This window comes from Vanellus vanellus (genome assembly GCF_965231255.1).
Source record: "Vanellus vanellus genome assembly, chromosome: 4".
Taxonomy (NCBI): Eukaryota; Metazoa; Chordata; class Aves; order Charadriiformes; family Charadriidae; genus Vanellus; species Vanellus vanellus.
In genome coordinates, this window is record NC_138909.1 from 1,221,949 (window position 1) to 1,508,920 (window position 286,972).

General features: G+C 42.9%; 6 protein-coding genes across 6 annotated transcripts; 3 read left to right on the forward strand and 3 right to left on the reverse strand.

The window, feature by feature from the left end:
• Window positions 1–1,002: 1,002 nt before the first annotated feature.
• On the reverse strand, window positions 1,003–2,930 carry LOC309671483 (interleukin-8-like; the record flags this gene model as incomplete). The annotated part of the gene is made up of 4 exons (XM_082482728.1): window positions 1,003–1,033; window positions 1,645–1,728; window positions 2,544–2,679; window positions 2,867–2,930. The coding sequence occupies 4 exons, from the start codon at window positions 2,928–2,930 to the stop codon at window positions 1,003–1,005; spliced, it is 315 nt and encodes a 104-aa protein (XP_082338854.1).
• A 22,915-nt stretch (window positions 2,931–25,845) lies between these two features.
• RASSF6 (Ras association domain family member 6) lies at window positions 25,846–48,787 on the forward strand. The gene is made up of 11 exons (XM_082482804.1): window positions 25,846–26,005; window positions 35,445–35,534; window positions 40,191–40,269; window positions 41,187–41,338; window positions 43,270–43,361; window positions 43,829–44,013; window positions 44,408–44,509; window positions 45,751–45,802; window positions 46,660–46,778; window positions 46,871–46,968; window positions 47,725–48,787. The coding sequence occupies exons 2-11, from the start codon at window positions 35,464–35,466 to the stop codon at window positions 47,798–47,800; spliced, it is 1,026 nt and encodes a 341-aa protein (XP_082338930.1). The 5' UTR covers window positions 25,846–26,005; window positions 35,445–35,463; the 3' UTR covers window positions 47,801–48,787.
• Window positions 48,788–52,309: 3,522 nt separating this feature from the next.
• On the reverse strand, window positions 52,310–64,438 carry LOC309671093 (alpha-fetoprotein-like; the record flags this gene model as incomplete). Its single annotated transcript, XM_082482265.1, has 14 exons — window positions 64,323–64,438; window positions 62,881–62,941; window positions 62,519–62,654; window positions 61,357–61,559; window positions 60,667–60,814; window positions 59,945–60,042; window positions 59,239–59,368; window positions 58,425–58,639; window positions 57,351–57,483; window positions 56,615–56,712; window positions 55,297–55,435; window positions 54,309–54,532; window positions 53,327–53,459; window positions 52,310–52,354 (listed from the first exon to the last, which is right to left on the reverse strand). Exons 1-14 carry the CDS (start codon window positions 64,405–64,407, stop codon window positions 52,310–52,312), a joined length of 1,848 nt encoding a protein of 615 aa, XP_082338391.1. The 5' UTR covers window positions 64,408–64,438.
• Window positions 64,439–80,631: 16,193 nt separating this feature from the next.
• Window positions 80,632–93,225, reverse strand: ALB (albumin; the record flags this gene model as incomplete). The annotated part of the gene is made up of 15 exons (XM_082482932.1): window positions 80,632–80,818; window positions 81,061–81,116; window positions 82,127–82,259; window positions 82,790–83,013; window positions 83,553–83,691; window positions 83,851–83,948; window positions 84,717–84,849; window positions 85,381–85,595; window positions 86,473–86,602; window positions 87,669–87,766; window positions 88,789–88,921; window positions 89,602–89,816; window positions 90,667–90,799; window positions 91,576–91,636; window positions 93,141–93,225. The coding sequence occupies 14 exons, from the start codon at window positions 93,223–93,225 to the stop codon at window positions 81,066–81,068; spliced, it is 1,848 nt and encodes a 615-aa protein (XP_082339058.1). The 3' UTR covers window positions 80,632–80,818; window positions 81,061–81,065.
• Window positions 93,226–118,527: 25,302 nt separating this feature from the next.
• Window positions 118,528–210,939, forward strand: ANKRD17 (ankyrin repeat domain 17). The gene is made up of 34 exons (XM_082483031.1): window positions 118,528–118,914; window positions 162,404–162,557; window positions 163,169–163,325; window positions 165,629–165,776; window positions 166,062–166,209; window positions 167,278–167,511; window positions 169,150–169,244; window positions 174,537–174,774; window positions 175,336–175,527; window positions 175,900–176,009; window positions 176,828–176,915; window positions 178,000–178,127; window positions 178,596–178,739; window positions 179,325–179,427; window positions 180,980–181,735; window positions 187,935–188,083; window positions 189,810–189,921; window positions 190,104–190,249; window positions 192,278–192,420; window positions 193,157–193,370; window positions 194,398–194,573; window positions 195,393–195,555; window positions 196,324–196,419; window positions 197,653–197,769; window positions 198,600–198,771; window positions 199,531–199,978; window positions 200,380–200,535; window positions 200,734–200,883; window positions 201,406–203,054; window positions 204,896–205,093; window positions 206,027–206,275; window positions 207,986–208,161; window positions 208,512–208,676; window positions 210,350–210,939. The coding sequence occupies exons 1-34, from the start codon at window positions 118,543–118,545 to the stop codon at window positions 210,407–210,409; spliced, it is 7,806 nt and encodes a 2,601-aa protein (XP_082339157.1). The 5' UTR covers window positions 118,528–118,542; the 3' UTR covers window positions 210,410–210,939.
• Window positions 210,940–212,916: 1,977 nt separating this feature from the next.
• Window positions 212,917–218,389, forward strand: COX18 (cytochrome c oxidase assembly factor COX18; the record flags this gene model as incomplete). The annotated part of the gene is made up of 6 exons (XM_082482431.1): window positions 212,917–213,189; window positions 214,479–214,579; window positions 215,304–215,467; window positions 216,169–216,281; window positions 217,200–217,307; window positions 218,073–218,389. The coding sequence occupies 6 exons, from the start codon at window positions 212,917–212,919 to the stop codon at window positions 218,244–218,246; spliced, it is 933 nt and encodes a 310-aa protein (XP_082338557.1). The 3' UTR covers window positions 218,247–218,389.
• Between the last annotated feature and the right edge of the window lie 68,583 nt (window positions 218,390–286,972).

Here is a 286,972-nt window from a genome sequence, read left to right on the forward strand (position 1 = left end):
CTGTGAATTTTATGACCCAGACCTCCGAAAACATTGAGTCTGGTAAGAAAAGAAGAAGAAAGGAGGTAATTTTTATAATTCTTCCTATTGGAACCATCTGCAGCCACAAGAGGCACGAGTTGGCCCTTGTAATTAGCTGCCCTGCGCAGCTCAGCCACCGCCTGCCTTTCTGAGAAGCCAGTACGTGATACAAAATGAAAGAAAAGGCATCCTCTTTTTCTGTTGTGTATTTCAATGAGGAAATTAATAATACACAATATTGAAGTGAAAATATTTCAACAAGCATTTATTAGGTACATAAATATTTTCCATAAATAAATAAATAAACGTTGCAGACCAACTGCATTCTTACACAAAATTATTATGCAAAAGTAAATAAATAAAAATAAATATACAAATAAATAAAAAGCTTTTTTCTAACCGAAAGATGGCATTAAAATACATGTTTATAGCTTCACAACACTAATTCACAAGAAATAGTATCTCAAAAATGGTGGCAGAAAAACTGCTGTCTCAGAATTTTGGCTTCCTAATTTTGCAAGCTCTCCGCTTCCAGTCGGTAGCCCGCTGTGAGTGCAGCGACCTAGGTACAGCTGATGCTGCCTGTCCATGCTTTCCCAGGGAGAAGGAGTCACTGGTCTTTTCCTAAACTTATAGCAAAAAGGGAAGGTGTCATTTAGTGAAAGCTCTGTGAGAGTGCGCTGCGCTGATCCGGCTGTGTTTAGCAAAAACGACTCCAGAATTGTCTCCACCTCCTTTCAGAAGCCGTTTTTTCTGCCTGCTTTTTCTGGTGTCAGTGGTTTCTCTCCTACATAATGAGACCTTTTTAAAAGACCTAAAGTACTGTTGTCAACTACCTACAAAAGCAGGGAAGCCACGCTCTCTGGCTGCTGTCAGAAGTGTGAATGTAGGAGGCGGGAGGAGGTGAGCTGCCAGAAGCTGGATGAGCGTCTCTCCCGTTTTTGCCTTCCTGGAAGAGTGAGGACAGTTTCCTTCTTTGTCTTAGGACGCTGTCTCAGGTTTGGCGTTTGCCCTAGAAAGTAAGAAAATGGTAAAGGAGACAATTAGAACTTGTCCGTGGAACAGGTATCACTCCCAGGAATCAGATGAAACCCACCCCTAAGGGTTTGTGCTCCTGTGTCCAAGCCCCTTAAAAGCTGTTACTGAACCTAAGGGACACTGGTGCGTTGTGACCTTTTCGCAAGGACTCGGTGACTGTGGGCTTCCATAGTTTGATGCTTCACTTGATGCCTCTTGGGCCTGATTTTTCTCCCCCTCATCTAAATGCCTTTGATTTTGGAAAACCAATTGTTGCTTTCTACCGTTGCAAGCAAGAGAAAAGCAGTCGGTTAATGCCTGGGTTTCCCGAGCACTTGAGCTGCAGGTTATCGATATGCTTGTGCCTTGCGGAAGATGGAACACGCTCGAACACTCACGTGGGGTGTGTGGCACAGTAAGGGACTGAACCTCATGCTATAATTAAAGCTCAAAGCAATCACGGTGTTTCTCCCAGGTAGTGAACACAAACGGTAGTCACTGCCTGAGGAGACAGTGGGTTTGGACGCTTTGTGCGGTGCGTGTTTGCTAGCTCATTTAAGAGACAGTTAATTGATAAGCCGTGCTCATGGAGAACAAATGACTCACTTGTCCAGAATTGCCTTGATGATCAGCTTCACCCAGGGAGCGGTGGGCTCCAGGCACACCTCTCTGCCGTCCCTCAGGGTAGCTCTGCACCCAGAAACAAAGAAGGGGAAAGGTCTACTTAGTGAATTCCAAGGCAATTTCCCTTTTCTCTCATAACATCATTCTAGGCGCACACTTACATAGTCTCCTTTACTTTAAGCCATATCAGTTGAGGCTCTAGCCTAACATAAAGGTGGGTTTTTTTAATTATTTCATATCTTCTCCTATCTGTTTGAACACATTAAATCGTTTGCAGGACTCTCTCTTTTCAAAATTGTTTCTTCCCCCCCCCCCCCCCCCTCCCCCCCCCCCCAGCTTGCTTTGTATTTGCAATAGCACTTAACTGAAGGGCTAAATCTTCCCTTCTTGATTCAGAAACTGTATTGCCCAATCCATAGGAATTTTGTTACAGTAAGAGTTCTGGAATTGTGACCAGATGATATGATTTTTATGCTAATGGTAGTTTTTTCATGAACTTAAGTAGAATTGTGATCATATTTTTGACCTAGGCATTAAAATTCACATTTTGGTCACTTGCTCAGCATGGCTCCGCGAGTTTAATTCTCTTCTCATATGCTGGGGGAATTCAGAGTTTTAGAAAGTGATTTGCTGTCTGATGGCTGGGGCTTTAGCTTGAAATATTGCATGGGGTGTTTAAAAAGTAGAGATTGGCAAAAACAACACGCAGCTTATAACACGTAGCCTACTGTTTGGAAGAGCAATGAGCGCTGCTGTTCTGCACGTTGGGTAGCCGCCCCTGCTGGCTTCTTACATCTTGCAGAGAACACTTACATCATCCTTAATGTAAAATCTGTTTCCTTCTTGTTAAGTAACCGGGAGGATTTTGCAAAAGCACTTACATGACTTCAACGTTCTTGCAGTGAGGTCCACTGGGGGTGAGGTTCACGTTCTGAATGAACTTGGGATGGATGAACTTGGAATGGGTGCTTACGCACTGGCACCGGAGTTCAATGGCTGAGCGTGGCAGGGCCTCACCTGTAAAACAAGACAGAAAAAAAAAAAGGTGGGCTGTTTCACTGTTTCCACAGGAAGCACAACATGTTCTTTCTGCTTACGGGACGAGAAGAGTTATTATGCTGCACTTGTAAGACAGCATAGTAGCTTCCCTATCAGCATTTACGCTGGCAGTTAGTTAGGAGAACTTTAGGAAGGATTTCTTTACCTTTTGTTCCAACCGCTGAGATGAGGAGAAGAGTCAGGAGAGCAGCCCCAGCCATGCCAGTCATGATGCAAGAGTGTTTGTTCCTTGTGTCGCCTGGACTCGGTTCCGTGGTGAGGTGAGCTCCCGCAGCCCCAAGGGTGGCCAGTGCCTGTGCTGCGGGACCTGCCGTGTTTTATACTGCCCTGCCCTCCCTCCGCACCCCGGCATCACGGGTGGGTCACACCGGTGGAAACTCCGAACTGGTGAGATGCTACTGTGAAATGAGTCATAGGTGAGCGGGTAAGCCCCTTTCCCTAGATGACCACGAAATTGCTTTTCATTAACAGGAAATGCTTTATTAATTAAAGAAATATTAAAACATAGGATATGTGCAAAATTGCCCTGTACTTAGCGTTGTGGGATCTATAGGGGTTTTGTAGTACTCCCTTTCTTGTGATTATTTTCTTCTGTACCTTCCTGCTTTTGCTGTTATTATTATATTACTCTCTGTAAATTTCCACTTCTGCTGGAAGGCATTTGATCAGTGACTTTTCATCTTTTCATTTCAAGACATGATAGAAGCAGAAGCTAATACTTTGTAAAAATGATAGGTTCTAGAACTGAATTTTAATTAGCCCCCCTTGCCATTATATGCAATTACATTTTAAAAAATCTCTTTATATGCTGAGATAACTTCTGCAGAAATACTTACAGTACCTTTTGCTATGTTAGAACCTAGCAGCACAGGAATAAGCAACAGAATCTAGACTGACTTTGTCATACTGTTGAGAACATATGGAATATATTATTATGAAATGATGAATTGCTTTGCCTAATCAGGTGGATTTTTTTTTTTTTTTGGAGGATGGCTGCTTCTTCTGAAGCCAAAACTTCTTAACTGTTTGCTGCTTCGAATTCGGGCAGAGGCAAATTCTAATAGCTGCTGCAGGATTCTGCTTCTGAAATAAATTGAGGCACTTGAGCAAATTTAAATTTGACCCTGTAAAGAGAAGATTTCTTCAGATTATGGTAGAATTGAAGGAAAAGTGAAGATGGGATCATGAAGGAGCGCTATTCAGATAAAGTCAGAGATGAACAACCATTTTTATTAACAATAGAAAATGATACTAAAACACAGGTGGGCTTTTTGGGGGGTTAAACGTTGAGGAATCCTGTTGCTGTTCTTCTGCCAGGTAGTGGAGGCAGTCAAAGGATCAAAGCATAGGACCAGATAGGAATGAATAGAGGTTTATTGTTCTCTGACTCATCATGAAGGACACAGAGAGTTATGTATGCCAGACTGAAATTCACTTAATATCACCGTATATGTCAGTTTCTGTAGTTTTACATCATTAAGTTTATAAATAGTCTTAGAGGATGTGTTCTGAATTGTAGCATAATAGGATGTGTAGATATGGAATTAAGTGCCTAATTTTCCCATAAATTTTCAGCTTGCCGTGAACATAGGTGGATTAGCTAACGTGAGCACATAAGCACTTAATTACAGCCCTTGTGTGGCCAACCAGAGGTTTGCCCAGTGAGTATCCTCTCTTCAGCCGTGGCCGTCAGCAGATGTCTAGGAATGTGTAAGAACAGATCAAGTGTGTTTGAGACTTATCCCGTAGTCTCCCACTCCGAGCCTGGTTTCATTTGATGCCTCCTGATTCTTTTATGGGAAAACAAGAGTTAGATACTGATCCTTATCCCTCATCTCCATCTCCTTCATAATTCCCTAGACCTTTGTCACATCTCCAGGGGGTCTCTTTTTACAAAGTGTTGTCGTGTTGCCTGATAGCAGCACAGACTGGGCTGTTCGTTCCTATCTCTGGACTTTTTATTTCCCCCAACCCACTATTCCCATGCACAGAAAACTGCTTACAGGAATGCAAATTGGAGTGTCAGTGGAAATGTCTTCTGGCCTGCATACAAGGAGAAAATGGAAGGTTAAATTGCACTGCCGGAGGAGTGTAGACCTCTTTTCTAAATAAACCCAAGAAACTGTTATTTGTCTTTAATTTAATTAATGATTTTCATTAACACAAAGATAAAATTATTGTTTCTGTACTGTGTATGTAATGAAGGTGTTATTCTTTGTCTTCTTTGCGTAAAACGCACTGCCTGTTGTGTTTTAAGGAAGCGGTTTTTCTGCTTTCTTGATCCAGACAGATAAGATGTTTGTGGCCCTTGTACGTTACTACTCCAGTATGAAAAAAGTCCTGAAGTGTCTTACAGCTATCATATATGACGTCATAATTACAGTATAACAAATCTTGATACAGAGCAACAGGAACAACTGAGTAGTGTTCTGGAGCCCGTGTTTTGACCTGCAATTTAGGAGGTAGCGTGCGGAAGACTTGGCCTGCAAAAAACCCACAGTCAACAAAGATAAAATTCCTTTTGTGGTTACAGAGAGAAGTCAGAAAAGATGAACCATAAATGAAAAGATCACATGTTTTATTGTAAGCTCTTGTGATTTGGACAAAATTGAGGAGCCGCTGTTTCAATTTATTTACGAGGACCTAGTTTTAGAGACGTGAGGCAGGTGAATTAAAAGCTGCTGAATTTCTAATGGATACAGTCTCTGACTGAAGAGAGTAGTTCCCAAGCCTTAAATGTGAGTGTTGGAAACAATATCTGGTACCCACCAGCTGAATAAACACTGCTTTTGTCATAAGGGTCATAAATACCATTACTGAGAAGCTTCAATTTTCTTGGCATAAGAGTGCCCTAACACCTACCAAGTGATAAGATTTCTGAGCAACGATGGGCTTATCAGCAATATATGACACACGGGAATGCAGACCATCCCGTGTCCAGCTTTTGACATTGATGTGTGGTACACAAGTCCCTGTCCAAATCACGTGGCAAACTGGTATGTGCTAGATTAGTTCAAATCGATGTGTAGGTGCTACCGCAGGCATAAAATTCGCTAATTCCACTAAGCGAGGCTTCTGCATCAGTTATGCTATGGCATAGCAAAGGGCAAGAGAGGGCTTGAGGTACCCGCATGAAAAAATTGGAGTTTCTCAAATAATTTTCCATATGCTTCTCCCCAACTTTCCCTGACTTGTGAGTGACCCTGAACTTTACATTTCCTTATCGTCCCGTGAGCAGTTGGGGATTTTTTTCCCCTGGGGAACCCCTGGCCCTGATCTGTCCTCATCTCCCTCAACAATTGGTCAGCGGTATCTTTAGAAATGCTGCCTCATGCCTGGAATTTTAGATCCAAACATGTAAAAGATCATTTAGAAATAGCTGAGTGGCTGACTCAGTGACTGTGACAACTGTTGGGATTTTTTTTTTTAAGAATATTAGGTTCAGCAGGAAAGGGTAGTCCTGCTTGAGCTGTAGATTGCCTTCAGGCAAATTCTTCCTCTTACTCTCTTATACTTCTGTGACTCTGTATGCAAAATCTATGCGTATTTTTGATCTGCCATTGGAAGATAACTCATCTTCTTTGCGTCTTTGTCTGGCAGTCTGGGACTTTAGTGTCATCTGTATTTTGGCGGTGAGACAGTGTCTGCTGTGAACCTTACCTGAGGCAACTCGACTGACCTGAGAGGGCCAAACAGACAACTTGCTTACACTTACAAATGCCATAAGTAGATGTCTTTTCTCCCTACCTATTTCTTCATTAGATAGCAACAAAACCCCCAAGATTTTAAGTTTCCCAACTGTCACACTAAATGATTTTCGTATGAAAGGTATGGACTAAATGGCTGTAAATAGAAATGCAGCCATGAGATACGTGTTTAGTTACCGATCTTCCTGACCAGCTTCAGCAGTGTCTGGGTCAGCCCTCTACAAACATGTTTGCTCTCTTTTGTTTAGCTAATATGCGATTCTGAAAGCCTAACTCGTTTCGAGGAGCCCTCCTTCTCAGGAAGGGCTCACTGAAATCCATGTGGTTGTCCCTGCCCCTCTAACTGAAGCTGTTCATGCTTGATATTTACCACCATTAACAAGACTGGAAATAGCATTCGTGTGTCCCTAGAAGTGCTGGACACGAAGCGTCCATTCTTTGCTGGGCAGGTGTTACAAAGGTCACCGTGCGAATGCTTTAACAAAGGAGTATCAATTAGTCATAAGGTTGCAAAAGTCTTCTGAGAACCAGGATGAGAGCCTGAGCTCTGCTGTACCGCAGTGCTACTTCCTCACAGCGCAGGAGGTGATGATCCCTATTCCTGTATTTTCCGTGCGGCCCGTGATTCTTGCTGCAGAGAAGTACAGTTGCAACACCTATGCTGGTGAATATGTTTTTCCACCTCCACTGCTGATGAAAGTTCTGGTTTAGAGGCAGGAGAAGCACCTTCGAGCTTTGTCTCGAGGGGACGTTGCACTTGGATCTCCGTGCAGCACAAGCAAGCGCGCCAGCACTGCACAATTCCGTAACAGGTCTAAACCCATCGCTATCACTTCTTTCTCTCTCTTCTGATTTTTCTGTTAGCTGGCTTAATTTCCCTCGGTTCATCTTGCTAGCTCTTCTGGATCCTAGTCCTATGCAGTTAGTACTCCACCTCTGCGGCTGGACTTGTAAAATTGCTTAACGGTGATCTTGAGCATTGCTTCAGCAAAGGCCCTGAGCCCCCAGCAGAACATTTGTGGTTGACTCAGAACTTTATTCACAGTTTTCAGCACTTTGAAGGAATCCAAAATTGCAGTCCTTCCTTTCCATGCCCTTTGGCCGACTAACAGTACAATCAAAAGCCATTTACTGATGGGGTTTGATGGAAAATGTCTGCCTTTGTGTATTCCTGGGGTTTCCCCTTGTATGTAGTAACTGCATAGGAAGTTAAGTCACCTCCGTAAAGGGAAGTAGTATTGGGGGGGAAAAAAAAAAAAGGAGAAAAGAAAGAAAACGGACAGGATGTGGCCTGAAGCATGATCAGGATGTTCATGCTATGGACATGCAGCAACTTTTTAAAGAAAAAGTGACCGCTTTGGTTTAATTGCAGGAGTTGCATTTTTAAGGAAAAAAAAACAACTTTGCAGTAGGATTACTCAGGGACTTTCCAGTCTTTCAGCTGGTATCACCATGTGTTGTCTTTCATATTAAATAAATACCTTTTTTCATTAATCATCGTAAGTAACTGAAAACCAATTACAACACATGAACCAAAGAGTTACTCTAACAAATATTTTATTCAACGTGGCAAGGCCAAGGCTTCCAGCACTGAGCAGGAACAGTAGCTGAGAATAAGGAGAGGATTGGAGCAGATCCGTAGCGCTGGCTCACATTCCCTCCCTTCTCTCTCGCCTCCCCTTTGCAAGTTTCTGTCCCCTCAGCTGTGCCAATACTAGAAGTTTTCTAGGTAGCCTTTGTCTACTCGAGGGAGGAGGATAAAATAAAGACAGATTTTCCAAAGCTATTTTATTTGCAAAAGCCTATTGCAAAGCAAAGCAGAATTAACAACCCAGTGCTATATGGGTATTGCAATTCTAATCATCCACCTACTGGTGTAAATCAGGAGTAAATGAAAATCAGTGGAGTCACGCTTCGGCGCTGGATCTACATCTGAGGAGGACAAGGTCCTGAACTCAGAGGCAGTGAGATGATGCAAAGCACAACAGCTACTAGGAGACAGAGGAGGATGCATTGGCCTCAAATTACTGTGTGTAAATCTTCAAGGCATTTTTTATTTCCGAAATTTCGGCTGCATGGAGGAAGAATGAGTTTGAACCGGAGAGAGAGAGAGGGGTTATGTGTATGCTTCTTGCCTGCACGTAAGAGAATGAAGGGTGAAGACAGAAGAACTTGGATTGGAAGGGAACTGCAGTCTGCGTTTATCCACGAGGGCCCGTCCCCACTGGGAGGGACGCTGCCTCCTCATCGTTGAGCAGACGCTATGTACGTTACAGCACATGAAACCAAGACAGAGCGTTTAGCTCCTTAACCAAAGACCTCTGACACTGGAGCTGAGGGAGAATGCTTCTGAGTAATTGCCAAACCAGAGGCCGAAATAGAACAACCACGTCCTAAGGAACCTGCTTCTTGTGCAGTCCTGCTGGTCAGACACAGCAGAAACATTAGCTGACTCCAAGCAGGTAACTGTTTCCTGGGAATTCATTCCTGCTGGTTTATTTACAGGTTAAATATTTGCCCTGCTGACTGCATGGCATCGATTTTTGCAGATTAACAATTTGTGTTTGTTCTGCTCTGTGGTATGTTGATTTTGAATATTTGCTGTGGAAGAGATTGGTTTCCCCTGTTAGTAGGTACAAATAAGGATTTGCTTTGCAGTTGCTCCTGGGTATTCCGCTTCCTCCTGCAGTTTTTACGGATGCTGGGCAGAAGTCAGGAAAGTCAGCTGAGATGGGAACAGACCCCAGGTCCTGTCTCTTCCCACCCAGTCCTGCTCCTTAAGAAAAAGAGAACAAAGGCAGCATCTCCAGCATACGCTTTTTCTGGTTGGTAACGCTCTGCTGGAACATAATGGTTTTCAGGGGAACCAAACTGATTTTTCTTGTCACTGGCTTTCCCTTTTCTTGCCTTCATGTTGTAATTCTGTTCCTATATCAAACTGAAAACCCCAGGGAATAATTTACATTATTCTGACTTCCTGGCAACTCCTGCTGCGGAGAACTTCCTTTCACTCCAATGGATTTTGTAACACTGGTAAAAAGTCAGCAGCAGGTCAAACAGATGCTTTAGGTATGACCTGTTTTGCCTTCTCCCACTCCTCACAGATATGGAACAGCAAACCAGAATACTTGTGTAACACAGAGAGTTTGTGAATTCGCACCTTATTTTTTTCCACGCACGCACAAGTAGCTCTCTAGATTTTTAGAGGCCCAGTGATAAGAAGATAGAATTCGTATTTTTTAAGCCTCCACGGATTCTAGGAGCAGTATTATAGCACTTTCGGAAAGCAACTCTATTTGTGTGTAAAGTTCATCAGATTTTGTAAACTTGACATTAAAAATACCGTTGTTTAGCAGCGTAAATCTACGTCTAGCCATCTTGGTAGTTATACTCTGAATCATACCTTCTCACATCATAGGTTTCTGGTGCATTTGCAATTTACCCTGGCGCTTTGGGGAAAGCGATGCTCTTTAATTCTTCAAAAGAAAGTGACTTGACAGTTGAAAGTGGTCATTTGTAATCTGACCTAAACGCTTCCTACCCAGACTGATCTTCTAAAGCTGAGGTAGATCCTATCTCTGTATGACTGATTGGAGTACAGTATGACTTCAGGTCTGATGTTTATCAAACCACCATCAACCAAGATCTGAGCTAGCCCGAACTGTCACGATCAGAATTGCAAGTGGTTTTATACCTTGAGCAATTCCTAAGGTGTGTCCTGAACTTCTGAAAGCCCTTAACTCCCTCTGCTCTTGCCACCCTACCCTCTCTTCAGTATTATGCTTCGGTGGTTGTCCTTTCTGGGCTTGGATTCTCTTTGAATAAAAGGCATCTTCTCCTATTTATTGTAGGAAAAGTATTTGTCATTGGGATTCAATGAAAGATGTGAAAATTACTCTTCTATATACCGCTGTTTCTCTTACGTTCAGCCCAGAGCTAATTTACTGTGATAAAAAGTAATGTAATTAGAACACAGGAATTTCCCCACTTCTATTTAGCATAAACAGCTGTGTTGACACAGACCATTAGTGGTCGTTGCCAAACCCAGACACCTGAGTCTTTAATGTAGGTCAGGAGTATAAACCTACAGCAAGGAGTTTGGTTTTCCCCAGCACTTTTTTCCTGAAGTTCTGCCAAGACCTGTTGAGGTGTCCATTCCCAGTACGGTTGACCAGGAAACCATCCATTATGAGCGTAAGGCATGCACTGGGGGTAGGCACTGGGCCAAATGTTTAACCGCTGTGGTGGTGCAACCCCCCCACTTACTCCTTTAAGCCACTCGGTACTTGCCATGATTTCCTCCCCACCCAGGCCACATAGTAATACAGTGGACCAGAACATACCATAATGGTCTAACATGAAAGAAAGAAAAGGTGGAGAGCAATGGACCAGAACGCAACAGTGTGCCTGGTCCCCATGGCTTCTACTGTCTGAAGATAATCACTATAATCGATCATTCCTGACAACATATGGATCGTGGCCACAGAGGTGGGGGGATACCAGGACTGCAGGATCTAGCAAGTTTTGGGCTTGCGTAACCGGTGGAAAGTACTGGAATATTCCATTGTCTGAACCAGGCCGGAGTGGAAACGTACCTGACGAAAGTCAGTTACCTCGGATCCTATAAGTAGCGAATCTAGTAAAGACCCTCTGAGCTCTTGTGGATGGCAGCGGGCTGTGGGCAGTATCTGCCCTGAGTTGGGACGTGGCTCAGGCTCACACCTCGAGGACTCGAAGGCCAGGGTGAGAGAATCCCTCTTGAGCCTCAACTGCTGCCCACTGAGGAACGCCGATGCATCGTCAGTATTTACCCTAAACACGGGAAAGGGAAGTTTTGGCTATAGGCTAGCCTCTCTTCCAACCACCTCTCCAGCTATATGTTTGTGATATACACATTAGCTTTATGGATGTGGATGTTCTTCCATTTCTGCATGCACACGTAGGAGTTAAAAGCGGTACCCATTGGCTCGTGAGAGTTGCCTGCTATGAAGAAATTCTTGATTCCAGCAATGAGAGACCCCTCTGTGTGTGTGTGCGTGCGCACGCACATGCTTGTATGCTTTGCGTATGTGTATACGTATTAATTTGAAATGCATGTTTTTGCTCATATGTATAAGTATTGATTTGGAATACCTTTTAGTAAGTTAGTGTGAATCTTGCCATCTTCAAATATGTAATTAAGTCACTGTTCAATTATTTCGTTAAATTGCTTTGTAAACCTCTAAAGCAGTTAATGATTAAGTGCTGCTGAAATTCAGCCTCTTGATCTACCTTAAGTCACTAATAAATTTTGAATTGCTGTTAAATCATAACCATGTCAAATATTTCCATCTGAGACAACCACCCACACAAAACAGTAACTCTTCCACTTTCTTCTTAAGTGGAATAACCACTGGAGAGCTTGGGAACTGTTAAGAGTCACTATAAGCTTTGATTCCAGCGTATCTTTTATCATTTTCATTTCTGAAGTGGCATGCTTGATGGCACACTGGCTGACAGTCTTTCATAAGGTTCATCCTGTCAATCAGATGTGTTCTCCTGGAAAGATTTCCATTGCTTCTGCAAAATCTCCATGATTTCTGCCATTTTGGAGGACAGAATCTCCTTGGGTAGTGAGATGTCCTCCAGAAGACTTTCTCATAGACCGTCAGAGAGTAAATGAGAAATGCAAGGGACCTAGGACCCCTTCTTCTTGGTTAGACTTTGTTTACATCTACTTTTTGGCTTTGATGAGGTTTAAAAAGTTCTGTCCTGAAAAGATTGTCCTTGTGTATTCTAGTTTTATTGTTCTACTTGAGGCATTTGGCCAAGTTCTGTTCCACCAAACCCACTAAGGATTTGCCAGTCTTAAAGGACTTGAGATACTTTGAGACAGTTTCTCCTTCATGCTTGGTGTGTCCTTCCTAGGAATCTTTGAGATGGTCTGAAAGCAACGTTAGAGTTTTGGCAGGAGCTCCTTGTTTTTCCACGCAGGCCTCCTGCTGCCTTTGCTTGATTTCCTGCTTGCTGGGATGGACCACTCTTGCGCTTGGCGAGGAGGTGATACTTGAAAATCAACCAGCGCTGCTGGACCACTCTGCTCTCCAGGAGGATCTCCCAATGGATTCTTCTGAGCAGATCCCTGAAGAGCTCCAAGTCTGCTCTCCTGAAGTCTCAGGATCACAACTGTGATCTTGTTTTACGCCTCGAGCCCTCCTTTCGGGATCCCGAACTCTACCATTGAGCATGCTGCAGCACCAGTATGATTTATGATAATAATCTAATCATTTTGGGATGGTAACAGGAGAGTGACATTTCTCAGACCAGCAAGGAGCACCGTTACAAGAATTATAGTCAAGTTTTTGCCAGAACCTGACTCTGTGACTCCGTGTCACCTGTAATCACAGTCATGGGTCCTGGCAAAGCATTGAGGTGGTGACAGTTGCTCTGGCAATGTATGGCATTCAGAGTTTGAACCTTATGCCAACCTTGAATCTTCTAAGATCTCATAGCACATTACCAGGGCTGCTCTAGCACTCCTCCTGCTGTACCTGAGCTTTAGTGTTACTTTTGTGTTGACTGCAAATTTGGTACTGATGGCAGCTGGAGCGCGATGAGTGTTTCAGGAGTGACACAAGTCTTCATGACCATAGAAGGCCTAGCAAGCTAATACACGCATAAACAACTTTCAGGCAATTAAGTACCTTAAAACGTAATTACCACGTGCCATATTCAAAGCATTTGACTGTCCAGACTGAGTAAGAGTGTATTTACGTACTATTGTGGTAACTTGGGGCCATATTTGGTGAAAGCTTTAAGTTACATATATGGAAGCGCAAAGGTCCTGTAGAGCACACTGCACCCCTCAGCTCTGTTTCTGGACTTTATCTTTGTGGAAGGAAGGTCACTTTGGGAAGTATTGCAGATAATAATAAAATTGTGCGGTTCTGCATGCCAGGAGCAGCGACAGGGGCACAAGTGCTTTATCTCCTTCTGTACAAGGGGTGGTTAGTTGTAAAGCACTATGCAATTATTAGTTGGTAAGGATTTGGCTTGCGCCTTAGTGAGGGAGATGTAACAGTATTTTCGATTGGGGAATGGTTACTAAACCGGAGTTTGAAAACAATTTCCTTCCAGTAATGTTGCAAAATGAGCAGGATGTGCACTTGTTGACTTGAACGTCACTCTGTTGACCTTTCACATGAGCGTACATGAAGTACGCTATACAAGTGTGAGAGAGGGAATAGCTACAGGTTACCGTTGAACCCAGAGTCTTTGTTATTATAATCTTTTAAGTAATAAGGCTTGAGTTTCAATGTATAGGATTGGACAGGAAGAGAAAAAAATGAGTTCTGGAGTATATTTGTGCAGCCCCATTGAAATTTTTAGTCTTTGATGCGCAGTTGCAAGATAGCGCTCAGTTTATCATCGACTTTCAAAGCACTGTCTACTGAGATAGACATTCAGAATGAAAAAGCTGATGCATTCTTTGTTGCTCTGGCATAAACACTCCTGCCATGATAGGCCAGAAGATCCTGTCCAAAGCTTTCTATCACGGTAGTAATTTTCATCATGTGCTTTTTTCATTGGTGTTTTGTGACGCTTGTTTAAGAATTTACTAATTAAAAATGATGCGTCATATCTTTAACTCACAATAGTGTGTTTTGAAAGGAATGCTTGTAATTCCATATAAGCCAGTGCATGTCCTACTCCTTTCACAACCCAGTCTGAAAGGAAATGGCAGACGTTATGGTAATCATTTACCAAAAGAAGTTCCAGATGAAAAGCATGTGTCTGTTGCAGAAGGCATAAGAGCAAAGAAGTTCCGTTTCCTACACATTCTTTGAGTACTTCTGTGATTTGCTGACAATAAGAAGCGTAAACCAGGTGGTACAAGTTCCAACAATGAATGAATTGTTTCCTTTCTGAAGATACTAAAAATTACATTTTATTGTTTAGGCAGAACATTAAGGCAAGTTGTGTTGCACTGTCGTGAGTTCCTCAGAGTCCTCCTTTATCGGCCGCTCTTTATTTCCTTTCCGCGTGAAAGATATTTTCCAATAACCAACAGTTATTCTGACATTTTGCTATGTTTTGGACAGCTTAATCCAGAAAGGAATAGTGTTTGTCATTAACACGCAGTCAAATCAGAGTTTCAGTGGAAGACTTTTGGAACTTAATTTGAGATCTGGGAATGGGAATAGGAATGGGCTGAGATTTCTGAGGTGCTTGTTATTACAGACATGGTTTTTTCACTCCAGTGCCGGGCATTTTATTTGTAGAGTGATTCTTCTTTATTTATTTGCGGGGGCTCCCATTTTATACTCTGGCTTTATGATGGTGGTAGTGAAATAACTGAGGAGACAGTGCAAAAGCGGCACTGCAGAGGTGGGAACAAGAGGCTGGGGCTGAGGAGGGCGCAGGACCTTCTGACACTGGCTTCCCCAAGGCTCTGTGTTTCAAACTACGTCTTTAGCTGTAACAACAGAGCCTGGAAGATTATTTGCTGTAATCCATTGTATGAAGCATCAGACATGCTACATTAGCTGACAGATAACATCTGAAGGATTGCTCTAAAGCCTTAAAGAACTACGGCGCCATCACATTAAGTTATACGGCACGATGGAATTACAAGACAGAACGACATGTTTATCACAGAACGGAAGCTGTCTTTATTAAGCCTCACTAACCTATAGGTTGCTTCATTTTGTGGCAAGTTCAGTCACGTTCCTCCTAGCAGCAGTGGGCGTGAATTAAGGAAGTGTTGGATATCGCTAATAATCTGCTGAATCCCTGAACCTCAACAGCAAGCGGTGAGGGTCTCGGGTACCCCGTGCTGCTCAGGAAGCAGTCAGGCCATACTGTCAGTACTTCTAGTTTCCATCTACCATCACGACCATAGCATTACAGCCAGAGCATTGTGCTGCATGAGACTGCTATGGTGTAAAGGGACAACAAGCAGGCTGGAGGCCGAAGAGCGGTTGCTGCTGGAGGTGAGTTGCTCACAGATGTGCCTCCCGTCTTTCCAACTGTGAAAGTGTCTCCCTGCGCTGTTTATCTGCAAAAGGCAGTGTCGGTACGTTGCTGGTTTTCAGGGCATCATCCTCAAGCCCAGCTACCAGCCATTGCTCTTTTCAAAATGAATCATTAATTGTGGGGACATCCAAAGACCATTTTCATGTCATTCTTTTCCTTGGAGGCAGGAACTTGGTAATGAGTTCCAGCAAGACGATCAAATCATACCCGCACCATGTTGCAATCTCATTGTCTTGCACAGTGTCATCCTGGGAGCCCTGGGTAAGAAGCCGCTTCTCCACTAATGGCACGCAAGCAACGACACCGTCATTTTCAAAGAGCAGCGGTGGTCCCTCTTTAAGGACAGCGGGGCAGATTCCTGCCTTGGAGCGGCAATCAGCATTTTATCGTTTCTGCTAATTGAGAATGCTGCTGCTCCAGGCAGGCGGCACGTCACCACCGTCCAGCCTACGTTCCTGGTGTATGCAGCTCATCTGTGGGTTCAGAAAAATCATCTATCCCTGTAAGAGGATGAATAAGAGGATGTATTAGTTCCTCTCAGCATAAACCCAGCAGACAGCACGCACTTATAAAAGTCAGGAATGGCAGGGAGTGCATATACAGGGTTTCTAGCAGCACTTGCAGTCTTACCAGACAGCGTCTTAGAGCCATCGGTGCAGGGCTTACAGCGGGTTGTAAGAGTCTAGCACCAGCAAGCATCCCATTTTCCAATTTTTGAAGAATGTCTCAAATAATCGGCTATTTTTCTGAAGCCGAGCTTTTGCACACTGCCTCAGCAAAAATGAATAATAGCAGCGGTGACTCAGCCCCGAGGTCCTCTGCACACTGCCCTGGGCTGAGCCACAGCTCTCCGAAATCCCACAGAGCCTTTCCACACCCTTCGCCGTTCTTGCTCAACCAGCAGCTACTTGCTTTTGTCCCAAGCAGGGAAGAAGAGGCCTGAATCACAAAGCTGAGAGCAGAATCTGGATCCAAAGCTCCCATTCCCCTGTTGGTATTTGAGTACCGAAATTTCGTGTAAGGCTCATCCCAAGGATATGAAATCTCTTTGTGAGAAGAAAACATAGATGTGCATATTTTCTAGCTGGTGTTATCTGGTGTGGGGTGCGGTGTTAACATTCTGCAAGCGAGTTAACAGCACGGCCTTTGATATTTAAAGTTGTACCCTTGAATCTGCATGTGGATACTTAAATACACGGCCTGATTTTCACATCTGTAGCTGCTGTTGAAGGTGCTGGGTATCTGTGAGAGCAACAATCGAGTCTGTCGTTATCTTACTTTAGAAGTGCCCACGTGAACGCATGGACCCATTAGGAATTTTCAGCTTAAGGAAAGTCCCTTGTGAAAGAAAAATACAAGGACAAAATCAGCAAGTCAGTTAGATTTATTGCATGTACGTGATGTGGAAGATTGATAAACTCAAAGAAAAGACAATCACAGGGCTAAAGCGTCAGCCTGGAACCCTGGAGATTGCAGTCCAGCTCTTGGCTTTGGTGCGGAGTTTTGTGACTCTGGGGTAGTCGATGAGGCCAGGATCTGCGAAGTTCTCATCAAAGATGAGGCCGTCATCCTCAAAGGTCATTACAGAGCAATTAATTACCTCTGAGAATTGTAGTTTTATTTCTTTGGGCCTGACTTCTCCTCTATAAAATTACATAGCTGCATAGATTGAAGCTGCCTGTCTCCCAGGAGATGTGTTGGAATTACTGTGACTCTTTTCTAGAGGTTCAGAAGAAACACTCTAAAGCATACAGCATGGAGGAAAGTTCGTTAAAAGGCCTTGAGAAATGAGTGGTTAATATTTTTATTTTATTAAAGAATATTTACACTTTAAAAAACAGGAGCAGAGGATTGCCATGGGTTACCAAGTGTACTTTGAAGTCTGGATCTAGAAGTCCTTTGAAAGAAACATCACCTTCCTTTTGTGTATTTTGCGTGAAAAGATGCATATTATGTGTGTGATCTTACCTTTAACACTTTAGGCCCTTTAACCTTTTAAAATGGAAACAGAATCTGTAATCCCCAAAAGAAGTTTGCTTTCTTCCTTTCTGAAATAAATCTACCTTACAATCCTCTGGAAAGCATTCAGGCGATGTGATTTTCACCCTCATCACATTTCATAAACAAATGGGTTTGCTCCACACCTTAAAGCCAGGAGATTCAGCTACAGGTGACGCACTGGTTTTGAGTGCAACCTTCTTTGTTTTCATAGTAATGCCAGTTGGAGACACGAGCTGCAAACTGAACGTCCTGCCAGCAGCCGATGCAGGTCACACTTCCACTCGAGGATTTGCGTGATTTATGTCGCTTTTCCATTACTTGACCAAATGCATTGTTGGGGATTGTGAGGGTCTTACTCACCACACTGAAGTCACCCAGGTGATTTCCCTGTCACGCTTTCCACTTGTGTAATCTGGTAAATTTTTTTGCCCCATCTCACGTGCCTTAACAAGATCACTTAAGTGATCACTACCAAGATTTTCTTCTGCTATGTGATACAGTGCAAACTTCAAGCATCTAGCCATCAAGGACATAAGTCCCACCACTTCTGCCCTTTCTACAACATTAAATTCCTTTCACAAGTGCATAGCTAACCAGTCTTTTGAATTCAGAGCTTTAATGGTGTGAAACAGGTAAACACAATAAGCATACCATCATTTAATGACTGTTAGAGTCCATGGCAATATTTTACTTCAAAAAGCCTGAGATGAAGCGTTACGTGAGTAGACACCAGTAAGAAGGGGATGTTATAGGAGAGTACCAACTGAGAATATTGTGACTTACACCAGAAATAAATTCACAAAATGCATTTGAAAGCATGTTTATTTAAACGCAGACTGCAAAGCAAAATGCTTCCCCTGCTATTACTTGAATCCCAACATTTAAATAGTTCTAAATTCATTTCCAATTATATCAATGTAACCTTTTATATCTTGAGTGAGATAGCAACCAGAAAATACTATCAGGAGTCAGTGCTCAAATTTATAGTATGCGAGGAAGTTAAGCACCAGTGGGTATCAGGACCCAGCAAGGACGAGCTGGTCCCTAAGGGACGGGGAGCCAAGCGCCGTAACCCCGCAGGCAGGGCAGGGGCGTCCCACAGTACCCACGCAGGGTGAGCCAGGCGGGCCAGCAGAGCACAGCCAAGAGTCCACATCACCGGGCAAGTCCATGGCCGTGGGGCAAGTCCAAGGTCAAGCCAGAAAGTCAAGTGACAGGTCGGGGGTCCGGATCAACGCAGTCCATGGGCAGGCAAAGCCAAGGCTGAGGCTGAAGGGGAGACAAGCACTCCTCCAACATAGTTTAAAAAGGGTAAAATATGTGAAAGCCAGAGCTTAAATGGGCCTCTGGGCCCATGGGCGAGGGTGTGGGTGGGGAGGCTGCAGGTGAGGCTCGTCAGGGCGAGGAAGGCCAGTAGGTGCTCTCGGGGCCCCGACAGCAGGCAACCACTGTTGCAGTGAGATCCCCAGTGCTGCAAATACTGTGTTTTCATTGCTTGTCATCGCTAGAGGAGTTCACTGAGCCTATTAAGGAATTCAGCTGGAAATACTGAAGGAGCAAAACTTAGTAAGGCTCAACAGCCTTTCTTCCTTCAGCTACAGACTGCAAAAATTGAAGTTTCAGCTTGTGAGACCTTCTGTCACCTTTCTGAATATCTGATTTCTTCCCCAATCTTACCCAAATCTTCTGAAGAGAAATAAAACTCAATCTAAATCATTTCTGAACAGCACCGGGAAAATGTAGAGGTTTTCCTTCCAGTTATGGCACAGCAGTAAAACCCCTTCTGAATCTCTTTGCCTTCCATCCTCCCATGACAACTGAGCTTTAGAGATATATCGCTGGTTTTGAATTGTCTCCCATACATGCCTCAGTGTAACCACTGCTATCCTGTGTGAGGTTACCTGCTCACTGCCAGACACAGAAGGCATTTTAAAGCACATGTGCTTACTCTGGGCTTGGTCTTGCGTCCCTCGTCACCAGTGGCAACAGGTCCCAGTGTTGTGTTTCATGGCCCAGTTGTTGGCTGCAGATGCCTTTGGTTTTGCCGAAAGCTTGAAAGCAACATGATTTTCAGAGTGCATCTTCATTTCTTTTGTAAGGCAGGTATTTCTGAATCTCAAAGGAGGTACCAAAAACCATGTCATCATTTGGAAAAAGCCTTGTCCATGGACTTCACCACTCCTTAGATTTTTAATATTAATACTTTTCTCACTAGTGACGTGGTTTTAGACTAAATTTATTCATATTCCCAAGTGAGAGGTGTTACATAGGAGCAGCTTGTTACTATTAACAGCCATTGCATTTTTTTTTCCTAGGGAAATTGCTTTTACTGTTGTAACAGAAAAAAGAACAAAGAAGTATTCCTCCCTTGACATCACGCACAACAAAATTAAGTATTTCCCCCCACAGTTCAGTGTGGTATTTGTTCTTGAACAAGATACAATGATACACTGGCAGGGCATGTTGATAGTACTAGAAGCGGTGTCAGTGAAATGCATCAGAAACGTAGAATAAAACCTAAAATAAAATGCTTGCCTCTCCTACAGATTTCGACCTGCATGTTTAAAGCTTTCCAATGTATTCTAGGGTTCTGTCTTAATACAGTGTCCAAACGTGGACTTAAATTGAGCTCGTGAGGATTGATTTGAACAGAAATAGAATACACTGTTGCCCATGTTACTTTCAGAACCGGTGACAAAGAGGTACTTGTGTTTTATTTTATGATAAACAGCATAATTTATGATACTACATTGAAAGTCACCTTCAGCAACAAGTTCCTGCACGCATACACAAACCACCCAGGAAATAGTAAGCTGTTGACTGGCTAACTCAGCCTTCTCTTTTGAACACAAGTGCTGCATTGTATTGTTAAGTCTATTTTGGATTTTATGCTTGTAGTGTTTTGCTGTATCGGTTTCGGGCACATCAGCCCGTTCCTGGAAATTGCCAGATTATCCATATAGGTCGCTACTCATAAGAAGCTTACGTTTATTAATGAGATGTGTCATTCAGCAGCCTCAGAAACCGCCTAATAGACAGCCAGGGTCTCATCCCAGGAGAAGTCCTCTCAACAGCAACCTCTTGTAGCGCTAGTCCCAGTATCACTCCCTGTCTTTCACAGAAAGCTTTTATTTGTTGCCCATTTAGTGAGAACAGCAGCCAGGATGAAAAACAGTGTCTCTACCTCCTGCAGGTGATCCGGCGCTGGCACGCCTCCTCAGAACTGCAGCACACCAGTATCGCAGTGCTTGTTGGTGCTGACAGATCCAGCACGTAAGAGCTCAGCCTATATTTATGTGACTGCAGTTTTTGATGGGAGAGAATGTTTTGTCTCTTTGCAGTCTAGAAACTCATAAATCTGAAAGCAAAAAGAAAGGATATTTTCCTATTCACAACAATGGCAGAAGCAGCCTCTTCCACTTACAACAGAACGGGCTAGAGCAGCCATATCCATTTCTTGTTTTGTCCAAGACAGCATTTTTGTTCCAGATTTTTTCCTTTAATAATATTTGGCTTTGCTAGGAACATTGGGATTTCTCTTTGCAAGTGCTTCACTAACAATTTCAAGCGAGCAGGAGGCTGCTGCGTCATTTCATTTTCTTTTTCTAGAACCAGTTACCTTTTCTGTCACTGAACCATTGTAGAGCTTATAACCAAAACCAGACATCTCATGCCCTTTTTCTGGTCTTATTTCTCGTCCAGGAAGATCTGCTGATATCCTGGAGGATGGACTCATCACCTGTTTCCCATCTGCTCCTGTGGCCTCAAGCCCAGTGTGGGCACCCCTTTGGTAGGGACACGCCAAGTGTGGTTATTCAGCCTGGCTACTGGTGTACCGTGGAGAGCGTCTGAAAGACTGATGTATCTGAGTCCATCCCCTCCCTCCCTGCATTTTTATTCTCCTTCCCTCCCTCTTTTCTGCCCCAGGTCACCACAGTAAAATGCAGCACAATAAAATGTAATTGCAGTGCTTCTTAAGGCAGTCTAATTAGGAAGTCAAGTTTTTCCCCGCGTATCTGTTAGCCAGGAGGTGTTTGAAAGACTGGTAAGGCAGCAGTACCGATGCATGAAACATCCTTCTCCCAGGAACCCACTCTGAGTTTCATCCCCCACCGTCTCTTCTGTTAAATAAAACCAGTGTAAGCCATTCCCAGACCTAATGTTGCAGTGACTGCAGGCAGTTGTGCATCAAGAGAAATGCGGGTAGCCCTCTTGGCCACCACTCTGTCCTCTCTGTGGGTCCAGGAAGGTCCACAGTTCCACCTGGAGGCCAGGTCTGATACAGCAGCCTCTTGTCACACAACGTTCAGAGCTTGCTCTTAATGGTACTAAGAGACAGTTCCACACCGAATCCAAAATCTCTATGTCGAGTCCTGTGCCTTTCATGCACATCGACTTCGTTCCACCTGACCAGTACTTATGTACAAGAACGTTTGCTCTCGCCCCGGAAGCTGCCGCGTTGTTGTGACTGCAGTTGTTCCCCACAGTTACCCCTGCCCATAATCACATGTTAGTATTATTAGATATGGTCAGAAGGTCACTGATGGGAGACTTGATTGATATTTTGTATCAATCATGTATTTTGATCTTCATTGTACATTGTTTTGTATTTTGATCTTCATTGTACATGAAGAGTTTTAGAGGACAAAGCGAACTGTTTCCTCGTTATATGTAATTCAGCTCTTCGAGATGGAAGTTTTCACCTTCCTGATTCGCTTCCCATCAAAGAGCACAGGTCCCAAAGCAGCTCTGTGGGACTCAGAACACCCCTCTCCCATAAGAAAAGTGCCTATCATTTAGTCCTGCTTTCTGTTTCTATCCTTTTATTCTACACAAGCCATTTCTCCTCTCCTCTCTTGAAGCAGCTTTGGTGCTGGACGCTGTTGATTTCCCATGGGGAGCCAGAGTATCCCTTCCACCTGGGGCCCCGCTCCCCGCAGGCGTCCCGAACCACGGGTTTAGCCAACAAAAACTGTGTTTAGTCTTCCCCAGTATTTTAGGTGAAGCCCTTTGTTCACCGAGTCTATTTTCTGTTTCCTTTTCTACTGATTTGGCTGGCAAAGGCATCAACTTACTGGTCTGTAGTTGTCCAGACGTTCAGAAGATTGAGCGTTCATAACCAGGCAGTTTTCAAGTCTGGTACCAAAGCAGGTAGAAATGAGGCATTTGGCATCTGCTGTGTTTTATCACCACACATAGCATACTAGAGTTGGTACTGCTTTAATTTTTTCTCCCTTTGGCCCTTCCTTAAACCTTGGAAACTCCCTTCCGTTCCAACAGCCTCAACAGTGTTTGGTTACACGGGCCCTTAAAACATCTTTCCAACATAAATTTAACAGCTATTTTTTCTGTACTCCAGAGTCAATAGATCACTCTCACAAGTTGTGACTGCGATACACAGACACTGAGGGGTCTGACACCTCCTCCACTGGTGGGAGAGTGAATTTATTTCAGTTTCGGCACCTTAAATGCAGCCTTTTGTCGACAAGAACTGTCAGCCCGAGAGATGTGGCCTCGGAGCTACCCCCTCCTGTGGTAGTTCCACCCCCTGCACCCTAATTATCCTGGAGTTGCAGCGCAGGCACTACTCACAGTTCATAGGTGTTTTCCTTTGTTGTAGTGTTGGTGGCTTCAATTAGATATTATTATTGGTGTTTACATCGTAAAGGTGATTTGTTTTCAATTCTTTCAAGGCCAGGAAAAAGGCTAAACAGTGTGTAACCCAAACCCCTTATTGTCTAAAGAGTCAGGAAAAGGTAAAGTTCAAAGGAACAAGCCCAGAGTAAGATAAGCAGTTGGCATATTAAATAACTTTTATTAGTATATCATCTTTACATACACCTTTTGAATGCAACAGCATTTGCTCAGTTTATGTACCAGGGAAGGCTTGCAACAACACGTTTTTCTGGAAATGGACTTGGTAGAAAATAGAGCTAAAGGAAATCAGAAAATATCAAGATAGACAAGGTACACGAGAGCTGGCAGAAATTCTTTTTACATTCATAAGAACTTCCGACAAAATCCAAGAGCCATTTTGGTTTTATTTCAGCTGGTAAGTTAAATACAAAATAATACATTTTGCAATACAAATTTAATGTTAAGAAATTTTAGATCCTAAAAGCAGTGTTTGAACAGGTACTTCATTACTTAAAAAAAAATACCCATTTCTGAAAATATTTTAACAGCATATGATTAATATTTTTACTCCACAGACTCCCTGGCAGCTTACAAAAACTCAGTGCTGTAGCGACACGTGCAGTTGGGCCACAGACCTAACTTCATGAATACCAACAGCATGATGATATCAGTATCTTACCTCAATTCTTCTTAGCTACATTTGCTATTGAGTTTGGTTTTTGTAGTGAAATAAGAAAAGCCAAACCCCCAGTTTAAACGAAGATCGTGGGGCAGAGCGAGAAGAGCCAGGACTCGCGCTGCCTCTGGTCCACATTTCGCTGCAGAAGCCAGCAGGGGCCAGTGCAAGGCCACCACATAGGGCTGCAGACTACCTGCGGCTCAAGCCCAGCAAGTGCTGGCAGGCACTATACCCCACTACTTCCCTGGCAGTAGTGTAGCTGCTCAGCACACCCCTTGGTCAGCTCACCTGCTAAAAACCTCCCCTGGTACCCTCGCAAAGCAAGCTGAGCAGAGCCAGAGGCTGTAGCCACATTGAACCAACACTCCAGGTACCAGATAAGGTCACAGTAATTAAACAGAACCCCTGTGTAAGTAAGAAATCAAACCCCAAGTCACACCCAGATCATCCAGTGACCACCCATTGACTCTAAAGTGAGAAAAACACTACCTAGTCTGCAGATAAGCATGAACGGGGTCCACAGCAAGGTGTAGATGTATCTACCACTGACACCAACACCAGCAGTCCTCCAACACAACTCGAAAGAGAATGCTTTCTCCAGGATGAGCTTAAATAGGGTCCTGGGCCCATGGGCGGGAGTCAGGGGGTTGGGAGGTTCCAGGTGAGGCAAATCAGGATCATTACAGGGAATTAGTGTTCTCAGAGATCAGACACTGAAAGTGATCTTATTTTTCATTTTGCAGCACGGAGTTATGCCTGTGTTATGCGCTGGAAAAAAGCATATTCTGCATCTGGCACGGCCTTCTCCTTCGGTGTGGTGTAGCGGAAGCAGAAGGATCCAACCCCAGAAGAATGTCAGCTTTGATGAAATCTCAGGTAACAAAGGCAGCTGTTCCTGAACAGCAGAAACAAAGAACTGTCCCTTTTTGAAAAATATTGTTACTTAAGTGCAAATTTGTGGTGTTGTATGTTAAGAGAGCAGTGCCTGGCTTGAACATTCATGTCAATATTGTAAAAATGGTTGTTGATCTGTGAGTCTTCAGTTTCAGGGTACTTCACTAGATATTCCTTAATTTTTCACAAAGGTGTCTGAAATTTTGAATTTTATTGCTGTAAATGAAGGCTTGAAAATTCAGTGCCCACTCTTGCAGTGCTACTGAGCTGCCTGCTGCAGAAGCGCAGAGGGGCCCAAGAGGATCTCTGCAGATATCGGGAGCGCTGGGAGAGGAGAATTCCAGCTCCCTGTCCACATGCCTCCAGTAATAGCTGGACATTTACTGCTCAGACACGGCTCCCATTTCTGCAATAACTTTTGCATAAAATTTCAGGCCTGAAATTGCTTCCATTCCTGCACCTGTTAGAACCTGCGCTCCCCGCAGACCTGGGCGAGCATACCGTCCAACTTAGAGTCCTAAAGACACTCCTGTTTCTCTACAGCTTTTTAGCTGATTGAACATCATCTCCCTGGAGACCCTCCGTCACCCAGCAGCCCATGCTTTCCTGCGGCGAGGATTGCCTCCTGCAAGCCTGGTACATTGCCCCTCTGCGGTGTGCGCTGCGGAAGCTGTGACAACGCCATCTCGGGCTGAATTTGCATTTCCAGTGGGCAGCTTGTTCAGATTCTTCACTTGTAAGGACACGTGTACTGGCTAGAAGCAAGGTATCGCCTGCAGGGCTGAGAATGACACTTTCAGATGGATCAAATTCCAAACTGGAAGACACACCCTCCGAACAACTGCACAGGGAAGAATCTTTCCAGAATTTCAGCATCTTATAAACAGCTATTGACTTGTTTATGTTGCCTTACACAGGAACATGCGGAGCTCATAGTCCAAATCAGAGAGTGATTTTATATACTGCCGTATTCCATATGCCTCCGTTCTCAGCTGGCTTTGTTTTTCCAAAGCACTTGTAGACCCGAGAGACATTCAGATGTCCTCAACGATGAGATCAAATTTTAGCCTTGTTAATTCCTATGAAACCTAGCATAGGTTGTAAATGAGTTAGCCGAGCACTGCGAGAAGATTTAGCCCTTCAAAGTTAGAGACACTGTTGTTTCATCCAGCGCCGCTGAGATGCCACCGCCTCTGCCATTGGGCTGACACATAACTGCCACCAATAGCACGCGGCGCTCACTGTGCTCTAGGGCCCTACGCAGGAGAGTTTGGGCCCTGGATATCTGAATGAGGAGAAAAATGTGACCCGTACTATCAGACACTCAGCAGAAAAATATGAATATGACACAGTAAGTATATAAATGTATTTACTCTGCATAAAATATGCTAGGCAGCTCAATGCCTAAAGGGGTTATTTGAAATTGTAATAGAAAAGCGGCATTATGGAAGGACAGGAGTCCTCAGCAAGAGGACTGAGCAGGGTTGAGGAGTGTCTCAGTGTCAGAGGGTGAACTTTCCTAGAGAGAACTGAGGAGTGACGGAGGGCTCTTCAAACGGCCAAACCCGAGGCAGAACCTCTGTGAGTCAGTCCAATCTGTTTTGGTTTGCGCTTTCTCCTTTGCAGTGCTCTCTCTGCTCGTGTGAGATTTTCAAGAGCAAATTCATAAATAAGTGCTATGGATGCTTATAGATGGCCTGCGCCACTCTCTGGTTAGATATCTAAAGCAGAACGAAAATTAAAAAGTCAGTTCTCTCTCTGCATGGTTTTTATGATGCACTTCAGGGATGTTACTTGCTTACACAGTCAGTATTCAGTATGGAAATGTTTTCAAGTCTCAGATGTCGCTGTGTTGATGCAGCATTTTGATAGATCACTCAATTTATTTGTGCTTAGCAGCATACAATGACGAACTGTATGCCGTGCAGAGGCACCGGGACACAATGTGAGGAATGTCTGCTCTGTGCTGCAACTGTGAGCAGAGGAGCGTGGGCTGCTCAGGCGGCGGCAGGCTGCCATTCCCCCCGTGCCCACCAGCCTCCGATTCCTCGCTTCGCCACACTTTGCAAATCAAATCTTCCCATTTGTACGCAATCTAAAGGCAAGTGTAGCAGGAACGGAAGGAAATAAGGGGTTGTTTTGCAAGGGCAGTTCCAGGTGGGTACACTGTCGCAGGAACAGTGGTAAGAGCTTCTAGTCAGAATTAAGATCTGAAGCTTCCTCAGAACTCGAGTTTAGATCTAGTATGACCTTTGGATTGTGGAGAATACTGAACGGATATTTTTAAAGGGAACAAAAAATAAGGGACAGTCCACATTGTGACTTAATGGCTTTAAGAAAACCATTAGCATATTGGAAATGGGAGTCAGGTGCTACAGTCACATGACCCTCAATGGACCACTAGAGAGGAGTGACTAGAACATAAAAGGCTCCTGTATCACAAACAGAAGGAAAGATAGAGGATTTGATTTTAGTTTAGTTTGAGGGGGGAGCAGTGGGGAAAAAGCATGAGAATGAGAGGGTCTTGATTGCGGTCCTGAAAAGAAAGGCAAACCAGGGGGTGTGTGCCTTGAAAACAGAGAAGCCCGGATGCGGAATGATATGTAGAGAGAAATTTAGGGAAGTTGTGCTTTATGGAGCAACCTTGAATTTGAAGAGTATCTGCATCTGGAAGTCTTAAGCGTAGAGGAGTTAGGGCTTACATGTGCTGTGTAAGTGCTCCCACAGCACCTGCTGTGTAAGTGGGTGTGGTGAGGTTGTGATTTTACTCCCGCCTGAGCTCTAATGGGAGGGAGAAGCTGCAGGATTGTAGCTCTTTTGGACAGGGCAGTTCCCTCTGGTTCTGTCCTTTGTAATATTTTGTAGCTCCCGGCAGTGAAAATCTTTGTCTGGATTTATAAAGCTCCGTAATATCATATGGATGACTTAATGGGTGTTTATAATCAGTGCAAGACTCACGGTGTTTCAGATGCTTAGGTAAGATCTGTTCCTCTCACAGTGGCTCACAAGGAGAGACAGTGATATCTGCAAGCTGCTTTTCATGCAGGCAAAGGTCAGTAGCTGGGAAGTTCCGGCTCTTTAAATGATGTCAAAACCCATTGCCTTTTGCACATGTACTGCTGCAAGCATCAGCTCTGCTTCTTTTCTATTCCTTAAAAACTTGTGGCCCCCAGAATTCGCAAATAATGTGTGTGAGGCATTATGGCCGGTGATAGGTAACCAGGCATCATAGTGGATGTCTGCACTGCAAACTTAAGTTATTTGAGCTAATCATCTGTTTCTTAGTTTCTGTTTTCTGTGCTTATCAGATCCATCTGCAAAACATGTCCTGGCACACAAGTGTTGCTGTTGGCTCTTTGGTGTGATAACAGAAAATTATCTTACTGAAGAATGGGAGGTCCTTTGCAGGGTAAATCCAGTTGTTTTGAATTCCTTGATTTGTTGCTGTTATCGACACAATCCTCTTGGTAAGATTTGTAATAGAAAGGAAATAACTGATCACTTGTTTTATGTTAATTTCAGATTTTGTGAGTTGAAGCTCTAACTTTGCGTTGTAGTAGCTGGCTCAGAAAGTCCAAGAATTTTCCATGTTTGGAGTTAATGGTCTGGAATTGTCCAGAAACAGTTATTTGCAAACAATATTAGGGATTTTCCTTTTCGCTATAAAGGGGAGAAATCTGTTATGAGCTGGTATATATCCTGTTGTGCTTATCAAAACACTTCCACTGAAATCCAGCATGCCTGTATGATCTTGCCATGGGCAGCCTGCGTATTATGACTGTCTACTACAAAAATACAACAGGAATCTCTTATTTTTTTCTGCTTCAGATGTTCTTCTAGCTTTGGCAGTCTGATTGTTAATGATTTGAGGCCAAGTTATTAAACAGCTGAACTCCAACTTCCAATTATTTATTAACTTAAAAATATTTGAATATTAATCATACAAGGAGCCAGAAATGTAAACAGCCTTTAAAGACTCAAGGATCGTCCCATTCCCTGCCTATTCTAAACAAGTCATCGTTACCCTTTCACTTAAGGGTGAAATAGTATAACCAAGCTGTGACTTGTTCTTCGATTTCCAGGCCGTATAAACTATGTTTACTATGAAAGATGGAAAAATTATGTTCCCTGTGCATTGATTATTTACTGTGAAAGGAATAGAACCATTCTCTTCCTTGGAATTTACAGTAGACTAACTTCTGCCATGTGGCCCTAAAGACCTCTTTTTCCCTATTCCTAGTCTGCCCTGAGCAGTCTCCACACAGAAGTAGGCTACTGGTAGGCGTAGTTCAAGTGCGAGAGGGAAAACTAGAAAGAAACCTGAGCCGTGTTCCCCAAGCCAATGTAAGAATTATCTCACCTGGTGTAACTGGGAATGACAACTACAGTCCTTTGTAACAGTCAGCTTTTTTACTGCTTTATTGTATTACTTTCTTACTGAGACATCTCTGCATGAGTTTTCTGCATTGGGTTTTCAAAACTTGATTGTAAACATATAAAAAGCTATCCCCAAAAGCTTAAATTAATGTTGAAAAACCAAAGCAAGCCTCAAAAGTGGTTAGTCAGGATGAAGCTTGCCTTACACTGAAGGGTTAACATCACATTGCTCTGCTGTAAGCTAATAATGTGGTTTTCAGTTCTAAAAATACTCTGATACCTTCTGGTGCCCACCAGCTTTGCAGCGTAAGCGTCCGGCAGGGGGGAATACTTGTCAGAGACAGATTTGACATTATCTGGGTTTAGAGGCTTGAAGGTGCCAGGCTGTGCCTAGTCTGCTCTGCCCCTCTGATCCAGGAGCGTCCGGCGGAGTGCTCAAGTGTCTGAAGCTGCGACAGGAAAAAATCAAAGCTCTGGTTTTAAAGGAGTTGGGAAGTTGTATGGCTTTGTGTTAAACAATTGCGGAAGAAATGGAGCAGCTCCAGAGGTTGAGCTTGGCGTGAAGCTCCAAGTCCACCACAGCACGGAGTTTCTATGCTGTTGTAAATTGAGCAAAAATCTCCTAGGCTGACTCCTTCCTGTGTTTTGAAAGACTTCTCGGTGTTAGATATACCAACAAAATCTTTATTTAAATAATTTTTCAGCTGCAGAGCTGGAAACTGCAGCATAAACTGTAATCCCAAGCATCAAGTACGTTGTGTTGTGTGCCCAGCAATGAGTCTAGCTCGTGAGATGATCAGGAATCAAATATTTACGGGTCTGTTCTGCCTCTCCCTAACATAAAATTATATAAAGCAGAAGTAACTTGATATAAATCACAGTACAGTAAGATGGGTATGAAGGCAAATTCAGGCTCAGTATTTTTCACGCTCATCTTTCTGTGGCCAAGGAGCTTTGAAGTTTAGGCTTGATCCCTTGAATTAATTGCTCACTAGAAATGGATGGGCGAACAGTAGGAACTTGGAAGGTACGTGTTGGTTCAAATATTTTTTTGCAACTGAAACATCTGCTTATACAATTAGCTACTGAGCAATTAAGCTAAGCAGCGATGCATTCTCTCTTAGACAACTCTTGCCCAATGAATAATACTCATAAGGCTATTATACAATTAAGCAAGAAATTGAATATACAGCTGTATGTGATTAAGTGAACAAGTTGGGTTGCTAGAATTTTTGTCATAATGTTATTAATCCATATGTTTATATTTAGGCATGTTCTGATTGTATGTCTTGGTTATTCCCCTAAAGACTGCTATATATCTGGAGAAGGACAAATGCCCTTATTCTATGGACCAGAAAACGGACAAGACAAGTGTTTAAAGCATAACAGTGCTTTGAGCACAGGATGTTTCAGGGTGCGTCTGGTCAGCATATAATTACTAAGAGTCAGCATGTTGCCTCTCATTAAGAAGTTAGTGATTAAAGTGTTAACTGGAGCCTCCCCGTAGGTGTAACCGTGACTAAGGGAGCGCTCCTGTCAGCCGCTTGGAGGAAGGAAAGTGGGTAGGTAAATATTCCCGACATGCACCGAGGTGCGGGGAGTGTCCTGGGTTTCCAGCACTCCCAGTTTGTTAAGCAAAATAGTAATTAACAGCTCTGTGGGTGCCATGAAGTAGCAGAAGTAGCTGTCAGCCAGTGCAATGCTGTCATGCCTTGTCCAGGGCTCAGCGAAAGGTACGTGAAACTCCTCCTCGGCTGCTTCTTCTCCGATCGCATGTACAGGTAAGTGAAATGTGAAGCTGGAGCTGTTCCTCTGCTTGCGCTGTAACCTGCAGTGTCAGTAGAAAGCGAGGTCCTTCGCAGTCACCCACAACTCGAGTCAAATTCCTTTCGGGTAATTAGGGTGCCGGAGGGAAGGAGAAATGTTCGGTCAGAAATTCTCGTAAAAAAAGTTCCTAAATCTTGAGGTGGTTTTGCGTGAGTCAGTTGTGATTAAAATGGGCAGATAATAGGTAGCGCTGCTGCCCGCTGCGTACGTGGGCATAAGCCTCCGCTGCCCTTCGTTCAGTCGCCGGTGTGATTTAAAAGGTTACGTGGGTGACCTTGTCTGTTCTTTTTGGCGGGTAAAAGCTATCTTTCCCGAGCGACCTGAAATAGAAAGTAACTTCTTTTTGTAATAATCGATTACTTATTTGCTGTTTGAAATAGGTGTGGTGCGAACCCTGCTCGGTCACGGTGGTTTGTGTGAAGGGAGGGAGCTTGTTTATGTCCGTCTTGGTGACTCAGAAAGTTAAGGGGCCGTATTCGCAGGTAAACAGCAACTTTCTTACGGTTTCAGTAATCAAAGCCCATTCTGAACCTGCCTGAGCAGAGGGGCTGTGCTGTGTTTTGTATTCAAGTAGCGCTGTTACTCCTCTGTACTGTAGTAATTTTTAAAATGAAGTGTGAAGTGTACAAGACAAAGCCAAAAGCCCCCTTGTTTTCAGTGGGGAAAATGCAAGTGTTTGCAATGAGCGCTTTCTTTTGATTAGGCAGTTGCTTTGGTGGTGAGGACATCTAACTTAAAAAAAAAAAAAAAACACAAACTAAATACCCGGAGAGAAACCCAACAGGAAGGCTCATATAACTACAGCGCCTGACTGGGTAAAGACTGGTAGAATTGTTGTGCTGATAGTGTGTTTCTAATGTATGTGAATAAATCCTAAACTCCTTTCTACAGAAACAGATAGCGGTCCAAACACCACACGCTTTTGAGTTTAGAACATGACTTGGGTATGTGTGCTGTTGTTTCTAGAGTGCAAAGCTTTGTGCTGTACAAAATATTAGATGTGTGAGTTGCCGATAGCTAAGCTAATACACAGCTGAGCTATTTTTCTGTACGAGAAACTGGGAAGGTTCACCCCAGCCTGACTTCCTGTGCCTTTGGATGAGCTTTGGGAAGCACTGGGTCAAAATACCTGGAAAGTTTTGGGAAGCTTTGGGTTTGTAGTTTTTTCTTAACGCAGGTAGGAGCTCCTGTGTGGCACACTGCTGGCTCTGCAGTCCGAAGCTTAATGTTATATGGATGTGCCAAAAAGCGCACCCAGACTGTTATATCCAAATTAAAATGCTGCTTTGCTGCTCCTGCTTGGCTGACCTCTGGATGCTGAGTGTCCCTCTCCTTCCAGCCCTCCTCTACAGTTGCCTTCTTTCATCCTTGTGTAGACATCTGTGTGGCCGTTTGCTCTTAGCTTTGCTTTGTCATTCCTCCACCATCCTGTCCCTGTGCTGTCCCCTTAAGCTAATAACTTAGAAATCACTCTAAATAATAAAATTAAACAAGTCTTCTCACCTGCCTTTCCAGTAATGCTTTGACTTTTTCTTGTGAAAAAAACAAAAAAAACAAACATTTCAGGTAAGATATAAATCTTAACAGAAAAGTAAAGGTGAGATTTGTCTTGTGGCCTGATGCAGCTATTCGTCTCTTGCGGCTTCGGGACTGTGCAGTGGTCTTTTTCTCCCGGTCTCTTTCCCAGACTTCTCCCAACAATTACACTCTTCCTCTAGAGTTGCTTATGTTGCATCTGCCCCACTTCTGATTTACTCCTGTCTTTCCCTTCTCTTTCTTTTCTTTCCTTCCAAAAGTATTTTAGTCTTCGGTCAGTCTTCCCCCGAGAGTTCAACTTCTTGGTTAAGCCTCCCGCCGGGAGCTTAGTCCAGCCAAGGTCCCACTTTTGTGGTCTTGCCTATCTGAGAGACTTCTGTGGTTCTAGTCCACTTGGACGTGATGCTGAAGACACCTGCCTGTCGCTAAGCAAGTCAGGAGACCGTTTGGAATGTGCTGGTGGAAGCACTGGAATATTAGCATGGTTTTTGCTAGTTCAAATCCAAGGGAACAATGGGAAAAGCACGCTTTGCTTGTCTTTGCTTCCTCAAAAGAGCTACGAGGAAGTGACGTGGAAAACAGTAAAATACCAGGAGGTGATAGAAAATGTGACAGCTTTGTGGATTTATGCAGCGCCAGTGTAAACATACTGTCTTTTGTGGTGTCAAATAGTTGTGCCGGGGAAGTCTCTGCATGTTCCTGACCCGCAAGTTTTGGATTTGAGTAAAAATAAGGGCTGCAAGATGCGTGTAGCCGAAATGTGCCTATGGGAAGGGTACATGGAGAGGTGTTTTATCTCTAGGGTGAGGTGGCAGCTTGGAAATGCTTTGTACAAGCCCGATAAGCACAGCTGGCCACGTAAATGAGGAAAATGTAACGAGCAATTTTTTGGGCTTCTGTGCCGGCTATGAGAGAGAGGGCAGGTCCTTGTCCAGGCTCCTCGGGAAGTGAGGAAGGAGGGAGGCGTCGGTGAAGAACTGTTCCCATCACCAACTGCTCTGCCCGTTTGTTTCGTTGTCAGCGTTTTAATGGCATCCAGCTGATTTAAGATATGCTCAAGATTCTGAAGGCAAATAATTTAGAGTCATTCACTGTGTGACAGAACAGGTAGTCCAGGGATAATCTTTTTTTTCCTGTGCGTGTAAAGATCACTTCTCTGAATCTGTAGAGATCAGCTTTTTCTTCCATATGAATTATTTTAAGGTCAAATTCTACTGAAAAGAATGCAACCATGAGCAGTGAAGCGGTGCTAGAGCTTGCTGGAGTGGCTGCTGTAGGTTTCATAGTGGTGACATAGTGCTCTCTGCTCTCCTTAACGGGTTCTTTCCCGACGGGTGGGAGGAAGCTTAAGTGTACATACAGTTATTCAGGTGCCGATGTACATTAACTCCTCTGCATCTTTTAAAATTGTTTTGTCATTACATTGGCATAGGCCGTTGAATCGGTTCGAGGTATTAGTAAATCACATAAAAGCAGATTTCAGGGTGTGGCCGATGGTTACTGAATGCGTCTGAGGCAAAGAAACACCAGCAGTATCTTCACGTGCAGCGGTCTCCTCCTTACATGCAAACTCATGTCTGTACGGAAGTCCCTGGGCTTATTTGGCTTTCAGGTGTGTTTTTGCCTTGATGGATGTCACCCAGAGGACAATGGGTATGTGGGATCCTTCCTGCTCTTCGCAATGAGCTGCTGCTGAAGCACTGTTGGAAACCGCAGCTGCTCACGGAAAGCTCGCTTTGGGAGCGCGGTCTGGTTTTAGAGGTTGTGAGCTAACTGCCCTTATGTTCTGTAGGTTGAAGATAATGTGTTTTTTCTGTGAATCATCTCATTTGTCTGCATATATTTCCTTAGAAGTCATTCATCTATGATTATTGAAACTTTAACTTCAGCTGAAAAAGCATGTCTACTATAGGATCATTCGCGCAGAAGCGAGGCACTTACTCTTCAGCTAGCCGTGATCTTGTCAAGCTTGATTTCCTTTTCTAAATTGACTTTCTGAAGGCTACTTGTCATGAGTACTGCAAACAATAAACTGCTTTTCAGACATGTGTGAGCGGGTTCTGTCCCACGCAGTGTGATATCAGACTGGAGTCAATCTCCTGGCGTAACGGAGGATGGACATCAGGCGCTGTTAGGCGAATTCCTTGGGCGTTACGCCCAAGTCAGAGAGACATAAAAGTGGAATAGTCAACTGCCAATGCAGTCCTTGGAGCTTTTACTGCTTTCCACGGGATCCATTTTTTTCCACCCATTTCTGTGATGTCACTTGGGCCGAGACTGAGGTGGTTTTTTTTTCAGTGCGTTATCGGTTGTCAGTCTTGAATCTCTGGGTCTCTTCACTCGCTTTCCCCAGTCTGCCTTTTCTTCTAGTACCTGAGGGGAATGGAAGCCGCCAAGACTCCATAATTAAGCTTGTTGAAGAATGCATTGTTGGAGTCTCATGGGTCTGGCTTGTTGCCTACCTAACATGCTGGAATCACTACGTGGTGATCTGGAAATTATATTGCTGCATCACTTTAATTATAGTCTTGTTCTCTCTTTAATATCTCAGCTGCTTTCTTTGTGGGCTGCAGGACTCTGCCCATCATCAACACTTTTCCTTCTCTTGTCTAGCTTTAGGAACTTGGTTAAGGGTGCTTTGCTGAGTCACTTTTTTTTTTGGTGACCCTGGGCAAGGCTCTATCCATAATTAACAAATGAATCCTAACCCGTAAATGGGTTGTAGTCTCAGCCTACTAACAAGTGAAGCATAATCACGGATTTGTGCGGTAGTCCTAAAACTACTTGGAAAGTCCTGGCATACGTAGTACTTGGGATTTAAGGTACTGTGATATACTTTGTGGGAATGGCTTATGGCTTTTTTTACTAGGAGTGGGAAATATTTGGGTATTAGGGCTCAGCACAGCCATCAAAATATGGAACAGTTGGCCCTTAGCTTGAGTGTCAGAGCCTGTGTCACTTGGCTAAGTGATGCTTTGTTGTTGTGTTTACCGTTTCGTCTTTCTTAGTGGTGTTAGCGGATATAATTATTTTTTTAACCTTTTGTTTAGATTCATCTCTTCTGAATAAATGAAGAAAGTGACTATGAAAGCACAGCATCTGCCTTCTGTTTCCATCAATGAGGAGAAGTTCATAACAAGGTAAACTATTTAAAAAAATATTTAATAACTTCGCTGCTTTCTCTGAAGTTACTCCATGTGTATTGGTCAACAGGGGATCTCGTAGCAGCAGCAATTCCTACAACTTGCTGTCTGTGAAGTGTATACAGAACAGAGTTGCGCTTTATATGGATTTCCAAGAACAGAGCATTAAACCTTTTGGTCTGTGGATTTTGTTCCTTAGGTAAAATAGCACTCTTAGGGCATACTGAAATAAAATTCCAAGTTAGGGAAGGAGACGTGTTGGAATTGAACATGAGTTCCAGCATCTAACTTGAGCTCTACTTGTTTGAGGCCGGGGGTCTGGTCCGTAGTCCCAGACGGCAGGGCTTCTGTGCAGAAAGCCCGATGGGGCCGCCAGCCCTCTTCTGTGGCAAATGAAAGTGGTTCTTTAACCTACTTGTAAAAAGCTTGGAATTGCACTCGAACTGTATTTTGTGGGATGCTCCTCCACAGTTAAATCTGGCTGGTAGGAATTTTTCCTAATGCTGCCATAAACCCTGAGCCTCCTGGCGTAAAGCTCCACCCCCTTTTTAGGGGATTAATTTTTCCCACGTTGAGCAGAGTGCGGGAGCTGGAAGAGGGGGCTCTCTTCTCACTTCATTTCCATCCCTCTTGATGTTCCTGCGGGAAGCAGCTAACTGTGAATGCACCCAGGGATGGGGCCCGTGATAGATTTTTCTCATGCTGCTATAGGTATTTCCTTCCGAGTCCTGATACTTTATGTGTGGCGTCAACAGAGCAGTTTTGTCCCTTTTTAAGGAAGGGTGTCAGAGCTTTGCCCAAAGCACACAGGCAATAAAAGCATCCCTCCCCTTCCTCTGAAGAGTTGTTCCTTTTATACTGCTACTAATTTCAAACGTAGTGCTTTTGTGTCAGAGGTACTTAATCTGTGTGAACTTTCATATACTTGGCACACCAAAGCATTTGGAAATGTTCCAGATGAACCAATGTCTCTGGGGTTTTATTCCCTTATATATTTGCCCGTTCAAGGGGTGAACTGTGGATGCTGGTTGAGACCCTTCTGCGTTAGAGTTATGGTTTAGAGTACTTCAAGTTTTTTTGCCTTGCCAAAAAACTCAAATAAGCGTTTCAGGAATCACTAATGTATTCCGCATGTGCTCAAGCTTGCTTCCAATGCCATTTCCAGACTATCGTCTGTCATCTACACCTTGAATCTGCTGTTGCGTTACTGCTCTTTCAGTTGGATCACACCGTTCTTGCTGAGGTGGCAAGCCTGCCGTTGGGAATTGCACAAGGGCTGCATCAGAAGGCTGACCAAAGCGTGTGGGATGATTTGGCTGGTGCAACTATTGCGTCTTTAACTATAACTGCCATAAATATGCGTGGATAAACAGGTAGGGCTCAGGAGAGAAGAGGGCACAGGTGAATTGTCCTGAGTTAGTGTTTCGAGTGAACACAATGTGGACTCTGTTGTGGTTTACCACTGAGGCACGTGACCTTACAGCTCCCTTCTATCCTGCCTTCATTACTGAAGAAAGTGGTGCATCTGCAGTAAATTTTGCCTTTTGGGGGGTTTGTCTCTAAGTTGTTCTACCAGTTACTTAGCTTTGGCTTCCCTGAACGGCTGCTTTTGGCTGTTGTCACAAAGCCGGGCTGTGAGGAATACTCTTGCAACGCAACAGAGCCGCTGATTTTCTGGCAGAGTAACTCTGAAGAGGTGACCATCTCCCTCTTGGTTAGGGCAGTTGTTGGGCCTTGGTGGGGAAGATGGGTTTCGCTAAGACTCCTTCAGGAACTAATAGTTTGGTGCATGTGTTACTCCTTTCTGGGGCTAAAAGAAGAACGATTTTCTTTTCTACTGTCTCTGCACTGCACAAGGACAAACAAGTCAGTGAGGGCTGCTCTTAAATCTCTCCCTCAGGGCTTTCCTAATGGCTTCTGTGGTTCGTCACCGTTGGTTGCACTAATGCAAGACTGAAACCCGAAAGGTTTATTTGTGCAAACTTCTGTGGAAGTTAATGGCAAGTTTTTTCTAGACAAAGCAAGAAACGGAGTGAAAACCTTCAGAGCTTGCTCTGAGAAATGCCATCTGCCTCAGAGACAACCCTTACCACATCACTTAGTGCTTTTTGCCTGGGATTTTATTTGCCTTTGCAGCCAATGTGGACTAGGAATAATAGATGGGCCTTGGGGTGGGACCCAAGTCCTTATGTATTCCTCATCTGTCTTCAGGGAACTGATCTCCCCAACTTTCTACCTAGAAGAAGATTGCAGAATAAGAGCTGTCGATAAAACGCTTGTCAAAGGTATTAGGCTGCAAAGTATGATAAGGCTTCTGTTTTAATCGCCCTGTTAGCAGGACCAGCAGGTCCATCACAACATCTGTCAAACAAAACTATGTATCTCCTACTTGCATGTTGATCTTACGTCGCATCTGGGTTTTGCCTGTGTACAAGGCCAAGACATGCTTAGTCTTGCTGACTTTTAGCCAGCGTGATCAAGATTTTGCATGTGTTTGATTGATATCGAAGTCTATTAAAGCTTTCCCCTTTGGTGGGGCCACCTGAGTCCAGTCCCTTATAGCTCATGAGGCACAAAGGACCTGTAATGAGCTGTTCCAGCCCATGGCTAGGAAAGGCTTTCACCGCCTGTATTACTAGGATTTAAGAGAGAGGTGAGTTGAAGTAAATGTTGAAAATGCTGTTTCGGAGCCCAGCTCTTGGTTGATAAAGCCACTTACAAATATTATTCGGGGAGTTGGAGTAAGTTAACAAAGTAAATAATTTACATGCAGAGTGTTAGAAGGGAATGCAGTTAACCTTGTTGAGCTTTGTGGTGCAGCCCTTGTCCTCATGTTACCTGCTGAGTAAAAGCCCTGTTTATCTTTTTCCTTCTCACCACGGGAAAGGGCCCACCGAGCAACAGGGCACCGCCAAGTTCCGTTGATTAAGTGGAGCGGGAGAGGGATGGGATATGCCGGGGCAAGCTTTCCACTCCCACGCTCTGCCTGCCCCTCGGCCCCAACCACAGCAAATACCGCTTTGCTGCCCTCTCCGGCGTGTCAGCAGTCAGGACTGAGGGACGGCTGTCTTCCCGCGGGCTGGTCCCACTGTTGGGCTCTGGGGCAGCAGTGTCCATCAGCCCCCCTCGAGCACTCTGCTTGGTGTAGAGACCCACATCATGATGTAGTTCCACTTGGCGTTATTCAGAGGTAGTGTGCTGTGTGGCTGCTTCGGGTATGTATAAATGGCAAGAGGTGACTGAGAAACACAGTCCTGCGTACGGCTCGTGTTGAGCTCTCAGAGAGTGTAGACGGGGGAGGCTGAAGGTGGAAGAAAGTGTGTGTCATAAGCCACAGAAGAGGATGAGTCCTGCGGAGTAAGACTAGGATAGTCCAAGGAGGAGATACTTTTGTTGTCTAATTGGTACGCTTGAAATCATACATAGCAATTTCCAAGCAAAACGATTTGTATTTGTCTGCATAATCTATCCTTTTCCTATTCTCTTGCACAGATTTCTAGGAGTTTTTTAATATCTTAGGTGAGATCCTCTGAGCTAAACTGACTTTCATTTTCTTAAGTTTCACAGTGAACTGTGCAGCCCTTTAACCAGTCAGTTTGAGTAAACAGGGTCGCAATCTGAGCAGAGAGAGATGCTATGAAATAATAGTCATTTCACCCCTAAAAATACTTTTCTGAACTCATTTGCAGTGACGTTCCTGTTCCTAGGGGAGAGATCACTCTTAGGTTTCTCATCTCTGATAAGGGTGCCACTGTCACCACTGATAATGTCTTTGTGTTCCAGACGTGGGTGTGTTGTGACCGTTTCAGGGAAACAACTGTTAAAATTTCTGCTGAAACTGTTGATGTCAGTGTTTGCGATGCCCCGAGGCCGTACTGTAAAGTTCCTCTCTCGATGTCTCTCTCTCAGAAGGTGCTGTGTAATATTTCGTTTATAGTCTTGGTCCGTTTATTCCTGCACCTCCGACCTTATTTCTCTGATGTTCTTGGTGAACTCTGAGTGTTGAAATAGTAAAATGTAATTTCTACGGAGTGTTATTCCTATGTGTGACTTTTTTTTCAGTGGCAGTGCTACAAGTCAATTCTTGGGTTTGGGCTAAGGGTTTTTTTTGTTGGTATTGTTTTTTACTTGATATAGGAGTTGTAACAGTACTTCTGATCGTACATGGAACTTGAATAGTTTTGATAGATCTCTGTGGAACTTACTGTGAGAAGAGTTTGCAAATGCTGTATGTTATACTAGACAAAAACATGGAAATAATAGACACTATTTGAAAAAAAAAAATAGTGTCTTCAGTCATTACTGCAAGTCCGTTCATTAAACCGTCTTGGTAGTTAGTCAGCGTTGGGGCATGGGAGCGTTGTTCCTGTTTGCTTGCCCCTCATGACTATAACAGAAGTCCAAAGTACAAGTTATTCTGGTGCAGTGTTAGTAACCTCACATCAGACCATGACTAATTAATTTCCTCTGTGTATCAGGTCTTATAAAGAATCAACTTACAAGCTGACACAATTTTACTCCCGGAAAATGATGTATTAATGATTAACAAACCTGTCCACAGACACCGGGTGTTACCCTGCCACTTAGCACCTGGATTTTACAGTGATGGAGATGTTTAAAAATTATTCTTTTCATTGTGATCTTTTATTCTAGAGAGCAGCTCAGTTCTCTTCTGAAGACTTACAACTCTTATTATTCTGATCAAGAAAACCTGCAACTGTCACATAATCAGGTAAGGATCTTGTAAAAATAATGTAAAAAGCAGAATGTAGTAGTAGGAAAAGCACGACTGGGTGCTGGTCTTCCATGTGGCTGGACTGAACAGTGGAGGGGACCTGCTCGGTGTTGATATATTAGATGGAATATACCACCATAATAAAAACGCCGCAGCAAGTGCTAGAGCCTAGAGTCAAATGTTGGGAGAAGAGACTATTGCTGTCTCCTCGAGCGTGACCCTTCAGGACAGAGAAAACGTTTGTAAGCGTAGCCCCAGGAGCGCATCCTCTGTGGACACCAGAAGGGCCTGTGGGGCTGAAGGACAGACGAAAGCATGAATTGCGTCTCTCCTACCACAGAGTCCCGGTTTTAGAGGCCTGAACTTCCTTCTCCTTCAGAAGCTGTGTTTATGTGGTTTTGCTGGTATCAAGATCCAAAAGGACATCAGAGCAGTTGTGGGCAGTCCCCACTGCTCTGTCCCAGCCCATTCTGCAGTGAGAGGGTTCTATGTCAGCAAGATCGGACTGGTGCAGTGCCCTGCGTCAGCAAGGACAGTTACCTGCAGTTAGCAGTCGTTCTTCCCCTTCAGCACCTTCCTAGCACCCTGGTTGCAGAAGAGCCAGTCATCCAAGTAAACAACTAGCATTTGACTTGTGATTGTATGGAATTACGGACACGTTGGTTAGAAAACCTCCTGGTCAAAGTCAGACTAATGCTGATCTAAGATCAGGTCAGCTGCACCTTTAGCTACCTGTTTTGGAAATAGCAGAAGTACGGAGATTATGCAGCCTCTCTTGGTGACCTCTTCCAGGGCTGTGTTGGCTTTGGTGATTTCAACACATTCCTGTTACTTTGAGGGGAAGTTTATTATTATTATTTAATGGTTATTACTCCATTGTTATGAAGCACTACTTATTCCCTTTTTTTCTCCAGAGAGAAGGAAGCAAACCATTTATTGAAGGCATCTTGTCAATATTTTGGGGAGTCCGACATCCCATCAGATTAAAAATTCAGGATGAGAAGCAGATACCCTCTTTTGTAACCCTGAAGTCAACGGAGAATGTGGCTTTGTTCCCTAGTAAAAGGTACCGTATTTACTTCCATCAGAAAGAGGGAGGCTAGTATTTGAAGGCAGCTCATGTGGGTGGGTTCAGTGGCCATGGCTGGCTGTATGTCCCACATTCCCCAAAAGCTGTGGTGGTCACTGCACAGCGGTACTCCACCTGGTGTGGTCTTTCAACAGCTGCTGCTGGGCGGAAAGATGCATCTTTGTCTGGTTTTCAGCTTAAGAACAGCTGAGAAGGTAGAGGAGGCTGCTCTTGTCTATACTGACTACTCCCATGCAAGTATGGGGACATTTATATATATATAAAAATTTACAACTATCCGTATCTCTGTACGTACACATGATAACGTTGGTAGCCCCCAAAAGACTTCATATCAGTGGACATGGTTCAGCGTGAAGCAAAAAGCTGGTAGGTTAGAGCTAAGTGATTGTCTGTGGCACGTTACCTTCCCAGGTACTTCAGGTGTGACACCATTGCTTCTCGGGGCAAAGCTCAAGCCAGGGAAGGAGTTGTGGCTTTGTCCCTGCAAGATCTGATGTGAGAACCCCTTAGAACCACACACAGATCAGCTGCGCCTTCAGGCTGCTGCCTAGGACGTCTCATACCGGAGTGCGTTGTGCTGGTCTGACTCTTGCTACGTTTGCCATATCTTTAGAAACTGATGTAGGTTCTTAGAGGATTTCTTCTTTCTGTTTTGAACACTATTTCTCAAGCCTGGCGTGGTGAATTTGGAATTGTACCTGATGAGCTGAAGCTGACTAATGTGTAATATAGAGGCTGAGCCAGTATTTACTCTGAATGACTCCCTGATAAATTTGGTATTTCGGAGCTTGTGTTCTTAATTATCCGTGGTCTTAGATTGTGTGTGGCACGTGTTTGGATTGTCGACTTAATTCTACTGTCGTTGAGGCTGTGCAGTTCCAGTAAAGTCAGGGACAGTCTTCCTCCCTTTCTCTGGCGGTTGAAATGAAGGGATGTAACCTGACAGGAGTAACCAGAGAAGAACTTGAGTCTGAGGCAAATCTGCTTCTCTTTCTTTACCTTCCCTGGGTCTACTGGCACAGGGTGCGTCTGGCTGGTAGGTTAGGGTCTGGTCTGGCAGTTAAAGTTATGCTTTGCCTTTTATTGCTTAAAAAACCCCTTATGACTAGTGGAGATCTGAATCTTGAAGTAAAAATTAATTCACGATCACAGAATGTGGAGCTGCCCTGACATGCTTTAAGGTATGCAGAGCAGCTTGACTGTTTGATCTTAAGTGAACTTTTTAAATGCATGGAACACAACTGAGGTGGTTGTTTGGCATGTTCATTGAAGTTAGTTAAATATTGTTTTAAATATATATAGGAAATGAGTTTTTAATCTTTTCCTACAAATTGGTTTATTCTCAGTCAGAACAGCAACTGGCCGAAGACTTTGTGCTAGAGAGTTTATGCAATGAATTATGGAAATATTGCCATAAAGAAAGTTGGGTTTTAAACCAGGTTGGATGGAATTCCCTGTTCTCGTACAGAACTGGTTTGGGTGGCGCGAGAGGCTGCTATGGTAATTTAATCCTTCGTGTCCCCATCTGTTTACTATTGAAACCACAGTATGGGCGTGTGTTCTGTCTGCCTGCCTGGTACCCTACAGGGGAGTAACCTACGGCATCGCTATACAATAGATAAAGAATTACTGCAAACTAATTAAGGGACATCAGGGTCGATGTTCAACAGGCTCTAAATAGGATTGTGTTACACTGGGGATCCTTAGTCATACCACATTTTAACTATTTTTATTGTGACATAAACTAAAATTTCTGGTTTCATATGCAACACTGAAGTCTGCAGTCGTGGTCTATAAAGCTGTGAAGAGGGACAGGAATGTGTTACGTGAAGGCTGGCTACAGGATTAATTGAGATCACAGGGTTAATGAGGGGTAATCAACTATAAATCTATGTTTGATATTTCAGGGGAATGACACGCTGGGGAGAATTTGATGACCTGCATCATATTAGTGGGGAGACACTGAAATCTACTGAAGAAGGGGCAGACCTGGAGAAACGTTAGTGTCGGTGCTCTTACATTCGCTAAAAATTCTTTGTTCTGTGACTGTGCAGAAGTAATTTGACACATGAGGCCTTCCCTATCAATAAAGGGGAATCTTTTCTGTGTCCATTTAACATCTATTACATGATAGTGAAACCCTGACATGTGACCGCTTAGTGAGAACAAGGCTGTGGAGGTAACTTTTCAAACAGCCAGTGCTAACGGGCTTTGCTTTCCCCAAGGAATCCTTCCCAAGAAGTGAACAAAATAGCAAACTGGCCGCTGCAGGCACCATATTGCGCTTTGCTGTACGCCCGTGCCCTGCTCCTCTCCCACGCCTCCCACCCACCCAAAAAATATGTAAAAAAAAAATTAAAAATATATATATATAAATCCCTCTACCAAGAAGCATTTTCCTGTGGGGTGCTGGCCCGGAGGGTAGAGCAGCTGTGCAGTGTGCTGACGCAGATTCATTTTGTCCAGGTTACTCATGTTACGAAAGCTGCACTCTGAAGTCCGAGAGCGAGCATGAACACGACTGTGCTACCCTGCCCAGGGCTGTCAGCAATGCCGCGGTGGTGCGGAAGAGGACCAGGCTCCCCGCCATAGCAAGGACAGAAGTTGAAACTCACAGGTTTTCAATTAACGGACATTTCTACAACTATGAGGTACGAATGTTGTCTTTGATCATCTGAGGGTGGGTACTGGGACAGATAAAACATGTCCAGCAAACTTCTGGACTACCCTGCAGCCCCGTAGCGAAGGGGGATGCTCCCCACCGGCCCCATGCCTGGCCAGACTGCTGTCACCATGCCTTGGGCTCAACCCCAGGGCTCTGCTTTCGGGGTCTGCTCCAGAAGGTGGCATGCCTGCTGCACGCTGGGGGTCCACAGTGGTCCTACCTGCCGGGGGTGCTCTCCTGAGGACACCACCTGCCCTTTGCTTGGTGGCACCAGTGGCAGCATACCTGGCAGCTGTGCTGGTGTATACCCTTCTGCGTCTCAGCCATTCAGTAGAGCAGCCCTCATCCTCCTGCCCTTTTGCTGCTATGTTTGTTCCTAGACATCAGTGTTCACTCCAGCTTTTGGATCAGAAACCAAAATAAGGATAAACAGCCAGATGAGAACAAGACAAGTAATAGAACAACTGCTTCGAAAGTTTAAGGTAACTCTGCGCCTTTGCAGAAGCAAGCGCAGCCGTGTTGGAGAAATTTTAACTCTGTGTCACAGCTGGGAGGGGATAGTGTGTGGAATAGAGCATAGAAAAAACCACATGAGCCAATTCAAAGGAACGGGTTGTTGGTGTTGTACGAATGTCTTATGGCCGCTTGAGTCTGGAAGAGGTATGTTGGGTGTATAGTGGGCAGCGAAGGAACAAGTGCGGAACTGCTTCTGTACACACTCACACAGGGGAGGGGGAATCGCTGCTGCACTGTCGGCGTTTCCCAGCACAGATAAAGGATGTTTAATGCACGTGGCCGTGCTTCCCTCTAGTGATGGGCACCAGTAGTTCTATTTTGCATACAACAAAAGGCATTTTTCTCTTATCCCGAGGGTCTGGGATACACCTTCTGTTAGGTCCAGGCACACAGAAAGCTCCAGAAAGTCAGAGTTAAAACTGGTGCTCAAGATGAGTGCCATACTGTCCGAAACGACCTTCTTTTTTTCTTGTATTTTCTTTGGTACCATCTGCCATTAACGTATGATTATATGTGGTCGGAAACGTATTCAGCATTACTGCTGTATGTTTCTCCAATATCTTTATTCTACATAGCTTCTTCGTTTACAATTTTTGATAATTCTCTATTTAACTTGTCTGGAGACTTTGCTATTGCAGAATTACTTCAGACACTTGTAAGATTTTGTGGTGTAATACTAAAAGGAGAAGTTGACTTCTATGGCAATAACATAAGGAATGGAATTAGGGAGCAGGCTGTAAACTCACAGAGAATGAGCTGAGAAAGGACTGTTTGAAAAGACTGCTATTTTCTGAACGTGGCTGTGCAGGTGAGCAGATAGGAGGAGATGCCAGGGTTTCACCCTAATGGTTGTACTCTTGGGGACTCTGCGGGTCACCTGAAGAGACAGTTGTATGGAGTAGTTTAGGATCCTCCAAGGAAACAAGACTGGAAAGATCTGGTGGTATTTAAGAGGGTGTGTGACTGATTTGGGCGATGTGTGATGTACTCCGTCATGAGGTAGCAGTACAGGGGCACTGAACATGGCAGCACAGCTTTCAATCTTACCCAAATCCAGTGTTTTTTCACTTTCCCGCAGACAGGATCCCAGTCTCAGACTTGGGTTTAAATGTCGGAGTTGAGCAGCACGGAGAGTATCTGCTGGCAGTGCAGTGCCAGGGGAGAGGGTCAGTCGGTCTGAACAGACTTTTCTGTTTGTGTTTAACAGATAGAGAACAGCCCGCATGAATTTGCACTTTACATTATCCACGCCTCCGGAGGTAAGTGTGGGCTGGGTCACTTGGGGTGCGAGGACTCATCCCAGGCGGCTGTCCTTGTTCGGACAGTGTGGGCTCAGTGCAGCACTTTGGCTTTCCTGGAGACCCCTTAGAGATGTGTCGCCCTCTGAAGGAGAGGAAGAGCTGAGCAGGTGTGCTCTGGGTGCTTTGAGCGTGCTGCTGCTATGGCTGGTTCAGCTGAGCAGGCCTTCACTTCTCCGGTTTTTAAAGCCGTGTTTCAGATGCTCTTCTGTTCTCACTTGTGTTCTGCACAGCCACGCCGCAGCCGTGGGGTGCCAGGATCCCCCTGCCACTGCTACGGGATATTTTAATGGACAGTTTGGGGTGGTAGGCCTGGATCGCAGATGCCTGGTTGAAGTACTCATTTTTCAATGAGAAATGTTTACTTCCCCAACATGCTCTACTCTATTCCTTCAGGAAAAAGGAAATTTTATCTTCATTAAAAGGAATACATGAAAGAATGGGAGAGAGAATTGGTGGGCAAATACCTTAAATGACAAAATGTGAAGCTGAAAGGAAATTTGAGAATTCTGAAGTTGGTTTTGTTTTGGGGAGCTGTGGCCAAGCTGATGAGGCTGAGATACGTCTCCTAAATGCTCACTTGGCCACTGGCATTGCAACTTCTGTGCGTTGGCATCTACCAATGTCTTTCAAATGCCAAGTGTAAGTTAGGTGCCACATCCTCCTGCACGTGTGCCCTAGAGACTTGTCAGGTATCTAATAATTGCCCAGCAGTCAAATACAGCATCTTTGTCACAAGAAAAAGACTACTGATTGCATGAGGTCTCTGGAGCCCTGTTGTATGTTGTGTGCACCACCACATGTCTTTTAAATCCCAGAAAAGAAGCAGCTGAGGAGTGGAGACGTTCCCTTACTGCACAGACTCTTGCAGGGGCCCTCGGAGAAAATTGCCAAGTTTTTTCTCATGGACAGGGATGTGGAAGAGATTAGCAGCGATGTACGTACATCATCAATTACCAATTCGAGAAGTTCACTGTATTTTTCCCAGTTAGCATACTCGCTAATGGGCACTTCTTGTCTCCTGGATAGGTTGCTCAGTACATTCAGTTTCATCTTCCCTTTTTGGAGTCGATCCTGCACAGAATAAATGAAGAAGAAAAACAGGAGATTGAACAGACAACTGAAAGGTAAATAGAAGTAAAATGAGTGGGGTCACTTTGAGTCCAGGAGAACTCTTACAGTTAGGGGTTGGCTCAAGAGGTGAGTGCATTTATGCAGCAGAGTTGTTAGAACACTCTGCTGTGACTACTGACGCGAAACTTATGGGATTATAAATCCCTTCTATATGCTGCATAACCAGATGAGCTGTTGCTGCTGAAGATGCCAGAATAAATACTGACTGCACACACATGGGGGGATCTTTCCAGAAAATTCTGACTTTCGGGGTTACTTCTCTTTACTTCGTTTGTCTTCTGAGCCTTAGACTGGTTCCTCAGTCTCTACTTGCTGCTGTTTCCTTGGGAAGTGGAAATGCAGCACCTACTGTGGTACTGTTTAGGTAGCGTAACATTTAAGATAGATTAGTGCCAGATTCTTAATGTCCCTTTAAAACTTCACTTCTGATAAATGGCATGAGTCCTGACGGTAGCTCAAAATGCACAACAGGTAAAAGCTAGAAATGCACCAGTGTTTATCAGAAACATATATATATGAGTCCTGAGGCCAAAAGTAATGAGAATCTATACCATCTCTGGATGTGTCATCAAATGACGGTCTGATAATCACTTTGAATCGAAGTGGCCAGGAAATTTAAAGAAAAAAATAAGCAGCAGTTGCCATCAGAAAAGCTCTCGTTAGACGTTTTTCGGCCATACAACTACCGTGTTAGAATCTGGGTTGAACTTTTGCAACTTAAATGCATTCCCTCTCTCTCTTTGTCTCAGGTACCTGAGAGAGAAGAGAATGATACGCCAGCACCTTGACAGTCGAACTGTGAGAAAAACAGAGACTACAGTTTGATGGAATGGCCACTGCGGATCCTCCACGCACCGCCTTTGCCAGAGGGACGTCAGTATGTCTGCTTGAATGCGCCATGCCTGGAGAGCGCTTACAGTCCAGGGGTGTTCAAAGTGCTGAAGTTGGTCTTGATAATTACACGACCAAAACTGAACCCGCTCCTTACAGCTCTGGAAGTCAAGTTGGGAACCGCCTGAGAAGATGCACTAGATCCCCCCCACCCCTCCCCAAAGACAGATGCTGTATCCAGCTTGAAGCTTAAGATAGGGGGGAAAAAAACCTGCATGAAAAGCTCAAGGCTTTAAAAACTATTAATTTACAAACTACTACCAAAAGTGTAGCGTATAAGAAAAATATTGCAATAACCAATGTGTTAATCATACAGAAAATATGAAAATTAAGTATATGGTCTTCCTTCTATTGGAGAAATGTTGAATTATATTAGGAGGAAGCTTTTCAGTAGAGATAAGTGGCAAAAAATATTTATGTATCTAAGATTGTGGTTAGACTTTTCACTTATCCTAAAAAACACCTGTGCAAGAGAGACCTGAAATCCCACTGCCTTCAGGTTGGTAGATGCCTGATTTGCTTAAGCTTTGAGCTGCAGTTACAAAAATAGAAATGGGAACTCTCCCACTTAATACCTACTCAGCTCTTGAACACAAGAGGGAATTTCTCTCTGAAAGGTCTCTTGAACTGCCAATTAAGAGCTCTCCCGAAATACTGCTGGATCTGCTTGCCTGGGTCCTGGCAGGCACTCGGCATTTGTGATTGGTGAAGGAAATGATCCCGTGTTAGTTCTGGTATGTTATTTTGAAGTCGGAAATGGGAAGCGGTCACTGAGAGAGGCTGAACGCCACAGCCGTGACGGGGTCGCAGTGGCCCTCCCCATAGATGCGGTTTTGGGGCAGACTGGCCCCAGCGCGGTGTGCAGTAGCCACCTCTCGGGTCCTGTCTGGCTGAGTTGTGCTGAATATCAAAGCTCAAATTGTAGAGATGTAAATAAAATCCAGTTTGTGCACAATTAATTGCCTTCCCGTATTAGTTTGTCTTCTTGACGTGGTATTTGTGTTGTGCCTCAGGTACCTTTGGCTTTGCAGATAGCAAGATAAACGCTGTGAGAGGCAAGGAAATCCATGTGTAGAAATCCCTAGAATTGCCTATTAATCAGGTGAAACAAAACCAAAATGAATAACTTTACATTCTCTGAGATGCTGTTACTTGGATGGTAATTTAAAAATGAAAAGTGAATGTGCTACTTGAAGCTACCGTGGTTGGAGCAAGGGGTTTCTTTTAATGTCCAGTCTATTATAATCCTGCCCAGGAAAATAATTATGGCAAGGGAGCACGGAGGGGAAAAATAAAAATAACACAGCAGTGGAGATGGGTGGGGTCAAATAGCAGTGGCCTTTAGAGGGCTTCTCTGGAACCAGGGCAGGAGACAGGCGAGGAGCCGACCCCCCTCTCTGCGTTTCTGGCTCTGTGCTGCTTAAGTTACCTGTAAGGAACAAATCGGAACCCTTTTGGAGAGCACTATTCAGACAGCTCAAATCCATGCGCGGGGCAATAAGCTAGTCTGCGCTCGTTAGACGGTGGCTGGGGCTACAGTGGTCTCTGCCCGCGCTGCAGCACCCGTTTCTCCCTGGAAGCAGGAAAGTGTTTCAGTGTTGTTACGCAGAATAGGCTGTTTCTGTTACATGTTCCGTTTCATAAATGCTTCAGTAGTTGTATGAAGGTGCAGTGTGTAAATATTGGAACATGAAATATTGATAATTCCTTGGTCTGAGATAAAAAGAGAACTCAATGCACAGACCGTGTGGTAAAGAGTGTGTTTTCAAGCAGTTTCTTCAATCCTCTGTACATATACAATTCCTAAACTGAGTCTTTTTTGCCACCACCTGATGTTTAATACTTGAATCCTTTTTATTTCACTTGTCCTGCTGAATTGGGACTGAAAGGCGCTGGAGAAGAGCTATGGAACATAGCACAGGTTAGCAGGAGTCTGCTGGGGTTTAAGGGCTACTGCAATAAAGCTGTGACTTCCCTGTGGTGTTAGTTTATTGTGAATACTGACTCATTTAAATTAATTGTTTGACAAACACAGACAAGAACAGGGGAAGAATTTATTTCGAATCATTATTGGCTATTGCAGGTAACACAGCAAAGAAAAACAGAGGAGACGGAGGAAATGAGGGTTGCTTACAAGTTCGGACAGAGCCTGAGCCGTTAACCACAAACACAGCAATTGGAGTGTTGATCTTACCTGAATGTGTGCTACTGAGTGACCCCATGAGAAACATCCAAAGTAATCACTGCATTTCAGAAAAAAAAAAAAAAAAGAAATGCTGAAAACTGAAACTGCCCCCCAAATTCCAGAAGACTGATCTTCATCAGATCAGGACATTTTAGGAAAACGCAGCGGTGAGAGAAGCCCAAGTGGGCCATGTCGTCATTGCTGTGGAACTGAGAACATCATGGGTACTACTTTGGTGAAGCCCGTTCAGCTTCTGTGTCCCCCTCGCTGCTCCCCACCTTTCCCAGCCAGTCTGTCCCGGAGCGTTGTTCCCCTTAGCGGGCACCGATGCGATGCTTTTTGTCTCAGGATCAGTCTGTTCTGGTACATGAACATTCCCAGGTTCCTGCAGCCTTTCTTATGGAAGCAGGCAACCCCGATCTCTCTTAGCTTTCCTTACTGTGTTTTCTGCATCGTTGACTGTTACCATTGTTCTCTTTTCAGTGAAACGCTTTCTAGAAGTGCGGTACCTGAGATTTGTTCTAACGCTCCAGCAAAGTCCTTACCAGAGGTGAAGAAAAGGAAACCGTGAGCTGTGTGTTACGTAGCTTGTTCTTCTGTTTAATCTGTGGTTGTGCTTACGGCCCGGCACGCGGGCACAAAGCGAGCCTTTAATCGGCAGCAAACCCTGGGTGACTCTGAGTCCGCTTCTGCTTCGGTGTAACTGCAGCGTTCCCCGCACAGCGCCCTCCTCAGTGGTTTTCCTGTACCGAAATGGCGCAGCTGATGGATTATACCTATGTTGTACGTTCAATTTCTCTTCGTGGAACCGAGCTGGTTTTCTCTAGGCGCTTTCTCTGATTTGCCAAGATGATTTTGACTTTTGAAATCTTGCCAAGGGACTTGCAACAGCGAGTCTCCATCTTGCTGTCAGCCACTAATCCAACGAATTGGTTTTCTTCTCGTTACTTATATCCTTACTGAAAGTATTGCCGAGCCATGTGTACAGGGTAGATTCCGATGGGACTCCGGTTGGTTGACCTCTTCCATCTGACTGTGAAACCTTCTCTCTGAGGGGAATACTTCAAGCTGGGTTTGCGTTTTCTGAGATGTTTGTTTGGGCAATGTTTCTTAATGCCTGTTGGGTAACTGCTGCTAGGTACAGGCACCGAAAGCATCGGGCACCTGGGTGTCTCTTCCCTTGAGCCAGAGGCTTCCAGAAAAAATATTTCTTTATTTTAGCACTAGTTTTGACGTACGATTTTTTAACACTGCTTTTAATTTCTTTTAATGTAAAAAGAAAGTAAAAACCCGACAGCTTTTTTTGTGTCAAACAACCTGAGTGTGAATTTGCCAGTCTCCCAGTGCTGCCTCGAAACACCGGTCTGCTGGCCGGGTGCGTCACCAGTTCCTGCTCGGGCTTTTCCATGACATTTTGCTCATTTTCCTTCTTTCTCAGCCTCTTTGGAATGCCCAAGATAATCTTCTTCTGTGCTTAAAGGCAACTTCACAACTACTCCCCTAGAGCAGCCGGTAATAGTGAGTGCATGTGTTGTCTCTCAGGGACATTGTCATAAAAATGCAAAAATAATTATTTGGTGATTGAAAAATAATTTTGCAGTGGTTAAAGGCAGATTTTCTTAATTTGATCTCATTTGCGTTTATGGTTCCTAAGCTTAAGATTTAAAACACCTTTCTCTTTTTGATGTCTGTGACTATTTGGTGTAAGGAAAGCAACATTCCGTGACATAAGATGGGGGCCGCATCTGAACCCCGAGTTCTCACCCATTTAACTTAGTCTTTCAGTGGTTTTCTTTGAGGTGCTGCACCACCCCCCAACTTAAACTGGCTTTTAAGTTAAATTGGTTTAAATTTTATGTATATTTGATCATTTGGAATCAAAGTGATAGGAGCCAGCAAAGAAGTGTGCCTACAGGTTTCTCCCCTGTCTGAATAAAATGGATAAAGACATTTAATTTTCAGGTAAGCGGTTTTGCAGCTCGGCAGATTCTAGGTGGGAATTCGATGTTTTATTCTGAGACAGTTCTGGGACCGTGTTCGCAGCAGCAGATCGGGCAGTGGCAGAACTGCAGCTGGTGCAAACTGTCATGACTTCGTTAGATTCGTGAGTGAAGAGCCACGACACAGTTTTCCCCACTATGACAAATCATACGTTCCTGTTTCAATTTCGTGAACATTCAGAAAAGATCCGCTCACTGTTAAGTTCGTGTGAGTTCCTATGGTTCAGCAAGAATCTTCCAATATGCTGTGTCAGCTCTTTATGCTGACAGCATTTTTTCACTTCTCTTTATAAGTTCTGGACCCTGGGAGAAAAAAAAAAAAAAAAATCTGTGAGCATCAGGAAGATGATGTAGTTGTGAACAAGTTAAATGAGTGTGGCAGCAGTAGGTAATGGTTTATAATCTTTGCCAGTTGTGTACAAACAGTGTATATGCAGAGTGTATGTACGTATATCACTGTATTTAATAAATGTTTCGCTTTTGCTGTTCAGCTCAGATTGTCTTAGAGGATTTGGTGCTTGTCGGAAGAATCCTGCAATGCAGTTCTGTTAGGAGCAGTTAGTAGAACACTTTTTTGCGGATATGCTGTTTGGGTGTATTCAGAGGTGGAAATTGCTTATTAATAAAGGAGAGAATTTTCTGTATTTTATCATTGAAAGCAAGGCAAGGACTTGGGAAAAGAGCGAGCAGGGCTCAAGGGTCCTGGCTGCTTTGCTGAAGTTCAGTTAAGGAATATCTGGAAGAGAGAGAGATGAGAAGTAGGCAAAAGCAGATTTCCCGGAGGGTAAAGAGAAGCCAGCGGAGCTCTGCAGTATGAAGTTCAGTGAGCTAAAATAACAGAGGAAAGACAAGAGGAAAATGGATGTCGGGAGAATAAACAGGGAAAATGCTTTTGCATATATCCTTTTTCTCCCTATTGCAGAGGAACTTTTCGAGAGAAATTCGGTTAAGAACTGTTAGCCAGGGAAAGACCTTTGCCCGTGTCCATCTCCAGTGCAAGTCCCAGTGACTGCCCAGAAGCAATAGCTGTAGCTGACTGTGTCTATAAATTGCTGCACAGAAACTCAAGACTAATTAATACACTCTCAAGTGATCATTCAGCTGGTACACGCATCTGCTTGTGCAAGCAGAACACTTTGTCTCTGGAAACGCAGCGGCAGGAATTCTGGCTAGCCAGGCTTTGCTTTTGCTGCTCAGTGGAGGAATTTATACTCTTGTGTCTACTCTGCGTTCGCGTTTTGGTTCCGAAAGTGTGGGTGAAAACAGAAACGATACCTCTTGCAGGAAACACGCCTCCCGGTTTTCCTCTTTGCAGCACTGTTCCCTCATGGCGGTGAAGGCGGCTGTGACAGAGCTCAGCTGTTCCTGCGTGATCTGGGGCTTGTATTTGATGAGGTTGATGAGCATCCTGCAGGAAAAGCCAAGCGAGCCCTGTGAAGCCGGCAGGTAAGCACAGGCCTTACGCAGCGCTCCTCAAACGCTAGTCCTGCACTGTCCCTCTCCCTTCCTTGCTACAGCTTTGTCATTTTTATTCACCACCCAGACACGTATTTGCAGCAGGGCGCAAAGATGCGCCCCGTTCCCCTGTGAGATAAGATACCAGTGCTCAGTTTTGGAGGTGCTCCACCATGACTATCCATGAGAAACGGTGCACATGGCGCCTGTGCTGGGCACTGCTCCAGAGGGCTCAGGACAGTGCAGGTTCACCACAGCACAAGTTGATGGCCAAAGAGGTTTTCTTTTCTTGCAGTGACTGGGAGGGGTGTCCATCACACACGTTTACTCTGACCAAGGCAACCAAACACCAGAGCTTTTCAGAGACTGAAGGAGTGCTCAGGATGAGGAAAAACACATGGGTTTTCCCGTTCTGGGAAATGAGCCAAAATTAAGCCATAAAGGTCATGCCATACTTCAGGCAGCAGTTTCCTCCTTCTTGTGTCTCTTTATGCCGGCCTTGTGCAGTGCCCAATTTTGCACACCTGTGGCTTCCTTTCTGGCGGGGTGTACCAGTGCGGCTCCCCACCTCTGAAAATGATGTCCTAACCCAATGCAAGTTAATACAGGTTGAACCAGAAAGCAGAAGAAAGTGGGCGCGAGAGGAAAGACAAGGAGCTTGGAAGAGGGGGTGGGGGACGTATGGCTGTTCTTCCGATGGCCAAGTGGGGCACAAGAAGGCCAGCCACGGTGGACAAGGGAAAAGGGAGCATCGCCAGGATAACAATAAGAAACACCGGGGTACCAAACAGGCATGTCTTACTCCTGCTTCTTGTGCTGTAACTTTTCCTCTTCAGTGGTGCACAAGTCTTCGTGGAAAGTGAACAGCCCGGGAGTCAATGCCAAGGGCACGTAGTTCTCATCCACTTCTAGTTTGCCCATGCACGGCCTCCTGAGAGCATAGGAGCTGCTGCAGCAGCGGCAAACTCCCGGGTTTATTGGATCGGTCAGGTGTCTTCTGCATATTTCTCCAAGCACGAGATCCAGCTTTACCAAGAGAAGTGAAGAAAAAAAAAAAAAAAAAAAAAACAAACAACAACTTTACATTATTTTTTCATTTTCAGAAATGCCTGAAATCATGCTGCTCTTAGTAAAGTTATTTTTTTTATAACTGAGAATTTCAATTAAACCTTGTTGGTAAGATAGTTAATAGTTTGTATTTCTACTGAATGCTGACTTTTGTCAGTGCAAAGATGGCTCAGATTTTTCAGAATAAATGCGTATGTGCGGTTTTAGGGACTGTCTTTGCGTTTGATTTGTTTTCATCAGGAGGGTTTCTGTGGGTATCTTCTTGTAAATGTGATGTTCTACAAACGGGTGGCTGGGGGACAGGCTGAAGCTTTTCCAGTAGGTTGACTTAGGGGCCTGGAGAATTCTCAGGGAAGAGCTGTACAAAACTGATCCTTTTCACAGAGCGCTAGAGCTTCAGGCATCTAGAAAGGATGAGCTGGGACGAGAGATCATTAGCTTCAGAGGGAGCAGGGTCGGGTTGCTCACGCTGCGCACCTGGTAACTGCCCCGTGCTGGCCCTGCAATTTCCTGGTCCTCCTGTCGTTTAATTCCAGCATTAACTGCAACGATGCTGAGTTACGCTTACTTCAGGCCTGGAAATACATCTTCAGGCCAGGTCAAAAGCTCAGTGAACATTTTTCTCATTTACCTTTACTCCAAGCTCTACAACTCTGCTGGCAGCAGAATTGGTGGCAGTTTCAAGAAAACGTAGGACCAAGATACAGTAGAAAAATACTCACGTTTTCCTCGGCACAAGGCAGTAGCTTGTCCTGGCTTAACTGGCAGCATTTGGCACCAATTGTGGTCATTTGCTTGGTGAATTTTATCAGCTCGGCGGATGTCAGCTGAGGCATCTTCTTGGTGAAGCTCATGATAAGCCTGAAATGATAATTTATTTGATATTGGTGTTTCTGTTCCACCGGGCAGCAGTGAGCGAGCCGGTGCCTTGGCATGTGAAGAGCCGCAGCCAAACCCCCCCGAGCGCTCAGGAGTGCAAGGCAGGACTAAGCCTGGCGTTCATCAGCTCAAGTCAGCAAGTGTAAGCCTGCTCTGGTTGTTTGAGCTCTCCCCTTTTTCTGACCAGTCTCTTACCAGGTTAAAAAAATAAAATTAAGGATACAACTGCCAGTTATGTGTTGGTGGGCCCTCTTACCAGGTGGTACATATGTGTTTTAGGTGTTACTCATTTCCCTGGGAGTGCAGGGAGCTTCTCTAAGAGCAAAATTGAACTGGAGTGACTTCTTGGCAGACTAGATGAGGGCAGAAGATAAGCTCAAAAAAGTTCACTTGTTTTTTCTTTTTAAAACACTGCTTATTAACCCTCATAGCCAGGAAAACCTTAACAACTGATACGACAGGCAGAAGCAGCCCACCAGGTTGGGTGGGAACCTCTGTTTCCAAAGGTCTTTTAAAGATCAAATCTGCACGGGAGTGCAGAAAGCCCGATATATCTCCCCAGAGAAGGCTAGCTGAAGCCTAACTCTAAGCATGCAAGCAGTTTGGAGGTTTCATTGAGATTGCTTACATACTTTGTTAGGCACGTGCTTATTAACATTGCAAATCGGGGCCAAAGTTCCCCCAGGAGGCTTGTGCCTGCATGTTGCATTTCAGCAGAGTATACGGTTCAGCTGGTGCCGTTTTGCTCCGTCTACTGTAGTTAGGTTTTTGTTAGAATTGTTAATGTGTACATCTGCTGCAGGAGCTGGACAAAGTCTTTTGCAAAAGACACAGCCACTGTCTTTTGGTCAAATTTATGACTCTTAAGTCACAGCTCGCAGCTCAAGATGCAGCCGTAAAGCGAGAACATCATAGGAAACATGGACGGGAGATGGATCAAGTTGTCGCTTCACGTTTCATGAGTTAAGGACAGAACTCATGAGACGCCACAACACTGTCTTGGAAAAGAGGAAAAAAAAACACCTAGAAGCCATTAACATATTGGTTTAAATGTTCAAGTGGTGTCTTTTAGCCAAGCTTTGATGACGTGCGTGGCTTGACTCCAGCCCGAGTTGTGCGCAGCTGGCACAGGAGTAATGTAAGCATATGAAAAAGGAATACTCGTTTTGGAAGTAGTAATCTCCTTTCTCCTTGTAAATGTCACAGCTCGTCTTCATGACCGTTTCCGTTTCATATATATGTTTCTTCAGTTCTTCCTCCTGAAAAAAATAAATTAGTTTGAGGTGTCATTGTCTCAGGGGGAATGCAGAACGCCCTGCTGCCTCGTGGTAATGCCTGGATATCCATAGCTTCCTCTCACCTGATATATACCACCCATTTTTAATGCCATTAGAAAGTCTTCATCTGCCTGAAACCTCTATAAACTGCCTGAATGGGATAAACGTCCACCTTCAATCCCCTTGAAAGATTTAATTTCGTATAACTGAGGGAAGGCTGGGTCTGAGACACAGGGTGGCTCCTACCTTCAGGTATTTACAACGCTGCTGTCTCTGTCTGAGACAATAACCATAAAGCGCCTTTTACATTTTCAAGAAGACAACTGGCACCGCTAGGGAGCCTGAAAGTGAGCAGAGCTCGCACAAATATTAGGTCAATCCCTTTCCCCAGCATCTCTGTCTATCCATGTTTGATTGCGTCTCAGTTGAAGATTGCGAAGGCTCTGCTGATGGTTTTCCATACGGGAATCAGTCGGGCCTTGCAATATTTGCAGGGTTTGCTACAGGAGCTGTGGGCACTCGCTCTAAATCTGGGGCAGGGATATTCACTAGCCAGAGCCAGTTGTGTGGTCACACGCGTGAATCCACCGGTACATTGCGTGAAGCCGGACGGCACCCACCCCTCTGCTGCAGCAGTCGTCTGGAGCACCGGTTTTGCAGCACTCTTTTAGCAGGTCCTCGTATCCTTTACCAATTCTTAAAAGCATCTGAGCAGAAAATTCAGGGTGTCTCCTGGAATATTCATACAGGAACCTGCAACACGTGGAATATCAGGAATTAGAGATAAACTGAAACAACTGCCCTCCAGAGGTCGGGGATGGTAAGGACAGCAGGGGTGCGTTCCGGATGGTTTTGTCAGAGGTCCGGTGGAACGGGGAGGATTTCCCAGCGTCTCAGCCTGGGACGGAACCTGAACAAATCGTGGCTGGCTGAGCACAGCAGTGCCTGAGCAAATCCTGCGCGTGTAACAGTCCCAGCTCAGTGTTAGCTTGGGTCAAGCCTGGCTTAGAGCTTTGTGGGGCTTGGGGTTTTGCTCTTTTTGTAACCCTATCTAAGTCATGATGAAGTAATTTCTAGTAACAGACCCATTTCTCGGTAGACATGGAAAAGATGAGCTGTGCTGAGGCAGTCACCCCACACACCAGTTGTGCCCAACTGATTAGCTGTACTTTTCATAAATGGAAGTGACAGGTATTATTTGAAGGGAATTCTCTGTCTTTGGGACTCAATGCTGTTTCTGTTGCAGCCTGTGGCATTCTCACCCAAGTTTACCACAGGTAGGATCAGGGCTTCCTTGCACAAAGGAACATGGTTGGAACAGAAACGGACCGATCCTGTTTGAATCAGGACCGGAGTCTGACTTAAACAAGCGTGTTTTTAATTCCCGCTGAAGAGCGGCTCAAAGCTACATTTTGACCCTGAGATCAGAACTGACAGTAGCTAAATTTCAGACGTGTCTCTTCAATTTTGTGTCTGAAATAACAGTTGTGCCCTGTTCTGCATTTGTTCCCGTTCCACACCTTGTAGGGCTGAGTGGAGTTTTACTGAGATCGACTCGCACGCTACCCCGTGCCTGCATGCTCAGAGAGCAGACAAAGCAGGGCTGATGAGCTCGGCTTTAACGGCCGAACTCTCATCTTGTGACCCAAGTTCTGAAACACCACTATTGACGAGTACAGGAAGACCCGTGTTACCTGGCTAAGTGGGTATCTTTTTCCTGGGCAAAACGTTCGCATATTCCTTTGTCTTCTATAAACTCCCTGACGTGGGGGGACAAGCCAGCAGGTTTGTCATCGTTTTCTGCGTTAACTATGCATTCGCTTCTCTGTAACAGAGGCTTTTCACAGCACTTCTTAATTTTACTTGATAGGATGTCTTGGTGGGTGCAGACATAGTGTAGAATCTCTTCCTGTAAAGCAAAAAAGGGAATGAAGGGCACCAGATTTTGGTCGTTTTTGGGTCAGTGTTTATCTCCGTTTTACAGGCAGGGAAGGTGACTCCCAAGGAGCAGAGGCGGCTGGCCAAAGCTGTGCAGCAGACATCTGGCAGAGCAAGGAAGAAGGCTGAAGCCCTGGCGATCTATTTGCTGCAGTGCCTTGCTTGCTGTTTGATAGGTGCTGCTAGGGAAGCACCTAAACCGAGAAGTTTGCTGTCTCACCAGACACCACAGACAAGCAGTGAGAGTGAGGGATTGGGTAGGAGAAGGCGGCAGAGAATGGAGGATGGGCAGACACTCTGTTCTGCCAAACGTTGTACAGAAAACAGGTGTCACAGCTAGGAGCTGCAACCAAATCTGCTGGAGCAGTGTTAGCCACTAAGTGATCTTTCTACCCTTCTTGATGATTTCACACCAGGAAAAGTCAAATGGGAAAATCAACCGGGTTTTTAAACTCAAGAGTTAAACTCCAGTTTTGGAGAGCAATCGGTACAGCATAGGAGGGGAAAAAAAATCTGAAAACAACAAAAAGCATTCAATTTCTGCAGACATGTAAATATTAAATGTTTTACCCTATCATGCATACAGTCCAGCATATCCCCACGACAGCAGTCCTCGTGCATGTTAGCAATATCCATCACAAGTTTGTTAACAGTAGCAAAATCAGCTTTGGGGAATTTTTGGCTTATCTGAGCAAGTTTCCTACAACAAAGAAAAACTGTTATTGTTTATATTCACAGCGTGAGACCGTGATAGCTATCATTGCTTTTCTGTGGAGGGGTTATCCGAACTGCTCAGGAAGGGTCTCTCCCTGCTCCCACTGAAGTTAACAAATAAACGTCCCTTGAAGCCACTAGCTGAGATTGTCAGAGTTAGCTAAGGATCCCAGGTGAATTTCAGTGTGAGGTGGTGGAAAGAGTGGTAGGTGAGCATGAAATTACAGCAGCAACCTTGTGTCAAAAATGGCTGAGAGAGATGACTTGTGTTTTTCTCCCAACCTCTCTAACTTTCATCCCAGAGAGATGCGTTCCTTTCACACTTTGGGATTAGATTTTGAAAGCTCACGGCAGTTTGTAAGGAAACGTTGACTGCTGTCATGCACAAATTTATATTCCTAATCTGTCTTCCTTGTTAGATGCTACTAGTGACCTGCACACAAAAAGGCCACGGCTGGTATTTGGGGTCCCTGTACTGGGTGCAGGTGTGGAGCCACCCACAGCTAAGACGCAACATGCCTGCTTCATTTCAAATTAATGATAAACCGTGGGGAAGACTCACAGAGCCTTTAAGGTCCTTTCTCCAAACTTCTTCAGGATTCCACATGTGTGTTCCTGCCTCAGGCCATCTTCTTTTATTGGCTTCACCACCTTCGGGGCCTGGCAGAAAGAAGGTGCAAACCATAAAAGTGGAAGAAAAGACAAGACAACGCTTTATGCTAAAACTATTGTGCTGATGGCTTTTTGAACAGGAATTTTTAACAGTGAAGGGAAAAATGCTGTCCAAGCTGTGGTATGAACTACCCGTTGTGCTTGCTCTTTAGTCACCAGCAGTTACTAAGCAAGTGTTCTGTGAAAAGGAACTAAAAGCCTTTTAGACAATGGTTTCAGTGTTTTTAGCATAGGGGAAGAAATCGTCACCTGGGAACTACCTGACTGGCTCTGCGTTACCATTAGCTAATGTACCATTAACTATGCCATCACATCCGGTGGCAGAGTTGGGGGGTGGGCAACGACGCTATCGCAGGGTACGGGGACTGCCTTGGGCTCCCCCCAAAGCTGCATCTGCCCAACACCCCCCAGTAGGGCATTTTCATTGAGGAGTTCAAGCTATAATACCAGAGAGCATTTAAGTCTGATTTCAGCTTGTTCTTAACTAGGCGAATTGTAGTATCAGGTTCAGATGCTGAAAAAGAAATGGCTGATATCTCTGCTTTGGTATCTGTTCAGCTATAGGAAGTCCCTGGTTGCACATGAATAAACTAAACCCCTGCGATGGAATACCTCTCTCCGAAAGCATTCCTCCAGGTTGTGAGTGGGGTCTTCAGCACTTCCGCAGCAGTTCTTCATCATCTCATCATACCGGAGAGCGACAGAAAGGATTGTTGGGGCGTAGAGGAAAGGATGCTTTCTGGAAACCTCATAGATAAAACTAAAACCCGGAGAAAAATGTCCTTAGTTTTGGAGAAAGCCCCTACATGGAGGTGGCAGCAGTGTTATTGCAGCATCTGCCGTATATTAAAATGATAGCTACTAAAGTGATTGTTTTCCTGTCATAACGACAAGCTGCATAGCGTGGTGTTTATCTGGGAAAATTCTGATGGGGCTGACCTTTTCCTGGAAAATGAAGTCTCAAATCCTGCCAGTTCTGGCTTAGAGGCAGCAAAACTTGTGCTTGGCTTTTAAGGACCGAAGGGAGGAGCTCGGTTTCAGCTGAGCCCTTTACATAGACTACAATAAACTAGGGCAGCTTGTTTGTCACTTGGAACTATATCCAAAGCAGGAGGTGGCGGAACAAGCTTCACATAATGACAATTACAGCTAGATGAACTACGCAAATAAATCATATTAGGAAGAAAAACGAGTACGAGATTACCGAGAAGCTTTGACTGAACTTTTTGGTTGATAGTGCATTTGCTGTCTCCAGGCCCGTAACTGTTACAGTTAAGCAACAAATCTGATTTATTTACTTACTATCCTGTTAATGGCAGTTGCTGCTGTGAATGATTTTTGCAGGCAGCTTCAGCATTTGGCCTTTCAAAAGGAGATATGATCCCTCTCGATGAATTTTTAAGGGAGAGGAAGCAGTCGTTTCTTTCAGGATCTTCTTTAGTACAGCAATCGGTAAACCTGGGCAGGTTTTCCTCCTGGCATATCGTATCGAGGAAAATCCTGTCCTGTGAAAAATGAGAAAAAAAGTTAATTGGTTTGAGGATTGCATTTTATTCCCCTGCTCTCTCTGAGGCGTCTACTTTAAGCCAACAAGCCCCGACTTGCATAACCTCATAGTTTCTCTCTTTATTACCTCCTGCTTTGACTGCAGTGAGAATCAGACTGACCTCAAACCTGTAAGTGATGATTTCTCAGAGTCTCATACCTACTGTTATGCCAAGACAGACTTTGAAGTGGAATGCTTTTCAAATACTCGACACTTACAACATTATTCAGACCTTTTCTTGATAACAACCACGATGATTGTTCGATTTGTATACTGCAGTTCGCAGCGCAGCAGGTTCTATCCTTTTCTAAGTACAGTCGGGTTCGCACAGTGAAAAGTGTGTTGTTTCTTGTTCGTCATTAGCAGTGCTCAGGGCCAGCTGTCAGTCGCGCCTCGGCTGGGAACTGTTTCATTCAGGGTTTGTTTCAGTGTGTCTAACAAATCAGAAATGAGCCGTAACACAGACTGCCGTTCACGTTCCATGATTCAGTCTGCCAGCTCCGAAAGTGTGTGGGAGCAGACACCATCACAAACCAGGAATGTGAGTTAATGGAGCGGAGCAAGTGCCTATAAACATCGCATTTGCTAGAAATGCCTAATTTGGCTTCTCCTGAATTTTGTTATTTCAGCCATAAAAGCACAACTTTCTGAACATCTTTTAGAAAGATACAGGTCAAGGATTTGAAAAGATGCTGTGCTATTTGGGGTGGGGGAAAGAGAGGGGCTTTGTTTGCTTCCACGTATCTTGAGATGCTTTGTAGATTGGAGCTCAGAGAACGAAAGAGTCAGTAAGGCCAAACGCATACACAAGGAAGTCAAGTCTCTCACTAGCGTATTCGGAAAAACGCATACCAGGGCTCTGAAATTACACGTCACTTCTGAAAACGTTTGCCACTTTCGCAGCATAAACGTGCTTACCAAAGGCTTCACACAGTCGGGGCTGGCTCTGGCGGCAGCAGCACACCTTTTGGCGAGGTCTGTGACATCTTCAGCCATTTTAACCGCTTTGTCAAACGTCCCTTCTTGCACATACTGAGCAAACATGATCACGGCACTACGAGAAGAACACACAGCATTAAACCTGTTGCTGGCTACCTAGAAACTAATTATTTAACTTTGACATGTGAGACAGCAAGAGGATCCGTGTGACGCCGGGCTGAGTTTCGCAGGCTGGCAGAACGGGTGAGGGTGCGGCTCACCGTGCATGCTCATTTCCAAATGACACAAGGATGTTCAGTGGCAGCAAATTTGCAAGTAGACGCTCTACCTGGACAACTTACATGGCTTTAAAATTATTCTCCTGCAGCTGAGAAAAACGTCGGCCAATGCTGTTTCTTTCCTCTGAAAGACAAAATAATTCAAATAAAAAACGTTTACGGAATGCTTCATCAAATACCTTTTATTTTTGGTACTGGATCCCTGGAGAAAGGCTGGGGTAATGGCACTGGGAGTTGGAAGGCATGAGATTGAACTCCCTATTTGACTTAAGCATGAGGATGAGAAAATACTTGTTTCTGACCTACAGTGTAATAGGGCCAATATAATTCCCCTGCCTGGCTCGAGTGTTGGGGGGAGGAATACGCTAAAACCTGCAGGGCGTTCAGCTACTTCGGTGATGCACTTCACATAATTAAATAAGCACCTTACAAAGCACCTTTTAACCTTGCCTTAGCTATTTAAAGATGCGCTTCACCACTCTTTAGCTACAGATGAAGGATTTTCTCTGCAGAAAAGATGGGATAAGTTGAGGATTACATCGGTAGGCAAAGCTTCTAAAGAATTCACCGAGCTGAATCCTTCTGTTCGTGTTGTCCAATCTGTGAAGATCCTGTGCAAATATTTTTCCTTTGCCACTGGGCAAACCTAAATGCAATCATTTCTTGAGTTTCTTCTTTGTCAGAGAATATTCTGAGAGATTAATTTTAAAATAAGAGGCCTGTTCCCAAACCAAGATGCTACGGTCTCACCCTCATGTCGGTAGGGCTGAGATCAGTGTAAAAGGATCAAAGAAATAAGCCAACCTCTCCCTCTGAGTAACGCAAGGGTGTCAGTTGAGATGATAACATGAGATAAATAATACAAATGTAGGTTCTGTGTTACACTCTTGCGCCATTTAGCACATTTGGACATTATAAAGTTGAAAAAAATTGACTAATGACAACAGTATGTAATGTGAAAGAAGCATCTGGACGGCACGCTATGGGAGGGTTTCAGTTGTCCCATTTTAGGCACTTAACCTTAGTGAGAAGTGCGGTCATCGCAGGCTCCTTCAGAAGTTGGTGAAGAGAGAGTGAGAACCCTCCAAAGGCTAATACAGAGCAATAGCGCAACTTAGCTACTCCGAACTGCCACCTGGAGGTAGCATCCCTCTTGGGACTCCTCTCTCTCGCTGCCTCGTGAACTATGGAGAGGGGCTGGAACAACTACAGGCTTTACTTCAGTTTTTGGACCTCCTAAAATCAGTGGGGTAACCACATCCCTGGGGATTAAATTACCCTTCAATAGACTGGCCCTCCTGCACTCTACATAGATTCTCAAGCCATAAAAAAGCAACACATCTAAGTTTGATCACAAAAAATTTATACAGATACAGTTGTGTACCTTTCACCCATAAGAAGATACCCAGGGAAGCAAAGCGAGCTACCAAATAACCATGCACGCTAAGTGGCAGCCATCCCTATTATACAAAAAAATAGAGTAAAAGTATAAGATATATTCTTACCTATGTCCCGATAGCTTCTAGGCAGGGCTTTGACTACAGCAAGGCTCATCAATAAAATAACATAAATTATTGTTCTCCAATTCATACTGTCAGATTTCGGCAAGGGCCTGCGGTGAGCTTGGTTCATCTGTGAAAGGCAGAAAGAATTAGGGGAAAGAGTTACTTTTATACTCTCCCAAACGATTTCTGGTTAATCAAAACCCTTTTATTGTCATATATAACGTTAGCCCTTTTGGAATATTCCCACAATAATTAGACATATCACTGTTTGCTCAGTATGATGAACTGACCAGCTTGTTGCAAAGGAAGGACCTTGGAGATTCTTTTTTTTTCCCCCCTGAAATTTAGACAAATAGACATTTTTAAATTATCACACTTCAAACAAGAAGTTTAAACACTCCTCGAGCTTTTTATTGTACTTGATCTCATCTACTTACACACTCGTTCAAAGGTGAGTGCTGGGCAGAAGATGCCTTTGTAACACATTGTTGACTAAAAATGCCACATTCAGCTGTTAACCTGGTATTTTTGCACCCCTCCTTGCTCCCAGCTCCCAAGGTGTCCCAGCGAAAAGGCTGAATTAAGTACCCCCTACAATATTTTTGCAGCATTAACAATTACCGTCAAAATGTCCTTGAATCTTAAAACAAAATCAACCCCAAAAATGTACAATGACAGGGCAAATTCCAGGTAATAATTTAGCTGACATTAAAAAAAGGTACGCTGTAAGCATGAGCATGATAAAAATGTCAAATTTTTGGAGATAGACTGGCTTTAGAGAGCCACAGATATTTGTAACAGAGAGGCAGGTGGGCAAGGACACACGTATTTGGTTTGAAGGAAGAGGCAAAGTCAGACTTTTTATTTCTTTAGAGGAAAAAATGGCAATGCTCCTTGTCCCGTGCTGCAGGACAGCAATGAGGATTTTTCGTTATCACATGCGACGGTATCAAAAGGGAAAAGGATTCGGAGTGGGAAGATGGGACCATGGTCATCAGAGCAGGAGACCTGAAATCTAAGGTGGAACTGTATCTGTTGAGGAAGACACAAATAAGGTCAGTCACACTGTTGACTAGAACACCCGATAGGCAATAGCAAAATCTACTTGGAAGAAAGAGGTCTGGAGGTAATGGACTGCATTTCTACATATATGATCCTCATTAAGTCCATAGAAGCAGATCAGAGAAAGTTTTTCTGTTTCCAAAGGGCCAATTCCCTCCTGCTCTTGGGAGCCAGCGCTATCTCCCACCTGGGAGTTGCAGATTCCTCCCTCCGGCCCCCGGGACTCAGCAGCATCCTGTCGTGAGGCTGCCAGAGCAGAGTCCCCGCAGGGACCATCTGGGGACTCTCCAGTGTTCCTGATTCCCTTTGCCTCGAAGGAGCAGAGAGAGATGCAGATTGATCCTCTCCTTTTCAGAGTAACACCCGAACACAACCTTGTTACTACAAGCTATAAAAATAAAGGGGGTGGGGTGTATTACTTGAGGTGGAGCTGCAGAAACCGCTGAGACACTGATGTCAGAGACTTTGTACAGCAAATTATTCTTTGGCTAGAAAGAGTGTGCGTCAGAGATTATAGAGGTGTAATGTGTTGTCCGAAGTATTTCTGGAAGCTGCGCTTGGCTGCTGCATTTAAAATCCTTTAAATTCAGTTTCTCTACTGCCCTTCTGCACGTTCAGCAAGACGGTTAACTACTTTTCACTTTTCTTTGAAAATACTTGCCGCTGTTCAGATGGCAACCTGCTTATTTACAATAAACGCTCTCTAATTTGCAGGAGAAAAAAGTATGTATAGCATTGTACTGGAAAGAAATAGTGTGGCAAACACTAGAAAAGAGAAATAAAGAGCTTATGTCCTTATTACAAATTCCCGTTGTCATTCAAAGAACCCAAGCCACGTTGACCTGTTCAGTTTTAGACCTACTGAGGACCCAGCTGTTTCCCGAACTTCTTAGAAAAGTGTCTTGTAAAGTCAAGATAGAGCTAAAAGCAGCTGATGCTCCTCAGGGTGTGGAGCTGTGAATTCCCACCAGCTGGGGATGGTTGGTGGGTGGATGCTCTGTACCCTCTTGAAATGCCCGGGGGGTTAGGCTGTTGGAGCCTTTTGCTGCGTCTCATATGCAGCAGGAAGGTGAGTTAGTTTTTATTAGATTTTTTTTTATGATATTTACCAATTTTTAGGGGGAGGTGTCTGTGTTTTAGGCTGGTATGTGTTCCTGAAGGACTTCAGTCATTCATCATCATTCTCAAACTAGGCCAACAAAGTGCGTGTATGTGTGCTCAGAGCTCAGCTAGTTTGTTTCTGCTCTTACTATTGAGTGCAGAATTTATGCATTCTGCTTTTGCTTAGGTTGGCTTCTTCATGATTGTATCAAAACTTTAATCCCTTCTCTTGAAAAAGAAGTTGGAAACTTTATAATGAGGTAAGTTGCAAGTTACTAATGTTTCTGTACCTTTTGTTGCCCCGTCTCTGCAGAAAGCTGCACAGTATGATGAGTGTGTCTTTAACGTGGTGGTTACTGAATCCTTGTTATTCAAACCATTAATCTGCACAACCAAGAAAAATGAGATTTAGATCATTTGTTGGGGAGAGGGGCTGTTGTAGCCAGGCCCATTAATATTCTAGGATTACATATTGCTCCTGAGGTCTTCCTATTTAGACTTACCGCTCTGTTGAGCAGCAGTATGACTGTTTTGCTACTCATGAAAGCTTTATCCACATCTAATTTAGCTTTGCATTTGTAGGACTGAGCCTGCCACTGCCTGTGTTCATAAGGAAGTCTCACAAGTCCTGTCTTACTTTGGCTTTTCGAGAAAAGGGAAGAAAATTACAAAAGATGCTCATTAGATAATGAGGGGTTGCTGATGCAGTTCTTCACTGCCTTCCTGTAAACAGTTGTATCAAAAGATGAAAGTAAATAAATACTTAAATGCACACACACAGAGTGTTAATATGTATACATAAATATATATAAAAATTCTAGCTCTTTTAACTCTTTACTCTGACAAGATTGTAAAGCCGAGGTGGTCACAGATTGCCCTTGAAAAATCTCATCCACAGGAAGTTTCACTCTGTGTTGTTAAAAATTAAGAATCCAGCTGGTGTGGAGGTTGGTTGATACGTAGGGAAACAGCCTGTGTTGTCTATAAGGCATCTAGCACTGACTATAAATATTGTGATTTGTTTGTCTGTAATGATTCCAGCTTCAATATACCCTGGCTGATCAAGAAATTCACCCGACGTGTAAGATGCGGCTTATGCTTGTTGATCTGCTAAGCACGTGTGCCCACGGCGGTGGCAGTCACTGCTAGGCTGGTGGGGGGCAGCTCTTCTGCCCAGAAGCAGAACCTTCTGCCTTTTTAGAAATGAGGAATAACTCCCTGCTATGAAGAACAAACACTTGTAATGACTGGGTTTAAAAATAAAAGGATACAAGTAGTGTTTTAAATGCTAAAAATGCAACAAAGAAAGTCCAGTTCATTTTTGCAGGTTTGCTTTGTGTAGTTTCATTGCAAACCCTGACTCCTTTCCTCTTTGTCTTCCAGTAATTGCTTTGTGGCTGAATATACAGAATTTTCCATTAAAAGCCAAAACTGTTTCAGCTTTTCCATAGTTAACTGCAGATTCTCTAAGAAAACTCAATTTCATGGAACGTATTTGAGTCTTTCCTGGAAATATTTAGCTCAAAAATTAACAGCAGTCCTCTTGTATGTGTGTGTGAACGACATTCCAGGAGCTCTGAACTGGGATTATGCTCAGCTCCTCTTGCTAAAATAGGCTGAATTGACCGTGTGTACTATGGCTTTATGGACCAGACCCAGCCTCGTTTGCCTGAGAGCCTTTGGCTGGAGTGTTACAATTTGAGGCTTACTGAAGCTGAGCAGGGTTTTGTATTTGGCTTTTAGGGTTTGCTTTGAATCTTTTTGAGAAGAGCATAAGGTTTTCTCTTGTGATCCCTTGTGACACTATGACAATTGGCCCTCATTGATGAATCTGCGCCTCAAAACGTAAGGCGTAGCATGGGACATATTCTATAGAACTTTATTACCTTTATATTCAGTAAATCTTTTCCAGTGTATGTAGCCTGGAGGCAATGCAGGGAGGAAATCCGAGTTGTTCACTTCATTGATACAAATGATTTAACACATTATTTGGCAATGCTGGGAAGTCTGATGGTAAGAATTCAGCCCCTGCAAATGACTAGTTATATCAAAATAATTTGTGACCTTCTGTTTGACCTGGACGTTATTTCCTGTTTTGTTTTGTTTTTCTTCTTTTTTGCCAAAAGTGCATGTCTTAACCTGTTTCTGACTATATATGTAGTCCGGAGCTTGTTATTTTTAAAGGCTTTATAAATTCATGGACTATCAGTACAATTATGGCTTGTTTCATCAAAACCAGGCAATTTTTGACATGGTAATAAAGTAGTCTCTTGCTCCCCAGTTATGTCTGTTTGTTGTTCTACCTTGGAAAGATATATGTAGTGTACACAAACAATAATTTGTCTAACTAAAAGGATTATGTTCAAAATCTTTGAACTTGAGGGAATGAAAAGATTCATGTCTGATATCTGGCTTTCTTTTTTTTAGTGGTCCTTAGGTGCTTTGTGTAGCCCCTTGGTTTGATACGAATTGACAGTTTTTCCTTGGTTCCTTATTTTTGGGAGTGTTCACCCTGTGGGTGTATGAGCATGTCAGCACAGGAGACAGGATAACCTCCTGCAGTACCACTGGGAGCATGCCCAGGCCATGCACGCCTACGTGCTGCCATAAGTTGGCAACAAATTCCTCTGTCCTTTGGTTCCTCTGAGTCACTTGGCTGGGAATGAAACAACTTTCCTCACCGCTTTTCTGGCAGCACTTCTCTCTATCCCGTTTGTCTCTGGGCTTGGGAGGACACGTTTGCATTGTGTGTTGTGTCAGAGTGGCGCGTGGGTGGAAAGTGCACGGGGTGCTTTGCGTGGTCCTGATGTGGGACAGGTGTCCCAGCAGGACTTTTCTGTGCGGTGTTGGTGGTGTAGGTCTCAGCATGCCAACAAGGGAGAAAGCTTTGGTTGGTTTTTCTTTTTGCAGTCTGGATCTGTTAAACAAATCTCCCTTTTGAGAGGCAGAAACTGGCATACAATAGACTGACAATTGTAGATCGTTCCCAAGAGGGGGCTCCAAGGAAGTCTAGTGTGAGCAAATGGGGCTGTCTTCCTTTGTCCTGGAGCCCAGCTGTATGACCTAGACCATGCAGGGGTTGCCAGTTGTGCTGTCCATTCTTCAGTGTTAATGCATCTAGGGTCAAGTGCTAGAAATGTTGCCTTGTCTGCAACTTCTTTGATTCTGGTAAAGTTAGTGGAGTACTATGAAGAGAAACAAGAAGGAACACCACCTTTTAACACACAAAAAGACAAAATCTTCATGTACAGGATATATTAATTTGCTTCAGACTCAATAGCCCTCTTCGCGCGGTAAATTCGCATCAAATTAGCAGCCTTTCTTGCTTTGTGACTTCTTTTTTCCTTCATGTGCTTTCTCTTCCCCTTCACTTTTGCTGCAACACTGATGGGATGCTGGAAGCAGGACAGTTGCTCTCCAGGGTGCCTGCCGGCTGTGTAATACTGTGTGGGTACCGGGGTGACAGAGCCATCTAGTTGTCTTGAAGAGGTTCAGTCAGTGACTGATATGCCATGAAAGGTCACCTAATTACCCTAAAAGGTGTGCTTCTTCATTATGCCCAGTGAAGGACTCTTGCGTGACCTGTTCTTGCAGGAATTCCTCCTGAGCTTCTAAGAAAAGATCCAGGTTTCATCCATATTCGAGGCTGTTGTCCCAACTTCAGTTGCATGAAGTGGTGCCTTTCTCCCACGCATGTTGTTAAGCAACAAGAGGGTGAAAGGAAGAAGCAACCATCCCACTGCTGCTGCCTGCTGAAGGGGAGCTCCGTGGCACTGTTCCCACCTCCTCCATGCAGCAGGCAGGCAGCCTTTTACTTCAGTCTTTCTAAGTACAAGATGTCAAGCTTCCACCTGAAGTGCCCTACTCCTCCACATCCACTTAATTCCAGAACCATGTCAAAAGCAAAATACAGTTCTCTAGAGTAGAAAAGAAACATTCTCGTCACTCCAGGAGCTACTGCTCACCTCAGAGGCCATCTCTTTTATAGCAAACATTTTTGATAGTAAAAAAAAAAAAAAAAGGAGGGAAGATAGATACCTGTTTTGGACTTGGACGAATGACACATCTGTGGTGGAGCTGAAGTCCCAGTCTAATTCAAGGGGTGGTGTTGGTGCCAGTATGGCTTCATCAAGAGAACTGAGTGTCTGCTTTTGTTCTGTAGGATGCTTTCGTTCACAGCGTAATGAAATGGCTTCGTTGGATATAACCTGGCTCTGCCTATGGTTAGGATCACTTCCAGGAGAGGCTCTTTCCCTTTCTGTGTTCAGCGCAATGAAAGTCCTTTTGGAGATTCTGGACTGAAGTAGTTTCCACCTCCTAAGAGGGAGGAAAAAAGTAATCATTGATCCTGGGTATTGGGATCTTGCAGCTCAGTATTTAGTGTGAAAGTTTTAAAGGAGTGATGTTTTGTAGAGGCTGCTGCTTACGTATTTGTTACCAACACACTATGCCCTTTATTGGGAAGCAAAGCCTATATGTGAGCGAACTGTGAGAGCGTAAGACGAACCTACAACATATGGAATGGAAGAAGTAAGAAATTCCTCAAGTTAAAATTCTTTGCCCCCGAGCCACCCTCCCCTTAACTTCCTAAGCAAAACACTCCTACTTTTATCTATGTTCCAAATCCCACCGTGGGTTGATTGCAAGTGCACTGGACACAACAAAGTACAAAGGGTGACATTTACAACTTGTCCTTGTCTTTATCTGGCACCTGTAGGCGTGATGGTCTAGCCAAGTGAAACACCATAGCTGAATGTCAAAACAAGTTATCTTAACACGCCACCATCGCTGTTATCTTAAAACAACATAAACTTGGGTTGCAGTGACCTGCTTACACAGCACTTCTGAGTAAGGCAGGGAAATTCACTATATCTGCCCACAGGTAATAAAACAAAATGCACGCACTTTTGAGAAGGCCCTAATGAATTCCTTGCAGCTGCTTTGTGAAAGGCACTGCTCCCAGGACGCTGTGCATTGTACAGCTCAGGTGGGATCTACCGGAGTTTTAGTTTCTGGAGTAAAAATTCCCCCTTTACTCCTGAAGCGAAGTGTCTGGCATTGCCTTGTCTAGGCTTTTTCTTATGACAGACAGGAGTCGTTTAAATGGCCACTCTAGCTGGCTGACTTACCTGATCTAAATGCATTCGCTAATGTTTGCTATGTCAGCTTTTGTTGTCAAGTGGTTTGTAAAGATATGAAATACCTCTTCCCCAAGTACGGCACGGCATCTGTTTGCTTGCAGCATTTGTCTATCTTAGCAGTGAAATCTGCAATCATTTTCTTTACTTGTCCATCTGTCATCTGGGGGTCGCGTTTAATGAGACGAAGAAACAATCTGGAAAGGAAGTCAAATGCACGGTTAGTGCTAATTACTGAAGCTTGACATGTGGATTTGTAATATCATCCAAAGTCTGTAACTGTACAGTATGTCCAGAGGGCAGATGCGGTGGCTGCCACCTGTGGCTCTATTTCTATCTCATTTTATGTCTACTTCTCCCACAACTGTATTATCACTTTCTCTTCCTTCACATTAGAAGGAACGGTGGAATAGTATTCTTGAGCACATGTTGACGTTTTCAGTTATGCCCATCTATAAGACATGCACCTGCTAGGGTACAGGCTTCAGTGTAGTCAACCGAGATACCTACATTGATAGGAAACTCTGTGTGCTATTGGCTAAACAGGTGTTCTCAGTTGCATGTCCCTTCTTAAAGTCAGTAGTGTTTGGAAACACTGGGAACTAAGGCCTACTGCTCTCTAGAAATGTGATCCAGGATGACAAAAAAAGAAAAAAAGACCGTTGAGTTGTACTTACGTGCTATTTTTGTTTGGAAAAAGAGGAGACGGGTAGATGTATTAATTTCCCCCAGAAAACAAAATTGTTTCCAGTTTGCGGGCAGGTTCTCTGAGTCATCCTGCTAATTTTTCTGACAATGTACTCCATCACTGACAAGAACTGCAACTGAAGTACACTTTTGTCACGTGTGACATATCTACATATCTGTTGTCTGTGAAAGACTTGCAATTTAATTTTTTTGTTTTCTGTTGAAGCGATGAAAGCGTTAGGTATGACTCCTACATAAGTAAGTTTGCCAAAATGTAGAAAAAGCATTTCAGTATTATAAGGAATTACCTGATGCTATCTCCATGAAAGAAGGATCTGGATTCAAAAGCTGATTAAATCTAGCTGCTGTAGTTGATACTTCCATAACATTCATTTCAATTTAGGAGTATGTGCTATTCCCTTCATTTACAGCAGCAGAGACAGCTTCAGCATCAGTTCTGTTCTACACGAAATTCAGAAGGACTTTACTCGGCAAGCAGCATCAGAACCGTGGACATGCTTGTGGAAAGTCTTCTGCTTAAGAATGGTATGTGACTTGCAGATTATTCCCTGTCTCTGTTCTCCACCGTCTTTTCAAATTCTGGGAGCGGCTGTCCATGCTGCTTTCTTAAATGGTGCTGGGACACTTAGTTTGTTGTGAAACCTGTCTCTCCAAACTTCTTCAGTCTCGCAGTAGTACTCATGAATCCTGCTTAAGTCCTTCATTCCTTTCCATATGTGAGGAAGCCACAATAATGAGCATGTTATCTATTAAAATAAGCATGTTTCACAAATGAAGAGAGACAACCCCCTGAAAATCTATTTCTTATGCAAGTCTGACATTATTGGTATCTAGAGGGGTTTGATTATTTTCTTTTTTATCATTGCAGCAGGGGAAAAAAATGCATAAGGTTAAAAAAAAAAAAAAGGGAAAAAAACAGAAGTGCTTAAGAAAACCAAAATACAATTTTTTAGGGGATGGAGAAAACTATAATAGCTTTAGACAAGCAAATGCTGGGACTAGGCTCTTTGCAGCACTTTTCTACTGCACATTCATCGTTGATAACCAGAACAAGAGTAGGAGCATCAAGAAACGCAGACCTTCCTGCAACCATAGGAATGTAACTGTAATGAAGCCATTGTAATGCTACTCAAAGCTTCTAAGAAGCAATATTTTAACAAGAAAATAAACCAGATCTTTTTTTGCCTCTGCTAACGGCCCAAATTACTCATGAAAGTCACCATATGCCTCCTTGTGTTTTCAGACCCAAATGGTTATCAATGTTCTGTATTTTAAAACATATATACATGTACATGAAAATATGATGATAGCCAAAGATTTCAAGAGTTACACAGTAGAGAAATCTTCACTCCCATACTTACAATTTTTCTCCTCTTCGTGCTTACTTGAATTCCAGGCTTTTTGAGAGTTGGTATTTTTCCTGGGAAAATAGAGAAGAAAGGAAGGTAGAGAAATTGAGAATGAAACCTAGGGAAACACAGGTGTTTTTACTAGAATATTGAAACCTGAAAATACGTAAGAAGTTTCTGAAGAAAAGTATTTTTCTTCTGATATTTTTTTTAATGAAAAATTATCTGATGAGACAGTAGTAGTGGGTGAAAGACTCCAGTATTTGAAATGCGTATGCAGCTTCTTCTAAGCATGTACCACTATTTCTTCAAACTGTTGTATTCTACCTGACTTGCTGAGTTATGCTTTTTGTAACAGTGCTTCTGGAGATACTGATAAAATGCAACCATGGCCCTGAAAGAGAAGTACTTTGTGAAACAGAGGTACGTTTCAGACTTCCAGGGACTCTGACTTCTGCATTTTAAGACTTCGGCAACTACCTGTAGGGACTGGGCTGGGAGCACAGCTGGCTGCAAGAAGCTAAGTCAAGTCATTGGGACTAAAATTTCCAATGCGCTTCCACGCTTTTGCAGCTTATTGTGTGCATGCTCCTAAGGAAATGCCCAGCAGTGTGAATTGCTCGTTCAAATGGTAGCAGGTGGGCCCAAAAATCTGAGTCCTTCCAGGTTCATTCCCCTCTCTATCAAGTTTGTTTTGTTTGTTTTCCTATCCAGTACTTTATGTTGATGATAAATACTCCTCCTTGTGTACTTCTTACTAGTTGAATCCAAGAATTTTCTAGGTGCTCTGCACTCTTAATTGTTAATGATACTGATGATAAAACATTTTGCTGCCTCGCCACAGTTGGTGATATGGTTTTGAGGGTTCTTTTTGCCTTCCCTTCATTACTAAGATCTACTGGTTAGGATTAGTATTCCCAGAACAGGCAAGGTGTCCTGTCCTGCCCCAGCTGTGCTCCCTGTCACGGAGGGCTACCTGCCGCGGCCCTACCGTGCATGTCGCTGAGGGCTGTGCCGCAAGGATTTGTGAGCTGGCACCGCTTCCCGATTCAAGCAAGCTTTAGGTATTTCTGAGGTGGGTATTTTCTGTGCTGTGGAAAAGCAGAAGCATCTGTCAAAGGGAAAAAAAATTACTGGCATGAGAAACGTTAACTTGATGGTTCACTCAGACTGCTTTAAAACTTCTTCCCTGTAAATTTCTGAACCACTGGACAAAGTCACATTTAGGTTCTGGGGAACAAAGGAAGGAACGGTGAGGCTTTGTGCTGCAGTCGCTGTGGGGAGATGTGCTCCTCTGGGCAATAAACGAAGGCACTCAGATACGGTTTACAAAAATGCCAGTGTTTAACCAAGGCTTGACGGGAGTGGTACCGTTACCTTCAGCTGGTATAGACCAAACTGGTCCTAAGCATGTCACAAATGTCACCCTTTGAGTGCCTGGTCCTAAGGCACGCATGTTTGCTACCTCAATGTCCTTAAAGGCTTTTCCAGGCCCCCAGAGCTCTGTGGTGACAGACTGTCTGTGCGTTTGTCTGGAAAAGCTCAAGCCCACCCTCAAAATGTTTATAATAGAGTTACAAGAAATAAGTGGTGCAGGTCAGCAAGGACTATATACAATTACTGGGTTTGGTTGGTTTTGTTACTGTTGTTTTTCCACCCCCCCCCATGCTATTTCAGCTAACAAGTGTCAAATAAACTCAGGTATCCAGAGTTTATTTGGAAAACATTGGTAGGCTTTTCATTTCGGAGATCTAGAAAATAAAGAACTATAAGATTGGGTTTTGGTTACATTCGATACAAATCACCACCATAAGGTTTCTGTAAAAGATAGGCTCAGTTGGAACTTTTCAATTTGTCCCACTTGAAATGAACATGTTCGAAAAAGGCAGGCCTTTACGGAGAGCGATGTGTATCTATGTGTAAATTTGAAGCCCTTTATCTAGCATTCACTGAAATTTTTACAATATGTAGAAAGCAATTACTAGAACTTATAAGTTAATGAGGATTTCCATACGCTGAAAAATGACATGTAAAATGACGTTATTTGGGGGTTTTGTTGATTTCTCTAAACTTTTTTTACTTAAACGCATTTTTATCTTGAAGTAGTCAATGTCTCATTGAAAATAAAGATTCTCCTTTTTGCTGTCTCTTTTTTTTTCTTTTTTTTTTTTTTAAATGGGAAATCAGAATCTTTAAATAAGTACATATTCTTCCTGTTTGGGTGGGGGAAACCCAACAAATACTAAAACCCAAACAAAAACCTGCAAAACTATAATGTTTAATTACAGAATCACAGAATGGTCAGGGTTGGAAGGGACCTCTGGAGATCATCTAGTCCAACCCCTCCGCCAGAGCAGGGTCACTTACAGCAACAGCAAGTTGCACAGGAGAGTTCATCATAGCTAGCATATTGTATGTATTACACTTGGCTGAAAATAAGGGTGTTTCACTTCACGTTCAATATGAAATACTGCAAAATTAACTCCAACCAGTTATTGACACAGTTGCAAAGCCTGTAAGGACATCGTAAGAAGGAAAGCAATTCAACTAGAATGTTCTTACCTGCATCTCAAGCAAATCTTTTTTGATTTTTGCGTGTAGTGAAACTGGAGAAAATAAAGGAAATAAACAGTATCTGTTTCCTTATTGTAGATTATTTGCAGGTGTAGACCATGCAGGGGAGCTAGGAAACAAAGAAGATTGAAGGCAATGAAATCATTTGTATGCTGTTATCAATCAGTGTCTGTAAACAATTAACCATGCAAATGTAAATTTCCATTAAGACTTGAAGAGGGCTCCCAGCCCGAACCCACCCTCGCTAAAAGGGAGAGTGATGGAATATCAGGTTTGTGATTTAGAGAGGGCAGTTTTGAAAAGACCTTGTAAATTCAGCTTTTTGCTTTGCCCAGCTACATAAGAAATTGTGCACATTAAGAACTGAGTTACAAGACTTACTGTAAAAATATAACTTAGTTTAATCTTAGAACTGTGCTCTCTTCTGCTTCTCCTCTTTTGGGGGGGTCAGTGGTAAAGACTGTATTTGTTGAACACTGTTCTGTATTAGTAATTAATGTCTGTAGCAATCCACTTAGGACTGTAAATCATTAGACAGTTAATTTGGAATTTTAATTGCTTTACATGAACGGAGGTCCAGTTTCCTTAGCACCTTCCCGGTGCCTTACACGCTTCCGCTGAAAGAATTGAAGTGGAGGGTCGGTTTTGTTCATGGGGAAGCCCAGAACGGATCGAATGCGCTTGTGGAGCTGGTTCAATACTTATATCCGGTTAAATTTGGCAGATTCAAGTAAGTCACTGCTGCAGCCAAAGCAAATGCCATGTGCTTTAATCCTGGTACCCCTGGCACGGAGTAGTTTGATGTTAGTTGAAATACAATTTCTGTTAGTATGCAGAAAAGTCACATTCAGTCTTTGGGCAAAGACAGTAGTAAGTCATGAATCAGAATACACCAAAAAAGTCATTTAGACAGCATCGACTACTAAAGGATGCTTACTCATAGTCATCACAAAAGGCATATCCCCTGCTGAGGAGCAAGGCAAGCGATACACTTAGTATAAGGGAACAGAGAGCAGCAGTCAAATTTGTTGTGAAGATTTACATTAAGAAAATGTATGCCTTGATGTACCAGTGGACCTCCTTCTACGTTTGTAAAACTTGGCGCATCTTCAATCTGATGCAGTCAAAAAGGTTTCGCCACACTTATTGGAGAGCAGAAAAGTGCTAAGCGTGCGAGTAACCAAGAGGAATTTTTCAGAATCCCAGGTGTATGCCCTGGCCCAAAGCCCCAGCCGTGCTCTACTGTATTTTTACGAAGGCTGTGTGCTGTGAGATTGGTTTCGTAGCCTGGTACGGAGAGCTGGAAGAACAGTCTTGCTGCCCTATTGTTTTTCTGTTTTGTCATGAACTGGATATAAATGTTTCCAAATGCTCAGGTGAAAGCTGAAGCATGCATTAAAGGAATTCCCACAGATGAAGGCCACAGATAGCAGCTGTCTTAGAAGAGGCACTCCAGACCCTCTCTCCCAAATACCAGCAACGGGGGCCTAAAGGTCATGGCGTGTCATCAACCTCAGAGGGACCGTGAGACATCAAGGAGTAACACAGAAATGCCATTACCAAGAGATCCAGGTTATCCCAGTGACCTAGAGATGACAGCACCTTTTTGGGATGCCCCTAAAAACACCACTACCAACATCTACTGGTTTAAAAGATATTGGAAATTGTGCTTACAGCGAGGACAACTGGCACTGTATGATTCAGGGTGTGGTAGAGGTACAGAGAGGAGAAGGTGATTGAAAGTTCAGGGGTGAAGAAAGTAAGGAGCTTCGGGCAGATGGGAGGGGAGTCTGATGGGTGCAGATGATGTGTGTCAGCTGAAGGAATTAAAGACCGAAGGCAGAAGGCAATGGATGTAGCCCCTCACTCTTTCACACCAGGAGGGGCAGAATAAAGACTTTGCCTTCTAATTGTCTGAGAGAAAAGTAGCATTTCTAACTTCCACATCTGGCTGTTACTGTGAAAACTTTGGAGTGTGCAGGAAGAGCTTCTTTGTCCAGCAACGGTAAGTTGTGCATTTGTTAAGAATTAATGATTTTGTGTTTATTTATTTCTCTGTTGTAGCATAAGAAATCTAAATGTAGCAGATAATTTATAGGAGTTGAGTCTGAGGAGATTTCTATCCATTAGTGTTAATGGTTGGTGCTGTTAAAATTGTGTTTTTTGTAAAGGATGGGTGTGTAGTTCCCATCAGGCTTCCTCCAAAGACTGGAAAATGTGATTTATAGGAATATTTCTGTGAGTATTAGAAGTTCAGCGGTCATGGCTTTACTAATGGTTATAGAGGATATATGAGAAAGAGATACGGGCATACAAAAAAATGAAAATAGAGAAAGTAAAAACTAATGCTAATAGTGATCTTAACAGTTGGCCTTTCTGAAATTTGAAGCCATCATTCAGGTTTGGTAGCAGAAATCTAAATATGTTCCAGGTAATTAGCGGGAGGTTTCCCTGCCTCTTTAGGTGACACTTAAGTGGTAAAACAATACTTCCGTACAAGTGCAGTCTTAGCTACAGCTGTGCTTATTCCCTTTCCTTTTGAACTCAAGACTTTACAAGGAAAAAAGGAAAGTCACCTCGTTACAAAGAAACCCGGATGGACAAAAACATATCAGTTGTGGAAAACCACAGCCCAAAAGAGAGCCCCAGGAATACAAGGGAAATTGCTCAACGTTGGAGCAAAAGCTCTTAAGTAATTTTCAAGACCACATCAACTGTGAGGCTTCAGATACTGCTTGAAGTTCTGCAGCTTGGCTGCAGTGCTCTATCGTTATGCAAACTGACAGACGCTGTGACGTGCAAGAGGGAAACAGGTGGGCTCCTACGAATTGTAGAAATGTTGGTGGAGTGAAGTAAATTCTTTTCACGTGTTTTTGGCATATTGATGTTCGACTTTACTCTCTTGACACGTTACTCTTCAGCGTTGATAAAACGCTAAATGCAGGCTGGAAATAATTCATATTTTAATTCTGTGTCTCTGGAGCCAGCAAAATTACAAACACATTAATTATAAACACTTTTTATATTACTAAATCCTAATGGAATCCTTAACCTGCTTTGTATATGGAATTACTCAACGTGCAGTTGAAAAGCCACACCAGATGTGACAGGAAGCTAACCAGCACGCGTAAGAATCATTACGGTATACAGTCTGGGGATTAGCTGGAAATCTCATGAGAAACCCACATTTTTTGATAGATTTGTGGGGCTAGTGCCGATTTCTATGCCTCAGAAACTTCACCAAACCTCTTCCTTGCACAAGGTTAACTTGTCCTAATTAGCAACAGCTACACTGTCCTAGAGCACGTTAGTTTTAGCTGCAGTGAATGACGGTCAGCTTTTTGGATGGTGAATCAGACAATGGGAATGGCCTTTATAACGTCTGTTTGTATTCCCTTAAAGTAAGGGAAAAGGTGCTTAACTGCAACGGACAAATGATTCTTGCTCAAATTCACAAAACTTGAAATCTTGAAGGAGGTGTTTGTGAACGCTTTGGGGGTCACATAAACTCTTCTAAACTACTGCATAAATATGACTTACAGTGATTGAATGCTGAAACCTTTCTATTGTAACGAGACTGATGATTCTTCATTTTAAATTTTCAACCCAATGTCTCTGAATGTTTCGCTCTGAGTGTACTTCTATAGATCTGGAGAAGATTCCCAGTTCATGAACTACATGCACAAAGAGTTTCAAGGCCAGGAAAACTGCCCTGATGAAATGCCTTATAATGATGCAAGCTTATGCAAGGGTCCTTGTTCAAGTGTAGAAGATTTAGGGGTTTTGCGTTCATGGACTGAAAGTAAATAGGGACTAGAAAATCATGCTGCTTTAGTGGCATAGAACCAAAAAACTTCTCTCTTAGGAGCTTCCTGCAATGAAGGGCATGATTTAGATGGTGGGCTTTTCAAGAGACATCTCTAAAGTCAAAAGCTGTTTTAAAAACAACCTAAGACATGAAAAGAAGTGTCTAAAAGTGGATCTGTTTTCAACTCTTTGCAAATGAAGAGATACTTGATTTGTGGCTGAAGCAAAAAAAAAAAAAAAACCACGCCTTTTTTCTCCTCTTTATAAGAGCTCGTTGTTAGTCATCTTACTTAGACTGAACAGTTCCTTCCAACATTCTCTTAATATGTAATTATGATTGCTGAAGTAAAGCATAAAACGAACCTGTAATTGAATCGGAGTATTAAAGTCTAGCTAAATGTCTTACCACCTTTCATATTCTTTCATACATACTTTCCAAGAGCAAGAAAGAGAGAAAATCCTAATGGAATCCCTGTCCATATATACTACTTATAGCAAGCATTTTGCGTAGGGAGCACTGCAGAGCTTTGCCTTATGGTAGTCACCAGCAGACAAGGACAGATGCAGATTTATAAAGCTTTTATTTATTATTCATTTTTTTTTCAAAGTAATAGAATTGAAAAGTTTCTGGAAAAGCATGTGGTTTGACAAAACACTGAAGATTTATGAAATACTCATTCAATACCAAAGGAAAAAAGGTAATGGGCGGGAGAAGTTACACAGAAGTATTTTTCTTCATATTTTTCCCACTGGCATCCTAGATTGGAGAAATAAAAAGGATTATTTTGTAAAATGATAGCGTACTAGTAGTACTTCAACTTTCTGTATGCTGTGTAATGGGAGATGATAAACCACCCGTTAGAAAAAGCAAATGCTTGGTGGTCCAAGGGAAGCTAGATGCGTTTTTGAGTGGAAGGAGATAAATGGGTGGAAGGGTGGGCAGAGGCGGGTAGGTAGATAGATGACCCAATATATATATGCACTATTGCTCTTACCTACCCCATCTAAGCGCCGATTCCTAGTGTGGCTCTGCTCTGGACTATTAGGTTTGCACCCTAGAAAAAAGAATACAAACAGTTCTGAGAGAGAAACCAAGGGAGCAAAGTATGTAGTGCTTGAGCAGAACCTTTTATAAACTTAAACTTGTGTCTGTATTATGGTTCGAAGGTACTTTCTAACCTTAGAATCTGTAGGCTCGTGTATATTGGGTATTTTTCAATTTTGCGAAGGTAGAAAATAAACTTTTTGTGGGAGTTAGAGACAAAATAATTCCTTCCTAAGCCTTCCTAATATATTTACCTATGCAATACTTTGGTTACAAATAAAAAAGGATTCAATCAATAAGCAGCATAAGGTATTAGTAATACAGTTCTATGCTTCGAATGATAACGAGGTTGCTGTTGGAAACTGTCGTTCATACTTCCTGTAAATGCTTTGCGCTTGCTCAGCAATACGGCTACAGAGAAACTTCTCCTGTGGTTATTTCAGAGACAAGTAAATGTTGAGTGAATGAATGTATTTGTGGTTGATGACATTGGAAAAAGTGGAATGACTGTTGATAGGACGTAATCAGCTGGACTTCCCCTGCCAATAATTTGCTAGGCGTCTCTCATAATTGATCCACATGCACTTTTTACTGGTAAACCTTCAGAGTTCTACAAGAATCTGTAGCACATGAGGAATTTTACGTATGCTAGAGATACACCTTAAATTCTACACATATGTATTTTTCAACTACAGCTTGTAGATATGCAACTCTTCTGGACAAGGCCTTGAAGAACCTTATCTAATCTAGAATTCAGCCATGCTTTGAGCAGATGACTGGACTACGTTACCTCCAGACAACCTTTCCATGTGAAATTGTTCAATGACTATAATCTGTAACTATAATCTGTACAGTCAAGATATAAGTTATATGCTCTGCAGGCAATCTACTGAAAGTGCACACAGACCAGTAACCATAGCGGTTTGCAGTACCGCTTTCATAGTGCATGTTTTCCTAGTGAGTTTCCACTTTCCTGTATACGTTTTGTTTTGTTTTGTTTTTAAAGGAGATAGGAAATACCTCTTCGCCAAAGCATGTCTCGATATCTGATTGCTTGCAGCACTTGTCTACCATGGCAGTGAAACCATCAGCAATTGTCTTTATTTGTTCTTCTGTCATCTGGGGCTTGCGTTTAATGAGGTTGACAAGCAATCTGAAAACAAAGCCACAACACACAGTTAATGCTACCTGTTGTAGTTTGATTTCCCAATCTAAAATACATCATTCTGTGCAGGTACAGCTCATTTATGAGGTTGTTTGGGTTTGGGTTTTTTTTCACGTCTGGAAGAGTCTGTGCCTATTTGTGACTCCAAACTTCCAGTCTACAACTGTCTGTGAGCTTTTTGTTATCCTGGTTACCAGTGGGTAAAAACTTAATGAAATGATCTGTATGTTGTCTTAATTAAGTACATCATGAGACTTGCACTGGCAGTGGACCTACATGAAACTGGTCAGCTAAGACACTGATTTTATTTGAACAAAATACTCTGTTTGGCCTCTTCCAAACTAAACGATGTTATGCACTGGCAAGCTCAGTACAAACATGTAGTTCAATCTGGTTTTCTCTCTGTCGCTAGTGAAGTCCCAGTCAAATGATAAAACACAGGGTTTATAGCTTCCTTTTGACCCCCCTGAAGTGTCACGCTTCAGAAGTTTTTCTGCAAGGTATTTCTTTTAGCTTACTTCATCTGCCCTAATTCCCGTTCAGCAGGAGGAGCAGTGCACAATTTTTCATCAAAGCTGAACATCTCAGGGTCAAATGCTGGAGGCACATATTTGGTATCTACTCCCATGGCAGTGAAACATGGTCTCCTGTAAGCGTAGGAGTCGCTGCAGCAGTGTGAAACATTGTCATTTATAGGTGTAGTCTCCTGTCTCCTGCACATATCCTGAATCACAATGCTCAGCTGAAAAGAGAAGGAAAGAAGGACAAACATCAATTACACCTTCTACAATAACAGAATAAATGTGATGTTTGTGTTGCAATAGCATAGCCGGAAGTGGAAGCTATCAGAGATAAACACCTGCTCAGAAATGGCGTGGTCTTAAAATTGAAAATAAATACGTATTTCTGGAGTTGGGCATTTCTTCATCTGCAAACACTCTGTCCTTTGGGCTACAACCAGTAAGAACGTCTTGTTGGTTGTTTTTTTTTTTTAAGAGACTGTTCAGCTTTCCCAAATGCAAGCTGCCGCAGACCCAATCAACTTACTTTTGCTTTCTGAGGGAAAGCAAAGTTTAGCTAAAATTTTCACAAGCTACCACGGGACAACTATTTAGGTTCTCCGTCCATTAAAAATGAACAGACTTTGAATTCTGTTAGGTAGATGCTTAGCTTGGGGTTTATGAAAAATCATTGTGAGTTTACTATTTCACCAGAATTCAACAATTTTGAGAACAGAAGAAATTTCCAAGAGGAGTAGAGAGAATAAAGACATATACTCACATATCCCTCAGAACAAGGTAGGCGCCTGTCTTCAGGAAGCTGGCAGCACTTAGTACCAACGGCTGTCATTTTCTTTCCAATTTCAAGCAAGGTATCAGTTGAGACCTGAGGCATTTTCTTAGTGTAGCGGATCAGAAGTCTGAAAAAGTCATATCAAAATGACTGTTAGCTCACATTTGAAGAATGCTCTACCGAGCTAGACCACTGAAGTGAAAATAGAAGTGAAGGCCAAACAAATTTGCCCAAAGCAGCCAGCATTGTTGTTTACACTCAGGAATATTTATCAGAAAGTACTTACGCTTTAAGGAAGTCCGCCTCGCCATGGGTAGTGAGAAAGTCACAGTTTGTCTTTACAACATCCTGAGTTTCTTTGATATGTTTGTTCAATTCCTCTTGCTGCAAACAAGTATGAAGTGATTAGTAACGTTAGAGCGGGACATCCTGATAACAGTCATACAAATATACCTTTTGACCTCTTCTAAATCTAAATAGCTGTAAGATAACCATTTTGCAAGGCTCGTCACTTCCGTTTAGCCTGGATGGCGTAGGAAGGACTCGATTCTCATATGAATCTTGAGTTCTAGCAGAAATTCCAATAAAAAGGGAGCAAGATTTTTAAAACTTAATTTAAATTAGTTACCCATTGGACTTACTGTCTAGACAATGGGGTTTTTTTGTTTGTTTGTTTAAATCGGGTCAACGTTTTTCAAGTAAAGGATTATCAACCATGAGGGGAACGTCCTCTGTCTATCCCTTGGCCAAAGCTGTCAGTGGCTTGACTTGTGCTGTGACGTGTGTGCGATTCTGTTGAAGATTAGGAGAGCAGAGTTTAGGCATCTCTATCCCAACCTAATCCGTGAGCAGTCATACTCAGTAGAGGCAGTGGAGCCCATAGAAAAATTCAGCTAACCATCTTCTTCGGGACAAGCAGAATCACTTCTGAGAGACAGAGGCGGGAGACAGGGATTAAAGTGAGACTAGTCTGAAATTTCCTAAGGTGACCAATGAAGTTACTCTGTGATCTGAGAAAACTCTATATCATTGTCATGGGCGCTGGGCTGCTTCATCTCCCATCAGAACACTAACTTCCCCTGGGATTAGTCTCTCAAAACGCTTTCTGTCTGCTCTTCTGTAGGAGCTTCTCAACCCAAGCTTTGCACCTACAGCATTTCCATAGCACTCAGCAGGGTTGTCTGTTTTGCAGCACTTTTCCAGGAGTGTTTCATATCCCTTAGTAATTCTCAGAATCAGCTGCGTGGAGAACTCGGGGTGTCTTCGTGAGTATTCATAAACGAACCTGAAAGACACACAAGCTCGCAGAATTAGAGCTCCCAAATAACATGCTGCTTTCTTCATGCACAACACAGTAATTAACGACAGTTCCTCAGATGAAATCAAGTAAGGTGAACAATGAGCTTGGAATGCTATTTACTTGTTTTAGAAGAATTTTTTTGTCATTCTGTTGTCTGCCAACAGGGCAAACGCGTTAGGAATAAAATAGTTCCCCAGGACAGAATATTTTATAAGTGGATGATGTATGCAGGTATGCACAAAGCCCTCAAATAAAAGAAAGGCACTGAAAAGTTCAGCTTGCGTAAGTAGGACAATGCTGAAGAGAAACATGAATGAGAAACCAGGGATTCGAGTAGGGTTGAAGCTCTCTTAGTTACATTGGACTTCCATGCGGTCATCTCTTTTCTCCATATGCGCTTGAAACACACAAGAGGACAGTTGTGCCAGTGGTGCAAAAGGCCATAGTCCAGAAAAGACAGAGGATCATTTGCAGAAACGTTCAAATATAAGCACGCATACCGTTGGCACTACTTACTCTGACAAGAATTCATCGTGGCCTGCCTCAAAGCTTTTACACACTTCCTTATCTTGGATGTATTTGTCAACTAGTGAAGGAAGATTTTCAGGCTTGTCATCGAAATCTGCTTCGATAATGCACTGACTTCGTTCCACAACTGGCTTCTCACAGCAGTGTTTGATTTTACTTGAGAAAACATCTTGTTTAGAGCAGATATAGGTCATAAGCTCTGCCTGTAAAATAAAAACATATTATCAGACGAGCTACGAAATAATAATTTAAAGATAGATTCATTCATATCTATCTTCTTCAGACTCCTCCCTTTTTGTTCAGGCCACCTATTTACTTAGCACTTTCCTCAAGAAATGCTGTCTCCTTACGAAGAGAAATAATCAGAGGGACGGGCACATTCTGTGCATGTTGAGCATGACATTCACAGGCATGTGGGAGAATGCGGTCCCCTCCCCGATCTTAGAAACCTTGAGAAGACAAACTCTGGAAAGCCAAGGAATGTCATTGAGTGGTCTGTCACTAAGATGCCTGATTTATCTTGTCAGTCCTGTCAGGTGCCGAGCTTTGATAGCAGACAAAACATGAAAAAACAATCAGAGCTTCATAAAGCCAGCACTGGACACCAGCTGGTTTAAAAAGTGAGTCTACGTTCCAGCCAGCCAGGCAATACTTAAATCATGTCACTATCGTACAGTTTTGCCAATCCTCCCACACAAGCTGTTCTTTAGACTTCATTGGCACTACAGGAAAGCTTGATTAATGGCACACAACAGGACAGCAAAAAAAAATGTGGCCTTTTTTTGCATTCTTTATGATTGATTTGAAGTGAGAAAATACCATCAAACAGTCTTCCTGATAAATGTTTTGATTTCAACCAAACACAAGCGCTATGCTGTAAGTAACAGGTCTTTGCCCTCGTGATCTTAAAGGGCTAGATCCGGAACTGGTGTAAAACCTAGTTCCCGTAACAGTCAGCTGAGCTGGCCATCAGTCCTTACAGTCTTTCAGCAGTGTTGAGTACAAGTTCCCTGGACTGTGAATGCATAGCTGCACATTTTTCAAGCGTGTAAATATTTTTTGAAAAAATACTTAGCTTACCCTGTCATCCATGCACTCCACCATGTCGCCTTCACAGCACTCTTTGTAGATACCCTTAATATCACCTAGAATTTTAAGTATTTCTGAGTATGGAGCCTTGGGATACTTCTGGCTCAGGAGAACGAGATAACTAAGTGGAAAAGAAGAAAAATGCACTTGTTTTAAAGCTCTGGACTGAACATAAACCTTGCAAGTCACTAACACTTATGATAGTGTAGATCAGCATTGTTTCAAGTAAATATTCATTCATTCTTCTCATCTAATTTCTGGTGGCTAGAAAAAAAAAGGGCATCGACACCCGCACCAGAAACCTAGTGCTCTGTTAAAATGGACAGAAGGCAACAAGTCTGTGATTCTTCTGTTCTATCTGAGCTGTCTATGTAAGAACCACACCCTAGAACTCCCCATCACTCTTGAGTGACTGTAAAGCATCTCTAGATCACTTAGCACAGGCATATATAGTCCTAACTAAACCTTTAAATCAAAGCTGACTATATCTAGTAAGGTAATGCTCGTCAATGTTAGAGCATTAGAGTAGCCACAGAATGAAAGCAGTTCTCTGCGCTTGGACAGGTGATCCACTTCTTAATTGCAAAAGTCTTAATCTTAAAAAAGCACCTTGGTCAAGACCTGTGATTCTGCCAAATTTGATTGCTTTAAGGTTCAGACTAGCAACTTTGCTGATTACCAATGTGCCTGTCACTCAAAGCTGTAGGCATCAGAATGGGACACAGCTTTGAAAGAATGTAGATTAAACACACCGGAATCTCTGGTGCTGAGTGACACTCCATCAGTCAACCCCACATTTCCTGGATTGGTTCTAGAGACAGTTTCATTTCTCTCTGACTCTCACAGCTGATCTTTTTAATGGTACTCACTATTAGCCCGGAATACATAGGTTCCCCTTTGCGTCTAGACTTTACACAGAAACCTGACCAGAATAAAATTCTACCTTTAAATATATAGGCTAAGAAATCGCTGTCAGCCTAGCACTGAAAGACACTGAAAGACAGAACCAGTGATCTCTATTCTGTTGGACAATGGTCCTCAGCCAAAAGTATGCAAGGAAGGACCATGACTGCAGTTTTCAAACTCAGCATATAGAAGTGAATTATATATGCTGATATTCTCCTCTTGAGTAGTTTCAGGTTTAGGTTAACAAGGCTACTTTTTATAAAAAACTGATTGTAACTTACTCTGCTTTGAAAGTTCTCTCACCAAACTTGTTGAGGATTCCACAAGAATACTGTTGTTTCACGCTCACTTTCTTGGCTCTTTCTTTAATGGCAGTTGCCTATAGGAACAGGATGCATATCATCACATTAAACTGATTACATCTAAAGGACTGAGAAATAAAGCACATCTGAAAATCCCACTTCAGGAGAATTTGTTAGGCAGTCCAAACCAGGGCACAATCCAGCATTTAAGTTCTAGTCTATACACTACACTTTATGGCATGGTGCAATTCTTCTACAGACATGCCGCTGTTCACCAAATACTTCCACTTCATTGAACCCTTGTGGCTTTAAACACGCATAAGTTGTCTTTCAAAGCTCCGCAGTGATTAAACAGAAGACACTGGGACTGAGTTTGAGAGAAAGGGGAAGATTGGTTCATGCCATTCTCATGGTTAACATGAAATCTTGGCTTCAGTTCTCTAAAAAGCAAAGCTACATGGAAGTCATCTGCTATTGCCTCCTAGGGCTAACACATGATTAATCCTGACCCCTCTCTACAAGTTCTTCGTACAAAGATTTGCATGAACAGGAACATTCTACTGGTTTTTCACTCTTTCTCCTCCATTTGCTTAGGCAATAAATAGTGGGAGAATAGGAGAGATCTGTCATACACGTACAAGTTGGATGTGGCGATGGCATGTTAGGCTGCCAAGTGAGATCAGTGTTTCCCTAGTGCCTCTTTGGTAGCACACCTTATCGCTATAGTTTACCACAGACGAAAAATCCCAAGTGCTACCGCTTATTTGGACTCAGCGCGTCTGGCAATACTCACAGCTGCCTGCTAATGTATTAGCAAAGGGACAAAAAAACAAGTGTAATTATCGACACTTTGATTCTTTTGGGTTTTCACTTAAAAAATCAAAATATGAATTTTTTGACCATCTTAGTTTTTACGAAGCCATATACAAATGTTCAGTGAAAACCACTATGGGAAAGCACAATTCTGGAATTGTAATTTAATATTGGCACTTTAAAGTTACTTCTTGCTTTAAAGAGAACCTGCTGCTAAGATCAGAAGAGACCTTTATGTAGCAGACCAGTTGCTTAGTTTTCAGCAACAGTGAAAAATTTGGTATACCTTTTCATCCAAGCAAGCACCGACATCACTCTCTGCGCAACAGCTTTGAAGCGCATGTTCATAATCAGCAGCCAGACTGAGGATTGTTGGGGCATACAGGAAGGGGTTTCGTCTTGCCACAGAATAGATGAAACTAGAAGGAAAAGCAAAACATGAGTTTCATATTCCCACAACAAGAGCAAATGGCCTTAAATCTCTTAGAGCTTCTATAACTTCTATTTCTAGTTTAGAAATGTAATCTACTTTCCTAAGGTAACGCCTACTAGTGTTAAACGCTCTGCTAAATCTCACTGTTTCCTAAGCAGGACTCAATAACAATGATGGAAGGAGGAACTCCTCATATTGTCAGCCACTTAGGTTGACGTTCATATGCTTTTTTAAAATGCATTGTCAAATACGTGAAAATTCTGGGTATGAGTGTGAAAAAAGTAATCTATGGCCATTTCACCGATATCTTATTGCTAACGTTCATTCTTTTTACTGTTTTCTTTCTTCATCCTTTCCAATTACAATTGGGCAAGTAAATTATAAAATCAATACTGGGAACACTGTGGTTTTTCAGGGTTTTTTGGGCAAAAGTCCCCCAAGATTTATAAAAGGTGATCCCTTAAAGCCCCTTTTTGAATGGAAAAACCTGCTCAAGCACGGAATAAAAAATGTGATCAGAGCAACTGTTTTATATATGCAGATATGAGGCTGAACACTTGCAACTTTTTTTAGATGTCCTGCATGCCCACCAACTCCTTATAGCTTGACGATTCCTCCTCTGCACGACTAAATACTGAAACAGTACAAAATGGCCATTTTTCTTACTGTCCCAAGAATGGCACCCGGTTGTCCTGGTACTCCTTGCATATCACATCAGCAGCTGGTCTTTGGTACGGCTGAACAAAGTCTGGTTGGGGAACTTTAAATGACAGGAAACACTCATTTCTTTCAGGATCAGCTTTACTACAGCAGTCAGCCATTGCTCCGTATGAGTCGCGGAGCTTTTCTACTTGGCAGATTTCATCCAGGAAAATGGAGGGCTAGAAGGGAAATGCTGGAGGTCAGAATTATTGCTTATACAAAGTGTAATGTATGTTCTATTTATCTGTAGAAGAAAGCCCAGATTGAAAAGTAAACACATTTTTACTGGATAAGATTTAGACCATAAAGCAGAATAATAAATTGTTTTCAACACAATTTCATGAAGTTTTATTTTATACGGTCCAAACCCAAAACTGTTACAATGCTTTATTGAAAAAAAAAATTAATTATAATTTAAAATACTCTGTGCAAGATGGTGATCTGTTACTTATAATCTGACTAAGCTGAATTTTCAGATTAATTAAAGCAGGATTTGATATTCTATTTGATGATCAGCTTGGGAAACCTTTACGGAGAACTAATGTAGTCATGAATCTGCTAGACATTCGGGGATCCTATGTACTCGCAAACTGCTTTTGTTACCCGACCATAGAGGATTTTTTTTAAAACTTCTTAAATTACCTTGAATTAGCACACGTAACTTTTCAAGTCACCCCAGTGTGAAAACCCATGTGCTTTGGTCTTTAATACCTGGAATTAAACCCATATTTTACAGCTGGGGTATCTGTACTAAACGCTGATGCTCATTTCCAGGCAATGCTAAACTTAATGTGCCAAAGTGCAGTGTTTGGGCTCCACTCTATGGCTCCACAGATCATTTAGGCACTTCTGAAACCCAGAGTTTCAGAACCTGACAGAAACAAGTTCTTCGTTTCAGCACTAAAATCTGAGCATTGGTCAATGACAACAGCAACACCTGAAAGGATCAGGTATAAATGCTCAACGAGAACGATTCCGGTAGCTGCACAGAATGAGGAAAAACTCAATACCAAAGGATTCACTGCCTACCAGTGATTTTGTGCACTCGGGAGCATCCTCATTGGCCACGCACTTCTGTGCCAGATCAACAACATCCTTCACCAGCTTAGACAGTCCGTCATAAGAACATCTCTGGAGATACTGGGCAAATGTGATCATGGTACTGAAATATAAAGCACGTATTGGAATACAGAGATAAGAAACATAACACTGAATATTTTTGAAGGTGCTTCTAGATTCAGAACTGTTTGTAGTACCGTATCCCACATCCTTCCTCTTCTCACCACCTTTCTGAAAAAAGGTTTTTAACCTTACTTCCCAAGAACAAAAGTCTTGAGTAATAGATTAGAAACAAACCAGAAAAGACTGTGATTTGAGTTTTCTGCCGCTTTTATCAGCATATTTGTAAATGCCATAAACTAAGCTGGCTTTTGCCATCCTTACAAATGCTGATCTTCAGGCTGCCTTCTTTCAGAAGTAGTTATGTTCCTGTCTGGGCTCTCTGCCATTCCCAAAACCAGTTTCAAAAGAAAATCATTGAACTGTCTCAGAAAACCTGTTGCAGGTTTGTTTTTTGAGGCTGGTGGGTTTGTTTTGTTCTATTTTTTTTTTTTTGTAATGTCTCAATCCAGCACAACTCCTCTCCATCCTAAGGTTATCAAAACTGTATTACTCATGCCTATTTTCTTTTCTCATAAGGAACACAGGTTTTCTCTTAAGGTTTGCATGGATTTCTTCTCCCATACAGCAAGAAAGTCATAGTGACTTTTGCAGGTCTTAAAATATTTGTAGGCTTTGTATACTAGAAGTAAGAAGGCAAACTCGATGCCATGCTTCAGTGAGACATATACACTCTTCACTAGTTTTTTTTTTCCTTTTTTGTCCAATATCAACAGAGATGGAAAACAATCAGAAAATGTAAGGTGAACATTCACTTACACTGCTTTGAATGTCTCTTCCTTCAAATCATTGTAGCGATGGGCAATCTCACTCTTGTACTCTAGGAAGAAAAACAAAGAGAACAATGATGCTCGCTGTCCCGTTGGCTGTGCCAGACCCCTTAAAGAATGCATTCTGGGCACCTCGCACCAGAATTGTTTGGCATTCACCTAGCTCTTAGACTTAAGGGAGTAATATCATTGTTTTGAAACGGACCAAGCTAATGCTGAGCATTTGTAAAGTCCCACCTTGGGGTACATCACCCTGGGTAATCTGTACTGCTTTTTGGGAACTTCAGTCTAAAGCTTTCTCCAAGCCACCTTGAACTCTTTGTTGTCTCAGATGACTGTTCTTGTCATTTGCCTGCAGATACCTAACTCTTGGCCATGCTCAGCTTTCTAAAGGAACCCAAGCAAGGGATTTTTAGGATTCTAATGCAATATTTACCTCTGTAAGCACATTCTTAAACCAAATATTAAAAATGACTGTTGTAGCTTACTATTAAGGGTTAGCAAACATGCCGTTTGCATAACCAACAACACTGTCCTGTCTACAGGACAAACAAAGCAATGCAGCTGCAGGTTGATTAGAACAAGCATTAGGAGACTTTCCTCTCTTTGAACACAAAATTATTAGCTTGGCAGATTGATCTTCTTGTTCCACCCACTGCATATCATCTGTGCTCTTCATGAGAAAGAAAGCAGATAAATGCCTTCACTTGCTTGTAAATACAGGTTGTAGTTATAGCTTGCTCTTGGCGAGAACGTTCCCAACAGCACGGCATACGGCCACGCTAATGAATGAGCTAGAATAAGGCAGTCATTTTGTTCTAGAAATACAATTCAGGAGCATTTAGAAAACATGGAGAGTAATTCCTTTACCTAATGGAATATACCTGCTTTGATAATAAGGGTTTCAGTGCAGAAAATTGTAATTTAAAGGGGTTTTTGCTGCTGTTCACTGGCATTTCCAGTCAGCTCCTGAAAACTCAGTTTTGTTAAGTTTGGGTATTTTCATTTCTCAAACAAAAATAATATATATATCAGTGGAAAAAATTCTAGGACTGCCTCCAGAAATATTTCTTTGACTAAGGTCTAAAATTATATAATACAAGGAGAACTGACACAACGAGGAGTTTTCTCCTAGCCTTCTTATAGCCCAGCCCGAGATGTAGATTTTTGGATTTCTGACCTACTTGTGTGACAACCGTTGCCTTTAATTGGTGAGCAGTTTGCTTAAGAACTACCATTCAAAAGATGGCACTGCCAAAAGCACAGTGCCTCTGCTTTCTCCATGCTGGGAAGTAAAATATTCTGAATAATCACCATCTGTTCACGCACTACACAGATGTAGCAAAGGGACATCACCAAACTTAATTGCTCAGTTAAGTTGTCTGGAGCGTTCTACCCATCTCCTCACCATTTCTTCATTTAGTTTCTTTCCAAATAAACCAAATTTTTCTGTTTTCTTTGATCAGGCTTGCAAGAATCGTTTGTGAAATTGCATTAAAGTCATTAAATTGATATAATAAAGACTGCCAAGACAACTAATTAGTCCTTTCTTACCTGTGTCTCGAGCAACTCTTTGCAGATTCCTGGATGTAGCTGAACTAAAGAGGAAAATAAACGAAATTAACGTTACCCACTTCATGGTTGCAGATTATGATGTGGGCTAAATTATTCAGAAATGCTAGGAAGATTGCAGGGAAAGCATTGGCTTATATACCCTTTCCTACCTGTGTCTGTAATATATTAACCATAGAGCTGGCACTTGTAGATTTCCATTTGGTCTGAAGAAGATTACAAAACTTGGACTGTCCTTGCTAAAAATGAATTTGGTATTATTTGTTTATTATGTGTTACTCCGGGCCTTTTTGTCCTGAAAAGGTTGAACCTTCCAGCACCCAAATAGATAAAGTTTTGCGTAAATTTCCTTATCAAATGACAAACAAGGAGTTCAAGGCATCAGACAAAAAAGTCATCAAGTCTAATCCTATAGCCGTGCTTCGGGTTTGTTTTTTTTTTGCTAATATTTGTCCAGAAGCAAAGCAGGTTGATATTGTACAGTAAGAATTCACGCAGATAGGACTCAGTCCACATACGTGCTTGTAATTACAGATTTTTAATTTTAAATCACTTTATAAAGATGAGATGGCTCATCTAGACTTTGGTATAAAAAATACAGATTGCAGATATTCGTAAAATACAGCCATGAGCACAAAGATACAGGTAAACAGCATCTCCAATTTCAATTGGCTTCCAAATTCTTAAAGAAACAGATGGTAAAAGTGTGGCACAGGTACCAAGGAATCTGAATCTCACAATACACATAGCTCCAGAGTGGAACAATTTCATGCAGACAATGGATCTGTGTCAGTAAGTTGGAACTGACACTTTTACACTGCTTAAGACTGCACTGCACTCCAAATTTGGGGACGTAGGCTTAGGGTAACATCCAAGAGGAAGGCTGCTCAAACAGCCAAGGCCTGATTTGAGCACCTGATTTGTTAGGTCCCATTCTCGTTGTTTGTGGCTACTGCTATTCACCAGGATCCAGAAAACTGCCAAATACACGTGTGTAAACATTTGCAAGAGATGTCATTTCATAATTTCTGCAATCCCTCATTTGTGCTCACATCCTCCCAAGACTAATCCCTTAATTAAGCACTGCTCTCCTCTTTGAAAACTTTCTATTGGTTAGTCAGTAACTTAAGAGATCAAACACAGGAAGAATGGTGAAATTTGCACAGAGCCCCAGGATATGAAATAAAATTTAAAGTATTTTTCCAGAACACTCAGTGAGAGGTTTCAAAAAAAACCCCGAACAATTATAAGGTTGGATCCTTACTGAGTGCAAAGTGATGTAGTTCCACAGTGAGAAATACTATAATTGACTTTTAATTAATTTCTGCCTCAGGTGGCTGGATGTCAACCCATACAACTCTTAGTGCATTGCTGGAGGTCGTGCTCTGCCCTGCAACTCATTGCTTCCACCAGTTTAGCTTAGAGCGAGGTTTTCTAACACTTCCTTAGTCCTTAACGTTCCCTTTTCTACTCTGCTTTTTTTTCCTCAAGTGGGCAGTTTTACCACAACTCTGTGTTATTTCTACTGGGAATAGTATGAGTAATTCAGTTTTCAGTTTTCTGGAAAATTGAGAAAATTTAAAAAAAAAAAAAAAAGGCTACACTTTGTTTCTGAACTTGAATTTTTAAATGTATTAAATAAATTCAAGATGTGTCTAAGCAAAAAAAAACTTGCAGCCAATTTTCATCTAGAAAAATGTCTAGGCAATGAATGCATCTTGTCTTTCAGAAAGACCAATCTGTCCTCCATGAATAACCACATGAAACTTAGATGAGTTTACAGAATAGGTTGATACAACGAAGGTATGCAGGTCGCCCAGAGAAGCTGTGGCTGCCCCATCCCTGGAGGTGTTCAAGGGCCGGTTGGACGGGGCTTTGAGCAGCCTGGTCTAGTGGAAGGTGTCCCTGCCCATAGCAGGCAGTTGGAACTAGATGATCTTTAAGGTCCCATCCCACCCAAACCATTCTGTGATTCTATGAAATTTGTACTAGCTGCTGCTTTGGAAAAAAAAAAAAAAATTGGCATTTTCCCAATTCTGCTGCTGATATCTTTATAGGTGAAAACCAGCGCTCTTGTTAGCGATTTAAAGGAACAAGGCTCTATTTTGGGAATTAAAGGTTATCTGGATAACTCTTATTAAGGATGGTGGGGGAAAGCCAGATTTGCAGAAAAACACCCTGGTTTTGTCATAATTTTAGAAATAGGGATTATTTTCAGGCGGTTGTAGCAAAATCCGAACTTTCTGGAGAACAATGGGAATTATGATGAACAATCTGGACCTTTCAGACCTGTGATGCTTTAGCCTAACAAAATCCCTGGTTAAACACTGCAGTCCGTAATTGGCTTTACTGACCATATATATCCCTCTGTCAAAGAAGAACCCATCACTAACACGTGTCTCTTCTGATTAACCTGTAACCTTCAGGACGGCTGAAGGCTACCTAGCATTTTTTCACCCAGTCCCTTAAATCACTGACATTTGGATACATTAGCATTCTGAGTTTGCAAACTTCTGCACAGATTTTGCATTGATGTAAATGGCGATATGGGGAATGGTGGATACAGGGGCTTAACAGTACTTTTTCCAACATCTCAGATAAAAGGAATGCAAGGAGCTGGCTCAGCAATCTGACAAGTGCCTTCTGACCCGATGAAAGGCAATGTAAAAATGGAATATCACTTTCCTGCCATTGAAATGCTCTCAGGCTGTATCGAAGCGGTCTTCAGAAAATGAGAGCTCAGGACTGAGAGGGGAAAGTATTTTCTGCTACACTGAAATTTAGCACAAGAAAAAGTCTCGATATGTAGTGTTGCATCTTGAAAGCCATCTGGAATTTTCCCCTGCAGCATTGTGCAGTGTTAGCAAGAATACTACAGGTCCCCTAGAGTTAATATGTAAGTTTGTAATACAGGGTCCATGTTTATTTCTAGATATCTTCTGTTGTCTGTCCTGTACTTCATGCCAACATTTCATATAACTGCTGAAAGAGAGAGCTGAACTCCAATGCTGATGTTTGTTTAACAATATTAAATATTATACTGAGCTTCCTGTTACTCAATTCTTCCATATTGCCTTGAGTACACTTTCAACAAAGTCGTCCTGCTATTACAGAAAGGAACATACCAATTGCATTTTAAGATGAATGCATTTTCACACACATTTATGTCTAATGTTACAGATTGTAATTAGTGTTAATTCAGATGTGAGGGACCAAAGGACAGTAATTCCCAGAGCAATCGACCTGGAAAAAAAGGACGCTTCATTTTAAAATATTCCATTATACCACGCTGTGCAAAGTGGAAGAGGAGATACAAAGTGAATGACTTCATTCTTGGACTCCCACTGGAGAAATACTTTCAGGGATACCTATTTGACCAACTTCTGTTTGCATATGGCCAGGCTTCCTTTTGTGTGGTGCGCTCTCTTAAGCGGGATGCAACATAATTAGCAAGGAAGAAGAGATGCCATGGTAGAGCCACAGCTCTTAGTGAATTTCTGAGCCATGAATTTTACAATAACACCTCCTTTATCAGAAAAAACCCCATCCATTCACCTCTAGGTTCAAGTGGTTTGCACTTGAAGGAGACTGCAGGACAGTGCAAAGCATTCAGAAAGTGAAGGGAAAGCTATTCATATTTCACTGGGATTAATGTTCCTACTACAAGTTATGCATATGTGTGCCAAAATCTACTAAAATTGCATGAGGCTTTTGAGTAACAAATTTGATATATCATCATCAGAACAGTTGCCATAGCACTTTTGGAAAGTAACTCGTTTTCCAAGTAATCTGTCAAAAAACAAAGACTATTAGTAACCCTCTAATTTTGTGGCCCTTGATTTTATTTACTGCTGTTTCTTCTTTGTTTTCAAGACCAAAAGTTTTATTTGTGTGAACGGACTGAGAGATATACACCAAACCTCGAGACGTTCACGTACCAGGATCACAACTGCTGCCAGTAACCACACTTCTGTTTCGGAGGTGGTTTTGTTCTTTGTTTTGCTTTGGCTTTTTAAGTATCTAATGATAACACGGAGGAGGGCAGCCAACTAGCAATTTTTTTTTCATCCTCAAAATGAAAAATAGCCTTCTGCCAAAGCTGACGGAACCAGCAAAAAGAATGCTACTTCTCATCCGTCTGCAGGTGGAGACGAGATAATGCTGAAAAAGGTGTCGCCACCTCCTATTTCCAGTCCTGTGCCTACGGACGTGTGGCTTAGCTGTTATTGCTTCCCATTGTACAGTAGCTCATTTCTTAAATAACTGAAATTATCGAAGTATTTCTAAATAAATGTCTGTAGTTTTGGACGCATGGTCAGGTCCCAGTCTTTTCCTGCTCTGGTGCATTTTGTTTGCTATTCTTATCACTGATGTTTGGCTCCCATGTAAAACAAGTCAAACATCGCTAACAGATACGTGCCTTTTATTTGAACAGAGATGGACTCATAGATATTAAATGGGCAAGAAGGCCCATCCGATGAGCAAACATAAACATGGAAAGGATTTGATCACTGTAGCTGAATAGGCAGAGACCTGGTAAGGTATAGCTAACAGCATTCCATGACAGGGCATATTTTCTGCGCACATCCTCAGTTCTGACGCTAAGCCATTCATCTTGGGTGATCAGCCACTCGCCTGCAGTTTTACAGAGTTTTCTCTCATTAAAATAAGCATTTTAAAATCAACTAGAATGACTATTCTTAGTCTCACTGCACCTAAATAACTCAAACACTGAATTCCAATAAGCTCAATTTGTAATTTACTCTTATTCCTGTAGTCCTCTGCTGGAACTGATTCAGGACTGCAAATCTGCATCCTCAACACCAAAATAGTTTTGCAACTTGAACTTCATGCCAAAATCCAGAACATAGACAAGAGCAGCCAGAACCTGCGGTATTCGGTGCTTATTTCAAAGTGAGGGGGAAAGATCTCAGACAGGGTAACATGCAGACCTCACTGTCCCCTCTATACTCTATCATCAAGGCCATCTGGAGAGCAGACATTTTTTAAAATATGCTGAAAAGCATACTGCAAAAATGGTTTTCATATGCATATGAAAATGTTTTTTATATGTACTGTTACGTATTGTGGATGTATGTTTTCCAGATTGCAAAGTTAAGCTTGAATTTAATAAGCTGATTGCATAATTTGACATTATACCTTCCAATACCACCTCTAGACACGCACACACACATAGACAAATGACTCTGCTTTTTGAAGTTATTCCTTTCTTTTTGTTTAGGTAGTCCCCTAATTACTTGTTAACATGGCATTTACTGTGGCAGGGGTTGGGAAAAGGTTCTTTCACACCATGCTAGCCCTAAAGGCCTTGAGAAGGCCTCGCAAGTAGATGGAGAAGCCCGTGCAAGTCATTCTTCTTTCTAAGTCTTGTTGACCAGGTCTCAGTAGGCTGCCTGTTTCACTATACTCCACATTGTCAATGGTACTGTTTCTCATTTACGGGACTATAAAGATTTATAGCTTCATTAAAATGAATTCTGTGCTGCCTTCCCTGAAGAAGCAGGTACCTGCTCGTCAGACACTTAATTTCAAGTGCACAGTTTGAAAAAGATTCATGCATGGTCTTCTGCTTGAATTTTTCCGCTAAGCCGTTTGCCTCTTGGTTACATCAGGCTTCAGACAACACACGCTTTCCCTGTTCTTCCTATTTGGTCCTTTACGTCACTGGCAACGGTAGAACTATTAAGACTGACAGCATCAGGGTTCTGAGTCAGCTTTTTCCTATTCACTGTGGCATTTGTGTATATGGCTTTGTTGCTGTGCTCTTTACTATCCTTTTGAGAAGTTTATCTTTATGCCCCCTTTTCATGTGCAGATCTTCCAAGTATCCTTAGGATGCTAGTAGCAATTGTGATCTTCTGATCAGAGCTTATTCTTATTCTTCCAAGTTCCTGCCTTCAATCTCCTATAGAGTTGCTTTAAATCATGCTTTGCCTTAGGAAGAAAAATGCATTTTTCATAGCTTTCTCTTTATGATTTCTGTGTAGGAAATCATCTGTATGACCTCATAGTATCTCAGTTTTAGCTCTGCTATTTCAAGAACATCATGTAACAGTGTTCTGGGTGTGTGCAGGGTACCTAATAAATACACCTTGTGATTACTTACCATAGTTTCTGAAGACTGTCCTTCCCCACTATGCTGGTGGACCATATTGCACATGCATGTGATTGCAAGATACTTCAGTTGTGTGGACATTTTTCTGTGGGTATTAGTAAAATTAAGTGTAAAAGCTCCTTGTTGCTATATTTCTAGAAACAGTGTCCCAGTCCCCATCTCGGTGGCAACATGCTTTGCAGCTCTCTGCTCATGCACACTGCAGAATGCCACTGAATTTCAGAACGAGCAAGTTAGTCCCTACTCTTTGCTTTATCGTTTAGATGAACTGCACCTCTTGCATTTCCATCCTCTACTTATCCTGGGGGTTTATACACACTAAGGTAACATGGGGAAAAAACATGTTAAATATTATTTAATGAAGTCTTTGATTTGATGTAATAATGTTTTTTTAGATGTGGGATATGTTCTCTGTTGGTTTTAGCTGTTGAAAGACAGCTGTGGCTAAGTTAGCAAGTATATCACGTATGGTGCAGCAATGAGCCAGAAATCACCTTGTTCCTCCATCTTCCCTACTTACTTTGCTGAAAGAGAGGAGACCGAGTTCGTACCTTGCTACGCTTCCTGTTATGCTCTCTTTACATCCAAAATATTCCCCATTTCAACATTAATCTCTAAAGCGTTTGAGTCCTGTTAGTGTGTCTTGTTGTGTTGTCCTGCTTTTCAAATCCTGTACGTTTGATCCCTAAGGCATTCCACCATCCCTACCAATTTGTCTCTGGAAATCCACAGTGTGGTGATGTAGCGGTTATCCTTATCAAGCAACAGCTGCCAATATCATCCTTTGGCAGCAAGTACAAGAATGGTTTTGTTTTGCCGTGTGAGGTAATACCTTACCGACTGTAGGCATTTCATATTGACTCCTCTATAATGCATTACATTGCTTGTATCTATCCAAATATAAAGCCTTCACTGTTTTGTGAGGGCTATCAGCTGGCAAGTTCTGGGATTTCTCAGAATTAGTCTTTTTTCCATATCCCCCTGACTTTTTTTTTCTGTCAATAAAAGCAGGTAATCCACAAAGCAGACGAGGTACTGGCTTGATCATTTTATCCATTTCTAGTTACAAGGTCCCTCAAAAAACATCGGAGTGAGGTTTTGGTCTGACTGAAGTGCACACCTAATTACAAAATAGATGTGGGAAAGAATTATCCTAGGTGCAGTGTTAGTTCATGAAGTCCTCACCAGAAAGAACATTTTGCTTCAGTATTTTTTATGAATTTCTTTGATATGCCACCTGGGATTTAAATTGTTGCGGTGGTGTGACTGATGTTTGTTTCATGATACAACTGTCGGTGGCGATCTTTTTTCTTCCTCTTACATAATTCTCCGGAGGCCTTTGGAATCCAGTACGTTCACTTGTGCCCTAGAAACTTTTTGGCACTCAGTTTCCAATTTCCATGCCGCTGCCTGAGCTTTGCAGCCTGTGTTCTTCTGAGTTTTATGATCCACCTATTTTTGCTGGTTTGTACCCCGCTGATGTCATATCTCCACAGAAGCTCATATTCTCAGTGGCTGCTTGCATTTTTCTTTAAGGTGCCATTTAAAAAGAGTTGGCATAGCGGATATATGTGGAACCATATACATTTCATTAGTCTGTTTTTTCCCTAGCATACGAAGAACTGATTTTGTATAAACTCTTTTTCTTTCTGTTTTTCATTTCCCACCAATTTTGACATATTTTTCATGTGTTTTCATGCTTGATAAACTATTGTTGAATCTGTTCTACTTATTCTTATGTTTAGCTGCGAGATACTTTGTGCATTTCTAATGATCCGAACAGATCTGCTGTTAAGTTCTCTGAAAGTTCTCACTTATAGTCTCTGCGGTTCATACTTTTCACCAGTCTGTCTCTGTCATGGCTCTTTTCTTTCCGATAGCTAATAAATGGCATTCAACCTCAAAGAAATTGTTGGTGGCACTGTGCCTGGAAAAGTGCAACGGCAGTCAACTGTAGCTTGATGGTCTTTGGCAGTATAGAAGAACCATTCAGTGAACACAGTTCAGTCAAGAGCCAAGGTTGAAAGCTTTTGTCTGGGAAGAGATTGTTAATATTTTTTTCTTAGGTTTGAGGTACTTCAGGTTTAGCAACAAAAGAGAGATTGAAAACTTCTGAGGAATGGCAGGAAATGTTTGGAGGTTGTTTGGTTGGGGTTTTTTTGCTTTGAATTCTTTCAAGACATTTATCTGTGAGCTCAAATTGATGAAAAACATGGCTGCAAGCTTTTTGTAAGTGTGAGCAGGTGTATTTGCTAAAATCAGAAGAAAAGCATTTTGAAAATGAACTAATGATTCTGGGGGCCATTGTTTTTGCTCCCAACCTGAAACAACTTGAGTTGAAAAAATGGCTTTGTGTTTAGTGGGGCTGTAGGACTTCTAGAAAATTTCAGAACTTTTACACAGACTCCCCCCTTCTGCAGTTGACATACCCAAACGTTACTGCATCACTGACAGCCTTTGCCTGTCGGCAGTGCTGGCACTCTTACTTTGTCCTATTTTTCATTTAGTTTCATCAGAAACTTACAGTTTTCCCATTCTGGCCTAAAAACTGCAGAGCTGATAAATATTTTTTCTTTCATGTCCATCTCCATAGAAACAGATTCTGTGTTACTGCTACAATTGTTTCCTGATTTTGCGCTGTTTTTTCTGTTACGGCCTCTGGATTTGTTTATGTTGGTTTGTTTCTTGAGAAGATACTAGATTATGTATTTGAGACACCTTGTAAATGTTCAAGCATTAAGAAGAAAAAGAGAGCGATCCTATTCTCATTCTTTCCTCCATTTCTGAGTAATTCCTGAAGGTAATGTTCTCACAATTTTGAAAAATGGAGAGTAATTTTAAATGATGCCCTGGAGCAGAAGCAGTGTTTCCCACCTCAAATCTCCCCTACTGCCTTTGGAATTTCTTTAGCTGAGAGTCAAGGCCTGAACTGGCACCTTAACGGGAGAACAGAAGTTTGTAGAGCCGTTTGTATGTCCTTGTTGCTGGGGGAATGTTTATAGTGCAAGAGAGACAGACGAACGTGTAGGGAAGAATCCTTTCAGTCCTGTACATACTGAACAAAGCTCTATCACAGTTGTATCCAAAAACATTGCTCCTTTCAGCACTCCTATCCAGAACGCAGGTTTTCAATTTCCACAAAGACGGTATCTGGACAGAGGTAGGACTCACCTCCTGACATCCCATCAGGGAACGGTGAAACTCTGAGAGCAGAGGGGTAGGGACAAACAGGAAGAAACGGAGCCCAGAGCTCTGCAGCCTGCCAAGCAGGCCTGCGACCGCTAGGACTGAGCCTCTTCCATTCTTTCGAAGCAGGCAGGTTAAGAAATTTTGGAAGTTGGCATTGTCATTTATTCACTGACATAAAAAGACGAGTCACTTCTGCGTATTACTGTCCTATAATGAATTCTGAGGCTCTATCAATCAAACCTGAAGCTTTCTGTCCCCGCAGGTGAAATCCAAAAACACAGTGAAAGATTTCAACATTTTCGTCTTAGCCTCAGAAGCAAAGTTCAATTAGTCAAACCTAAGCATGTGTACTCTTCTGTCTGAAAAAATCAATTGTTTTTAACAGCTAAAAGCTTTTCAAGCAGCATTCAAAGAGGCCACATTTATTAGGTGATCTGTGGCTTGCAGTTCCAGGTCCAGTACTATCTTAAACGTGAATCAAACTCCCAATGATGTTACCAGCACGTCATGATCTCTTAGAAGAGTATTTGATTTCCAGCAGCAGCAACAAAAAGTTGTCTTTCTTCTGGTTGCCCTTTTCCTTCATATGTTCTCCTTTACCTGTATTTGTTACAATATAGCATGTTATACTGGAAACCTCGGATTCCCAACGTTAAGGAAGTGACTAAAAAATAGTATGAAACCAAGGAAATGTTGCTTCATTTGTTTGGTTTTTCTTTAGAGTAGTGCTTGCAAACTCTGATTTTCAAAGTAGACAAGTGATTTGGGGTACCTAATGTGAGAGCTTTCAGGAAGACCAGATTTTAAGAGAGGTTCCTCAGTACATTCCAAGAATCAGAAAAATTTCATCTGAGACCAAAAAGTGTGATTAAGCTTAGCAAAGGTCCATAAGGTTCACATGGGTCTCTTCAATAAGTAATAAAAAGGAATTACAAAGAGGCACCAGAGGTAAAGTCTGAATAGCTGTGTTGATTTTTTTCTGACTTGAATGCTAACTCGAGAATTCTTCTCAAGTCATGAAAAGAAATATTAACAAATTCTTTGCACATGAAGCTTTTAGTGTTGTCTTTTGGATCAATTAGGCAGCGGCTATACTCGCTAGGCCATTCCTCTATACTGCCCTCCAACCCCATGCTGACAGTCCTTGACATTTGCTTTCTGTACAAATGCCTTTTATTCTAATACCAACAGTGGTTCAATATTGCCAATCGAGCATATTCATAATCTATCTATAGGTCTCCAAAATAACTCATGAAATTAAATTATAAGAATGAATTTAGAACTGCTCTTCTCTGGCTCTTGCGCTTTTAAGTGAACTCAGGTTTCTGACTTTTCTCCATGACTATGACTGCTGGAAACACTAAGTGGGATTCATCTTACTAAGCTTTGGGTGTCTACAATACAGGCACCTGAGCTATTCTCACTGCACAGAGACTCGAGGCTGCCTGTAAAGTCAGTGGAGATCTAGTCAATACAGCCGTGGAGTGAAGGACGCATGTCATCTAACCAAAAGGAGGTGCTTGATTTATAAAGAGAGGAATCCTGCCCGGTGTCCCTTACGGTAACAGGAGGGATCCCCCCGTCCCTGTTCATAAATAGCCAGCCGTGTTACCCAATTTATGTATTATATCTGCCGCCTGTGTCTTAATAAGTATTTTCCATGCCAGGGTTGCCTAAGGCTGCCAGATTCCTGGCTCCCTGGGAAGGGAAGTTGGAAGCTGTGCAAATTATGTATTGAACCAAATTTCTCACAGTTCCTTCTGGCAGAGCGGAGAGCCTAGTGCTGAGCCAAGACCCAGGACTAAGCTCCTCCTGAAAATGTTGAGAGCCTGACATGAACCGAGTGTCAAGGTCTCCAAGGTCCTGCTGCACGGTCAGGCACTGCTGTCAGCACTCTAAGAGTTTTGGGATGGATGCTTTGACATCCCAAAACACTGACGGTCTTGGCCCTTTTGACTGGGTTCCCCAACGCTAGAAATCCTACAAGCACAGGGCCTGCCTCCCTCCAGGTTTGTTAAAGCCAATACAGTTCTGTAGGAAACATAAACTTTCATGAAATCCAAAGTTATCAGAACTCTGATGTTTCAGATGCAACATTTTGGATTCAAGTAGTTGACATTTTATGTGAAAACCGTGCAATAAATAGGTAGACCAGGTCTACTTTATCTCATAATGGTTGCTTGATCAGAAACATCACCAGCACATCTTTGCTCCTGCTGAAGACAACAGTAAAACTCCCAGGAGGACTCTGAACTATGGTAGCACCAAATCCATGGGAAATTACCCTTCTGAACGCATTCATTGTCCCCGGGGATGATGTTTTGTCATCTACACCAAAGCAGTTCAAGAAAGAATGAAGGTTTAAAATGTTCAAACCCTTCAAATGACAAACATCTTTGAATCTGCTAACCCTGACCTATGTCCAATAAAAATTCAAAACAAATTACCAAACTACAACACTGCTACCCTAGAACCAGTACTCAACTATGACCTACACGGACAAATGCCCATTTCTCAGACTAGGAATGCCAGAGTCCAGCTACTATGCCTGACCTTCATGTCTCTTCTCAGAGACCAAGACTGGCTATTTCTGACAGACGACAGACTTAGCCTTTTAGAGTGGTTATTATTTTCCTCTTCAGACTTCTAGGAATGTGCAGATTAGTTTGTATTAATCCCAGTGACAGTCTCAGACATGTAAGCCCACTCCCACTGCACGTCTTCCAAGCTGTAAATGCAAATCTAAGTGTCGAATTTATCCTACCAATCATATGGAACAATCTTAATTCTAAAAACTTGAAAGGATTGAAGTAGTCACCCAAAAGATGATTAATATAATTCCTGGAGATCTTACACTGAAAAATATACAAAGTTCAATATGTCTTAAAAAGATGAAGCGTCATGCTCCTTATGTACTTCATTTTTGTCAGAAAATCTCTATAAAAAGGAACACAACATACACAAAACTGGATGGGCATGAGGAAGTGTGGTTTCAGCTAAAATCCTGCATATGGAAAGCACAGGATCCATCGTTATTGGCAGTGTAATTTCAGAATGTTTGGAACTGCCAGTTCCACTTATACTAAACAGAACAACATTTCTGATCCTGCAGGCCCCATTACGCTGACTATCCCATGAAAGCAAATGAACAGAGACTAATGCAACATGAAATATACCTGCAAAACTGAACTGTTTTGGTAGGCGCCCGATTTCACACAGCAGCCAGATGAAAATAGGAAGATATCCTGTAAAGAGACCTTCCATTAAAAATATGACCATCTGAACCAAGTATAAAATCAAGAGAACAAAAAGATGCCAGTTTGCCACCAGGTCTGCCTCTAAAATTAAGGCATCATCTCTATGGAAATTCAAAAATTATTTTTCCATTTTTAAGACCTACAGACCCAGACCCCACAAAAGATTTGCAGTTGTCATGGTTTCAGAATAACAAATGCGGAAGCCCTTGGCTAGTTACCTTCACTGTTTTACTGATAACATGTATTTTTATCAGTCCTCATGGCATTTATTCATGAAACTTTGCACTGAATTTTCTGTTCTTTGGAAAAAACACACAGTTATTGTACCGTGTGGCAACAAACAAAAACTCCACTGACGTGGACTTAGGTCATTTTACCTTGCCGCCCACAAAAAGAAAACTTCGTGATCAATCTGGTCATAAAATTCAATACAGAACGATGTAACATTGGAACTAAAAATTACTGTGTGGAACTAAAAATTATTGTGGGAAATTTAGACTAGGCCTCCCAAGGAACTTCTGTTTAGTTTATTTTTATCTTTCTTTCAAAGAAAAAGAAGTCTATTTTATTTGATTCCTGGTTATCGAGTAGGTAATCTATCTACTTCCACTTCTGAAAGGAAAATCAGGTACTCCCTTCCTCCTTTTAGTATGTAACTGCACTTTAAGTTGAGTAAGGACATATTTAAGTGAGACAAATCAGAGACTCCTGTCTATTGGGCACTCATATTGCCTAAGTAGCTATTTGAAACTCAGTAAGGTTATCAGGTCCTCAGTGTAGGATTTTGAAATGTATTCAATATTGGCCTAATTCTGGTCATGTTGAAGTCAGTGTTAAAACTCACCTGACTTCACTGGAAACCGAGTTAGATAAAACCGTGTGCTTTTGAAAAGTGCACTGCTTATTTACCACAGTGACCAGACGACTGGATATCTAGGAAAAGATGAGAAACTGCTGAATAATCAAGCAATAAGCAAACGGGTTTTTTTAATAAAGTAACATCTAAAATCACAGATTCATTCATGTCAGGTCAAAATTAAAATCTTTTTCCTGCCATGAGGTCTGTCCAAGCAAGCCTTTATACCAGTGGATCTTCAAGGATAAGAATTAGAGGTACGCTTAATTGCGTGCACAACATATAGTCCCACTAAAGTCAACAATGTATGCAAGGGTAAGCTCTAGCATGAATGGTGCAGAAACAGTTTATTTTACACAAATGGACACAATTACAAGCGGGATGCTGTTCTTCATGCAAAAAGGCTTCTTATTAGGCCTTGGTTTTGGAAAGCAGGCATTTAATTTACAAAACTGCCCAGAGATACCATATCTTGGATCTTTCAGTGTGGACTTCAGACACTTTCTACAATAATTTAAGGTAGGCACACAAATATTTCTAGTCTGGTTAGCAGAACAGTAGGACGTGTCCATGTCACACAGCAAAGAATTAACAAGGGATTAATTACCTCCTGCATGTGAGGCCAAGCAACCCACACAAAACTGCAGGTGAAGAGTAGAGCAGATGGAACAGTGGTAATAGATGAAAATGCTGTTGCGATGAGCTGCGGGAAAAGTACAGGCTGGGAGGAGCTCTGGCATAAATGCACTGGGCACAAGTATGGACAGTAAAAAGCAGCTCTAGCTCAGGTTATATTGAAATTATTCTAAAACGGATGTTCCAGCCCAATCCTCTCCTAAAAGAGAGCTCTGGCAGAGAAAGCTACTATGTGGCCCGAAGCAAACGGGTATCAGCATTTGATAAGATTGATTACCATGCAGGAAGCCTTTCCCCAGTCCTCAGGCGGGAGAAGCGTGCCACCTACCGTTAACAGAACTCTTTTGCAGAGAGAAGCTGTGGACCTCAACCTTAAAAAAACCCTGTAATGTTCCTGTGGGCAATGAAAAGGCTATTCTTTCAGTTAATCAAAGACATCATTGCTGCAAACTATTTCTATTTAGTGACTAACTAATCCAGGATAAAAAGCCTGTGAGGCGTTTCTCCTCATGAGAGTAAGAATGCCTCGGGAACATCTAAAAACATTTAGATATCAATTATTTGTGCTAGTTTGACGGTACTACAGCAGCTGGGCCATACTATTACTCCAGGATATGAGTTTGCTTTCTGTTAATTGTGCTTTCTTCCCTCTTTTATTCAGGCTGCTGTAAGTAAAAACCATTGAATCTGTAATTGCGTATTCCAGGCAGCTAGAAACGATCCGACCGATGCTGCTGAAACAACCCCGAAAGCTATTATAGAAAACGGTCAAAGGAAGAAGCACAGGAACAAAACCAGAGAGAAAATGCATTTGCAATGGATAGGTCCCATTCTTGGCTTGGCCATTAATGTTCTGTGTGGCCATTTCTACTTCACTAGATCTCTTTGCATCTGCTTCCTCTCTTAACCTGTATAAGATTTATCGGTCTATAGCACAAATCTTTGTGGCCAGGACTGCCTATCAGAAAGGATCTGTATGGTGCCAACAGAGAAATCCGGTGGTGCCCGACAGTGTTCTCAGGAGGCTGATCCTTTCTCATATTTTCTTCATTTAACAACTTTGCAGAGATGTTTGCTACCTAAAATAGCTATGTTCAACCAGCATCAGATGATGCTATTAGGGGCACGACACATCAATGAGATATATAAAGATGGTGTATCTGTGCAATTTCCCTTTTCTTATGGAGCTGGCAGGGCCTTTGGCATTCTGCTTGCTGGCCGTGCAGGGAGCCAACACCTAGCAGCAGCCTGACGGAATAAGTCTCCTTGAAGGAATGCTGTCCATTCTTCAGTATAAAATACCACTTCAGTATGTCATGATTTTATCCATTTTTTTTCCTTAGGGAAAGGATTTAAAGAAACGTAAATATTGTTACTCTATCTGAGGTACGCTGTACCTAGGAACCACTGATTTTGCCTGTATTGTTTTATACAGGTCTGCAGAGCAGGCGATTCACAAACCACATGGCTCTTACCTGTCTGTCTCTGTGAATATGCACAACACACACAAATATACAAGTAGTCAACGTCCCTGTCATCACAGCATCAGTTAAAAATGTGGTCACTAAGGGATTAACGGATATCTTAAATGACAGAAGTGGAGCAATGTGTAGTGAAACTATCATTCATATCCATCAACTCCTGCATTTGCTCTGGCAGCAAAAACACTTAGCTTCCTCTTGTTTGGCATTGGGGAATACACACAGCACAAGATATTTGTCAAACACCGAGCAAACAGGGAAGCATCTGATCTTTTCCTTAGCTCTAAATCGTCGCAGTTTCTTTTACAGCTCAGGTGTCTGAAATTGAACTTTATTAAAAAATTGTAGGGAATGATCATGTGTTGGTTAGAAAATGAAAATGAATTCAATTTGAACTACAAAAATAGCATATACAGTTAAAAGAGAGGCAAGAACTGAAGGATTCAGCTATGAGGTTGTTGTCTGTTGATTTCTTAAATTGTCTTTCTTCCAGCCAGAAGGTGAGATTTTCTTTTTGATTTTTAAAAAAAAAATTTAAAGAGCTGCAATTTTGGCTCAGACTGCTTTCTCAAGCTCAGAGTTCTCTGAATGCATAGATGTCACAATTTCATTGGCAAAGTTGTCACCTAAAGATTACAATTATTAGAAGCCAAGTGTCATATTGAATGCCCCTAAACTCAAATGCTTTATAGGAGACATCATATAAAAAAAGTTACCCCTACCACATAAACTGTTTTTTTTTAATAATGTACTCATTCCAAATTTCAGCTTGCAAACACCACGTTTGAGTCAGGTACCATCAAATGGCTATTTCACAGTACGGACAAAAACTGTCCGTACGGACAAAAACCTCTGTCCTTGCTGGAGGCTGAATGGCAGCGTGCAAAGTTTGGAATAGAGTCTTCCCTAGCTTGTGAACAGTCAAATCAAATCGCAACACATCAAATGTAAAACCATTGCGTTGAATAGCATGACTATCTCATGCTAAAAAGGTATTATTTTTGCAATAGCTGCCTGCTAAAAGTGGATGTCTATTTGTTGGCATCCAAATATAAAATAAAAGCCAAAACTAACAGTACATGGATCTGTCAGCAATACATTGAAGTTGCAAGTTCTCTAACACATACAGAAGCTGACAAGAAATGAGCAGAACATAGGAAATAATTTCACGACAGGTTAAAATTCAGAGTAGAATAGTCATTAAGCAAGCAATTTCTTATGAATTGTCTCTAACGTAATCTGTTTAATAAAACTGTGGGTAAGTAATGTACCTTATTTAGAATATTCTAGCACACAGAACAAAAAAAACCACACATCCAACATTCCAGTGACAGTCTTAGAAAATTGCCGTGATGACGTATGTAACAGAGAGATCAGCTGTCACTGGAGTTTTGATTAATAAGGAAGAGAAAACTTGACTTGTGCGATTTATTTGGTGCGCTTATTGCAAAGCATTTGTGTAAGACTTTTGGAAGTACTTTTATTGAAAAATGTTTTCATTGTCCTTACACGGGTCTTTTTAAATCCAAGAAGGATTTTCAAAATATAGAATGTGAAAAGTTCTTTAAGATACTAGGTAACGCTGACAAAGCATAGCATTCCAAAAATTCTGAATAGCTTTTCTGGCTAGTAATAGTGACTAGCTAACAAAGAGGTGTGCAAGATTCGGAATTAGGGTGCATAAAGGTTACATGTAAAGTGCTTTGCTGAATGCAAGTAGGCTGAAGCAGATGTTTTAAAACTCACTGAAGTTAAGTGGCATTTAAAAGCTTTGCTGAACATGGAGAAACTGTAGTGATGTCTGAAGGTAAGCTTGTGAATTTCTGTTCAGACTCACTTCTGGAATACAATGTTAAGTACTGAAAAGTAATACCTTCTGTATAATTGAAAATCACACACGTGAGAAAACAAATCAGCTGGTTTAGGCTGAGCCTTTGCATCAAAATTCATGAATGAGAATAAACGATCCAGATTTACTTTTCAAATCGCTCACAAGTTCACAGACCAGACATCTATAGGTTAATGAGTATTTTTGACTTACCGCAGCCCTCCTTTCAAGTAATGTGTAGTGGCACTTCCTCATTTGGAAATAGAACTGAATTCATGTTTATGAATGAGAAAATAAGACAGTGACAGGTGACAAAATGAAAATTTACGCTGCCAGGATTTTTCCTCCCATGTACATGAAAAGCTTATTGAAAGGGACACTAATTCAGGACCACAAAGCAATTCAGGGCAGCACCTAACTTTGTAATTAGCTTGCATTAAAGTCAGTGGCCTTGTAAATGTCACACAAGAAAAAAAAATCCCTGTTTAGCCTGCTGGAAATAAATGATAAAAAAGAATCGGTTTATATTTACTGTTGAATGGAAAAAAATATTTTAGGACATATGTGTTTAAGAATCAAATGCTTTAGTAAAATTTCATTTCCAGAATGTTGGGAAGAGTAAGAATTTGTCATTCGTGGCCCTCAATTCTGACTTGTTTTAGATGAAGATGGATTGCCAGATTCTAGCTCCATCTACTGTGTCAAACTGAAACAACAGAAAGACTGATCTTTCCTCTTTTGTATAAAAACCGTATCCCAACCTTCCCCTAAAATAGGACATCAGGAATCAGCAATACATAGCTGTTGAAAAGAAATGCCTTCAATCGAAGACAAAATGGGCAAATAAGATGAGCCAATAAGTAGAACAGCATGCAGTAAAAAAGGTAGGGAAGGTTCTGTTTTGAAAAACAAATGCTCCATGGGATCCTGGGAAGATTAGATAATTTTAGACGATTGAGGGCTTTTAGACAATTTTTCTAGTTATCATTTGAACTCTGCAAAAAATGTTTTTCTTCCACTTTACATACTTTTTTGATAAATCAAAGAAATTTCTTGCATTGCCTTCACCGAAACCAAGATCTTAAAAAGTTTTACACAGAGATTCTCACTCCCTTGCTTGTCCAGAGATAAACTAACCTGGTAGTACAAATATTTTCTAGGCACACTTTATATGGAGATAGAAAAGCAACAGCTTGCACCTTGTTGTTCTGCGTACCAGTGGAAGCCTGCTTGCATTAAGATATCCTGAGCGGCACAAAAAAAAAGCTATTTCAAGGACTAATTTCAGAACTAATCAATTGTTTACTTAAAAAGTGGTTACTATAGAAATTATCATTATGGACTCGCAGAACTGAAGCAAAACATAAAATGTAAGAAATGTTTGACCTCCTAGCTGATTCTTGTGTAGTCTACAGTGGATGCTACCTTAAACATCAGTAATAAAAAACCCCAAAACATTACTTTGACAAGTAAACTTTGATATTCAAATACAGGTGGTTATGGCTTGAGAGGCTGCATTCACAGTTTTGGACTATAGATCCGTTATACATAAAATACACAAAACCTTCTCTTTATCTTATGATTTCTTTTAGTTTTACTTCATTTTTATCTTCTACAGCACTTGCAGAGGATCAGAAAGAAATCCGGGATCTCATCCAGATGCTATTTGCCTCAATTTGCCATGGCATTTTTCAATTTTATACTCACAAAGGGTAAACGTTTTGAAAACGTGTGAAGCAAATTAGGAACCTGAAACCTACTTTCAAAAATCATTTATCCATGTAAAAATGTTAAGTCTCACAGAGTACTAGTAAGTTTTAGGATTCAAAGTGCTTAAACCATTTCTTAAATAAGATATAGAGTCCCAAAGTACTAAATATATTACAGAATAAACATCTTTCTAGCTTAACACTTCAGGTCAATTGTTAGGTAATCATCTCTTTAGAATTTCAGGTCCAAAATAGTGCTATATGCTGGGTAGTACTGGGACTATAGAGAAGGGAATAAAATAGTGACTAGCTTGTAAAGCTCATCATGAAAAATACAAAGTACAAAATTACATCAAAACCTTAATTTTAATTCAAAAGGTATTGCTTCCTCTTGCCTCATCAGGCTGAGTATGCCTGCCTAATGCCTGTCCGGGGCCATCAGTGTTTCAGCGCAGCCTTCTGTCAGAGTCAGTCATCTTGTATCATCTACACCGTACAAAGATTTCTCAGGTGCTGTTTTAAACTGTAGTCTTTTGCTCGCGGTACTCCTACAGGAAGACTGTTTCCAAGTTTCCTGTCTCTAAGTAGAACTCTGAATTTCCAGCCCCAAAATAGTGGTGGTGTATTATAGATCACTACTTCCTCTTGTGCTGTTACTGTAGTTTTAATGCTTGCCAGAATCTTTTGAAAAAACGAGGCCAGCACAGCCACAGGTAGCCAGCTCACTGTTTTGTTAACATGCGTGACTCTGGCCAAACGCTCGAGCTAGAACAGCAAGCTGAAAAAACTGCACCCCAAGCTTGGGAGTGCTTTCCCTCAAAAACACACCAGAAGCAGCAGTGAAGAAGTGCTACTAAGCTATCTAAACTAACTCCAAGTGTACTGGTAGACAGCATCTCATTCAGACCCTAACCAGCACTATTTCGTGCCAATGAAAGTCTCCAGCACTCCTACTGGCCTCCCAGCAAATGCCACGGTATCAAAACACCACTCTGGACGTGGATGTCTTGCGAGTGGATGAATGCAACTGGCAACACTCCTTGAGATCTAGTTTATCGCTTCTAGTGATGATATCATGAAGGAACAAGGAGAAAGTTAGTCTTTGTTAGCAAAGACTTAACTGGATGGAATGCCATCGTTTCCTGTAGAACAACTGTGCTTGTTTTCTTTTAACAAAGCACTTGCACATTTCTTCAGCAAATCAATCTTTAAAAGGTTTTGCTTTCTGGACTTGTTTTTACTTTCCCAATCCTCCCCGTATGGAAGCGCTGAAAGCTGGCATGATGTTGTATTAAGGTTTAAGGGCAACTATCGGAACATGTAATACCAGTATCTGAGATTGAAAACAAATAATTTTCAAAACATTCAAGCAGGATGTATATGTATTTCAAACTGACATCGATGTGGATAAGTGTAGCAACTAGCAAAACCACCTGGCTTACCATGCCAAACGTAGGCAGAAGTCACTCCGTAATGAGCCTTGGTACTGGGTGCATTTGAGTGTTAGCATTAATGCAAATGCTTTACCTTCTGCTTGTACAGAGGTGCCGTCCCGTGATGAACAGGGCTGCTGTAACTGCAAGCAGTTCTTCCAGGCTAGCACCGCTCTTGTTGAATTCTGAATCTGTCCGGATTTTCTTAACTTTCTTCACTCGGAAGGGTACACCAATCGAGATGCTCACAGGAAACTTGCTGTAATGGAGACATACAGACATTAAAAAAGGTAATTTAAAGTAAATGCCGTGACCGCATAAAAACAATTTTTAATCATTCTTCTCCACGTATAATTTACAGTTATTAAAACTGAGTGTTTTAGACAAATCTTAAATGTCTCAGAAAACAGAACTTCTCTGAATGTAGAGACGTTTTATGTTCTTTTCCCTCCTTCTCCCTTTGACTTGCTCAGCAGTAGCTGCACAATCGCTGAACAACTTCAATTATTTCTGTTTAAAATAGTTAATGATGGTCTAATTCTAGTTTATCTTGCCTCCCATTTCAGATGGGCCTTCTCTTTTATTTGAAACAACGCTATGCTTCAAGGAGGTTCAGCGAGCCAGTCCTTTTGCTACAGGTGTTGAAGGAATATAATCATTTGGGGTTCAGAATGCCCAGAATGATACGGACAAAAAAACTGCAGCACGTACAGAAGGTGCAACAACTGCAAAACTGTTTGCATCGATAACCAGTGAGAACCGCATGATTTGGTTTTTGGATTAATTTCATAGCTCATTTGGATAATCATCTCATTTGGAGATGTATAACTTCTGTGCTTCTCCTATGTTCCTCCTACTCTGACAAATATTAAAACTAGACGTATTCACTCTTGACATGAAGACACAAAAACACCAGGACAGGTGTGAAGTTACGTGAGTGTGTTTGTCGGAGGGGTTACTAAAACTCAAACCAGCAATAACTTTTTTCATTTCCTGTATAGGTTATACTTGCAAACAAAACTCAATATCCCTGTTTCCTGACTCTGGTGATGATACTGCTTTCAGCAGTTATAAATGAAACTGAAAGCAGAGCCATACAGATACTTACTCCACAGCATAGGTTTAAATATGTGAATTGTCTCGTAGACATTTTTAAGGACTCTGGCACACACGAGACAGTTCCTGAAAGCATTCACTGGATACAAACCCCAGGTTTTCCCACTATTCATATTGAGTGTTTGGTGGCATGATCAATAACCGGAAGGGAATTAAATAAATACTGAAGCAGAAGTCACAGATCGAAGAGATAACGAAGGATTATTGTTTTTCTCAAGATTTCCTGCAGCTTTATGCCAGCAACAAAACCAAACGTCCAAAGTTAATCAACCTCACAGACTCTCAAATATATTTGTTAGGTATTGCTTCCCTGACTGGGGCCTCCACTGACTTTCTACGACTATGTAATCCATTACTTAAGAGCCCTATGAACAGGAAACACAGCTTTGGGTCATGCACCCGTACAGAAACTGGGATACCAAAAAAAATTATCTTACTTATTTAGTTTTTCATTATAATCCTGTCTTGATGATTATCAAGGTATCTGCAAGAATGTTTTATTTTGGGTTTCTACAATATAAAGCGCTGTTATGCAACATGGAGAAGTTTCACACCTCCCCAAGGTGTTCTCTCATTCAAACCATCACAAGATAGATAGCTAACTTTCGTTAGCAGCTTTTGCTAAAAAGACTCTTTTGTCTCTTTTTATGTGGTCTCTAAAGACCACAAGTGCTTTTATTCCTGTTGCGCTAACAAAAGGCTCAAACTAGTGGGGGTGGTAGGGAGAGCAGGTATAAACTGTATGTTATGAAAATGGAGGAAAATGACTTGCTCCACACTGCAAGATTAGAGGGAGCAACTCTGATCAGAACAGAGGTCACCATCATAAAAGAAACTGAACAAATAGTCTCAGATAGGCCGTGCTGCCTGTGCCAACAAAAGCAGTGTTTTGTAACTACTCCCTCTGATTCAGGGCTTGAGAACACAATGCAGAGTGATAAAAGAATGTGGTTGCTTTCATGACCAAGAAACTCCACTAGATAGCTCAAAATATCCTTTCCAAGCCTAACAACTTAAACGGATAGTTGAAGTAATGTGCACATGTTGTAGCCCAGTATTAAAATGCACATTTGTAACACAATCAAAGTGAGTGTTACTGCAGCCCCACTCGGTCTCGATCAGCTCAGCAGCGGACCAACCCTTCAGTGCCATTTCCCAACCTTATGCTGCACAGTAAAGGGACAGAGAGACCAACTCTTTGCTAACAGCTTAGAGGGTAAAATCCAGTTCTGCAACCGCCCTTCCTGAATCCAAGCGGGTGAATTTGGTGCATCGGGACAACCTGTTCCTCTGGCGGGCTGCTTGTGCAGCCAAAGAAATCTAAGATATGTTTTCTTTAGACGTCAGTCACCTCTCGGATCAAACAATGAAGACGAGGTCACTTTTCCAGGCTTATCACTTGAAAAAAGTGACATCCTTTTCACACGCGCACCATGAATCTCAGGTAAGGCTGAGGTTACCTAAATTCACTTACAATTCTGTTTTCTGACTGTTGTGATTACGACCAACAACAAATGTTTAATTTGTGCTTGCATCCTGCTATAAATCAGTAAAAATCAATGTATTTGACACAGGAGGACAAAAGCATTGTTCTCATGGATCTGCTGTCATGGATCTGCACTGTTTTGTGTTTTGAGATTTTTTGTGCAGTCATAACAGGAATTAGTAGGTAGGTGGCTGGAATATTCAGTTTATTCCTCCTGGGTCACATCAAACTGTCATCTACAGAGGTGTTTATAAATGTATTGTTCGGTTTAGACCTTGTACCTGAAGATTAGAGGTTAAGAACTACAGTTATAGCTGGATGACTTAGAAATAATGTAACTTAATAGCGGTGCTGTTACCACTAATGCAGTCCTTTTATTAAGAACATGTACAGGCATCTAAGTGAAGTAGGTTTTGGTGTGATCTAAGGAACATGAAGATTTGGGGGGAAACTGCAGACTTGCTTTTGTGATGAGCGTCAGTCCTTTGCAAATCTTTTTTAAAAGCAACCTTTCATTTCAGAGGTGCTGCAGACATAACTGGTGCTTTCCAACATTATCCAAATAAGACAAAAGACAACACTTAAGAGTAAAGTAATCAAATAAGGACAAGATCTTTGTTTTCTTTCAAATGTAAGTGGAACGGACACTATTGGCTTGAAACACCAATTCCAAAACACCCGTAGCATATCAGCGCATTAGAGCCATTACCAATCTCTACAACCATGTGTTTCTGTAGTTCATTTCCATTCAGTCTTAAAAAAAAATGCTTTAATGAGCATGCATCCACTGCATATTTAACTGCCACAAGCCTTTTGTTACTGCAGGACCTGACCTGCATCGATGCTCCATCAGCATTTTTCCAGAGAAAAAATCCCGGTTCAGACTCATAGAACGGTTTGGGTTAGAAGGGACCTTAAAGATTATCCAGTTCCACCTCCCACCAGCCCAGGCTGCTCCGAGCCCCGTCCAACCTGGCCTTGAACACCTGCAGGGATGGGGCAACCACAGCTTCTCTGGGCAACCTGGGCCAGTGCCTCACCACCCTCACAGTCAAGAGCTTCCTCCTCCTATCTCATCTCAATCACCCCTCTTTCAGTGTAAAACCGTTCCTCCTCATCCTATGGCTCCCCTCCCTGATCAAGAGACCCTCCCCAGCTTTTCTGGGGCCCCTTTAGGTACTGGAAGGGGCTCTAAGGTCTCTCCATAGCCTCCTCTAATACAGTTGAATATTTGTGTCCCAAGTGCATGTTAGGGATGAAAGTCTGGGGCTGGAGACCTGAGGGAGGCAACAGGTATCGTGACAGGATAAGGGATATAATTGGAGCATATGTTCAAAGTGACACAGGCATCTTGACATTTCATACTCTTTTACTGACATTCCACCAACTTTCTTTTAAAACAGGCCTTTGGAGGTTGCCTTTGAATGCTCAGCGCCCACGGTATGTCAGAACCCCACTTGTAATTGGAAATATGTATATTGTGGTGCCACCCACGGCGGTGTGGCGCCGAGGCCTCAGCCGTGCGTTGGCGAACCCCGCGCCCTGCGCCCGCTCCCAGTCACACCGGGCCGGCACGGCAGAGCGGATCCACAGAGAGCAGTGCTTGACAGGGCCCAGTCTTACCGCTCTCCCGCCATTTACTTGGACGAAGTAACTCAACCTCAGGCCAACAGCCACACGGGCGGCCTGGCCGCCGCTCCGCCTCAAGCCGCCCTGCTCTCTTCGCCGGGGCCGCAGCCCTTCGGGGCGGGCCGGGGCCGGCGCTGTCCGCCATTCCCGCCGAGGGCCGGGGCCGCCTCAGCGATGGCGGGGCGGGGCGCGAGCGCTGAGGAGAGAGCAGGGGAGGGGCCCGCGCGGCGCCGCCGCGGCGGTGGGTGATGACGTCGGCGGCGCTTCCGGCGCCGGGGCGGTGACTGAGGCACGCACGGAAGGGGTCGCCGCCAGGAGGGTGCCGCGACGGAGCGGGCGCGGGAGGGGGCGGCGGAGCGGGGCCGGGCCGCGGTTGGGGCCGCGCCGAGCGGGCGGCGGCGGGGGAAAGGGGTGAGGGGGGTGTGTGTGGGGGAAGCTGCGGGGCGGCGGCTGCGGCGGGAGAAGCGGCCGGCGCTGCTGGAGGCGGCGGCAAGTATCGCGAGAGGTGGCGCGGCGCCGGCGCTAGAGGTGACCGAGACAGCGGCGGCGGCCCCGGGTGCCTCCTCCTTCTCCTCCTCCTTCTTTTTCCTCACCGGGCGCCGGCGCTGAGGCGGGCGGATCGGCGGCCATGGAGAAGGCGGCCGGCGCGGCGGCGGCGGCGGTGGATGGAGGCGGTGACGGCGGCGACGCCGGTAGCGCCACGGCCGGGCCCGGTCCCCCGGAGGGGCTGAACGGCGGCGCCGGCACTTCACCGCCGTCGTGCCCGCCCGGGGCGGTGGCGGCGGCAGCGGCGGCGCCGCGGGGGCTGGTGCGGGTGTGCGACCTGCTGCTGAAGAAGAAGGCGGCGGCGCCGGCCAAGGCGAAGCGGAGCGGGCGGGCGGGCCGGCCGGCCAGCAGCAGCGAGAGCGGCGGCGGCGGCAGCGAGAGCAGCAACAACGGCAGCGAGGAGGAGGAGGAGGAGGAAGACGAAGAGGAAGAGGAAGAAGAGGAGGTCTCTGAGGTACCGCGGGGACGGGGAAGGAGGGGTGGGGGGGTAGGGGGCGATGGCCGTGTGTCGGGGCGGCCCCGGGGGTTGCCCTACTGATCCGGTTTCATAATTCCTCGCCGCTCCCGCCTCCTCCGCCCCCGCCTCCCGCGGGGCCTCTGCCGCAGAGGCAGGAAGGGGGCAGCACCGCGCCGCCCGGGCCGGCCTCATGGCGGGGCGGCACCGGGGGGGGGGGTCCCCGCCGCGGGGAAGGTTGGGTGGGGGGTGCCGGTGTGTCCCCCCGGGGGGGGTGGGGGGGAGGCCTTTGGGGAGGGTGTGGAGGGGGGGGCCGGGGCTCCCCGGGAGCCTCCACCGGCGGCCGCCGTCGTCCCTGGTGTGGGGCACGTGGTTTTTTTTCGGGGGGGGGGGGAGGGGGGGAGAGCTCCAGAAATGTCGCAGGTGTCCGTCGAGGCAGTGTGTGGGGTCTTAAGATGTGCCATGTGGGAATTGGGATGGGCGCCAGGAGAGCGTAAGGGTGGGAACGCGACCGGTGCGGCCGGGCTGAGGTTTTGGAGATAGGCCTGAGCTCTGGGCGTGCTGCGAGAGAGCCTTTCGCGCACCGGAATAGATGGTTTTGAAGAAAAGCAGGTGAAGGTACAGGTAAAGTCGAGGTACAGGTAAAGCGAAGGCTGCCCGAGAGCCCCCAGCGTCCCGCTGTCGTCCGACGCGCTCTCTGAACCCGACAGCAGCCACCCTTCCAATGTAACGCTGAAACCAGCACAAGGAAGCGTTGGTAACTTGCTCTCATTGAGGTTTTTCAGGTAGGTATGGGCTGGAAGAGTCCAAGCGAGACTTGAAGCCCCTTCCTTATTTGCATATCTAGTCACGCAAGGGTTGCTTTGCTGAGTGCTTTTAATTCTGTAGCCTTCGAAGCTGAATGCTCATTTCTCCTTTTTTTGCGTAGTGTTCTTAAAAAAAAAAAAAAAAAAAAAAATGCCCACTTCAAGTTTGTAAGCTTTTCTTTGAACTTTATTTCTTGGTGGTTTGGCTTTTAAGTGGTATATCTACTTTTTGTGTTAGAAATTAAAATGAGCAGGAAGAAAGGGAAGGAAGAGTCTGAGACGGTTAAGGAAGGGCTGGGCTAAGATGGTGATACGTTTTTCCACGGTTAAGAAGCGCTCTGCATTTTATTTCTGCAGAAGTTGATACCAGAGGCATTTTATCTAACTTCTGCGAGATAAATTGCACACAAAGCGTGTGTCTCGGTTAACAAGTAATTATGGCTGGCGTTGTGTTTCTGTAGTGTTTATTTTTAGGAAAGTGAGTATCATCAGGTAGGTAGAACTTTTTGAGGTGTAAAACTGGTAAGATAGGCAGCCGTGGTTACGTGCTGAACCATGGTACCTAGCGGTCCTACAGGTATTTGGAGAACACTCTTACTCTCTCGAACAGAGTCCGTGGAGTTGTGCTATGGTTGTGTGTAGCAAAGGGGTGAAGGCCCTCCAGTGACTCAGAAGATGCTTCAGTTGATAGTTGAGCGTTGAGATGAGTTGTATGTGACAGCAGCCTTCAACAGGATTCGTGTAAAGCGAGACTTAATGGCAAAATCGTAGGCAGATTTATTTTGTGGTCCACAGCCATTCTTCCAAATGGCTGCTTATACTCATAGCTTTCAAACAGTATAGTGTGTAAGGCATGATGAGAAAGGCAGAGAGAACTGAGAAATACATGTAGGCGTAGGTGAGGTGAGCCTTTGCCTGCACACCGTGCCTTCCATAGCCATAGGTACCTATTTAATGTGCTTTGAGACCTGCAGAGAGGGGGGAAAAAAAAAAATCATGAAACTATCATAAGGCAGCAGAATAATACTTGATTTTTTTCTTGATAGAATGACATGTGTTGTAGATACCAATAGCTGGAAAGGCAGTTTTGGCATCTGGAAGCTTCCCTGATGTTTTCATGTTATGCGTAGTAAGTGAAGGCTTTCCTAGTCTGGGTGGTCTGGGGTTAAATATTAAGCAGGGGTAAGTAAGTCATAAACAAGTTAATAATACTGAGTTTTTAGAGTTCAGGGGAGCATGCATTTTGTTGTTTATCAGCTTCATTAATAATAATTCCTTTCCTTGATAATTCAGGTTGGTTGCAAAAAAACCGTTCTGGTCTTTCTCCCACCAACTTGAGGATGAAATGATGCAGCTTAGTGGAATATGCACAGCTGAAATCACAATTTTTAGGAATGTGAACATGAGGATGGCCTGATTAATGGAGCAGAGGATCCAACTTCAAAGTAGTTCCCAGCAGCTCCTGGGGAGGAAATGTGTTTTGAGTGTTCTCAGCAAAAGCGAGCTTTCTTTGTCTGAAAGCAACCTGATGTTTAATTTTGTCTTTTAAAATCTTTTTTCTTTTAAGAAAAAAAAAAGTTTGTGTTGCTATTGTGGGATTTTTATTTGTTTGGTGTTTAAAATTTTCTTTAGTTGAGACTTTCTTGAGATGTGCATAGCTTGTGTGGCTTTCAGCAGTTGGATCCTGGTCTTCTGACCACTGGCAGTCTGGAAGGCACATAAAATTAAAACCACAAAGAAATCTAAGTTTATGGTTTTGCTGTAAATGGAAGCTATTGTGGAAACACTGCATAAGATGGTGTTCCCTCCCAACCATTGAGTTCTATATATCTGTAAACTTTAGACAGTTTGTCTTGGGCTATTTTTTCCCTTCCCATGCTTTATACGTTAAGAGTTTTCTAATCTCCGAAGTGAAGTACTTCTAGATTTGACTGCTACTGAGACAGCTTCTAAAAATCAGGAGTACAGTAGGAAGAAGTCAAAGGAATTAGAATCGGAAACCTGGCAGATACTAAAAAAAAAAAAAAATCAGTGGAAAGACATTGTTTGGCTCAGTTGTTGCTGAATTGATGGAATGGAATAAAAAGTTGTAATCAGTTATTTTCATCTCAGTCTGCTTCTAACCTCGGTTAGATTTCAGTGTGGAAGGATAGCCACTGGATAGAGCTTTGGGTGAAGTTAAATTGAAATCTCAGACCAACAACTTCATGAGCTCCTACTACAATGTTCGTGGCAACCTCCAAGGTTGCGTGTTGAAATTGCAGCAAATTGCTGCTTGGCCAAACCCCCAAGATTCTAGGTAGCGTGGTCCAGTATTGTCTGTAAATGGCAAATTGCCTTTTCCCTAACCACCAGTTAATAAAAAAAATGGCAACTCTTTTCGGTACACAGGAAGAGGAACCTTCAGGTAAGAGAAAAATGACAGTGGAAGTTATGTACTGGGGAGGTCAGCTTGCACGCTTCCTGGGAGAATTCTGGCCTTAGTTTAGGAATGATCACGTACAACAAGCGAAATTGGGTGAGGAGTGTCGCTGAAGACGACTATATTCTGGGGCAAGTCTATTCATTGTATCCCTAATGGGAAGCTGCTTTTCTTTAGTGGGGTGTTGTATGGGGTACCCTCCATCCCCCCTTTAATGTGGCTTATTGTTGATAAATAAGTATGTGAAGCAAATACAAAGAAAACTGCCGGTCAGATTTGTGCCTTGAGTCAAATCAAACGCCTGTCTTCCGAGCTTGACAGAATGATTTTCAGGACATGAGTCAAAAACTAAGAAGGTGGAGGAGGGAACAGGTTAGACAAATGAAAGCTGACACATGTGAAGCTTGGGAACGTTATTGTTTGAGAACTTTATTATTTGCTCTCAGGTGGTTTTTGTTGTGAAAATATGTTCTAGCAGTTCCTCTGAATAGGCTCAGAAAAAGGACATAAATATGTAGACTTCTTGAAAGGGTTCTTGTGTGTACCGGTTTTGCTAAACATTTGTCTCGAATAAACACTAGAATAGTGCAAAAAATGAGCAAGTCTCAGTAGCAAGTTGCTACTTAAAAATCTGCATTAGGGCTTCTCATTGCACAGAGAAAGGTTTAATTGTATATTAAAAACCTTGGTTACAAGCTTATTTCAAGTCTTTGAACTTACAGGATGTTTGCTGCTGGCCGTGAAGTTCATAATTGCTTTTCCTACTAACATATTCATTTTAAGAGTTTGTAAGTTCAGTGTTCTCCTTGAGCAAAGAGTCTTGTGATGATTAGATATAGCTCAGTCTCGGAATTTTGTGTGCTCGTTTCTGTTCTTTCATTTTTTTTCTGACTGGTGTAGTTTGTCACTGGGTTCTCATATGATGTGTAAATTAGCTTTCTTAAACATAATCCTCCATGATGTTAGCCAAGTGCTGCCCTATGCAAAGGGTGGTTTTGAGATGTTTTGGCTGTTTCTAGAGTATTGATCAAATCAGAGAATGGTTTGGGTTGGAAGGGACCTTGAAGATCATCCAGTTCCACCCCCCCGCCCCAGGCAGGGACACCTCCCACCAGCCCAGGTTGCTCCAAGCCCCAGCCTGGCCTTGAACACCTGCAGGGATGGGGCAGCCACAGCTTCTCTGGACAGCGTCCCACCACCATCAGAGTAAAACATTTCTTCCTTAGATCTAGTCTAAATCTCCCCTCTTACAGTGTAAAACCGTTCCCCCTTGTCCTATGGCTCCCCTCCCTCATGAATAGTCCCTCCCCAGCTCTCCTGGAGCCCCTTTAGGCACTGGAAAGGGCTCTGAGGTCTCCCCGGAGCCTTCTCTTCTCCAGGCTGAACCCCCCCACCTCTCCCAGCCTGTCCTCCCAGCAGAGGGGCTCCAGCCCTCCCAGCATCTCCGGGGCCTCCTCTGGCCCCGCTCCAACAGCTCCATGTCCTTCTGCTGTGGGGACCCCCAGAGCTGGAGGCAGCACTGCAGGGGGGGCCTCCCCAGCATGCAGCAGAGGGGCACAGTCCCCCCCCTCGCCCTGCTGGCCACGCCGCTGGGGATGCAGCCCGTTCTTGGTTTTCACTGGAGCCTCATAGCTGTTGTAAATAAAAATTGTTTTGCTTTTTTCAGCTGGAATTGAATTAGTAATTGAACTGAACTAGTAAGATGAAGTAAATAAAACAGCAAAACACCACCAATCCTCTAAAATTTGTTCATGCCGAAGAAGCTACCCTTAAGTTCTTTAGTTCAGATAGAAGTGGTTAATCTGAGCACTCGGGCTTACTGGTGTGATTTCAAGAGCATTGCACACAGTTGTAATACTTAAATTGTAAAAGGCTTTAACAGTTTAAGCAAGCTGTTGATTTGAAAAACAGAATTTATTTTATAATTTATTTTTTTTTTTAATCCCAACTCTTTTACTTAGAATCGTGGATTAAGGCCTTTGGATGCTGCAGGGCTGCTAAAGAGGCAGTGAGTGTAGCTTGGCCGCTGTGTGATAGGTTCTCTGTACTACCGTTACTTTCATCTCCTTGCGTCTTCAAATATGTGACTGCACGTACAACTAATTGGGCTCTGTCCTTGCGAGTGTGTGACATCCTGATGTACAGCTCGGTCTCCTCTTCTGCCTCAGTGTTTATGCTGAAATTCTTTTCTTTCTGTCTACTTTGGCAGTGTTTTGCCTGTACCATTTAGTTTCTTCCCTTCTAAAGAAGAAATAATAGTGAAATCCCTTAGGAAAAAAACAAACCTGTGTAAGAGCTAAGATGATTTTGGCATTCTCCTCATCAGGATAGTTAGTGCAATGTATGGCTTGGTATGGCGGTGGGTGGGAATTTTATTTTATCTTGCGTGGTGGGCATGGTGAGTCTGATGTAAGGTAACTGTCAGGAGTTAACATCAATTAATTGTCTCTCGAGATAAGTAGAATTGGAGATGGCCTGGAAGCGTGAAAGGCTGTTTCTCAAAACTCCCAGAAGTAATGGGGCCGGCAGGGCTGTTGGTGGGTGAATCCCCCAGCCAACTTAACGATGGTGAAATCTGCTGTGTCTGACCCCAAAAACGTTGAACCTCCCTTCCTTACTGTTCTTTAGACGAGCAAAATCAGTCTGGAAAACTGGAGTAGTGATTTGGCTGGCTTCGCCATGCCCTGCGAACCACCCTTCGGTCCTCGCTGGCGTCGCCCTACGGATTGTGAGTGGCATGTGCCCCCTTAGGTAAGGGGGTGACATTACTGGGGTTCCGGTACTAGTTAGGAGATGGAGCGTACAGTTAACTGGCGGAAGTGGTAAGCACAGATTAACTAGTGTCTTCATGTGCAGAGCAAAGAGTTTAGGTATGCAGAGCTGGTAAATGGTGTCTGGTTAGACCTAGTGCATATTTTTTTTTTTAAAAAATCGTAAATATCTTTTTTCTTTGTCTGCTCTACATAATTGAAGTTATTAGTGAATCTCTGGGTTTAAAAAGAAGCCCCCTGTATAAAATGACCACTGCAGAAGGTGGGGTTAGGTATTGGCGGCGCCACCTGAATTTGTTTACTTCCTCTGATATTTCTTCAGGAAATGTGCTTATAAACATAATTCTTGTGTGCAAGCTGGAGCCAAACACCTCATATTTTAAGTCGGTAATTTAGTTCTTTAAAGAGAACCATTTCTCTGGAAGGGTTTTAGCTGAGAGAATTTCCTCATCTGTCAACTTTGAAGGCAAATGGGATTATGTATGTTTGGTTTTTTTCTCTATCTGTGTTTTAAAAACAAAACTATTTGTGCTTATTTAGGATATAGCTGCTTTGGAAATTGGTTTTAGTAGTTGGGAAAATCAGTGCTGCAGATCCAAGATAAGTAAGAAGGCTGTGTTTCCGAGGTTAAAGAAAAAAGCCCTTTTAACTTTGTGTAACAAAAAAAATTTACACAAATGCAATATTAGTGTTTTGGGCCATTTGAGCAGTATCCATGGCTGCCTTGGGAGACACGCTGCTTTTTTCCTGAAAGGCTGTGCTTCTGGGTTCTTGATGGCATGGCGTTTGAGGTGACTAAGTTGAAATAGCATCTCGAAGATGTGCTGCATCTGTAGAGCTTCTCTACCGATGTGGCGCTTGTGTCATGTCTATAACTTTTGATGTTTGAAGAAAGAACATTAATTGTAGAGGTGGGGAAGGCTTTAATGCGAGCAAATGGCTTGGATAAGGTCATTTAACTAACAGGTGTACTTGGGAGAGGGGAGGGAAGTCTTCCTTAAAGTGTGGTTAGCCATACCAGCCAATGTAAATACGTCTTGGTGTTAGTGTGTGAATTCTGGTGAGCTCTGTGCAGCCACTGCGCAGTGTCAACAGCAAGAGGTGAAAAAAAAAAAAAAAAAAAAATACATGCGTGACCAATGAAGGGCAGCGTTTCTTCTCTCCTGTCGCTAAGCAGTTCGTGCTCGGTGTTAATCGGTACTCAGAGGGGTTATCTCAGTATTCCAGATGGTTTTCAGCCACGTTTTCCCCCCCCCCATATGCAATCTGAAGCTCATAACTATGTGAAGAGCTAAAGCTGTGTGGAGGTATTACTTAACTGTTGTGTCACCTCATTTTCACATTAGGTAATAGTTGTGTACCAGGCTAGAAATCAGCCACAAAACGAAGCGTGTCTTTAATATATCTTTGTTTGTGCTTGCAGTATTTTCTTTTCGGCTGAATGTTGTAATTATGATGATTTTGTTGGCGTTACCCAAAGCATTTTTCGACAAATTCAAATTACTGGTGTTTGATGTGCAGGTGTCTTTCCTCTGCTGCATTTTAGCTGAATCCTCAAGTCTTCGGAGTATAATGCTGTGTTCTAGGAAACGAGCTGAAATAAACCTTGATTTTACTTTTTTTCCCCTGCCCCACCCCGATATCTTAGGTCTTTGTGTTGTTAATCATCAAGAATGGATAATGAGTCCAAATAGGCAGCTCTACCGATGCTAGAAAAAAGTTTGGAGTATTCACAAGCGTGATGAAATGTCACTATTTAGCATATCGGTTTAGGTTTTTGGTCTCCATTCTCTTCAAGCTCAACTTCAAACAGACAAGAAGTGTCTGGATTCTTTTCTTTTTCTTTTTGGGTTAAAAATGAAAGGCATCTTGCGCACAGTAATATGATTTCTTCCTACTGCTGAGGAGGCTGCCTGGTAGCTGAGCGCAGGTTTGTTTCCCCTCGCCCTAATAAAAATTCCTTCTAAGCCTGTACGTCTGTCCTTCTTTGCAGGAACTCTTTTGTGTCTTACAGCCTTGGCAGAAGGGGAACCCCTGAACCCTCTCTCTAGGACAGGGAGGCATTCAGAGATAAGAGGAGGAAGGTCGTTTTTATCCTCCCAGTTTTTCCCCCACGCAAGAACAGAACTAAAACATGTTCTTTAGCGAGAAGCTGGAGATCCTCAGTACATCTGTGTTTGGCAGCTATCTGGTGACTCACGTGTTTTCCTGTCCCCGAGATTAACCGTTTCAAAACTTCAGGTATTTCTTTCCTTTTGTTCAGTCTTGTCCCGAAATGCTTTGCCAGCGGAATTTTCCTTTTTATGCAGTTCTGCAGGTGTGAATTGTTCTCCTCCACAGAATGATGAACAATGCTTAATTAAAGTTTAAAATTTGAAGTCATGATGTGACTTAGGGTGTTGTGTTTTTTTTTTGTTTTTTTTTTTTTTTCCTCAAGTGCTCGGTATTCAGCCGCTGTCTCTGCGTGGGTACGAATCCCACTGAAGTTGAGGGAATGGGGGTTGTAGGAAGGTTGCAGTGAGCACGCTGCTGCCAAACAAAAAAAAAAGAAAAAAGAAAAAAGTCATTCATTGCTCCTCCCAGCCACTTGGGAAATGATCTCGTCGAAAAAAAAACCCTCAGCAACAGAAAAAGCATGTTTACAGTTGATCAGTTCCCTCATCCAGATTGTTGGGCAGTCGCACAAGAGCTTGTGCTGACACAGCGAAGAGCCCGGAACTTGGGCAGGGAGGAGGGATGAGGGCTGCCTTTTTTGGTGGAACTGTTCATTTAAACGCCTGTCAAAGAAACACTTGCATTGTCTTTGAGGAGTCGTATTGTTAAGAATGCTACAGATCGGTGAGAATTTTTGTATAAAAGGGCAAAGTAGTCCTCTTGACTCTTCCTTTGGATCTTCTATTTGAAAGCGGCTGGCACAGTCCTGGAGAGAGAAATTGGCAGTTTTTAAAGCTGCACACAAAAAAACCCAAACTTGAAAGCTTCTTGAGATAAAATCAGCACTGCCTTTTTTAATCTCTGGTATGGTTCTTGAAAGCAGCATACTGAGGATGGGGAGAAAGAGAGGAACGAAGCAGTAAAACATTGCCGCACTTTTGACTATCGCCATCGCCGCTTTTGCGTCATGTAGTGCAGCGCAGCAACGGAGTCGCTTCGTACACTGCCTCGTGTGAAAGTCACAAAGCACAACTGGGATCAGTGCGGTAATCCCAATACGTACAACCAAGCTAGTTTAGAGAAAAAGAGCACTTTGAACGTAACAGTCTGCTAGATAGATGAGCATATGCCTTCTGTCCATCGCAGTCACTAACAGAAGTGAAAGTTGGCATAACAGCATGCTGGTATTTTTGTGAGGCATCAGCTTGATAAAGGATCTCCTCGGTGATAAATATAGTGGCAAACTTTCTGTTAAACTTTGGAAAAGGCCTTTTCTGAAGCCTACGTGTGGGGGGGAAATGTTTATGCTTCTACACAACTTCTGTGTAAAACCGCTCTAAATGTACATTGTGTCTTTGAGTTGGGAAAACGTACCTGTGAGTTTGAGTTGAGGTGGGTTTTTAGGAACACGCTAGTACGTGCACCCGAGGTGGATAGGGGATGGCATAACGGGATGAGTTGATCTGATGTGTTTCTGTAACAGCTTCCCTCTGGCCCGGAGCTGTGCCTTAGCCCTGCTGACATTTTGCCGTCTATCTCTGTAGCAGGTCAGGGGTCTGTCCTCTCTCTGCCAGGTGCCGAAGGGGGGGGCAAAGGGGGAAGGGGGAGAGCTGTGTGGAATTTTTTTGTTTGGTTGGTTTTTCTTTTGAGTCTGCAACTGAGGTGTTACATCAGCTCAGGATGTGCCTTATTCATCCCCGTGGAACTTCCTATACCCTCTTTAGCCTAGCGTTGACGGCCCAGCTCTGCCAAGCGCAGGGCTTTCTGTCAAATGGACATAAGTGATGGGTCCTCCTGTGCTTGGGAACTGGCGTGTGATGGTCTGTGTAGGGCCAAAACCTCGGTTAGGTTGCAAGTCTCTTTGCCTTTAACTTTATCAACGTTACGGGTTTTGAAGAAGCGTGTGAAGTAGTGCCACCTAGTAAGCGCTTCTTTGAGCGCATTGGACTTGAAAGAAGGTTAGTAGTAGTACTACCAATGAACTTCAATTAAGAAAACCTACTTCTACATCTAAAAAAATCCCAAAATGTTTTCAAGAAAGGCAGATGTCTTTGGTGGCTTTCATCGTAATTCAGAGCTGGGTATTGCAGAGTATGCAGTCTTTTCAAACCACTGGAATACTTCTTAATAGAAATAACTTCAGCACTCGATTTCATAACAAAAGTATTGTGCGCACAGTCTGGGACATATTTAAATTATTTTTCTGTAACTTTTTGTGAACTTCCAATGCCTTTATTAAATTTTGTCATAGTAAAATATATCATACACAGAGAGCGTAAAGGAATTAATTTAAATGCCAGTGGAGGGGGAGAGGTTCTGCTGTGGGAGGGAGGTGCACATACGTTGGGTTCAAATGGGACCTTGGCTGCCAGGGTGGTGAGTAGTCTAGCTATGCTGTTGAAGACTGCTGAAGTTAGGTTTTTTTTTGTTTTGGACTCCTGAAAGCCATTAGGGTTAGTCTAGGGCTAAAATCAACCTCTTACTGTGAGTGCATCTTAAATTGAGAAAGGCAAATGTTTGCGAGTTAATTGTTATGTCTTTCTTCTGGTAATCTGAGCTAAACTGAATGTGTGAGTTTAGTTTTGAAGATCCAACAAAGAAGAGATGGGGCTACCAGGAGGTGTTGAACTCCAGCAAACAAGCAGTGTTCAGGCAGAAGTATTTCGGTCTCGCAGCTGGTTTGGCTATGCTGATAGTAAGTGCTGTGAGTTCCGCTGTGTGCTCCCCACTCTGTCTTCATCTTCTGAGTAACTTCAGATGAAACAAGAAGTGAAGAGCCATGCTAAAAGAATATGGAGACACAAAAGTCTCTCCCTGGTTTTATTCAGTGTATGTATTTTTCCTTCTTGGGCCTTTTCTGACAGCGTGCTCTCTGTTAAGTTCCAGGCTTGGTATTGCTGTCGATGAACAGAGTAGGTTTTTCTGGCCGGATTAGTCTGTGAACTTGAAGATGCCAGTTAAGCAACTCTGATTATTCAGAGCTTTGTAAAAGGAAGAGACATGAAATACATTGTTATGGGTCCTGCTTGTTTCCATAAAAGTTAGGACAGGTCTCAAAATCTGGTATTAACCAAGCCCAAATTCTTTTCAAACAGCCTGCCTGAATGTAGAGCTCTTGAAACGACTATCAGGTTCTCAACTGGGAAAAGGGAGACAGGAACATCCTGCTCCAGCAGATCCTGGATTAGAATTTGACATGGAAGTACTTTATTATCAATGTTCGCTTAATTGGATTATTATGCGTAGAAGAAAACGATGGACTAGGCCACTTAAAAAGGAGGAGGCTTTGTTCTAGAAAGGTTTTTTTTCTCGTTGAAGGTTTCTTAACTCTTTGCAGGGAATATATCTGTACTTAAACTATTCAAGAGCTTCTAGTGGCTTACAGCTGTTACCTGCAAAAAATACTTAGATTTAAAATATGAGACAGGTTCCAGTGTATATTCATTGTAAGCTTAATGACCAAAGAACTGGAAACAAGGAAGTAACCTCCCCCATGTTGCATTCAGTCCTTTTTGTGGTTACTAAGTCTTACGTGATTATTTGTTCATTGTGTTTTCTGAGTGGATAGCCAAAATTGCCAAAAATATATTGTGTTACAGCAGGTGTAAGAGAAAGCGTCTATTATTTGGGAGCCTGCGTACCAATACTAACCGGGTGAAAATAAAGAGCAGCTTCTCCCGAAGCAGGCACACTCTCCTGCTTGCATATCAAATAGAGTGCACAGGTAGAGCCTGTGTTAAATGAGGATGGTTTTGACCTTGTACTCAAATTTTTGCATACTAATGTGAAGATATCATGGATTAATACCTATCTTAGAATTCGAGAAGCGTTAGTATGAATGTTGTGGGACTGTATGTAACTCCTACATGTGAAAAACAACTCTTCTTTTTAGAGGCTATTCCAGTGCTGCTTACATTATGCATAACTTTCTTGTCATCAGTATCGCATGTGTGGAATGAGAAAGGAATACATTTTAGTTTGTTTGCAGAAGGATCTTCCCAGTCCCAAATGGTTGTCTTATTTGAACGTGTTCTCCATCTTAATTGTGTTCAGCCCCAAACTAGATTTCTGTAGTGCGTTGAAAGTTCTCATACTAAAGGCTCAGAACATGGTATTACCCAGTGAAAACATGGACTGCCTAAAGTGGAGAACTTAAGTTCTTTTATAGAAAGCTGCCCATAGACAAATACTTATGCCAGTAATCTTATGCTTCTGATGGAAAAAATCTTTTAAAATGCGTATGTAACGCTATGTAGTTTTGTTGCACTTTTGCACCTTTATGTCAGTTGTGTTTGAATTTGCGTTGGGCGATTCCTCCATAGGGAAACCGTAGAGGCTCCTCTAATAAGAGAGGAAATTCACTGGACAAATGAGAAGGCAGAACCGCAGGAATGTGTCTTGACATAGTTGATTTCTAATGATGTTCTAGTGTAGTTCATCTTCAGGGCAGTGCTATGGATGAGTAAAGATATTTTCTTTCCTCTTTTTTTTCTGTGCTTGAATTTGTCTTACAGAATTGAAATCCAAAATAATAGGGCTGATGTAAGCACTTAGTGGGGAAGAAGGCTTTTTGCTGATGAGAAGGGTTTCTCTCACTCCGTGACGGAGTGCTGCTTGCTTGCTACGCTATAAAACTCTATTTAGGTGTCAGTGTCATTGAGGCATAGATGAAGACTTATTTCTGAAATAATATTTTTATATTGTGCATCTGCTTTCTGTTTAGAGATGGGTGGTGTAAGAATAAGAGGCTGCTAATAGAATTTAAGACTATTACCGTATGACTCTTGACTTCAGTGCCGCCAGCTCGCTTTAGGCAGAGCCAGCTTTTGACATCCCCTGTCTTGGAGTTCCTGGAACCAGTGCTGTAAGCTGAATGCTTTTGCTTTGAGCCTGTGTCTGCTGTTGCTGAATCCTTATAGTTCCATTATTAAGGGAACTATATAGCGTTATAGTGCGAACTTTTTTTAGATGTCCAAGTGATTGCCTTTTTTTACAGACCTTCGCATGAGACACCTTCTATGAAATGGTAATGCAGTGTGAATGCTGAAACCCCGTCAACCATTACTTGGAGGAGATAATAGATAATTGAAAAAGGGTTCTCTGGGTACGGAGTCATCATCTTACCTGATCCCACCAGAACACGGTAGTCCATGGGAGCTGCCAAGTAGGCTTTGCTAGCATGGTGCTTCTGCTAAGAACAGAACAGATCTGAGGAGGTTTGTGTGTAGGGAATCGGGCAGCTTTATTCCATCAGACAGGTCATAAATGCCTGAGTCTGCTGTCAACAGCCAGTTTTAAAACCTTTTTAGTATTATGTGACCTTTTAAATTGACATTAAAAGCTCAGCATGCCTTTATCTTTGCACTTTCAAAGGTAGTTAAGTACGGATGCCTTTCTAAGATACTAGTTTCCTTGGAGCCGTGGAGAACCTAGGTCTCAAGAATACCATGGTAAGGCCCCTTAAGCAATAGGATTTCATCCTCTCCAGCTTTATATGCTTACCAAAACAGGTAAAACTACATGAACAGAAAATACGGAACGTGGCAGAAGGCTCTTGAATGCCTTGCTGCTGCCCTAGGCCAAGTGAAGAGTATGCTGGGCAGCGATGAAAGATCTGTCTTGGGAGAAAGCTTGGCTTTTGAGTGGGAAATAATCTTGGACAGGCAAAAAAATTGCAACATAGTCGTTAAGAAAAATATGTGGATTCATTATAGAAGTTTCCTTATCTGTGGGAGGTAACAGAGCTGAGACAAGGGTGGTGGGATAGTAAGGATGGGCAACAAGGATCATCTTGTGAATGCTCTGCTTCAGTTTTTGGCGGAAAAGTCTGAGCTACTCAGGAAGAGACACTGAATTATAAGGTTAAAGGAATAAAAAGAAATTAGAATAAAAGTATGTGTTAAAAATGGTAGGTTTTGTCAGGTAAAGACCATCATGCCCCAATAATAAAAATAAAAGGAAGAAAGCAGATTTCTTTGTTTTGAAATTCATTAAAGCACTTCCCTGAAAGATGTTGGAAATGCAGTCAGGCTGATAACTGCAGAGGTGCAATTGCTGTAAGAACTGAAGAACAAGAAAACCATATATTGTGTGAAAATAGAAAAAGCAGATGAGGATCTTGGCTTCAGATGGTTCCTGAGGTTTGGTTTCGGACCGACTTGATTTTATGTAATCACAAACCACTGAGGATCAAGAGTCAGGAGTGGGATGAATCTCTGTGGAGAAAGAAGCTGGAACAGTAGGTTTAACGCTCTTTTTGGTGTCGACATAGAATGAAGGGTCTAGTGCTCCAAGCGATCGTTGATGCAGACTACTATGGAGTGGAGGTTGCGCTCTTGCAGTATAACAAGATTTTTGTATTTAAAACAAAAACAACCGATGGGATGAGAAGTAGCAGAGAAGATGTGTGTCCTTCTGGCTGTCTGAACTGGTTACCAATATGATGGAGTCAGGAAAGGTATATGCACAGGTGGGGATGTGGTTCCTAATGAAGGTTGATAAATACTAGAATTTTACAAGGCGCTGAGCTTATCTGGAGCAGTGTGTACCCTTTGGGGTGTCTGTTTGGGGAAGCATTCAGTTCTGACTTAGTTGTAGTTGATTTTAAAAACTCCTTTTTTCACTTTTAAGAGCAGATAGGAAGAACTTGGCTTAGTCCCGCAACATGAACGTGGGTAGGAGTATCATCGCTGCCTAAAAAAGGAAGAAACGGACCCAATACAAAGCTGAGAGCTAGCATGAGCAGAAGGAGGAGGAGATGTACATTAGATGGTGGATAATTGTACTGTGTCTCCCAATTAAGTCAGGTTTCCTGCTTTTTTTCTTTTCCCTGTGCTATCCTTAGGATAATTTTGATGACTGCATATTCTTTAATACAGAATAGCTTCAGTAGTTGTGTCTGTTCTAGAGGGACATGGGCTTCCTAGATTTTTTTATGAGGTTGTTGCGTTTAAAGTGCTGTTCTGGTGATGCACTTCTGCAGCCTTTAAGACAGAATAAAGGAAGTCCTGGCTACAAAAAGTCATCCCTTCGGTGTGAGACGGCTCGTGAAGATACGTGATTGATTTTTGTTGATTATTCTGTAGGTGATTCTTGTCTTAGGCGTACCTTGCTCTCCCCTCAAGCAGTAATAGGAGTGCTCTCCCAGTACCCATGATCCGGATGGTGTCCTGAGCTTTAATGGGTTGAGTTCCGAGGTGCTACACCACCATATTCACTGCTTTACTACTGCTAGCTTGGGTGTGCTTCTCACCCACTTAGTCTTTCAAGTATGAGTTTGAAGCAGCCTTTGAAAAAGCTATCTGAATACTACTTGCACATTGAATGTTTCTCTAGCTTATAAACAAGTGCTCCTGCATCTTATCTTTTTGAGGGTTTTTTGTTTCGTGTGAGAAGATGAAGCTAGGTCATTTGAAAGTTTTAATGGTGGAGTTTTCCCCTTTGTGAATTAATTGAGTTTTCTGATTTCATGGGTATTTCTAATCCATAGGAAAGGACAGTCTTCTCTTTGCAATTGTATCCTGGCATATTCGACATCTTCAAGGACATTTAATTTGCGATATAAGCTGTACTCTGCAAGGTATTTCCTGTGACGATGGTGGTATTTTTACCTCTTGGTGCTCTGCGCTTAGCAGAAAATCAGAATGTCACAAAATTTTGGTGGAAACCCACCCTGCTTTTTGATCTTGACTGTCTCGGGAACTTTCTGATTCTGTCTGAGGTCATCTTATTAGGACTGTCTACCTGCTGCCGGAGAAAGAAATACTTGGGAAAGCCGTGCTGAAGGGGATCACTGAGGGATACTTTGTACTGTATTGAAGGGCTATTTTCAACTCTTTGAGATGTAAAAAAAAAAAAAAAAAAAAAAAAAATTATTTGGTTTTTTTTTTTAGTGATGAATGCACTTGGTGGTTCTGCTGAGTAAGGTGTTAGCATCCACGTGGGACACGGTTTGAACAACCCAACCTTGACACTGAGCTCTGTGACGCTGAAAACACACAAAAAAAGTGTGTTTATATGCTTTGGGACGGTTGGTGACCAGTACTGCTTGATCAGCTCTAAATAGATAACAATGTGCTTTTGTGATATAAGAGTGGGAATTGTCTGATCAATTGTTCAAAAGCGTTTGTTTCTGGGTGCCAGAATCTGTCTCGGATCAATTGTTGAAACGCTTGTGTTTCGGGGTGACATAATCTGAGCGATGCCGGTGCAGAATTCCTGGTGGCCTGTGTGATGCAGGAAGATTGAACTAAAAATCTTTTAGAAAAAACCCTGAGCACTGTCTAGCTCTTGAACATTTATAGCTCCCGTGTGTGTGAATAACTGGGTTCTTGCGGATGCTTTTATTCTTGTTTTGGTCAAATCGTATGCTTTTTGCTTAGTTTTAGTTCCCAGTGCTCTATGGGGAACATAGCACAGAGCAAACCAACCTTGGTTCGTACTCATCCCTGGCTTTGGCTTTCACAGAGCGCTATCTCAGGATTCCCTTAAGTCTAACACACTTCAACGTAGCTTGAAATAGGTCTCTTTTTTCCCCCTGTTTTTAAGCAGTTCCGTGCTAAGTTTGTCTCCTCAAGCTGCAGTTCAGATGTTTCCTCTCCCACCTTCTGTGTGGGGAACATAAGGGCTTTGCTGTGCGTCGGGCTCACAGAACGTAAGGATGGATGCATGTGACTCGGACGGCTGCTTTGTTTTAAGGTACCGCTTGTTCAGAAGGCTGTGTTTTAGCCGTGGATAGTAGTAGATGAGAGTGCTGATTAGATCACGCCCTTCAGAGTAAGGCAAAAGAAAGATAACGAGCTTTCAAACAGAAGCTGAGATGTTTCAAGAAGATAGCTGTTTTTAGGAAAAAAAAAAGTTAGTTCAAGTAATTCATAGCACTAGACTTGAAAGCAAGGAAGAAATGGATTTGTGTTCAGTTTTGCAAAACTTCCAGATATGTTTCCTGACCTGTGTTTAAACACCAAAATTGCACAGTAGAAATATCAAAGAAATTGATCATGGACGTCTAAATAGTTTTTTTTTTTTTTGTTTGGCTGGGTTTTTTTCCCCCCTTGATACCTCTTTTTCTCGCAGGAAGGGAATGGAAGCCTGCCTTAAAACCTTTACATTTTACCGAAGATCTTATAGTGGTGTGAAGTCAAGTGGTGGGAATGGGGCTTTTGGAATACGGTATTCCAAACCATAAATGTTTTTGAAGCACTAAGTGAAGTAGTGGATGACATTTGGCAAACAAGTGCTTCTTTCTAAGCCTGTCCCAGAGGGCTGCAGGTGAAGGTGGGCCAGGAGAGGAGAGGAGTGAGGGAACAACAGGGGCACGAAGGGCATTGGGGTATCAGGATTTTGAGTGTGAAAGCAAACAAACGGTGAGTGTGGCTTGCTTTCAGTGGGATATTAGCTGGGTAGGTGGCTTGCTGCCCTCATTGCTCACACGTAGAACCTGATGGTGTAGCACAACTTGAGCAGCTGTGAATTATTCTTTTGGTTACAGTTTTGTAAATGAAGTTATGTTGTTGCAGACAGAGCTCTTTGTCGTCTTCCAACTGGGATGGGAAATGGTTCAGCTTTTCAGGTGAGCTTGTTTCTCCTTCTCCTGAAAATCTTGCGCTACTTCCATAAAAATGGAAAAGGTGATGCTATTTGGTTTGCGTTGCGTGGAACAGACAACTTCTTTTCTTCCTGTGCTATGCTGTCTTCCCATTTGAAAATGTTTTCAGTGTTGTCATATGTCAAATATCTTAATCTCAGCACTAAGTTGTGTTTTATGCTTTTTCTTCTCTGTGTGTGTGATAGAAGGTATCTGTTAATTCTTTCCGATACTCGGAAGACTGAATAACTAGTTTTTTGAGACATGAGTGTTAGGTGGGAGGTGGTGGCTGGTGGTTGGGTTTTTTTATATATATATATATAAAGGAATCCTCCAAGTTGGCAGGGATAGCTTTGTACTTGGGCTAACATCTGTGTGTAACTGCTAGGTTGCGTGTATGCAGGATCATTTGGAAGGGGCTGCTAAGGATATTAGAAATGCTGACCTAAAAGCCCTAGTCGAGACGAACCATGGAATTTTGTCCTGTGGTTCTTTGCACAGACAACAGTAGAAAGTAGACTGTGATATGTAGACGTGTGTATGATTCATTTACCTCAAGGCAGCTCAGACTTCTAAGGATCTTCTTGTCTATGTAGCTTTAGCTGGCTGAGCTTGCGTTTCCGTGGGCATGCATGCCCGATCAAGCTTGGTAGGAAGTCAGAAAGGCATTGTTAGAAAGGATCCTGCAGGAAGTCCTGGTAAGACAAACCAGAGAGGGTTGAAGTCCACGGTAAATGTTGGCAAATGTTAACTCTTCCAGTATAGTGCCTTAGAAAGGAAACCTGACCAGCTGAACAGGCAAAGTTCAGGCAGGTATTTGACGAATAGTGTAGAAATTGTTCCGTGCCATGAATTACGTAGGACATACTGAGTTCCAACAGCAGGCTCGAGACAAGTTATACAGTGTCAAAGATGAAGGACCCGTAGAGTAGATGGTCCTTGGATGAATTCTATCAAAATAGTCTTAAATCTGGGGTGTTCCCTTAAGTGGAAAGATAGTATGGACTGCCTGAGCAGGTGTAGAGTTTGCGTAAAATGAGGGACTTTCTGATAGGTGAGTAGGACATATTTCCCACTTTTGGAGGTTAAAGATCAGAATTTTTAGCAGAAGAATGTAGCTGTGCCTAAAATACAGGTGATCAACTAGAAATTCTCTTTGTGATGTTAGTAGTCAGCCAGGTAAGATGAGTATTGCTGTTACGAGAGTATTTGTTACAATTAGAGCACTTTTTGGAAATGGGTGATGTTAATTAAAAGGAGTGATTACTAGTAGTGTTTGTTCAAGTCAAAATGTGAATTTAATTCCTTTGGCCACTAGACACTCTGTGCTCTGCTAAAATGAGTTCATGAGAGAGGAGATTTTTGTGGGGTTCACAAGATTTACTATGCTGTATTTTTTTAACTGGAAAATGAAATACTTTAAGAGCTGCGAATATGATTGCTTAATGATTTTTGACCTGCTGTGTGCAGAATGGATATCGCTGTCACCCGGTATTTGAAGGAGTGTGTAAAATCTTGCTTTTCTTAGTCCAACTTATCACTTGTTTTTGGTGAAGCAGAGGAGAAGTGTGGAGATGATGATGGTTCTCAAGACTACCTTGTGGAGACTTTGCTTCATTGTGGTCAGTACCTTTGTTATGGGTGTCGCAGGCTGCATCTGCAATTCTTGCCACGCTGGGTGTCCCTGGAGCGGTGGAGGAGGAAAGGATGGGGTGGTTGGAAAAGCAGGAGTTGGCGGTGCAGCACTTGAGATGGCTTCATGGATTTTAGGAGGTTCTGCTGTAATGGGTAGTCAGATCATAGCATAAAAAAAAAATGTGGGCCATGCCGTAGATCTGCTTAATTTAAGGGTTGGGTGGATGCTCTTAATGTTTTAGAGGAGTGTGTTTTCTTACCAAGAGTGGTCAGCATGGGATGGCAATAAATAGGCCCAAGGAAAACCGCCTGAAGTGGATTTGTGATCTTCATTGCGTCAGGACAAGCCTGTACCTCAAAAGTGTGGCCCAGCGCTGCTGATGTGCACCCAAAGGGTTTGTCAGACCCTCTCAGCATGGCGACGCTGGCAGAAGATCCCTGTCCTGGGAGGAGAGCTCCTGCTGGGGAGGTGGGGGACCCCTTCCTGGAGCTCCTGCTGGGGCGGTGTGGGAAGCTCCTGCTGGGGTTGGGGACACTCCTGGAGCTCTTGTTGGGGAGGGGGGGGTTGTGTGTGTGTGTGTGTGTGTGTGTGTGTGTGTGTGTGTGTACACCACCTGGAGCTTGTGCTGGGGTGGGAGACCTTCTTGGACCTCCTGATGGGGAGGTGGGGGACCTCTTAGAACTCCTCTTGGAGCTCCTATTGGGGATGCACCTCCTGGAGCTCCTGTTGTGAGGGGGGACACACCTCCTGGAGCTCCTGCTGGTGTGGGGGGACCGTCTTGGAGCTCTTGTTGGGGGCACACCACCTCCTGGAGCTCCTGTTGGGGTGGACCCTCCTGGAGGCAGGTGTCTGAGCCCTTGCTCCCAGCGTTGGGGCCATGGTACGAGCTGGTGGAGGCCTGGGGGGAAGCTCCTGGTGATGTGTGTGGGAGCTGGGATGGGTGGGCTGCGGGCAGGCGGAGCCGTGCCTGAGGAGAAGCACCGGCCAGCGGGTTCCTGGCTGGGGAAGGGCGGGCCCGGCCCGGCCCGGCCTGTCCCCCCCCGCGCCCTGTTGGTAGGCGCCCGCCCCGCGCGGGGTGGAACGGTCCATTTCCTGTTCCCGTGCTGACAGCGGGGGGGGGCGGGAAGCGAGCGTGCTGCTGCCGGGCGGCCGGCAGCCCGTCCGTCCGTCCGTCCGTCCCGGCGACGGCGCGGGGGGTTGGTGGGGGGGCGGCCGGCGGGGAGCGGGGAGGGAGTTGGGGGCGGCGAGCGTGGGGCGTGCGGGCATGGCCGGGCGGTGAGGCGGGTCGGAGGCGGCGGGCGCCGCCATGGAGGCGTACGTGTTGGAGGACATCCTGGAGGTAGGGGCGGGAGAGGGCCGCAAGAACAAAGGGGTGCGCGGGGTCGGCGGGGGGGAGGCGGCGGCGGAGGTAGAGCCACCCCCACCTCCCACCCCCCCCGGGGAAGGGCCCGGGGGCGAGCCGAGGCCTAGCGGGGCGGCGGGGGATGGCGGGTGGGGGGGGGCTGCCCGGTCTGCCTCCCTCAGCCCTTCCCGCCGGGGGCTGGGCTGGGATGCAGGCCTAGGTTGCCCCGCCGCCTCCGGGGCCTGCTGCCGGCGCGGCCTCTGGGGGCCGCCGGGGCTGGGCCCCGCCAACGGGGGGGTCGGAGGGGGCCGCACACACACACACAGGCGGTTCTGGGGGAGGAGAGAGGCCGTGGGGATGAGGGAGCGAGTGCCGGAGCCCCGGCGGGCGCGGGGAGCTGGCCCTGAGGTGGGATGGCTGGAGCTCTCGGCCCTTCTGCACCACGGCTGGGTGTCATAACTCTCCTTTTCTTCTTTTTTTTTTTTTTTTTTTTTTTGGTGTGTGTGTGCTTTTCGCCAGTGTTGCCGTTTCTTGCGCCGAGTATGCGTTAGGCCTGTGTAATTTCTATTGCTGTGTTTCCAGTCGTCTTATCTATAGTCCGATTTTACAGAAGTAGATCCCGCATTATGAAATAAGTGACAGTATTCCCTTCTTGGGAGTGAAACCTGAATATGCTATTTCAGCCAAGTGCAGAGACGCCTGCCTAGGAACCGTCAAGTGAAACTTCTGTTCAAAGTGACACACATCTCTATGCCACCATTAGCCCATTCAAGGGAATGCCTTTTTTTTTTTTTTTTTGTTGTTACTCTGGTGATATTTCTGATTTTGCAAGCAGAAACATGGTTTCGTTGCCAGATGACTGTTCAAAATACTTGTGTCTATTCTTTATTGTAACAAGAAGCATCTACCCTATTAGCTGCTGTCAAAATTTAAACAAAACAAGCGCTTTCAGGGATGCTTGTCCTGTAGGGTTTTTTTCTTAATGGCCGTGCTTGCGTTGTTCTTGATGTTGCTCTAAAATATAAAATCAATAGAAATACTTGGTGTTGGTGTTAACTTCCTTGTAAACTTTGGAACTGTTTATCATAATTACACCAAAATGTTAACACAGCTGCTCGGTTTCTGCTTAAGAAACTGGTACAGATGTATGAACAAAGCTTTTTTTTTACCAGTATCTATCTATGTGGCTGGCTTTCTGGGGTGAGGTAGGAAGACCAAAACTGAACTGGGCTTTCTGCCATCAGACAAACGTTTTGGTACTACACTTGTCTTATTGTGTTCGTTCTTTTTTTTTTTTTTTTTTTTTTTCTTAACTATAATTGTTATGTGCAGCTCCATAATATGTCAAATGAATAAAATGCTTGGTGTTGATTAATATTCTTGTTTGGAAAGGCAGTTAGCAGGCTAATTGTGTCAGTATAGCAGTGTTTTGGGTTTGTATTTGTGAGCTAAGCAATTATATCTTGGTTCTCAGAGTAGGATGTGGAGGTTTTAATTTTGATAGTTTAATTGCACATTCTTTTCCTGGTTGTGAGACCAACTGTATCCAGGTAAAACATCTTTAAAAATAACGTATGTCTTGTCTGACTGGAGATGTGCGTGAACAATGACCGAATCAGTTGTTTGTGAATCTCTGAAATATTCTGGTAGCAGCAGAGGCTGTTCATGATTTCTTAGTGCATCAGTAGAAACAGTATAATTGTCTTGTGTTCCCAGTATGAGTCTGGAAGTAAAACTTGATTCTCTCTAAACTTGTTTCTGTTGTAACTTTGAACAGTATGTTTACGCTGTGTGTTTTACTTTCCCATTTCAGGGCTTTTTGTCTCCTGTGGAGCAGTTTCTGATGTTTATTCAAAGACAGCAGCGTGAAGATTGAGGGAACTGCTCTTGCATAAGAGTAGAATTTATGTTTGGTCTTTGTTTTATTCAACAGACTTGGTACTGCTTAGTATTGAATTAAATTTGGAGGGACCAGTCCTTGCCTGTTAATGAAATCTTCAAGAATGTTTTCGCCTATAAGTTGGTTGTAATTTAAAATGGGAAAAAAAGGCATTTTCTGTAGCGTACTAATTACGTTGATGAGGTAGCATGGAGACGGAGGTTCAAATTGTATTAGAATTCCTTACTGCAAGAAGTGAGTGGGTGCTTCTGGGGCAAAAATCACTTCTGCGTTGAAAAGGTAGATAATAATCAAGTAATTGATAGTTCACATGTTCTAGCTTGCCCTAGTGTGAAGGCTACCTCTTCTGGGAGAGGAAGAAACAGGATGAGGTGAAAGCATAATTTCTGCTGGTTTCATTACTAAAGTTGCAGGACTTGTAGAAATATTTTTTTCCCGATACTTCTTTCCTATCAGAGGATAAAACTAAAATAACTCTTCAGCAAGTTTAATGCAACTGCAGGCAGAAATGGTCATGAGCCTAGAGGATTTCATGCGGCGTCCTGCCATGTACTTAATGCAGAACTTGAGCTGGCTTTGCTGCCGTCAGCTGAAGGTGAACATTGGCTCTGTTACTTGAATCTGGTATTGAAAGCGTGGTGTGGGAATGCAGTTGAAAAATATGGAAGTACTGTGGTGGTAATCTGCAGTTAGCTTCAGCTCATTTGGTTCTTCTGCTAGGTGTGTCCTGGCCATACCTACTTCATTGATGTGTGACCTAACTGACAACAAGGCTTTTTTTGTTGATATAACTTTTCAGGTTTTGGCTCCTAGGTGTTGGTGAAGGAATGATTATGCTACAGGAGACCTTATTATGGTATTCAGAGAGAGGCATAAGCCCGTAGTTGCATTTTTGATGCTTGAGTTAGTCAACAGAAACTTGTTCGGGGTTGGGGGAAAAGGACATATGTTTTGTCCTGACAGATGAGGATGTGGTCTGTATTGTCATGTGCTGAACTCAGACTGACAGCACAGAAAACCTCTTAGGAAGCTTATGACAGTAGAGGGGTAAATTTATATGCCCTGTGTTGATTTAAGACTTTTGAAAAGAAGCAGCCAGGTGTTTGACCTTCAGGCTCTTTGAAAGCTTGTTTGTGCTTAAGAGAAGCGGACTGGAGTATAATGCAAGCACGTATGTGGCGGTTTATTTACATCCTTAGAAAGTGATTTAAAAAAAAATAATCCTTTAACTTATTAGCTTAAGGTAAGTATATTTCACCTACATTGAACTGAAACTGAAAATCATTGTGAACAAACCTTCATTTCTTATTGTGATATTGCGAGTGTTTCCTAACTGTGGACATTTTTGTCTTTTTGTACTGGAGCCCTGGGGATATTGTAATAACCCCTAAGATCCTGCCTCAGTTGATTTGTATGTACCTGCCACGGGTGTCAGTAAGAGGCAAGGTGATACAACAAGATCATCTGTTAGACCTTCAACAGGCTGGTGGAGCCACAGTGCAGACAGCGCTGCATAGCTTATATGGTGGCCAAAAGCTTTATATAGCATGGAGACTGCTTTGCTTCAGTACACGGGTGCTCGATGAAATAACAATGGAAGGAAGAGCCAACATTAACTAGAAGAGCAACGCTTATGATGCGTGCTCAGAGATCAGGGAGGCCTCTGCAATGCAATTTTTTTTTAACAGGCCAAGGCTTTTAATGTTTATAAGCCTTGCAGTCTCCTGGTCTGAAGATGAAAATCAGGGTTATATTACAGTATTTCTGTTATAGGCATTAGTAACTTTCCCACGTTCCAGCCCTTAAAAAGGCCAATCCTTTCTTTGTGTTCTTTCTCTCTTTTGGTTATCTTGTCTGTTCTACTTTCTACCTGTTTTCCCATCCTATGAAGTCAGCATTGGCTACTGATGTGCTCCAGCATTTCCTAGGGATTTGTTGCAGTTGTCTGTCGGAACAACTTCTTTGTGTGTTACTTTCAAGTGAGTCAGAGCACTGCTGTAGCTTTCTTCTTGTTAAGGCATCATTGCTAGTCCCTACCCCAGGTGATGAACACTGGAAGCTCATGTTCCTGACTGGGTCCAAGATAGGATTTGTAAGGTTAAGTCTTAAGAAATACTGAGCTAACGTTAACAAGAGAACCCCTGCTTCAATGCTGGGAGGTCGTCCTCCACAATGATAATTAAAATGTTTAGTTGAAGCTGGTGGCAAGGCAGCAAGAATGTATTGTGGTGCGCCCTAAGTACATCAGGAGCTGGACTCTTACTTGCTGCGGAGCTGTGAAGTTGTGCTGTTGTCTGATAGTCTGAAGTAGAAATGAACTTTTTATCAGGATGTGTATACTGTTTAAGAGTAGGCGTGACCTTATATTTTGTTAGTCATTTGCATCTGGTCAGTGTTGCACTTGTGTCTGTCAGTAGGTAGCTGATCATGTTGTGGTTTGCCCAAACTTAAAGAAAAGCAGATGGTTTTGGTTGCTGTTTCAGAGTGTGGGACTAAATTGTTCTGAGGTGAACTCATGTTCCAGGAGGACTCTGGGTGAGTGAGAACTGAATGTAGCTGAACATGTCTTATCTGAAGTACTGTTCGAGGAGGAAAATTGATCTGAAGGAAAGCAAGCTGAACATGCTAACAAAGAGGCTAAAATTCATCAGCCATTATTCAGGAGGTGGCACTAACACACCTAGTGATGTGACATGAAGACGAGTAGGAACAGTCTTAGTGAGGTTCATCCCGCAAGGAAGAGCAGGATGCTAGAACTGGTATCGAATCCTTGTCTGGCTAGTAGTATCACATGAGTTTTAGGAAATTTTAGAGGAAAAATGCTGCTTTTTTTTTTTTTTTTTTCCCTTGAATCAGCTGGAGAAGAGGGTCTTTGTGGGCTGGGGTCTTTGTGGGCTTGCTGGCTGAGATATTTATGCACCTTACTGATCTACTATGCAACTATTTATGTAGCGAAAAACTCCTTGTGCTGCCTCTTTCTTCCCCCGGCTGGGTGGAACTGACAGAATGGTGTCAGTCTGACAGAGCAGCAGGGATGGCAGTCACTTAGGCCCTGCCAGCTTCTGTGTTTGCAGCTTCCCCCAGGTAAGTGGAAACTGGAGTGAAGCTGCCTGGCAGGTTCCCAAGTGCTCTTTCTGTATCCTCGTCTGGTGCTTTCAGGCAAAACATAGGAAGGTGATTCCCTTTCCCTTGAAACTTGTCTTCTAAAACTTCCTCCTCTGCTCTTTTGCCGGTGGTGTGAGGCAAAGAGCTTAGAACAAGTGTGTATGTCAAGTCTTCTGGAAAAGCAAATCCTATCTTTGTTTTTTTTTACTTCCCCTCTTCCTGTTAATTTGGTGAGATGGTTTTGCAGGGCAAGGAGCTACTTTTCAGCTGCTGGGTCTGGGTTTTCTTGTGTGACAAGCAAGAAGTAAAAGCTGGTAAGTGTGGTTTCTTTGGGTCTTAAGCTGTTTCTCCTTGGCTTGCAGGAAGATGTTACAAGCTTGGTGGTACAATTGGAACCCCTTCTTGTTATTTATGTTTTATTGCTTTATCTTTTCCAGTAACAGTTTGTTCTTGGTACAGTAATACAAAAATGCAATTACAGTGTGAGAAACCTTTAAGGCAGTATGTGACTTGGTACTTGGGCAACTGCTGTTGAAAAAGTCAGCATTATTCAGTGGTGGTGTCTCCTAGGGATTGTCTTGCTAATTGGGGTAACTTAACCAAGGCCTTGACTAGCAGGTGGGATCAGATGGTCTCCAAAGGCCTCTTCCAACCCAGACTCTTCTGTCTTTTAAGCTGTTTGTTCAAATCAAGTACTTAATCAAAAACAAAAAGGCAATTGAGATAAGTGTTTTAGATGGGTGAATTTATTTAGATTTCCCCCCCACACACATGTCTTGTCTTTGAACTTTTGCAGAAATGCGTAAAAAGGTTCTTTTCATGACTAAGGTACTTGTCCCTTTTTTCCTGCTTGTACATAAAATCTCTTCAGGTCTTTGCCTTGCTGGAATTTGCTGGCTGTGTTGACTGATAGGAAGTCACATGCTCTAAAGCTGTAACCCACACTCAAAACAACCTGTTACACTGCCTCAGCATCAAAATCACGGGAGAAGGAAATCTGGCTAACTGGCTAGTAAAAATAGTGGTTCTCTGTCACTTGATGGCCACCACTTCCCATGCTGCACAGTTCTTGCATGGTTTCTTCAATTTCGTTGGAGTTAAAACAGCAACATTCCTGCTAGTAGGTGATGAAGTCGACTTACATGCTGTTTTAAGAAGAATTGTCTTGTTCCTGTCTCTCACTGCGGAGAAGCGACTTGTAATAAACTTTGTACTAGCAGTTTTATCTATGAAGGTAGGTTTTGCTCGGGACGGAAGGAGGGGAAACGAGTCATGATGCAGCTTGTCCTACTGAGAAGCTGATATTGGAGCTATGTTCATGTAAACATGGAATAAATATGCTAAAATGTCTTCATGGAAGAGACGTGATTAGAAGCATTAAGGAGAGAGGAGAAATTAAAATTGTGATAGTGACTTGAAGGAATTTGGCACAGGATTTTTATATGTAGCAGGCGAAGCAAATGGTGAAAAGGAAGGACTCCACTCAAAATTGCTGCATTTGCACTTAAACCTTGATTTATTTTTCTTTTAATAAGACCTCCTTTTGTATAAGAGGCAATAAAGGTATAGTTGGATTTGGTCAAATGCTTCTGCGTTGCTTTAGTTACGTTCACAAGTCTGTTAATTTACCATATGTTAAAAACTGTTCAAATGTGGTCTATATGCAGAAGCTTTCAGTTGCCTGTACCAAATAGAGAAAAAAAAAAAAAAACAAACCCAAACTTAATTCATGCATTAGATATGCCTAACAGTGGTTTGTATTGAAGGAAGAATTCAGTGACTATCAAGCTTGTCCGAATTTTAACCAAATGAGTTGAAATTATTAGAAATAATTCCTTCTGTGCTCAGTTCCCCAGGCGGTAACAATAGGAATTCTGATCACACGCTGAACTCGACTCTCTCCTACTGTAACTTTATCCTCTCACTTCTCATCAGAAGAGAAGATTGGTAAACTAGGCCAATTTCTTTTATTGAAAAAAGAGACTTCAATTGGAAATGCCAAAAAAGGAAAGGAAATACACATTGCATTTCAGTTGGTTCCATTTCACTTTTTTGTTGGGGTCAATTTGTGTGTCTGTAAGAGTGGTCAGTTGGTTAGGGACATTATGGGACAAAAATAAATACCAATAAACAACACTGGAATGACTCAAAGTAATGTCAAAGCTCTTGACCTAACTAGTCATATCTTGCCAGACTTATTTTTGTTAGCTTCATAAATGTCTCTACATAATAATTTGTATTGGTTTTGCTGCATGATAAGAGATACTGGAGGGATATCTCAGCAGGATAATTACATGGAGAAAAAATAGGTGTCCTCTAAGGACCTCTAGTTTGTACTTTCCCTTCCCTGATCCTGATGGGTTAAATTGGAGGCAGGCGGCAGAATTTCTGGAAGCAGTATACTAGCAAGCTCTTAATTGTCATCTTTGAAAGACACACAAAAAAAAAAAAAAAAAAAAAAAAAAAAAAAGGGGTTTCTATAGTTTGCAATTGAATGGCATGCAGTGTTTGATTTGCTTGAGATGAAAACTTTTCACTGGTCTTGACTTAAAGCACTTCCCTTAAGGAGGCATTCTTCAGTCTCCCGGCTCTGCTGTGATGGTGAATTTTAAGCAGTAGCAGCGTGGCTGGTCTCTGCTGTTTCCTGGCTTTGGAGGTTAGGGTAGGAGGGCATGGCAGCTAAACCTGCATATGCTAAACAGAAGGGCAGTTTGACTTTGGGACTCTGGAAACAAAATGGAAAAATTTGGTATGTCTTAATCTTTTTTTAATTAGTAGAGAAATGTTTGAAAACTCTGTCCTTCTAGTAACTATAACTTCCTATGTATTGTACCACTTTTGTTGTTTCTAAGGTGCATTAGTGTCCACGTCTCTTGTCTGTTGGTCACTTAGAGTAGTATGGCTTGACTAAAGGAGCATCAAGAAGATGACTTGTGGGACATGCGTAACATTTCTTTGGCTTTTTAGTTCCTGGAATAGCATATTGTGTTAAGACCATGAAGAGAGGGACAACTTTGTCTTAGACTTGTGCAGTGTTTTGTACAGTGGAGTGATGCTCTAATCGTGTTGATGAGGGCAAGGGAAAGCTGTGACTAAGCTAAGCCGCGCATTATGTTACTTGAAGAAAAAAAAATAGTTGTAGCGTTCCTGCATTTTGTTTTACATCTCTGCACACAAGTTGATACTGTATTGCTGTGAAAAAGCGCGTGCACACATCAGTGTTTCATTCACACCACGGGGAATTCTGAGTTGGACTCGAACAGAATAGCTGTTTGTGCGTTCATCCTGTCCCTCCTCCACATGTCCTCGTTCCCTCTGCTGCTTCATCCTTCGTTGCAGAGCATTTGCTATTGCGAAGAATAGCTGAGGAAAACTACTTAAAGGGAATGATTTCCTGCCAAAATTGTGTAAGAAAACATGTGGGCAGCTTAAAACTATTTCTGTTTCAAAACCAGCTGGTGTTGTGCATTTCAGGCCACTCACTTTACTGTGTTTTATGCTCAGCAGCCCCAGTGGATGATAGAACAAATTTGTGTGTCCTTTTGGTGATTGTAGACCTGATGCCTGAAATGCATGTGTCGGAGTATGTGCAAGAGTGATCAGAATTGAGAATCTGAGAAGAATTTGGATTTTTTTAACAGGGACAATGAGAAAGAACTATGCAGCTTGGGTGAAAATGAGCAGTAGTGCTGCTGAGCATCATTCATTCATTGAGAGTAGTGAAAATACTGTTCATCTAAAATGGTTATCTTTAATTTTTCAATATTTTTTTTTTTCTAGGCTTTTATTCCCTGGTGTTGTCTTACAGGAGAAAAATGGTTCTGGAGGGAGTATAGGTTATACACAGTGGGCAAAACAGGCAGACTGGAGTGGGAGGCAAACAGCTTTTATTTCTTATTGTGCTGGGAGAGATGGATGTCTGCCATTGACATGTCTTTTCCTCTGAAGTAGATCTTCATTTTTCTGAGTGCAAGCAAAGAGACAGCCTGCTGCCATGGAGGGGATGGACAGCGAGGCCTTAGGACTGTGTTGTGTGACAGTATTTTTTTGTAGTACACAACAGTTTTTCTTCAACCTCTGATAGTATTTTGGACTCCTTGTTTTGATTTGTCCCCTCTCCAACGTGGTGGCAGAGAGCTGGTGGGTCCTGCGGCGTGCATGCCTCACCTGAAGCTGAGAAGATCTCTGCCACCCTTTGATTCCTGTGCTTTGTCAACCCACTGTGCTACTACCACAAAAGGCAGTTTTGCTGCTCCGAGGTTGGTCTACCATCCTTAAATTGGCAAATTTCAAGTTGGCTGTTGTTACTGAAGCTTTATGCTAACTTTAGTATCGGCTTCTATTAAAAAGAGAAAATGAGACGCTTTGGGGGGAAACAAGTTTTTTACTGCTCAGTGTGTTCCACTCGGAAATGCGGTTTTTGGTATGCACCTTCATTACTGAGCAAGTGATTTTGTAACAAGTCCGTGATGGTTATGTACAACGGTATCGGTATAACTGCCACAAGCTTTTCTTAGGCCTTTTAACAGCTGATGTAATGGAAGCATGCAGTTTGTGATCTGTGTTAAGATAAGCCCTAAGCACTTTAACCAACATGTTAAAGTAAATAACTGGAGTTCTTGCAACACAGTACCACTAGTGCAGGTTTGTGAAAATCATCTGAAAAAGCCAAGACGTGTTGTGCCTCTTCTGGACAGGTAGTCTATCTGTACTGCTGCTGGTTCTCCTTCTTGAAGGGCAGTTGGTTTCAGGCAGGACACGTTCAAAATACGACACTTCTGCTGTGATTTCTCCAGGAAGCAGTTCGTGTAGGTGCCTGGTATATATTCTTGATCCTGACCAGGAAAAAAGAAAGGAGGGAAAGAAAAGCTGTGCTTGTCTATGTTTCTTACTTGATGGTAGTCTGATGTCGTACGAGGGTTTTAAATGCTTTGAGCCGCAGCCTTTGGGTGACCCCCTCCAGCTGTTCTGACTGAGGAAAACTCTCCTGATGGTTTTTAGACATGAGAGGGAGTTCGATATGCCACTACAGCGGTAGAACTGGAGTTGTTCATGCAGCAGGGAAATTGCTTTTCCTTAGTTTTGCTGGTCATTGAACAGCTTTGTGGTTGGGACGGGAAAGTCTCTTAAGCATCAGGTTTGTGTGTATCCACAGATCCAAGTTAAGTAGTAGCGTTTTACAGTACACTGGTGTGATGGACAGAGCCTTTTAAGTGTGTGTTGGGTTTGCAGAGGTTGATCGTGCTTAATCCTTTGTTTCTGTTCCTGTTATTTCTCTTGTCTGGTGATCTGATCAGTCTACATATCTTGGTATCTGTGTTTGGGGATGAAAAAACGTGGACAAACACGGATCGCTTGCCTTCTGATGTTAAGCAAATAGCTGTTGACTTAATAGCTTGTCTGCATGTCAAAAGTTTCAGGGAGTGGAGGTCTCTCTGTGCGTGTGTATTGTGGCCAGCGCAATAGAGGAGTCTGTCTTATGTTTGGAGGTTTTGTCGGATAAATGAGCATGCGAGCTGCCCTCAGTTTGGGGCTTAAGTTTGGCTTTAACATCAGAGTTGAGCAACACACAGAAATAAGTCAATTGACAACAGTCAGGGAACAGGAGCAAACTCCTGGTGGGAATTGTAGCTGATTTACCACCACTGTAGTCGCTTGCAAATGCAGGGAGGAATGAAGCCAAGCTGACTGGGCTAATTTCTGCAAGACTGAGAAATGCTTTCTGGCAGATTCAGCATAGCAAATCTGAAGCATCTCTTCGTGAAGACTGGGAAAGTCGGTGGTTTCCCTCTTTTTAGCCTTACAAAGGGAGCATGCTCTGTCAGTGAAGACTCCTGTGTAGTAGTGTTGGGGGGGGCTTTCTTTTTGGAAATTTATTTTGAATGGGCATGGGATTCTGCTGTATTGAGAGATGGGAGGGTGGTCTTGCCTACAATTGACAGGAATAGCTATAAATGCCTCCCCTCTTTTTTTTTTTTTTTTCTCCTCCTCTCAGAATCTGCATAGTCTGCTAGGTTCAACAGCTTCCTTGGCATGGAGTAGAGAGAAGCTGCTTTGGGTCATCTGAGGCCTGGCCTCATTGCGAGAAATAAACGTGTGTTCAGATATGAGAACTGTTCTTGTATTAACAGGCTTCAACTATGCTATTAGAAAATCTGGGTGAAGGCAAGGCCCCACAGCACTGTTCCTGGGTAGAGCTTTATTGCTGCTAGCTTTGTCTACATAGCAGTTACGATGTCGTGTTTCCATTGTTCAGCTCTGCTGATCTACAGTCCTTAGAATAACAGCTTGTTTCAGCTGGAAATGGATGGGTGTGCACAGTTCTGAACTGAAACTTCAACAAAATGCATCCAGCCAGTGCAATGGAAGAGGTGAAAAATATTCCAGAATAAGCGCTTGTGAGAAGTTGGCCCACCTTTAGTTGTGCTAAGCTGCTCTGAACTCCCTCGTCAAAGGATTAGTTAAGGGTCTTGATCTGTTACAACAAAGCCTGAGAGTGACAGAGAAACCGCTGCTGATTGAGCTGTGAAAAGAAAGCTCAAGATAATTCTCCTTGAAGACTCTTCGGGCAGCAAACATGCAGACAAGCCCCCTGAAATTAACCAGCAGTAAAGATAATAAATCACCATTGGGATTTCAAGCCTGGCTTTTGTAGAGATAGCAGAGATGAAACAATGCATTCGTGCTTTTATCAGCTCAGGATTTTATTTTTTTTAGTTTTCACCTTTTCCTTAGGTGTTATTTGAAGTGAGGATGTTTCAAGGTTCTTAATCAGTTGATGTGGATCTGTCAGTATAGCAAGGAACTTCATCGGGGGCTTGGAAGTGCTTGTGTTGAGAATGCATCCATTAAATCTACCCTTGGAGTGTATAGTCGAGGCGAAAGGTGAGTCTGGTGGAAAAGGAATGTGCCTTTCCTTTACTGTTAGAGACTGTTAGAGAAGGATTTTCTCTTCCTTGTGAGCTCACCTTCCTTAAACAAGGCTTAAGAGAATAATTAGTCCCTTGAAAGTAGGGCAGTGAGGAATAGGATGTAACAGTGCACAGCAGGACTGCTTGGTCTTTTTTCGGTAGTGCACACTTTGTTCAGAGATGCTCGTGTTGCTGTGAGTCGAGGTGCTCTTCAGGTGAACATCCAGAATCTTCTGTCAAGAGCAGACTGACGCTTAATGTGCTACCCAGTTTCTACATATTGAATGGCAAAACTGGAAAGGCTCTGTTGGTCTCTACTTCTTGTGTCCTCTGTATTCCTTAGTTCTTACTCCCAGATCCATCGAAGCTGGCCATGTCATGATTAGGGGTCAGTCTGAGTCTGCGGTGATGGGCCTCAGGTTGTGCTTTTAGTGCAAGCTTATCCAGAGAGATGCAGAGTCCTTGAGCTGTCCTTCAGCAGGAGGAGAGGTGGGGAAACTCTAAAATGCCATTTATATAGCTGTGAAGGCTTGTCTTAACAGAGCTTGTGGTGCAGTTCGGATGGAGAATTGGCAAGGTGGTCAGAGGCAGCGTAACCCTTGTAAGCTTTTTACAGCTGTAATGAGTGGGCTCTGGTTTGCGCGGCCCTGTAAGTAACTTGCTAAGTAGCTTAAGAGATGCTTACCTCGGATACTTGAGAGAGAGTCTTAGGGGGCTGCAGTTGTTCTTCAAGTGTGACATTGGGGGATTTTGGCCACGAGGGGAGGGGGTGATTCTGAGAAGCTCAGTTGCATTATCTCTTCATGGTTGTTATGTGTTCCCTTTATTGTGTCTCTCAGACTTGTATTATTCGGGAAGACGTGACAGATTACTGAGTAACGGCAGCAAAAACTGCCTGCGTAGGGGCTGGCTTTTTAGTATCCTGCAGTTGTCAGGGTTACTTTGCAGAAAGCCATTTCCTTTTCGTTTTTGTGACAGTATGGGAACAACCTTTGTTATCGGTGTTACCTGTTTGTCAGCGGCTTTGATGTAGACCACCACATCTCAGGGTTGGTTGAGAGGCAGCACCAGCCTAAATGACTTATATACTGTCGAGGAAGTTTTGCTTCTATGGTCAATTGTTTCCAAGCCCACTCTAAAAGAGATGGTTTCTATCAAACGTTAATATACAGCTTCTTTCTGGGGCTTGAAGGGAGAGTGAAGGTGCGTACCTGTGTTGAAAGTGGTTGGCTTGGAAATGTGTCAGCTTTTTAAATGTTAATATGAAAGTATTGTATAAAGCTGAGCGTTCAGAAGCATGATGGCAGGCAGTTTTAGAGTAAGGGTTTTGCTGATTTTTTTTTTTTCCGGGGGAGGTGTGTGAGTGATTTTTTTTTTGTGTTTTGTTATTTATGACAGACTAAAACTGGTAGTTTTTTCCCCACATAAATGTGAAACTGGAGCAGGGAACTTAATAAGGTAATGAGTTGAGGTGTAGTTATTTTCATGTTGGCATCACATTTTTCTCACACGAACGATTGCAGCTGAATACCAGTTAATGCATAAATTTTTTTAATGTGGAGGTATACAAAGTGTTTGGAATGAAGATGTGAAATGGGAGAAAAATATTAAGCTGAAGGTTTTTTTCCCTTGTAGTTTCACAACCTTCTTGTAGTTATAGATGTCAGTCTGCTCGTCTGTCTATTGTTTGCGATGCTGGGGATACGGACTACAGCGGAGAGGAGAGCATTTGCCTGTGAATACATCAGCACCTGTCTCGTCATCAGAAACACACTGCAGTAATAATGCAGGTGTCCCTGCAGCAGAAACTCTGTCAGTGCCAGTTACGAGGACGGTGTTATGCCATTTCAGCAGCATGGGCTGTTACTCTTCTCCCCGTTCTCCCTCCTTCTGCCTTCCTAATTTTATTTTTTTTTTTTTTAGCAGCAGCGAGAGAAATGGTGTGTATAGGTGACGGAATAAAATGGAACAAGATACTGTTGAGATGATTCAGCTGCCAGACTTAAGTATCTGCTGAGCAAGGCGTTTTGGTTTGGGGAGGGTCATTGCATGTTTGAAAGACAGCAGATCTGATGGTGTATCCCAGATAACTGGAAGCAGTCCTCCCTGAATGGGGAAGAAAGACTGCTGCAAGACTCCGTGTCGGCAGTGAAAAGTGCTGCTGTAGTAGCTGGTAGGGCAAGGGAGAATCACACGGCTCATTCCTATTTCAAAATAGATTTGAAGAAAAAAAAAACACGAAACCTGCAAGGCTGAAATTGAGTAGGAAAAATAGTCTGCTTCACTTGGCTTCTGTGTACGCTTTCCCTTTCAGGAACCAGGAAGCTGATGCTTACCTAAAGAAAGTGGTCTTTTTTGTAAATATCGGGTAAACCATCACTTTCACCTCAGAGCTATGTCATACAAATTAGGTGGCCATGATGTTCAGTTTTGTTGCCACAAAAACATCACGCAATGCCAGAGGCTTGTCTTCAGTCAGGTTTTGAATGGGATTTTTAATATAATACATTATTAATGCTATGAAGATCTACATCTTAAAATGGCTTGAAACCTGTGTTAACTAAATGGTAATTTCACCTGAACGGAGGTAGCTGTAGATGAAAAGGTAGAACCATGCACTTGGCTTTTATATTTAGTTTGATAAAGACAAAATCTATTCCCACTGTTTTATTTCAAGACGTGTGTAAATTGATAGTGTTGTCTTGATGTTTCGGATCAGAGTATTTTTCCAGTGACTTTCAGCTGAGATGGGTTAATGTACTTGTGAAGAGTAAGAGGTGACATCTCGAAGGCTAAAAGGTAGCAGGGTATGGGAGAGCAGCCATGAAGTTCTTGCTTTAGTATGAGACATGTGAGGGGCTGAAAAAATTTCCTACCTTTTCTTACACTGAGCTGTGATCAGGAAGTACAAAAGCTGCTGTACCTTCTATGAGTGTTATGAACTACCTTTGGAATAACGAGTGTTTTGTCTTTCTAAGACTGCAGATGATTTCTTGACACTTAGAATTGAAAGCTGCATGGGAAGGCTTTGATAGCCCATTAAGGTTAAAACCCCAATGCAATTTGCAGAGGTTTTGGGTTGTCGATTTGTATGTTAGGTTTTGGATGCCGAAGTGAAAAAACGGTGCTTGAAATACTTGGCCCGGTTTGCCGCATTCCAAATATATCGTTGCTTTGTTTTGAGTCACTCTTACCTCACAAATCCCTTGAAGTGTGGTGAATGTTTAGATATAAGATATTGAAAATACTCAGCAGTGTCGTGCAAAGAAAACTTAACTAGTTATTAGTCAGAGTCAGACTTTGTTCTTGCACTGGGAATTTTGTTTTGTTTCCTCTTGCGTGTTCCCTTTGCAAGGTAATAGTATAAAAGCTGCTATTTCTGTGTCAAACAGACTTGTGGAATATATTCATGAAATGAACAGTGGAAAATATTTGATTTTTAAAGAAACACTCACAAAAATAGTATGAAAGGTGGAGATGATTTTTTTTTTTGTCGTCTTTTGATGCAGTATCTTGCAATAACTTGGAACAATTTCCCAGTGGTCCCCAAGGCTGGGGATCAGCAGATGCTCACTGGAACGGATCAGTAGCTAAAAATACTTGGGGGCTATTTTTCATACAAGAACGGGCAGAAGAAAATCCTGCTGGGGCCCTGACGCCAGGCGGCAGGGGAGTTTGTAGGCTGTGGTGGTTGAGAGAAGGTCCATCTGTGCCAGCCTGGTGCCCCCTCCCTGCCCGGCCAGGCCTGCACGTTCCGTGCTGTACGTCTGGCTCTACACATGGGAATGACACTGGCTGTAAAAACAATCTGTTGTCTCCATGAGATGAAGGACAGGGACAGAAATAATTAGCTCTCTGCCATTGGAGGTGTGAGAGCTAAAACCGTTCCGGAGCGCAAGCTGAGATGATCTTGGATATGAGTTGCTAGAGCGTAAAGGGAATGTTGTGCAACTGTTGCGTCGGGCTCTGCTGTTTACATCGGGAGTTCCTCGAGGAAATTGGGATTAAAACTGCTCACTGCGTGTGAGTCATTTTAGCTGAGAAAGTGAAGAACCTGAAGCTTCCTTGCTCGTCAAGCCAGTAACTTGTCAATGTAGTGGGACTAAGTTTATTGACTGACTTGGTAACGTTGTTTTGGTCTGACGGTGGCTTTGAGATACCTGACGGACTTGAAAATCCTTGTTAAATTTCGCAGTGTCTTTAAAAACATGCCGCTGCTCTCCAAAAATTTTGGATCTGAGAAAAATCAAGTGTTACAGCACTTGCAAATTGGCAGTAAGTCCTTCTGTACCCCAGTAAGAAATAAGGCAAAAGGACTGTCGGTTAAGGTTGTCTGGAGGTGCGGAAGTTCGCTACGTGGCAATAGTCACTAGCTGTTCCTTGTACGCTAGGTTTGGCGGAAAGCCTTGATTCTCATAGGATCCACATGGCACCCTCTGGGTATCAAACACAAAAGGTTCAAGTGCCAAGCTGAAAATTTAGGAAGTTCTACAATTGTAATCAGTGGCTAGTAATATGACACAAAAGTCATGGGAGTCATCTGACAAAAGCTGGCAACCAAATCTGCTGTTGGATTGTAAGCCTAGAAAGTAGGGGCCGGCTCCAAGAATAGGGAAAATATTTTTTTTTCATTAATGATGTTTTTGGGGCCTTTTAAAACCCCTGTCTGAGCTGGTGTGGTTCATCCAAATCAGGTTTCAGATGCTGCTGTTTACGGGGCTTAAAAACACTGAAGCTTAAAAACATTTCATCCTATTATGTTAATGAGTGCGACTTCTATTTCACAGCCTTCCAGATCTGTTGTTTGCAACCTAACTGCTAGACGCTTTAACTGGATTTCACTGTTTACTCGATACTTTAGGAACTGTTTACTACTTTTATTGAGCGTGTCTTCATGTAAGGCTTGAAGACAGAGCAATATTATGTTGTCTCTTCTTCTTATTACAAACAGTGCCTGAAATGCAGCTAGGAGTTCGTGCTGCTTCCAGGAAGATGTTGCTGGATGTTTGGCTGTGGATGCTCTTCAGGTTCTTAGGAGCAAGCGTTTGGGCTGGGTTAATGACACCCTGTGCCTAGATGTACCATACAATTAAGCAACTGTTTGCTGCCCTCCATCTCTGTGCGTGCGCTTTCAGATGGCATGTGGTACAGTAATATGAGGCTAATTATTGTAATTTACATGGAATGTAGGGTCTTGGATAGTTACTCGGTGTTAATTTCTGACTAAATGCTGGAGAGCGGTAGCACGGAAGTACTATGTGAATGCAGGATGGCCTTCAGGAGAAGGACTATGGAATGGAATCGGCGAAATGGGCTCTTGGGTCCTTGAAAGCAGCCGGGGAAGCTGGGATGCAAAGGAAAAAATAGCTTTTAACAGCTTTTTCTTAATGCCCCTGGGTTGTCCTTATAGCACAGCTGTGATTGAGGAAAAACTGTAAAACAGTGATAAAAAAAGATGCTAGAGATGCTCTGTAGATTAATGACCAGAGCTATTCATGGCAGCTCTGTACTGATTAGATGGATGAATAATGGGCTTTTGTCATTCTGCAGTAAGGGCTGTAGTAGGTGGTGGATGCTGGAAACAAACTGTTTTCTGCCATTGTTCAAAAATTATTTTTTAAGTCTTTTTTTGTTTTGTTCTCTATGATTGGTAAAGTTTAGCTAATCATAAAGCTCTCTGGTAGTGTTTTTGGGCAACTATATTGATGTAAAGTGTAAATAAATAGTGTTAGATAACTAACTAGATGTAAATGGTAGATGTTAGATGTAAATAAAAAGTGTTAGATACGCATGAAAAGGGGGAGTTGAGACACTGAACCAAGTGACATTTTCAAGGTACCAAAGTCACTGGTGTAACAAAAAGGCTTAGCTCTTGGGTTCTTTATTGTGTAGCGTCTAACAAGAATAGAGCTTCTTATCAGTGCAGGTGTGTGGTATCATCGGAGTTGAATTGTGTTGTGGTCAGATGTGTAGTACTGTTTCTTATGTTTAAGGGTTTTCATACTAAATTGCCAGTGTGTGGCAAATACTTGTGCTGAGAGTAAGATTAGAGTTGCTGTCACTTCAGGCTTGTAATGTTAATTTAGGTATCGTATACCAATTTTGGTAGTGGAGAGACTTTACTAGCTTGATACCTTACTTGGTGATGTGCTTCTAGAGGAGGTGCTTGGTGTTGACGACTGGATTTCTATCTCATAAGTGCAGAAAATGTGTGAAGAGACAGTTGTTTGTAGGTGGTGTGTATCTTCCCACCTCCCCCCCTCCCTGCCTGGCCTGACATAAAATTAGGAACATGCTAATGTGTGTTCACCCTTATTAGTACTAAAATTGAAATCAATACCAAATCAATTGAAATCAAATTCAAGTCTAATGCATGGAGGGGTATTTTTGGTGGTTTGGTGTATTTTGTGTGTGTGTGATGGAAATTGTGGAAAGAAGTTATTGACCTGAGTTTACATCTGTGTGTGACCATGTGGAGGTGTCTGTATGGATGTGGAAGACACTGGTATGGGGATGTGGGGTGATGTTTACGTCAGTGTGTTCACGGTGGGATGTATGCTGATGGTAGTTTTATATGCGTATCGCTTGACGGTGAGAGGCTGATGGGGTTTGAGTTAGCGTCAAGAACTGGATTATGTCTCTAGTTGATGAAGCACCACATGGTGGCAAGAGCCAAGTAACTCAGTTGTGTGCTAATTTTTCTGCTCTAACCTGGCATTTACTAAAAAGTACGTTCAGTGTCTAGTATTTGACAGTCAAAACATAAAATTGCTGCTGTCTTGCAGGGCTGACTTCAGGGTGTATAGGTGTGACTCCTGGTGGATCAGCTTCTACCTGGTTGACATGTCTGTACGTCAAGGTACCAGATGGCAAAACAGTACTAAAAAAGCAGAAGTACTGTTCTTAACATAAGAAAAGACACAGCCCTGCCTGCAGGATAGTTTTTGTAAAAAGTCACACCTCCTCGTTCTGGTCTGGTGAAGAGGAAATCGCTTGATGTTACGTTTCCTACTTAATAGAGAAAACCAAAGGAGCAGACAGATCCCTCTGAGGTTGGAGGAGCAAAGACCAGGTGGAGGTTTGAGTCTGTGTTTCAGGAAAGGGCAAGAACAACAGGCATAGGGCTGTGGGAGTGCGTGCACATGGTGGCATGCCTTGCGGGAGCCTGCGAGCGTGCAGGGGGACACGGCCAAAAGGGGTGAGTGTGCAGGACCCAATGTGATGTTGTTGCAAAGCTCAGCTAAGTGGCGAGGAAGTCATCTTTCTAATAAGAGGTGACAAAAGCACGTAACATAGAAAATTTAAGTTCAGTCTAGTATTCCAATGCTTGGAAAACTGAGAATTACTCTTTTGCCTAGAAAAATACTACTCGGAACATATGTTAAGGTACTTGTAGCATGAAATTTCCTTGAGGTTTGGCTTTATACACATGTTAATGCTGCGCTTTTCTAAGCCATTTTTTAATTTCTCTCTACAGTTGTATTCAACGCATCAAAACGGTATGCTGTTCTGTTTGAGAGTAGTCAGAACTCGGTGATTTTGTTCTCCTAGCATCTTTTTGATTGTAGAAGCATCAAATACACTAGAAGTGATTATGGGCAAAGTAAACTTGGGCAAGTACAGAGCATGAGATTTTTATTGCAGGATGAGAGAGGAGGAGATATCTTGTAAAAGGCCTTCTGTTGGGGACTGTCTGAACAATGGGATTATGTCAGAGTATTGTTTGATCGGAGAAATGCTGACTGAGAACCCAGATTAAATATTCTGATATGTAAGGTGGAGCATTTGTGCACTATTCTACACGTTTTTTTAGTTAAGGGAGATGAAATACATCTGAAGACCATCAAAGGAAATGTCTGTTTACTTGGCCTGGTAAATGGAAATGCTTTGTCTTTAGTTCGTAGCTTCTGTGAAGAAGGCAGTCTTTTCTGAGAAACGAAAATGGAATTTTCGCTTCTACCAAAATACGATGTTATTCACTGCTGTTAGACACCGTCTTTTATCACTGTCACCCTGTATGGTATTCTGTGTCATGTAGAACCAGCTGAGAAGACAAGACTGTCCATATAATGAAACTTAAGCTAAAAGGCAATGGTGAGAATATGGAGGAGCATAACTGGAGGCTTGATGAAAAGTTCTACAAGCCGCAGGTTGAAGATCTCTTCCTTCTGCCTTAAAAAAGGAAAATGAGCTTTATGTAAAGTGATAAAATAGTCTAAATTGGTTACTTAAGCTACTTTATTGAGATGTTCCTCTGAAATGGTTTAAATGACAGCACATAATGTAAACATTTTCAAAATTTTACTGCAAGAGAAGTTCTGTCCTGCTAAGTCGTGGTTGTCTTGGTGCTGTATTGTTTGTCGGTGAATTGCTTTTTCTCCTCCTTCTCCTTGTGTTATAGTTGGTTTTTTAATCATAGCACGATGATATTCTTAGCTGGAAGGAAAATGGGAAATTTTTTCCACTTGAAACTTAAACTGCATAAAAGGCGTAATTTGAGGGGACAAGATATGAGTGGGGAGAGACGTTTTCATATTTAGACTTTTTTCTTAGCAAATACTTCATAGTGTTAGGAATAACCGCAACCAGCTGTTAAATATCTCACTCGGATGAGATTTTTTCAGGTAGTATAAGTAGTAGGGATTTTAAATGAGTTGGTTGAGCCAAGAATCCTTCCGACTGCTCAGTTGTTTGTCTTTCCAGCGGTGAAATCTGTCGCTTGGCTCTCCCTTGCTGCTTGCTGCAGCAGGCTTTGTCCTCTGGAAGAAGACAAACAGCAAGTCCTCAGATGAACCAAAACCGGCCTAAAAACGGCCTTGTGGATGCACGGAGCAGCGCTGGCAGCGACCAGCCAAAGACCATGGCGAGGCAGGAGTGAACTGTTCCTTAGGACTGGGGAGGAAACTAGGAGTTGCCTTCACCAGGTTGCCAAACTGGAAAGCTGCAGCCTGTGTGATGGTCGCTTGGAAAGAGCGTTGCAGAGAGGCAGCATGCAGGACTGCAGGACTTCCCTGTTGGCGACGGTTGTTGGCGTCGGAGGCACTTCCATCAGAAGTTGGAAGTCATTCCCTTCAGCTTGCTGTGTTTGAAGAAGGGCAAAGAGACTTCAAAGGAGTGGAAGGAGGCTTCAAAGATGTCTGTGAGATGTACACTTGTGTATTGCCAAAAGCTGTCTGACAGGAGGTTTTGTTTATCGACGGTGTGGTTGAAGTGATACACTGAAGTCATTTTGAAAGTAGTTCTCAGCCTACCTTCCTAAACCAAGCAGATGTTTAGGTTCAAGCTGTATGATGTCCCAGTAAGTTTTGAGCTGGAAGCAGACTGCGGAAGAAAAAGCCCTTGTGTGAGCTCTTCACTTGGGACAGGAGAGTAGATGGGAGGATGGAGGGAGGCCTTTCAGGAGTCCGGAGATTATTTGTTCACTCATCTAGTTTATCTGCCCACTTAGATTCTTAGGGCATTTATCTGCAGGAATCTGAACTTGTGATGCTCATGAGACTGCTTTTAAACTTTGGAGACACACATGAACCTTAAAACTAATTGTATTTCTGTCTTGCTGAACTCTATTCTATGTGGAAATAGATGACGGCTGTACTACAGACAGTAGCTGCCTTTATCCAAAGATCATTTAAGTTTTTAATCGTGTTGTAGGGGTGGCTGACACATGTGGTTTGTTTGCGCGGCAGATTAGCGTTTGGATCGATTTTGGTTTCAGTTTGGTGTTGGTTTTTATTTTTCGATTTCTTTTTTTTTTTGAAGGTGTACGTTTTAAAGGCTGGTGATCTTTGCAGGGGTTGTTAAAACTTGATCTTTATAATCTGTAATGGTTTCATGGCTAGTTCATAGCTGAGGGGTGTGTTCGTGGAACTCTTAGAGGAGTGTCTTCTCTAAACTACTTGTCCCAGTCTTCCTTCAGCAGGCAGAAAAGCACAGATGGATACGAGGGGTTTTGATCTCTTCTTCGATTTCTATGTGTTTGCACCACCAAAACCAATGGAGAGTACAGGGAAGTAGGATCTTTAGAAGAACTTAGACCACTCAGCATCTGTTTTCTGAAAAAGGCAGATAAAATGGGTTGCACGTTCTGTAGGTAATGTTTTTAATTAAATGTTTTCTTGAGAAAGATTCTGTGAAACTCTCGTGTGTTGCATTTGAGCTGATTATATCCGGAGCATTTTGCTGGTCCTTTTATTTTTTTTGAATGTTGGATTAGGAGACATCAGACTTGAAAGAAGTGAGATAGCTGAGAGAATTTTACTGCAAGTTGGAAGAAGATAGTCGACACTAAAATAGCGATGAATTAGTTTTTCTGGTTTTGTGTGCTAGTAGGGTTTAATGCCATTTGAGCGTAGTTTACTTCTTTGAAAGATGACTGGGTTGTGTGAAACGGTATAATTCTCTTTTTGTTATATGTATCTTTGATTCTTGAAGAGGGGAAAAAAAAAAAAAACAGTGAACCAACAGCTTGCATAGAAAATGATAGCAGCTGCTACCTTTAGGCCTTCTGGAGTGATATCTGTTCTTCCACTTTCCCTCCCTGTGTTAAGTTGGACTTGAAATCTGTAGACTGCGGTGTGGAGATGTGAAGTCCATCTTAAACTTTTCTAGTATATCGTGTGGCTTCTAGTCACAAAGCAAGTGGATAATATGATAAAAGGTTCATTCTTAGTATGTGACTCTGGAAAATCTCATTGCTTCCATTGATGAAATAATGCCCTTTTGAGTCAACTGAGGATAGTTTGGCTAATAATTAAAAAGCAAATGCTTAAGTGGTATCTACAACTGTGGGGTACTTTGTGTCTTAAGTACATTTTGGTCAATTTTCTCATTCTTAAACTAGATTTGTTATTTTTCAGGTGGAATCGTTTATCTTGGATCAGGATGATCTTGAAAACCCTATGTTGGAAACAGCTTCTAAATTGCTTTTGTCAAGTACTGCTGATGGTGCTGACCTGAGAACAGTAGATCCAGAAACCCAGGCAAGATTAGAAGCTTTACTTGAAGCTGCAGGTAAGTACTTGTGTCCCATACAGGTTTAACCCCGAAGCTCTTACACATGAGACCCTACTGGAACTGCTTGCATAAGTCTAATCCATACGAGCATGATACACATGCAGAATGTAAGGCGGTGTGAGCTTCGCAAGGTTGTGCAAGTCACAGAAGAGAAAGAAGTTCATGAAAGCATTTAAAATCTTGGAAAATTACATTTTCACGTGAAGGCTCTGCTTCTAATCAGATTCCTCCAACTCTTGATAGCTGAAAGCCTGAGTAAAAATCATACCCGACCTTGACTTTGCAGCCTTCTATCAAAAAATAAAATGCCTTATGAGGCCTTTTTTTGTAACAATTACCGTATGAAAAGTTTTGAGTTGCTTATATTCAGTAGTTGTCTATAGTTCAAAAATAATGCCTTCTGCGGATCAGAGGGTTTAATACATGTGCAGCACCTCTGAGTGCAGCTTTTAAATCAGTGTTGTAAACAGTCAATCCCTTCATTTTGGAAGCTGTAGTTTGTTATGTTGGGGATGTTTCTGCCAACAGATTTCATAGGCTCAATTTGAACTTCTCTGTTTTCTCCTTTTCTGGCATGCGTACCAATTTGTTGTAAATTGGAATGAAAGGAATAGGTAAGCTGTCTACAGCTGATGGTAAAGCATTTGCAGATCCTGAGGTGCTTCGCAGACTGACTTCTTCGGTCAGTTGCGCGTTGGATGAAGCTGCTGCTGCACTTACCCGGATGAGAGCAGAAAGCACAGCAAATGCAGGGCAGACGGACAAGTAAGCCAAACTTTCTACTTGATTTTTTTCAGTATTTTGCTACTTCTAGAAGCAGTTCTTCTTGCTGTATCACTTTTGATTACAGGGTGGTGAAACTCTTAATCAAGTGGAATTAGTGCCAAGTTATCACCTGCGATTCTCCTGTTAAATATTCCTGGACTGTCAGGTCTTGCAGTGGGGAGTGAAGCAATTAATACTGTTTAGAATTCCAAAATCACGCTCTGAGTAATTTAACTTCACCAACTATAGAGACAAGATGTCCAAGCTCTTAAATAGTATGGGCCTTAGAATGGGCAAATCCAGCAATGGGCCATTCAGTCATAGCATGAAGCTAGCTTTGGGACCAGAAAATACCCCCAATCTGTTTTGGGTTTGGTTTTTTTTTTTTTTTTTTTTTTTTTTTTTTTTTTTTTTTTTTGAGTAATTCAGAGGGCCTTTTTAGTTGAGGAAGGAAACCAGCCTTGAGGGACAGGAGCCTTCATGGCAGTCTGGGTAGGACCTTGGACAGAGCCTCGGCCAGGACACGGCTGCTTTTTTAACTGGACTTTGTCTTACTGGGGTGTTTGTGAGGGAAAGAAAAAGAAGGTTCCCTTCCAGGCTGTTACTAAGCTTCGCTACAACAGGAACAGAGCGTCAGTAGGAACAACCAAGTGCTGCTGTCCTAGGTGGCAGTTTGTTCCTTCAGTACTGAGTAACTCCAAAGAAACATTTCTTCGTGTGATCAGGGCATATGAAGAAGAGCAGAGCAGTTTGGGGTTATGTCTGCTTCTGTTCTCTCTGCGTCCCTCCCTGCCTCCAGCTACCTCTTTCCTTGTGAACAGTGGCTGTTGCCAAAGTTGTTTGGATGTGGGAAATGCAGTCACAGATGTATTACAGAAATAATTCTCCGTATATTTAATATTGTGTCTGGTGGCACAGATTTTATTGTATCCAAGACTCCTATTTACAGGTATAACTTAGTCATTGCTGCACCAATACAAGCTTTAACATCATGAGTATTTCAAGAATTGCTCATATTCGCATTGAGTTATATGGGTTTCTGTCAACTACCTTATTTTTCCATTCACTTTTGAGTTAGCTCTGTGTTGACAGGACTTCCTAAATGGAGAAGAGATGAAAGGGCAGTGGGTGGGGTGAGGCCAGTAGTCTTGGATTTATTATTTTTGGTCCAATTATTTGGAGCAGAATAGAGAAGTATGTCAGACGAATTGTTATTCTCACAAAGCAATGACTGGTTTGGAATGAAGACAATGTAGACAGAAGACCATCTGAGGGATTGAAAATGTGCTTCCAGTAGACCCTTTTTTGACTGAAATAGAATTGGAATGATACAAGTGAACTCATGGAGCGACACAAGAACCGCATGTATTCTGACTTAGGGCTTACCAAACCAGGAGAATTTTACTCTTCCGCTTGATTGAGTTAGGGCCACAATGGAAACATCGGATTGCGTTCCTAGATTCTGGGGTTCTCAGCACAGGACAGAAGGGAAGTTATTGATTTTGTTATAGGAGAAGACAGATCCAGGTGATTTGTTTTAGTTTAATTAATAGTTACAGTGCTCAAAAAAATTAGCTTTGTTAAGACGAACAGGCTGTTGCAGTGTCCTCTGGTCCAGGGGCAAAAGAAATGCAAATGCAGTGCTGGGCAGTGGTTGCTGATTTGGAAGGGAATACTCATGGTGGTGTACTTACCGTGATTTAATAAGTTCTGCTTTTCTTTGGACCTTATTTCAGAAAATGAGTGGGACAAAACCTGTGTTTTCAAACTGAAATCACAAAGCAGGAATAGGCTGAGACTGTATATTACGTTATAATTAGTAATGTAAACCAACAGTGATTTGTTTGCAGTGCTATATGATGAGCCTTTCAAAATGGAAAGTTATTACTTACTTCTCAGATTGTTAAGTGATTACCCAAAAAGGTTTGGTACTTTTGTAGGACATCGTGCTGGGTGTATAGCGCTGAGACAGTGCATCAAGTCCATGAATGTGTCGTCTTAACATGTTCTCTCCTTCAGTTGTAGATGTTGTGGAATTTGGTAAACTAAATGGTCATCCTGCAGGTGTTTCTTTTGTAAAGTTCTGTTAAAATTTACTGACAGGAGTGGTTGAGTATGCACATTACTCAGTTTTCAGAAAAGTTATGTTGAAAACCTTAAGTGTAAAAGTGGCACCTCTTTAATTAGCAGTTGGCACTTTTTCAGTTTGTGTTTTCTTTTTTTGTTGTTTTTTTACTCTGCACATAGAGCAAGTATTTCAAGCATAGTCCATTCTCACTTCTAAATGCTTTCTATCTTATTAGCCGCAGCTTGGCAGAGGCTTGTTCGGAAGGAGATGTAAATGCTGTGCGGAAGTTGCTAATTGAAGGACGAAGTGTGAACGAGCACACAGAAGAAGGGGAAAGCCTCCTTTGTTTAGCCTGCTCAGCAGGATATTATGAGCTTGCGCAGGTTGGTTTTAGTATGTGTGTATTGTACAAAAATAAGTGTTGAATTAATGTATTCCAGTCTTACGCACCTGGAAGGTGTTGTAAAGGTAGCGGAAAATACGAGTTAATGGGAAAATGAAGACTGATAGGTAAACTGAATGTTGCGACTGAGTTCTTTGTGCTTAGTTCTCTAAGTGTTTCACAGAACTGGGTGTTGGTGAAGGTGAGGGCTTTGTGCAGCATTTCAACCATCTTGACACACTGGTTTGTCACTTGCCAGTGTTGTTGATCACCCTTCTGTTCACAGGTTCTTCTGGCAATGCATGCTAATGTAGAGGACCGTGGTATTAAAGGAGACATAACGCCTTTAATGGCTGCTGCTAACGGTGGACATGTCAAAATTGTCAAGTTGCTGCTAGCTCATGGTGCTGATGTGAATGCACAGTCATCAACAGGTAAATAAATGTGTTCAAGCTTGTTGAAAATGACTAAAAAGCTGAGATTTCCAGTGTGTGGGAAACTTTGTGTGGAAAATTGTGGGGAATAGCTCTCAGCTAAGTAAAGCAGAATACTTCTTCGTGGTTTTACTATCTAGCTTCTGCTTTATTTTTAAAATGAAGGTATAAAATATTAGGTGGTTACAGACACATACAAAGGTAGTTAATGTCAGTTAGTAACTGAAAGGTATTTGTGTACATAGGATTTGTTGTCACATTATTTTAAGCATAGTTGGGGAAGTTTGTGTGTACATAGAAAATGATTTGGTGTCAGGTCTAGGAAAATAAAGGAAAATAGTAAACATGAGAATGTGGCTCCCTTTTTTATTCCCTTGTTCCCCCCTTTCTCATGACAGTTTGGTAGGCATTTGTGTTGAAGTGACAAATGGGGAAATTTTCATAGTTTGTGGCCTTGAAGTGGAGAGATTTTGTGTAGTCAACAGTCGTGGACAAAGTGAGTTCTGACTCAGAATGATGAGGATAGTTGGGATACCAGAAGACACCTTTTTTTTTTTTTTTTTTTTTTTTCTTCTTCAGTGAAGTGGTTCTGAGCAGTAATACTGCTTTGACCTTTAACTTTTTTCAAGTTATTTTTCGTACAGGCAGATTCTCTGACTGTTCTGTTCAGATAAATGTTTTTGTAGTTTTTCCCTGGAAGTTGTTTTCATCGCTTTATGAAGGCAATGGGCATTTTTGAACTAGCCCTATAGAGCTGTTTAAGACATGATATGTCCCTGCTGATGAACGGGAAAAGGCATGGGGTTTTATGATGGAAGCTGGGATAAATTGGGATAGAAACGGGGGAAAAAAGAGAATCGATACAGTCACCAGACACACAGAGATCTTCAGTCTGTCAGCACTGAGCTACTTTGGGCAGTTCTTGCTTTTTTCCCTTGAAGTTACTGGTCTGTAGCCTGAAAAAAACCCTGTTCCGTAAGGTAGCAATGAAATGGAGTATAAGTTGAAGTTCCAGTGTAGAAATGCTATCGCGTTGTGTTTTCAAACCTTCTTCTTGTGTGGCTTTAGGCAACACAGCCCTTACATACGCCTGTGCTGGGGGCTATGTAGATGTTGTGAAAGTACTGCTGGAATCGGGCGCCAGTATTGAGGACCACAACGAGAATGGTCACACTCCTCTGATGGAAGCAGGCAGTGCCGGCCATGTGGAAGTGGCTAGGGTGCTGCTGGAAAACGGAGCAGGCATTAATACGCATTCCAATGAATTCAAGGAGAGCGCGCTTACGCTGGCTTGCTACAAAGGTACGGTACCAAATTCCATACTTGATACTAAGGTGTAACGAGCGTGGGTGCAAGTAAGGCGCAGAGAAATTATTTAATTTTAAAAGACCTAGCACTTGAAAAACATGCAGAATGTAGGATCTTGCCTTTTTGGTGTCAGTGCTTAGGCAACCGGCCTTTTTTGCCTCCCTTAGAGTATTAGACAGCTATCTTGCATCACCCAAGCAAGGGATGAAGATGTTTAATTAAAGAGGCCAAATGTGCTCACACAGCTGAGCAGTTGCTGTTATAGTCACTTAGGACATGTTTTATTACAGCTATTAGAGTGGCTCTTGGCATCGTAGGGTAATTGATGTCGGTAGCAGAGGTACATCTGTGGCACCTCAGTTGAAGACGGTCTTAGTCTTTCGTTTATGATTCTTTTAGCTGCCTTAAATTCTTGGTTCACTGTTGCTGGATGTTCTCTTAAGCTATGGTAATTGTCTTTGGTGGTGGCTGTCAGAGCAAAGGCTGTGAAAGAGCGGAGTGGGACCCAAAACATTCTTCCTGAGAAAATGTGCTTGGGCTCTGAATCCTGAAGTGAGGCTGGAAAGCAGAGATGAAAAATTAAATGTCTGTGCTTAGTCAGTCTTTTGCTGTGATAGATGGGAGAGAAGTGAAGATATTCAGGCTTTTATGTGTTTCATTTGATCTGTATATGATTTGTCCGTTTTGTGCGTTTCTGTGTGGTTCCAAATCTCCTGTTTAGGGCATAAACAGAAGCTCCTAATTTTCTCGTGTTGCTTGCTTCCTGTAGTAGAATGGCATGTGATGTTTGAGACCAAGGAGGTCACTTAACTTCTAAATAAAGAGAGCAGGGAGAAGAGGCGATGTGGCCTCATACTGGGCAGTATCGGTGCTATTCATAGTGTTGGTTGCTAGGTGTAGTTCTAGTTTTAAGGTTTAGCTGTGGTCATGTTGACTTGGTTTTATACGCTGGCATATTGTCTTGGTGGTGACTGGACAGTGAAGTTGCCTGGATTTGGCACACATGCAGGACTAGGTTAATTATAGTCACGAATTAATGGACTGGTTGAGAGCAAATAGTTTCAAAAAGCTGCTTGGCGTCCTTACTTTTGGAGGATTCTTAAAGATGGTTGCATACCTAAGAGTATGCTTGGAAGCGTGAAGTTTCATCTGCTTTGTATGTTTTATGGTCTGAGGGTCGGTGTGAGCTCAGGGAGTGGTTATTGCCATTTATCAAAACAGTAACCCTAAGACCTTAATGTGAAGCAAGTAGAGGTGACACCCCAACAAAAAGCCAACGTTCTGTTGATGAAAAAAAACACAAATATCTTCACAGAAAATAAATCACCCTAGTAAAGCTTCTGGAGTGTGTGCTACTCAGCTCTAATGTCACCTCAAGGAATGCATGTAGTGCAGACGTGTTTTTAGAAATGAAGTGAATTGGATTGTATTTATAGTAACTATGCTGTTAAGCTTCTGTGTGCATTGAATGCACAGATATGAAGATGTGTTTCAAGTCTTTCATGGGATTTTTTTTTTAATGTAGTAATATGGCCTTACACTACCTTCATTATGTACCTTAGACCCTTCCTATGACTTGTGAAATGCACTTTCTAAAGTAGTTCTTATCTGTTCGATATTTTCTCCATACAGGTCATCTAGAAATGGTGAGATTTCTGCTGGAAGCTGGTGCAGACCAGGAACACAAGACAGATGAAATGCATACTGCTCTTATGGAGGCTTGCATGGTAAGAGACGTATGGCTTGAGCAGTCATGCGTATGTACTCTCTTCGCTTCCTGAAGATAAACAAAGGGATTCCTTCTGGTTTCCTTTCGGTACAGACCCTAACTCTGTGATGTTTGGGTTCTCCTGTGTACCTGATGGCCCTTTTGCAGAAGAAATTGGGGAGGGAGATGACAGCAGGGGAGGAATACCTGGTTGATAAACAGTCCGTCCTTAAAAAGCCAAATTGAACTCCATCCTCTCAGGGCTGACAAAGTAGTTGAATTCTTAAAAGATGTCAGGTGGAACTTGCATCACGTGAGCATTAGCAGGAGAGCTCTATTAACCCATCCTCTGAATAAGTAGGTTTCTGTATGTCCAGCTGCACACTGTTTTTTTTCCCTGAAGTGGCAGAAGTCAGTGGGTAAGGCTGTGCTCATGGTCCCACAGCAGCTTCTGTGGGCTCCCTCTCTCCTTCTGTTGTTACAGGTCACTCGCTCTTCTGATAGTTGTGGAGGGCTGGTTTGAAACACATACTGTGGTGACCGCAGTTCAGAGAAGTTAACGTCTTCAAGAGATAGCCAAAAGTAAATAATAGCGATTTATTTGAACAGAATCGTTTCTTCTTGGCTTTGTCTAATTTTGCAGGCTTATAAGTGAGCAATTTTGGTTTATGGTGGGAAAATTCCTTATACAGGAGTCTCCAAATGAAATAACTTGAAGTGGAAGATTGTCAGTGGCTGTTGAAATGCTAATGGGCTTAGCAGTTCTAATGGGCTTAACATAGGCTGCGAATATGGTCCTAACCTGGCTATTGGAGGCATTTAACGTACCTGTGTGAAGTTTAAGGAGTTTGGAAGCTGAGTTCCCTTTCAGTGTGGGTGCTTATGTTTAGGTGTGCCTGTGCAACTCGGTTTAGTATGGTTCACATAGCCACGTGCTCTTTGAAAACACAGGCTCGGAAGCCCTTCGGGAAGCAACTAGGAAATAGGAGGGGAAATTGTTAACCTCTTAGTAGTAAGAGTACTTTCTTGTTGCTGCTTTGCCCATCTGAGGCAATTACAAAATGACAGTGTATGACAGATTACCTCTTTATAAAATTTAGTAAGAATCTGAGAACAACTCTGATTTTTGGGTAATAGTTTTTTGCTGTAGAACAGAAATACATGTGAAGCTTTCCCTAGAGAGGCTATGTATGTATTGGTACGTTGTAATGCTTGAGTGCTCTAATTGATGCCAGACTTAAGATTTTTCCAGGCTTTCTTAGTGAAGAAAACTTCCTAAATCTGTGTCTTCAGATAATTTTTCCATTTGAGGTACTGTTAGGCTTGAACAGCTATGTAAGTTTCGTATATCTGCATCTTCTTTAAAGCACACACCCTATTTGAAACCTATTTCCTATATATTACCTGAGGTTATAGGATCCAATTGCTTTGGCCTTTTTCTCTGAAGATTTTTTTTTTTTTATGATGGGGTAAATGTGCCATTTATTCCATTCATTTCTCCTCTAGGAATTGTTTAGACCTTGGTATCCCCTCAGAGAAGTGAGTATGATGCCATGAGTTTATTAACCCCCCTCCCTAGGGAGGGTTGGCAGGGCTAAGCTAGCAGGATGCGAAATCTGTCAGGTGTTAGTTTGTGTTTCTAGAGCTGAGAACGTTTTCAATTTCTGCTGGAGAAAAGAAAATAAGACAAAATGAAGCAGAAATCAGTCCCATTTTTAGGCCTGCCCTCGGTTTTCTTTGTGACCCTGGATGGCGGTAGGCTGTTGGTGAAACCCTTACTGCAGAGGTTTCCTCTAGTATTTAGGATGCACAGCAGCATGCTTAGCTAGGTCAGTAATTTGTTTATACCTTATGCCAACAGATTCCAAAACCTTCATCTGAATATGCAGCTTAGAGATAAAACTGAAAACTTGTCTCCTACGTTTCCTTTTTACCTTCCTCTCTAACTAGATTTCTCATGGGTTGAGTTTTTCATGTCGTGAGCCTTGGGTAGTGCCAGGTTATGCGTTTGTGGCTGTGGAGGAGTGCTACGAATACTTATTTAGTCTTCCCTTTCCTGAAATAACTGTAATGGTTCTAAAATCAGCCAGTGATGTCTATTCAAGGCAGTTAATGACTTCAGATAGGGGAATCATTTAACAGAAACCATTATACTTCTCAAGAAGTCATTAGAAAGAAAGGCATGTAGATAAACAGGACTTCAGCCAGTGATTATCTCACTCTGAAATCTTAATAGATTAGCCATATAAATATTGTAGGCGCTGTCCTTGCAGCGAGTTCCCTGGAAGGTGACGATAAAATTAGCTTGTTTTGATGTTGCAGTAGCCTTCTTATCTGTCACAGAGCCGTCCCGATGAGAAGTTAGCAGACAAAGCTGCTATTTCATGGGGCAAACCCTCTTTTCCTTGCCACCCTCTTTCCCCCTCGCCTTTTCCCTCCACCGGCAGACTCACCACAAGTCCATTGGACTCGCAGAAATGTTGAGACCCATTTTTTGTTGTGACTTACTGAGCCATAGGAAAAATCTGTCTCCCTTATTTCTGCAGGAAACTGTTCCTGAGTAAGCATTTCCACACTGCTGCTCAGAATTGACGGGTAGTTGAGAGTCTCAGTACCTTCGGGTCAGCTTTAGAGAGGGAACAGCTTTCTACAGCAGGACTTGAATGGGTTGCAGTCTGAAATACAGCAGTGCAGGGGCTTCTCATCTCAGTGTGCTTTTTGTCCAGAAACAGTCGTCGCTCTTCAGTAGCAGAAGAAAGCCACCTTCTCTAGGATGGTGTTGAACTTGAATTTATGTTACAGAATAGTTTGTATGTGGCATAGCACTTACATAGAAGCCAGTCGGACTGTTTAAACCTTGTCCTACAAGGTGTTGGAGAAGACTTCTGACTGAGACCTTTTTTTTTATAGACAGCAGTTAGCATGGGTTTAATGCACATGAGTTGTTGGGCAATGGGACTTGCCTTGTTGGAGCGAAATGCAGGTTTGTCTGGTTGGTGCTTCCTCTTACTGAAGTAACCTAATCTTCCTGTGTGAGGGCTGAGTACTGATTGCCACGAGCGGTTGATCTTTAAAGTACGCCTGGTGCGCTTGTGCACATTGGTCAGATGACTTTGCCATCTAATAACAGTTACGAGGCTTTTTCTAGATGTTGTAGGAGAGCTGAACAGCACCACCCCATTGCAAGGTATGTGAAAGCAGGGATGAGATTTCCTTATGTGGTTGAAGACCAGCAGGTATCCTCCAGGCTGCCTGGCCCATATAAGAAGCTTTGAAGCACGCCTTCATACTGTTCTTTGCCATACTTGTCGTGGATCAGGGATGATTAGTGAGCTGTCTTGCTAGAGCCTGATGGTTGAGGCACCGTGTCTGCATTTCCCTGAGGAAAGATTCTTTACGGAGTCTTGGAGTTTTTCCCTAAAATAGTAATGTCATTTCACGTTAAAGGTGAATATGTCCTAGTTCATGTCCCAGATATTTTCCTGAGAGGAAATGTTGCTTTGCTCCTTGGATAGCAGAAGAAGGTATAAAGCACTTTAGAAAATGAAGTGTAAAAATGTCAGATGCAGTTTTGTATTTGGTCAGGAAAAGAGCTGTTTGTGGTTGTGGTTCTTAGCTCGGTGAGGATGGCAACGGCTGCGATTGGCTGCCGCTTACTAGTTAATCTGAGATCAAGGTGTACTTACCTTGTTCAATGACAACCTTGGGATAGCCTCGTGTTCCTGGTAAGCTGCTGCTTTTTTCTACGCAGCCCTCCTGTGTTTTGTGTGTCAGACCTCTTCCCGCTGCAGTTACTCCGAGTCGGAAGAATGGCAGTTTCCTCACGGAGAAAACCAGCTTGGAGAGTTTGTGCTGCTGTTGGCCGGCTGTGACCAAGCCGGTCTCTGCTTCTGTCTAAACAAAAGGAAAAATGAATGGCAGTTGGATATGTCACTGTCAGGCGTCCCGTATAAACACACAGCTGAAAAGCCACTTCAGATAGTTCCTTAAATTTGTGGCATAAAAGGAAAACATGACGAAGATCATGTGCTCAAATATTTTCTTTGTTTCTAAAGGAAGAAAGCAAACTTAGGCGGTATGTTTTGGTAAAACGAGTCTGACGGCATGACAATGGTATCTGGAAAGCGCTGCCAAGGAAAGGCTGTAGTTCAGGTGGCTCCTGTGATGGCTGAGGAACCCCTGACAAATGGTCTTCTTGTGGCTTTTCTTTTGGACGGAGAAAGTAAGTCCTGACTCCACTGCCAGATTCAGTGGGGAAATAGTATTGCAGGTGCCAAGAGGCGAGCAATGTCATCATGTACAACTGCTATTTAAGAAAGGAAGGAAAGTTGTTAAAGTTAAACCTTGTCCTCCCTCCCCAAAAGCTGAGGATCTGTAATGTAAATACTCTGAGACACTAATGGTCTGCAGGGACATGAGGACAAACTGTGTTCCTGATGTGTTGTTTTTATAACTAAAATACACTATATTTAACAAATAATGCAACTGCATGTTGAATTTAAAACAAATTTCCCTCTCTGACAAAGTGGAGAGCGCTGGCATTGAGTGACTTGTTTGCAAAGTAAAGGTTTTGTAGTGGTTAGGAAGAACATCAAAACCTGTTCTTACATGTGAGAGATGATATACATCTGAGAGAACCTTTTTTTTTTTTTTACTGAAATTCTCTTAATACTCCTTTATTTTTTACACTCTTAGTGGTGTTAGTAGTAAATTTGTTGGGAGAATGCAAGAAAAAATACATGTGAGTAGCAATTTATTTCTTAGAATTTGTGTTCCTTAGATGATTATGCCTGTACGGTTCTGTGTCTCCAGTCTTTAACGAAGAGGAGTACTGGGTGGTAGAGGATTTTGGTGGTCTTCTTGCGGAGGAGGCAAGCTTCTAAAATAGTGTCGAGCTCCCTCTCAACTATTTGGGTCTACTCCCATGTCTCATCTGTCCGGGACAGACAAAATGTCAGTCCAAACACTTCAGCTTGAGTCTGATACGAAGAAGTTGACCAGCTTGTTTCTTACACCATTGGCAGGAAACTTTGATACGTGGTTTACAATATTTTAGTTTTGAATTAAACATGTTCAATAAAACCTGGTTGAAGTTTCTTCTTGTGCCTGTTTAATAATAGATCTTTAACCATTATCCAAATACTTAAGAAAACTATTAAGCAGGTTGCATTTTATTTTTTTACTTCTTTACTCGTTTCTTTCTGTGTCTTCTGAAGGAATTGGAGTCAGTGACTACTTATAGCTTTGGAGAAGAGCGATGTTTTGACAGTCTTTTGATCTTGTTTTTTTTTTTTTTTTTTCCAATTCCTAGGATGGCCATGTGGAAGTGGCAAGATTACTTCTTGACAGTGGAGCTCAGGTGAACATGCCTGCTGACTCTTTTGAGTCTCCATTGACTTTGGCAGCCTGTGGCGGGCACGTCGAACTGGCAGCTTTGTTAATTGAGCGTGGAGCTAACTTGGAAGAGGTAAACGATGAAGGATACACACCACTAATGGAAGCGGCTAGAGAAGGCCATGAAGAGATGGTGGCACTGTTGCTTGGTCAAGGTAACTGTTGCGGTGCTACTGTGGGCTGTAATATAGGCATCTCCATATGTTATGGGAGAAGAAAAAAGCTGAGTTACTGTAATTTTTATTTCCTTCTTCAACAATTTCTGAACTCGCCCCACATAGACACTTCTTGAGAAATTAATGGGTTGGGGTTTTTTAAAGTGAAATATCCTTTGCTCTACTCATTTTGTTTGAAGTGGTCGTTCTGAATTGTTCTTTAGAACAAGTTTGCATTTTTCGGACAGACATGAGATAGTGAACACTTAATATGGGTAACTTGCACTCTGCACGATGGCCTTGGCCTATCTTCAGATGGTGTTATTGCTGAAAAAGCTGTAGAGAAGTGCTTTGAGGCCCTCAGAGGGGTTTCCGGAGTAGCTTAAAGTTGAAATATTTCAGTTGGATATGCTCTGGTTTTAGAATAAAATTTCTGCAGCTCTAGAAATGGCATCTAAGAAGATGCATTGTGCATTAGGAAATGGCTTTGTCTGCTGATACTGGTTTTGGTAACTAGTGTTTTCTGATTTACCTGTGGTGATGTGTTTTTGTTTTTTGAAGGAGCAAACATCAATGCTCAAACAGAGGAGACGCAAGAAACGGCATTAACTCTGGCTTGCTGTGGAGGTTTTTTGGAGGTTGCAGATTTTCTCATTAAAGCAGGAGCTGACATAGAACTTGGTTGTTCCACACCTTTGATGGAGGCTGCTCAAGAGGGTCATTTGGAGCTGGTGAAATATTTATTAGCTGCAGGTATGGAGTAATCTTTTTAAGTTTTGTAGACACTTACTATAACCTTAAGAGAAAAATACCTTTTTCCATATTCATAACATTTTCATTAGCAGCTTCTTGAAGTTTCTGGAACCTTAAGTAATTTACTAGTGGAACCTTAAGTTAGCTTTTGAAGATTAAGTTGAAGTAAACTCACTTGGAACTGACCTTGTAGTTTTCTTTGGGTTTTTTCTTATTCCTCTCGAGTATGATGAAATTGTCAGCTAAATAGATGTGGGATCGGAAGGGGGAAGTTAAACATTTGCTATCTGATATGGTCAAGATTACGAAGAGACTTGAATATTTTCTGTAATGAACTTGATAAAACTTACATGCGCATTCCTACCGCTTCAGGGGCTAATGTGCACGCAACAACAGCAACAGGTGACACAGCACTGACATATGCCTGTGAAAACGGCCATACTGATGTAGCAGATGTCTTACTTCAGGCAGGTGCAGACCTGGTAAGTCATTATCTTCTTAAAAACAACTTAATTAAGAAATCGAGTTATGAATGTCAATTTACTTCGTTTTGCTCCTGTGTTAATTGCTGAAAACTTACCAAGTTTGCTGTTAATTGTTATAGTTGTATTCAAACTACCTTTAACCTTTTCTTTTTAACTGAGAATTGGTGATGCTTTTCTAATGGATTTTAGGTTGTTTAATGACCTGAAAGTGCTTAGGTCAGTTGCATTACTTTAGCGGTTGATGTCTAAAGCATTTCCAACCCATTCAAGGTTGCTTGTACAGGAAAAATAGGGGATTTTATTCTTTTGTCGTGTGCAATCCTGACCAGTATTCAGCTTTGAATTGTTGAGCTGGTTGTGGGTTAATACTGGTATCTGCAAATTGTTTCTATTCCTTAAGCAGCAAACAATTGATAGTTCTGTTCTGATGTGATCTGTTTGGTGTACCATAATGGAATTAAGATGACAGAGGTAAATGGATTTGTACATTTCAGTAGGCTTATACACCAGTAAGTTATCAAAAAGTGAAGTTAAGCGTGACAGAACGCATTGTATTCAACAAAAATCCCCACCATGTGCTTGAGTGCTTCTTGTCCAGGAGCCTCAGACCTGTACAAAGGTAGGTAGATAGTTCCATTTGTCTGCAAGATACACTCGGTTCAAATGTTACTTAAATCTTTATGACTGTAGTTTGTGAGAGGCTAAAAGGGCATCTTCGATGTCTGCTGTCTCACCATTTGGAAAACCAAAAGGCTGAGTTGCATTCTTTGGCATGTGCTTATTTTGAATTTTAAGCCTTTCCTTATCTGCTCTAGGAGCATGAATCAGAAGGCGGAAGAACTCCTCTCATGAAAGCTGCGAGGGCTGGGCATGTTTGCACTGTTCAGTTCTTGATTAGCAAAGGTAAGAGCGTGAAAGGTTTTGGTTTCCCTGCTGTTGGAAACGCTCGAAGTTAAGAATATGTTACTACTACTGTAACTTCCCTGGATTTGTTTCAAATGTTTTAATTTAAGTAGGTCACTGGTTCTGAAACTAGGCATGTCATGATCACCTCTGGTTGCTGGTGAGATTAGTGGGAACTGCAGCTCCTTTTAAAAATAGTTATATTCCAGTCTCTAATTCCTAGTAAAAGCAGCAACGGTAGTTGTGGTTACTGGGTGTCTCCATGCTCTTGATGCAGCTTTTGAGCACTGGCTTTCCAGAAGTTAAACTTCAAGTGCCTGTTTGTTTCGGAGGTTTGACTGTAACTTGCTTTATGTTGTCAGAACTATCAGCCCCAGCCTTACATCACAGTTGAATGCATGGAGTTGATACAGAGTTTGGAATTGCTGTTTTCTCTCGCTTGAGCTGATAGTCAGGGATTTCTCTTGTACCTTCCTTGTGTGGCACAAAACTGGCCTAAAGCTTCCAGGGTGATGTAATTTTCCCTGTGTAGAACGTAGAGGAAAGAAGCAGAGCTGCAATTAGCCATCTGCTTGCTGATGCTAAGAAGCGTGGATCTGTGCGCTGGATCATGGCCTTTGGTTTTTGGTTTGTGTTTGTTTTTTGGTGGGTTTTTTTTTTGTTTTTGGTTTTTTTTTTTTTTTTTTAAGAGGCACAGCTCTGGCACAATTGTTGGCAAATGTAAAAGCAATAGGCTCACTTACTATGTGATGTTCCATGCTTAGGAACATAACCATTTGAACAGCGAGTTTGGAGTGCTAGTCCAGCTAGGGTTGCTTTTCTTTGGGGAGCCATATATGCCCAGAGTTGAATTCCCTTTAAAGACTTTAGGCAGCTGGCAAGACCTTGGGTTTAGTGGCTGTGACATATGAAATGGTCTTCTGATAACAGTAATAATTGACTGTTTTAATTTATCAGTTGTAAGACTGCAGCTGCGGAGAATGATATTTTAATATTTAAGGAAAAAGTTAACATCCTGTCACTTTTGGTAGAGGAGAACTGGTTGAAGTCTTTGGAAATAATCTTTCCCCCTCTGTTTTCGCAGGAGCCAATGTGAATAGGACCACAGCTAACAACGATCATACAGTGTTGTCGCTGGCCTGTGCTGGAGGTCATTTGGCGGTTGTGGAGTTACTGCTAGCTCATGGTGCTGATCCTACACACAGATTGAAGGTTTGTTGCTCAACTACCTTTTTGTCTGCTGAGGTAGTCTTTCATCTTAAAACTAACGACATCAAACGAATTTGCTCCTTCTAGGATTCTCTGTAAGTGGCCCAATATGGCGTGATTTAAATAGGAGTGAGATGCAAGAGGTATTTCCACGAACAGGCATTATGTTATCGAACATATTTATAGAAGTGAGAGTTAGGACGAGTGCAGGTGTATTGATTACCATGAACATAAAGGCTGTGCTCCAGTTGTAAGGTCATAATTGTGGAAGAGGAAGGAAAATATTAAAAAACACTAGTCAACTTGGAAATACTTAAGAGTCCTTAAGTTTAGATGTGGGCTTACTGCAGATTTAACGAGTACTGATTTAACATGGTCTTAGTATGTACTGTGTCGTGTCTCCCAAAATGCTTCAGTGTTGTCATGTTTTGATGATGCCGTTTTCTAATACTGTGATCTTTCCTTTTTTAGGATGGATCAACTATGTTAATAGAGGCAGCAAAAGGCGGTCATACCAGTGTGGTTTGTTACCTTCTAGATTACCCAAACAACTTGCTTTCTGCTCCTCCACCTGATGCTACGCAGCTAACCCCTCCATCCCACGATTTAAATAGGGTAAGATTTAAGGGCCAGTTGTCTGTGGATTTGTGGGGCTTTTCTGCATTTCATCTTGCAGCTTACTCAGAGTTTAAAGATGAGAAGAGTGTCATATCGTTTCACGAACTAGTGAACTGTAGGTGATCACACCGAAAATTACATTGAGCTGTTTTGAAAATGGTGAAGAGTCTTTGAGCACCTCTGTGTAGTGCTTTCATCGTTCTTCTTACTGCTCTATAAATATTATTGGATAAAATGATCAGTAAAAAACCCAGCAAGCAAAAAGATATGTTTTAATGAGGCTCTTCTTCAGTGTTACATTTATCGCCCATTGTGGCTTGTATTGACTTTACGTAGTATAGCACTGTACCGTGCCGAGATGAGTGTTGTTTGGCAAGTAGTTTCTTAGGTTGAAAATGCAAAGTGCATAAAAGTCAGACCATCTCAAATTGTTGACTATTGAACTCAGCATTTAAAAACAAATATTGAATGTTATTAGTTACCATGAAAGTCTGCTTTTCTAACAGGTTTTGTTTACCTTCTATTAAATTATAATTAGATTAGAGTATGAGAAAAGTAATCTGTTAGTATCCAACGTTTTAGGCTCCTCGTGTACCAGTGCAGGCGCTGCCCATGGTCGTCCCACCCCAGGAGCCTGACAAACCCCCTGCTAATGTCGCCACAACCCTTCCCATCAGAAATAAAGGTCAGTCTTAGTTCCGGAGCTTATTTTCTAAATATCCTTCCTAGGTAGAAGATAGAGGGTTGCACTTCTAGCAGAGTAGTTCCTATGAAGAGCGTTTATGGATTCAGTCAACGAAACGGCAATTTAATATTTCATTTTTTTTTTTTAAGGATTGCTTATCGGCCAAATACGAAGTATCAGTCATCTAACCCTGTAATCATAAAGCGTCAAGAAATCTGCCTAAGTAAATATGTTAAAACATATATTAGTCTGACATACTGGACTAATGCAAAATGTCACCCAGAAGCCTATACAAATTTGATAACGGAAGTTGTAAAAACAATGATAATCTCCATATCGTAGTTGATTTGATAACTCTTGTTTACTTAGGATAGTAGTCCTGGAGTGGGTTTGACTAATTCGATTGAAGGCGGAATTTCTTGTGCTATAAAATATTTAGTCTGATGTGGCTCAGGTCCTGCTAGGACTAAATTTGCATCTATTTTTATATCGCCATTTTGACACTTAACGCTTTCTGTACTTAAGAATTCTCTTCCAAAACAATTTTTGTCAAGGATCAGCAGTAGTGCAAATACAGGCGTGCATGTCATAAAATTAATCCTGTGTGTACACTTGTATTGTTCTGGAAATACAGCGAGGATGACTGGAAGAAACTGGGCACCTCCACTGACTCAGACCCTGAGTTTTGATTTGCCTTTCGCCCTTCAAAATTAACCGATTGTTCCTTCTCCAACCGCTGTGGCAGACCGTGTCAGCTGTGTTACTGTGGACTTCTTCATAAAAGATGAATTGGATTAGTCCATCGCTCGTTCTTACAGGAAGGCTGAAATATTTGCCTTGCCTGGGCAGAGAGCTGAGTTTTGACACAGGCAAAATTATGTCTGCTACGGATAAAATGTAGTGGCTAAACATACCCTGTTAGATCACGTTAAATAGACATGGCTATCCTGGGCTCTAGCGCTGTTTGTCAACTGAGCAAAGCTGGATACCTGTAGCGAAAGGATTCAGTAGTCCGAGAAAGCGTAGCGCTTCCTAAAATGTACCGAGTTAATCACAAAACCGGTGGCCTAGAACGAGTCACCTGTCCCTCGAGATGTTTTTTACGTCACTTTTGCTGTGCTTCAGGGCTGTAACCATACGTTTATGTCTTAACACGGTACCAGACGCAAAACATCACGTAAAGAGACAGCATATCCTTTCTTTTTGTTTCCATTTATCTCGTAGCACCACTTGATAGCAGCGGCTCTTGAGACAATCGCTTCATTTGGCAAAAGTCTAACGATTGTTGGAGTAAATAGGTCAACGTAGCGCAGGGTTATTTGGAATGTACGCGCAGTAATCTGTACTGTTAAAATTGCAATCCGACTGCTGTGTTAAAATTGATAGCGAGAGACGCGGTTTGCTTTGAGGGCCTTACAGTACACGCTGACCTTGTGTGGGTGCTGTGTCTTGGTGCATAACCGGCCATTTAGCATCCCAACAGTAGCTCTATAATGAGGATGCCATTCGTATGCACTTCCATTGGTTCTGAGGGGGTTTCTTTTTCACACAGCTGCTTCTAAACAAAAGTCCAGCAGTCATTTGCCAGCAAACAACCAGGATGTACAGGGTTACATCACCAATCAGTCTCCAGAGAGCATTGTAGAAGAGGCTCAGGGCAAGTTGACAGAGCTGGAGCAGAGGATAAAAGAAGCCATAGAGAAGAACGCTCAGCTGCAGTCCCTGGAATTGGCACACGCTGACCAGCTCACCAAAGAGAAGATTGAGGAGCTGAACAAAACGAGAGAGGAACAAATTCAGAAGAAACAAAAGATTTTGGAGGAACTGCAGAAAGTGGAGCGAGAGTTACAGCTGAAAACTCAGCAGCAGCTAAAAAAGCAATATCTAGAGGTAAAAGCGCAAAGAATTCAGCTCCAGCAGCAGCAGCAGCAACAGTCTTGCCAGCATCTGGGACTACTGACTCCTGTTGGGGTAGGAGAACAACTCTCAGAGGGAGACTATGCGCGATTACAGCAAGTGGACCCCATCTTGCTTAAAGATGATCCTCAGCAAGCTGCCGCGCAGACGGGTTTTGCACCAATTCAGCCTCTGGCGATGCCACAAGCTTTGCCTCTGGCGGCAGGTTCCTTACCTCCAGGGTCCATCGCAAATCTTACAGAACTGCAAGGTGTTATAGTTGGACAGCCAGTATTGGGCCAAGCACAACTAGCAGGGCTGGGGCAAGGAATACTGACAGAAACACAGCAAGGGTTAATGGTAGCCAGCCCTGCTCAGACGCTCAATGACACGCTGGATGACATCATGGCAGGTGGGTTTATATTGTTATGAGCAGGTATAATATTTGCTTGACCAGTTGAGGGTATGTCCACTTCTCTGTGTGTGTGTGTGTGTTTGTGTATTCCCGCTAGCTCTACGGCGAGTACCGCTAGCCTGCTCATCCCTGTCTTCAGGAGTTCGGAAAACTAGTTTTAACTTTTCCATTTGCAGGGTTGCCTTTCCTTTTGTTGAGCTAACTGGTGCTTGTTTGTCAGGTTGGTATGTCGGAAGTGGTGTTTTTACCTCCTTGGTAGTTTGGGGGGAGACGCGCTAGGCTCCAACAGTTCTGTCCGGGCCTGTTTGTAGCTCAGGACCAACATACGGACGATACCGGTTGGTACTTTAGACGAGGTGACTGAAACCTGACTTGGAGCGCTCAGAATAGTCTTTGAGCAACTACAGCACCACATCACGCCTATAATGCGTAAGGAACCTGTAGGCTTGTCCTTGGAATGAGAGCTGCTCTAGGTGGCCGTGAATAGTCTACCTGTTGGAAGCTTTTTCTTCTGTTTGGGGAAAAAAGGTGGTAATCCCATGACATTTAAAAATGTCCGCTCATAAAAGCGGCTCCTTTTCCAGCAAAAAACCAAATTTAGCCTTACCAAAATCTCAGTCTCTTCGGAGAATTCTTTACCCTGTGACATCAGTGCTTGAAGGTCTGAAGTAGTACGACAAAAAATGAAACAGGTTTTAAATATCATAGGAAATGAGAGTTGTTAGTGTTGCTTTCCTTTACACCTGCTTCAGTGGCACTTAATACCCTTTCTGTGTTAAAGTAGTCACTGAAATACTCATTTTGACTACTAAGATAAATACAGATTAACTGTTACGAAATAGTTCTAAAAAAATCACGTTGCTTGATGAAAACTTGCTGAGATGCTCTCGATGAAGCTGATGTACTTAAATTTTTCCAAGTGCTGTCTATTTTGACAAGACTGCTTTGTAAAACAGGTTAGGGTGAGGGGCAACTTGATATGTGAGAAAGTAGGTAAAAGGACATCAGTCATGAATTGATAGTGAAGATGTCTCTCAGGTGGAGCGGCTGGGATAAGTAACAATACCAGCTACTCAATTCAAGAGAGAGAATAATTGCCGTTCTCGGTTACTTAAGAAGAATCTGTGCAATGCACTTCAGTTGTGTTTAAAGATAACTCCAAGTTTGCGTTACGGCGTTTGTTATGTGATTACTTGCATATAACATCTAGGGAACCTGTGATTTTGGGTCATCTGCCGCGTACCCAAATGCTCATGTGTGGCTTTTTGGAAAGGTCAGGGATTTCCCCAGTGCATCCGAGTGAATGTTTTTGTACCGCTTAGTCCCCGACGTTGGTATGTGCGTGCACACACGCGCCAAGGCTGAATGGCCCTCCGGGAGGCATTTGTAGCGAGTCTGTTAAAAGCTGTACAAATGCGATGCCATCTTTGCTTTTCTGGGAAGTGGTAATTTTAGGGGTTTGGTTTTTCTTAAGTAAGAGCAGACACAGCCCAGGGTATACAACTTAAGTACCAGCTTGAATCCACATGTCGGAATTTAGAGCGGAGGTGAAATGGGCTCAATGTAACACAAAACACTTGAGTTTTGTTCCATAACAGAGCTGTGGCTTGCAGCACCAGTTAAAAAGAGCGAGCTTCACCTTGACTGTGCAAACTTTATCGAATGTTCACCTGTGTGCTTAATTAGTTGCAAACAATGAGTTTAGTTTTCCCATCGTAAGTACTTGTTTAAAACAAGGGCAGGTGTGCGAATGCTGGGATTTGTCGGAGGCGAGTACAAGACATGGGTATTACTGGAGAGGTCAAGTGTTGTTGCCAGACCAGCTCTTAAAGATTTCAGAGTAGGATTCCTTGTTACCAGAGAAGCTAATTGGTGTTACCAGAGCTTTACACAATTTGCCTGGAAACAGAGTGAGAGAATGTACCAAGTTAAGGGGTTTGGGGTTTTTTTTTAAGGAAAGAAATAGGGTTGGTTGAAAAATTAATAAATAATCTCTCAGTTATAACTTCGGGCTCCTTTCTAATCCTGCTGGAATTGATGACAAGCAACAGCTTTGCTCTCTAGCTTCAGATGTTGGACAAGTTCTTGGCTTGCTGTGAGGATAGTCAAGAGAAATATTTTTTAGGGTTAGTTATGTAACTCTTGAATGAAAACATCATTAACAATTTAACATTGCATATGATAAATGGTGTGTTCAGGATAGATGTTTTTAATACCAAACTTCTATTCAAAGGACTATTCAAAGGATTACGTCCAGTAATGGAGCCCCACAAAGAGCTTCAGGAATCTTTAAGCACTTGATAAGATGAATTCCTGGAAGCTGCTTTGTGGGTTGAGTTCAGTTTTAACTGTAACTGCTTAAATTAATACGTAAGAAAGAATATGCGTGGACTGTAAGTTCTCACAGAAACTCGTTACTGAAAAAAATAACTGTAAAGCGCCCGTATCACAGAAAAATCGGGAGCTTCTCTCCCATTTGCGGTCCACGCAGGAGCCGCAGAAAAGTGAGGATGCACGCTGTTACGCACTGGTGTAACTACAGCTGGTTGCTGGCGGTGGTTACGCTGTTCTTGTAAATGGATGGTAAATGCATTTAGACCTTTGTCATCGTAACATCTCTATGGCTGGGCATCTGGGTTGGCATGGGACTGAGCCTCTGGTGGCCCACCTTTCAGACTAGAACTAGTAATCATCAAGCCTACGGGTGCGCTGTGCTTTCCGGGCTGCAGCCGCGGGGCTGGTAGTGCATAGGAGCGGTGCCGTGGGTTCATATTTGAATTCAGAACCTGACTTTGACTCTTGTAATTCAAGGCATGTTACGCATCTGGAGCGTTCGGTATTGATTTTAAGCATGTGTGGCAGGAACACAACTTTTAATAACTTAAGATAGTACAGAGAAATTGGGGGCAGAGGAGAAGCTGATGTGGAACAAGCCTGTTGAGTTGGCTTCAAACAAGTTGGGAAGAAGTGGAAGTATCTAATATATATTTGTTGTAACGTGATTTTTTTTCTCAGTCCCTCATCTTCACTTAGTGCAATGCAATGTGAAACAGTTCTTTTATACATCTGCTGTTGACATTACAGGAGATAAGAAATAAATGCGTAAGAGCCGTGCTGTGCCCACTGTCAGACAACACTGGAAACAAACTTAATGGTCCACACAGAGATGAAATGGGATTGGAAAGGTGCTTGGGTCTCGGTTAACATCTTGCACTTGGTGAAAATACAGAGTAATCAAGGAAGGAGCAAACTTGAACAGCGCAAACAACCCCGTGTTCCTTTTCAAAGCGTCAGGCTTTTTTCCAGACACACCTTTTGAATTAGGACACGTAGATGAGTGAGGAAAAAAAATCCCTTTGGCTTAAATATTATGTATCTAGTATTAGTTTTCAGGCTTTTTAATTTGTCAGCTTGGCCGTTTTCTTTCTTCCCCAGGTACTGGGGCTGAGTTTGTAGCCAAGTGCTTCTCTGGCCAAGTGAGGCGGTTGGGCTTGGGGGAGAAGGGAGCAGCTGTGCGCATGTCTGCTTTTTCTTTTTCTTTTTTTTTTTTTTTAATTGAAGCTAAGATGAAAGTTGAGATGTCCAGAAAGAAGTCATTACGAAGAGCAGCTATGCTCCTAATATCAGTAAGCACAAAATAGGTTGTCTAACACCCAAAGAAAAGAGTTGGACTAGAGCAGACAAACGGTGCTTGGAGTGGGGGATTCTGACAAAGAAGGTTGACCTTATTTCATAATGTGATTAAGACTGGTAGCTGGTCCTGTACCAAGCTATATAATAAAATATTCCAATAGCTTTTAATACCTTTGAAGACTTAATTATCTCAGGCATGCAGTAATGGTGTTCTAGAATTGGAGTACAGACTTTTATTTCAATTTTGCCACCGTCTGTTAGAGTAGATGGAGGGGCAGAGGGGAAAGGTAAACCTTTGCCTTTCAGTGCATTTAGATTTGATGCCCAAGCTCGTTGCTGACTCTTTTGACTGCTCAAGACTGTTGCGAAAACTTTTTTTGGCTTATTGAAAACTTTTAATATTTTAGTGTTGACACAGTAAAGATTCTATTCCTTGCCCTTGACATGTCCATTACATACGACCTTTGCACAGGTGATGTTGAAATAAATATATTGAAAGTCATTACCCATAAAAATTAGTATCTTATCTCGGTGAAATGTGCTATAAGGATATGAACCATATTTTTCCATGTACAATTGCTGAAGCACGCTTGAAATATATTTTATATGAGAACTGTAAGTCAACATGCATATTCTTCTCTACTAGCATGCGTAAAATCATTTATATATGGGTTGTACAATAAAGGTTTCCTTCCTTGTGCAAAGAGGGATGTTGGCTTTTAAACATGTCTTTTTTTTTTTTTTTTTTCCCCTCACTGCAACACCGTTGGTATAAAAAATAGACTGTACCTGAATTAAGAACTTGCTAACCACTTTGATTTTTTAATTTTTTTTTAAGTCTAAGAACTTTAATAGTACCTCCTGTAATGAAGAGATGCTCCCCAGCCCCTGTGGTGGGACTACAGCAGTAATTCTCAGCAGCTGTTTAAAATACATGTGCTACTCTAGCAGGGTTAACTTTTTTAATTTGTGGATTATTTGATGATCGTGCTTTTATATCACCTGGTTTAAGCATTATTTGGATAGTTTCCAGTCCATTTTATTGTCTTTATCAGGTTTTTACCATGTATCAGAATATTTCGGCTCAGCTTCTGCATGTTTCTTTTAATCCATACCTAGTGTGATTTTTCTTGTAAGATGACAACAGTTTTCAAAAGGCACTTTGACATAAAGATCAAAGGAGTGTCAATTTTAATTTACTTTTAAATGTACAATTAATCATACTTATTGTGTTATAAATTGGGGGGAGGTTGTTTTTCTCAGTGATGTCTATTAGCCTCTTAACAATTTGGAATAGGAAGTCCAGAAATTAAATGAGTAATGGAGGAAAAACATAGCTGCCTTGCAGAGGAGGGACTATACAAACTGGCATGTTCAGATGCAATTTTGATGGCATCTGTTGAAAAACTTACCACTCCAAATAAAATATAGAGCTAATTATCAATGGCTGGCAGTTAGGGACGCGGCTGATAATTAAATCCATTTGAAAAATGAACAGGACTTTAAAAGTTGGGGACAAAGGGGCATTATTTTGGTGTTCCACAAGGTTACTGGGTGGTGTGTATTAGATGAACACTGGCAATATGTGGAAAGTGCATTTCTTTCATTTTGTCCTTAAAAGGGCTTTTGTCAACTTGACAGGAGGAATGTGCAGTAGTTGACTTTCTCCTTTGCTCATCAAACCTGGGAGAGACCTGTAGAAATGCTGGAGAAAAGGCAGGGGGGAACAATTGACTTCTTTGGAGGAAAAAATAAACAGTAGGGAGATGGGAGATTTTCCCTGAAGGCTGTAGGTTCAAGTTTGCTCTGTACTTGTAAACATTCTATGTATGAAATGAATTTCAGGGAAGTGTGGCAGTCATTGCTATTTTGTGTCATGTCAGTACACTGTCATCAACTGTAAAACGGCATTACCTTTTGCTTACCCTGACAACATTGACCAAAGTTTCTGCAAAATGGCTGTTAAGAAGCTTCCACTTCTCTGGTTTCAACAAACTCTGCCATGTGAGCATCCTGACACCAGCACTGTTGCGCTTTTTCGTTATGTTAATAGGGGCCGGGAGGGTGGGGGGTGAAGGCTGGACAGACCTTGATATGAGAATCTTTAAACTGTTTTAAGAAAAATTGCACAGACGCCCATTGATTGGACTTGTTCTGCAGCCCTGCTTCTAAAGGTACGGAACTCTGGGTCCAAATAATGGCGGACTTGTTGCAGGAAAGATGTTTGGGTTAAAAACAAAAACAAAAAGCAAACTGATCCAGAAAAGCCACAAAACAAACTCAAAACTCTTTTTTGTGGTGGGCTTCTAGAAAACATGCCAATCGGATACTTACCGATTCCTTGGATTGAATACAGTTAACCTTTTTCATAGTTGTTAAATTCAAAGAGTTAAAGGTTCAAAGATTGGGTTAAATGTGTGGAAAATATGTATTTGTGGAAAATGAAGTTTTTTCGGGAGTTCTGTGTCGGTGGGACGTCTGTCCCACTGTCCATTTATTGTCACGTTAAACTTTTGAAGTGAGGTGTTTTGCTTTTACTAAGTGTAATTATTCTGTTCAACAGCAGTGAGCGGAAGAGCATCTGCAATGTCAAACACTCCCACCCACAGCATTGCAACTTCTGTCTCCCAACCTCAGACGCCGACTCCGAGTCCCATCATTTCTCCTTCAGCCATGCTACCGATCTACCCTGCTATAGATATCGATGCGCAGGTAAGCCTGCCGTGCTCACTGCACCGCCGATGCCCCAAGGGGTTTTGCTGCTTCGTCCTGAATAATTCAAAGATAGTAAACAGCTCTCATCGTATAATGAGTTGGGTTCTAGAGACTTGATTTGCTGCTTTTAGAAAGCCTGTACAACTCCCCGGAGAGTTGCAACCCACTTTCCTCTGTGCTCTCGCTGAACAAAAGAGAAAGTCTTTGAATGACTAAACGCTTGTATTTATTATTTCTTTGTTGTTGGAGTGATTATGAGAAACAGCGAAGTTGTCTTCTGACAGAAATGAAATATTTTTCTGGTCTGATACCCTAGCACAAAAATAAGCCCTAAAATGTTGTACGCTGTTCTTTTCCACTTGCGCTTGAAGTTGTTGGCCAGTGATGACCCAGCTTGACAGAGGCATGAAAGCATTGAAACTAATAATTTCTGTAATTTTTTTAACAAGAGGAAATATTATAAGGTCTCGTTTCCACTAAGAAAAGGCATTTCTATATTGCAAATAAATTTTAAAAGGGCTACTTTGACTTGCAGGTATCTGGCCATCAAAAAAAGCATGCATGCAGTAACTAGCATAGATGGATGCATAGCTCTAGACTGTACATGACAGCGCTAAGACCTGGGCAGTGTGGAGAAGAGGAAGGGCATGGGATTGTGGAGAAAGAGTGAGAAACCTGTGGAAACCCAGTCTTGTCTGCTTCAGTTGCTCGTGACACTTGGCTTGGTTCCTGCTGTGATGGTGTCCAGGAGCGGTTGCCATAAGCTGGCCGGCCCCGTTGTTGGCTGGTAGACGCCAGTGCAGGTCACTGTTACCATAAGTTGCCAACTACCCTGGGTCAGAACAGAGTCGAGTAAATCGAAGTTCTCATAGGAGCTAGGAAATGAGGGTTTGGGGTGGTTTTGTTATTTTGGGGTGTGTTGTTTCTTGAGAAGGGAGTGAGATGTCCTTTTGGTCAGTCCCAGTGCTGTAACTGACAGTGCCAGTAGTCCTCTGAGTTTCTCAGCTGCTTTTTCAAATAGGGTGCTGGCCCTTTATGTGGGCCCTGGCAACACTGAGAAATTAAATGCACTTTGTTTCATTGCAAGTGTTTAATAGGCAGAATCACGGTTGGGAAGGGCTCTGTGCTGTTACGAGAACTGTCTACCTAGAAGCGCTCACCTGGGGAGACGGTGTTTGAGCGCTCTAAAGGGCAAAACCGAGCAAGTAGAGCGTTAGCTCAAATGTTTCCATATCTTTTCAGTTGGTTTGTTCTTTTTCGATTCCTGTGATCTGTGGAATCACTGTAGCTGATTTCTACTGTTCAGAGGCTTCAGCAACAGTAGTGATGAGACTGGGAATTTTTCTCGCTTTGGTGTACCGGGAGGGTTAAGAGTTGAGGATGGAATTCATGATACCATCTAAAGGATGCAGCGAAGCACTGGTGAAGAAGTCGATCTAGTGAGCAAAGCACAGATGAAATCTCGGTTCTTGAAGAATCTCGGTTCTTGTCAGGAGTTGTTCTCAAACTTCCCGGCAGAGCTGACTTGAGGAGTAGAATCAGGTTAGGAACATGAACACAAAGGAGAAAGGGGAGGTAATCAGTAAACACGTCTTAAACTTATTGAGGCTTTTGATTTTGTCACGGGTGTAGTTGTACTTGAGCTACTATGCAATATAATAAGGGTTGTACTTAAAAAAGGAAATATTTACCTTGTTGTGTATATGATGTCTGTTTCTTTTAGACTGAGAGTAATCATGACACAGCGTTGACACTTGCTTGTGCTGGTGGCCACGAAGAACTGGTACAAACGCTGCTCGAGAGAGGCGCCAATATTGAACACAGGGACAAGAAAGGTAGGTATCTCGCTGGCAGTACAGACCCTCTCTGCTTTTCCAGTGTATTGCATTAAATAAATACGCAATAAGCGTAGTCTGTATGTGCAGTTTTTAGGCTTGTTTTTGTGGTGGTTTAACTTATACGTCGCTTAAACTTAAGCTGTGAATGTGGACTCTTCAAACGTCCTTTTTCATTTCAGGGTTTACTCCGCTTATTTTGGCTGCTACGGCCGGCCACGTGGGGGTTGTTGAAATCTTACTGGATAACGGAGCTGATATTGAAGCGCAGTCTGAGAGAACCAAGGACACTCCCTTGTCTTTGGCTTGTTCAGGAGGGAGACAAGAGGTAAAATAAAACTGAAGTCATCAAAAGCAGCGTGTACAAAAGCAGTGTGTAGATTATATATTGTGTCAGTATACTAAAGCAGTCTTCCAGCAAAGTTATAGTCACTTAGTTCTCTATTCTGTTCCAGGATGGTACGCTGTAAAAATGATGCCAAGAGCTTCACGTTTTCGAAGTTAGATATTGCAGCATGTCTCGTATAGATAGCTTTTTCTCTTCTTGTAAGCTGGACTGGTGCTGTGCAGATAACCTCGTGACTGTAACCATTAGGAGCTCATTGTGGGGCTTTTACCAGCATCATTAGATGTAGATCTGACAGCGAATGCGATGAGTGTTCTTGTTAAGAAGCCGGAGTTAGACACGGATCAGTTCCACGTGTGAGCCAGGAGGGTTTTCTGATGGATTCTGTATAGGCCATAGAATATTGGAGTCCGGCACATGACTCCAGTGTCGCTAGCTAAAAACACAAAAAACATTTTTCAAATGGTTGATCAAAAAGTAAAGGTAGGGGGAGGTTTTTTTTCATGTCATGTGAAATACGGTATTCTGTGACTTCATTATGAAATCTGTGTTGTGAGGTTTTTTTTTCTAATGGTTGTTACAAATTGGAAGTGTATGATTCTGTTAATGCTTCTACTATTTGGATTGCAAAAGCCACGGTGGAAGCGGAATAATCTGGTGCAGGATCACCTTCCTCTGTGGCAATCTGGAAAATAATGAGGCTGGAGACACCTCTCCCGCTTCTGCAGGTGGTCTTAACAGCGATGCCCTCGCCTTTAAACATTGATTACTTCCCTAGACAAAATCTTCCTGAAAACTGGTAGCTTTTCTGGCCTGTTGGTAGTGCCATGGGGAAGATGTCAGGCGTTGGGGGGTTAGCTGCAGTGACAATCACGTGCTCTCTGCTCAGGGAAAGGCCTGCTTTTTACTAAGTCTGTCGCAGCAGCCCTTGTGGCTGGCAGCTTCCGACAGCAAAGGTGAATTTCTGCCTGCCTTTTTAGACACGTGATTGCTCTGTGTTTCTCAAACAGTATTCCTTGGAGGAACGCATCATGCTTTCTTTCATACTTTCTGCGAAAGAAGATGCGAAAACACTGGGCTCTGGGCAGTAGAGATCAAGGCGGGATGCCCTCTCGCCCCACTCTTTGTATTTGGCAGTATGTTTGTCCTGTGATTTCAGGGGGAAAATATTCTGATTGAAAAGCCCTTCAGTTGTGCGGGTCTAATCTAAACATGTTTTATGCTTAAACTCTGGAAGCGAAGCAAATTAAGCATTGCGCTGGAGATGACACAGTGGGTTTTCACCTCAGCGTTCATTAGGATTTTACATTGCTGGATAGTTTAGCTTCCTGTCAAGTGTTGTGCGTCACAGAATGTAAGCTTCACGCAGAATGCAGGAAGCTGTGACTTGTTTGGGTTGTAAATGCATCTGTAAGGGAGGGATAATGGAAGAAGTACTTGTTTTCATTAATGTACAGAGAAAAGCAGCAAGGGACGCAAATGTTCATTTTCCTATAGGCTCCTGCCTGAGATATCTGTGTATGATCCACACACTGTTCGATGTAGTGGTGTAAATAGAGAAGGTGAGATAAAAGCATGCGACTGCTTTCTTGTTTGCTCCGCAGCTTTCGTTTGAGGATGAGTTTTTTAACTTGATAGCGAACTAAGCATTAAAATGGGAGAGGACAAAAAGCAAGAGTACTTTGCATACCGTATTCAAACTGAATCTCTGGTTTTGGCAGTCCTTAAAGACAGCTGAAATAATCATAAAAGGACCTCAGATTTTTCTCGCTATGTTATACAATTAGGTATGAATGGTTTAAGCATGCTAATGAGCAATCGCGACTGATTTCTTAAGGAAGTTGCAGCCTCATCTGTTCATGGGGCAAGGAGTACAGGGGAGCAACTGAGTAAAATCGCTTCCTTACTGTTGGAAGATGTCAACGGTATATTTAGGCTTCGAAAACATTTGCCCTGGATAGATTTGCAAGTTCGGGAGAAAACCAGATGTTATTTCTTAAAACACTGCAGGTGGTGGAGTTGCTGCTAGCTCGAGGGGCAAACAAAGAGCACAGGAATGTTTCTGATTACACACCTTTAAGCCTCGCCGCTTCTGGTGGCTACGTGAACATTATCAAGATTCTGCTAAATGCTGGGGCAGAAATAAATTCCAGGCAAGTTCCCTTTTCACCCCTTCTCTCCTGTCTTTTTGTAGTATTCTTAGTTTTTACCCTTTCCCGAATGATAACTTGACAACTATGTGGAGCAAAATCTTACTATTCTTTCATGATCACGACCAACGTATCGCTTAGTTTGTAGGAGGCTTCTTTCCCCTTAAGTTGGAAATGAAAGGTGTTGACTGTGCGTTTCTAACGCTCTCTTAACTTCCTCTCTCTATTTTGGTAACTTACTCTCTATAGTATACTATTACTCTCATTTGTCTAAGATAGAAATCTTATTTTTTGTTCTGGTTGTCCTGCTGGGTTGAAATGAGTTCTGGGTTATGTGAAGAAAGTGTGTGCGTGTGTGTTTATCCCTTTGTTTTTCCTGTCTAGTTTAAGGGAAACTTGTTCTTTGTGCGTATGCATGTATGTAATACTTTTGGAGACAGAAAATAGCTCAGCTGTGCCCTGCACAAACCAAATGAGAAGTCCAAGGAAAACTTACGCTCCTCGTAAGAAATGTCTTTACATTTACAGCAATTAAAAGGTAACATGGGTAGTATCTCTAAGTAGAAGTACTTGGCTGAGCACTGCTACTATGGAGAAGCTCTATTAGTTTTAATAATAGTTGCTGTGTGGCTGATTTTTTGGTCTGGGATAAGTACTCTGCCTTCACTAGTTTTGTTCAAGTCATTTGGGAAACGTGATTATGATTTACGGAGTGGGGTTTTTCCTTTTTCTCTTTCAGAACTGGTAGCAAATTGGGCATTTCTCCCTTAATGTTGGCAGCCATGAATGGACACACTGCTGCTGTCAAGCTATTACTGGACATGGGCTCAGATATAAATGCCCAGATAGAGACCAACAGGAACACGGCACTGACTCTGGCGTGTTTCCAAGGGAGAACTGAAGTGGTTAGCCTGCTGCTCGATAGAAAAGCTAACGTAGAACATAGAGCGAAGGTAAGGAGCAAACAGCTGAATAAGTCTCCAAAAAGAGACGGTGTTAGACATGACTTCTCTGGGGTCATCTGATTTTCTTGCTTTTTGTGCAAGATGACTTCTCTAGTTCAGTTGACTGCATTGAACCATATACTGTAGAGGAAAAAAATGGCTGCGCTTAAGGGCTAGTATTTTGGGGGTTACATAGTTCATCAGAAAACAAGTCTCTTTTTCCAAAGCTTTAATGCTTACAAGCATAAGAATAATAATCTGATAACTTAATAAAAATAGAAGGATTTAATGTCTTGAAAAAATAGCTAGAATCTTGGCCTGACATGCTGCTTATGTCCACAGCGCTGATGTAGAATTGAAAGGGGACGTGTGTGCTTGAGAGTCGGTCGGTTGACCTCAACTCTTCAAATGGGAGGAAAGGCTGTTCACTGGACAAACAGCTAGAATGTCGAGGGGGAGAAAGCAAAGAGACCTGCCACAAATGTGGGATTCTGTTCTCCTTTTCCACTGTACTAAGGGGTTGCTGCAGAGTAGCTCAAAAGGACCTGCACAGTGCTGATAGCGACTCGGTATTCTTGCTGAAGTTATGTGTCCCCTTGACCTAGCCAGGGGTTTTCTGGATGTTCCTATGTAGGGTCTCCTAGTGAAGGTGGGAAATGTGATTTGCATCATCCATAAAATAACACGGGTGCTTTATGGGACTTAATGGTGATGATGCTCGTCTGTTCAAGGTTAGATGGGATAGTTCTGAGAAACTCACAGCAGTGGGCTTTGAATCCCTCTTAGCACCGCACAGCGCAGAGGGCCACTGTGCTCCGTGCTGCTCAGTTGAAAGCTCTTCTCAAACCAGCTGAACAGGAGGTGGCCTTCAGAATGTTGCGAAGCTGTTAGGAAATTGGCCAGGTAACAATTGCAGTCTGTACACCAGAATGAGAAATACGATGCTGGAAGCTGCAATAAAACCTAGCTCTCAAGTAAAAAAAAAACATCTCCCACCCCAAACTAATTGCTTGCTTTTCCTGCTTACTTGTCTTAGACTGGTCTCACACCCTTAATGGAAGCAGCTTCTGGTGGATATGCGGAAGTGGGCAGAGTGCTGCTGGACAAAGGTGCAGATGTAAACGCTCCTCCAGTACCTTCCTCAAGAGATACAGCTTTAACCATTGCAGCAGACAAAGGGCACTACAAATTCTGTGAGCTTCTCATTAGCAGGTACTGTATTTGCAAGCGTGCTGCTTGGAGAAAAACATGTGGCCTTACTTAGGCTAAGCTTTCCCAATATTCAATAGTATTTCCCAATATACGCTACAGGGTAGGAAATGGGAAAGGTTCTGTCTGTCACCTATTACTATGTATTTTTTATTTTTCAAAAATGATCAAACAAGGTTATCTTTGGTGTTATAGTGCTCGCTTTTGCCCAAATGTACTAAATCAGTTTTTCCTGCCTGTCTGAATCATAAGTGTTAAAAACAAAAACAATTTCTTGAGGTTTACGTATATGGTACTCATAATCATGACACGCAGCCATTTCAGATGGTAGTATTAAGTTCTTAACCAACAGAAGATGTGCACAAAACATATGTCTTAATTGCACTGAATGTGCATCGTGACCAATCTAAAAAAAAAAAAAATCATTATGTTTCCTGGGTAGCTTTTGGATATGTTGTTTTCCAAGTAGTAGCACTGGTTGTTGGCTTGCACTTGAAATGTCATAAGTTGTTCCGAGTAAACTAATGAAGAATACAATGTACTGATGGATGGAGTTAATGAAGTAATTAGAGAAGCTTCAGAGACAGCTGACAAGCAGCATGAATTAGAGTATTAAAAATGTTTTTAGGCTGAGTTGAAGCTCTTGACAGCATCAGAAGAAAGAAAAACATCATTTTGGAAAGTGAAGCACTGTGTGAATGCATACGTCTGATGTAAAAAGGAGTATTGAATTTAACCTACTGTTCTTGTGTTGCGTGACCAATTGATACGTGAAATGAAAGTCTGGTCCAGAGTTTTGATCGAACGTGTTTGTTTTTGTAGAGGAGCTCACATTGATGTCCGTAACAAGAAGGGGAATACTCCGCTGTGGCTGGCAGCAAATGGAGGGCATCTAGATGTTGTCCAACTGCTGGTTCAAGCTGGAGCTGATGTGGATGCTGCTGATAACAGGAAAATAACTCCTCTTATGGCAGCCTTTCGAAAGGTAGAATATGTTTATCTTCAGTATTAGCTGGTATCGACTCCATCATCCTTACACAGTTGTTAGAAATAGAACATAGCTGACAAACTATTTAAAAATATGTCAACTAATTTTAATACTTGGCTTTGAGTCTTCAGAAATAGGTATGTGTGTCACCTGTATAATATCTGTGCTAAATTCCACTAGAAATTTGCTTTATAGGCACTTTACTGAGGCTGGTTCTCCTGGGTCTGTTGAGAGGTGAAAATTGCAGTGTGTTTGTGCAGAGAGGAGGAATACCCGATAGAACTGGGGGGAAATTGGATGAGAGGACGAGCACTTCTACCAAAAAAAAAAAAAAGTGTGGTTTAGCCCGATTTGACTCTAGAGATAATTGTTGTTAGGAAGGAAGTGTAGTTCAAGTGTTGCAGTACTTGAAAAATTGCAGATGACTGTAGGAGTCTGCAACTGTGAAGCTGCCAGAGCCGGGCATTGGAAAACTGCTGAAATAAAAAGCAGAAGTATGTGAAAGTATGGCTGCAGGGAGGGGAATGTGGCAACAGGTACGGTAATTGCTTGCCTTCTCTTCTCTCATGAATGTGAAGAAACATCCCTCGGTAGTTTAGGAGGTGATAAAGATGAAAAACAAAAAAAAAAGTAAGTGTTGGGAGAACCATTTGAAGGAGTTGAAAATAAATATTTTGCAATGAGCGCTTGGACTAAAGTGTTTTTTAGCAAACCAGAAGCAGCTGGCCTGATAAAAACACGGCGTCCTTGAAACCTCTTTTTCAGGGTCATGTAAAAGTGGTGCGCTACCTAGTGAAAGAAGTAAACCAGTTTCCATCAGACTCGGAATGCATGAGATACATAGCAACAATTACTGATAAGGTAAGACGGTAAAAATAAAAATCCTTGAGAAGGAATAATGTTGTGACTCAGGTTTAGACTTGATGTTATGTATGGTCTTTAGCTTCCTGGCACACCAGATTTCAGCCAAATGATAAGTCCTGTTAGAATTTTTCAGAAAAAAACATTGCAAAAAATGAAAACACGCAGCTACAGTAACTTTGTGCGCCTCAGTGCTGTGAGAACAGTAGCAAAGGTGGTGTTATTTATTATCCCTGCATATTTTAAAGTGGTCTCCCAGTCGTTGATGACCTTGCTCTGCTCCGTTTTCCTCCCTGTTGAGCAAACTTGTACTGAGTTTACGGTGGCTTTTGCAGTAAAGTGGAGGTAACAGAATGAACTTGTGCGAAGAGTGTGTGTGAGCTGAAGTATTCGCCATTTTGTGAAAAAAGTTTGGACTGGAAAAAAAGATAGAAAACATAATTGACAGTAAAGTGGTTTCTTAAAGCACGGTAAGTGGACGGCTGCACTTCCCTGTGGCGGTTCAGTTTTATTCAGTTTATCTTCAGTCCAGATGAACAGGGCAAAAACTATGTTGTAATAAGAAAAATGAGAATGAGTAACCCCTGCAGAAGCCTGGTCGTAATGCTTCTGTCTCTCCACTGATCCACTGTGCTGCAACTGAGTTGTCTTCTTCCTGGGCGTCGCGTTGTGATGAGCATGGTGAGGCTGAAGAGGTGCTAATGTTTAAGTCAGTTTGTGTTTCGTCGCCAGCGGCGGTGACCAGTCTGCTTCCGTGATGCGCCTTGTGCCTTTAAACATTTTTGCCCCTGTGCAGCTGATAGAGGTTTATGAGTAGTACTGCAATACTGTAATATTCACATATTTCCCAGGTATCTACAAAAAAGCTAACACCTTGCTTTAGGATATACTTTTATTTCTGTAGTTGCTCCACCTATTAGACCCTTAGCCTTTTCGTTCATAACATTTTTTGGTCTTGGTAATGGGCATAGATTAGGAAGTGTCTCTGTACCATTAATAGTACATTGAGACACGGATTATTGATCGCACGTCACACCTCTGACCAGAAGATCAGTTTGCAAGGTTGGGCATCAAGAGGAGCTTACTGGAGGGAATTTAAAGTTCTTCCTTAAAAAGCTCCTGTGCAAGCAGTGCAACAGTTACTAAATTACAAGTGTAAGCTTGAAGTCATACACTCAAACACATGCAATGTTACTTTTTCAAACAGAAGGTTGATGTACTTTATGATTCTAGGAGATGTTGAAGAAGTGCCACCTGTGTATGGAATCAATTGTTCAAGCCAAAGATAGACAGGCTGCCGAGGCCAACAAAAACGCAAGCATTCTTTTAGAGGAACTGGACTTGGAGAAGGCAAGTTGAAAGAGTTTGGAGCTGTGAATATTTGTTGGATAAAATTCCTATTTCACATTCCTTCAATATTATAAGATCGGTGAAAGTATGAATTAAAGTATAGAATTATGTTTAATTATTATAACTGGAGTGTCTAGAGCTGAGCATCTTGCTGTTCAGGTAATATTTGAACTTCACTTTGACTGTTAACTAGAGAAATTGGATCAAGAAACTGATATAACTATTTCCTCTGGAAAAATGCTGTACCAAAAGAAAGATTTCTGAGTGTAATTTTTTTGCCAAGTGCATAATAGATGGTCATTTTCCAGTCACATTGGTTTGGATTTTAGGTCTAAACCATGTTTTGTGTCTTAAATATTAAAAAAAACCAAAACCTACTAATGTTACTAGAAACCACAGTACTGTAGTAGAAATGTAATGGAAAAATTGAAGTACAAGTATAGTGTCAAACGAGGGCATGCTTTATATTCGGGCTAGCTGAAACCATTTTGTGTTCTAGTCTTTGAAAGGGAGATGGGTGGTGTTTGGACTGTACTGCTAAGACTCACAAGGTTACACAAAGAATCATGAAAATACGTCTTGGGAGACTCTGACTGAAGTTTATAGGGTGTCTGTCCTCTGTTTCTACACTAAGCTGTTGTTAAAATTAGTGAACAATCTGTTTGGAAGAAGTAAACATGTAAAAATACATACCGTAGAGAATTTAGCTTCTATTTTGTAAATATGTTAGTCTAAAATGCAAGTTCAGGTTCCGAGGAAATAGAAAGCATTTGCATTTCTTGAAATGCGTGGGACATCTTGTAATACTGTTGCATGTGCTTGACTTGTAGCTAAGAGAAGAAAGCAGGAGACTGGCTTTGGCTGCCAAAAGAGAGAAAAGAAAGGAGAAAAGGAGGAAGAAGAAAGAAGAACAAAGACGAAAACTAGAAGAAATAGAAGCAAAAAATAAAGAGAATTTTGAACTTCAAGCTGCTCAGGAGAAAGAGAAGCTAAAAGCTGAAGGTGATTTAAAATAGTTGCCTTAGTTTTAAAACTTGCTTTATTTCCCAGTATTAAAAACTGCTTTTCATGTGAAAACTTGAATACAAGGGTTCTTATGACCTGCTGAGCTTTCCTTTTGTTTACCTTTTCTATTAAGCCCATAGATTAGCGTGATGGCTTTTTTTGGTGTCTTGCTGTGGCAAGGAACTGGTGCCAGCAGCTTCAGTGAGAGCTAGGGGCTAACTTTACCATGGGGATGCTGTTGGCTTGCTTGGTTTTTTTAATTCCAGGTCTCGATGCTTTTTAAACCACGTCAGGTTTTTTTTTAGCTCCCAAACAGAATGATGGTAATTATTTACCCAAAAGAAAAAAAAAATATGGAAGTTCTAACTATGTATCATTCTCTTCTTACCCATCAGAACCTTGTATCTTAGGGCAATGAATTTTATGTGGTGTACTGAGAAATGGTTTTCACTGATTGATTGTTCCCTCACTCTGATATGCTGAAAGAAAAAGGAAGACGTGACAATTTTTTTAATGTTGTTTCATACGCTTGTTTATGTCCCCTAATTGCTTGCGTCTGTCTTCCCATGCCTGAATTCAATTTAACATTATTAAATTGCTACTGCATTTGTTCCAAGAAAAGAATGATATTCTGTATGAGTTAGCATAAACAAGGGGAGAGGCTCCACGGTGTGACATATATGATAGTTTTACAGATGTCCACACGAACTTCGTTAAGCCAGCTAAATCAGCACTGTTTTTTCACTCTTCCATCAGATGATCCAGAGGTGCCGATGGAGCCTCCCAGTGCTACCACTACAACCACCATAGGTATATCTGCAACTTGGACAACATTAGCAGGGTCCCACGGGAAGAGGAATAATACCATCACCACAACAAGCTCCAAAAGGAAAAACAGGAAAAACAAAGTGACCCCTGATAATGTTCAGATTATATTTGATGATCAGCTCCCAATTTCCTATAGCCAACCGGAAAAAGTGAACGGTGAATCTAAGAGCAGCAGTACAAGTGAAAGCGGTGATAGTGACAATATGAGGATTTCCAGCTGTAGCGACGAAAGCAGCAATAGCAACAGCAGCCACAAAAGTGACAATCATTCTTCCACAGCCGTTACTAACACGCAGAGCAACAAAAAGCAACCGTCGGTTCTTGTCACTTGTCCAAAGGATGAGAGGAAAGCAGTTACTGGCAAATCGTCTATAAAGTAAGTTGCTGTGACCGTGAATGCCACTTGAAGGTGCTTGTTCCCCTACACGTGAATGCTGTGCCCTTGTCATCGTGGACTTGTGTTCTTAAATTGCTTGTTAGGAAGTGGATGAGGCAGTGTGTCCTTACTGTAGTCCATATGAGGAGTATAAGCATGGTTGCGGTATGAACTTGAACCTAGTAGTAGGTTTGGAAGCGAGAACCATCCTCTTGGATCTGGAATTATAGAATTGCTGGGTTATTTTAAGACGTAAGCATCTCAATTCAAGCCATTTCTTAATAATACCGTGCTTTGGTGCTAAAAGAGAAGGGGAGGGGTGGGGGGGCTAAAGAATGGGTGAAATTCAAGTCATACTTTTTTTTTGACAGCATAATGACAGCATTTAATTTCTTTTAAAGGTTGTCTGAAGTGATTAGTGAGGTGACGAGTAATTCCTTGTCTACTTGCACAAAATCCGGTCCTTCTCCCCTTTCTTCTCCAAATGGAAAGCTAACCATTGCTAGTCCTAAACGTGGTCAGAAAAGAGAAGAAGGATGGAAGGAAGTTGTGAGAAGGTAAGCAAAACGTTCCCCTAACCCCCCTGCGTTAATGTCCTTTTTTGGAATGTTTTTGCCTACTGTAGCCCTCTCTGGGGTTGCTGAGTGACCACCTTCTTAGTGGACCTGAATTACAATATTGTTTTGACCAGTCTGCCCTCGGCTTCATGCTATAGAAGCATTTCTCAGTTAATATTATTCATTTTTTTTGTGTAGATCCAAGAAGGTTTCTGTTCCATCAACTGTAATTTCCAGAGTCATTGGCAGAGGAGGATGTAACATCAATGCGATACGTGAGTGCACGGGAGCGCACATAGACATTGACAAACAGAAGGACAAAACTGGAGATAGAATAATAACGATAAGGTAAGCAGGCTACTTAATTTGCTCGTTCTTCTGGGCCTTTTTTCATAGTAGAACGCTTTTCTCTACAGAAAAATGAAAAAGCTTGACCTCGTTGTCCCTTCAAAGGTCACGTTGAGACAGTCAGCTCTCTGAGGCAGGGGAGATGGATGGGGTGGGGAAACTGAGAAGAACTGTCAGTTGGTACCATCGCGTGTGTACAAAGGAAGACTTGAGATAAGGTGGAGCATAAACGTTAGGATTCTGTGTTTAGAGCTGTTTAGACGTGGCTAACTATGTAGGTCTGTTTGGGGAAGTAAACGTTTTAACCATTTGGAATTTTGGGGGGGTTAAGAGTTTTCAACCTGAGCTTCTTAAATAATTATCAGCAGCAAGAACATGCCGAGCTCAGTCTTCAGATAGAGAGTTATTTTTCTGTCTTTGTTAGCATGACAGAAGACGGCCTGGTTCATGTGTTGGAGGTACTTGGCTATAATGCATGTCAATGTCTTAGACGCACTTTCCCTTTGCCCTTCCTTTTTATAGGGGTGGCACAGAATCAACAAGACAGGCCACGCAGTTGATAAATGCTCTGATAAAGGATCCAGATAAGGAGATTGATGAACTTATTCCAAAGAATCGTTTGAAAAGTTCGGCAGCGAACTCCAAAATAGGGTCATCAACACCTGCCACCACTACAGCTGCTAACAGTTCTCTCGTGGGCATCAAAGTGACCACCGTAGCTGCTTCGTCAACGTCTCAGACTGCCTCTGCACTCACCGTGCCTGCAATTTCTTCAGCATCCACTCACAAAACCATTAAGAACCCAGTGAATAACGTGCGGCCTGGTTTCCAAGTTTCTCTTCCATTAGCATATCCTCCTCCGCAGTTTGCACACGCTTTACTGGCTGCTCAGACTTTCCAGCAAATCCGTCCGCCTCGGTTGCCCATGACACACTTCGGAGGTACTTTCCCACCAGCTCAGTCCACGTGGGGTCCGTTTCCAGTTAGGCCGTTGAGCCCCGCAAGAGCTACCAACTCACCGAAACCTCACATGGTGCCTCGCCATAACAGTCAGAACAGCAGCGGTTCTCAGGTGAATTCGGCAAGTTCTTTGACGACTAGTCCAACAGCTACGACAAGTTCAGTGGCTTCTACTGTGCCTGGTTCTTCTGCAAACGGCAGTCCAAGTTCACCTTCAGTCAGAAGACAGCTTTTTGTCACGGTGGTGAAGACATCGAATGCCACGACGACCACAGTGACAACCACGGCAAGTAACACGAGCACAGCGCCTACAAATGCCACGTATCCAATTCCTACTGCCAAAGAACACTACCCTGCATCTTCCCCATCATCTCCTTCTCCTCCTGCGCAGCCAGCAGGTGTTTCCAGAAGCAGTCCTTCCGACTGTGCGGCAACCTCTCCCAATAAAGGTGCGCCTCCGTCTGATCCAGAAGCGGGTAGTCCGCCAGCAGTGGAAACGAGCAGCTCGACCAGCAGCAGGCAGCCCAGTTCTGGTACCGGCAGCTCATCTGTGCACCCTGCTCATCAGCAGCCGCCGGGAGCTCCTCTGCAAGAGGTCAGACCCCCTCTTCAGCAACCTCAGGTTCCTGCACCAGATCCTCGAATGGTTGTGCCTCCAAATATAGCAGCGACAAGCTCATCTGCTCCTGTGGCAGGTCCAACAAACGCCCCGATGACCTATCCCATGTCTCAGACGTCAATGGGGTCTTCTCAGCCTGCAGCTAAGATGGAAACCCCGGCCATCAGACCACCTGTTCACGGAACGGGTAGCGTCCATAAGAATCCGGCTCCTGTGCAAAATTCTTCTGTCGCAGTCCTCAACGTTAATCACATCAAAAGGCCCCACAGCGTTCCTTCTTCAGTGCAGCTTCCTTCTACCTTAAGTACACAAAGTGCTTCTCAGAATTCAGCCCATCCAGCGAACAAGTCTATGGGTAACAATTTCAGTGCTACTTTACCATTTGGGCCCTTTAGTACGTTGTTTGAGAACAGTCCTACGTCTGCTCATGCCTTCTGGGGTGGTTCCGTTGTTTCATCTCAGACAACGCCAGAGTCTATGCTATCAGGAAAGTCTTCATTTTTGCCAAATTCAGATCCTTTACATCAGTCTGATACTTCCAAAGCCCCAGGTTTTAGGCCACCGTTACAGAGGCCAGCTCCAAGTCCCTCAGGTAAGTCCCCCCTTTTACCTTCATACTTTAATAATACTGAAATAATAACTGCTGCATCTTTTTATTTTGAACACGTAATACTTTCTGCCTCAGCTTTTGTGGTCGTTTATAGTAAATGACAGTCTGCCCCGCAACGAAAGGGTGCTCTAATATATTTTATTGTTGAGTCTGTAAGCAAAGCTGAGTTCATCTTCCTTCTAAGTGCCACCTGTCAAATCTAATAACTATTTTGCAGCTGATGAACTTGATAAAAGTCAAGCTGAGGCATCCTTTTTACCATTCCAGTTTACTTCTTTGCGATAGATGATGTAATAAAACGCTTGACTGTTGGTTCCACCTCCCTTCCCTACCACCAGCTAATAACTATTCCCGTTCGTGATAACTTCCTTCTTGGCCTGAGGCTGCAGGAAAATATGCAGCATCTTCAAAGTGTTAGGATGATTTAAAAAAAAATGGTGTTTTGATGCGTACTTGTAATAAGAGGTGTGTTCTCTTCACAACTAAATTTGATTAAAAAACTTAATATCATTGACTTCTGGCATTCTGTAGCGAGATGTTTAGCCTTCTGCGCAAACAGAGGCCGAGGGGTTGTCACAGAACTCGCTCTGCAGCTCCCAGAAAGTACACACACAGTTTGTACCGTCTGTGCCTGTTTTAGTAGGACCTGTGAGTTGCTCATGAATCTAGAGGTATAACGGCTAGCTCCTTCATATTTTGTGAATATCATGGTGTTGAGCAGCTTTTGAGGTGCACTCTGTGAATTTTGTCAACTTAGGATACTACTTTGCGTTTTGACGTTGGCACGCTCGATGCTGCCTGTCACTTGAGTTTGCCCGTCGGTTCCCGAGCAAAACCAGTACTCTAAGCGTGAACCTCAGCAGTTTCCCTGCAGGAAGGCTGCAGGCGTGACAGATGAACGGGGAGGTGTCTAGGGAGTCAGGGAGTGTTACGTTCCTTCATAGGAAAGAAGCCTCTGAGAGCCTGAAGAATTTGGCAAAAACTAGAGGTTGGGTCTTGATAACGGAAGATGCAGAGGAGGCGAGTGCTGGGCTGCTTTGATTCTGCTGTCTGTCACTGCTTATGGGAATTTTTTTGTTTTCCTAACTGAAATTATAAATACAAACCTTTTTTCTTGTGCTTTATGAGAAGTGGAAAGATGCAAGTGCCAGAGCAGTTGTGTGGCACAAGCTTCCTTGATAGCTGTTGAAACTTAAAATCCTAAGATCCTGTTTTTCCCTTTCTTCATTAAGGAGAATATTAAGGGAATCGCGATTCTTGTATTTTTGAATACCTTAGCGAATTGTTGCCACTTGGTCTTAATAAAATACCGTTTTCTTAAGCAAGTTAAAGTGTATTCCTGGGTTGGGGAAAAAAACACTTCAAGTGTTGATCTTGGGGTATATAGACGTTCTGTAAAATAAAAAAACGAATGGAGAAAGCCTTCAAATCTTTAGTATTATTTCCACCGTTCTTGGTACAAAATCATACTTTCTAAACCTACAAAATTTAAATTGCAGGTTAATAAAATGTTCAGTTGCTTTTCTGATGTTCAGATATATCAGACCATGTATTATATTCCCTTAATTTATTTGAATTCAAGGTATCTGCATGATAATCTAAGACTTGTTCTTGATTTATCTATGCAGCACAACTGCCTCGTACTGTCAAGACTTGCAGAGTGTGAAGCTTAAGACTCCCAGTTCTCTTTGGAAAATAGTAACACACCCCCAACAATTGATTGGCTTAAAGTTTTCCTACTTTCTTGATTATTTCCATGATACGGGTGCCCTCTTCACAGATTTTGGAGTACTGGGAGTCACTTGTGCCTATTTCTCTCATAGGTATTGTCAGTATGGATTCACCCTATGCTTCTGTAACACCTTCTTCTACACACCTGGGTAATTTTGCCTCAAACCTTTCGGGAGGTCAGATATATGCGCCTGGGACACCTCTTGGCGGAGCACCTGCAGCTGCTAATTTCAACAGACAGCATTTTTCCCCACTTAGTTTATTGCCTCCGTGTTCATCAGCATCAAATGGTGAGTTCCGGTCAGCGGGGACCTCGTTGAGAAGCTGTTGTACGAATCGAGTGGCCTCACGCACTGCCTGTTTTATGCAATCACGGATTTTGAGATAAGATTTTCTTGTGCAAGTTCTGATGTCTGGTGTGGGTTTTTTTAGCAGCCAAGGTCATGCTGTTGTGGAATTCCTTATTCTTGCTGCAGTTAACTTTGGCAAAGAAAAGCTTGGTGTTTTGCTTTGTGAAGGCAATATTCCAAGTTTGAGCTGTGTAAACCTTGCAATGATGTTTTACCGAAGCTAGTTTAGTTTTTCTGATGTTCTTAAGACAGAACTGTGTCATGTATTGCAGGAAAAAGTACTACGGGCAAGTTCTGGTACCTTCCTCAGTGTTTAGCCCCTGCGGTTTTGGCCACGTAGTGGAGTTTTTCGGACAGAACACAAATAAACTGTTGAGTGCTGGCTTATTCAGGGAACAAGTTAGTCTGTTTTACTGGCAAAAATAACGACAAACAAAACCCACAAACTCCCACAGAGAACAAATCAGGATTTAAAAAAAAAAAAATCAAAACAACAAGCCCAGCCCAACAACAACATGGGTTTATTTCAGCTATGCTTTTGGGTATAATCCTCAAATCTTCTATTGCTGATACACAGTAATGCTTAGTTAAGATTTCAAACCGTCTGTCATCGGTTGTGGTGGATGTCCAGTAGCTGAGCTGACAGGGCATGATAATCATTTTATGTAAGAGACTCAATAATTGGTGAATGTCTCTCTGATCTGAAAGTAAAAGCGTTCAAATTACCCTGAAGCGTTTGCTGTATGAATCTGGTATTAAAAAGCACCCCATTTTCACTTGTTTGATGTATGGCCAGACGTGAAAGGATGGGGTTGTGGTGACTGGGGAGGATGTGGCTGCCATTACTAAGTGCTCTCGTTGCTCTTCTTGCAGAATCTCCTGCGCAGTCGGTGTCTTCTGGAGTAAGAGCGCCATCTCCCACCCCTTCAGCAGTGTCCTTGGGATCAGAAAAACCCAGTACTGTTTCTCAGGACAGAAAAGTTCCTGTTCCGATTGGGACTGAACGGTCTGCACGTATTAGACAAACTGGAACTTCTACGCCATCTGTTATCGGGAGCAATTTAGCTGCTCCAGTGGGACATAGTGGGATCTGGTCCTTCGAAGGTATAGGTGGCAATCAAGGTACGTGGTGTTACTAGATGTCCCTGTGCTGGCAATTGACCACAATATTGTCTTTTCCTTACTTGCTTCTGGAGCTCAAGGAGGATGCAGAAGTGAGTGCCTCAAGATGCAGGAGTGCTGTTTCCGAAGGAGTTGGAGCAGGGGCTTCGGTTTGCCCTCCCATCCGCTCAATAGTGTTTTCACAAGGTCTCAGAAAACCTCAGGGGTTCGGAAACACCCTGGCTGGGAAGATTTGCTATTCAAAGCAAGAAATAAGAGGGAAAATAAAGCTACAGGGTTTACAGGGCTGAACTGAGTGGGAATCATTGGACTTGGAAGGATGTCAAAGAACTGTGTATTTTCTTTATGTTCACAAACAGATTGTTTTGTATGATAGGGGTTAATAGTTAAATTTAATTTGTAGTCAAGATGGAGCTTTTTGTTGCGAGGATTGTGCTGTTTATGTCTTCATGCATTGGAAGTGTTCCACATCAGAGTTTTCTTTGTTGTTTCCAGGCATGCCGTTTGCATTTTACTAACTCACTGTAGTCCCATAGCATTCAGTATTTCAGAATTCCTTAAAACCTTAAGTTACCGATGGGACAGCTTTTTCTCAGCAAACACTTCAGGAATCTTGGATGTAATTTACAGGAGACTGCTGAATTTTTTTTCAAGTTGTTTTTTGGGGTGGCTTTTTTTTTATTGTTTGTTAAGTTTGGGCTTTGGTTTTTTTTGCCTGGGATGAGTGGGAGGGAATCGTGAGATCATGTTGGGTGGAACCTCTGGAGGTCGCGTCAGCCTCCTGCACAAAATGAGTTTTACTGTGAGGTTGGACCGGGTTGCTCAGGGCTTTATCCAATCTTACGTTGAAAACCTCTGAGGATGGAAACCGCTCAACCTCAAGGAACAACCCATTCCACTGCTTGGCTGAGGAGTCCGAACAGCTTAAGGGTTTAATAGACTGACTGTGTACATGCTTTGCATGCGATGACTATATTGTCATGGGGTTTTTTTCCCCAAATATAAAATAGATGCGATGTACACAAACCTTTTTTTCACTTCACCAGGGGTCTTTACCCCATCTGTGTAGAGAGAGGCTATTCATCAGTAGGTCTTCAGAAATGGAATATTGTTATTTGCATTGTCTAGGTGTAAGAGTTGCCCTTTATGTCTGTGTTGGCTTTTGGAATGCTGCTTTCTTCCAACTTTGTTCAATTACTTAAACATTTTGATTTTCAGTTGAGAATGGGATTGGCTCTTCTCTTGTTGGGTATTAGGATGGCTTATGAAATGTTTCTGTATTCCTCTCTGCCCCTCCAAATATCATTTCCTTATGTTTTATTCTGAAAAAAATGGCTTTGTAGGTGTCCGAAGGTTGAACTGTAGTAACAATACCAGGCTGCCTCTAATGAATTCCTGTAATTAGAACATGAGTGCATGTCTCCAGCTGGTCGTCTTCTGGTTTTGCTTTTCAAAAGTACTACTCTGTCTCTTAGTTCATTAAATAATTTGTGGAAAAAATGGTAATGAAGTGGAGCAAATAGGCTTCATAGCGTACATAACCCTTTCACAGCAGCAAACACATGAGGAACTTCAGTTTTTGGAGGAGGGAGAGTTAGCCCAAATGTCAGCTTTCCCTTTTCAAATGAAGGAAAATTGCAGAGGTGATGCTTTGGTTGCATATATGCATACATGTCATGTATGATGCTGTTGCTGTGTCTGTGTTGTTAGATAAAGTGGACTGGTGTCACAGCGGAATGGGGAGCCACATGATCCACAGGCCCATGTCTGATCCAGGGGTGTTCTCGCACCAAGCCATGGAGAGAGATAGCACGGGAATCGTAACGCCTTCCGGTACATTCCATCAGCCCGTTCCTGCAGGATATATGGACTTCCCAAAAGTCGGGGTAATGACCTTTTTGGATTCGATATGGGCGGTTCCGCCCCATTTACATGTCAGTGAGTGGGACAGATGAACAACATAGAGGTACAGTTCCACGTGCAGCTGCGCGTGTGAAAGCTGAAACGCTAACTAACCCTCCCGCTATTGCAGAAGCGTAGATCTGATAAAAACTGACTTGTCCCTGATGCAACAAATATATGCATAGAAAAGTTTTTTTTCTTAAATTGGGTGTTTCATTGCTGCTTTAAGACGGAGAATTTCTTTAACACGAATCCCCTTTTGTCATTCTGTATGTGCAATAGTAGCGGTGTTCATGAATCCATACTGATCCTTGCTTTTTTTTCTTCCCCGAAGGGTATGCCTTTTTCTGTGTATGGAAACGCAATGATTCCTCCTGTAGCCCCCATCGCAGATGGTACTGGAGGCCCTATATTTAATGGGCCTCATGCTGCTGACCCATCTTGGAACTCGCTGATAAAGATGGTTTCAAATTCCACAGAAAATAACGGGCCTCAGACGGTAATTTTCCAGTTTTTATATTCGCCATTTTGTTGCAATTTAAGAAACAGTGTGGTGAAGATAAGACCCTACTTGTCAAAAAGTATGAAAATTAAGTGTTGTGTTTGTTCTTTTTGCTCGTGTCTCTGAGCAGCTGAAAGAGCCCCCCTGCTCACGACAGCACCGGGTGCTGTATGTGCTTACTGACAATTTCTAAACATTAGTCATCTCTCCAAAAATAAGTCTAAGGTGTCCTGAGAAGAAATCGGCATCGCTCGGTTAATGTACTTCAAAGGAGTGTGGTGTAGTCAATTCTCTGAACGTATTTGTACTTGAGAATTGGGAAGCTTCCTTCCAGCTGAGCTCAGAGAAGCTGCTTATTTAATCAGACACTTGGACAATTACTGCAGATCTGCTTTTATTTTTTTTTTTTTGATTGTGTTGTAAGCGAGTCTGGATACAAAAGAGTATTTTACGTGATTTCTATCTGTGCAGTTCTGCACTGGGGAAAACACAATCTATTTGCTTTTGAGAGAAAAGCCGTTTATTTGCTGTTATGTAAGCTTTCCCTCTTTCCCTTCCCCAAAAGGGAAAACAGCATTAGGTCTAAAATATCATTGCTGGGCTCTGAAAGGGACGATGTCTGCCCTCTGTTAGGAATTCACCTCGGAAGGGAGCAAGTAGCTCTGCTGTCTGCTGCTCTGTTCTTGCCTGGGTTGTAGGTTTGGCCCCTAAATATGATTTAGGCAGAGGGATTTTGTTTCCCTAAACCTCTCGTTTGTACTCAGCCAGCAACTAATACTATAATGGATCATCAGTAGCTCCTGTTACGTTATATCCTGAGTTTATTTTTAATTATACAGTGAGCTCTGTCAGACTGTTACTAAATAAAGCTATTTCTGGACTTAATTTGCTTGGGAATCATCCAGGCTGCAAACAGCAGCTCCTGGCTCGGGCAGACCGTAGGCGTGCAGAAGAAGAGGCAGTCTGTTGTTTGGCCACAGTTCATGTACTGCTCCGAAGTGGCTCATGACTGTTACGAGGCCACTTCTGGTTTAGTGAGAAAACTTTGTCCCCCAAAGAAGGCTTTAGTTATTACACGTGGGTTTCCCCAGAGCTGAGGCTGTTGGAATGCATTGGGGGGAAAATAATTCAAGGTGCCAGCAATCAAGCTGTTGATTGTCTGAACTTCCAAAGGCAAAAAGGAAAGATAGTCTCTTGCTTTGAAAGCTGGAGGTCTTCAGGTGCTGTCCCTGCAAATAATTTGGCACATGACAGCGCACGCAGCGTGTTTAGCGGGAGTACGTATTTCCCTGGTCTAAAGGGATACATTTTTCCCGTGGAACAGTATATATATTATGTCAGTGTTGCTATGATGGAGGAACTAGTGAGCATAAATAGCGTTGATTTCTCTTTGATTTTGCTATGAAGGGAAGCAATCAGGCTGGGTGACGGTATTTTTTGGCACTAAGTAGAAAGGAAGACGGACACTTTAGACAGGGTGAAAAAGTACAGGCAGAAAGAGTGAAACCCCATTTCTTCCTTTTCTCACCTGAATCACGGCAGGATGAAACAAGTGCTGAATGAAAGGAACTCAGTGTAGTTTGATGACTGATTGCCACGTTGTAATTTTGACTGCAGAACTGTTGTGAGGAGCCCTGACGCGTGGTGTTAAACCAAGCTTTCTCTTTCAGGTGTGGACTGGAACTTGGACACCTCACATGAACAGCGTGCATATGAACCAACTTGGCTGAGTGGGATCAACTTGAGAGCCTTGAGATTCCTTTTTTGCAGAGGAAAACACAAATGGCAGAAACAGTTTATGTGCTCCCAGATCATTCTACTGATGTGCTTGACTGAAGTGTGTAGGCTTTTTGCAGAAGAACTTACTAACTGACCTTTTTCTGTGAACATTGTGACCGCCCATTCCCCACCATCATACGTTTCAACTTAGTTAGCCTTTATTCTTTCCTTTCCTTTTTTTTTTTTTTTTTTGACATAACTTTCTGTTGAAGCTGTTCTTTGGCTGGTTGGTTTTAGTACTGTAAACTGCTTCTGAGCAAACACAGAAATTTAGCAAAATTATGTAAACTTGATCCTGAAGTTTTAGAATGGCAAATAAATGTACAATTGTTTACATAACAAATGGCTAAGCAGAAAGTAAATTTCAATATGTCAGTATAGAGGCTCTACTTTATGTAGACTTAAATTAATGTGAGATATGTACCTTCATATTCAGAAATCTGGATGTTTCCTTCATACATTAAACTATTAATAAGCATAACTTTTCTACTTGTGTAATTTAAGTACATTATAAAAAAGGGGGGGGGCATTATCAAAGGGTTTTTTCCACTTGTGTGTTGGATTTTTTTTTTAAGAAGGCATATGTCAGTTGTAACCAGATATTAAGAGTTTCCATTTTCCTTCTGTGAAAGGCTTTTCAGCAAAAACGTGCCTGAGAAAACAGCCTTTTGGCACACTGGGAGTCATCTCCACACTGAACTCCCCTACTTGCCCCGTAAACGTGGTAAATGTATCACGCTGCAGCATCTATTAAAAATTATTCTTACCGTTGGGTTGATGCAGCAAGGTCTGTTCTGTTCCACAAGTGCTCCCAGAGCTGCTGTTCCTCTGGTTCCTTCCTTTTGCCAACAAAAGTCATTTCAGAACATGGATCCTTGGTATATGTTGGTTCAAGAATAAGACTCTCAACCTGCAGTTTTAATGGAGCTTCTCTGATGAAAGTGGTCTCCAAAGGAAGGCTTATTTCAGAGTAAGTTGTTCTTTTCCTAGTAGACAATGTCTTGCTCTGAACTGGATCGCTGCTCTCGGAAGGTTTATTAGGAAAAGCCCAAGGGAGAATTTCCATACAGTTTCTTTATCCACTTGCAGTTGCTTGGAGTGAGCAGCAGGGCTGGAACGTGAAGTTTTGGGGGTCCTGTGACGGAAGACGCAGTCAGCAGTGGCACATGGCTGTGGGCAGTTTGCATATAGTTTAAGGTACAAGTTCAGATGTACAAGCTGGATGTGATTTTGTGCAGGACAGCGAGGGCCAGCGTGATCTCTTGCTGCTTATTCTGCATGGAGGACAGTTGAAGGAGAGATTGTCCTGTGTCACTTGGAGTCAGCCTGTGGTGAGTTACTATACTAAGAGAGGCGATCTGGGGAAGACACGTCCTGCATGAGTTAAATGGTCTGCTGTTAAGGCTAGCATTCAAAAAGTGCTTTTTTATACCTATTATGGTACTCCTTGGGGAGCCAAAAGTAAAAAATAAAATTAAAAAAACAAAAACAAAAATCACAAAAGACTTCTCTGAAGAAACCTACTGCCTTTTAAATACTACAGTATTTCTGAGGTGTCCAGAAGGTTTGTGCATACCGATGGCGATAGACCTGCCCTTCAGTCGTGCTCCAAATAAAATTAAGCGCCTTTTTCCTGCTGCTTTCTCACCTGAAATACATTGTGTAAAGATCTGGTTATAGCAAAATGGACACCCAAGTGAAGGACTGCTCAGAGAAACGATTGAAACTCCATTTGAAAAACTGAAGCTCCCTTTCAGCACCTTCATATGAGTGAGGAGTGGCCTTTCCATTCTCTCTGACCCTTAGCCCCTCTACTGGAAATTTTTTGTTTATGCTTCAGTGCTATTAGGGATTATTTGCATTCTTATTCTGAAGTCGTCCAACTGAGAAATACTGCTCAAGATTTAATAAAATAATGCGTTCTGTGGGGCCTGGCTAGTGCCGTCCTGGGAGCTGGGGCGGGGGGTTTCCCGTAACCCTTCAGGGTTTTTCCCTTAAATACTTTGCTTTTTTTAACGTTTTGAATGTAATGCTTTTCATTTGACCAATAAAAAAAAAGCAACAAGCTCGTGTGAGAGAGGGCAGGTCCTCTTTTATTTAAGGAAAAGGTGACTTAGAGTGGTGTAGTGTGTGCACTGTGGATCCTTGAGGCTGAAGGAGAAGTGAACAGGGTGTAGTAATATCAGCTACAGCTGTGGTCCATGGGGTTTCTCTACCGCTCCTTCCCGTGAAAGGGTAAGTAGTCACCATGCCAGGTGCTCCTGAAGAGTTGTTAATTGCTGATGGCGGTAATTAAAGGCGATTGCTTACCCCCACACCCACCTGCCCTTCCTCCTGCCCGGACCCAACATGGCGGCCGCAGCGCCGGCAGCGCTCCCTCCCACGGCGCAGCCCGCGCATGCGCGGGGGTGGAGCGGGTGGTGCGCGCGGCCCTGCCCACGTGAAACAGCAGTTAGCCATGTGGCGGCTGGGGCGGGCGGGCCGCGCGCTGGCGGCTGGCGCGCGGGGCCGGCCGTTAACGGTCGCCGCGGCGGCGGCGAGCGGCGGCCCCGGCGGTTGGTACGAGTGGTTGGCGCAGGCGGCGGCCGTGCGCTGGGCAGAGGACGGGCTGGTGGGGCTGCAGGAGGCCGCCGGGCTGCCGTGGTGGGCCGCCATCGCCGGCGGCGCCGCGCTGCTCCGCACCGCCGTCACTTTGCCGCTCGCCGCCCACCAGGGCCGTCTCCTGGCCAAGGTGGGTGCATGGCCGGCGTGCGGAGGGAGGGAGGAGCGCGGCCGTCGCCCCTCAGGGTGCCCTGCGCCGGCTGCCGCGCGGGGTTCGCGGCGGACGGGGCGGTAGTAATGGGGAGGGCGGTGTTTTGTCGCAAAGGTGGGGGAATACTTCCACAAAGGGTCGTGGCCGCCGCTTACCGCTTCGGGCACTGCTTGTGCCACCATGGCTACTCGCACGGAGGCTGGAGCGGGGTAGGGTCAGTTTCATCTCTCGAGTAACAAGTTTTACGACAAGAGGAAGCGGTCTCAGGTTCTGCCGCGGGAGGTGTAGGATGGGCATTAGGAAAAATTTCTTCACGGAAAGGGCTATCAAGCACTGGCACGGGCTGCCCAGGGCAGCGGTGGGGTCGCCATCCCTGGAGGTATTTAACAGACGGGCAGACGTGGCGCTGAGGGACGCGGGTTAGTGGTGGGTTCGGCAGTGTGTGGGTCAGTGGTCGGACTCGTTGATTTTAAAGGTCCCGTCAGTCTAGACGGTTTTGCTATTCCTTATGGTAACTCCATGGAAACGGAGTTGGTTTAGTGAGAGTGAGATGGTGCGTGCAAGGTGCTTTCTGTGATTTGCTCTGTTAACTTAAGCCAAGCTCTTGCCAAAGCTGCTATAATAGAATCTTGAAGTAAAGTAGCTTTCAGCAGTTTCTGAAGACCTGCTTTTCCTCAAGAGCGAGGAAAACAGTTGAAATTACTGAAGAGGTTCTGTGCTGTGCCTACTGCAGCACCGTGGTATGAAGTCTGGTGCGTCTCATTTTCTGTGCTGCTTCGTTACCAACTCCGGAGGAGTTCAGGGCGGTGCTTCACAGCTGCCAGAAGTTGACTCTGATTGGGACTGGGTTGAATCTGTGTTCTTCACCTGTGTAACGATCAGCCTGGTAAAGGCAGGTGTGTTTCTTGAAGGGAGTTCTTCAGTGACGGATATTAGGTTTTTAATTCTTTTTGAGTTAAAAGTTTTTAAAGGCTTTTTTGTCAAGTAAAGTAGCTGGTCACAAGTCCTGAATGAAGACAAAAAGATGCTTATTTAGAACAAAATATAAAATCTAATTCTGTATTTATTTCATTTAGTAGTAAGTTAGTGTCTTTGATTATAACTCTAAATACTTCTCACTGATATCTTCTTGTGGTTATTTTGTTCAAAGGTAAAAGGTGTTCACAGATGTGCGCTTTGTCCTTTAACGTCTGTACGGGATCAGGTGGGGAGAGGAAGCATTCGTTACCTGTAACTGTGCGTAAACATTTTTCCTTTTCTTTAGCTAGTTGGAAAATTTGCAGCCTGAGATTAAAAAACTAGCTGAGCGCCTTCGCTATGAAGTTTCTGTTCGTGGAAAGCAAGTTGGCTGGTCTGAAAAGGTTGCCAGGTAAGATGGCAATTGTATATATATCTTTTAAATCCATTCTGGATTTTGGGGGTGACAGGAGGGAAAGTCCTACAAACAACAATCTTAGTGAAAGATGCTGCTATTGCCCAAGTTGAGATTTTGTTACCACTACTGTACTTACTTGTGTTTGTTATATTGCCCTTCAGAGTGTATCCGTTTTGAAGCTCTGAACTTGCAATAAGCTTATGATTACAGGGCCAAATCCAGGATTGTTTCATTGTCTTTACTTATGATTAAAGCTTCCTTAGCTATTATGGTATCTAAATATTGCTGGAACTTGAGGTTTGGAGGGCTGTGGTCCTGTTTGTTTCATAGTGTTGTACTGCAGCCCGTGCGGTAGTGGTATATCTAAGCTGGGATGCTGAGGATCACGTAACTGGCCGATTGCCTCTGTATTGAGAAAGTTGTACGCTAGTTCAGACAAAAAGCACCATGAAATAAAATAGCAGACAATGGCAACGTGAAACGTTGTTGTGAAAGGTGCTCGTAGCATCTAGTTGGGAATTGTGAGAGAAGGGGGTTGGTGAAGGAGAGGGGTGTGTTTGGAGAGGAAAGACTTTTCAGGTTTTCCAGAGTTGCACCTAAATAAGCCAATTTAACGTGCCCAGCCTGTAGAAGTGTTATTTCAGAAATTGAGAAGTTACTCTAAAACAAGTATTGTGAGTAGTGTGTGGTTTGGGTTTTTTTTCCCACTTTCTAAAAGGTTCCACTTTAAGAAAAACCTACGGAGGATTATTACGGAACTGTACATTCGAGACAACTGCCATCCCTTCAAAGCCACTTTACTGGTGTGGGTACAGATTCCAGTGTGGGTTTGCGTGTCTCTCGCTTTGCGCAACTGCAGCGTTGGTGCCAGGGGCTCAGAAGGTGATTAATCTGAACGGACATGTTCTTAACAGGAATTTTTTGTGAGCATTTAATTATTTTGTGTTTTTCTGAAGACAGGGGTACTAGCAAAAAGAATTGTCTTGGGATTTTTCTAGTGAGCGAGTTTAGCAAGTAATATTACCTAAGCCACAGTACGTTCGCTATTAATCTGGTTGTTTTTTTCTTCCATGTCACGTTTCACATGGGGTACTATAGGCGAGGTGAATGTGTGGTATTTTTAAAATAAAAATGTGGATATTTTGATCTTTTAGAAAAGAATTTATAGTGTGTTTTTCTAAACAAAAACTCGACCGGTTAGATAGTTATTAAAAAATGCAATTATTTAAACAACACAAAATGTGTAGTCACTGTATATTACTACGTGCTTATTTTCTTCATTGGCTTCTAAAAAGGTGGTTGAGATCAAGGTAGTTTTTATCGCTGGTTTACCTGAATCAGTGGCTGTCATGAGCTAAACTGCAGCTCAGCTTTTATCTCCCACTGTTTTTTACTTGTAGTGATAGCAGACTGACTTGACATGTGATCTGCTAAAGCAGATTTCTGCTTTAATATTACTTATTGCGTAGATAAAATGTGCCTAGAAACTTGGATGATTTGATTGCAATCCATGGTATGGTTTTGACTGACTCGAAGTAGAAAATCATACTTAATTCCATATTTTCTTTAAACTATTCTTGTAGTTCAGGAACAGCTTTCTGCAGGCGGAACGTTGTGGTTTACGGACCTCACTGCACCAGATTCTACGTGGATTTTGCCAGTTTCGCTTGGGCTCATTAATTTGCTGATAGTGGAGGTATGTTGGTGGAATGAGTAGATGATTGCAAAAGGATAATTTTTTTTATAGAATAGTAGGACAATATTACCCGGTTGTAAAACATGATACCATAAGGATAGTTTCAGATTATTGCTGCCTGAAATGCATTTGGCAGAACTGAAAAATAACTTAATTGATCATAACTTAATTCAAATTGCATTTGAATGTGTGGGTGTCTTGTTTAGAGATGACAAATTCTCATGTGACACGTCTCAGATAATTTATTGGCTTTACTTGAGCCACAGTAAAATGTAGTCTTGACTCTGAAGTTTCCCTTTAGAATGATGTTCCGATGAGCTTCCTGGGTGTTAAGCATCCAAAAGCGAAACATTCCAGGTCCGATTGGACAGGGCTCTAAGCAACCTGGTCTCGCTGAAGATGTTCCTGCTCATGGCAGGGGGTTGGACTAGATGACCTTTAAAGGTCTCTTCCCACCCAGACTATTCTGTGATTCTATGACTGACTATTCTATTCTGTCTGAGATGAAGAAAAGTCAGTATGTGACTGTAGAGCTTGTTCTGCGTTAGTTCAGTTGTCGATCAACCGTTTTTGGTCTGTTACCTGTTGGCAGCCTTTTTTCAGAGGGCTGTGCTTCAGGATGAGGCATTGGAACTTTTCTATGTGCAAAAGCGGCTATATAAAATTATGCTACCTTGAAATGATCGTTAGGTACTCCGCTAGGTTGGTACAGCATTTTCTACAAAGGACTGAACATGTAAAACCTCAAACAAGTTAAATGAAAGACTGTAGCAGTACGTTAATTGAAGTGGAGGATGCAAAATGAAAGTAATAGGTGAACAAGAGTGCTGGGTTACAGGAAAACCCACTGCTGCCTTTTTTTCTCATTTTAGTTGTTTCAAAAAGAGCTTGCTTATAACTGGCTTTCTTCCCTTTTAGATCTTTGCTTCGCAAAAAATGGAAGTTTCCAGGTTCCAGAAGCTGGCTACGAATTTCTTTCGAGTGGTGTCAGTAATAATGATCCCTGTTGCTGCAACAGTCCCCTCTGTAAGTACAGAGTCTTAACGGCGTGTCCGTTAACCCGTGACTCTGGTAGCTTCCTAGCCCCCAAATGCCTGGTGTATTTAATAGAGCATATTCTCTATTACAGTGTGCCTTAAAACAAACAAGATGTTTTGTCTATGTGTATGTTTAAATTCTTAACCTGTTTGGAATATGTTTGGTTAAGAGGGAAGAATCTGGGAACTTAATGTTTCTAAACATCATTTTTGCACACTAAGGTTGGGAAGGACATTGAGTGGGTTAGCATCCTTTTTGTCATCTCAGAAACAAGAGGGAAACTTTATATAAGGACATACAGATAAAGGTTTGCTAAGTGTTTGCTTACTCTAAGAGGAAAACAGCGTAGTTCTTAGACTAGGAAATTTTCCACAATCTTCTTGGAACACTTCTCATTTTTACCAGGTATTCTACTTCTGAATATTTTTGCAGTGGCTAGCAATTATCTAGCTGTTTGGCACATCAGCGTCTTGTCTGAAATATAGAAGTTCAAGCACGTTTAACATGAATTAATTTATGAACTGTTGTCAAACTTCAGTTTAGATGACTTTTTTTCCCCAGAAGAGTTGAGAAACAGTGAAAAATACATTTGAAATGGAAGCCATTATTGTTATTGAGAGGAGTGGTTTTAGGTGAGTTATTTTTCTGCATAACTGGGAGTAGCCAGTGGTTGTGGTTCGTGCAGAGCTGCCTAAAACTGTAGTGTTTTCATTGCATCTAGGGAGGCTGAACTTGGTATTTGTCTCCTTGCAGTCCATGGCGCTGTACTGGCTGTCCTCGAGCTTCGTGGGACTCTCGCACAACCTGCTGCTACGTTCTCCGACCTTTCGTCGTTTGTGTCGCATTCCAAGGACCAAATCTGAGTCGGATACTCCTTACAGGGATATTGTGTCTGCCTTGACTACCAAATACAGTTTTAAGAAATGATGTCTTTAGAATTGTCGGAAGAGCTGTCCCGTGGATGTTGCACGAGTAATCAAGTAGTGCTGTTTTACTGAGATGTACTTATTTACTGTAAAAAAACGTTGCAGCTGGAATTGTATTTATTTTCCAAATAAAGCATCGACCATCTGGCCATGAAGAATGATTGTTCAGCACAAATGTATGTTTATTGGGAAGTTTCGTTTCAAGGGTGCTGGTTTTGCAGTGAGAATAGTCCAATGATACAGCTTTGTCCCCTGAATTGTCATAAGAAATTGTGCAGATGAATTTTAAGTGAAACTGTGACTCATCTAGGCTGCCTTCTTGTAGTGATGCTCATCTGGCCTACGGGCTAGCGAACGACGAGTTTTGGGGTGAGGGAAAAGGCTAGATGGACTATGCTGCAGTTATTGGTTTATTTAATTAAGACCGGTGCAGGTTGATTGGTCATCGGGTATAGTCGTTCGGTGTTCAGGTGGTTCACATGATAGTCTTCGTAACAGTTCTGATGGCTGATTTCCCAAAACTGCAAAGTAAACCAGGTTGTTGTCAGTCTCCTGTGCGTTAGGTGTGGAGTTGGGAGGACAAGTTTATTTTATCATTTCTGGTGATCCCCTGCTGAGTGACAGCGTTCTGTTCCCGATCGCTTCTTCCACGAATAAAATAGAGTCGGCAGCTGCTTATTCTCTATCTAAAATGAGGCAAGTGGCACCTTGACAAAGAAGGAATGATGACAAGAAGCCAACTACCTCATTTTACTGTATATCAAATCTACTTTTTAATGCAAGTCCTAAAGGTGAAGTGCAAATATTTTATGCCTCAAAGGACCCGTGTGTATTTTTTCCATGTAAACACCAGAGTTGTTATGTGTAGGCCCTTCCTGTAAAGGTATTCAGATTAACATCTCGCCTCGCTCTGCATATATCTTAAGTCAGCAGACGTACCTTGTTGTGAAGCTTGTGCACGATAAGGTCCCTCTGCTGTAGTCTGTACAAGTCCAGTCTCGTAAAAGGTCATCTTTTTTTTTTTTCTTAGAGAAGCAGAAATCAGGACAGAGGGCAAAGCATTCTTTGTGTTCTTTGCTCTCGGGTGGTTGTCATAGTACAAAATCAGGATGATGCGTGTTTTAACTGTTAAAGTTAGCGCTTATTAATCTTTGTTAATACAAAATGATTTTTAAAATAACTAGGATTTTGTTGTCGCTAGAGAAAAATATTTAGCCATGGGAAAGAGAGCAGCTGGTGGAATACCAGGCAGATACAAACAGTAACAAGCCGACAGTCGCATCCCCTTGTCGTTGTGGAAGAATCTGTAGCCTTTTTGGATCATGTCTTTTGTTGGTTTGTTTCCTGTCATCCTGAGCAAAAGAAGGGGTTGAAGGAGTTTATCAAGGTCTGGTGTGTAGGTAGGGCGGGGATGTCTCTTCAGAAATGTTGTTTGAAACGAAATGTTCCTAATTTTCAGTCCTGATGCTGGACTTCAAATTGTTTTTAATGGGTGTATTTTTGCTAAGGGGAATATGTGATAATGTTCTTACGCTTGCTTCAGAAGCTTAAAAAAAATCATGTAAATTCTATTTTCGTATTGCATTTTATTGGAATTTAGTCTTGCCATACAGTTCAGACTGCAGTTTACCTGTTAGACAGGACCGAATGACAGCGGTAGCAGTTGGGCTTGGTTTCTCGCTGTAGAATGACGTAGCTCACTGGTGGCAGGATAAAAGCAGGTCTGCATGCTGGTTCTGACCGGCTCAGGTGCTCTCTCCGTCGGGTTAGTCACTTTTGTCTCATTTACTCCATCAGTTCAATTGCCAAGAACACTTAATCGCATTTAGAAAATACTGGCAGTTGTTGAGTTTGGAAAACATCAGTGGACTGGTTTTTGTCCTTGCTCCTTACGTTGAGAAGCAGTTAGAGTCTGAGAGATGAGGCTGGCGTCGAAATTTTGTTTTTCTCACTTGTGCATCCTTCATCCAGGAACACTGGAGCTGTTTTATGGTGGCGATGTTATTATTCTTCCTCTCTGGACAGGAGTTAAAACGTTGATCTGGTGTTTACTGTTGTTTCTGTGTTGGTCAAGAAATGCGTATGGAACTAAGGATATGAGGTCAAGAAAATCCAGACTGCTCAGGCTAGAACTGAAAAGAAAAAAGCCAACTCATTAATTTACATATTATTTTTTAAAAGTAGATATGAGGTTAAACTATTTAACCATTCATCACTTAGCTTTCAGACAAACACTGTTCCGGACTACTTAGGCCAAGGCGTTTCAAATTGGCTAACATCTGGTGAAATATGTGCAAGGCATACAACAGTTGATTATCTTCTTCACAGGGTAGATACTGTCACAGATGAAACTGCTGTTCCTCAGAAGCACAGAACATAGCGGAGGAACTACCACGTGCCACTGCGGAGAGCATAGCACAGTGCATGGTTCGTACAACTGACTTAACACAAATTTTATAAAGAGGCTTATGTTCCTTTGAAATGTCAGGTAGGAGTGGTTAGTTTTAACATAAGTGTTGTGAAGATGAGAATTTGGCTTCCGTTGACGATTCAGGAAAGCGATTGTACTTCTAATTCAAGAGGTACCGTGAGAGGAGTTTTATTTCCTCTCAGATGTCTCAGAGAAGGTGCTAGTTTGAGTGGAGTGGATCCCAGAGATAAATTTCCTAGGACTCTGAATTGTGGTTATCTGCAGGTCCGTACGTTTCCCGGGAGTAAATAAACTGCACCGTGTATCTCGTTCTGTCTGTTCCAGGTACTGAGGCGATAAAATTCTGTCTTATCGAATTTAGCTGCGTTCAGAGTAAAGTTTGTAGCTTTTGTTGCAGTTTAGTGTTCTGTATATGCAAAATAAGAGGCGCACCTGTATAGTTGGGGGGCAGGAAACGGCAGACGTTCTGGGGTTTTTTTCAGAATTCTGCTGGTTAAATGGAAAATTGATCTGGTTACAAGTTGACAATTCGTACTATTATTTCCTGAGATAGCCTGGCTCTAAAAATAAGCCCGACTTGTTTTATCATTACCAAACACACATGAAGGAACTGTTCCTCTTTGCCCATTCCTATTAGCACAGACTAACGCTAGAGAATCCAGGCGTTTTCAGCATCCTCTGTTGACTCAGAAATTTAACATTTGTGTATTGTCACTGCTTTATCTTTGTGAGAAATGTTGGCACTTTTGTTTAAGACTTATTCTGTAGACGACTCTCAAATAGACAGGAAAGGAAGTGGATAAAAGGAACATTTGGGGGTTTTGTTATCTTTTTCGCTCTCTTTAACCCCTGAATACACTGGTACATAGGGAATTTTTCACTAAAGGGAGCGCTGAGAAAAAAACCTGCCTGGCATGTGGCAGCAGATTGGCATAACTAAGGATGTTTTTGTTTGTGGAACAGATGGAAACAGTGATAATTATGGAATGGAAGTTGTAATTCTTCCAGTAAAAAAAAAAAAAAAACAACACTGATAGCTTTTACTAGTATTTTTATTTCTGAATTATGTAGTGGTTATCCAGACGTAACGCAAGTTGGCATGATGCTTTAGCCCTAAATACAGACTCTAGTTCCTCATCTCTGCTTTAACTCATTTTGTATTGTGCCTGTGGAAGAAGTGTCTTAACCTTTCAGTTTATCGCTGGAGTAGACGGTGACTAGGATCTCAAAAAGTTGTACATTTGGTTAAATTAGTGGTGTCTGTCAGAATACTCCCTAACAATAAGTTTTCTGTAGTAATAAAAACAAGCTTCTAATTTATGTGTAGTTTCCAAATTTCAGCCAGTAGATCTTGCTCCACAATTTCTTTAGAGACTCTCAGTACAGTCGGAAGCACTGGAATTTCTAAATTGTTTTTCTCAGTGTTGCCGAAAAAACAGGTGAAATGTAGAAATAAGTACCATAAACTCCAGCAGTCTCTTGAGTACTTTAAGCTGACCTTTCACATTCCAAGTATGAAAGAAGATTCATAGATTTCAGCCACAAAACTGTCTGAAAGCTGTTGAAGAAAAAAGACAGGAGAAACTGTAAAATGAACTATAAGGTGCGAAGGAAGCCTTCCACCCAGGGCTGAAGAAATCCAGGTGCCTCAGACATACTTCGGTCTTGTCTCGCTGGGAGCTGGTACCACAAGCCCTTCATAAGCAAGAGTTCACAAGGCTGCAAAGGGGTAAAAAAGGGGTAAAAAATATCTTTTGTTGATGAGAGACAGTACATATACCTTCATACCTACCCTCCTGGCTGTCTTTTAGCCTTTCTCCGCAGTTCCGTGCTTTTAAGAAAAGAGTTTTATGTTTGCCGATAACTTTCAGACTAAAAGCAGTGGCAGTTCCGCAGCTTGAACTCAAAGAGAGTGTTTCCGCTGTCAGCGTGCACTTTTTCCAGATTCTTTTTGTTTGAGTTAGAAGGAACGCTGATACTGAGCGCTGAATAATCATGCTTCGGTCCTTAAAGAAAGCCAAAATTTCTGTTTCAACGTGATGAGACAAACAAAGAGGATAATGTTGTTCCATGTAGTTTGTAATTCTGTATTAATTGGTACTTTAATGCTTCTCTGTAGCTGTAAGGCTTGTGTGCGGACAGACTTAAAGCAAGACCTGAGCTGCTTGTGTAGGTTAATAGGTCACAAGTAGACAACTGTGCTTTGCAGGCACTGCCTGTTTGAATGGCTAATGGACTAAAAGCAGAAGTCAACTTAATGGTTTATTAATTTCAAGCCGTGACACGTTCAATGTGAGGAATAGGTCTGTGGCACTGCAAAACTCAACATTTTATTCTGTAGTTTGCTTGCTTGTTCCAGAATTTCTGCCCCTTTCTCCCAAAAGTCTATAAACTACGCGTCCTGAAAGTATCCGAAAAAGTGATGTTAGACTTTGCACTTTGTGTATATACTGGGTTCATCTTTGAGTTTTTTCTTTGTTAGAATTAAAGGTAAGGAATTAATTACTTAATTTAAATTTTTAAAAGAATCCAAGTTACTATTTTGTTGTAAAATACTTTAACAAAAAATTGGGAGCAACATTTTTAACACAGAATTTGAAGGATTTATTGGAATTGTCTTGATAACTTGGTGAAACTGAAGGAGAACTAACTGCACCATGTGCTCACCCATTCTGTATTGGTACCTGTCAATCTTGCCACTGTTTTTCTGCGTCAGCCACTTAACCGTTTGTGGTGTGATGGAATTATAGAATCCCATTTCCCCTGCAGTTGTGTCAAATGTATTTATTTAGGCTTTCATAAGGGTTTCAAAAATGAACATTCCATACGAGGAGGTTAATTGATACCACTAACAACACGTTGCACCATTCTGCCTGCTGTATAGACCTATGCTGGCACAGCCGTAACCGTAGAGCGGTGGGGAGAGAGACCGTTTCTGACCGGGAACAGCAATTCTGGAGAAAAAGTGTGGCTGTCGTCATACTAATAATGCTGCACTTGTACAGATTTGGCTGGTTTACCTGCAGAGAAGTTTTCACTGTCTGCTTATGAGTCTCAGAACACCAGTGATACAGCTCCATCTGTATGCTGCCAGGATATTCTTACGCCAAAACAGCCTTCTGTGTGTGAAACTGCGAGTGAAACGAGGCAGCAAAACCCATCTATTCTAACGATGTCTCACGACTCAGAAACCACAGGTAAGGAGGTCATGCTGTGGGGTCAGAATTGATATGATGAAGCCCTTTCCAGGGCTGCATCAGATGTAGGAAATTATCTCTGGCTATTTAGAGGGTGTTACAGCTCTTTCGGAGTGGTATATTGTCTCGGCTGAAGGTACGGGGAGCAGAGGGTGGGCGAAGGTAGAGGGAGGTTTCGGCTGGGGAGCTGCTACTCTGGAAGGATAAGGAGGGCCTTAAACCAGTCACCGAAAAATACAGGTTAACAGCTCGGTCAGGACACGCACAAATGTTTGGTAGGTGGAAATGGCTTTTTAGACTTGCTGTTCTTTTTGGTGTATTTGAAGTCTGCTGCTTCCGAAGATTTGAGTCACCCTAGGGTTTGGGGAAGGAGCATCCCTGTTTTCTTTGGTATGTCTCTGCTGGAGCAAGCAAGATGTGGCACATATACGTGAAGAGAAAGGGCATATTTAGTAGAGTTACGTACAGATATAGAGACACATGTACACCGTATGTTTTCATAAATACCCATTCCTGTATGTAGATAGTGGTGCATATGCTGAAGAGCTGACAGATCCTTGTCGTGGGAAAGGCACGCCTAATGGCTGCCCCAGCAGATACTTTCCAGGCTCTGATTTAATATGGGACTCCATTGTCAGCAGTGATAAGCACTTATCTTTGCTTTGTACCAATTGATTTGCTATGTCAGGTACCATTTGACGGTTTCTTGTTTATTTCTGAAATCCCCATGAATCCATTTGTGACCAAGATTGCTGTGATGAACTCAGGCGGGCTTAGTCCTACTCTTTGTCTCTGGTTTTTGTGAGCTGTTTTCACTGTTGCAAATAGTCCATCTCGGGTCTGAGCAAGTTGTGCACCATAGATAAATGTGGGAATTTGTATACAGATGGAAGTTTTTACTTGCATAAAACTTCAGCGTGAACTTTGCTGCTCAGTTTTATTGCATCTACCACACGAGCAAATTGTCAGTGCTGTTTTAGCAATATGTGGGCGCAGCAGTCTGTTAATCTAAATGCTCAGTTCTCCATTTATTCATGTTTGGTTTACACCTTTTTAATTCGACTTATGTCATAAAATGGCACCCAGGGGCTGCCAGTGCAAGTTAAAAAGGAGTAAGGTTCCTCTGATGAATGTATTTGGAGGTGGATTTCTTACAGCATTATTTTAGGTGAAACCTGAGTCTGGAAGAGGGTTGTTGGAATAATGCAGCTACCTCGAAGGGACACTAAACTCAGGGAACTGAGATCAGTCAAGTCATGTAAGTACAAGTTCCCTCAATGGGTTCTGTGCTGATGGAACTCAAAATTGCTGAAAAATATCCTGGCACAGATCCCGTCTGGAGTAGAACTTGGAGCCTTCAGTGTCTGTGTTGTATTTCTATTCCAAAACCGTAATCCAGAGCACGTGCGGGAATGTTCCAAGTTGTTGTGAAGTATTTACTGATACTCTTGCGGCACAGAAGATAAATCTGCAAAGGCAAGTCGACATGGCATAAGGTGAAAACCAGAGAGAGGTAATAGAAAAACTCGTGAGCGAGCAGCCTTGCAAGCTGTCGTGTCGTGTTCGAAGGGTGTGCTTTCTGCAAATGAGCAAGCGGGGGTGGATTTCTGGGGGAGAGATCAGAAAACCTGTTGCTGTGTTTTCTCAGAGGCGAAACTGAAATGTCTTGGCAAAGGCTGTATAGTATTCTTTCTGGGTGATACGGTATTTTTTAAGTAATGTGAGCTCTGTTTGGCTTAACTGTTTCTTCACCTACTCTGCATGCTTCCCATTCTGGCTTTATTAAAAACAAAGAAATTCTAAGTAAATTGCCAAAACCCGCTAGTAATAAAAAAATTGAGATTTTAGAAGGGAGGAGTTTCCTTCTTAATTCCCCTCTGCTCGTTAGCTTGAAATACTGTAAAAAAGATGAGTTTGAATCACAGAATAGTTTGGGTTGGAAGGGACCTTTAAAGGTCAATGTCACATTGAAGATGCAAATGTCGGTATAATATAACACCGTTTACGGGGTGCTAGAGGGGAGTGCTGTTGTCTGCCGGAGAAGTTGATGGTTTGCCAGTCCACCTGGTTGTTCTTTGCGGTTGTTTCAGTGGGGAATCCAAATTCTTAATTCGAAGCTGAGTTACGAGGGGGGATTCCTTGAAGTGCAAGATTTTTTTCAAGGGCAAAGTGTGATTTTTGGCACTTCAGCTCCACGGTTTCCGGAAAGAAAAAAGTGCTTAAGTATTTCTGAATACACTGCTGTACACACGGGGGTGCTCAAGCTGTATGTGCTGTCGTTAGCTGCTGGGCTGTCGGGGTTCTGAAATCTAGGGCAAGCAGGCGAGCCTCCCTCCAAAGCGTTTTTCTTCTTCTGTCTTTCATCTTGATGCTGTTTCAGAACTTAATCAGCCCATCCCGTTGCCGTGTACACTGCTTTTCCACCTCGTTGCCGTGTCCCTTTGAAGTAATCCGGTGCTTGACAGTGCTGATCTTGAAAATAATGAAAAGATCTTGCTAGCTGCTCCCTCTTTGTGGGCTGAGGGTGCCAAATGGAAATTGGCAGGTGTGGGGACAATCCCTCGTACAGTCCCGTTGTCTTTGCAAAGCCGTCGGTTTATGCAGCCATGTGGCCAGCTGGCAGGAGAACTCCCCTTTCTTTTTGCACTTGTTAGTGTTGGGCTACCTGTGTACAATTGATCTGACTTATTTCTAACGGCAAATAAAATACTCCTCGTTCCTTTGAAGCTCAGCATAGCGCTAAGAGTAACTGCAGCTGCGGTTCTCCTAAGTGAGGGTCGTTGAGGGATCGCAAGTTGGTATTATCTTAAAGAGAGGGGAACAGGCCAGCGGGGGATTTGCAGCACACACAAACTGGCAGAAAGGATGTCCTTAGTCCCTTTTTCATTCTTTCCCCCCTCCTCTGTTTTGTAGATTTAGGACTACTTCAGGCTGTGATTTCATAATATTAGAACTAGACGTTGCTGGATCTCAGCAGTACGAGCGTGGCCTGTATCAAACTGGATTACGCAGTTGCATTTGTGTCAGATTAGAGGACACAAATAAGGAGTTGATGCTGACGTCGGCGCTTTTTCTTGCCAGCGGCATGCCAGCTGTGGGAGGACAGATGATACTAGATCTAGCAAAAAGTTCGTCCCAGAAAGACGCCATGTGCTGCAAGCCTGGAGCTGCAAAGTTAACCTGCCGGAAACTTTTCAGCACGTGTAGATTGGCAAAGTGAGTTGACAAAAAGAGATCGGTGCTTTTCATCAGTGTTGCCGTGATGGTTTTAATCAATTTTTGGTGCGCGCAATTATCCTACAGTGCTATGGGCTTTTGGTTTGGGTAGGGATTTTTTAAAAAGTCTTTTCAAATTAGGTGCCTTAGTACAGATTAATGTGAGTGTGCGCATTTGTATGTTCCTTTATTTAAAGAAGTGAGCTTCGTAGACTCATTTGTCTAACGGCCAGTTCATAATTTGAATGCCTTAATTAACTTTGCAACTGAAGTAATGGTAAATAACGTTTTTAAACCTGCTTTATTTGATGTAGTCCCCTACTTTTGTTTCAAAGAAAAAAGGTAAGAGTCCTCCAGGAGAGACTGCTGGTGCTTTATTTATAGGGTTTGGGCTTCTGGATGAGGGTAATAGCTAGCCACGGAGCCCAGATGGCTCTCTCTTGCCTGCTGCTCCCCATGTCTGGGAAGATGAGGGTCCCCTCTGACAATGGCGAGGATGCCTCTCTGGGTCCACTTGTAAGGTGACCGATAAGAATTTATTGCCGTGCGTTGGGTCAGATACCTGGTAAACATCCTCCCCCTGACTGCCCCTTCCAACTGCAGTTGCTGCGGCAAATTCTTCTTTCACAAAATTGAGTGTTCTCTGGTTTTGAGCAGGAGTAGATAAAATGGTCATAAAAATGTCTTTGCGTTTACTTAGTTCCATGGTAGGAAGTAGCGAAAAAATCTGCAGTATTATCAACTGCAATGAATGATAACTGGAATTTTAGGCCCATGTTTTTTCTCTAATTTCCTACTCAGACTGGTAAATTAAGACCATCATCATCCCTCTAAAGTAGTGAAATTCTGTTCCACATAGTACTGATAGGGGGAGGCTAAGGACCACGTAGACTGGAGTAAATCTGAAGAAACTAGTGGAACTCACCAAACACTTTCCTCTGAATTCTAAGCGTCGTGGGTTCAGCCATTTTATTTTTTTTCCTGCAAACTAATCACTAGTATTTGTTTTCTCATTATTGTTTTTTTCGTGCATAACATGTTAAAATACACTGAAGTACATTATCTTTTTATTTGATTATATAAATTTTAGCTTGTTTGCAGGGTATGTGATAAATCACTTGGACAAAAAATAGTTTGTCTGGCTCACTTATATGAATGTGATTTGAAGCCCCTGGAAAATGGGAGACAAATAAGACTCACTTCCAAGTTTTCAGATGGACAATTAATGTTTTGACAAAAAGCCAACATGCTTATGGGGATTGCCAAACAATTTCCCCAAAACAAGTACCAAAAGTAATTCTGTATTCTTGGAGCAAACAGGTATGCGAGTGATGGAACGTTAAATGCTGGGGAGCTAGTTTCAGTTAAACGGCGTACTCCGAGGTTATGCAAATTGTGCTGGAGATGATTCAAAAAGGTCCCTCTGCTGTTTAATATATGTCACGGATTGCTAGAATGATGGAATTTCAGGGGTTTTTTAAAGGATCGCAATTCTCCATAAGCGCTAGATAATCTTCCCTGCTCTGAAAACGGTTCTGGCATTACAGTCTTCATGCTATAATGGTTGGAGTGTAACGACAGATTAGCGGGGCGAGCGGTGAAGAATTCTCTCATTTCATGCAGATTCCAGGGGAAAAACTTAACGTATAACAAATGGTCCTGACTGGCCTGGAAGGGAACGAGCTGTCATCGACATTCCTAAAAGCTAAGGATAGAGGACGGTGAGGATGACAGTCCTTGTGCCATCCTTCGGGGTGGAAGAATTTGTGTGGGAAGTGTGCTTTGTTTTGCCTGGAAGCCTGTCCCTTCTGCTCACCCGCTCGCACCCGTGCACCTCTCTCCCTGGGGCGCCACGGCCCTCTGCTGTTTCCAGTTTAGCGTTCTGCAGATGAAGCCTAGAAGGCATTTAAATTCTGGAATCTCATGTTCTGACTTCATGGAACAAGTACGGTGTGGGCAAGAGTCTCACTTATTTCTTTAGATCCCCAGGATGGAAGCAAGGCTTCTATCTTGTGCTTGGAGCGTCCCTCGAGCTCCGAGTGTTCATCTACCAACAGCAGATACTCAAATACAAGTGTGTTCCTGCAGATAACAAAATCTTTGCTATGGCAAACAGAAAAGGAACGCAATATTCCTAGCGTGCAGAACCCCTGGTACTCAGATCCCGCATGAAAAAATGGGGTGTCGTACTGTATGCTCTGAAGCTTAATAATACCTGCTCTTGTTTAGGCCTGGGGAGAGGTAGGGAAGGAAAACACCTTTAGCTGTGCCAAGTGTCCTGCCTGGGCCCTCTTTTATTCACAGCTGGTTTAGTCTTGCAGGCTGGAAGGTGCTTTTGCAGGCAGGATGGTCACAGGACACCAAAAGCTCTATGCAGTGTCTTAACCGGACCTTGGTACTGAGTAGCAATGAATCCAGACCCTGAAACAGAGGTCGGGGCTGTTTTCTCATCCTGCTGCGCAGGTCCTACCTACGTATGTCACTGGGGCAATGCGGCCTGAACTGGGCGGGTGACGGTGCGTGTGGAATCCACCCCAGCTGCATCTCTGAGAGACGTGAAGGAAAGAAGGATGCGAGGCTCTTTGTGGCACCGTTGAAGCATGTGGTTTCCACTATTTCAGGTAAATCTCTTCCTGCAGCATTCAGGAAACTTCTTAGGCTTCTCACTAAATATTTTCCATTGCCTCTTTCTTGCAGGTGCCGTTTTGTTCTGAAGAAATGTTAGCAGCAAGAAACATCAGTTTCTCCTTGGAAGGAGGAACTGCTGAAAAGCGCTCTATTTATAGCAGAAAGGAACCTCTGATACTGATGTTTTTCAGTACACAGTAACTGCAGTCAAACTTGGGATAAGACACTGCATAGGTATTACTTAGACTAAACGCCCTGTCTTTCTGTAGTCTGAATTCAGTGTAAATATTTGCTTTGTTTAGGTTTCGTGCTAGATTTAGCCTGCCTGAGAAAAAATATGTACATCTAGCAAACCTGTTGGCAGAGGAGCGCTCTGAGTTCTGCTAGTAAGAGTTTGCTGTGTGCTTGAAATGAAGGGACACTGCTAGTTTGCTGTTTCGCCGGATCCACGTGGGGCGTTTGTATCAGTATAAATATTGCTGATACGGAGCTAACTAATATTTTCTCACTGAAATAATTGTATTTTTACAGCCATGCCCTTGGATTCAGTTATCGGTGTTTAAATGCATACGTAACAAGAGAGTTAATTGGGGCAGGGTCTCGGCGCCCTGGTTTGGTTTAACTGTATCCACATACAAAGATAGTGAAGGTGGGCACACACCATTTTTCTTCCACCAAGATCCTGTAATCAGTATTTCTGTGAGAAGCATTCAAACACAAAAAGGAGAGTATAATCCACTGGTAGACAGGTGGTACTGCTCATCTTGGATGTCAGGGTGTGGTTCCGACTGACATCTGTTCAGTGCTGCAGCCTCTATCTCCGCTGCTTCGATCTTCTGTGTCCATAAGGCATGACATGGGATAGCGCATTGTTGTGGCAGCGTTTCTGGAAGCGCATGGCTTGTAAAATGTTTTTCATCCTAGCTTTCAGGAGAAACATGAAGAGAATGTCCTGTCTTGGATGGTGCTGTGTTTCAGCTGGAATGAGAGAAGAGCAACCCCTACCATCATCTGCTCAGAAAGTACGGATCCCAAGGTAGAACGTGCATCCCCTTGCTTGGGTATTGCCTAGGATATTTGAAGTCCAGGAATGCCATTGTCTTGATAAACAGTAAGGAAAACTGGATTGTTAACTCAGCTCTTTAATTTTCTTACCTTTCTTCACTGTGTGTCTTGCCGAGCCTATTGCAGCTGCTGCCTCGGCGTCTGGTGAGCTCCAGCCAGAGACTCCGTAGAGAAGAGGAGTTTCTGCAGCCCAATAATTGATCTTTAATAGGGAGAACCGTTGCTGTTGCTGATTTGCTGTGCGCCTTCTGTCAGTAGATGCAAGGCAGGTGCAGGAAAAAAGAATATCCCCACCAGAGAATACGCTGTCTCGCCTCACTGGTGAATGAATGCAATTGGTTTCAAGGAAATCACGCTTTTGCATCTGCACTTGAACAGGAAAAAGATGGGTTTGGTACTTGTCACTGGAGTACAGCTGAGAACTTGTGATATTATCACAAGCTTGACTTTTGGCTTTATGAGTCTGAGGCTGAAATGTGTTAAATGCGGGGCCAGAAAGGTTGAAAAGCCATTTGGAATGTCGATGGGTACCACACACGTCGTAACGGGAAGAATGTTGTTAATTAGAAACAAATGCCAGCCTTCAGCATCAGCCAGCTTTGAGGAATCCAGGAGTTTGGGCCCTGTTATGTTTGTTTTGAACTTGCCTGGGGACTGTTTCTCGGTGCTGATCGAAAGTGGTGTGCACTTGTTCTAGAGGGGATTGAATGCAAAACCGTGGTAAAGGATTGATCCTTGGAAGTGCAAGAGGGCGAGAAGATCTTTGGATCATAGTTAAATTGTAATCTTGCAGCCAAGTTAGAGCAAGCCAAGAAGTTGCTTTTCCACTTTAATCTGTTTAGATGACCTGCTCTGCTTTGCTCCGAGATGGGCCAGGAATCTTCAGGCAGAGAGATGGGAGCTTTTGAGGGACTCGAACTTGAGTGGAGGAGAACATCTGACTGGCTTTTTTGTTCCTGTTTGAGGGCTGTGATGGATGACCATTTGTCTTTCTGTGTGTTTTTCACTTTGGGAACGTGTTTTAGAAAATGGTGACCCGTGAACTTTTCCTGACAGGGTAACTTCTTAAACAGGATTTTGCCTGAAGTTTTTGAAAGGCTGAACTGGATTTGAGAGGTCTAATGGAGGTACCGGAGTACTTCAGTCCAATGTTTTTCTTTCAGCGCCTGAGTTTCAACAGACAGATGACCCCTGTACTGATGGGTGTTGCTGACAGAGGTTTTGCAAACATGATATGTGTAAGGACAAGAGGCCCTTTAGGAGTCTGAAACATTTTTGTTCAAACCAGTAGTTGCAGGATAGGTTACCTGAAGCAGACTGATAGAAGGATTCAGAGATAATTTTCTCTCCATGCAAATTCCTTTCACGATTTTAGTTTTATCACTGTTGATGAAAAGCCTTGCCATGAGGGAGGGGCTTTCCTAACATTCTTCATTAATATAGCTGACACAGGGGAAAAAATAGTCATAAAGGTGGTTTTGGAGCTCAAGGTGGTGAATTAATAAGTTAGTCGCCAGCTCATGGGTCCTCTCGTACTCAACACCTGCGGAAAACGCAAGTGGCCACAAAAAGAACAGTTGTATTCCAATCTGATCCCGGTTGGAAGAAAGCTGAGATGCAGGAATCCAGTTTTGAAAAATGGACGTAATTGCCCTTAAGGGTTCAAATTAAAACCGAGGCCCTTTTTGTTCTGCATGCTTGACGTAAGCAGATGGAAATCATCTTGACCGTAACTACAGATTTCAATAAGTCAGGAAACATATTTTCTTAAGGAAGCGAGAGTCAGGGACTGCCCTGTAAAAATGCCATGCGGTCTAAGCTGGGGCAGCTAATCGTGTACTCTAATGGGAGCTGCTGCAGGCAGGTAAAATTCTCTTCCGTAGGAATTTCTGAACTGTTAAGTTAGGAAGCGAAAAAGAAACGTGGAACTTGAACTCTCTTTATGGCTGAGAACTCGAGCCCTTTTTGTCTAGAAACTAGTCAAATGATAAAATCTAATAGGGAAAGTCAGTTGCTTAGAAATGTATCTAATAAAATACGAATAGTGGCAGTACTCTTCAGGCACATTATTTCTGCTTTGAGGAAAAGTTTGAAATTGAAAGTTGGCAAAGAAGAACTTTTTAGAGGTTTCAGATCAGTGTAGTCTAAACCTTGTCTTTTATCTTGTGGATTCAACTACAGGGATTTATCTCTGACCACTCACATTCTTTGTGCGTTTTGTTAAAGTCTAGCTGGCCAGTCTATATAATGAGACAAGATTTTTTTTTTTTTTTTTTTTTTTTTTTTTTTAAAGGTTCTGTAAAGCAAAGGAACTTAAAACTCTGGACAGCTTCTGAAAATGTTTTCATCTATGCCTAAACATGACACTATTATTCAAACTTAAGAATTGTTCTCTGTTCAAATTCTAATTAAATCTACCTACAGCACCATCTTTCCTAAGAGTTCCATGTCATACCTTTGTGTTGTTTTTTTTTTTTTCAAAAAGCAAGCTTTCTTGAAACACTTTTTTTTTAAATTTTTTTTTTTTTTTAAATCTCTTGCTATTGAGTGTTCAAGCCAGGAATTGTGCTTTTTACCTTTTCTGTATATGTCCATGTGGTTTGCATTATTTACTAATTAAAACACTACTTACTTTTGACTCACTCAGCTGTTTGAAAATATTTCTGTTCTTATTTCTAGGAATTTCTTTAATACATTGCTGGAATTACAATTGAGTCATTAGGTCCTTATCAGCTTTCCTAAATAGAGAAGATTCAGCTCTGTCAAAAGGGAAACAGCGAGGGACTGGAACCAGGTCAGTTGATTCCAAAGTGGAGCCATTTGCAAAGAAGCAGCACTGATTTTTCAGCTGTAATCGCTGTGCAGTTCATGTTTTTTATTTAGTTACTGCCTGTATAAGTGCTTGCTCCAGAGAGTGCAACTAATAATTCTCTTTTATTTTACAAAGTAAACAATCTCAGATTAATGGGATAATAAAAGTTTTGCTATGCTTGCTTTTTTCCATTTTATGTGCTATTACTGGAAGGCTGAGAGATAAGCTTTGTTTGGAGATATTTAGAATAATGGCTTCGGCAATAAGTCCCCAGAGATTGACTATTCATATGACTGCAATTTTTACAAAATATACGGTGACCTTTTCCCCTTCAGATGCCGATTATCTAGAATGAACTAGTTGTAGCAATCGGGAGAAAATAGGAGCAGCGAAGCTTTAAAATGCTTTAGTGCAGCATACCTGCTTATCAATAGCTCGTCCTGCAGGTACTTCTTTTTCTCTTTGCTACAGCGTGGCGATGTTGACATGAACTTGTCAAAATGGAGCAGAATGTAGTTGACAGACTGCGAGAGCTCGGAGCTTTGGCATATTTACTTTTCCAATGCAGCCAACCCCCTTAAGGAATGGAACTGAAATAAGAACAGTCTGGCTCAGGAGTAAGTATATATCATGTTATTTGCTGTCACAAGCTATTTGCTCTTGTGACAAATCAAAGATTGGATTGGAGGTCTCTGTGGAAAAATCAGGCTTGAGTCTGGGAGGTGCTGAAATGCAAAAGTGAGGACTTGACCACAAAATAGCCCTTTAAATATGCTAAGGATAGGGAAAACTAATTTTGATATTCTGACCGAATGAAGTTTTTTTGGTGCTTTGGGCTTTTATAATATTTCTTCACAAAGTTCTGTGAGGTGGGGTGATGTTCTTGTGGCCTTAAATAACGCCAAACACAGATTTGAGGTGCAGGCCTGAGCAAAGGAGCTGATGTGTTACTGTGCTGGCATTATAATGGCTGTCAGCATCCCTGGGTTTGTACTGGTTTCTATTTGGGTGAGCGTCACTATGACCTGTTATGGGCCTGGAGCCAAACAGTGTTTTCAGGTCTGTCTTCTGAAAGCCTTGTAGTCTCCTCTCAAAAAAATATATTTTTTTTTATTTTTTTTTATCATTCACTCATTTTTTGACCTGCAAATGGAGGCAGATTGCCCAAATGAGCGTGCGGCCTCACGATCAGTTACTGCACGCCCTTCGATACGTAACTCTTAGGCTGCAGAAGAAGCGATATAATCTAACTCAGTTTCGCTCGCAGTGAAAGAGAACAGTGACATGACAGTGCATTAACTTCAACTTTTTCCCCCGTATACGACTGCAGAGCCTTTCCTTAGCTAAGGTGGTGCATGGTAATTGAGACGAGAGCCAAATCCAAAGTGTTTCCAAAAGGATCTTAGCCAAGGCTGTTGATTTTTGTGCTTCACTTCACTAAATTCATTCTTCCAGAGGCTCTGAAATCTTGAACCTGCTGATGCCAGCAGGATTTTGTGTCTGATTTCACTGGGATAAAGATTGAATTCTCCCTTGCCTCCGCTCCTCCTAACCAGACAGGTTGAAGCCAGAGCGTTTGCTGCTCCCTTGGGTGGTAGTCCCCCGTGAAACGCGCTGGTCTTCTGAGCTGTAGCACTGGGATGCTGAATTGGGCGCTGAGCGATGAGGACACGTTTCTGACTTCGATACTGGTGACGTGCTGAGAATGGCAGATGGCGTATGAAGTTTTATGTCAACTGCACAGTACTATATGTGCTAATTTACCTAGAACAATGGCTTTAATTTCTGCTACCTTAGTGTATGAAGTGATCTATTATGTTACTATTGAGTAGTTTTGCAGAGATTACGATGTTAATTTTGTATTATTTAAAGTCATTTGAGACGGAAGAAGTAGAGACAAAATCACTGGACAGTAATATATTAATTTTCAGAAGAGAGGGTTTTACAAGTCAGTAGGTGATTGAGGGTCTCAAACAACATGTTGAATGCTCACTGCGAGTTATATTTTCCAGTGGTAATTAAATCCGTTCAAACAGTTTGAAAACCCTGGGAAAAGACCATTGTGCCTATAACGTAAGTGGAGTTGGACTGTTAAACAGATATGGTTTTAAACATGTACTGAGCTTGTAATTGGCTCACTTGCTTTATCAAAGAAACGAATAAGAAATTAAGCCTTTCTTTCTTGTTTTTCATAAAGCTTTAGGTCTCTGCAGGTGATGATAATAACATGAAAAGGAATAATATCCCAAGTGCTGGTCAGTATAACACAGCTGGATGTAAAGGGAAGGGAGGATCATCTGGAGAGCAGCGTCTAGGGCAGAAAATGGATATTTGAAATGCTAACAGTGGCTAGGAGCCAGCATTCTGCTAATAGCGAATGTTTTCTTCGGAGATTAGTACTGCCCTTACTAATGCATCTTTGGATTTTAATACTTATTGGGACTAAAAAGCCCTCCAGGAAGAAACTGAACTAGTATTTGGCAAACAGGACGAGTACAGCATCTGAAGCTCTCAAATGATGCAAAGATTGTTCCTTTTTTCATGCTTTTGATTATACTATGATTTGGAAGAACATACGGAAAAGAAACATATCTCGTGTTGTAGCTGTATAGTGACTGCCAAATATATTGAAGTGATTTAGCAACAAACACTTACTTTTCTCCATAACGTAAGGTCTATGGCTAAGCATTCCAGCGTTCTTGGTAGAATCCTTACTGTTTCTATCTATGTATTTCTGTTTGATGGAAGGAAGTTGAGCAAATAAACTGCTCATCATCATGGCGTGTTCAAAGTTTAGAATATCCTTCACGTTGCAAAAGAAATGCTCTGAGAGGTCAACTATATTGGCTTTGTCTGAAGTTTATCACAGATTAAAACCCCATAGCTTATTTTAGAAAAGCTTTTTCATTAGTTTCAGGAACTCTATTCTTCAGATGTTCTCTATAGAAATTTGGATGGCAGGGAATATCCGTGTCAGGGTCAAATGGCCGTTTTATTCTTATGCCTGTCAGAAACCTATCTGGAGATACTCTCGTGCTGGGTGCGGAAGTTGCTGATCTGCACCAGTTTTTCTGCTTAAACATAGCTGGTATTTCAAGCTTGCAGCCCGTGTTATCTTTCATTGCTGAGATTTGATGTTGAGATGCTGAGTACCATTGTAAACCCCGGGATAAGTTAACCTGTAAGCAGTAGAAGCAGGAAACTAAACAAATCCAGCTCTGAGTAAATAGACCTCATTTATCATATTATACAGGTAGCTTCTATGAGGCTCCCAAGTCCTGGCTCCCACTTTGACATCCCTGTCTTCTGTTCCAGAGTTGTCACACGGGAGAGTCTTGGCAAGAGAGAGACCTCTGCCATCAGTCTGCGGTCCCCATCCCTGAAAGCTACAGAAGAGCTCTGGGAGGGAAGATCTGTATGCAGAGTACGCTTTCTGCCTGCTCGCCACCGTAGCCAGTGTCAACAACCCCCCTCAAGGGCGGTAAGAGTGCTGTCTTTCTACACATTGCCTTTGGGTGAGGGACATACGTATACACGAGGCTTCTGGAGAAACCAGGGTGGTGCTCTTGCCTTGGCGGAGAGGCAGTCAATAATTGCGAGTCTGCCCGAAGAGCTGTACACCTTTAAAAGCAGTTCCCTGGGATTGTGAGAGCAGTGTTGGACGCACTGACTACTCACACCAAAGGCCGTCTGCCCAGCGGCTGCCTCGTGGGAGTGCTTAGCCCTGGCCTTGTGACAAAGAAGCTGAGCATGCGCTGCGCTTTGTTAATCCCCATTTCTGTGGTTCCTGTACAAGAAGAACTCTCTGCCTCTTTTCCTTGACAAAAGCAGCAGGTAGGGCATATGAGACTTGAATAGCACCAGGCACAGCAACTCTTGAAACCCTGCCCCGGGGGTAAAGTCCTCATGTAAAACTTGGGGTGGTTTCCAATGTTTGGAGTGGCGGCTGTAGCGGTTGCTGGAGGTAACCCTCTTCCCTTGCTGCCTTGAAGCCGGGCCAAGCACGGAGAACACGGCTGCTGAGGGTGAGAGTCGGTGGACGTGAAGCTAGTGTTGTCCTGTAGTAACACTAGGAAAGCAAAACTTTCCCTTGCACCTTTTCCCCCATTTCTTTTCTTGTTGATCATTTTAATTCTCAGACTTGATTATCAAATGGTAAGGGTTGCAGAGCAGACATCCTCTTGCAGTGTGTGTACAAGCTTCACCTGCTACAAAAGACCGCTGCTGGGGTTCCAAGCCAGATTCTTAATACAAATTATAATTCACACAGTTCTTCTGCACTGAGATAAAATTTCAAATCGATTCTCGATAATGGCATGTGTTCAAGCCATTGGGTACTGCGTTTCCATTCAGATATTGAAATGGTTTTGGAGCTGAGTCACATAAAACCAAGTAAGCTTACATTATCGCTGGGAAAAAGAAAGCCCTCTAGCAACCATTATGTGTACATTGCTGAATGATGTTTTCTGAATGCGGTGGCTATGCTTTGTGGGCTACTTCATTTGCATCAGCGTGATTCTAGATCTTCGAATTTATAGATTGATGTAAGATGAGAGGTGCACAGATATTTCTAGACTTCTGCAGCTTGGCACTTGTTGGTCTTGTGGAAGAATCTAGGTAATTAGAGCCTAGCAGTACTTTTCACGTGCTCAAGAGAAAAAAAATAACCACTTCAGAATAAAGTTTTCCACTGGCCCTGTTTACATTAAACAAGACCTAATTATGCAACGTAGTAGCCTGGTCTTCGGCTGCAAAAACTATCTCTTAATTGACCCTCTTTGAGAGCACTGGAATCTTTAAAAGAGTTTTGGTTCAGAAGAAAAGGGAAATGGGAAATGTGTTTGGAATTAAAGCAGAGAACAACTTGATCATTTCATATGAAAAGGTGGAGTTGCAGGCTAATAGTTCTGGAAAACCATAGTAAAAGGGGTGATGTGACATTGCTACATACTTTGTGTGGGTGAAAGGTGTTAACGTGTCCTGAAGAGTGTAATTCCTCACTGTATAATTGCAGTCTAGGCTTCCCTTAGCTAGAGATCAAATTGGAAAACCCCACCAAATACTACGTTCAAACAAGATCATGCTCTATACCTATGTAACAGTCGTCTTGCTATATATTTACACACACATGAAAACAAAGCTGTGTTGTTTCCCAGGTAGACTTTGCCAGGATCCTTCTCTGATTTTTTTTTAATTGATTTTTTTTTTTTTTTAACAAGCCTGCTTACAGTAGGGCGAGGGGCGGGGAGGGAAGAAAAGTCCGATTTACCAAAATAAAAGCGAAGGGCGGAGTGGCTATGCTATGACTGGCCCTTATCTTTGTGTCAGAATCTGTAAATATTACCCCGGTGGCTGTGACATCAGACATGCCCTTATATTGCTTAGAAAGAGAGGCATTGCATTTCACTGACTGACTGTCAACCACTGTTGTGGGTTTTTTTTTTTCCCCCTCCCCTTCGACCTAAACCAGCATTTCATGTTGGGTGTAGGGGGATGTCCTTGCCAGCACATCCCACATCGGGAAACATTTCAGTGGCATCATTTTATAGAGTGTATGTTAGCTTTATGTGGACTTCATGTCTGGATGAACTGTAGGTTTGTTAGAATTAAATGTGTGGCTGAAAGATTCCAAAATTTCATGTTTACATCTGTGTGTGGTATTTTAAAACAGAATTTTCAAGCAAGGCTCTGCGGTTGTCCAAAACGGGACATCTTTGATGGGTAAGGTTGACCGAGTTAATAATGTGTGCATTAAATATGACTTTATGCACATGCTGTAATGCTTGTATTGAACAAGAAATAATCAAATGGGGGGGAGGTAGGAAACATTACTGCATAGACTTAGGGTTGGGAGACCTTCACTGTGTTTCTGGTCTGCTGCTGTATGACCTTCAGCGTTCGGTCCAACAGTCACTAAGTTTTGGGGTTTCTGCGTTCTGTCCTTTCTCTGGCTTACTTTGGTAGTAAAGTTTCCTAACTAGGGTCTGTCTCCGCCTACACTTTACTTTGACCATCTAATCCATTTTAAAATTACCACTTATATGTTCACAGTGGGATTCTAATACAGCTTGATTAATAGCATAAAATACTCTATTTTCCAGGTGTGAATACTTCTAGAGTGTAACTCTAATGCAGCTTTATACAAGCAGTAAAGCGAGCTGTGTTTGCTTGACAAGCGCTAGCAAATCAGTTCTGCCTTCTTCCTATCCTGCTTTGCTCTGCTCTTAGATATAGTTCTAAGAAATAAAGATAATTCAGGACTCCTAACGGCCGAGTCTCGCAGCGTGATGTGATATATATTGTGTTGGGAAGAAACGTATGCGCCATGACACAGTAGTTGTGTGTGTGTATAGTCAGCATTTCCTTTGGAATGTTTCTTGAGTACTGTTTCACAGGCAGTTGGTGCTGCTGCAACAGACAGAATAAATATGCTAAGGACATCCAAGAGGGAACTGCATGCTCAGGAGCTGCCTGTGTAATTTATCCCTGTTACTGTTTTCTAACATAAGTCTTCAAATTGGCTACACGTGTTCAGTCATCAACCCTCCAGTTATTTGAGGGTACGTAAGAAGGCTGCTTAACCCTTCCTCGCACCATTCTGATGTACTACTCACACTGTTAAGGTAATTGTTCAAACGAATGAAAACAAAACACCAATAAATTAGCTTTTGCATTCACTATTAAAAAGCCTATGCCAAAGGTCTGATTCTGATGCCATAAAAGCTTTGTGTAAGGGGACTATAGACGAAACTCATTAAGGAACTTTGAAATGCAAGTTTCATTTATGGTTTTTGTGCTCTGTCACACCATGAGGACAGCCATAAGGCAAGTTTTCCTATTGCGTGTCACAGGAGTCCTCTGAACCCTGGAAACAGCATCTGACTCCAGAGAGCTGTTTCCTTAAGTACAGAAGACAGTTTTGCTCTAAGGAGTTTAGTCAGGGAACTCCACAAACAGGACGTGTGACATGAATTCACCTCCTTAGACAGGTCACTATCACCCTGTATTGGTGCATCTGCATGGTTGCAAAATGATTTTTTAATGCATGAATGTATGTAGCTTAATCTTGCTGCAAGATGCAACATAACTGACAAAGACTGGATTTAATGCCAGGGAGACTTGTTCACTGGACCGAAGCAAACATTTGAACTTGCATCGCTTAAATCACTCTTGACGTGGTGCTTCTCTTCTGTGTCACATCGCACTTAAGTATAGTTTTAGCCAGGGTTTAATCCAGGTTATGGTACTTTGGGTATTAAAAACGTGAACGTTTGGATTGAAGCAATGTGCGCTTCATAATCGGATAGCTTTTACAGTTAATTCTAGGGATATGCGCATCCATACCTGGGTGGTGTGCTTTTGTGGAAACACTCAAGATCCCAACAGAAAGGTGGCTCCCGTTCATGGCTGAAGGTTAAGGCCCTTCCATAAATTGTGAAAAAGTGATTTATACCAAAGTAAGAGATCCCGCAATAGAAATGAAAACATACTCCCACAATAATTCCAATGTAAACGGTCTTGGTTAAAAAGATACACACAAATGAGACTTAAAGCAATTCTACACAAGCTACTTAGGCCGGAAGTAAAGCACCTCTCACCCACTGCCACCAATGGTTTCCCTGGCGGATAAAATCTTCTTATATAGAAAGTATCAAGTGAAGTGTCAGTGAGACCACGTATGCCTGCAAACACGATGTGCCTATATTTAATTATTTTTGGATTGTGGTGTCAGTAGAAGAATGAGTTTACGAATACAGGCGTAGAGCGGCGGGTAGCAGAACGTGGCATCTCTTCCTCATCATCTATTTCGTTCATCCGCCTCTTCCTCCAGATAAAATGTCATCCTCTTGATCTAAATATCATCTGCCGTGTGCACTGTTCTGTTCCTCGGGCAAATGAAGATGTTGGAAGGGGGTTTGTGGCTCATGTTCCTTCTGATGGTAGCGCTCCCTAGAGCAGAGGCATAAAGGAGTGTCTTACCCAAACTCATCTTTAAACTCCCTTACGCCCACAGGACACTACCTCTGGCTACGGTATCCCGCGGTCAGGCGTGGGGCAGAGACAGCAGGAAAAACTGAAGGCTATGGCTGTTCCCAAACACTTTTCTGGTCAGAGAAGCATCCGTGAGCATTCTTGGAAGTTTGTTAGTGATAACGGCTGCCTGGCTCAGTTAAGCGTTTTAGACTGTGAGCAAATTTATACTTTTACGCGGCTCTGAGTGCTTGGTGGAGTCGCTCTCTACCTTGCTAAACAAGGAAACGCTACCGTGACTCCCTCTCTCGAATGGGACACCCTCCAACAGTTCTTTGAATGAAATGTGTTTTGATACAATCGTTCACAAAAAAAGCAAATAAAGAGAAGATGCTAATAGAAATAAAAGCATCAGTAGTTATTTTTTTGTTGTAGTGGTTAGAAGCTGCTCCCATCTTGAAAATTCATGCAGATTTTACTGTGAGGCTTGGCCGTCATTCAGTTTTTGTATGTTTACGATTGATCCAAGTACGGGTGATTTCGGTGGTGCTTGGGTTTTTTTGTAAAGGAAGTATAATACTCACTCGAGACAACATTAAATCGGTATAAAGCTTCCTTAGATTCATACAGCTCTTTCCTTTTCCCAGAGTCCCTCAAGGTGTTTTGGCAAAAGGTCAGTATTATATCATTTCCACTCTATCTCCGTTCTGGCTGACTGCAGGTTTGCTGATAAAATAGTAGCGTGGAGGTTAAACAGTGAAACTTCTGTGTCTGAGGCTGTGACTCTGGTGTGTCATAAAAGGAGCCGAGGTGATTCTGTTCATATAAAAATATACTTCTCAGCTTAACCTGCGCTTGTTTTGTTACTGCTGTACCACTTAAAGGAAAGGAAGAGGTGATCTTCAAATCACAATATATCTAATACCTACAAATATTTTGATTATTTTAATTTTTTATTTAATAGACTATATGTTGACATATATCTTACTTAAGACCTGAAGAGGAAATGTGGCCGAAGGATACACATATCTTTGCCGAAAACGGTTAAAATCTCTTTGGTTTGCAGAGCTGAGTATTTAAATTACAGACCTGAAGTTGTGCAGTTTTCTCCGTCGCTGTGTGTATATATGTTATGATGCAGTGTTATATGAGCACAGACTGTTTTATTCTTGGCAGTTCTGCCTCAGTGTACAGAATAATTGAGGTTTGAGTGTTCCTGTACTGCATGAGGCTCTGGGACACGCTATAGTGAATGAAGTTGAAACGAAGCTGGCGAGTAGGTCAGGAGGTTAGAGAGCAGAAAGGGTGGGTTTGGGCTGAAGGTGGCTGCATGCTCCCTGGCTTTGGTATTTTTTCTGTGGGCAGTCCAGAAGATAGTGCAGGAGTCTGTCTAGGAAGATTGGGCATGTCTGTGCAGCACACTGATTACACGTGTTTTAGGACCTCCTGCAAAGGAAGAGATTTGGCATATATTTATGTTCCAAAGGATCTCTAAACTCCATCTAATGAACTCTGTTATGCTGACGGGTATCGTATTTGTTCTCTTGTCTGTTCCTGAGCTGGTTGTATATCTCCATATGTTGCTTTATTAGATAATGTTAATGCTTTGTAGGGACAGAAGGAACACTAATGATGGGCAAACCTTAGAAACATGGGGTGTATCGGCAGCATCCATGCATGCTCGTACCCAGACTGGGGTTGTAGAATGGCTTTTCTCCTGCTCTCTGACGTGCTTGAGGAGCGATAGGTTGTTCAGCAGTAATCTGGACTGCATTCCATACTTGTCTAGAATTGCTCTCACAGACAACATGAGCTTTAGCTAAATTTTGACTCAAACTTGTGGACTTGATAGCATTTACGTGTGTTTTAGGGGTCATACGCAGAAGTGAATTCATAGTATTTGGACAAATACAACACTTCCGTATCTCAAGTGTATCTGTCTTCAGTGGTACCTGTTGCTGATGCTTCTGTTGCCTATGGAGACGGCACCGCCTGCTCTTGTTTGGGCCGAAGTTCTACAGTTTCTTTTCCCTGCCTTTGCAAACTCTGTTCAGAATCCATTAGACTGCTATGTATGGTGAGATCTTTGTCAGGAGGAAGAAGGACCTCTGGGTCCTTATTGCTAGGCAAAGTAGTAGAACATTTTGTTGGCCAGCTGTGAGGCAGCTTGGGAGGAGTCAGCATGGTATATTCCAATTCTACTATCTGTATACTGGCAACTGCTCACCACAAGTTTTCTGGACTCGTTTAGACCTGAACAGGAAATGCTAACTTGCCATTTTTGGTCTTGGAGTTTTCTTTGTGCTGCGGAGAGAAAGATCTGACGCGCTCGACTAAATGTTGTATTTGCTGTGGGAATTTGCTTTGGCTAATGCAGTTTTTAAGACCTGTTGGTTCATTCGGAGGTCAAGGAACATTTATGTAAGAGACTCTTCAATAACATTCCTTTAACTTGGCAAGTGGAAAAAGCACAGCGCCAGTTTTTCTCCTCTTTTGAGTATTAAATTTTTGCATGCATCCCTTTGACTTCCAACCAAACAGTGAAATTGCTTTTAAAATCTGAAGATTGCATCACGTAAAGGCAAAGAAGCATGCATGCAGAATTAGTTTCCATCGATTATCTTTTTTCCCTACCTCCCTATTATTCATGAGGCTTAACCCAAACCCCAGCGCACTATCTGTGAGTTTTCAGCTGAAGCGGTATGCGAGGGCAAGGTTTGTCTAAGCTTGCTGAAGTCCAGCTATCTGCTGTTACCACTTCGCATGCATCCAAACATGCTGGAGATACCAGATGTGAGGGAAGGCCCCGTATTCTACACGTGTAGCTGCTTTTCTTCCCTGAAGAATCCATAGTGTTTTGGCGTTTCCTCTATTTCCTCTCCCACTTGCCATCTCTACAAATGCTCAAAGCATTTGCCTCCTCTCAAGTCCATAAAAAAGCCCCACTCTTTGGTAAAGTCCAGATTAAAAGCATCAGGGCAGAGAACGTTCGAACCGTTTGCTTTCCTTAGAAATGCAGCCAGACTCTGCTGTCACCTGCGGCGCGGTGGGGCCAAGGGCGATTTACCCGAGCTGCCTCACCTGGCTTCACGCAGTGGAAAAAGCAGATGTCTCTCCACAGAATCGTCTTAGACATGTAAATGCGCTTTCTCCCACCTCCATATGCAGTTATTTCATATTACGTGCACAGAATTCATGTTTGGGTTATGTACAGCTGAAGGAGGGCAATGGGGGACACGCTGGGGAGAAGCGGGATGAGATCCCCACCCCCCTCGTTAGCTGCTAGTTAGCAGAAGGATTTCAGATACCGTAGAAGCACCTGAAGGAAAACTACTTTTAATTTCCTTTTCCTCCTTTTTTGTTATTTCCCTTGAGACAGAATAATATCGGTCATTTCATTATCCCATTGTCTTGACAGATCTTGTGCTCTGCAACTGTGAACCGTGGTTTAAAAAAAAACTGTGTGTTTGATGATGGAATGATATGCTTGGTGTACGATCGCTTTTTTTTTTTAACCCTGGGGTTTAAACAATAGTAACCCAGTTGCTGTATGCAAATACCTACTTACAACACCTAGCTTGTGTTGCAAACATGGCCAGAAATCTCACCAGCTTATCTGACTGCCAGGATCGCCCTGGGTTACCTGGACCGAAACCCCGAAGTACAGTTTTGCCGCAGTCTGTGATTTCAGCCGTCGGGTGAGCCCGTGCAGTTAAAGAAAAGGAGCCAGATAGGGCTCTGTGGCTCCGAGGTGAGATGTCACACTAGATGTCACAGCTTGGTTTGCATCCCTGCAGTCTGTAGCTAAGCTCCTCTTCCCCAGAAGAGGATGGTTGTATCAAAACTGCCTTGTTAGGAGGGGTTTCCGGAATTGTGGGGCGATGTTATTTGGTGGAGTGATAGCTGACGTGGGCAAAATTGTGCCAGGGAGTGAGAAAGAACCAGGACAAACGATCGTGTGCCAGTGTTTGTGTCAGAGCCTTGTCTCTCTTTTACTTACAAGTGGAGACAGGGGCCTGTCAGTTCAGTGGCACAGAGCGGCATGTCTTTTGTCTGCTTATATGGTCTCCTTCGTGCATTGCCACCACTTGAGCTCTTGGGCACGAGCGACAGGATAATGTGCTACCAGCGATACTGCATCACAATATGAAATCATGTTGGTGTTTGCTCCAGTTCCTCCCTATTGCTTTGGTTTTCAGATGTTCTCCCATTTTCTGAGTACAGAAATATCTGTGCAGTTCAAGTGCTGCTTTAATGATTTCTCTCTGCTGCTGAATATACATGAATTCCTGGCTTGCTAAGCCATCCCTGGCTATGAAGGGTGCCATAAAACTATGTTGTCTCTTACAGTCACATGGGTAAATCTAACCGTGGGCCAATTTTAAATTGCGGTTTTTATTTCTCAACATGTAACATTTCATGTATTAAGGATGTAAACACTTTTCCGATTATCACGAACTGGTTTTCTTTACCTCGTGTCTCTAATTTAGAGCAAAGTTTCCAAGCCATTCCAAGCAATTTTCTAACCTCTGCTAGAACATTTAGCAACTGTAGTCTACAGAAGCCATAAGCTCAGCCAGAAAAAGATATTTTCATCCTTCCACAGCACAGCGTTTTTACCGCTCTCCAGAAAGAACACAGCAACTAAATCTTGTTGCGAGGAGGTAAAACTATCCTGGTTGAACAGACAGCCAAAGTTTTACCTTTCTGTTTAGCTGGTGTTTCTTCAGGAACAATTATTTAAAGCGCTGACACTTCACTGCGAAGGGGACTCTTTGAAGTGTTGTGATTCACAGGTCTTTGTAAAACAGATTAATATCTTGGGAAGAAGCTATGGCAGCTAATAAGGAAAGAGAAACTTGGAAAGGGATTTTTAGTCAGTATATTTCTCTGACTTAAGTTCAGCAGTGCAAAGAATCTGCCTGACTATTAGACTTACAGATTGTATTAAAAAAATCTGTGGCCAGAGGAGGGGGAAAAAAGGAAGGAGGAAGATGACAAAAAAAAAAAAGGACAAGCTTAAACCACTTACATATCTCAAAATTATATAGAATACGGTTTGAACTTTAGAATAAAATTCAGTACCTAGTCCAGATTTTTATTAAGCTTCCACTAGAGTTAATTTCAGAACACAAAGTTGACTGCAGCTTGAGGAAGGAAGTTTGAAGGCCTAATGCATTTTACCCACTGAATTTCAGAAGGATTTTGAGCACCCAAGTTTTGAAAAATTCGGCTAAAGCCTTTAAGTTGACTTTTGTAGCCCCTACCCACCCCCCCACTCCCCCCCAAAAAAAAATGTTTTCGAGAAATAAGGCCCTTTGTAGGTGAAAATGTGCCTTATCAAAACCTCTGTTTCCATACCACAGTAATAGCTGATTTGGGATTAGCTAAATCCACTAAACTCTGGCTTTAAAGGTGGGAAGCGGAGCAAAGTAAATCTGAGTGGTGTTCACGATGACATGTGTGAAAGTATAGTCTACACAAGTTAAGGTAGTGTGTATAAAGTGGCCAGCACAGCACGCTCGTGGTGGCCACAGAGGTGGTGCTGTCCTTAATCAAAATGACTGAAATGAGTTCTCTCTCTGGGGCTGAGATGATGAAATGAGAAGACGTGTTTAAAAGGGCTGGCGTTAAGTGTCCAAACAGACAGAGCGATTAGAAGGAGAACTTGCTCTTCTCTCAGAGTGTGGCAGCCCAGAGATACCGGTCTTGTGTTTTGGCACATCGGGGAGAGGACGTGTACAGAATGGTGTTGATTCGGGAAGTAATGGTGAAACATGATCAAACAAGAAACGAGTCCCGGAGTTTTAAGTATGATCTGTTTGTGCTTGTGAGATGGTGGTATTGAGCACTGTACTGGAAGCTTTTTGGAAAGTTTCTGTTTGTCGAACGCTGCGAAGCAGAATTAGTTGGAAAGGCAGCATGAAGTAGCGTTCTGAAACGATTGCTGTCCTCGCTCAAGAGAGCCGGTCTTTGACGCTGATGTTAAAGGTGAGAGAGAACCAAGGACGACATACAGCAGTGTGGCCATATCGTGAATGGAACACTACCAATTAACATCAGCCTAAGGCTTAACGCAGTATCTGAAATAACCTGGGAAGCGGATGAGAGAGAGAATTCTTCTTTCCACGCTGGGGACCTGGCTTGATTGCTGGAGCTGGCTCTCCACGCTCTTGCCAAAGATAGCAGATGATTTTTAATGGCCACACCTATTTAGGATTGTTATTTTATGTCTCGTTCAATAAAAGATAGAATAAATGTTGTTCTGTTTCAGAAAAATACAACGGCCACAGTAAATGCTTCCAAAACTAACAATTTTTTAGAAAAACAACCGTGTTCTGGCGAGTAGCGGACTCGAGCTCTTTGTTAGTCTAATGCTTGCATAATGGGACCACTGTTCATTTCGTTAGTATTTATTGTGCCAACTCTAGTTGTAAAATGTATACCATCATCTTCTTCTGTTTGTTTGTTTGTTTGTTTGTTTTTTTAAATATTTTTTGTATGGCCTTATATTGCATTAAAAACTCCATACTTGTGTACAGTGACTCTGGAGGGCGGTCCTGGTTAGTCACTGGGATCAAAGCGCGCGCCAGCCTTAGCTCCCTCCGGGCGTGCTCCGCGGCAAGGCCCTTATCTTCTCCGGAGCGGAGGTACCTTACCTCGCCCCTCGCTGCCGCGGCTGCTCCTGGTGCTGCCCCGCTGCTGATGCCACCCACCCTTTCACTGGGTGCGCTTGTGCGGGCGCGGGTTAGGCAAAGGCTACCCCCTTCCTAGTCTAAAAGACGCTACGGGAGGTCCCGATGTTCAGGGGGTGTCAGTACTCTTCCAGTATTCCAGTAGTAAGTCCGGAGCCAGTGGACTTGATCTTGCTCGGTGTTATTTTTTGATTCGTCTATTCATTCATGACGCGCGTGCTGAACTAGCAACTTACAAGGAAACGCAGAGAGTAGAATTGAAGCAGCTGGTTCGCCTCCCCCCAAACCAGAAAGCTTCATTTTGGGGCAACTGTAATAGAAACTAAAGAAGCAGAGACCATGAGACAGGAGAAAGGCTGGTGCATGTGCTACTGCCGCTTCACAGCCAAGCAGATGAGAACTAGGCTGTTGCTTAGGAGCTCTTCTCTGCTTCTTACACTTGCTTTGCTGTGTTTTATAAACTGTGCCGAACTAGAAAATAGACTGTCTGAAGCACTGGTGTATTTTTAAAAAACACCAAGCTGTTCAAAACCATCAGTTTGCTTAGGGACTTGCATGATTTTGCTGGAAGAACCCCTGGTCATCAATACAATGATCATATGTAAACAGCGAGTTTTATGCAGTGTTTCTCCGGTATATATTATTGTATAATTCAAAGTTTGGGTTTAGATTTGTTGAATTTACACAATTGTTGTACTAAAACTTGTAAGAGGGGAGGCTTCTGGAGAGGTTTCCAGTGTTTGCTACGGAATTGCACCCATATTCCTAATCCTTGAGAGAGCCTGAATTCAAACTGGCACATACGGCGTTAATGGAAGCAGTCTTGATTTTTGAGGGTTTTGGGGCTTTTTTGTGAAAGAGATTCTGCTTTGCACTAGCAGAATCCCCGCAGGCATGCGGGGTTAGAGGCTTCTTGGTGTCTTCACAAGAGCAGCCTCAGAACCGGCCAACTGGCTGATGGAGAGCCTCCGGTATTATTGCTGTCCCAGACTCCAGCCAGCATCATGAAACCACAAGAATCAAACAAACAATAGGATTTGTTTGGTACAAAAAATTTTTCCTAACCCTGAAAGATGTCTTTTGTTGTACTTCAGAGAACGGGGAGGGAGGAGAATTCCACTGCTTTGAGTCCAGTCTCGAGGGACCGCATGAACGTTTGTCTTTTGTCCCGTGAAGGAGGATGGCTAAGCGTTTCTGACAAGGCAGGCTCAGTTGTTCGGCACGGCCTTCCACACTGCTGTATAAAACGCCCAAAAGCAGTTTTCGTAAGTGGCTCAAAGCTGGTAGCCAAGACGTTCCCGAGTACCGGGGGAAGGAGCTGGGAGGCCGGCGGGGAGCCCCCGGCTCAAAGCTGCGCGTAGGAACTCGCCGTTCAGCTGAAGCCCGGCGGCACTGATTTGTGGTCATGAAGTTCAGTGCATGAGCAGCGGGGTGTGACCTCATCTCTTCATCCTCTGAAACGAATTTCTGCGTGTCCTGTACTCATCTAGCACACTGGTGAAAAGTTAACGTGATGTCTTTCCCAGCGTTGCATACGTTTCATAGTCTACTGTAGACGATGTAACCCAGAACTGCTTGGAGGTTTCCAAAACTACTAGGATATCCTAGTCAAGTTTTGGGTTATGTGACAGTATTTGAATACTTCCCAAGCATTTTTCTGAAAACATTTTTTCAGATAAAGTAGAAGTAAGCAGATATTTTTTTTGTGTTAAGTAAAAGAAAATTGTTTTCCCGGAAGCAAATGCAGTTTGCAAACTGTCCCATTTTATACAAAATTAAAGGCAAAGATTATTAGGACAAAATCAAACCAGAGCCTTAATCAAGCGTAGTTTTAGTACAGTTGAAGAAACGTATCATGTGGAATTCTCATTGCAACTGAACATCCAAGAAGAATTTAAGCAGCTGAAAGCAAAATGGAAGTTTTAGTGTTCGGCTTCAGGTTTGTCTTTTTAAAACTTCTAATTGCTCCTTTCAGTTGTCTGAAACCCCCAGAACATGAAGGAAAGAGATGCCAATTAGCAGTAATATCAGTGAGATGTTGCTTAAGAGAGTCAACCTTGCCAGAGCCTTTCCTATCTTAAAAACGGAGAATTGAAATTTTAAAAGCATTTCTATTATATGTTAGGAAGCAAGGGCTGCAGTTGGTGTCCTTATTATCGAGTGCAGATGAGCCGTCGGCAGACTGTCAGATAGATGTTTTCCATTTCTACCAGGGTGACTTTTCGCTCGCAGTCTCTGTGTAGACAGTTAAGCTGTTAACAGTTTCACTGCCGTGTCAGACGTTTCGTAGAGTCTTGCAAGTGTTAAGTTATGCGCAGTGTGAAGATCTTGCGACCTAAAATACTTTAAAATAATGGTAAAACATTGAAAACAAGTCTTTGAAAGTTGTAGAGGAAAAGTCATTGGCAAGGCCTGCTCTCTGTCTTATAAAAAACTTTAAAATTTAAATGTACCAATAAAATCTTTAGAAAATGAAAAGAAGGAAAGGAAAGATTGGCATAGGAGTCTGGTGTGGAACCAGCATTTCTTGGCTGTGTACAAATTCTTTCAAAGAAACATTTGGAAAAGTTCTTTGCAGCGTTTTTATTGTGTTTTTCTTCATCAGTTTCATTGCCAAAATAATTTCATGTGGGCTGAATACTTGTGCGCTCTCGTTCTCTTTAAGTTCTTTGACACGAGCATCTCGTTTCAAAAGAAAGGCTAGTTTTATCTGTTAGACAATTCAGGCTCTTTATGTGGAGCGTTAGGGCAGCGACTGTAACGTGCTGTAGCCCAGACGGATTTCTGAAGGATCCGGACCAAGGCTGTACGTCCTGTGGCTCAGGAATCTTTTTACTGCTTCACCGTGGCCAACGGAGACGGCTGTTCCCTAGTTAGGCAGTGGCAATTACTGAGGGTGGCAGAAGAGATCCTGACTTTGAGATACCCCAGGAGCTACAGAATAGAGTCAAACCACTTAAATATCAGTGGTTTGAGTGTTTAGTACGGCACCAAACTCAGTAATAATTTGGAATTTCTTTTGAGCGATGGTATATTTTTTTAAAAGTAGAAGAGTTGCATTGGTAGAACAGATAACTGTCCATATGGCCCAATATCTGGATGCTTTAAAGCATTAATCTTCCTTTCCTTAATATACTGTTAATTATCTAACACTATAGCCGTGGTGGGGTTGGAGCAGAGGGGATTTCTTTCTGATCCCAGCTGGTGATCAGCTTACACCTTGATGATAAGGATTGATAGCCCCGATAATTCTTGTATGAGCTGACAGCAGTTGATACTTATTCCTTTTCGTAATGGAAATTATATTTATGTTTTGCAGACAACAACCAGATGAAGTGGAATTTTACAAATACTCAGCAGCTTTGTGAGATGTGCTAACTAGTTTGTCTCAGTAGTCTAATTCACTCTTCGGCAAGTCCTGTAAATTTCTTAAAGCACGGCTGAACTGATCCTCTCGCATAACGGTAAGATCTGAATCTTTTCATCCATAAAGAATAAAGTCCTATTATGTCTAACGAGATTGACCCCAGTCCTCCCGCATGTGATACACAGCGCTCCATCTGTACAAATTTCAGTAAGTAGTACTGCTTTTCACTCTGACAAGTCTCTAATTTTCTGAGTGTACTCAGCTCTGAATATTTTGTTGATAACGTGAGCAGCCACCATGAGCACGAACGCTTCTTTTATTTGCTGGCTCAATTCAAGAAGGACACAGAAGAGTTGTGGTCGCCCTTTGCTGGTCTACGAGACTCCAGGTATTTTTGTATAGGTGCCCTCGATTGGTAGTTGGGATTAAATATGGTGGTTTTCAAGGCTGGGATTTCTTTACAGAAGCAAACTCTTGATCGCCCCTTCTAATTTACTGGTGCTCTCACTTCCTCCTGCTTTTTGGATTCCTTCCAATCTAGTCTGAGCAGCAGCTGTGACCAAATGTCTATCTTCGTTAAGCTCATTTCGTAAATCATTTGTGCCATATCTCTTTTTGAATCCTGAAATGACGTTCTGATCACAGCTGTCTTCTCCAGGTTAATAGGCAGTATGTCTGGATAAGGAGTTTTCTTGTGCTGGGATGGGAATGAACAACCAGAATTTAGTTCTGTCTCACTTGTGCTGTCTGCCTCGCAGTGCCTTTGGCTGAGGCGTCTGAGCGGTTCCATCTGTATCTTTGGAAAGCCAAAGTCCATGCCTGCCTTATCTCCGAGGGAACGCAGGGTTGGACAAGGCCGCGTGTCATGGGAATCCGGCATTGCCCTGACCGTGCAAGAGAAAAACAAGATCAGAATGTTGCTCTGTAGCATCGGCAGCACCCACTGCAACCTTGCCTTAGGTCTTCAACATCAAAAGAAACAACTGTCGGTGACAACCGTACCTTCTGTATCATTACGCTTCACAGGCGGGCTTCCAGCTGTCCGAAGGGGTTCAGAGATGCAGGTGAGAGACGTGGCTGTCCGCATCCTGGAAGCTCAGCCCAACTGAGGGGATGTGGCGGCGATGCCTGTGAGCCAGCCCGGGGGCACTCCTGTGCCCGCTCTTACGGGTGAGCCTTCGCTTTCCTGTAGCCGTGCTGCAAACACGCCTGGAAAGGAGCTGCGCTCCGTGGCATGTTTTACTCTGATATTTATTTCCACAGCGGAGGGAATACTCGCGTTAAAACAAAGACAGAGGAATCGTTGAGAAGAATGAAATGCCAGAACACACAGCGGGCACCCTTCTACCTCGTGGTAAGCGCAAAGTAAAATGTGCTCACTTAAACCACGCTCTAGATAATGAAGAGACTGAAACGGAGAATGGTTTTTATTTTACTTTTAGGTTTTTTGTTTGTTTTTTTTTTAAGTTGACACTTGTAACAAAATGAGAATATCTATATTGATGATTATCATGTCTCGCCTGCGGGCAATAGCTTCTTAGGATGTCCTCATAAAGCTCCTTGTAAATATGCAGTAATCCCTCCAGACTTGTGTCTGTAAATCTTATGTGTCTCATTCTGAATCGCGTGTTCATTTCTGGCTTGTAAAGAGTTGCAAATGGACCCGATTTTACTTCTTGTGAATGTTGACAAACTCTTCTGACAGGCGTTGGTTGGCTTTCTGGTAGAAAAAAAAGCAGTTACCATTTCTCACGCCTACTTCTCATTGTCTCTAGTTCGCTTTCGTATATTGCAGACTCTGTCCCAGGAAGCCCGATCCAAACCCGAGCAGGATTTCCATCAGGGCCCAAGTCCCTATCGCGTTCTTCTATTTCTCTGCTTCTGGTGAAACCGGTGTTCTACAGGAGCTGTAAAATCCATTGTGAATCAGTTCCGTGGCTGTATGGAGGTGTCTCTAACGCCGCATGCAGCCACCCAGATGGGAAGCGGCGGGAGTTTTTTCCTTGACTATGCCACTTGTTTTGCTACATGCTGGTAACGGACTGTGCGGCTACTTTGTCATTGCCAGCGTGATGCCAGTGAAATGACATCAACTTAAATGCTGGGTGACCCAGTCGAACGCTTTTCATGTCTGCAAAATGCTCAATTTCTAAATAATTAAATTCGAAATGGGGTCCAGTATTGTTTGTACCTATTTTTTCAGTCCTTTGCCTTCCCTTCTATCTTTTCAAATAAGAACAACACGGGAGACCTTTAATTTTCTGCGAGAACTGGAGATGGGCTAAAATCTAAACTTGTTTGCCTTTTTCCAGCATGCGTTGCATTCACAGACCATGAAGAAGTCTGTGTTCTACCGGGGCCATGGTAACCATTGCCAGATTTTGACTTGATGGACCAGTTTTCATTTTCATTGCTATTATCGGACTGAAAAACAATCTTTTTATATGCCAAGCCTGGCCCTCGCTCCGATTGCTACTAGGATTGGCAAACATTCCAGGAATCTCATGTTCTGACTTAATTCCAGCATTCCCCAGTGATTCACTTATTTCTTAGAAAAATATGTTCCGTTTGAAGTTAAACACCGGCCATGGTAGCGCGCATTTTTGTAGCAACTTTCACCCTCAAAGATCCCAAGTGATGTTCCTCACCATGTGTACTGGATGCCGTCCTCGTTGGCACAGCAATTATGGTGTGACCAGGGGTATTTCCCCCTGGGCTGCCCACGCTCCTGAAACACTTCTCCGGTGCATTTGTTGGGGCTGGAACCAGCAGGGAAGCGGGACTGCGCGGCGCTTGGGGAGAGGGACAAGGACGGGGGAGTCCGAGGATGACCTTTCCTTCCCCTCTCTGAGATATGCAACATGTTCTTTGGCAATTAAACGTGATGAAAACTGCTGGTTTATCTCTCCCTAGGTCAGCAGTCTCCCCCTCTCATTTTAATAGGATGTATGGCTGGTTTTAGCACTGTTTAAAATAAAAGGCTAAGCTTCCTGAACTTAGCATCCTCCAAAACGCCGAGTCAAGCGGAAGTTCAAGGTTTGTTGGGAACGTGGCCTTTAGGGAGTAGGGTCAACTCTAAAGCAGTAAGACATTCCTCTTTCCCAGTGAGCAGAGCCGTGCTTTCCCGGGTGCCGCCTCCGAACCTGGGGCGCTCGTTGTCTGCCGGAGAGGCTGGAGGGTCTCTGCGGGAGCTCCGTGTCCGGGGAATGTTGCTCTTGTGCACAAAAACGAGTAGCAGTCTTTAGCAATACTGGTCACTGTTAAGGAAATACTGCATCAAGTGACTCTGGGGTGGTTATTCTGCGCTGTTTGCACAACTGGAAGTTTGCACTCATGAGAACTTGAGGCAACCTTTTTGGGTTACGTCATGCTGTGCGAAACGTGTGCAGATACAGCCAGGGTAGGAGACGGAACCTGGGTTTTGTTGGTTTGGCTTTTGGTTTGGTTTTTTTTTTTTTTTGTTTTATTTAAAGGTCTCATTCTCGTATGTGGGTCTGATAGGAAGCTTTGTTCCCTTTTTTTCTTTGAGGCCACATTTCCATTCTGTTTGGTGGTATTTCTCAGTATATTCACTTGATTTGGGCACATAGAATAAGTTCTGAAAGGCAGCAAAAAAGACAAACTGACAGAAATGATATGTATGTATCGTATTTTTGGTCTGTGCCCATATAGGATGGGCACATACTAATAGTAGGTGCTGTGGCGCTGGTCTTTATTTCTTCATATTGATTTCTCTCAGGTGTACAGGAAAAATGCCTCTTGTCATTTAATAAATAGTAATTTCCTTGTCAGCCTTCAGCTATAAAAAAAAGCAATCTTCTTTCCAGCAACCTTCTTGCACATTGAGGCAGATTGATGCATCTGTTCATCATGAGACTGACACCAACATGAGGTAAAACATTAAAAGGTTTACAGCAAATTGTGCCTTTCTACTTCTCAGATTTAGATGAATGACTCTATCGCTTAAACACGTATGCTCTCTGTTGGACAATTTGCAAGGACTGGCAGCATACGAAGAAAAAGTGCCATTTGTTTTATGTGGAAACTTAGCTGCTCTTAGAATCAGCTATAGTAAAGCTGGAAAATATGATAATGGTATTTTCATAGCGCAGTTAAAACTGGGCTAGCCCAGGTGGCACCATGCTCTCGTGCACGGTGCCCAGAACCCCACGCCGCCAAATGGTGCGGAGCCTCATCTCGCCCTGGAAACGGGCGGAAACTCAGGGCAGAGCTGATTGCAGCTCTGTTGATATGTCTGTAGTCTGTCCACGCACGCCGGCACTGCATCAAAGAACGCCTTTGATTTGTGATCAGTGGTGAAGCTAGAACAGAGCTGCGAAGCGGTGAGGATCTTCAGAAACGTTTCGAGACACTTTTTAAAAATCACACTCACGTTATATCCTTATGGGGGAGTTTATTTACAAGTTAATAGGAATATTTTGTTTCTCTGCCACTGTAGAAATTGAGCGTGGTTATTCGCAAAGTGGGTTAATCATTTCCCATAAAGCCACAGGGTGACCTGTGGAGACTTTGCATGTTGACGTTCCTTACGGGGCGCAGAGGCTCAGCAGAGGTGGTGGGAGTTCTTTCAGAGGGCGACAGAAGCAAGCCTTTGTGCGCGGCGGCCGACGCATGGATGCTGGGGGACAAAGCTGCAGAGCGGTTGGTGTCGCAAAGTCTACACCAGCAGGAAGCTTTGACCCGTACTGATGTTACTGCTGTCTTTGCTAGACTCCAAAGCATATCGTTAGTACAGGCTCCATCTCCTCTCCCTATAACCAAAGTTTTTGGGGATTTTGCTTTGCTTGGGAGAGATGTCTGCACAGCAGTCTCTCTATTTGTGTTAATTTGGACTGGGTAGGCGGAAGGAGGCTTGCTTCTGAGTAGGGAGAACCGTGTTTGAGAGACATGTTAGCTTCCAGCACCTACAAACGTGTTGCTTGTCTTTGCTACCACCCCATCCCCAGCTACTCACTAAAAGGCCCTTTTTATGGAAAGTATTGCACACGGGTGAGCTGTCGGCAATCCTGCTTTTCTCTAACATCCTTCCCATTTGTCCTGGAGAACCGGGAGCTTGAATGGCAGATCACATGTGGACAAAAGTGTTGTCTACCCCTCTCTTGTGTGTGCTGCTGTTGTTCTCAGACCCAGTACCTCCTCATAGTCTTGCAGTATTTTACAAAGGTGCTCTCTGAAACATAGCCATCATGTGTCCTATACGGTGAACTGTACGGTGCTGAATAAACAAAGCCATGGCCAAAAGTTTGGCAAAATGCTACAGGGCTGGAGATTTTGGTATTCTTTTCTGTTTTCTTGTGGTTGTGGTTTTCGGTGAGCTGTGAAGCGGATAGTAACCATCTTTAAAGCTTTCTTCTATGGAACTTTATAGTTACGGCCTTTGGTCTTTTTCTGTTTGTCTTTTGCGGGATGTTGAAAAGTATTTTCTGGTGCTCATAGTAGACCAGATGTCCTTTGAACTCTCCCTTGGGAGGTTTCTCCTCGTTGCACAACATCATCAAATGAGACATTACTTGTTCCTAGAACGTGATAGTGAGGAAAGAAGCCCCGAGAGGAGTTTGAGCCTTTCGGTGTACTCGTGCCAGAGGCCAGGGACAGGGGACGCCGTTGTAGACGAGCTGCCCTTGTTACTTTTTCCTATCTCATTAAAACTGGTGTGTGTTTATCACATCAGCCTTGTGGTTGAATTTAAATTGGCCCTCTGTGAAGAGAGCATCATTTGAAGTGGAGGGGGGAAGGAAGCTCGTGCTAGTGGGATGCTGGCAGTACAGGAGCCAAGGATGGAAGCCACAGACTTTTTGCCTCCTGTTCTTTGAAGGCAGCACTTGGCTAGGACCCCGCTGCCGCCGTCTGATGGGCCGCTGAGGCTCAGTGAAAGGATCTGAAGGGTATGTGGCTTGCATCCATAGCTGCTGCTGGGGGATACGGCGTCCCCGCACGCGAGGAAAAGACCTCCTTCATCTCACTGAAACCCTCCCTAAGACGGACTGTTGGGAGTGTCCCACCAAAAGCAGTTACTGAAAGGAAGGCGATGGTGATGATAGAGTAGGGAATAAGCTTCTGGGGGCCACTGGCTCAGGTGTGAAATGGCAACTCTTAGCGGATGCTCTTGCTCTGGTAACTGCCTATAAAGCTGCCCTGATAGCCATCTCCTTTTCTTTGGTCCTCAATAAAGGTGTTTGTCAAGTAAGTTTGCAATATCATCCTCCCTAAAAAATGGCATTACCTCAGTTTATAACATATTTCCTTACGTATTTTCATTTGAGAAGGCTTTTAGCATTCAGAGAAATCGATAATCTTTCCTGCATGTGGTCACTGCTGCAGAAAATTAAGCAGGAAATTAGATCCTGAGGATAAGCTTTTGTAGCGTGGTATTCAAACCTGGCACCATCTTATTCATTACTTGATTGGTCAAGGTTTTGTAATTTCTGCAGAGCTTTATTCAATCCCACTAACAACATGTTGTTTTCACCCCCCTTAGGCTACATAAGTCTGTTGAAAAAGTCTCTGGTCATATTGTACGTTCCTAAAAACGATAAAATAATGATAAAATGAGTGGATCCATCAGGACTGTTGTACTTAGCAGAGAATTTGCATCGATGCTGACATTTAAAGACAACAGAACATGACGAAAACAGAATATGACAAAAGTGATATTTCACAGTTTAAGCAACACATTTTCAGATTTTTATCCTGATTTTTTGCATATTTCATTCAGGTTACATTTTACAATTAAGACTCGTGTTTCAGTAGAAAGCTGTTTAAAAATAATTGTGAGAAACAGCCGGAGCAACTTTGATTAACCAGCTGTAAGCATAATTCTGAAAAGCTGAAAAACACAACCCCAAGCTTCTTCCGTGCTTCCTTGCTAGAAAAAGAAAGACCAATTCTAACGATGCTTTAAGTTATGATGAACTACACATTAAAAGGGGTGTCCTTCTGATTGCAGCCGCCTCCGAGATGGATCCCCCAGAGCAGAGTGACTGAGCACAGCCAGAATACTGCAACGCAGGAGCAAAAACCAGGTTTGTGGCTTGTGGGCAATGTGCTGCCTGTGAACTTTCCGTTACCACAAACAATTAAAAAGTCTCAAAGTGAGTCTGACAGGCCAGGCAAGCAAAGGAGCAGCTTTAGACTTCTGGAAACAAAGCCGGCCCCTGTAATGATTTTTGCTCAGCATTGTTGCATCCTCTGTCCAAAGTATAGCAGCTTCAGCAGCAGCGTGCGTGCCTAGTCATCGGTTCAGCTCGGTCGTAGAGGAAAAAGCTACTTCTTCCGTTTTTCTGTCCTATTTGCTTGCATATTTTCTTAGGATTTACTCCTCAGCTCTATTAGATAGACCAGAAACGTCTGATGTCAGATGAGTGAGGGGAGAGTTTCTGTCCCGTCGTGTTTACATGTTTCGGTGATGGGCAAACACGTGGGTTGAGTCTGGCTTCGGAGCCGGTTCGCTGCAGTCTGGCCGCGTGAGTCGAAACACCTAAGAGTCTGCCTTCGGGGCCTTTGTGAGAAGTCGTTGGACGCTCTGCTGAGTTGTTTACGCGGTGCTGAGAATCTTTATGTCGTGTTCCGGCGGCACGTCTCGCCTGCTGTTCTATATCGCTGACCAAGGAACAGCTCAGGAAAACGAGAAGCTGAGTTTTTAGCAAGGAGAATTTTAATAAGTTTATAATGGTTCATTGTTGATCCATCCAGTATTTGGTCTCTTTTGCTGCTGGGGAGTTCTTGCTATAAGTAGCTTAGGTAGAACAGAACTGTGTTGCCTGGCGATTAAAACATACCCAGAAGACACAAGATTTTTATGTGACTTCATGAACAGCCATGCAGGGCTAGATTTCTCGAGTTGTTTTTTAAAAGTGTCACAGCCGTCTGCATCCTCCCCAGCAATGACAGGGGAACATTCCTTTAGCTGTTACATGAGGCAGGATCTCCTTTCAGAAGTGTTAGAATGTGCAGTCGGTCCAGACATCTGAACTGCTGGAAATAAAAAGCAGGGGGACTGGGTGATTTTTTTTTTTTTTTTTTATTATTTTATTTTAAATCCAAGCGCTCTGGATTTGTGGGGTGAAAAGCATTTGGACTCCCTGCAACGAGCAGATAATTTGTAATTAATGAAAGAGCTTAATGGAGATACCAGTAGAATGAGAACAGCGACCCAAATGTTTTGATGTAGATGGCAATAACGCTTTATTGGCCATATAAAACTTTGGAGAAATATTGCAGTAAAAATCCTTTCCGTTGTGCCCTTGGAGCGTGTCAGCAATCGATGGGCTGATACAATATAATATGTTAACACAGTGAAATCCAGTTATTAAAATAGGGTTAAAGATACTCTGACTTGAAGACTGAAGCATTCTGCTTTGGTTTGTTGATCATCGGACAGTTCCAGGATTTCAGGGTTAATTCTAAATGTCATATTTTGCCACTGTTCATTGACAGTTGCAAATAGCTACATTAGAGAGAAAGAAAAAAAAAAAAAAGAAGGAGCAAAAGAGGTTTCAGATATCACAGTCTATTCCAGGAAAGCCTGCCAAGTCTCCAGAAAACTGAACTTAGGAACTGAAACTATTAAAAATCATAAAGTTTTATAGAATTTTCATTTTATTATGCTTTCATCCTAAGGTGTCTGATAGAAGGCGTTACACATAGGGCGTCACACACTTTCCAGGCTTTATCTGCAAGGTCAGCGCATGAGTAGCAGCGGTTTTTACAGCAGGCTGCGCTGTCAAGGTGCAGGGCTGTGTCCCTTCACGCTGTGACTCTGCGTTCTGCGGTACGCACTGGGTCTGCGCGACCACGTGTTTCCACCCTCCCTGCCTCGGGCAAATACTCTGCTCCCAGGGACGTTCTTCACTGTGCAAAAGTTGGGGGAGGGCAACAAATAAATAAACCAGCTTCTTGGGGGACTGCACATGGAGCGTGCCACACGTTTTTTTTAATAGTAGTTAAACAAAGGGAACGAAATAGTTTTCCAAAACATTACTCTTGATCTTACTGCTAGGGCTTCAAGTAGAATCACAGAATTGTCTAGCTTGGAAGGGACCTTGAAGATCATCAAGTCCAACCATCAACCTAACACTGCTAAAACCACCAATAAACCATGTCCCATTGCTGTACTTTTGTGGAAGAAGTGTGGGACAAGAAAGGAAACGGGTTGATTAGGTAGAGTAAATTTTGCCCGCTAGCAGTTAGCCCTGAAAGTTAAGGGAAGAGGCGTTATTCCATACCAAATCCAAAGGCAGTAGTGTGATAAAAAGAGGGATGGGCTGAGTGCTCAGAGCACTGGGCAGAGCCACCCTGGTTTTGGATTCTCTTCTCTCTCTCGGCAGGTCAGTGAGACCAAATCCTGCTCTCGCTGGGAGGATGCTAAGCTGCAGTGACGCACCAGCTCTCCCCAGCCTTAGTTTCAGTGACACATCTCTGTGTCCCCCTCAGTGGGGTGAGAGGAGCTGGCTGTTGCTCCCTTCAGTGCCGAGACAGGCCTTTCCCTGACAAACTGTGTCAGATGCCCTCCTTTCTGCTATTCTGGTAGCGGACATGGAGTTCCACAGCGTGCTAGTCCAGCTATATACCTCCAGAGCCAAAACTGGCATTGACCTGTTCCTTCTGGGCCAACCTTGGTACCGCTATACCATGGCAATATTGAGAGCATCACTCCTAAGCGGGTGTTGGCATCACCGTGTCCACTTGTGCCCATCCCTGCAGGCTCCGTGCATCTCCTCAGAGAAATTCATGGGCAATATTTCAGCTGGAGCAACTCCTCAACTGGGTTCAGCTGGTGGTTGCCCGGTGGCTGGAGTGATGCTGTGACGAGGCTCTGAGCACTGGTAACGGCGACTGCTTAATCTGGCGCTTCTGGAAGGCTGCAGGCGCAGCCCCGCGTTACGCCACACTATGCAGTGCTCTGTCCATCTCCCGCACAAGAGATGGGAAAGAGGTGTTCTTCATTAGCCCTAGGGTTGTGGCACGCTATGATTTTTTTCCTGTTGTCCAGTGCCACTGTGTGTACGAGCTGGCCGTCCCCGTGGCTCTGCTCCAGTGGTGAGTGCCCCAAGCGAGGGGGACTTGGTCACCGCTCTGGGCAGTCCCAAAAATGTGGAACTCGTTCCCTCTGGAGCTATGAAATGTGGACGGACTCCTCTTTTTTTTTTTTTTTTTTTTTTACAGTGGAAAAGCCTGAAATCATAGCCACATTGGCTAGAGTTGTTATTCATTTCACGGTTAAACTTCCATTATGTTTTACTGTTTGCTACATGCCATTTTTATGTGCTTCAGTTTTATGTATTTTGCAGTTAACTGTTTGAAAGGAGAAAGAAGTGATTTACCAGGACTGTGCCTTTCTCCCCCCTAACGCTGTGCTTTTCTTGTTGCTAGGATGATATTTGTTTCATATGGCACGTGGGCATATTGGAAAATGTAAATGTATGAAGTTTTACTGTCTCATTGTTCGTAAGAGACCCCTAGAAAAAACGACTCTGTTGTGATAAATCATCCCTGTCTGTGGGTATAACCGTAGCTGTAAGCGCTGTTTCTTGTTGGTTTGGAAGACAAATTGCTGAGAGTGATGTTGTGTCTCACTCTTACCGTTCCAAAATGCTCAAGGCATGGTGTTTGCTTTTTAAATTAGCAACTTTTATGTCTTAGTTTGAAAAAGTTTTTTTAAAAAAAAGCTCATACTTGTCATTCTTTAAAATCAATAGCAGCCTTTCTGTTAACATAATTACCCTTGGCCTGTGCCCCTTATCTTCTGTTTATTCATCAGGAAAAGTTTCCTTAATCACGTTTGCGTTGGCTTAACTGGAAATTTTGGGGTTTTTTTGCAGTAGTTCTGTGCTGCGTGGTGCAGTTCTTCTCTGAGGAACCCCATTTCTGGAAGAAGCTCCACAGAAGCAGGTGGGTGGGACACCATCGCTTTGAACGTCCGCTTGAGACTGACGGTTGAACGGAAGCGCATACTAAAGTGGTTTCTCCTCACAGGAACTGCTGGCCCAGCTGGTGTGGGCCCTCGTTTGAAATTTGTAGCAGTGGCTTTTAGTTAGGTAAATGAAGGGAGGGACGGTGCCGGGTGGGGGGAAAGGCCTGGGGTCCTTCTTCCTTAGCCCATCCCTGCAGGTGGCAAACGTGGTGTGGGTGGCTCTGTTCCCAGAACCCACCAAACACTGGGAGAGGAGACTGGTTTACGGGAACAGAGGGAAAATGTCTGGCTGGTGAGGGGTACCTGGCTCCGGACTCATTCCCCTTTCCCTTCTCAGGCACCAGTGTGAAGCTGCAAGCAGAAGGAGGTGTAGGAGTCTCTCGGAGGTGTGGGTGAAATGACTCCTGCGGTACCCTCCCCAGGGACTGGGTGGGTACTTGAGGACCGGTTATTGGAGGTAATTCACACAGCTTTCGCTGGAACAACGCAATTGTAGCAAACCAAAACTGGGGACTGTGTACACACTGCCATAATACATTCACAACTGATAGAGTCCGGTGTATTGATCGGATTTCCGTAGAGGTGCAGCACTTGGAGAATCTGCTGGCAGTAGCAGTAGGGACCTAAAGCCACTGGTGCAGTTAATTCCAGAGTACAAGAATTAACACTTGTCTTCACTTGTGCGATTTTTATCTGCTGAAAATGTAACCAGATTAACTTCTTACTCAACATACACTCCATGGTTATTATTTTACATCTCTAAAATAGTTTTGAAAAAGATGGTGGAAGCTCTGCTTGATTTGCTGTCTTGCTTCCTCTCTGTTGAAGCTTGTTTTGCTCCCGTGATGAGTCTGCCTGCTGGGCTGTTCCAAGGAAAGGATACCCTAATCACACAGGTTTTTAGGAGAAGCAACTTATTTTTAGATCTCTGTTTTTAAGATTCCAGTTTGGGAGTTACCCTGAAGGTTTTGGGGTTTTGGTAGTGTTTCCCCACTTGAAATAGGGACATGCCGCCCCATAAAATTGGGCCAATTCAAATCCACACTGATAAATTACATGAGAAAATAAACAGAAGGCATTTTACTAGAGCCTGCTTCCTACTGTTCGTTGAGCTCCCTGATAATTCACCATATGGAGGTCCTAGAGAACAACGAGCTGAGCGTGGGCCAGCAATGCATGCTTGCGGCAAAGAAGGGCCAGCGGTATCCTGGCCTGTATTAGGAGAAGCATCACCAGCAGGTTGAGGGAGGTGGTCTTTGCCATCTGCTCGGCCCTGGTGAGGCACGGACCTTTTGGAGCGGGACCGGAAGAGGCCCCGGAGATGCTCTGAGGGCTGGGGCCCCTCTGCTGGGAGGACAGTACTGAGAGAGTTGGGGGTGTCCAGCCTGGAGAAGAGAAGGCTCCGGGGAGACCTTAGAGCCTCTTCCAGTCCCTAAGGGGGCTCCAGGAGAGCTGGGGGGGGACTCTTGGTCAGGGAGGGGAGCCATAGGACGAGGGGGAACAGTTTTAAACTAAAAGAGGGGAGATTTAGATTAGATATCCAGAAAAAATTCTTTCTTGTGAGGGCGGCGAGCCCCTGGCCCAAGTTGCCCAGAGCAGCTGTGGCTGCCCTATCCCCGGAGGTGTCCAAGGCCAGGTTGGACGGGGCTTGGAGCAACCTGGGCTGGGAGGAGGTGTCCCTGCCCGGGGCGGGGGGGTGGGACTGGATGACCTTCAAGGTCCCTTCCAACCCAAACCATTCTGTGATTCTATAAACCGTGGTACAAAAAATCTGGAGGAGACTCTGAGTGTCCTGGAGCACCACTAAGTAGCAACATTATTCTAAGGGCAACCGGTCAATCGGTCGTTGATGCACTGGGAATGGAGGGAGGGAGCGGGAAGTTGGGCAGTTTTGATTTAAATGTCAGATTGTTTTGGAACATAGTCTGTGCAGTATGTAGGTCGGTGCTAAAGGGCTAGACTGTATCTGCAAAGGTGCTGAGAGTGATTAATTTCCCTGGACAGAACTCTAGGGTGTTTTTTCAATGCGCGCTCAAGCAAAGCTGCACATTCTCATTCATGATGGGCTCAGGTTTCGGACCGTCTGCCCAAGGGGGAAGTTTATCCTGGCAGCTGCTGAAAGGGGAACGCTTGTGGATTGGCACCAGTTTGTGCATTAAAAAAAAAAATTAATTTTTTTTGCTGCGTTTAGGGTAGCTTTTCGAGGATGGTTTATTTACATTTCCTTCTGTGTTCTCTAACCATTTGCATCAGCGAGAGTTGATATTTGTGTGCTTCCTAGCAGCTGCCAGGCACCACGCAAGACGTGCACGAGCCTCCTTTCCGCGCCGTGAGCGAGCAGGAGCCGCGTTGCTGGGGAAATGGTGCCGGCCATGCCCGCCGAGGGCTGGCTACTGTGCGGGTAGACCAGCTAGCCGGTTGGGCTGAAGGGCCCTGCTGCTTAACGGAGACAATTTTTTATTAGTTGATCGAATTTATGCTGGTGATTTCGTTACCTATAGCTGTGAAATCGCGTGGGAGGTGAGAAGCTTGGGTCAGATGTTCTCTGAAGCCTGAGGGACAGATCGTATAAGCTCTCCAGAGCGGCCCTGGCCAAAGAGAAGCTCTGCCGAGCCTTTAGGAGCTTTTTCGGTCATTAGCTCTTTATGTGATGTCTAGCCTAGCTAAAGTCTGTATTGCCAAACAATAGATGCTAAAGCTGTGGTGCTATTGCAAACGTAATAAAATCCAGCCTGGTGGAATATTGAGGGAAGACTTAACAAAACCTCATTAACGGTTCTTTATATGAGCATGAGCCTTGTTTCCCTTCTCCCCCTTGATCCCAAGCACTCTGAACTTTGTCGGGGCCTTGCAGTCTCAAACAAAACATTTTAAACTTGGCTGATGTGAAGTTTTAAATGACAGTAGGACAAAGTCTGGAAAAATTATTTGATGTTCTAAAATATTAACTTCAAACAGTAATTTATTGCTTATTTTTTTGCTGCTTTGCTTGGTGCTTGCGTGCGCAGGAATAGATTTTTAAAACAGATTCCGTAATTGTCACGCGGTCCGTCTTCTCATGCTTTACAGATTAATAGCGGTCCTCGAGTTGTAACAAAGGAACATGTCTGGAGGGCCTGGGTTCTTCCTGGGATTGCCAAGATGCCTGAACGCAAGGGCTGTGTTAGCGCCTGGGCATTCTTTCCTACGCTGTCAAGTACGCAGAGTCCCTGGCAGACGAGAAGCAGGTGGAGGGGTTGCGCCTGGAGAAGACGCTGGATGCATTCTGTGCAGTGGGCTGCAAAGATCGCTTAAGGGTGGCTTTGCTCAGTAATTGTGTCAGACAGATTCCCTAGCGCAGTCTGGCAAGTTCCTCCGAACACTTCTGCTACGTGCACGCATAACTGGTATGTGCTGTGTGTCTTCAAAGAGTACAACTTCATAATTTAAAAGAAGGCTTGCAAAAGGTGCTATTTACTGAGGAAAATGTGTTTTCCTGGAATCCTGATGGATTGATTTATTGCTTCTGCAGTTTTTGCTGGAAGCTGCCACATCGTGGAGCTGTGCCTTCTGGGTCAGAGATGAAAGGAGCTGGCCAGTAACTCTGTGGAACTGACACAGTTTTTTCCGAAGGTACAGTAAAATTTTAGCAGTTGTGTTGAAACGCACTGTTTTTCCTGGTCAGTAAAGACAACTAATTCATATTTTTGCAGCAAAGAGAATACTTGGATTCTTTGTTGCAGGACATCTTTTGTTGGTGCTGCATTTTTGAGGAGTCTGAGTCGAAAAATACTCTCTTTTGACCTCGTTTTTCATGAATTGTGAGGGGGAAAAAAAAAGAACAACCACCTGATCTGGGATTGTGTTTGTGTATAAGCGTGTGCTAAAGAGCTTGGGTGCAGATGTTTGACCAAAATTTGTTCATGGGCTGGTCAAAAATGATCAATTATTCAGCCTATGAGACTGGCCCTGTGGTTGCTTTTGGACAGCTGGAATCATAAAAGAAAAATAATGCAGATGTCTCTGCATTATGTCACCTCTGAAGTTTGTGAATATAATTAGAAATGCCTTTGGTACGCTGAGTATTCCACAGAAGTGTAAGCATTGCCAATCAGATCAGCGGCTCTCCTGTGGAAGTGGGACTGTTCCTGACCGGAATGCTGAGGGTTGAAATCGTTCCCAAAGCTCGCAGTCTTGAATCGGCGAGGGAGATAAACAGGGGAAGGAAGCGCACTGAAAGTCATTTCTCGGTGTTGTCAGTTTGGGAGATGGTTTGGTTTCCCGTTCCTGTGCAGTACGGTGTCACTCTCACGGTTTTTGTGCGGTGCCGCAGCGAGGGACGGGCGCTGCCCCAGGGACGGGGGTGTTGCAGAGCTTCAGCGGCAGCTGAATGTGGGCTGCCGGACTTGCCTTCAGCATTTAGGCATGCTAGTAAGAGCGTAGGTGGAGAAGAGAGAAAATTTGGCAAGTAAGAAACCATTATGGACCATCACTGCATCAATAAGTGGGTGTTCTCTACGTGTGAAGTCATTGCTGCTTATAAAGGTGTGAAGCTGCTCCGCTCTCGCATTGTAACATCAACCAACACAAAGCACCAGCGCAAAGCGTGTTCAGAAACGCGCAAGAGTTTAAAATCCTCCTCTTTGTGTTTTATACACTGAAATGTATGCATTTTTTTAAATCTCCCGCCTTCCCATGGATGTTGCAATGTTTTCAATTCCAGTAAGTCACGTATTTTCTTACAGGGGAAAAGTCCAACCAAAATTGCTCCGATAGTAACAGTGTCTCTTAGTGGTACTCATCAGGCATAGAATGTGGGCTAAGCTGCCTCTGTGGGTTTTGGGTTGGCAAACCAATTCTGTTGCTATCACTGCTCTCTGTGTTTGACCATAAAAAAACCCCATCCTTTATGTCTGTCGGTTCATTCACTGAGTTAACTCTGTAATCCTGAAAGCAAGGCCAATTGTCTCCGAGTTTCTCTTTTCTTTTTAAGCTTTTTTGTAGACCGCTTTTGCGCTGATATGGTTTGGCTGAGGCAAGAGCTGTTAATTTTAGTAGTTGTCTTTACCTAATATTTCACTTAAGGATTGTATAACTAAGAATAATAGACCTTAAACCTTTTGCGTCTCGAATGCAGCTTCGATATTTCTTGGTAAATATTCTAATATTCTTTTGTCCTTGTCGCCTTAAAGCATTATGAAAAAGAAAGGAAAACCAGAATCGAGTTATAGAATAAAAAATCCTGGGAGTCCGCCCACGTGATTCATAGGATATAACCAGAGCTTTGTTTTCACGCGTTTAGAAGTGTGATGCAGAGACAGTGGCCTCCCTTGGAAGCCTGTGCTGTACGCCTGGGAAATCCTAGGCTTTTCTCTGGCCGCGTGGTTTTAAATCCCAGCCCTGTTCGAAGGCCGGCGGCTCCGCAGGCAGCGGGAGGGGAGGAGGGAGTCAGCAGGGCCAAAGGAGCGCCGCATACGCTCTCGCCTTGCAAAGCTCCTTATCTTTGGCTATTTCTACGCCCGCTGGAATCGGGGTTTTCACGGGGACAACTCCAGAAACGCCACACTGGGCATTTGAGAACTTAAAAAACATCGCAGTTCTGACACCCCATTGAAATATTACAGATGTTTTAACAAAATGTAAATGGGCTGGAACCCTCAATAGATTCCAAGTTGAGAGATTGATTCTAGTGCTTAAATGGCAGGATTTGTAACATCCAAATGAAAGGAAGAGGGGGGAAAAAAGCACTAATTCACCTCTTTCCCTTCCCTATTCCAGTTCTTGGGCGTCTTGCTAGGTGTCATTTGGCCAAGGGGCCAAACTCGGCCCTTCAAGCAATTTGTGACAGCAGAAAACATGCTCGACTTGCCAAAGCTTTTGGGGTGCGTACTACAAGGTCCCTCGTCCCGAGCACCCCGCGTGCCGCCAGCAGCAGTGCGCTGGCCGTGCTGGAGCCGCGGCGGCGGTGGCCGTGCTGCCCTGTCGTTATCGCCGGGGCTGGCTGTGCTGGCTCCGAGAGCAAACCGCGGAGCGTGATCTCTTGCAGCGATGCTTTCTTCAGGTGGGCACTTCCAAATTTCTGTAGGACAGCTGGAAAAAAATAAAACGTCCATGTTCCAGTGTCCCGTGTTTTTTAGAAGGCTTGGGGAAGGACCTGGATTCGGATAATCTGTCTGCAGTGTTGCCAGACCAGCCTAATGGAGTGGCATTTTCAAGAGCTTTTAAGCATCTGTAGTTGGTTCCAGACTGTTCAAGTGGACTTACGTAGGACAGCTAAATAAGAGTCAGATTTTAGAAAATGGGTTGTAGCCCGTAGCTTCCAGTGCAGCGCTCATTGCAGCATCTTGAAACCAAAGCTCTTGAAAACCTTTGCACTTGACGAGGCTTCTAAGCGAGGGTCGAGCATTTCTGCAAATACTGAGCTCCAAGTACAGGACGGTGTGTCCCAAAAAGAAAGCGACGGCGATGGCTTTGAAGCAGTACGTTTCGAACACAGCAGTGATGGCTGGTTGTCCCGCAGGTGCGTGCGGACAGTTACTTCTGATCTCTGGGATGGTGCGTGGCTGTTTTCTGCCAAGCATGCGTTGTTAGTAAAGAACCTCTTCTGGCCCAGCTACTAACATTTACCCAACATATGAATATCTCTGCTTTCATGAAAGTGTAGCACCCCTTTAAAATCACCTTCAAGTCAAAGCTGTTGGAAAACGCCAATTCTCCTTTCAAAGATGATTAGTTTCTTTGACTAGTATTTTAGTCTGGGAAAGATATTCCATGGCACAAACAGTCTTTGCTATGAAGGTTTTGTAATGTGAGCACGCTGGAAGGGTTTCTATCACGTTTGCGTTTGAATATTGAAGCCTGGGCTGTCTGGCTGTGTGCCTCCCTGTACCTGCTAGAGCTCCTCGGGTGGGTCCTGCCTCAGCTAACAAAACCACAGATTTACTCCCCATTTTCCCTGGCCACTTTAATCCTGCCCCAGGTGCCTTTTTCTCTCCTGCTGCTCTCTCTCCTTAGCTGCAGAAAATCTTCCTTTGTTCTTAATTGTTGCGTGCTTAGGTTTCAAAATGAGAAAGTAGTTAGCAGCCATGCCCTGTGTCAGGAATGCTTTATTTTAAACAAGTGGCCATCAAAATCCCCAGATGGCCTGAATGTTATTCCTACACAGAATGCAAGAGGCAGCCCAGCCCTTTCACAGTGAATTCCACTTCTGCACAGAGAGAGCGAGCCTAATATCAAAAATAGCTTACGAGATGTATGGAAATAGCTCCCTCAGTTCATCACATTTCTCCCATCGGTTTATACACAATACTACTTCTGTTGATTAGAAACCACTTTTCAAGAAACTCCTGCGTCTGGGCAGAAGGTGAGGAAACGGAGGGGTTTGGTGTCACCAGTCTATAATCTGCAGAAGGTGTGCAGTAAGTATAGTATTGGAATTAAATATTTTACTATGATAGCATGTAATTTCCAAATAATTTCTTCAAACCCAGTAGAATCCTGTTTTATTAAAACAAACAAACCAACCAACCTAACACCTCGTTCTTAAGGATACTTAAAGAGGTTTTACATTGAGGACTGCGAATTTTTATCAGAGCCGCCTTCAGAGGATTGTCATTCTGCTGACAGGTCTTGGGGTCTGATATACTTTCAGCTTGTTGAAAGTATTTATGGTGGGAAGTGGCGTTACAGCATTAAGAGAAAAGCTTCACTCCTGAAGCGTAGCTTGGAAGCTAAGTGACAGTGACAGGAAAAAGTACTGGTAAATAGTTGAGTTTTGTGTGGGTTTTGCCACTGCTCAAATCGCACCCAAATGATTTTAAAGCAGACTTTAAAGCTTTCTGATTTTAAAGCAGACTTTTAAGAAGTCTGCATATGCTTTTAAAATTCCAGGTTTCAGCTGAAACTCAGACTATTAAAACAGTATAAGAGAATCTCTGCTGGAGAAATTTCCAGCCAGCTTGAAACGCAACCAGTACTGGAATTTTCATTTGAAAAATCTGATCTCGCAAAACTGCTTTGTGTACTTCCAGGCCATGGAAGGCTGGACCAGCGATGATAAGCAGCTAAACTCCATGTATTTATTGCAGCTAAATCTAACTTGCAGAGACTCGCTCGCGCCGCAGACACTTCTCCCTTGTTAGGAGGCGTGTACAGACGGGGAGTTGGCAGTGGTGGATCCTGATTCCTGTGGCTTACACAACTCGCAAAGATGCTCTTCCACAATCTTAAGCCACCCAAAGATCAAAGATGTACTTCAATAATAGTTTTCAGTTTGGTGGAGCAGTTCCTCACTCCTGCGGGGAATGATGGCTTCAACTAAGTGGATTACCCGTTCAGATAAATTCATAAATATGCACCAGTGTTCGCAAGGCTGAAGCCAAAAAAAAATAATAGCATATTTGTGTACTGTATTTCCTGTGTGTTCATTAAAATGACATTTTTAACATCTAGGACACATGACTGATTTAGCTGAAACTGGTAGAACTTCAAATCAGGTTGCTTTGAAAAGGCTGTTATTTTGGGGTTGTTTGTAATATTTAAACATTGATCTCCAACTGAAAAAAAAAAACCCACAAAGTTCTTTATAAGCACTTTGTCTGCTTTTAAATCATTAGGTTTTTTTCCATTAAGAATTTACTTATTTTTTCTGTTGTTTGGATGGAGGAGTTAGTCTGTTCTTAACAGTGTCAGTACGTGAATTTCACAGCAATAAATTAAGAATTTTGTGTAGCAACTACAAAACAAAGCCTCCTTAATTTCAGAAACTTCGGAATTTCTGGAACTATATTCAGAAATATAAAACTGGTTCATCAGTTGTTTGTCTAACTGAATTGTCACAGCCGTTCATGGCAAGTACCAATATACAGAATATTTTCAGTGTATTTCATGATTAAAATGCAGCTTGCTTGCTTGTTTTAATTCATCAAGGCTTTCCCTCCTTCTCTTTCCATTACACCGTTGAAGTTTCTCGGAAGGGGTAGCAGTGTGGAGGCATGGCGAGCAAACCTACGCAAAATTGGTTAAATTTGTTAACTTTTCTAATCTCCCTCAGTCTCTCAGTACTCAGACTTTTAAGGATTTTACAGTTATGGAACAGATTTTGGGTTTTGAATGGGAACGTTCAGAATGTCTTCTGAATGAACACGATGACTTGGAAACGTCCCAGTTTTAGGGAGGCTGTGTTTCTGCAGGTAGGCTGGTTTTTTTCTCTGCCAGCAGTCATAACAGCAAAGCAGACAGATGTGAACCCGATTCTTCTCTTGCTTTGAAATCAAAAGTCATTGCCCTGAAACGTATGAAGAGCTGCAGGAACACAAAACAAAGGGCTTCTGCGCCAAAGGCTTAGGGAATCCCTACGGAACCTAACCTGGCACGCTGAGCAGCTTCACTGGTTTGCTTGAATCTTTCTGAACTTCACAGTCGTAGGAACAAGAAAAAACTGCTGCTTTCCGATGTCCATGTAAATTAAGGAATGGAGGAATTAATAGGGTCTCTGCAGTATCAGCTGCTCATTTTTACGAATTATATCAGAACTTTGAGACTTCAATTCCAACTCTAAGTTTGATGAAGATTAACCAGTGGGTTCAAAAGGAGAGTGGGAACGGGAGCACAGGCGGAGCAGCAGCAGGATCCACAAGTGTCGTTTCTTTTGGAAAGAAGACTAGAAATAACGCGTGAATGGGAGTCTCCTGTTAGGGGAAAAAATGTACTGAAAGTCAAACTTGGGTTACCTCTTAGGCAGCGCGTGCTCATTTTGCAAGGCTTAGCATTAAGTGATAAACGTGGGTTAAGAAGTGTGCTGGTGAACATGGGAAATCCTGCAAATAACGAGGTCGTTTAGTTAAACAGAGATTAAGTATTTGTTTTGCCTTCTTTGCTTTAAAAGAAGATATATCAGCATGAAAAATTCTCATTTGGAATGATGGATCTCATAGTCCGCAAAAGAATAACCACTTAAGTTTAGCCAGAAAAAAATTATTTCCTCCTGAGGATTAGATTCTTGAGATACTCATCAATGAGTGCGAGAGTATTACATTACTGCCCTCTGGGAATAACCATTTCAATCTTTTTCTGCCTCATTCTGTAAAATGCCCTGTGAGAATGAACCAGTTCCCTCAGTGAAATCTCATTTTCTCTGGCCTTTTCCCTGCTGAAGAACCCTATAAACACAGAAAAGAATTAAACAGAATAGAGGAAGCAAGGTTACGCTTTTTTAATAATAAAAAAAAATAAAAATCCATGACTTGCTGTTTACGTGACACTCATCAGAAATCTAATTTCTTATTATCAGCCAGTTTATAAGCAGCGCATTGACATTTATACTTTGTAGTGTAAATAACGTGAAAAAAATGCAGTCGGGGTTTTCCACGGGCACCGCTGAGATGAGGAGGTCAGTCCTGCGTTGACAAACACGAGTCATAAGGCTCAGTTGTCAGACTGGTTTCCAGTTGCACCACTACACGGGTCGGGATGGGTCTGAGGCTATTCGGGGTGCGTTGCTTCACCATGTTGGTTTGTGAGGAGACCTCAGGGGGCATCTTGGTTTGTTTGCTTTGCCTTTCTCACAGTATCCTCTGAGCCTTCTGCGTCTGGGAATGTTTTTTCCGTGGAGCCGGGGCAGCGGCACTGGTTCCCGTCTGCACCCCAGATGGCCCAAGGACAGGAGGGCGCTTTGTGGTTGGGCCCCTTCAGTGAGGCACAAAGCACAGGGTACACCCCGTTTCTGTTGGGTTTATATATGTAATAATGAAATAGTCTATTAGAGGAGGGAGGGGAGGGAGCGTTCTGATGGACAGTGGTTCACTGTCTGTCCTGTCCTGATAACTGTTGGAACAGTTTATTGAAAGAGGAGATGGTTTGGGGCTTTTTCCCCCAAAGACAGGCTACGGTTCAGGCAGGTGTGCTGGGGGGGTTCCGCTCACGCAGGTGATAGGCAACTCTGGTGACCTGTGAAAAATCCGTGATCAACATTCCACTCTTCATGAAGTAACCATTGTATATTAGAGTGAACAGTCGTCGCAATTAGCCATAACTGGTCATTTCATGGAGATCTCAGGCGTGCACCACCTTGGGCTGCGTCACAAGCATCGTCGTGAGTCTGCAGCCTGCCTTAAATTGCCCAGAAACTTCAGCGCCTGCAAATATTTTAAATATACTCAGCAACTTAATGGCTGTAGTGTGGTATATGAGCTTGTCGTGGTTTGAATTAAAGTTGGGAATCTTATTCCAAGGTTGCTAAGTCAGTGGGAAGCCCAAGGCCGTGACTCCCGTTGTTCTGCCTGCACTAGTAGCTAGTGGTAGAGATTCGTGGCCTTGTGACATTTGTTTGAAGCCTCAAACCGGTTTTCTGGTAGTAGAGTGTCCACGTTGTGCCAATCACCAATCGTGTTTGGCAATTGGAAGAGGGAAATACCTCAGAAAAAAGATTTGACTTGTGACGTTAGTGATGTTCCCTCCGCCTGTCTTGCGGCGAGTGGAGGATGGGAGGAGCAGCAACGCCAAGGGTCACCTTCACACTGTCACGTTGGCAGGCACCAGGTTTCAGACGTATAAACCTGCCAAGTTTTATAAGCACCGGCTTGAATTTTAAAGTGCCTTCAGACATGAGAGATTAATACTACACCCTTTAAAACTGCAAATAAAGAACGGGATGTTCTTCTGGAGTTGGTGAACATCCCCAGACACAGCTTTGCTTGGCATGAACGTACTGAACCAATTCCCCCGTTGGCACCAGGGATGTGAGTGATGCCCAGGGTGTAGAGAGAACGTGCATCGAGGGCTTCGGAGTGAATGTAGCCGTGATGCTGTGAGGTCTGTGTAGAAGCGTCATACTGTAGGTTGCTTTATTTTAAATGACTTACTGTGAATGCGCAGTTGTAAATTAACAACGTCTAGCAGATACGTAAAAGGTGGTGTTTCTTTCCCCATAGTGGCTTTATTACCTCGTGCTATCAATAGATTTACAGTGATAACAGGGGAAAGCTCTCTTAGAAATGAAACTTTCAGCCTTTTATCCAGCAGCAGAGTAAAGTTTGATCAAAAACATGTTACGGACATCCAAATATGTAGTTAATGTGCTGATTGTACCAGTTGGTTGGAATCTTATTTTAGAAAGAAAAGCTATCCAAAACCTACTGAAAGGAAACATCATGTGGTCTGGAATGGCGGTTCCTTCATACATCTATCCATTGGGGGTCGCTCTTCCCTCTGATTCATACCTTAAAGAGGACATCATTAGAAAAGCTGTCATATTTCATCTTGTTTAGCTGGTAAGGAAATGCTGATGGGTTTTTGTGGGTGCGTGCTGTTGAGTAACATGATTAGAGTTACTAGTACTAGGAGTAGTAAAAGAAATGAGAAAGCATAGTGAAAGTAGAAGAAATTATGACCAGATACTGCTTTCTGCCGGTCAGTCCCATAAACCTTTCCACAGACAGAACCCTCGTGCCAGTTGTTAATGAGTTTTGGATCAGAACTAGACTACAGTCCTAGGTGAGATGTCATGTTTTGGGAAGGAGCAGTCATAGCTGTTAGGTCTGAAGATTCAGAGAAGAGCTTTCAGTGGCTCACTTAGTTTCCCAGAAGATGAAGATATGAATCTTTGAAGGCATACCTCTCAAAGTCACAGTTCTTTGTTTAAAAGCCAGACTGCTTGAAGTAAAAAATGAAGAGCTTAAAGCAGTGGTCTCATTGGAGAATTTAGGACTTCATGAGGTTCTCTGTAATCACCGTGAAACTAGTAGCACTGCCATAGCGTAGTACTCGTTTTCTGCATTGTTGGCACAAAAATACCACTTTATAAAGAGTAGATGCCATTGCTATTAAGGTGCACGTTTTCAAAATGTTTAGCATTCGGTGTGTTCCTACAGTTGTAGTCAGATAATGGTTTGTTCGTTCCTTCCTTTTTTTTTTCCCCCCAAAGTGTAATAGAAATGGCCTTTAACCAAACGTCACAGCAAGAATGTTTCTGTGCTTGATGGAGAGGAATAAGTCAGGCTCTTCCTGTACTATTATCTGTATGTTTGGAAGTATTATTGGAATATGATAGTAAGTCGTTACTGTTGATGTCTGAACGTAGATAGACTGTGGATGTGGTAGGCCTGATTCTGAGCTGGCCCGCGGGGGCACAACAGTGGCGCCGGGACTCTGTCTATGCTCTCTTCTCTTCCGTTTTTAAAGCTCCCTGGCAGATATGAAAAGATCACTGTTATTTCCATGGTTTGAATGCGTTTATCTCACTAAAAGAATGGTTGTGTGACTTTCTGCTGTGTGAAGAAAAACAAAGAGGTATAAAATAGCAGATAGAAGTGAATCTGCTGTGCTGGTCTTCCCACTGGACTGTTCTGGCAGCCTTGTCCTGCTGTCAAGACACTGATAATGGAAGGGGTGTGCCAATGTCACGGCTAGATGGCCTAGACTACGCTGAATATTATTAAAGTAGCCGTGCCAACTTACAGAACTGAAAGACGAGAAAGTTAAACTCAAGCATGTCGCACGTTCAAGTAGAAACAAAGGCGGCCCTTCCCAGGCCTGTAGTTATCCTCGTTAGGAAATAATGGTCCAAAAACGCGCGAGAGAGAAATTACCTAATTGTTTCTTCACTGATGTACGCCAGTGAAGTTATTTATACGTATGTCTGGGTGTATGCGTGTTAAACTAGAAAACTCTCCTGTCGTCCTCTGCGTTTTGGTAATACGACTGTCTTGTCCTTCCTGATGTTACCGCATAGATCCAGCAAATCACCAAACCTGGCTAAAGCATGTGTGGCCAATTTTAGCTAATCTTTAATCAAATTCATAGACAGTCCACAAGAAAGTGCATTCATGTTGCCCTGGACATTCAGACTGTTCCATGGAGGATGTAATTCTAAAGCTTAAGGCAGATTTTAAGCTATTTTTATTTTTGCTACCGATATTTTATAAAGCTGTAATTTAGGAGTTGACTCTGGATTAAATTTATATGCATCTATTCGGTGAGAAATTCTGCTGGAAATTGCTGGTGAACAAGATTTCTAACAACTCCTGCTTTTGACAGGCTTGGAAGCATAACAGGAGTAGCCTTTCTGGTTTCCCAAATCCCTTCAGACTTCAAAACAGCAGCATTTTGTCATTTTGGTTTGGCTTTTCAGGCTAACATGAACTCCAGTTCTTAATTTATTTGAGCTTCGTGTGCATCCTCAGAGTTGGCTCTGTTGTAGAGAGCTTGGAGGATTTATATTCAAATGAGTCCTCTTTTATCCTTTCGGGTCACGTAGGAGTAATATTGAATTCAGTGTTAACGTAGCGGTAACACAGAGGTCCCTTTGAGCTTGGTGGCAGTCCCTGTTTACAGCATAGGTAAGTGAGGTACGCGGAGTGGGGTTGGAACTCGATGATCTTCCAGGTCCTTTCCAACCTGAACCATTCTATGATTCTCTGATGTCCTGACCTGCCCAAGGTCACCCTGCTAGCCCTTGGTGAGGACAGTCTTTCTTGACACCCTGTCCGCACTGCGGCAGCCACAAGATGGGGCGTGTTGTCAATTGGGGTCTTTATGTATAAAGATTATGTGGAACTTGGGCTATTTCTTGAACTTTGATGTAAAAGATTGTCTGTGAATGAATGAATGAATACCAGATTATCATGAGACAGAGCTCTGGTGTCATCGTAGCGATGCTGTTGGATGTTTTTGCCCAGGAGGAACACGTGGATGAAAAACGCTTGTAGGAACGTGTGTCTTACGTGCATCTTCAGTATCGTACTGTGGATGCTAATGTAATTTTTGACGTACACGCTAATTTGCATACATGTTTTGAGAGTGCCTCTGTGTCCATTTCTGAAAGGGTAAAGGAGGGAAGAACCGGGGAGCTTCCCTGGCCAGAGGGAGAAGAGGTTGTGGAGAAAACCCAGTGCAGAGGCGGCTGGGGAGCTCCAGGGACATTCCAGCTGGCCTCCGTCCTCCCCTTCCCCGCTTTTCTCCCTCTGTCTTCCAAGTCCTCTCTTCTCGGGCACCACACGAAGCGTGATACTTTCCTCACAGTCCACACGACGGGAAGTGGGGTGAGGCCAACGTGCACAGAAAGGGGTGTAGGAAGTCTTTTCTGGTTTGTTTCTCTTCTTGGCAGCGCCCATCATTCCGTGTCGTGTGAGCGGAGCTCAGGGCACAGTATTAGTACAAAAAAGAAGGCAGAGTCTGCCCTGAAAACGTGCACACAGCTGGTCTGGAGAAGCTGTCTCTTGTGGCCCGGGGCGAGTGAAAAGCACGTAAGTGTAAGAAAACTAGGTATTGTTTCCTTAGGAAAGTTTGCTTAACTAATATACTTAATTTGCCAATGGTTATCTTTAAATTAGAGTTGCAATCCTTTGCCTGATTGCTTCAAGATGTATTTTTTTTTTCCTGCGAGGACTTAAATTCCGGGAGAATCCCTTTAACCATCTGTTCTGGCTTCAGTAGAGATAGCGCTGGGTGACTGCTGCGACACCGTAATGAGAGGTGGCTGCTTGGTTAGCCACCATCCCTGGCTCCACCTGCTGCCGTCTTTTTCATGCGAGCAGCTAAAGGCATCCCATAAGCAAAATAAATGCACCCATTCAACACTCTGAAATAGGATTCGGGGCTTGTTTTCCCAGCAAATCCTGTAATTCGTCAAAGTCTCGGTTGGAAAAGATTAGAACGAGCCTACGAGCATCGCAGTTACCAAAGTGGTCATATTCAGGTGCAAAGATGGCCTTTAAGACAAAGTGTATTAAATACGCAGTTTTTATGTTAGATACCCTCACGTGTTAAGAAAGGCAAGATGTAAGCAAAGCGCACAGTGCCCGTCTAGCCAAGGTTACAACAATAAATCCAAAACACTCTTTGAAATTATTACCGGTGGTTCACATGGCGATCATCATGGATTAAGTTCGTGGTCTGGTGCAAGTGAAATGAATTATATGCATCCAGTGAAAATTCTTTTAAATGCCTCATGAAGGACAAAATTTCAAAATACTCAGTATTGAGCGAATCCTGCTTTATTAAAATTGCCAGCCTGTTTGCCGCGTGTTTGAGTGATAATTCTCCTTGTAAAATCGCGTGACTTTGAGTATCACTTCTTCCTTACATCTCTTACAAGAAGGTTCTTCCCACTGCGTTTTTGCAAGTGTCCGGTCCTGCTGATGGGGAGAAGACCCCTCTGGGGTTATTTAGCAGAGTGAGCTCTTCTTGAAATTCAGAGGAAAAATAATTTTCTGAGTCCTGAATAATTACAGGTGAGAATTGGATATAGCAGCTCACCTCTGGGTGGGCAGGTTTGGATCTCGGGTCCCTGAGTCCTGCCCACATCCCTTGTTTGGTGCTAACCCTCTGTCTTCATCTGTAGCTTCATCCAAATGTCTCTTCTCTTTTCCCTACCTGGTCGGTTGCAATAGAAAGGAAAAAATGAGCTCTTGTTCCTGCTCTTGCGTTGGGATTGTTCACAAAAGACTTGCTAGGTTTCCAGCCTGGAGGCATCTCAGCGGAGACGCTGGCTTTCCGGAAGCCTCCTTGCTCCGTACCTCCGACGGGATGGCATGGCAGGATTTGCACGGGGCTGAGCGCTCCTCAACATCTGGCGGAGAGCTCTTGTCGGTGTGGCTGGCGAGGCCAGCGCAGGGAAATGTTCCTTCTTCCTTTGCGTTTGGAATAGAAGCTTCACCAAAAGCTACCTTGTGAAGCCACTTTTCCTTTCTGCTTTCCAGATGTCCTTTCTCTGCCGTCTCCTCTTTTTTGGGTTATTTTGCATGCTTTTCAAGAATCGGACGGTTTGGCCCTCCAGTAATAAAAATGTGGGGAATGGATGACAAGATCATCTCATTATTTATGTTTCTCTTCCTTTCGTTCCTTAAATTTATGTGCCTGGTGGCAAGAATTAAATAAGAGTAATAAGTAAATGTAGATGTTTCTTTTATGAAAATGTGTTGGTGCTGGACTTCTGCCATGGATTTCACCTCTGGACCGGAATCAAACGGAACTTCTCCAGTGCTTGGTGATAATTAAATTGGGATAGCAGATTGATTGCTGCGCTCGGAGGGGTCCAAAAGCCTCACCGGGCTCAGTCCAGTGCCGGATTCTCTGGACTGGGGTCTGAAGGAGCCCAAAGTCAGTCCTCCCTGTGGGTTCTGCAGAGCCTCAGTGGTGTCCTCAAAGTGCCTCGCTGCGAGGACAGCGACAAAGGAGTTCTTGGGTTAGCGACCATCTTTTCTGTTGAAGAGAAGCCGCTGCGGAATAAGTTTGAGAAAGGAGGAAATTCTTTACTACTGGCTGAATCCTCTGCACAGGAAAGCGAGGTCTGTAGATGAAAGGAGAGAGTTTTAGATTCAGACCCTCTCAATAAGACTTTAAATACACAAGGGGAGCCGTGACATACGGGCCACGTTCCACAGCTTCAGAGCATATTTCAGAATTAATTATGCTGACAAAATTTTATAAAGAGCAGCTCCAGACTCTTTTCTTTCTGGCAACGGTCGCTTCTGGCTGCTGTCTAGCAGATGAACGTGTTTTTCTGGTTTTATTATTTTGGGCTTGGCTCCCATGCGTACTGTACAGATGATTGCGGGGGGAGAGGGGCAGAATTACCTACATTCATTAACCGGGCTTAAAGTACTTGCGACAGTGCCCGGGTGTTACCGCGTTGCCCAGAGCGCCTGGGGAGTCGGGAGGGGGAACGGCGGTGGGACTCGACGATGGGAGAGGCGGGAGCGAAGGCTGGACCGGGATGCAGGCGGCGGGGGTGTTTGCAGCCAGCGTGGATGGCTGTCCAGGATCCAGAGGGCTGAGGTCTAGTCTGCGGAGAATTCCAGCGTGGTTTAGTCTAGACTAAACATTTTTGGATGCATTGAGCCTATCGCTCTTGCTCGGTCTCCTCTGCCAGGGACTAATTGGAGCTGATGATCACCTACCCATGAGAACTGTGAATTCCATTTGGAAGGTGCTTTTTTTTTTTTCCTTCTTTTTTCTTTTCTTTTTTTTTTTTTTTTAAAAGCATTTTACGGGTTTTGGCAGGAGGATATTTTTGGCTCTAAAATTGCAAAAATACTTCCAGCATAGATTCAGGTATAAATGTTAATATGCTCCAGATTCCTTCATTTAAAAATGATGCCAGTTACAAACAAACAAAAATCCACCCCTCTTTCCAATTTGGTTAACCAAGTTAACTTTCTATTCCTTTCTTTTCCGTCTTTAAGAGTTCTTTCCTTCAGGCCTTGTGATGTGGAATGCATTCCTCCATGCTTGTTTTGATAGGCGGTCGTTATATGCTTCTCCTGCAGAATTTGCATGTGGTGGTAGAGCGATATGGGTGGGATTCCAAAGTACTCACCCTCCACCTCATGCCTCTCTCCTTCATTCAGTGGCCGGTCCAGCGCCAACCACGCCAGCGGGATCAGCGTTAGGCTGACTCTGGGCACGTTTGGAATCTCATCATTGCTCGGACAGTTTGTGTGTGTTCATTCATTTCTTAGAATACACTTTACGTGGATGGACCTTGAATGCTTTTACTTCATACTGAGTTTGCACCATATGCCATTGGACAGGGTGAACAAAAAGAAGGCGATATATAGCGTAATATGATGAATTTTAGGAATTATTGCGGATTTTCTTTTAAATTTTATGAGGAGATTCAAAGCATCTTCTTCTCTTCGCATCCCATCTTCAACCTTGTTAGGAAAGGTATAGGAAGAAACCTTTAGGGCAGAAATTTTAGTGGTTACCGATCGAACAAAGGGTTTTTTTTGGAGAAGCGATATGAAAAGGCAACCATTAAAATTAAGGGGAGTTTTATAGGTTCTTTTGTGTGTGTTTACGTAATACTGATTCAGAAACAATAAGTCACAGAGTTTTTAATAATGCAATTTTTAAAAGAATTGGGAAATGTATATTGATTAAGTCATAACCAGATCCAGAAGTAGCAGTGAGAGACCTGCAGACGTGTGAAACGTGAAAAACAGAATCTGCGCAAAGGGAGACTATTTATGGCGTGAAGATCTGCAGGCTGCTGCCTCAGGAGATGGCATTTCTAAACATAAGGTAGGCTTGCTCTGCTCAGGGTGAGGTGAAAAGCTGCTGTGGGGTCAGATGTTCCTCGAACAATAGCATTAAAGGTAGCATGAAATCACTTGCTGTTAGGAAAAGAACTGCTGGGTAAGTGTGATCCGGTATTGAGGATTTGAGGAGCCCCCACATCTGATGAAATCCACTGTTGCTATTTTAAGTCTGGATAGTTTTCTTTGAGATGATCAGTCGGACTTCTCAATACATGTATCTCTGGTTGCAAAAATCCACCTGAAGCTGGTAAAAGTTTAAGTGCTTGGAGTAAAAAGATCTAATTATCACCGCTGCATAAATTACTATAAGAATCAGAAAATTATCGTCTTCTCTTTGCGTGGTGACGTTTGTTTCGGTACAATTTCTGAAAGTCATTCGACTGTCTGGCGGAAGGGGAAGAAATGTAGACTGCAAGAAAGTTCTCCTCACTTACTCATGGTTTCATAATTTCTATGGTAAAGCCCATTTTGTCATGAGTCGGTTAGTTCTGGCTCCCATTTTGTTGCAGCTGTCATACGGCTTTCTGCTGGATCCGTCTGTCCTCCTGAGGAGGGCCGGCTCCCCGCGGGGCACAGGGCAAGCCTGCTCCTCGCAGGCACAGGACCCTTGGAGCACTGCGAAGGAGCAAGGAGGACGGGGGTAGCATTGGCAAGGATTTGCTCATCAATCTTGCCAGCAAGAACACCGTTCGGTTCGTTGGTTGGGGTTTTTTGTTGAGAGTCCTTCTCCTCCACTGTAGGATCTACAGACCAGTCCTCTAATACCGCCAAGGAGATAAAACTCCCAATGTCCTCTATTCCTCTTGGTGGAGTCTCTAGAGATCCTGAGATCCTCCAAGCTTATTTCACATCTCCTGCAGAGTTTTCTACAGGAGTCTTTGGAGCGGTCTGGCTCTTTCAGGGAAATCTCCTGGAGGGTAATGTTCGTGCTTACTCTGCCTTCTCTGTGCCGCCTTATTTCTTGGAAAGACTTCTGAGGCCGTGGCAGCCGACCGACTCTAACAGGATCAGCCGTTCTCCAGTTCGGTAACCATCATCGAGTTGGTTTTTTTGGAAATTGTTTGAGGAGGAGTGAACGAGGACTTGCGAGCGGTGTGGTGTTCTTTGACAGAACCACAATTTTTTTGAGTAGTCTTCATCAACGCTGACCGTATGCTGCTGTGGGAGCAGGCAGGAATGAGTTTGTTGCAACGAGCTGGGCTAATTGCGTTCAGCGAGTCCTCAGCCAGTTGTGACGGTTGGTTGCTCTCTCCCGTAAGGTCTTTTAAGTGCTGAGTTTTGTGAAACTTAAAACTTGTCCACCCTGGCTGTTCACTTTCTTTGCTAAGCCTCCAACAGTGGACTTGAAATTATAACGCGAACTGTATTTATAACACTTAACAACTCTCTTCTTTCCCCTGGGTCTTCAAATAGGAATTTGACTCCTTGATGTCCCTTCTGTAGATGAGGGAAATTGTCAAATGTAAGTACACACAAATAGAAAGTGAGATACAATGAGGATATTTTGAAAACAAACGCTAATTCCAGTTTCTAGACTGTCATCTGCCAGTCCAGACAGCAGTTCCTCTTGAGTCAACACGTCTCAGGTCTTGTGGTCTTTTGACTCATTTTTCATGGATAGATTTCAAATGCCTGTGCTCAACATGAAAATCCTACCAAATGCTTGAGATAAGCCTGCAGGACTCTCTCCGTCTTTCATCCCCCTTCCCCTGCCTTGGGAATCTCTGCTCTCCTTTCTGTGTCCCACCGATGTCAGCTCCGTAAGCCAGCAGGAGAAGGGGTGACGCGTAGTGGTGTTCGGCGGAGACGTTCAGTGTAAGGCTGGAGAAAGTGCCGTTGCGTTGTCAGGCCTTTATTGCTGTCCAGGAAAGGGATTACGCGGTGGCCCTGCAGGTGATGGCAGCTCTCCTTCTCTGGGAGCAGGGCAACACGGCAGTTTTGCGTAGCCTAAAATTTGGCCGTTTACTTTTGTGAAGTGTACCTGGCTTTTCATTGAACGCCACGTGAAAGTCGAGGCAAAACGCTCTTACTGTGATTGAACTTTTGGGGTTTTTTAAGAGTCTGAGGCTGATCTGTAAATAAAGCATTTGCGCTCACTTGTTAGAGCTTATGCCAGTTGTGAGCCCTCTAATTGCATTAGCCCACCAACCGAGGTGTTCGTTAGGAACGGCGCCAAATATCACTGGAGCTGCCAAGGGGGGTTTCTTCCAAGCCTTGATGCGTAATCTCAGCCTGTGCTGAAGCCAGGATGCAGTTCAGCGGTAATTCTTCCACTCTCTGCTGTGGTGTTACTTCAGTCGTATCCTTTTAACAAGCGAAGTGGAAATTGCTGAAGAAACGCCACGTTAAAATACGTAATGCCAGGGTGAAAAATACTGGCTTATGAAATAACCCAACCACAATTTCTTCTCAAATGGTAGAAACAATCACCCAAATAATATTTATTAGCATCACTCCGGTAAAGTCAATTAATTTGTTTTGATTTAGAGCAGCCGAGTGTCTTAACAGATGTACCGATTAGTGTTGTGTTTACTTGTGTATTCTTTTATGGAGAGAGGGCTGTCAAAAATGCAGTAACGCTGAACTTTTTACTCATCTTAACTCACATGCATAATTCCAGTTCATCGGTCAATCATAATCATACCATTAATCATAGTTCATCAAATTGAATATAATATATTTAATGTAAGAATAATACATAATAATAAAATAATTCTTAATTTAAAGATGACCTTTATTGGTGACCTATACTGGTGAAAAAACACATTTCTTGCCCTAAGGCAAGCTGTACTTGGGAGATGTGCAAAGCATTTTCTCTTACATAAACCTGGAGTAAAAAAAAAAAAAAGAGGCAATAAAAAGTAGAAGAGGCCTTGTCACATGGTTTGCATTTACCTGGCCCGTAGCCAGCAACCATAGATCTGATTTGTATAGCAGCAGGTCACTGGAGACCGTAGCATTTGTATTAAAACGCACTTAACTTGGTTAAAAGGCAGCATACAAAGATAGCGTGTGATCGGTTACCAGTTTTAGTAGAATTACCCTACAAAAATTGGCAAGAAAACTGCTGCGTGCGTCGGTGTGTCCTGTTTTGCTGTTTCTTCTAATATTTTTTTCTTCATTTTTACTGTACTTAAACGTATTGGCCGTTCTTAATTCTTCCAAAATGGAAAAAAGAAGACATTTTATATCATTGTAGTAAAAACTGAAGTGCATTGCCACAGAATTAGTCCATTTATTAGAAAAAGGTTTTAAGGAATCAATAAATATAATTATTTTAACTATTTCCATAAAGGAAAAAGACAAACATGGTGGAGAATGTTCATTGGCTCGTACTTTTGCCTGACTTCATTACTTTTTGCATTGGAGGACTGTACAAGTAATAATACAAGTAATTTTAATAGAAGACACACAGGTAGATATTTTTGTTGGAGAAAACTTTGTTAATTGGTTAAAACAGACAAAAACAGATTTCCCAAAACAAACGTGAAATTCAGTCCGTTTTCCTTGCTTAGTAGAGGCTTTAAACTTGTAAGAGGCCGTTTGTGAGCGATACTGTGGGTGGGAAGTGGGGCAGGCAGCGGGAGGAGCGAAGGGCTGAAGGCCGAAGGAGAATTCCGGGTGTCGGAATGAGCGGGAGAAACCGTAAAGGGTTTTTTTCTTCTTTTACAAAAACAACTGCCAAGAAGTTGCTTGACTTAAGCAAATACTCTGAAGGGCCCAGAGCGAGACGTTTTGGGTATGTCCTCACCGTGGTCCGTGGACGAGGGTTTAAGTACAAAGCTGTGCTCAGTGAACTGAAACCAAACTACTGTGCCTCTGAGATGCTAATGTTTAAAAGTTGCCTGAGTTCTAATCGATGCACCAGGTTTTTGTTTTGTTTGGTTTTTTTTTTTGTAGGCGGGAATATAAGGAATCAAACTAGATGGAATCGGAGAGCAAAACCTCCCACCGTGGGATTGTGGGGCGTTGTTCTCTCCGCTGGGAAGGGAAGGCTGTGTGGCGAGGGAAGGCGGTGGTCCTCTGCAGTACACGCACTCACGGTGCCTGTCCTAGTAGGTGTCTTCAGCAAGAGACCGGAGAGAGCAGCCGTGCCTACGCGGTGTCCCCCCTCCTGCCCCTCCTTCCCGGCCAGGCGCGTTGGCTGCGGTCAAGTGGGATGCTGCACTTGGCGATCGCTGCTGTGGGTCAGCTCTAGCTTTGCATTTTCTCTTCGCTGCCTTGGATTTCCTTTATCTTCTCTGTCACAGCAGCTCTCTGCGTTTTAATAGTTTTATTTGCGCAAGCACTGAGAGACTCTTTTATTTTACTTGGATGATTTCCCCTTTTACCCATGTTGCCTTCTACCTCGCTATCCCAGGAACTGATTCCCCCGCTGAAGCGGTGGTGTGCGAATTCCGGCTGTTGTCCCTCTTAAGTCGAAAGCCAACGTTCCCTTCTTTTCTTTTTCGTTGTCTCCTTCAACGTACTGCCAAGGTGTACGTCGTTTCCATCTGCTGACACTTCCCCACGGCGTGTTTGCGTTTAGACGAGGGGAAGGAACACAGAGCAAGCAGGCAGCGCTGCAGGCGCGGGCTTGTCAGGGCAAAGCGCTCGCGCTGAGCTGTCAAAAGGGGACGGTGTTCCGAAGTCACCCACGCAGCGTGCGTTTGGCAGACCGATGCCCCGGTCAGACAGGGTATGACGTTTCGCTTAAGAGGACGGCTGGAGGGACAGAGGTTCAGGGGAACAGTGTAATGGGAGCAGATGGCGAAAGAGGGTAGAAGCGGAGAGGAGAATGGACGAGCCTGGGGAAAAAGGGCCGGAGCGCAAAGGGAGGAAGAGTGGAGGAGCCGACGGAGGAAGGACAAGGATAAGCGGAGGCTGCAAGAAGGGATGGGGAAGGGAGAAGCACAGATGGGGAATAGTAACTTTGCGATAGTAAAAATCCTAGAAACGCTGCTTCTAGGTGATCCCTTTTTATGGCACTTCTCTCTGTGTTACCGTCACAGGCTTCTCCCGAGCCAGTCCCCACTCCTTTCTGGGCTTGTTTTTTTTTGAAAGTGGTGAAGGTATGGTGAAGGATCTTGCAAACCTAACAAGAAAAGTGCTTAGCCCATTAGTCGTGTACTGCTATTTCTTATTTTGTCTGTCTTTAGCATTAATGATCCTGCGGAGCTGTGCCCTGGCTTTCTGTAGGAGAATGATTAAACTTGCTCAAAGAAAGCAGTAAAGAAAAAGAGTAGCAGGCAGGAATGAGGCTCCTGGGAAAAGGAATTCCTGTAAGGAGCGCTAAATTTCAGACTATCGTAAAGCCTGCCTTTAAATTGGAAAGTTCTAATTTTAAACTGCTGAAACTGGTGAAGATCAGCTCCCCAAGGGCCCTTTTTCATCCTTCCTGCCTGTGACCTCAT

What these genes read in the sequence shown, in the direction of transcription:
- RASSF6 (XM_082482804.1), top strand. Translation starts at nt 35,464, where the DNA reads ATGAAGAAAGTGACTATGAAAGCACAGCATCTGCCTTCTGTTTCCATC. An exon ending in TGCAACTGTCACATAATCAG is followed by an intron (nt 40,270 to 41,186) that starts GTAAGGATCTTG and finishes TTTTTTCTCCAG; the next exon opens with AGAGAAGGAAGCAAACCATT. An exon ending in ATTGAACAGACAACTGAAAG is followed by an intron (nt 46,969 to 47,724) that starts GTAAATAGAAGT and finishes TCTTTGTCTCAG; the next exon opens with GTACCTGAGAGAGAAGAGAA.
- ANKRD17 (XM_082483031.1), top strand. Translation starts at nt 118,543, where the DNA reads ATGGAGAAGGCGGCCGGCGCGGCGGCGGCGGCGGTGGATGGAGGCGGT. An exon ending in CTATAGATATCGATGCGCAG is followed by an intron (nt 188,084 to 189,809) that starts GTAAGCCTGCCG and finishes TGTTTCTTTTAG; the next exon opens with ACTGAGAGTAATCATGACAC. An exon ending in TTATGGCAGCCTTTCGAAAG is followed by an intron (nt 195,556 to 196,323) that starts GTAGAATATGTT and finishes CCTCTTTTTCAG; the next exon opens with GGTCATGTAAAAGTGGTGCG.